The sequence below is a fragment of the Pyrgilauda ruficollis genome, unplaced genomic scaffold (genome assembly GCF_017590135.1).
Source record: "Pyrgilauda ruficollis isolate IOZ18807 unplaced genomic scaffold, ASM1759013v1 scaffold143, whole genome shotgun sequence".
NCBI lineage: Eukaryota > Metazoa > Chordata > Aves > Passeriformes > Passeridae > Pyrgilauda > Pyrgilauda ruficollis.
Genome location: NW_024512877.1, coordinates 1,056,377 through 1,343,018, shown reverse-complemented (window position 1 = coordinate 1,343,018; position 286,642 = coordinate 1,056,377). Strand labels below are relative to the sequence as shown.

Below are 286,642 nucleotides of genomic sequence, written 5' to 3'. Positions count from 1 at the left end.
AGCAGAAGAGCAGGAGCAGTCCCTACCATGGCTGAGGAGAGAGAAGCCATGCAGAGGACAGAGGACAAGCACATTAAAGCAGTGCCTCTGCTCCCACCCACCCCCTCATCCCTGCATGAAGGGAGCAGCTCTGGTTTGCCCCAGAAAGCACTTGGGGAAAAAAACCAAAACAACCAAACCAAACCAAGCGACCAAAAACACACCAAAAACCAACCATGACACTGAAGGCCAAATGCCAAGCCCCATTCCCCAGAGCTGAATCACATCAGCAGGTGGTAGATGGGCAATTCTGATTTGGTTTTGACACATCCTCAACCCTGCTGGCAACTCTTTCATGTGGTGGAGAAACTGCAACGTCAGGGAAAGGGGTCTGTCCTGCACAAGGCTCTTGGAAGAGCAAACCCTTTGCTGCAGAAAAGTCCAGCTTCTGGAGTAGAGCTTCTCCTTCTTCTTTCTAACTAAGCACCTGATTTGATTTGCAGAATCATAACGTTTCCCAGAGTAACTCCCTGCCTGTGGCAGGGGTGTTGGAACTAAATGATCTTTAAGGTCCCTTCCAACCCAAACCATTGCATGATTCCATAATATTTCTCTCTCCAAGCAGGAACAAACTGATTTAAGACAACTGTAACATGCTCTTTTTGAACACTGTAATGGTGGAATCTCAAAATCCCTCCCCTCCTCTTCCTTTAAAGCCCCCTAATGTCTTTCTCAACATCCTTTTCCCTAAAGCATTTACAGTTTCTCTTCCACATATTTTAGGAGCAAAGGAAAGCATCTGACACTGCTAATTAGTGATAATTCCATCTTGGGAGTGGAATTATTGTTTGCAAGGGTTTTTTATTGAATGTTTCCCCTGCTATTGCAATCCAAGAACTGAGGCTCAGGGAACTCCTCTCTCCCACCTCCACCCGACAATCTGGACAAAAACACAAGTCACAAACACACAAGAGCAGAGCTGTAACAAACTTACTTCTGGAATATAAAAACTCCTACAATTACAAGAAATGAAATGAGATCAGACGTGATCCAGATTAGGTGGTACTCGTCTGGAGGCTGCAAGACAGAAAACAGGAGCAGACCTTAAACATTTGGGTTTGTGCAATCACAGGGAGACCACACATGGCTGGAGTTACCACTGAGGAGCAAGAAAAGCACAGAGCTGCAGGGGTTAGGTATAAATCACAATATTTATGACCTTCCTAATGCCAGGCTGTCATCCAAAACTATCAGGGGAAACTGCAAACAGGAACAATTTGAAACTCTGCCTCCTGTTTGTGTGCTGACATTTTCTCTGGGCTGAAATTTCCTATTCTCAGCTGTACCTCAGGGTGAGGGCAAGACGCTGTTTGGCAATCCGAGTCTGGGGGAAAACACAGAAATGTATCCAAGTAGGGTCCATTTTAAGTGCAGATGGGACCTTTTAGGCACAGCCCCATGCTGTAAATGCGATTTCTGTCCTTTCAGGCACTGGGAGGTCTGGTTCCAGTTGCCAATCACAGCAGCTGAGCCCAGCTGAAGCACCATCACTGGGTCTCTGCTTATTCTTGTCCAGCAATGGGGTAGGCAGAGGTAAATCCTCAATTTGGGATCCAGAACAGGCAAAAACCTTTTACAACTTGGCCAAGACACAGAGGCCCGGTTTGCTGGTTCACCTGTGTGCCTGCTTCTCCTGCAACTCTTAGCTGCTCAGCAGGTCTGCAAAGGTGCTCTTCCCTCAGGGGAGAACTGGAAAAATCACATGGGCTGAACAGGGAGTGCAATGCAATCTTCAAGGATCTCACCCAAACCGATGGGATTGTGCAAGAGGAACAGCAATTCGTTACCATCTCAGGGCTCAGCTGGACAGAGCGGGAAAACCCTCAAGCCCAGCCAGTTTTTTTTCCCTGGAAAACCTCTCCCCTCCACGCCCACCCAGCTCATTTCCTCCTGCCAGAGGCTCCCTGGCCCTCCCAGGGTGGTGCTTACCATGAGCCAGATGGGGAAAGGCACCTTGCGGAGGAGGTGGGAGCTGTCGGAGGTGACCGAGGGGACGCCGGCGCACCAGAGGACGGAGAACAGCCAGGGCTCGTTCACCGTGTACAGGTTCACACTCAGGTTGGCCATGGCGTAGTCCCTGCCAAGGCACACACAGGGTGACATGCAGCACCCCACCAAACCTCATCCCTTGCCATCAGCCACAGCTAGGTTTATTTGGATTGGGGGGAGTAAGAGTTTTTAACATTGTGGGCGCCCCGTGAGCAAGCCAAGGGCACCGCAGGGCAATGGACTGATCCTGACAGCTTTCCTCACCTCTTGGCTGCTGTCTGGCACAGGCCACAGGCCATCTCAGATGCTTCCCCAGGAATGATGGACATGGTGTGTTTCTGGAACAACCATCTCATCGTGCTGATGCGAAATTAGCATCTGCCTCAGACGCCTGTAACATTTCGGGGGCAATCTGCTTAATTAAACACTGGCAGACCTGTCTCCAACATCACCTCCTGCAAATTCCATGCCCTTGTTTTGGGGACAATTGCAGAGTTACAGCTTCCAGTCTCCTGAGGTCATTTTCCAAGCAGCTAAAACTGCCAGCAGCAAACCAAGCACTGGCAATTACCTGGTACCCAGGGAATTCACATAAATTGCTCTATTTCCTCATTCTATGAAGCAGAAGCATCAACAATCTCCCTCACATGGGCAGCACAGATTAATCCCTGCAATTTAACACTTTGAGGTGGAAGGGCACACAGTGCAAGACATGGACATCTCCCAGCTCTCAACAGGAACAAGGTGCTCCTAAGGGGTTCTCAAGAGCAGGGGTGGTTGCAGCAATGTTGCATCCAGGTGCTGGATTTGGGGAGAATTGAGAGAACTGTGTTAAACCAGGGCTGCAGCAACATTTGGCTGGGCACCACAGGGTTCAGGAAACATTCAGGTGACAGCTCTTATTTTGGAGACAGCTCAGGTGGGGTTGATGGGAGATTGGGGCTGACGAACTGGGACAGATGAGTGACTGGGCATAGAGCCCTCTCCATGGGGCAGAGCAAACAGGAGGAAAAATAAGCATGGATTATCCTACAGGTAAAGCACAACCTTGCTTTTAAGGGTGAGGAGCTGGACTGACTGCTGGCAGCCATGGAAGGACACAGCTGGATCACCCCAAACAGGCCCAGGCTCCCAAACAGCTGCAGGCTCAGCTCTTCCCTACTTCAGCTCTAACATGCAGCCAGACAGCTCCTTTGGAGAGATTTCTCTTCTGAAAACCTGTTTAATTTAAATTTTAAAAACTAGAAAAGCCCTACTAGAAACAATCTGTCCTCCCTGGGAAAGGGGGCAGAGCTGGGAGCTGAAACACCACACAGTTCACATACAGGCTGAGGCAGGCAGGAACCCCTTGCTGTGCCAGGGCCATTACAGGGAAGAGCTGATCAGACTAAACAGATGACACAGGACAGGAGTTTCTCTTTCTGCAAAGAGAAATTTCTGAAAGCATATCCAGACTTTGGGCTAATCAAAATTCCGTGCTAGCAGCTCTGGAGCAGACAAAGGGAAGAAAAGGGCAGCTGCTAATGAGAACGAAGCAGCACTCGGAGGGAACTCAGTGTGAAAGGCCCTGACTTTTTCCCAGAACTGTGAGTGCAATAAGAATCAGCCAATTCATCCATTTGTATCTCAAAGGGGCTCATCATATCCTGAGACAGCATGTAGAGATGTCAGAGGCAGCTGTGCGTTCCCAGAAACAGCCTGGATTCCGGATGATGGCTAAGGAAAACCTTGCCCAGCTCAAGCTTTCAAGCCCAAATCCATCTGAAAAGATCCCTGTGTGCAGCCAGACAGGCTGGGATGCTCAGGAAAGGCTGCTGAGGGCTCTGGCAGAGGGCAGTACCTGACCTCCTCGTTGGTGACCTTGGTGTAGCGCAGGTTGAGCTTCACGATGCCCTTCTCCCTCAGGCGCTCTGCGTCCAGCTTGAGGCCAGAAGTCTGCTGGAAACCAGGAGCAACCCGCCTGACCAGCTGCCTCTCCGTGTCTGGCAGCCACATCACCTGTGGGGGGAGCAAGAAAGGGCACAGGGTATGGCAAATGTGGGAACACTCCAGCCCAGGGCACGGAATTCCCTGAGCTCACACCGTGATTCCAAAGCACGTCAAGTCACCAGCTCACTCTCAGCTGCAAGAGGTAAAGTGGGTCACGGAATCACGGCGTGGTTTGGCTAGAAAGGGACCTTTAAAGTCATCTCATTCCAACCCCTTGCCATTCCAACACCTTTCTCTAGCTCCAAGCCCCAACCAGCCTGGTCTTAATAACTCAGTGACGCTCATCTACCAAAGCACCAGAAAGCAGCCACGTGCATTTTCAATAGGGAACTAAAAATCCGAGGGAGGAATCCCACTTCACATCCCCACATCTATGTTCTAACAATTTTTCTCTTGCTCTTCATCTCCATCTCTGTTGTGGCCTTAGTGGGGACTCAAAAAAAAAAAGAGGGAGAATCAATTTCCTTATACCCAGAGAGAAAGAAGCTCTCCTGAGCTGTACCAGGTACTCCATTCCAACCTCTGTGCCCAGCACGTCTTCCAGTGATGCCCCACTGGAGACACACAAGGATTCATGGAAACCATACGGATTTTGGAAATTTCCCCAAGCCCACAGAACTCACAGCCTGCTGCCGAATCCCCGACGCCAGGATGGTTTCCAGGGTGATGTTGATGTAAGTGCTGTAGTAGGGATGAGCTGCTGGCAGGTTCTGGAAGTTCAGGATGAGGGATGTGTTGTCCTTGATCACCTCCAGCATATCTTCCAGCTTGCAGACTGACTGGTTGGCAGCCTCCAAGTAGTCAGCCCTTGAGAGAGACCCTGCTGTCCAGAAAGGGTCATTCTGGAAGCAAAGCAATCCCAGGATTACTGCCACAAAGCTCAGACCCCCTCAGTGCAAAGACTTTCTTACTTTTTCTTTGTGGAGATGATTGTCCCAAAATTAAATTCAGAAAAAAGGGGAACAGTGTATAACATGATGGTTTTTCTATCTTCTTTTATAATCACATTAAAAAGTGATCTTGGGGTATTGAAGTTCTTTGTGGTGTCAGCCAGGCTTGAGGCCCCTTTTTCCAGAAGGGGCATAGAAAGACAACGTGGCTTAGGCCAAGAACTAAACATGGTCCATGCACACTTGGTCCAGCTGCACCACACCACCAAGGAGATGGATCTACACCTTCCACCCTCAAAGAGGAGCTGGGCAGGAGCTGTGATCCCATGTGGCACCCACCTGCAGGAACCACTCTCCGGCGTTGAGCTTTTCCAGGTCGGTCCAGTTGAACATGGAGCAGTGCTCGTAGGCCCGCTCTGGGAACACCTCCTCCACGTTGGTCGTTCTCCTGAGAGTCTTGTCATGCATCAGAAAGGGCACCCCATCATAGCTGCAGACACACACCCTGTTACAGGTGGAGGAGGGAAACTCCCCTTCCCACTCCCGCCTCTCTCACATCGAAATCCTTGGGAAGGTCTCAACCAGCCTGGAAAAATCCCCAGCATCCTCAAGAGGAAGATCTCTCTTAGATACCTGCTGGGTTTTGGCAGCCACTCCTACACTGACACAACACTGCCCATGCCACTTCTCCCCATTATCCCCTCAAAAATGTAAAACTCAGGTGGCTTTGACAAGAACACCCATCCTGAATGTTCATCCAAGCTTCCTCAGCTTCTGCAGCTCCCAAAAACATCAGAGGTTGCCCTGGAAGCACGGACACACACACACACTCTCCACAGCAGGAAAGGAGGGGAATTTTCAAAGCCTCTCACACTGTATGTGAACATCAGGCTTTCAGCAAGATGCAAGGCTTCCAAACTACCAAAAATGCTCTGAAATTGCCTTCTCCAATTGAAAACTGGTTTCATGCCCACATGAGTTAAGTTCATGCTTAAAAAAAGAAAAAAACCACCCCACACCTCTCAGATGAAACTGTGCAGGCAAATGCACGCCCTGGGGTTTTTAAGCCATCTGGATATTACAGAATATGCTCTGGAAAGTACAAAAAACTCTTTAAACTTTCTTCCACTCCGTTTTCTGTGACCAGATCAGTGGTGAAACCACACAGAGTAGTGACAGTTTTTTATCAAAAGCAGGGGAACAGTTGTCTGCACCCAGAATCAGGACAAACCTAGGACAGCCGGCCTGGTAGCAGTGACATTTTCCAAAGCAAGGAGCCCATGTTCCTAACAGGAGACTCCGAAAAAGTCTGCAAAGAGGATGGGGTGAAATAACAAATCCCATTTGAATTAGGAGACAACCCAGAGCTGTTTCCCACAGGGAAAATGAAACCCAGTTTTAGAGGATGGAGCAAATGTTGCCTCAGCTTTACCACTGAAGTCCCTTCTTTGCCCTCAGAAGTCCCTTCTCACAAAGGTCACTGGCACCTTTATTTGCTATTTCTGTGCTGTGCCACCTCCTTCCCCCAGCCCAAAGCAACCTGCTGACACAGCAATCCCACGCTGCTGCAGTCAAAGGGTTTAATAAATACAGTTAAAAATAAAATTAAAAAAAAAATAAAACCACCCTAAGGAACTGCAGAATGAAGAGTGTGGAGTGTTTAAAAGTGCCAGGAGCTCGAGTTTAACATCTCACAGAAGAGCAGAGCACAGCTAAGCCTTAACCACAGTGCAGAAATCCTATGGGGCTCTTGACATTCGCTGCCTCCTTCCAATCCTCCCCTCCCAGCACCACTCAGGGCTAACCACAGGGTCTTGGCAGGCCAGGGTTGAAGGAGGAATTCAGAGACAGCAATCAGAGCTTTAGAGGAAGAGATGTGGGAGGGGGTGGAAGAGAGAGAGAGGAACAGGCAGCAATTCCTGGTGCTTGGAGCAAAGCTGGCTTTCCAGCTGGTTTGGGATGTGGGGTGGGTGTGGAGCAGGATGTGATGGCTCTGAGGGCGTGTCCAAGCTGCCCACCCATGCTAGAATATGGAAATATTCCAGGAGGGATGGAGCCATCCAGCCAAGGTTCAAAGAGATCTTCCTGAAGGGTAGGGACAGCAAGGGGTGCTCTGCTGCAAACCCTCCCCGAGGGTGCTGCCAGCTGCACCAATATCCCACTTCTCAGTCTGAAAGGCAATGGAATCCTCTTTTTCTGAAGGCACTTGGGTGTCTTGGAGAAGGCTCAGGAAATTGGGCCACCAAGGGCATTGTTTAAGCCTGGAGTGCTCCTCTGGGATGGCTGATGAGTGGCAATGGGGAAGGATCTTGGAGCTTTTCCAGCTCTCCTCCTCCCCAAGCCCACCTTTCTCCTTGGCCAGTGTTAATGGATTCAGCCATGTGAGCCAAGTGCTCACCTGGGAGCTGGACACTCAAGTACTTGTGCCCTAACAACAGATGACAAACTCGTTTTGGAAAAAACAAAAATTGTGTAACATATCCCAATTCATACTCCATCCTTCCACAGTGACCTTCCACTCAGCAGTGGGAAGAAATTCCTTCTGTTTTTAAATAATTTTCTCTCAAAAAAAATTATGCAAAGTAAAAAAAAAAAAAGGCAATTAAAAATAAAACTTCCTTCTACCAGGCAAAAATATCTGTCCATCAAACCTCCAAAGCAGTCAGGGAAAAAAAATAAACATCTGCTTTGAGTCTTTCTTGCGTTTGTAAGTGGTACTGGGACAAACTGGGAGCAGGAATATTAAGGAATATGAAGGAACTGGAACAAAGCATGGCTCTGGAAATAACCCTCTCTAATTTTTAATGGGTCTTGGCCACTCAGCTCAACATTTGCCAGCAAAGAATGACTTTCTGACAATGAGCATCCTCCTTCCCTGAAGATTAATGCCAGAGGAAGAGGAGAAGGAAGGCTTTCCTCCTGGTGTATTACTGGGATGGTTTGTCAAGGTTGGTGAAAACTCAGCTGTGCAACAAAGTCAAGGTGGAATTTCTGCTCTGTCTGCACCTGGGCTATCCCAGGAGAAGTCACATTTCAGCAGCTCTGGCTGTGTTTTACTGGCATAAACCAGGCTCTAGGACAAACTACAGCAAAGAGATCCAGGTTCCCTCATTTGGACAAGTCACCTTTCCCCATCACCTCAGTGAAATCATCAGCAGCACCTGACAGGGACAGACAGCAGTTACTGGATGAGCTCTCCAGGACAGCCCTTCCCAGTGGGAAAAAGCTGCAGTGCCCAGACTCTGGATCTGCTGGACCATTCCTGGCTTGGATTATGCACAGGCAGCCCCAGAGCAGCCAGCACTGACCTACCTCAGCACCACATCAGCCTGCACTCCGTACACCTTCTGCTCCACTGCCTTCTGGAAGGACATCAGAGTGTTCTCTGGTGCCAGCTGTCAGGAAAACATTAAAAAAAAAAAAAAAAGCAATGAGAGATCAGCAGCATAAGGGAAGTTTACAAAGCAGCGTCAGCAAGGATGCTGGGAGAAGGGTTTGGAGATATCAGGGATCCAAAATTATTCCACCCAAAAACTCCTGTCTCTTCCATACCACAGACAACAACTAGACCACACATTCTGTAAGATACATTTTACTCCCACTTCTACTCATTCCATAAAGTCATCTATTAGTCTAAAAATCAGAGGGTTTCTCTAACAACAAATGTTCTAGTTAGTTTTACCAGCAATTAAAAAAATAGCGTTAAGCCTAGAAAAATTTTCCCTGTGGCTATCAGAGAGAAGGAGTCCAATTTTATTTGAAATTTCCTCCCTGTTGAATGGAGCAGATGGTAACAGACTTAGGGTTTGCTTAAAATAAAAATGGTGTGAAGACAGATACTTTGCTGTTCTACAAAAGCAGTACAGTGTAGCTACTCCCAAAACACCTATGAAACAACAGGCAGACCAGGAAAAAAAAATATTGACAACTACAGAAAGAAAACCTGGCAGGTTTTCTGCACTGAATCACATCAAAATAAAGTTATTTTTGAAAAATAAATTACTTTTTTCCTTTTTTTTTTTTTTTTTCAGGTTTAGAAAACACCCTGTAACATCCTGTTTTTCCAGCACTAGGATCAGTTCCACCAGGACACAATGAGCATTCACAATCCATGATTTACTGCAAAGGGGAATAATTAACAACAAAGGCCCAGTTGCACCATGCAAGCACGATATAATAATAAAATAATGAAAATAAGTATAAAACCCGGCTTAAGCACTTAGAGTGGCTGTAAGAGACATTTGTTTTCTGATCACTTCACAGGTTCAAGGAAAGCTTTGGGGTAAAACAATCAGAGCAAATGTCAGCCCCAACCTTCACCCAGCTCCGGTCTCTCAGCACGGGGCTCCTCTGCCTCCAGCCACACATCAGCACCAGCTCCTCTTTCTGTTTGCTCAACAAGGCAGCACAGAGCCACATCATCTCACAGAGCAGCTCCCAGCCAAAGCCAGGCTTGTTTAGGCCAGGGCAGAGGCTGGGTCAGCCAAGGCTGGGTTTGGAGCAGCTCTGCTCACATTCCCAGAGCTGTCAGCAGAGAGCAGCAGCCACAAGGAGCTGCAGAATCCACTGGCTCACATCGCCTTGGGTTGCTGTCAGCAGCTTCCCAAGCAGCCCAGGGTACCCCTGCGAGGTGATCCTCTCCCTAAACTTTGCTTTTGCAGCCCCAAAAAAAACCTCTCCTCCAAAGCAGGCTGGGAGAGCAGGGCTTGTGCAGCCTGGGGAAGAGAAGGAGCTGGGGAGATCTCAGCGCCTAAAGGGGCTCTCAGGAGACCTCACTGCAGCCTTAAAGGGGGCTGGAAAAAAGGAGAGCGAATTTTACACAGACAGGACACAGGGAATGGCTTCCCACTGCCAAAGGGCAGGGATGGATGGGATTTTAGGAGGGAATTGTTCCCTGGGAGGGTGGGCCCAGAGCAGCTGTGGCTGCCCCTGGATCCCTGGCAGTGCCCAAGGCCAGGCTGGACAGGGCTTGGAGCAGCCTGGGGTAAGGAAGGTGTCCCTGCCCATTCCAGAGCAGAGGATTGAGATGAGCTTTCAGGTCCCTTCCACCCCAACCCATCCTGTGATTCTGTGATTTGCCTTCAGGCAAAGCCTGATCTCCCTGTGAGCAGGTGGTGAGTCCCCAGGCTGTCACCCTGACACAAAAAATTGCCTCTCCCAGGGAGTCCATCCAAACCTTCCCTCTGCACAAGCCACTGACACCCCTGACACAGCTCAGCAAACATCAACCAGAAACCCAGGAAACCAAATTTAACCTTTTCCACCAAGAAGCAGGGATCTGAAGCCCCAGATTAAGCATTTTTAAGGCAAAGATGCATCTAAGTGGAGCAGCTGCTGTTACAGGAATTAATTGCTGAGATTAATGTTATTTTTCAAAAAGAGTTTTACAACCAAACTGCAGTAGCTAAAAAAAATTGCACAACCTTTCTGCTTGTATTTCTCTCTGTATCTCTACAGGTGTTTTTAAGGGATACCTGCTTGGTACAATAAATTCAGGCATGCTATGTCTAAAACCTAAATCCAGGTTTATAACAAGGGAAACAACCAATTCATTAAGGGAAAGAAACCTTGGGGCATAAAGCAACGATTTCCAAACCTCTTCTCTTTTATAAACCCTGCCCAGGTACTGAGAGCCACACAGACCCAGCTCAGGATTTCTAGAAGCTCTTCCTCCTCTTGTGCTTGGTTTGAGAGACTCATCCCCTGCAAAAATCAGGCTACTATTCATTTCTTCCTGCTGCAGAGACACAGCAAGTAATTTCTAGAAAATTACCAAAAATGAACACATTTTGGTTATTTTTGTGCTTAGAAATCCATTGCAAATGCATTCAAACAGAGAAAGGAGCTTTGGGGACCTTCCTTAGAGAAGATTCTGGAACTGTCTTAGAGCAGCAACTGTGTTAGAGCAGCTGGACATCACCACATTTGTGTTTTTCCTTTAATTAGCCAGGACTTAAAAAAATAAACTCATGGCATCCTTTGGTGGGGAGGTTAATGAAGAAGCCTGGACAGAAGAACCAAATTTATTCCCAACTAATTGCAGCCACTGGAAACCTCTGGCTGGTCTAGGGGAGAGTGTCCCTGCCCATGGCAAGGGGTTGGAACAAGGTGGATTTGAAGGTCCCTTTCAGCCCAAACCATTCTGGGATTCTGTGATTATGCACTAAAGAATCTGATATTTTGTTTCATCAGCAAGATTTAAGGGAGTTTTCTTGTCCTTTTGGAAATATGGCCATCATTTCAATTTATTTTTTATTATTTTTTTCCTCTTCATCTCTCCAGTGTTTATCTCCTTGTGAGCCACAAACTGGACCAAAAAACCCTACAAGGTAGGATTAAAGTGGTACCTAAGAAATGAAATTTTCTTTTGTGTAAAACTATGCCCTTTGGAAGTTTCCTGTGTGGGGCTTAGTGGGGGATCTGCCAGGCCATTGGATTTCAGCAGTAGTGTCCCATCATGCCAGGTGAGTAACACTCCAAGGCAATAAGAGTTCTGTTTAAAACACAAAATAAAACATGTCTTTAATCCCCGTATTTTAGAGAGCATCCATAACTAACCCTGCCCATGGCAGGGGCTCAGACCTCAATGGTCTTCAAGGTCCCTTCCCATCCAAACCATTCTGGGATTCTGTGACCCAAATTTTCAGTAAATTTGGGTCCTCCTCAACCTGACTGAAAAATAGTGAAAAAGCACAAAACAAACCAGAAAAAAAACCAACAAACCACCAACCCTACAATGGACAAGAGGATAAACTCATAAGCAAAAGCCATTAGGGATTTAATAACTAGATTCAGGAGATGAGACCTGATTATTGTACTGCCCACACAAGAAAGCTGAAGCTTGATTTAATGAAAGAGGATCTGACCTGACACAGATTTATTTCCCAGACAAGCCCTTCTCCTGCCCTGGCAGAAGATGTTCATTGTGAGGGTTTGCTGCTATCAATCAGGCCAGCAGCCAGGTTAACTGCTCTCATTTTTGATATGTAAAGAAGCTGTGCAGCAAAGCAAGTGCTTCTTAATTTCACCTGCACAAAGCAGCACAAACCAAAGCCTGAAGAAAAAAGCCACCCCAAACAGATGGTGGCAATGTTTGGGAAGAGAAAGAGGATGGAAGAGAAGATGAAGGGAAGGACTCCACAATTCTATGAAAGCCAGCAGAATGCAGTGGCACAAACCAGCCTGAATTGCCCTTCTGTTTGCACCTCAAACATCTGGGGTGTCACTTGCCTCAAGCCCTGCTTTATTTCCACAGCAATCCCAGGCAGCAGGAGTGCCTCCAGACTGCACCCATGCCCTGCAGAGTGCCAGGTGACAGCAGCACAGGGTCACTACTCACCATGGGAGCCCCTCGGTGCCCCAGGATGGCTGGCTTGGGTCCCAGGGCCTTCTTCTCCATGATGCAGGGGGAGGAGATGGCCAGGGGGACGAGGTAAAGTGCAACTACAGCTGCCAGGTATGCAGTGAACATCAGCATCTGCGAGGCTGGGTGGACAGAGAGACACAGAGATGGTCAAAAGGCTGGCCCTGACCTCCTCATGCCACAGGAACAAAGGCAGGACTCCTCTGTCGAGGCTCACCTGCTGCCAGTGCCTGCAGTGTGAGAGCAGAGCTCTGTGTTCAGGGAAAAACATTAAAAAAAAAAAAATTATCAAATTCTGAAAGAGGTTTTCACTTCATTTTGTACTGGGGAAACAATAAGTGAATTGCTTCAACTCCCAGAAATGCAGCTCAAAATGTTGTTGGCATTTCCACCCTTTGGGTGGGACAGCTCCAAATTTTGCCCTGCCTGACGAGAGAAATAATTCACCAGTCACACACAGCTAAAAATAAGCCATGGCACCACCTCAGTGCCTCTAAAGTTTATACTGGTGCTTCACCAGCACCACCCACTTCAGGGCAAAGCCACTTCAGCTGCTTCTGCCTTGAGATGTGCACCAGAAAATGGCAATAATGTTTTCCTGAGCAAGCTGGAGATGTTTAAATAAATCCCTGGGCTGTGACAGAGCTGCAGTGCTTGGGGCCAGATGAGCAGTACTGCCTCCCATGCCACCCAAATTCCATTTATCAGTGACTTCCCACCAAGCCCAGGCTCCCTGGGAATCTCTGGAAGGTGCTGACAGAACAACAGAATCATGCCCTGTGCTCCTTCTAAAAAACAACAGGCAGCTCTGAACTCCTAAAATACCTGGAGCCACTTGAAACCACAAATGTTGCAGCAAGAGACTTGATTTTTTAATTTTTTAAAAATTATTATTTATTTTGCAAACTCATGAAGGCTTTGGAATACAAGGGATAACCTTAAAAAAAAAAAAAACAAAAAAAAAAAACAACAAACCAAAAAAAAACCAGAAACAGCAAAAATACCCCAAAACTCACACAAAATCCCCTGCCACACAAAAACCCCTAAACCAAACCCCTTAAAACAAATATTTGCAATGGATGCAAGATAGAGAAGGCAGTGGTTTTTTTATTTTTAGGGCCAGCTCAGCTGATCTGGTTTCACTCATAAAGAGGCTCCTTTTTGCTTCCAGCATCTATTAGGCTCATTCACACATGTTCCCACAAGGCAGAAAGTAACTCCAGGAACTCTGCCAGGGATTTTTATCTCCATCACTCAGGGAGCACTCCAGGAACTCAGTGACACCTGGCTAAGGGACCTCATGCTGTGTCCTGCACCTTAAGGTGTCACCAGCACCCAAACCTGCAGCAGACACAGAATGGGATCCTCACCCAGGAGCACCCAAACACCAACCAGGCTCTGAAAATTCAGTTTAACCAGAGCAAAAAAAAACCATAAAAATTTGTTCAGAAAAAAAAAAGTTGAAATGCCACTAAGACCTGGCAAGAACAGGCTTGCACCAAGGCCTGCAGCTGTTTCAAAAACATTTAAATCCTATTTTCCATTAAAAGTGACTGCAGGTTCTCGTGGATATTTTGGATTTTTTTCTTTTATTTCTAAACCACCATGTCTGCACCAAAAAGCCTGTAAACTCTTCCAGGTAAGATAAATTCCATGAGTCAAATGAGTCTGAAATAAGATCAAGAAATAGCACTGGTTTTTTCTTAAAAACAAGCAAAACAATCCAGGAACAGAAAGCGAGAAGGAAAAACAGCTTCCTGGCTTATTAAAATAATTGAACAAAAAAAAAACGAAAGAAACAAGGGGGAAGAAAGAAACAAGGGGGGAGAAAGAGAAACATGGGGGAAAAGAGAAACAAGGGGAAAAAAAAAGATAAACAAGGGGAAAGAAAAAAGAAGCAAGGGGGGAAAAAAGAGAAACAAGGGAAAAAGAAACAAGGAGGGGAAGAGAGAAGGGGGAAAAAGAGAAACAAGGGGAAAAAAAGAAACATGGGGGAAAAAGAGAAACATGGGGGGAAGAAAGAGAAACAAGGGGAAGAAAAAAGAGAAACAAGGGGAAGAAAAAGAGAAACAAGGGGAAGAAAAAAGAGAAACAAGGGGGGGGAAGAGAGAAAGGGGAAAAAGAGAAACAAGGGTTAAAAAAAGAAACATGGGGAAAAAGAGAAACATGGGGGGAAGAAAGAAACAAGGTGGGGGCAAAGAGAAATAAGATGGGAGCAAAGAGAAACAAGGGGGGAAAGAGAAACAAGGGGAAGAAAAAACAGAAACAAGTGGAAGAAAAAGAGAAACAAGGGGAAGAAAAAAGAGAAACAAGGGGGGGGAAGAGAGAAAGGGGAAAAAGAGAAACAAGGGAAAAAAAAACATGGGGAAAAAGAGAAACATGGGGGGAAGAAAGAAACAAGGTGGGGGCAAAGAGAAATAAGATGGGAGCAAAGAGAAACAAGGGGGGAAAAGAGAAACAAGGGGGAAAGAGAAACAAGGGGAAGAAAAAACAGAAACAAGTAGGGAAAAAGAGAAACGAGGAGGGAAAAAGAGAAACGAGGAGGGAAAAAGAGAAACGAGGAGGGAAAAAGAGAAACGAGGAGGGGAAAAAGGGAAACAAGGGGGGAAAGAAGAGAAGCAAGGGGGGGAAAAAAGAGACCCAAGAGGAGCAGGCAGTCCCCAGCCTGCAGGGACACAGGAGTACTCACTGGCTTTCTCTGTCCGTGCAAACTGCCCTGCCACCAACCACGACAGTGCTGTGACAGCTGCCAGGGCTCCTATATGCAAGAAAGGGGCTGTGGCCTGCAGGGCACAAGAACAGGAGAGGAAAATGTGATTAAAAACACCCCAGCACCTCGAAAATGTGTTGGTTTTGCAGGTTGTGTTTCGGCCATTGCTTCTTCCCAATCCTGCCATGGCCTCTGGCATTTAGGCTGCTCTGAAGGGAAAGGAGGAAAGTTCTAACTCCCTTTTAGGGGAATTTCTCCCCCAATAACACAGATATTTGGAAAAAGGGCTGCTGGAGGGAATCCAGAGGAGGCCACAGAGCTGCTCCAGGGCTGGAGTCTCTCTGCTCTGGAACCAGGCTGGGGAGTTCACCTGGAAAAGGCTCCAGGGACAACTTATTGTGGCTTTTTAGGACTTAAAGGGGGTCTGTAAGAAAATGTGGACAGACTTTATTAGGGTCAGCTGCAGTGGGACATGAGGGAATGGTTTTAAACTGGAATAGTGTAGGTTCAGACTAAATATAAGGAAAAAAATTCAGGATCAGGGTGGGCAGGCACTGGCACAGGGTGCCCAGAGCAGCTCTGGCTGTCCTTGGATGCCTGGAAATATCCAAGGACAGGCTGGACAGGACTTGGAGCACCCTGGGCTAGTGGAAGGTGTCCCTGCCCATGGCAGGGGGTGGCACTGGATGGAATTTAAGGTCCCTTCCCACCCAAACTCTTCTGGAATTCTCTGAACACTCTGGACTGTATCAGCAGGGTGCAGCACCATGACACAAAGCTGGAGATGTATCATCTGAGTGGTGCTTCTGCTCTCCAACTCCCTGCCTAAATCTTTAAAATATCCCAATAAAATAAAGCACTTGGGAGAAATGTTAGTCACTTGTGTGAATGCCATTTCCACCCCCTGTATTTGCATAGATTTGCATACTCCCAAATACACGTCAGCAGAAGCAAGCACCTCTTAAGCAAAATGGGCAAAATATTTTTGGACTTCTTTTTTTGAGGAAGGAGGGAAAAAAGGAACTGTAAGAAATTAAGTCTAGGTATTTTCCTTTCATACTTCTCTAGCCCTGCAAGACACCACAAGTCTTCCTTAAAACAATTTTCTCATTGCCAAGATTTCAATTTGGGCCGTGACAACCATCAAGACAGAGTTTTATCCTACAGAAATACATAAATCCCAGGGAATTTAGCTGCACTGGCCCCTTTCCTCCCCCAGGGAAGCATCCTTGCAGACAACTTACCTGCAGTGAAATAAATACCATCTCCCACTCATCATCCCAAAGCTGTGCTATCGATGACATGGTCACCACAGTAGTTATCAGGGTTGTCACCAGGCCAATCTGCAAGAAACCAGAGGGTATTTACAGGCTGGGGACTGTGGTTATTATAAAAATTAGGTTGGGATATATATTATAGGTTGGGAAATGGAGAGAGAAAAGCTTTGCGTGTAATAAAAGGTCTGAAAAAAGACTCACGGGGAAGGAGGTTGGGCTCGTGTTAGAACAGATACTGGGGCTGGGGAAGGGACAGTGGTGGCATTGAGGTGACAGACCTCAGCCCACCAGGACCTCCCCCAGCCTCCCTCTCACGTGGAAGCACTCAGAGGTGTGAGCAAAGCAGCCAAAAAGAAAACGCGACCTCCGTGGTGAAGGTAAAAAGTTCAAACCATGGAAAAGTGCCACGGAAATAACTCCAGCTGCAAAGGCTGAAAATCTGGGCTGTCTGTCTAAAAATAATTCCCCACTCTCTGCCTGTGCCTGCTATTCAGCCTCTGCTGCTCTGCCAGAGCCAAAGGATGCTGCTGCAGATCCAAAACCTGCAGGGGAGACTTGGCAGAAAATTGATCCCCAGAAATGAATGGATCACATTCCAGGTGCACAGGGCTCCTCCAGGCCAATGTCAGGTTTAATACCTGGACCAGCAAATAAAATCCCACATTGCCAACATTTACAGAACCCCTTTGGTACATGGAGACAGGATTTCTCTTTCTAGAGCCCTAATTCCCCTTGGTGTGGCCATGCTGGGTGGCACAGAGGTGTCAGGACACAAATCTCCACTCCTCACATCAGATCCAATTCTTCTCCCCTCACACTCATCTCCCACTTGGCTTACAACCCTCTGCACAGAATTACAGGAGAAAATTGGAAGGAGTTGTGTGCTTTGCCCATACCAGCCTTTCCCACACACCTTCATCTATACTTGAAGTTAATTCAGTACAGTACAGAAAAATATTAACTTATTCCAGCCTTGTATCTCAACATCCTTAGGAAGCTGAGGGAGGTGTGGGGAAGGGAAGAGACAGAGCCACACATCTGAGCTGTGATGAAAAAGGGACTTCTTGGAAGAAGGAGGAAGGGTGGGAGTCCAGAGGGTAGAACTGACCACCAACACATCCCTCTTCTGGACTTACTCATCTCAGCCCACCAACATATCTGAAAAATACCATTTTCCCTGATAAAGAAACCTATGTCAGACTCAGGAATTGATAATTTATTTGCTGCAGCAGCAGTCAGACAGTCCCTGCCCCCTCTCTCTGATTGCATCCTCTTCCCCTGAGGAAGCATAGTTTCTGTAATCTCTAAGGAAAATAAAAAAAGGAAAAGAAAAAGGCAGGGTGGGGAAGTGCCTGCTCTCCCTGTCCTGGGAGGTTCAGGCTCTGATCCTACATCATGTGCAGAATTCCAGGAGGAGCTGGGAATTGGCAGAGTCAGAACTGGTCCCTCCATTTCCAGTTAGCAGACTGCCAGCCACAATGGGATCCTGCCAACCCATTTTCTCTCCCTGCACCCCCTTCCCCTCCCTTTCTGTGCTCCAAATATCTTTTCTTGTGGTTCCCAAATCACTTCACACACAAATCCCCTTGGGCCCAGCAAACCTCACCCTGCACACCCTCAGCTTCAACACCTACATCTTCTTCTCCCAAGGCTTCCCCAGCTGGTCCCTCCAAGCACACTCTGAACAGCTTCACCTCTGCTCAGCCCCTCTCCAGGGATGGCTTCAGCACAGAAAGGAGCCCCAGAGAGGTTCCTGGAGCACCTGAGCTGGGACTGAATCAGGCTGCTCTATCCATCTCCACAGGTGGCCTCTCTACCAGCAAGGGCCAAAAGCATTTCACCAAATTCTCTGCCCCCAGGCTTTGATGAGCAGTTTGCTCATGAGGCCGCACATGCACCACAGACATTTCATGCTCTTCCCAAGGACACAGTGACAGAAGTGCCACCCTCTGCCTGCTCCTCAGGGTCCAGCATTCCCAAGAACCTGCTCCCCTTGGAGCTGAGACTTACCTTGTGCAGCCAGTGCAGGTTCATCTGCTGTCCCACCGCTATGTGACACAGTGCCAGGATCTGGGAGGGACAAACAGAGAGTCAGACAGAGGCACATCACCACCCTTTGTGGTGTTTGAGCAAGCAGGGACACGTCACCAACCAAGGGGACAGCAGGAGTGGGGGCAGGATGGGCCAGCAGAGCCTCTCCAAAGCCAAGGATGTGGAGGAAAAAGCTTTGCCCTCCAAGGGGCAGGGAGTTCAGAGTCTGGCTCACAGATCCTGGGGCTGCAGGAAGCAGTGCCACCTGTATGGACACCTCCCTGAAGGTCCCAGCACCCTGGGACAAAGGGAAACAACTGTGCCCAGAAGACAGAAGTGGAAACTGGGCCATACCATGGATAACAAAACTGTTTTCCTCTCCTGAGGGTATCTGTCTTTTACTTTTGAGCATCTGAGCTCAAAGACCATCACTTTTGATTGTATGCAAGTTTCTCACTTTTGATTGTATGCAACTTCAGGCTAAGAGAAAGAGAAGGAGAGAGGAGTCACTTCTGAGAGAAAACTCCTCAAGTTGTTGATGGCCTGAGGAGCTCGTGGCTTTTTTAAAGCCAACACACAAAGCTCTAAGAAATGGGATTTCACTGTACTCACCAGTAACATTGTGATGTAGGTAAAGCCAGCAGCAGTTGTTACAAGGATTGGAATGGACCAGTCACTCCAATATCCCATTCGGTTATATAAAAACCTGGAGGAGAAGTGGGAAGGAGAGATTAAGAAGGGATTCAACACCAGAACAGCTCCAGTGGGGTTAGACAAGACTTTAGAAAACAGATCTTTCCAGAAAAGAGATAGGCAGCAAAAAGCACAAGTGACAACCCAGTGCTTTAATCCCTTATGGAAATTAACTGGATAGAGGGAGGTAGAGAAACCCCAGAACCCCTCTTGCAGCTTCTGACAGTTCAGACTTGACCTGGATTCAAATTTCTCCTCTGGATTTTTAGGAAAAAAAAGCCAAAAACAAAACAACATCCCTAAATTGGCTTGGATCAGGGTTGACATTATCTCCATGCAAACCATTTGGCACAGCAAGGACAGGATGGTTCTAGGGTGGAATCAGCTCATTCAAGTAGGTGGCTGGGCTTTTTTTTTTTTTTTTTGCCTTTTTTTTCCTTTTGGTTTTTTTTTTTTTTTTTTTTTTTTTTGTGTCACAGACAGAAATGCTGCATTATATAAATGCAGGTCAAAGACTCAGTCTCCTCTCCAGCACTCAAATCCAGCATCATTCAACAGCCAGAACCTCTGGTCTATTTGGACAAACTCTGGGGTGATTTTTGGGGCTGTCTTGCGCAGAGCTAGGAGCTGGACTCCATGATCTAATTCAGGATATTCACTGATTCTAATTCTGTCCAGGAGTAAAGCTCCCCTGTGGGACCTGGAGAGCAAATCCTTGGGCTCAACAGGTCTAGGTTCTGGCCCAGGGCCAGGTTCTGCTCAGGGAGTCAAAGAGCACAAACCAGGGATCTGCAGGGATCCAGACGTGCTGCTAGGAAAAAAGAGGGAAGAAAGGAAAGAGGGCTCCTCTGAAGTCTGTGCTGATGCCACCTCCCAGAGCTTCCTTAGCTCTCAGTCCATTTCAGCTTTTGCTCTGATGTCCCTTCAATGCCCCTCTGAGGGCACCAGGCCTTCACTTGATGTGCAAATGATTGTTTTAAACTGCTGGGTCCATGGCAGCTAGGAAGCAGATGAGCTTTCTCCAGAACCAAGGAGGAAAACATTTGCTACACAGACTCGCATTTATGGTCCTGCTCCAGGGGGAACACAGGCAGGTTCACAAATTAGAGCATCCCCACAGCCTGCCTGAGCTGGAGTGAATCCTTCTGGTGCACTACACACCTCAGTGCAGATCAAGTGTAGACACCAAAAAGGGAAATATCAAAAGCAATAAATTAAAAAAAAAATATTTAAGAGGCACAAAGCACCTTCACTAACAAGGACCTCAATGTTAAAAGCCTGAAGCAACACATGCTGGCCCAAAATTTTGCCTTGTCCTTCTAAAACCCATTTCAATCCCAGAACAGCACTTTGGTCCTTACAAGTTGAAATGACCTAGCTGCTGCCCAAGCTGCCTGACACACAGGTGTGAAGATGAAAAAGCTCCTCAAGGGTGGCAGAGAGTCAAGGCCCCCAGAGGTTTGGGTTGAAAAATCTCCTCTTAGTGGGTGGTGCAGAGCTGGAACAAGTCCCAGAGATGGAGGAAGTTCTCCTCCAGTCCCTCTCCACCTGGTGGGACAGGCTGAAGGTGACAGGAGCTAGGAGAGCTGCCAGGGATGAGCTCTGGAGGGCAGGAAGGAGCTCAGCAGCTCCTCACACCAATATCACAGCAACTCCTTCCCCTAGTTCCTCTGGAAGGTCCTGGCAGCTCTTTGGGCATGGCACACTGAGCCATGCCCAAAGAGCCCTTCCCCTCCTCTGGGAGCTTGCCAGAGCTTGCCAAGAAATCGGTGGAGCAGAGAGGAAGGCAGCAGGAGCAAGCAGCAAAGAAATCTTGTCCAAAAACACCACCCAGAAGTGACAACGACAGAGGAACAGCAAAGGTGCTGTTTCTAAACACCAGGACCTCACTGTGCCTCATCAGTAACAGGTTCACAGCCCTGCTGGGAATAAAGTGATGCTTTCAAGTCCTTCACACCCTGTCTGCCCCAAACTGCTCTGTTTTCACAGAGCCCATGCAGCTGTGCTGGAAGGGAAGGGCCAGGCGCAGCCTGCATGGACCCAATGGAAATTATTTCTCCCCCTTGCCTGGAACTGGCATGGCTGTAATTAAAACCTCACCACCCTGTGTTCTCCTCCTCCTCCCCAGCCTTTCCACAGCTGTTTTCCAGGAACCCTGCTCGACCTCTGGTGGTGTGTGTGGAGCAGGGGTCTAGCTGGGGTTCCAGCACACACAAAGCACTGGCCCATTCTCAGCACTGAAATGCTGTTTTCCATCCAGAGAGCCTCTTCCAGACCAGAGGGAATCCTGAGAGACTCCCTTCCCAGTGGATGTGCTTCCAGCACCCTGGGCTGCACGGCAGGGACAGGGTTTTGGGCTGCAGGTGACATCTGGATGTGTTAAATCCCAAATGCCTCTTGCATCCAGAGCAGACCTGCACATCTCCCCCCATTTCTGCAAGAATATTCGGGGACCCAAAACTTGGCAGCACTGCAACTGCAGTGCCCATTCCCAGCATTCCCAGGGCTTTCCTTCATTTCTGAAGGAATGTTTTTAGCCCTCTCATAACTTTGAGCTCAGACAGAGCTGGTTTTGCACTGGAGCAATCACATCCTTTACTGAGAGTACAAACTGAAGAAGAGAGGAGCTCCCAAATTTCCTTTTAAAAAAAGGCATTTTTATCATGCTGCTGTTAGAAATAACCCAGGGCCATGGTACTGGTTTCACTTCACACAGTGTGGGTGTGAGCAAAGAGAAAAAAACCATTTTCTCCTGGGAGGAGCCAGCTCACATCACCATGTTGGTAAACACTCTCCCTCACATAGCTCCAGCATCTAAAGCAGATGATTTACTTAAGGGATCAGCTCCCCACTGTGCTTCAAAACACACTTTACATCTTATGTTTGACAAGAAGATGATGTCAAAGCAGTTTGGTTAGAATACAGCCCAAGGTGCTGTCAAAATGTTTTAAGATGCTGCCCATAATAAAAGGGAGAATAATTTCCAGCACTGGAGGCAGCTGGCAACACCCTAAATTCCAGCACATCCCACTGCAAAGCTCCTTTTCAGCTCCTTCCAACTTTGTGCAATATTTTCCACACCCATGTGCTTCAGGCTGAATTTCTGCCATGGATATTTTGTGGAATAGCTGCAGCCAAATTGCTCAGTCACTTTCAAATCCAGCCAACCATCAAGATAAACAAACAAAAACCCAGCCACGAAGCGGAGACGTGAGGCCACGTTACATCTACATGCAGATCAGGAGAAGCAGCTCTCCTTGAGCCCCACTTTTCCCTTTCTCATCATTACAGCTCCATCCAAAGGATCCGGATGAATCCAAAGCTGTGCCAAGCAGGTGCACGATGGCCAAAACCCAAATTTCCTGAGGGAAGCTCTACTCACCAGTTGATTTCATTGTAGTCATTGTGAACTTCCCACCAGAAGTAAAACCAGACCAGGGTGAGGAAGAAGGATGAGGTGAGGATGAGGAACCAGAGGCGCTCCCACTGTGGAGGAAAAGAGAAGTCAGTGTCAATAGGATCCCACTTGATCCCAGCTGAGGAGACTCAGTGGAGTAAAGAGGCATTTCCAAAGGCAAATTTGGAAATGTCCCAAATTTCCCCTGGTCAGGGCAGAGGGCTCATTTATGCAGATTCATCTTATGGAGGGCTGGAAGAGCATTTCTGCAGCTGTCAAGGAAGAGGGGACATTTCCAGAATTGGAGCTGGGGTTCTGTTTGGTGAGGGGTTTTTGTTGGTGGTTGTTTAGGTGTTTTGGGGGTTTTTTTTTGAGGCAATTGTTTCATTAACTTTTCCATTCTCATGCATCTTCCCTCCCCTGGGCTTAGCCTAAATGAGTAGCTATCACATGGTGAAGATTACACAGCAGATTAGGGATGTTCCTACTCCTTATTGCTTCCCCTGAGGTGCTCAGATCCTGCAGAGCCAAACCACCCATCCCCACCATTTATTCCTCCCACCACCACCACATATTTTAATTGCTTTGCAAACAGACCACACCAGCACCAACATTCAGCGTGCAGGAGCATTTCAAATCCTACTCAACACACAAACACACACAGAAATCCCTCAGGTAAATCTGTTCCGTGCCCCTGCTCCAATACCACGGGTGAAATCCCAAACCACAGGGACATCAATCAGTGTTTTCAAAGTGCTTCCCACCAGCACCATCTCCATGGGCTCCTGGTTGGTTTTCACTCCTTGGCCTTAAACAATCCACAAGTGTTTTCATTTCAACAGGGAAAACACTGAAATAAATTCTGCAGGGAAAATATTCCAACAAATTCTCTCTTCTCAAAATGAGCAAGGAAGGATGAAGACTGGAAAAGACAATGAGCAACTCTGCCACCATAATTCCCTTCCAGACCCTGAGCACACATCGATCTTTTTGGAAAATGCTCTTTTCTCTGGTGAACTCCCCTGGCTTTTTAATTATGCAAAACAATGTAACCAACATAGTGACAACAGAAACATTAAAAAATACTAGTTTTTGCCTACCTTTCCATGCTAAGGGAAGAGATAACTCCAGTTATCAACTTAACTGTGAATTAATTTTATAATTATTTTTAACTGTGACTATTTTTCATTATGCATCACCCTGGATACCAATCCTGTGATACAGCTCCTCCTTGTATCCTCCATTGTACATAAAAAAGAAACCAAAATAAAGCAATAAAAAGAGTTGGAATGATTTCATTTTTGCTGTGCCAAAAATGATGTTTTCTGCTAGAAATTCCAAATTCTTGGCTATATAACCCAAATCAAGACATGCAATTTTGCCCAGAGAAGCCATGGCTGCCCCTGGACCCCTGGAAGTGTTCCAAAGGCTGGACAGGGCTGGGAGCAGCCTGGGATAAGGAAGGTGTCCCCTCCCAAGGTGGGGTGGCACTGGATGGCTCCAAGGTCCCTTCCAAGCCAAACCATTCCCCTCCTTCTGGATGCCTGGCAGTCTGCACATCCCCAAGATCTCAAACCTCCATTTCCCACTGTTTGTTGGGATTTTCTCTCCCCCTCTACATTAGGGTCTAATGCCTCCTTGCCCATATAAGTTAAATATGGCATATATTCCTGCATACATTTGTGGACAGGGCTGGGAGCAGCCTGGGATAAGGAAGGTGTCCCCTCCCAAGGTGGGGTGGCACTGGATGGCTCCAAGGTCCCTTCCAAGCCAAACCATTCCCCTCCTTCTGGATGCCTGGCAGTCTGCACATCCCCAAGATCTCAAACCTCCATTTCCCACTGTTTGTTGGGATTTTCTCTCCCCCTCTACATTTGGGTCTAACACCTCATTGCCCATATAAGTTAAATACGGCTTATATTCCTGCATATATTTGGGGTTTTTTTAGGTATCTTTTATGCCAAAGACCAACATTTCTACAAAAATCCCACCCTCCAGCTCTTTAAAGGTCACTCTGGGCTGAGCTTTGCTGATATTCATGCACTGGATGACACTGATTTGATAAACAAGCCAGGGAAAACATTTTAAAACCTTTGAGCTTTTCCCCCTGTATATATAAAGATAATTCCCCCCCTTATTCACATGCAAGCAGCAGAGCTTGTGGCAAGCTCTCCAAAAGCCATTTTGGGTCTGTCCTTGAGGGAGCCCTTGCCATGCCTTGCTGGTTTTGTGAAAACCCAGGCAAATTCTTCTGTCTCAAGGCATCCTTCAGTGAGTTCAGGCACTTTTCTCAGTGGGCTTCCAGAAAAAACACAAGAATATTGGATTTTTAAGGTGCCTTCCAACCATTCTCTGATTCAGTGATCAACAGACACAATGAGAAGGGCCCCAAAAGGGAATTAATGAAGACAGAGACGTTCTACCAAGCTGTAGTTTTCCAGATTTTTAAATTTTCATTAAAATAACGCAATCCTTAATAACAAATAAATATATAAATCAATGTTTCACACACGTTCTCCACCACTTTTGCACATCCCCAATTCCTACCCCATGCCAGGTGGGAGTGAAAACAGCTCCAGGTTAGGGGGTTTTGGGGGAAAAAACCCAATCCACATATTAAAGGAATTTGCTGCAGAAAAGCCAATGTTTGATTCATCTGTGACGCTGGCTCACGGATTTTGCCCACTCCTGTGCTTGGAAGATTTAATCTTGTTTAAAACAGCACTGAAATTCGTATCACAGGGGACAGATTTTCCAATTTAGGGATTAGTTTTGGTTAACTGAAGGCTCTGCCAGTCTCTTTTGTTGCGACTCCCCAAGCCAGACAAAGCATTATTTACTGCAGTGGCACAGGAAAGTGGAGAGGCTCAGGAAGTTTATTTTATTTATTGCAGGATCTGTAGGAGATGTTTTGAGGTCTAACTATACACACACTCCCACCAGCCTCTCCTAGAAGGACTTTCTCAATTCTATATTAGGAACAGGAATTTCTCACCTATTTCATTCCAGATGATCACACATATGCCAGGAGACATTCCCAGCATGGCACCATTTATGAACTGAAGAAACCCTTTGACCAGGAAATCCAGGCTATCTAAATTGCCCATTTTCCTCCCAAAAAGCAGATCAGCACTGTGTCAGGATTCAGAGTGTGGTGTGAACTTAGAACAGATAACCAACACTTAAGATCTTGAAAATCAAGACTGCACAGGGTGAGACTGCATTGATCTGAAGTGGTTATCACTGCATTTACATGTGCCTGTCCTCCTGAGCTTAATTCTATTAATCATAAAATTAGAAAGGCTGGGAAAGAACTCTAAGATCACCAAGATCAACCATATAATTAATATTCTTCATATTATATATTAAAATAATTAAAATTTATATAGTGATAGGATATATAAATAAATTAAATATACTTACAATTAACATTGATTTAAATTACATAATTAAGAAGCCTGTCCCAAACCCTGCCTGAGCCCTGCAGCCAAAACAGAGGGTTCAACATGTGACACCATATTAAATTCCTTATTTTTACCACACACAGTCCCCAGGGTTGCTGAAATGCTGCACCACGAGCTCAGCTGCCCCCTCACATTTCCTCTGGACCCAGCTGGGAAGCAGGGGCAGTACAACATCCTTGGCTCAAGGTCTGTTCCATGGAAGCCAAGAAAACGGAAGGTCAGAGCCAGCAGATTCCCTGACAGCCCACGGAGCCAACAGAGCAGAAGGATTTTGCTCCAGCAAAGCTGCTGGAGTCACCCCAGTTGACAGCAGCCCTGAAATGCCATCCTGCACCTGTGCTGCTTGCTGGAGTCCTTGTCAGCTCATCCCAAGCAGGATTAGCATCCCTGAGATCCACCTACGTCTCCCAGCCTTGGGATGAAAGAGCAGAACCCCTTCCCAGGCAAACCCACGCCTCCAGCATCCTCCCTGGCACCCAGAACCCTCAGAGAGCTTCAAAAGGAACTGGAAAGAGAGAAACCTGCTTTGAACTGGGAATGGGTCTGAGGAAATGCCACTGCTGGATGGATTAGGGCTCCATTCCCACAGGGATGAGCTCACAGCACACATTCCATCAATGTGGGTGGAGCTGGGGCCCTTCCAACTGCATCCACAGGAGCTTTCCTGTGAGGGAACCCAAATGCCACTGCTGGGGCGTGCTGCAGTTCACCCCAGCACAGCTCAGATGGCAACAGATGGATTTTGTGTTCCCTCCTGGATTCACATCCACGGGTGAGGACTGCACCGGGCTCACGACAAACCCGCTGTGCCCAAAGCTCTCCCAGAGCAGCTGAAACCACAGCAGTCCACCGGAAGATTCCACCTCGAGAGAAAGATTCCACCTCGAGAGAAAGATTCCACCTCGAGACAGAGATTCTACCCAAAGATTCCACCTAAAGACAGGGAGGAGGTTGTGGGTGCTTGGAATTGAGGAGATCCACCTCAGAGCAGATGGATCTTATCCACTTAAAGATATTTTCTTTAAAAGGCTGAGAATTGGAGAGCATCAACAGCTTGGAGCAACCTCGTCTGGTGGAAGGTGTCCCTGCCCATGGCAAGAGTTGGAACAAGATAATCCCTAAAGTCTCCTCCAATCCAAAGCATTCAGTGATTCTGTGAACTCTACAAGGAGCCACCACTGAGACTGGGCAGAGGAAACAACCCAAAGTTGTGTAGAAGTTTAAGTCAGATGAGTGCAGAAATTGGGATACATTTTTATTGGGAAAAAAAAAAAAAAAAAGAGGAAAGGAAAAAGGAAAAAAATAGGGGAAAAATGGGAAAAAAAGAAAAAAAGGAGGAAAAAGGGGGGGAGAGGGGGAGGAAGAAGCCGACCTTCTTGTTTCTGGAGCTGCCAGTCATCCACCAGGAAGAAGGCTCTTATTCAAGCCAAAGTGCCCCTGGGAATTCATGGCTTTCAGTCCCTGTGGAGGCCCCTACCCATTCTCTGTCTCCTGAGCACAGTGAACCTCCTGTTCATTCATTAAAATAATGAAATAACTAAATAAAAATCTAACTTGAACAGGAAGAAGCTGTTTAACAATGTCTTACCCCCTCCTCTCCCCCTTCTTCTTTTTTTTTTTAATCAGAAAAACTCCGGTTTTGAAAAACAGAAGCCTTTTAGAGAAAATCTAATATTTTAAAGCAATTTCTTGCTGAAGGGCATCTTGGCTTGAGGATGGAATTTCTGCTGAGAGGAAACTGGAAGGAGCCTGAGCCCTCCCACAAATCTGGCAGCACACTGGGCAGGGCATGCACAAGCAGATGGAAAACAGCAGCACGTGGATCTGACCACACCAACAAAGCCCAATGTGGGAATATGCAGTGCACCCCATCCTTGTATCCCTAAATATCCACCAGCTCAGGCACCTGCCTTTAGCAAACCAATGGGGTTTGTGAGGGATCAGTCCTGAACAATTGCTCTCTACCTCAGGAGCAAATCCAGGAGCTGGAGTCGGACTGGAGCACCACCACCATCACTCAAGTGTGTTTTCAGACCATTTTAATTCACTCCTGGATCCAACAAAGAGTTTATTAAGGAGTCTGCACTCCACTGTTTTCTGGCATTTTCAAGAATCAATTTGCTGCAGGCATTTATCAGTATTAGCTTGGAGAGGAAAGGAGGAGAGTTAACATTTGTCCAGCAAATACAAAAGGAAAACTGACGGTGCAATTCCTCATTTTGGGATTACCCAATCAGATCTTGTCCAAACAAACAAAACACTCTCTTCAAGCAAGTTATTAAATCATCTCTGAGGATGAAAGATGACTCCATCTCCCAAGAGACCCAGAAACTGAGGATCACCAAGAATAAGTGTCAGCTGGAGTGTTTTGTCAACGGGAACAATTCAGTCCCTAAAGAGAAATGACAAACTTTCCTTACTAACTCTCAGTATGTGAATGCAGAGTCCTCAAAGCAGTGGCTTGTTCTGAATTCCCACCCTCCTCTGGCATGTGCTGCAGGGTTTCACCACCACCCTCATGGGGAAAAATTTCCCTTCTGTCCAGCTGGAATTTCCCCTGATGCAGGTTGTGCCCACCGCCTCTTGCCAAGAGCCGTCCTGGCTCAAGTTCTCCAGTCCAGTCTGGATAGGGCTTGCAGCAACCTGGTCCAGTGGAAGATGTTCCTGGTTGGAACAGGATGATCTTCAAGGTCCCAACACCAAAAAATTGTGATTCTGTGACCTTCTCTAATCTCTCCTTAGCTGGGAGTAGCAAAATTCTCTCCTCGTACCTCCAGCTGCACAACCCCAGCTCTCTGCCCTTCCTCCTCTGTTCCTGGCTCCTGTTCCAAACAGTTTGGTGGTCCCAGTGGGTTCACTTCTGTCTGTTCTAAGCCTGCCATGGTTGTAGGGAGCCCTCAGTGTTCAGATGTCTTCCCTCAAGTGTCCTTGGAGAGGAAAACCCACACCCGGCATTGCCATTGTTATAGCCCAGGGTGCAATCAGCCTTCACTGCCAAAAGCACATCCAGCAGCTCCATCTGGCATTGCAGAGGGACACAACTAATGGAAAGCACCTTGCACTCCAAGGATTTGAAGCATTTAAGTGAGCAGATCAATAGACTTGAGTAGCAAATGTTGGCCTCACAGACCTCACGCACATCCGGAGCAGAACCGAGGCACCGGGGCTGAAATTCCCTCACCTAAGGCTGCACAGGGATCAGGCTTTCATCCCTCTCTTGGACTCAAGATTCAGGAGCCCAGGGGAGCAGGAGGAAACTGCAAGACCCCACAGTGCATCAGGCAGCTCCCACAGGACTTTGTAACCTGCCCAAAGGCTTTGTTTTCTCTCCATCCAACAATCGCCACCATCTGGTGCAAAGCTCTGCTTGAACTCCTCCTCCACCTCTTGCTTTTTACTCCTCATCCTCAATTTTCTGCCTTCCCCCTGTCTTGGCTTAGTACTTCAAATTTCATAAGGAATGGGACTTTCCCCAATTGCTACAGCCCTCTCCAAGAAGGAGAGGGAGTGACTGGAAGGATAACTTTGGGAGCACAACCAATTTGAGCCAGTCTGGTCACTTCAAAAACACTGCCGAGGTTTTTTACTCCTTGGTAACCCCTGTGGTCTTGCATAAGAGGCACCTGCCAATCATTAAAGAAATGGGAAGAAAAAGGAAGAAATTGGGTCCGGCAAACAATGGGTCTGAAGCAAGGAGCAAAAGAAAGCCCTGCTGGTGTGGCTGCTGAGGCTTCAACACTCAACCAGATGTTTCCTAAAGTAAGTCACTGCACATCTCAGGCACATCTTGCTTGATTATTACAAGGACTGGGCTAATAGCTCTCTGCACACCTTGTTAGAAAATGCCATGAATGAGATTCCTGAGCTGTGACACGCTCCATTTACAATTCCATTTAGCAGGTCACAGAAAGCGGCGGAGAACATATTCCTGAAATATGCGCTCCTGCTGGGGCTGCTGGAGCTGAACTGCAGCTCAACAGATGCAACTAAAAGAGAGCCAAACCTCTAAAAATATCATTGCTACACTTTGTGAAACACCTCCAGCTCCCAGCCCCCCAAAACACAACCACAAAGGGCAGGTCTGATTCCCTCCAGGCTTGCAAAGCTGGGAGCAGTGGGACAGTTTTCCTTACCTGAACAGCAAGGAGAGGGATCAAGGGATGCAAACTGAGGGATAACCCAGCCTGCCTGCCCCTGCCTCCTCACAGACTCTGCCAGAGCACCAGTTTCTCTCTAGGTGCCCAGCACCCAACAAAGGCAGCATTTCACTGCATCCCCAGCATCCATCACAAAAAGCAAGCCTGCATGGCACCGAGATGGGAATGAATTCCTGTGCTGTTCAGACAGCAGCACAGCTGGAGCCAGGGCTCTCTCTGGCTGCTGGAGGCCCCTGGGGACTTTCAGTAGCAATAATCACGTCCTGGACCAGCTCTGCTTCCAGCAATTACTTGCTCTTTCACTCAAGGCAGAGGTAAACAAAAATCCCTGAGGGAGCCTCTGATTCACGAGGAAACAGATGAGAGTGAGAATGGATCCCCAAGCTATCCCCCACAGTATGATTTACTCTACTTCCACAGCTCCTGATAACATGGTTTTAAACCTACTGGATTTTGCCCAGCCAACATAACCAGTGCTTCTGGACAAACTCATGGAATAATCCAAGTATTCCAAACCATTCCTGACACTAACAAGGCACCATAACCTCCTTTTTTACCCAACACTTTCATCCTTTTTTACCCAAAACTTTCATACTTGGGGGCCAAAGGGAGACAGCTAATTTTTCCAGACTAAACAGGTCCATATTTTTTTCAGCCTTTACTAATGAGCCTCATCTAGGGAAGGAAAAAAAAAAAATACAACCTAAGGTTCTTGCAGAGAGCAAGTGGCTGAGGTCCAAGGCTTGCCTGAAGTGGGGCACCTTGCTGGGCACAGCATCCCTGCTGAGCTCTCATCAGCATCAAGCAGCAGGAGGATTTCATCCTCAGAGCCTCCTGAGGGTGTCATTCCTGCTAACTCATCCCAGGCTCCTGACAGTCCTTGGCAAAGGCACATGATGTTGTCGACTTGCATTCAGCTGATGGTTCAGTTTAATTAAAGCACCAGCATCATGGGGCAAGGGGGTTAGGATTAAAAACAGCTTTAATAAAAGCAGGCTCAATAAAAAAAAAAAAAGGACTTGATAATCTACCTAAGCAACAGCCAATGAAATGTAATGGCCTCAGTATTACATTTTACTCAAATAATCTCGAAAAAAAATATTATCAGCAGGAGGAACATTTTGTGCACATCCTGGGGATTTTGGAAGGTGTTTCCTTAATGGTCAGCTTCTGGCTCCAGGTGGAAATAGGACATTTGGGCCCTATATCGAGCCTAGAAAAGATTGCAGTCTCTAAAAAGCCCAGCAAAGCTGTGACCCAACCACCCTACACCTCAATGGATCACTCAGTGCCAGGGGAAACAGCTCCACTTTCGCCTTTGCTGATCCTATTTCTGTCCTGGCCCCAAGCTGCTTTTGCCATTTGTCCAGCTCAGGCTCAGAAGTGCCCCCAGCTCTCTCCTCTTGGGTGTTTATGAGTTTAATAAGCACAGCTTATTAAAGGAAGAACAGTGGATGAGAGAAATCTTGGATATTTATCTCTATTTAAAGAGAACTACTGCATTTCAGAATTGTCTGCAGGAATTCTGTTGTAAAATGTCCTATAAAATATCCTAAATAATCTGACATAGATGTCACATAGATACAAGGGCAAATGATTGGACTGGGAGAAGAAAAAGACAGTAAGTTTATTCCTTGGACAATTTTTCCCTCGCCTCTTATCCTTGGCAACAAATGTGTGCAAGACAAGTACTAAAAATACTATCTTATCATGATGCTTGGCACAAAAGAAACAAAAATGAACCAAGGATTTCTGTGCTGGTTGAAAGGGCAAGAGCATCGCCAGCCAGCGCTGGAAGACAAAATCCTGACAGGAGAAGAGGCACTGGGTGCCATTCTTCGTACCAATATCCACTTTTTCTGGATTAAACCCCAGATTAGACCCAGTTTGGGTCTAGGAAAACCTTGCTTGGTATGACCTACAAAAACAGCAGCCTCTGGAACCTCCACAGCCGCACGTGCAGGAGGACAGAGCTAAACCAGGAGCATCAACATCAAAAGGCAAACCAGAACATCTCCCCACATGGAAACCCACACAGCTTCTTTCTTCTCTCTCCATCAGTGGCACAAGTGACAGGCAATGACATATTAAAAAAGTATTTGCAAGGGTTGATCATCTAGCAATTCTGCCTGAAGGGTCAGCTGCTCTCCAGCTGAGGACAGCAGCAAGGAAAATGCTAAAGCAGTAGGTGTCTAAATGCTTGTGTTATTCAGAAACCACTGGGAGGCACAAAAGCGAGGACTAAAATAAGCAAAATTTATAGGCCAATAAAAGCTGCAGCCAAGAAGTGAAAGGCCTGACTTACACAAGGTCCCCTTCTCACTTCCCAGCAGCTCTGACACATCACACTCACATCACTGCTGTTGCAAGTGGGCATTTTCTGTGATGTTTATCAACTCTGGCGTGGCAAAGTTGAGTTATGTAACAACAGCCCTGCCATGCGTGTCTGGACAGGAGCCAGGGCTTCCCCTGCAGCTATCTCCCCTCAGTACCCATCACCAGGGCTGAAAGGCAAGCAGCCGACTTGCAGCCAAGAGAAACAAGTTGTTACCATCCTGTCTGAAGCAGGAGCAAGAGCCTCGGTGGTGAAAACCTGAAATGCCTCAGTGCCTGAGCTGGAAAAGGCCCTGGAACTGCTCCCTGCTCTTTCCAGGGCCAGGGCAACCCCTGAATGGTGCCAAGCCCAAAAAAGGGGCCCTTTTCTATTAAATCTGGTTTATTTCTCTTCATTTAAAGTTGGAGCATCTGCAGCAAAACCACAAAGGAGGCTTTGAGCAAGAGACAAGGGCAGGGAGATGAGGAGTGCCCAAGGGAGGAATTCCTGAGTCACCTTTCTGGAACCAGAGCAAATTTAACATTTCATAGAACCACAGGATGGTTTGGGATGGAATGGACCATGGGCAGGGACGCCTTCCCCTATTCCAGGCTGCTCCAAGCCCTGTCCAGCCTGGCCTTGGGCACTGCCAGGGATCCAGGGGCAGCCAGAGCTGCTCGGGGCACCCTGTGCCAGGGCTGCCCACCCTCACAGGGAACAATTCCTCACAGGGAACAATTCCTTCCCAATATCCCAGACTGACAGAGGGGGGGGATGGATGAGTCCATTCCCCTTGTCCTGCCCCTCCATGCCTTGTCCCCAGTCCCTCTCCAGCTCTCCTGGAGCCCCTTCAGGCCCTGCCAGGGCTCTGAGCTCTCCCTGGAGCCTTCTCCTCTCCAGGTGAGCACCCCCAGCTCTCCCAGCCTGGCTCCAGCCCTGGAGCAGCTCCGGGGCCTCCTCTGGGCTCTCTCCAGCAGCTCCAGGTGCTGCTGATGTTGGGGGCCCCAGAGCTGGGACAGGTGGGGTCTCACCTGGGCTCAGGGGCACAGTCCCCTCTCCTGCTGCCCAGGCTGGGGGATCAGCCCAGGAATCTCCAGGGATGTCCGGTGAGCGCCCTTGGAGGCAAAGCAGCACCACGGGTGGCTGCTCTTCGGAGAGAAAACTCACTTCATTTCCTCACCACAAAATGGTTTGCAGTTCCAGAAAAGGCATTTTAATGTGGCTCATCTTCTCAGCTCTGTGGAAATGGGAATAATTATTGCTCTGCTCGAGAGCTGCGCGTTGATTAAAGCGATGGAAGGTGGCACAGAAATAACAAATCTGCCAAACTGCTCTTCCACTGTGGCAGTCATATTTTCTGGAAAAATCCCTTTGCCAGGATTTCTCTCCTGGGAAGGTGAGAAGCCTCAGAGAAAAAGGAAAACCGTATTATCTCATTTGCTTCTCCTGTGTTTTGCTGCTTTGGAATGTGGTTGGAGATTGTTTCATTGGTTTCATGTGAATTGTTTTGACTTAATGACCAAGTGCCAAGCTGTGTCAGACTCTGGAAAGAGTCAGGAGTTTTTCATGAGTATCCTTTGAGCCTTCTGCTTGTATACTTTCTAAATTATTTAGTATAGTTTAGTATTCTTTAATATAATATAGTACCATAAAATAATAAATTTGCCTTCTAAGAACATGGAGCCAGATTCCTTCCTTCCTCTGGGAACTCCACAAATACAATACTGCACCTTGCTGCACTCCACAGTTTGTCCAAGCAGCAGCACATCCAGCCTGACTTTCCACTCCCCCTTCAGAGGACAGCCTGGAGAGGGTATTTTTTGGAAGTTCAAAACAGCTGGCGCTGAAAACTCAAAGCTCAAGGTTTTCCCTACTCCATCACTCACTGATTGCAAAACATGCCAGGGAAAAAGTGCTAATCCTGCAGCTCTCCCATGTGATTGTGGACAATTTGGATGAGCAAACTGCTTTTCACACTTTCACCTCTTTGCACAACCCAACATGGATTCAGCAAGTTGAGATAAAGCCCCTGTGGTGGCCAGGAGAGGGATGGACAGACAGTTCCCAGCTTGGGGAAGAATGCAGGAAAAGAATTCCCAAAAAACATTTTTTGGAAGTTCAAAACAGCTGGTGCTGAAAATAACCCAAAGCTCAAGGTTTTCCCTACTCCATCACTCACTGATTGCAAAACATGCCAGGGAAAAAGTGCTAATCCTGCAGCTCTCCCACGTGACTGTGGACAATTTGGATGAGCAAACTGCTTTTCACACTTTCACCTCTTTGCACAACCCAACGTGGATTCAGCAAGTTGAGATAAAGCCCCTGTGGTGGCCAGGAGAGGGATGGACAGACAGTTCCCAGCTCGGGGAAGAATGCAGGAAAAGAATTCCCAAAAAAACACTGGTTTGCAGCCTGGGCTTTTACAGACAATAGAAAATGTGGCTTTTGGCTTCACATCTGGGATAGGTGCTAATAAAAAATATTTCCAAGCACAGAAACAGATCATGCCCAGAGTGTCAATAAAAGGGATGGGTTTTATCCCAACCACACAACCTCTCTCCTGCTTATGGAACAGAATATGGCCCAAAATAAGGCACAACCTGTGTGATACCAAGGTACAACACCTGCATTCCATGATCCTTCTCCACCCTTCTCATGGAGCAAAGCAACTCTTCAATCTGCTGCTTGGAAGAGGAGCTTGGCAGACATCAAAATGCTCTAAAGGCTGCTGACCATGCTCAAAACCAATTTTTTCCCCTTCCTACTCTGTTCAGATAATGACAAACATCTTGGACCTGAAGGAAGGTAAGATAAATGCATAGTAAAGAAAAAGAAATTGAATTTTCTAAAGTAATTTAGTTTTTACCTCCCCTGCAAAGAAAGCTCTTCAGCCTATTTCTCTCCTTCCTGCAAGAGCAAAAACTGCTCGTGCAGCAAAACCCATGGCAGGAAAGTCATCTGCAGAGTCACTGCAAAGTCATCTGTCACCTCTGTGAGCTTTGTCATCACAATCCCTAAGCAGGGGTTTGTACCACTGAGAAAGGGAATTTTGGGGAGGAATGGCCTTGAACTTGTTCTGCCTTGAGCTGGGCTGGGTTTTTTCCGTGCATCTCAGAGCATCAAAACTGCTTCAGTGAGAAGCAGCTGGTGAGAAAAATACCAAGTTTTTCAATCAACAGCTAAAGCAGTCCTGGCTCTTAATTATGACTAATTATATTAAGGCATATTTGGTATAAGACACCTGCTTATTTTTCAAAATGAAAATACAGCCAGCATTGCCTACTCAAAGCACAGGAAAAGTAAAAACTCATTTACAAACCCACTTGAGGGTGTCAACTGTCTGCCTGCAGGACACCCACCCCAAAAAATCCAATCCTTTGCCACAGGAAATATCCGAATTACCCACAGCTCCCGTTTCAGAGGCACTGATGGAATTTCTAAATATAGCATGTGCTAAGCCATATTTCCGATTTTTTTATAGCCTCTTCAGCAGCCTGCTTATTACTGCTCCAGATCCGCTGAGAGAATATCAGGAGTGTTTCACAGAGATGCAGAAGGACTCTCTGTTCCTTCCTCTCCAAAGGCAGCCCAGGAAGCTCGGAGGCAGGAGGTGCATCTGCTGTTTCAGCCCACAGGCTCCAGAGGAACCTCGCCTTGGCTTTCCTGCAGCACCAAACAGGCTGCAGCTTTCAGAAGAGCCAGGAGAAAAGGAAAAGCAACAGCTCTGGAGCCAAGCAGGAGCATTCTCCCCGAGGGATGGGAGCTTTTGCATGTTCTTGCTGCATTTAACACCCAAACAGGGCTGATTTGTCCCTTACCTGTCTCATCACAGGGGGTATTTCCCAAAGCATCTCCCAGCTGTGGCCAGCAGCTCTGGGAGCAACACAAAGGATGGAGAGGACAAAAACAGGGAGGCCTGACATTACATTTTTTATTCTTCCCACCACACAAATCTTTGATGAGCAAAGCTTTCCTACCAATTGTTCATCCGTCAAAGAAACAACATCAGAACTGATTTTCTCCAGCCTAGGCCCACCCCTCCAAAACATCCTCCCTAAAGCAATTACTGCACTATGCCAGAGTGAAAAAAAACTAAAAAAATTAATAAAAGTAGTGTCAATAAATCTCCTGGCAGCAGCCTGGAAGGAGGCTGTGGCCACAAGCCAACCTGATTTACAGCTGAGCTTGCAGGAGGCAAGAGACAGGAAAAAGGTGGAAAATGCTCCCCCCAAGCTCAGATTAGGAAGCCACAGGGAGAGGATGGATGTTGGCATTCCCAGCAGGAGAATGGTTGCCAGAAGCAAGCACAAAACCATCCAGTTTGGCCAAGAGAACAGATCTGGACCATTTACAGGAGCAGATTGAGCTCACTTATATGATCAATAAAAAAATTAAAAAGAATTTAGAAATCACATTTTGGAGCTTGTCCAGGGAAGGGAACGGAGGTGGGAAAGGGCTGGAGCCCCAGGAGCTGCTGAGGAAGCTGGAATGGGGCTCAGCTGGAGAAAAGGAGGCTCAGGGGGCACCTTTAGGCTCTCTGGGGGTTTTTCCTGGAGAATCCTGTCCCGAAGTTTGGGCTCTGCCCATTAACAGCCTGACATTTTCTCCTCACACACCCCCCTGCATCAGAAGGTCTCCAGCAGAAAATGTGGACTTCAGAGGAACTGGAAGATTGATTTCTGTGGCCAAGTCTTTTTCTTCTCTCTGTGCTCCATGCTGAGTGCAAAACGGAGTTATTAACATGCAGTGCTCCCAGAGCTGATGCATGTGGGAAACCACCAGACAGACGTGGCAGCTGCCTGAGGTCGTGCAGAAATATAAAATAAATCTGACAGAATCAAACAGTAGCTCAGAGAAGGCTGAACTCTGTTTCCTGCTGGCAGGTATTTAAAAAAAGCAAATAAACCTTATCAAAAGTACCTTGTCAAAAGGATGGCCTGTGGCACACACAAAAAAAAAAGCTTCTAAAAACAACAAAACAGACCCAAAAAACCCCCCAAAACTAAACAAACCAACCACACAGAAACCTAAAAAAAACCTACAAACCAAAACTCAACAAGCACCAGTGTCACAGACTCAGAATCAGCAGGGCTTACAAACAGAATCACAGAATTGTTTGGGTTGGAAAACCCAGCTCCAAAGCCCAGCCATGGGGCAGAGGGGCTGGAAAACAGCTCGGATCACCACTGGACAGCACAATTCCCCCATCAGGAGCAGTCAGACAAGGCTGCAGCCGTGGATTCAGGACACACCCTGGAACAAACCAGGTGCTGCCACATGGGATAAGCCAGCCCACAAAAGCAATTGCACCTTAGATGCTATTAAGCTTTAATAAACTGCTCCTAAATTATTAGGTCTGGCCTGATGTAATATGCCTGGCCTGCTCTGAGCAACAATCTATAGGTTTATTGGATTATAAATTAGAGTCAACAACTCGAGCAGGGTACAAATTAAAGATCTGCTTTGGAAGCAGAATTACCATAATGCCACAAATAGTGACACACTGCACCTCCTTTTTTAATTCCTCATTACACTGAGGCTGTGCTTTAACTTTTAAGATTTAAGATGACATTTTTTAAGAATCCTGCAGCTTGGGGATCTTCCCTCCAACAGCATCTTTTTAAAATAAATTATCTTTCTCTGTTGGCTGAGCACACCAGGAGCAGCATCCCCAGGTCAGGGCTTATTTAGTCTCCACCTTTTCCATGCCCTACCAGGAATTCAGCTGCTCCAACCTCCACCACCTCAGGTACCTGCTCTTTCAGCCTAGTTTTGCACTCCTCAATGGTTTTTTTTTTAGTGTAACATATTGAAAGAAAACTCCTCAGCCTTTCCCAAAGGTGAACCATCACCAGATGCTCCCGAGGGAAAGTCACAGGAAGGGCACAGGAATGAGCAGATCTGTGTCAAGGCTCAGGGAGCAGCCCAAAAGTGAGAGGATCATCTTGGAAACAACTGGACTGAACATCCCTGGACACAGAGTGAGGCCAGGGAAACACTGGGATTTTCCCTTAAAATCACTCCCAGAAAGCTTTTCCAGAGGAATCGCTGCAATCAACAACTTCACACAACATCTAAGCATCCCTATTTTATTTTTGCCCCTATCCTACAGTTCAGAAACAGGGAAAACCTGGAATTTTCAGGGGTTCACAGCCATCTCTCTGCCTGTAAAAGGCACAATACTCTTTGTGAGCCCTGAAAACAATTACAAATATTTCCTGCTCAGGTTGATGCCACTACAGGGTCCTGCACTTGTTACGGACAAAAGCAATTCCATGAGGATAATCCAACCCATCCCATTTTCCCCACCACTGTCCCTACAGGAAAAGCAGCATTTCCAAGAGGAGACTGATCTGGACAAGTTGGTTTTCCATATTCACAAAGCCTCTGAAGAGATAAACAGTGATCCCGAGTTTGTCTTTCACGCTCAGAGGCCACCAAACCAAAGCCTCTGTTCACAGACAGCAAATCAATCCTGACACCCTCTCCAGACCTCTGAGAAAATTAAAATCATTTTTAAACCCCAGCAAACTCTGACATCTGGAATTTGGCTGCAACAGGACCCCGAGGAGGATAAATAGCTGCAATTTTGCAGGCAGCAGCGACAGCACACAGCTACAGAGGGGCTCCTTTCCTACCACTGGAAATAATTAAATTCATATTTAAATCACCCTCCTCCCACCAAATTATATGAAAGCAAATCCACTGCAGAAAGTCCCAGCAAATAAAAGGCAGCAGCCAAATACACAAGGAGCACGTGATTTATTTCACAAGCTTTCCTCACCAGTGTCAGTGTCCCCACATAGTAAACATGGCTTAATAATAGAGCTGAAGTCCTCCTTAAGCAAAATTTTGGGAAGCCAAGGAAAACAAACCCTAATCCTATTTCAAGCCTGCGCTGTGATGACAGACAAAAGTGTTTAAACAAAGCTCAAGATGTCCATACATGAATTATTAAACTCAAAGCCTCTTTTCCACCAGTGCAAAAAGCATTTCATGTGTCCCAACCCCACAAGCCAGGCAAGAGTCCAAAAACTGGGCAGTGCATGAATTGAATGATTTTTCCCCGAAATATGTCCACATATTTGTTTTTTCTCCCCTTACTAACTCCTTTCCTCGTGATCTTTTGAGGTGTTTGTAGAAGGTGGAGCCTGCCAAGATCAAGGCCTCCATTAAAAAGGCACCATAATTCAGAAAATATCAAATTTCCACCCAGGAAATGACTTTCCAAAGGTAACTGGTGGCATTTAATGCATCTCCTGATCCTGAAGGCATCCTCAAGCTTTAACTTGCTCCAACAAGGAGGACAAAACACATCCAGAGGAAACAATGATATCTGAAATTTTAATTTTCTCTTCTCCACCAGCAGTTCCCACCCCAATTTAACACCCAGCAGCCTCTGAGGAAGTCAGTCCTGAAAAAGCAAATATAAAAACATGAATAGCAGAAGGAACACACTCTGCCTGATTCTGAGAAGTACCATGAAATTCACCCAGATCTTTTCTTTATTGATCTCACTTCCTTAGTCTGGTGCTGTCTTTAAATCAGCATCATCAGGAGCAAGAGGACAGGAACTCCTGGTCCTCAGCCAGCTCTGGTGCACACGAAATATCTGAGTTTAAAGCCTTTGAGCAGTCTGGTGGCACTGCAGCTCTGAGGAAAGGGATTTGGGCTATTTCTCTCCTTTTCAAGCAAACTGAAGAAAGGAGATCACAGAAAGAGGAAGAAAACCAGAACAGGTTAAAAAGGGAGGGAAAGAGGCGCCAATTAAATAAAAGCCACAAAGCGACATGAATCATTTCACTGCCAAGAAACGGGGGTGAAAAGGAAGAAAAAAGTTCACTCAGAGCAAGATCAGCTGTTGAACAAGCCCGTGCTGGTGGAAGCAACGCAGAAGTGAGAAACTGGAGAGTTTCTTTTCCTCCTGTTGCTTTTTCTGCCCTCAGACACCCTGGAGCTCCAAAGGCACTGTCCCCTCACCCAGGGCCATCCCCACGGAGCATTTCAGCACCTGGGCTGGCAGAACTTCCTCCTGGACCACATTCACCCCCCTCCCCAGCTTCACTGCAGCCTTCTACAGAAGACAGCTTTAAAAATCCTTCTTGCCACCTCTGGAAAAGCCTTCGATCAGTGGTGAAATTGTAATGGAGGCTTTAGAGCCATTTCAGCTTTTTACCTCTCTAATAGCTTTAAACATTGGTTGCAAGTTGTTGAAAAATCTCAAATTTAATTTGTTTTCAAGCCACAGAGGCACTGGACTAATAAGAAGCTGAGTGCTGGCTTCTCATAAAGCTGTTTTAGTGCTCATAACCACTTAATGTGCCAGCAGCAGCAGATGCTTCCCAGATTCTCCCTGGGGTGCAGTATCCAGCTTGGTGCTGGGATCCATTCACAGAGCACAGGTAAGAGCAGCATCTTCGGGGTAAAATGACTATTCCCATCTGGAGACAAGTCAGAAAAGAGGAGAAGACAAGTCTGCATTTCCAAAGCTGTCCTGTAGTGCTTGGCAAGCCCTCAATAATTAGAAGGGGTGCAAGGCTTGAGAATAAAACAGATCCAAGAGCATCTCAAGCACAGCAGAGAAATGAGCCCAAAAAGGGCTCAGAAAAGCAACCAGAAATTCCCTCCAGCCTCCACAGTGACAGTGGTTTGTAAAAATTTTTTTTTGCACTGAGGGTGTAAGGTAATTTTGCATATTTACTGCTTTAGAACACTCTTTTACAAAATGACTGGGTTTTTTATAGTTAAAACATGGCCTTCAATGGGCTCTACTTGTGAAGTAGCAAGGCTTTTTAAAAACAGTTTTTGTTTCAGCCTCAGTGGCTCTTTTGAGTTTATCTTTTGTTAAACTCAGGATTTTGGGAAGTTGGGATTTTGTGGGTTGCTCCCTTAGTGCCCTAGCTTGTATGGCTGCAGTATTCTGTGGAGTGCTTGGTTTGTTGCAAATAATGAGTATTTGTGGCACTCTTGGTGGCTGGTTTGGTACAGCCAGAACGACCCTTTCACACTCATAATCTGCATTATTTGCGTTTTGCTGCTGCAAAGGCCACCCCCTGCAGTGCCAGACTGCCCCATCCATCAGGTTTGGGAGTGACAGGAGCATCTCCAGGCAGCACCCGGCTCCAGGTGAGCCCATCCATCACTGCTGGCAGCCCCAGAGGCAAAGGCACTCCCTTGGGATGCCACTGTGGGCAGCTCCCGTGGAGTGACAGCCTGGAGAACAAGTGGCAATTGATAAGGAAAACAATTTGGGAGCACAGGCAGTGTGTTAAGTCACGAATCACCCCAGACAGAGAGGGCAAAGAACCCCCAAACTTTAACCCTGTTGCAAAATATAATTGTTGAGCAGCAGTTGCAGCTGATTTAATACCTTAAGCCACCCTGACAGCTCTGTGTGGCCTGGGTCACTTCTCCATCATTTTTCCCCAGCTGCTTTCATGCTCTCACACAAATCTTTTTTGAAGGAACAAGTCCAGCCCAGGAAAGCTTTGTTCCCAAGAGCAGAACAAAGTGTTTTCCTGAATTTGGCAAGATTTTCTAGAAAAAGGAGTGAGAATCATGGAATCATACAATAGCCTGAGGCTGTAGGGGACCTTTTAAAGCTCATCCAGCCCAACCTGTCCAGCAATGAGCAGGGACACCTTGCACTGTCCCAGGCTGCTCCAAGCCCTGTCCAACCTGGTCTTGAGATTCCAGGGATCCAGGGGCAGCCACAGCTGCTCTGGGAACCCTGGAAGGGGGCTTCAAGTGTCAAAAGCCACTTCACTGACATGAAAAAGAAACATTAAATTGACACCTTGAAAGCCAAAGATTGGTGAGGTAAGGGCCAGGCCAAGCCTGTGTTTAATTCATCTCATCGTATTCATCATTCAGGGCTTTTAGTACAATTAAAAAAAAAAAAGGCCAGAGGAATATTAAATATTACAAAAACCAGCACACAATGGCAAATCCCAAATCCATCCAGAAAAATGAATAAGGAACTTGGGTTGAAAGGAACCACCAAATGCAAACATTTGGGTTTACATCACCCAAGAAGTGGTGAGAGTTCAGCACGTGGGCTGTTGAATGAAGAGCATCATCCTACACCCAAACCAGCACTTGGGGGATGGAAATCCCAACAGATCCATTGCATCAGCTCTGCCCACACTCCAGAAGTGGGGAGAGGAAAGGCAAAGCTCCTCTGACTGCTGTGCTGCCTGAATTATGATGCTATCAAGAGGTATCCAGGCTGCCATGTCACACTGCTGAATTCCAACCCCCTTTTCCCAGCACACATTGACTCCAAGGATGGAGTGCTGGCACAGAATCCCAAAGGAAAAACCCCTCATTAGCTCTTCTGACCCCACTGAAGCAGCTCTGTCCTAGCTGGAAATGAGATTGAGAGCCCTGGCTGCACAAACCCCACTCAGGAAGGAGCTTCTGCAAGGATGAGCAACAGAGCCAGGGCCAGAACAGAGCTCCCAGCTCCTTCTCCTGCCAGCTCATTTTGGGCTGCTCTGGCAGCAGGTCTGAGATGGAACCAGGAAAGCAAGAGAGGGGGGAAATGAGAGCAAGGGGAAAATATATTAAAGAAACCCCCCAAACACCTGGAGATTAGCATTCCACAGAAGCACAGAATGGACTGGGATGGAAGAGACCTTGCTGGTGTCATCACTGAGGAATTCTGAATCCCTGGGATCATCCTTCCCCCTGGTACCTGAGGCCTCCTGACAACCACTGTGTGCTGCTTTGGAGGTGACTTGTGTGGCACTGGGGCTGATGCCACCAGGAATCACAGCTAATTTGGGGGTTTGCAGGGTGTTCTCTGCAGCTTGAGCTGCTTTGCCTTCAAAGCCAGGCTCTGGATGATTTTCCAAGTGGCTCCTGAGCAGGGCTGACCTTTTTATAGGTGATTGATTGGCTTCTATAGCAGTTACATACAGAACTTCTAATCCTAATTTCTAATCTGGGCAGCACACCCTCACAGCCAAGAATTCCTCCCCAAAATCCCATCTATTTCCTCTGGCAGTGGGAGCCATTCCCTGTATCCTGTCCCTCCATCCCTTGTCCCCAGGCCCTCTCCAGCTCTCTTGAAACCCCTTCAGATATTGCTTTGTAATTAAGAACTCTTGCAAAGCTGAAACTTGTGGAAGTAAATACCACACTCACATCAATCTATTAATTAATTATTCCCACTAAAGACAATTAAAGCCCTGAAGCACAAGAGGCTCACTCCAGCTGCACTGAGTAACTGAGAGACAACTCTGAGCAGAATTTGTCTTCAATCCCAAAGAAATGAATTTTCCAGCTATTCCTTTGTTCAGCCCTGTGGGTTCATCCCAGTGAAACTGGTACAAAGATGCCAAAATAAAAGCAGAGGTTGCATTAAATTTTTTGGCTGCCACTTCAGCCCAGGCTGAGCACAAAGATTCCTTTTATTTGATTTTCTCAGTTTCCTTTTATACAACACACCAAGCCACCTCCCAGTATATTTGGTTTAATACATTTGCAGAGGGCAGACTGGCCCCATCCCTAAATCCTCCCATCCCAAGACCAGTAATAAAGTTTCAAGTAGTGGCAACCCCAGTTTTCAACAGCTGCTGTTGGTGAAAATTAACTGTAACTTCAGAACCACTTTTCTTTCAAAGGAGCTCTTACATTCCACAATCATAGGCTGTCCAACTCAAAGAAAGCAGGAAAAGCCATTTTTTATTTATCACAAAATAAAAAACAATCAACAAACCAAAAAAAAAATCTTTGTGCAATACCAGCAGAAATTCAGCTAAAAATACAGCCAAAAGGTAATGATCCTGAATTAGTTTCTAATCCCAAGCAGGTAAGCTCTGCCTGTGTCCTACAAAAGACTCAGAGCAGCTGAACAACACCCTAAATGAAAAAGTATGTGAAAATACAATATATGGAAGGAGGTCCCTGGGACCACCTCCAATTCTCCATTTCTCAGAGGGAGTGTGCTCAGGAATAACTGTAATTCCTTTTTATCTCTCTAAGAAGTCCATGTGTCCACACAAAGCAATCTCACCAGAAAACATCTTTTTTCCAATTAAGATACTTGTCAGGTTTTATCTATTAAACTGGAAAGGTTTCTCCAGCCACTCTTCAGGAAACTTGATGGACATCAGTTAATTAAAATCAAGAAGAACAGACAAATATTGGATCAGACTGGATCCAACCACTGCACTGCTTCGTTTCCTTGCCCTTCATCCTCCCTTCTTCTTCCCCCAAGCTGTGTCTTATGTTTTTCCAGAGTCCTCTTTCATAGAATCCCACACTGGGCTGGGTTGGAAGGGACCTTAAAGCCCATCCAGTGCCACCCCTGCCATGGCAGGGACACCTTCCACTGTCCCAGGCTGCTCCAAACCCTGTCCAGCCTGGATTTGGACACTGCCAGGGATCCAGGGACAGCCACAGATGCTCTGGGAAGCTGTGCCAGGGCCTTGCACCCTCCCAGGGAACAATTCATTCCCAAAATCCCATCTGTGTCCAAGCCAAGACGGGCACAGGGCAGGAGGGAGCAGGAAGGAGCCCAGGGCACAGCAGGCTGATCCCTGCTCCTCCCAAAGCCCATCCCTGACCCAGCACAGTCAGGATGTGGGGCAGGGTGACCTCAAGGCTGACCCAGCTGGCAAATCCTGAGCGCTCACATTTTGCTCCACAAAGTGCTGCCCCATCACAACACAGCCTCATTTATCCCACAGGATGCTCCAGAGGGCAAAGACACATCTGGTGACAAAAGCCACTGAATGGGCTAATGTGCCAAAGGCTTTCTGCCCCAGCTTTGGTGGCAACCCAGTGACCTGAAGGCCTAGAATAAAAAAATAATTAGAGCAAGGCAAAACTGAAGTGCCTCTCTCTTTCGAGGGGAAAATTGATAAAATCAGGGTCTTCCCCAGCTTGTACAGGCACAGCTGACATCAGCAGAGACTGCCTGAAACTGTGGACATGTCAGATTTACCAGCGTGAGGTTAGGGCTTGTCTTCCCAGAAACAAGGCTGCACTTGTTCCTGTATCTGCCAGACAAGGGGATGCTTTGTGCAAGTCAAAGAAGTCATGTATTTTTCTAATAGTTGACATATGGAAGGGATTTACCTATTTTTCCCTAAGAGAGATTTAAATGGGTTCACTGCACTGCCAGAGGAAAACCAAATGAAGCCACAAGGCCCAGCAGCAGCGGAGTGTCCAAAGGCAGCATCCCTCCGGAGAGGAGGCAGAAGCTTGGCTTATTTATTCATTACTATTTTTTAAATCTCAAGGGTGAAACGCTGGGGAAAGAAAATAAACAATCAGCCATCCTGGGAGTAAATTTAAATGCTGGAGCTGGCTCATCACACAAAAACTTTGGTATTTCAAGCCCAGCACATGACAGACACTGGTCCATCATAGGTTCCACTTGGCCTTGTGCTGTTTATCCCTCACTTGTGGCTGGAGAAGCAGGAATCCCTGATGGCAGCAGCAAAATAATTTGGTCAGACTTGAGCACACAGCTACTAAATCCTGCAAACACACACAGAGTAAAACTGCATCAACCTCAAGGAGGAAAAAAAAGCAGTGAAATGAGAGATCCTTTCCAGATAGTGCTCAGCTACACCCCCATTTCTGACACAACTTGGGGCTCTAGAGCGTGCTGGGGAAGGAAAAGAGCCAGACGAGGAGGCTCAGGCACACAGGGGTGGCTTGCCCAGGATGTGGGGTGGTGTGACCATGACAAAGCCAGCAGAGCCTCCAGTGAGGCACCACAGCGAGCTCTGAATTACAGGAACCAGGTTTGTTTTGCCAGAAAGGCCACAAAAAGTCACGTGAGAAAATGTCAAATGTGATGGGGACAGCAGTGAGCGAGAACGAAAGAGCTGTGTGCTGAAAGGAGCGAAGAGCTGACACATCAACACCAAAATCGCCCCTCTCTACCCCCAAGCATCATCAGATGGGATATTGGGAAGGAATTCCTCCCTGTGAGAGTGAAAGGCCCTGGCACAGGTTCCCAGAGCAGCTGTGGCTGTCCCTGGATCCCTGGCAGTGCCCATGACCAGGCTGGATGGGGATTAGAGCAGCCTGGGACAGTGGAAGGTTGGAATTACCTCATCTTTAAGGTCTCTTCTTGATTGCAACCAAGAGAAGGGCTGGTTTCTGCTGAAAGGGACAAGGACTGGGGTCTCCTTTCTCTCCCTTTGCTAAGCACCCAGCTGATCTGATCCCATTGGAATTTGGTTGGGAATTTGGGTGCCCAGCAAGGACACTTTGGGATAAAGGGGATGTTAAAGTCTCCAGACTCCTGCTGTTCACATCACCCTCAAATCAAGAGGCTGCCCAGCAGCCTCAGAACCCCCAGCTGATGGGCAGGGAGGCAAGAGCTGCTCTCCTTGGAGCCAGGGCCATCCTTGGCACAGGCAGCCCAATCCCAACAACCACCCAAGGTCACTGGCACTGCTTTTTGTCACCCAAAAGTCAACCTTGACTCTGCAGGCGCCTTCAGGAGAGCTCACAAGGAAGTTGATTCAGTTTCCAGGAGTCACAGGCTGCAAATGGACACTTCAAACAAAGCCTCAGTTGTTTCATTTTTTGTTCCATAGTTCTCCCTGCAAAAGGGCCTCATTTGACTTCACTGCAGTCAATTGACTCTCAAGTGCTTGCTGACATCATCTGCAAATAAGTATCTGCCAAATAAAGGCTCAGAACTGCATGTCAAGTGGAAATTATGGGTCCAGACCAGTTCACCAGCTTTGCTTTTAACACCTCACTGTAGACATGGCACAAAGGCAAAAAAAAAAATAAAAAAAAAAATTTTCAAGGTTGAGATGAGTACAAAGAGTAACAACCAAAAAACAATTAAAACCTCTAGCCATAGACAAGAAGCTGCTGGTTATACCCTTGAAATCCCACTCTGGAGCTTGGCCACACTTCTTCTAGAAACAGCCTGGAGAAAAAGCTGAAATCTGCTACCAAACACTCCTAAATCCAAGTTTCCTTTCCCAGAGGAGCACACGAGACAGTGAACAAAAATCACAGATCAGCTTCACAGCCAACAAAGAAGAGTCATTATAGTTTTCAGCTTTGCTAATCAATTTTGTTAATGAAACATGTCAGCAGCACAGAGGTTCCCAATTCCTAAAACCACAGGCATTCCTGGAACCCAAGCACTTTGGATCCCCACCCAGACCTCACAAGCAGCAGAGTCCCCTCCCAAACAACAAACTGGCAGATGACTGAAATGTCCTGTGACCAATGCCAGGAAAGCCACACCTCACAGATTTCAAGTTGTTCCTTTCCCTGCTGACCATTATTTCACAGAGGGGCATTTGGCAAGGGCCTGGAAGAACAGGGCAGAGGAGAATGGCTTTGAACTGACAGAGGGCAGGGTTAGGATGGGATATTGGGAAGGAATTGTTCCCTGGGAGGGTGGGGAACCCTGGCACAGGGTGCCCAGAGCAGCTGTGGCTGCCCCTGGATCCCTGGCAGTGTCCAAGGTGAGGTTGGACAGGGCTTGGAGCAGCCTGGGACAGTGGAAGGTGGAATTAGGTGGTTTTTAAGGTCCTTCCCAACCCAACTATTCTATGATCTACTCCCAGACTAGTTCCTCCCCCAGCTTCCACCTCTTCCTCTTCCACCTTTCTCAAGGAGCATCACCACAAACTAACCCTGCTCCTTCCTATTCCTTCCATTTCATTAATTTACTCCCACTGGGGCCAGGTTTCCTTCCTATCTAGTTAATTTTCGTGGTCATTTTGGAACCACAAGCATCCTTGAGGCACTTCCACAAAGTCTTTCACGAGTGACAGAAAAAATACCTTCAACTTGGATAGAAAAAAAAAGGAAGGATGACCAAAAGCCTTTTCCACTGGCCCTTGCACTCTCCCAGTGCATCCAGCCACCCAGGAAGGACACAAAGCTGCAAAGTTGCTCTCCAACATTTTCTGCTCTGTCACAGCCCAAGTGTCCTTGGATCCATTCCAGGACACCTGGGAATTCATGAGAGAGGCTGGAAAAGCAGAGTTGGTGAAGCAGGACACTGGCAAATTCAACCCCAAATGTGAAGTAAATCACTGGAGCCCAACTCAAGGGCAGCAAGGTCACGTTCACTTCCCTCTGGGGGAGGAAAATCAAGGCTCCTCTTGAAAAAAGCCACAAATTTTCACTATTCTGTCAAGGTCAGACAGAGAACTTCTGACATCCGGACTCCCATAAGCCAAACTTCCATGATGTCAATGCCATTTCACTTTTCTCATTTTCTCTCCTCAAAATTCACACTCATGGCTCCACACATGGGAAAGGACTAAATGTCTGAGTAAAGACCAACACAATTAATTAACCCGGGATTACCAGGATCACAGGTTCCCACTGCTTCTTTGGAAAAAGGAGTTATGTAATTCATTTGTAGAAGTCTAACTATAACAACTACACAGCTGAGAGGAAGAACACTTGTTTAGGAAAACAAGCAGAAAAACCACCTCAATTTTTTTCCCCCCTTCTTGGAGGGAATTCAGAAAATATTGTCCCTTGATGCTGTGTAAACAATCTCCAGCAATAGCTGTAAGATTGTTTCGCTCACAAGCCCAAAATCCACCAGATTTTGGCACCACAGCAGCCGCTGTGCAGAAAATTAACTGTATCCCAGTCAAAACCTTTACAGGGAACTCACAGGGAGAGTCTGGAAAGGCTTTCCCACGTGGGTTAAACCAGCAGCTGATTGAGCACATTCAAACCAAACAAGATTTTATGAGAGTGGCTGCAGCTTAGAGCGGAGGAGCTTTGCTGTACCCAGGTGTCCAGGGGGGAGAAATCCCTGTAAAAACACATGGCTGGCTCTGAGAGCCTAAAAATCCTTCCTTGCCCCCTTTTTCTTCCCCCTTTCTCCAGCTGCAGCTCAGTTCAGAGCCCAAAGCCAGGTTTTGCAGATGCTCTGCAGGAAAAAGCTTTGACACCTCCAAAGCTTTCCAAATCCCAGGGCATGTTAATCAGTCTGAGCCCATAATCCCAGCCCAAGCCCCGCAGTCAATGGGTTTTGCAGACTCTCCCCCACAGGCATTCTGCCTGTATCAGGACTAGACCACAAATTCAGCATCAGACATCCTCACCCTGACAATATTTAGGGTGCACCACAAGATAGGCTCTAACCCTGTGGCTTTCCAGGACTTGGGAATTCCCATCCTTCAAAGCAGCTTTGCTGGAATAGGGAAGCTTTTTGACACACAACAAGCTGGTTCATCCCAACCTTTCTAGAAGGGTGTGGAAATCAAAGAGAAGCAAGGTCCTGGCAGGTTAATCCCAGTTCCTGAGGTTGGAACACCTCTCTGCTCCTTGCCAGTCCTCCACAGGATCCTGCCCTGTCTAAGAGAGGTCTTGCTCCTTCATGAAGGCCAAAATATGCTATTCCCAGTTAAAACCAGTAACATTCTGCAAAGTCTGGCCTGAAGGCACCACACAAAGCAAATGCAATTCCTGCCTGGCTCAGCTGTCACAGCTTCCCTGGACAATCATCCACCTCACAGCCCCCCTGTAAAGTGAAGGGCTCAAAGGTGAATTTTACAAGATGTTTAAGTGATGTGGAAAACCCTAAACACAGCCTGGTTTTGCTTTCATTTCCAAGCATCATGGAGGAAAAAAAAAAAATAGAATCATAAAATAGTTTGGGTTGAAAAGGACCTTGAAAGATCATCTAGCCCAGACCCCTCTGATGAGGGGGGCACCCTCAGGAACAATAAGAAAAAACACATTGATATTTAATGGAATGACTGGATTTCCCTGCATTTAGCCCATCAATTGGACACATCCATTCATGGGGACTCAGCTCTGAGTCACTGGTCACATCCATTGCTTCAGTGCCCAGCCTCAAATCAAACAACCTTGAAAGAGCCCCCTTCCCTCAAAAGCTCCTGTGCCTTCAGGCCTATGGCCTGAAACCCTCACAGACTGAAAAACACACGGAAAAGGGCAAATGAGCCCATCCTCTAATGGCAGATTTCAGCAAAGCAAGCAATTTCTGTGACCAGTGACCTCTGGCCATTTGGGAACGAGCCCTGACAAAGTCCCAGCTCCAAAGCCCGTGGCTTAGATCATCTGTTCAGGTCATTTCACTGCTCTGGCCAAGCGGGAATTACAAGAGCATTTCACCAGAGAGTGAATTAATACTCGCAGCCCAGACACAGCACTGCAATTCATTATGCTGATGGATCACAGCTCCTCGTTTATCTCTGCACAAAAGGACCCCAAAAAGCCATCAGAAGCCTCAGTTGGAGGTCATGTGATGCATTTAACCAAATGGACTATCTGCAATCACACACATCTCACTTGAAGGGCATCAATCCTGACAGGGACTGCCCAGTTCATAGGAAGGGGTCGATATATCCTTTACAGATCTGCAGCTACATGAGCAGCAGCAGATAAAGGCAGGGAGAGGCTTTATTGGATATCTCCCCCCTCCCACATCCTCACAGTTCAGACAACTTGCAATTAAGAAGAGGATTAGGAGATTTGTGTTAGAAAGAAAGACCATGTTTGACAGCTCAGCCCAGCCAGTCAATAAAAGTGGCTTCTTTTTACTGGATAGATTAAAAAATTATCATTGCTGTTTCCTTTGGGAGGAAATCTTTGTCCCCTCTCCCACCCAGGATGATTTCCAGGGTGGGATATTTGCTGTGTACAAACAACAGGGGTTTGGAAGCAATAAAAAAAAAATTGCTTCCATGCACTGACTTCATAATATTCTTGGCTGAATATGTGATGAACAAGCTGTGGTTAGATCAGAAATTCCTTCCTCACACCAGCTACAGAGATTATAATGATCTGAATCTCAGCAAGACCATTTCTCCTCCTTCATGTGTCTTTCATTTTAAAAAAAATGAAAGGGGATCTTGCCATTAAAGCTGAGGGCCCACAATAGAAAAAAAAGGAATTTTGCAAATGTTCAAAATTTTAAAAAGAGATCAGATATATCGGTTGTGTGCCTCCAGCCCCTCTCTTCATTCTTAAAGGTCAGAAAAAAGCAAAAGATAATAACAATTCCAGCAAGCTGCCTCTCAAAAAAAAAAAAAAACCTAGAACTCGGGTGTCCAATTAAAATTCTCATTGTCGTTCAATTTGTTAACGTGGAGTAGAAAGCTTGATGTACATACATTTGAAGGAAAAAGAAAGGAATCATTAAAATTGTGGCTGTTGAGGTGCAGCACAACTGAGACAACAAACATTCACAGGCATCAGCTGAAGATACCATGGAGGCAAGGCTGGGTCATGATCCAAATTTGGATGAAAGCCTTTTATTCTGGGGAGCTTGATGTTGAACAAGAAAGCAGATAACACAGCCCGCAGCTCATTTTAGGCTTTCTTCTCCTACTCCTGCTGCTGTCTCCATCTCTCTTGTACCCAAGTGGAAGTTGAGGCCTCACAAAGACTTAAAAAACACCAGCTCAGACTGGACTTGTTTTTAAGCCTGGATCAGCTACCTTTAAACAGAACTAATTCCTTTCCAGCACTAGCAAAAACCAATGGAAATTCCAAGCAGACTTGGAAAGCTGCCACTGGTATTTTTTGGTAACGCAAGCAGAGGCAGATTTCACTGAAAAATTCATGGCGATTTTTCTGTAAATTTTTAGCTAAGAACTGCCATATTCTGCTGGCTTAAAGTGGTCACCCAGACCAAGCTGAAATCAGAGGGAAAACAGCACCAACATTCCTACTTTGCAAAAGGAAATTTGTTTTTAGGCTGCACAAACTCGAGGCGTGACTCTCCAACTCACAGGGGAGCTCCCAGCCATGCTGCACCGCCAACAACGGCTGCAATTCACAACCAGGAGCAGTTCTGGCACAGGACCTGCCACACAGCCCTGCCTGCTCCTTCACAGCTGCTTTTCCAAGAGGAAAAGCACTCCAGAGCCAAGAAGATCCCTGGTTATAGGCTTAAAAACAGGACCAAGCGATAGGAGAGCGAAATTAAGCATTCAAAAGGCAACCAAAGGGTCCACTGGGAGCACTTCCAGATGAAACAGGATTTAAAGAAAGAAAAAACCACCAAATTTAACTTGTAAGTACACTTTAAAAAACCATCCCAGGCAACATGGGAGTACAGGAGAACAGTAAAACAAAATCCTTACCCAGATGTAACAGGGTGGTTTTGACAGCAATATTTTCACACTTTTCTTATCAACACATCACAAGATCTCATCTCCCAGCCCAGAACAAGAGGGGAGGTGCAAGCTGAGCCTGGATGCCCTCTGGCAGAGCTCTTACAATCTGTATTTATCCAGGGGAAGACAGAGTCACCTCCAACAGCTTTCCCATTCACCCCCAGCTTGCTCTCACCTTCTGTTGCCTTTCTTCAAACCCCATAAGGATTTAGGTTGGAAGGGACCCTAAAGATCATCCAGTGCCACCTCTGCCATGGCAGGGACACCTTCCACCATCCCAGGCTGCTCCAAGCCCTGTCCCTGGCCTTGGGCACTGCCAGGGATCCATGGCAGCCACAGCTGCTCTGGGCACCCTTTTCACCTACCTACAAACTCATTGTCACACACAAGAACAGGAACAAAAAGGTTGGAAAAGACCTCCAAGATCACCAAGTCCCTTCTGGGGCCAAATACCACCGTGCCCACTGAAACACACCACAAAGGCAGGGATGCTGCGGAAACACAGGACCTACATATCCAGCCAAAGTTGCTGCAAGCACCAGCAGGAGTAAAAAAAAAAAAAAAAAACACAAGGAAAATGTTTCCTTTACCACAATGCAAACAGATTTGGGCACGTTCAATCCCCTGGAGCCCCACGACCAACCTCACTGTGCCCATCTCTACATCAACCAAATGGAGACATGGTCAACAACTGCCATCAACCATCCGAGCCAATAAATAAGGAAAAAAGCCAAATCTTTCATCCTTTCCACCAAGAGCCACAAGCCAGCATGAGAGGGAAGAGGTGGAAGGCAGCTGCTGTCCCCTGCTCACCTTGGTGGTGTCATCATGTGACCGCTGGTACCGTTTCCAGCGGCAGCCGTAGATCCCGGTCAGACAGGACAGACATAGCTGGGGCTCGTAGTACTGCAGGGGTTGGTGTTTAACCATGCTCCTTCCAGCCCCTCCAGAGCCAGCTGCCACTAATCCATCAGCTCCTGGGAGCGCCCTGCGGCACAGAAAACAACAACAACAAAAAAAAAAGGAAATTAAAATCCCGAGCGATATTTCGATACATTAACAAGCAATTTAATAATTAACCGTGTCCTCTGGCTACTGAGAGCAGGGATGGGAATCACATCTATTCCCAGCCCTGCCAGCATCTCCCACTCGTTACTCAACAAGACCAAGAAGTTTAATTAGTTTGCAAGTTTGGTTTCCTGCTGCAGCTTCTCCCACACCACCAAAAGCAAATGTGTTTGCAGGAGTTATTGGCAGGGAAAGCCACGTGAGGACAAAAGCAGGAGGGTGAGGATCTGCAGCCCAGGTGATTGGGCTCTTCTGAGTGACTGAAGTGTAAAGAGGCAGAGCTGCAAGAAAACCTGAAAATTGATTCAGAGACCTCCACAACGCTGAAGCTGAGCCAAGCTAAAGCAGTTTAATGTCAGCATCCCACGGAGCCTGCAAAACAGTCCCAGACGAGGAATAAACACTTCCATGCCTCCTGCAGAAGGGGCATCACAGAATCAGGGACTATCCTGAGCTGGAAGGGATCCAGCAGGACCAAACTTCTGGCCCTGCACAGGACATGGAATATAGAGTGTGTATACACAAAATACATACTATAGATATTTCATAAACCTCTCAGGCACTCCCAGGATGCAGAGCTGGATGCTGTGCTTGATCCCACACCACAGGTTTCCCACAGCTTCCTGCAGCACAGGTGTGCACCCACAGCCCCACGCTGTGCTGTGTGCATCACCAGCGGGCTGGCAGGGGAGTCTGACAGCAGCTGAGCTTGCCCTCCTTTCCTGAGAGTGCAGGGTGTGTAAATCCCACCTTCTTCAGGGGAAATACTTTGCTTCCTTACATGTGAGATTCCCAGGGCTCAGGTCTTGGGCAAAGCTGTGACAGATGAGCAGCAACATCCTTGCTGGCATCAGCAAAGCGTGGCTGGGCTTAGGGAGATTAACCAGCCACCTAAAAGCTTTTCCTTGACACATCCCATGGAAGAAAGCCTCCAAAAGCAGGGCTGACTGTATTTTTCACTCCAGCTGATGCACCAGGGGATGCTGGAGTCTGGAAATGTCAGCAGGGACACAGAGAGCTCAGTCCTCCCAGCTCCTGTCTGTGTCCGTTCACACTCCGTGCTGACAGCCCGGCACAGCCTTGCCCTGGCTGTACTCAGGACTCAGCATCCCAGGGCCAGGAGGTTGTTGTGGCTCCTGTCACCAGGCTGTCCCCAGAGCCCTGTGCCTCCCTGTGCCCCAGACACAGCGGCAGCTTTGTGCTCCCAGCAGAGCTCCCCGTGCTGCTCGGGGCGCTGACACGAGGTGGGCACGACCCACGCACCCACGTGTGGCTCTGCTCGTCCCCTGGGGGTGACAAGCAGGACAGAGGCACGGGCACAGCCAGCCTGACACGAGAGCTGTCTGCTGCTCGCATCCCCCCCGTGCTGCTGCTGTGCCACCTCGGTGGCCTCGTGTCGAGGTCACCTCCCTGTGCCCGCCCTTCACCTCTCCTCTTGCTATTTATAAAGCTCAGCATTAGTCACCGCTCAGGCTGCCTCCCCATCTTCAGCTTCAAGACCATCCCCAGGAAATGAGCTTTCCCACAAAACCTGTCACAATGGCACGGAGACACCGAGGATGTGCAAAACTGGAGATGCTGTTTAAAGGTCTTGGGCTAAACCATCCTCTCTCTGCCCTGAAGATTCCAAGCGTGATGTACAAGATGCTGAGGGCTCTGTGCAAGATGTAAAAATCATTCACAGCCTATTAACAACTCCCCAGCCAAAGCTCTTATTCCCACCCTGAAAACCTAGAAGGCTGAAGCTGTTCCAAGTAATCCTGCACTAATTCCTCTCTAAAGGACAGCATCTCTCCTGGTTTCCACTTCTTCCTGCTTTAGTCCTGCAAGGCAGGAGGGCAGACAGACCAGCTCCATCCACAAAAGTTTTCACTGGGTATTTCATTTGATCACTTTGACAGGAGAGAAATCCTTCCCTGGGAGGTGGGCAGGCCCTGGCACAGGGTGCTCCTCAGAGGAGCTGTGGTGTCCCTGGATCCCTGGCAGTGCCCAAGGGAAAAGACAGCTGAAAAGGCTCTGTAAGACACCAAGTGAAGCTCCCACCCTGGTTCCTCTCACTGCAAAGGCAGGCACTGTGCGAGCCCAGAATTCCAGGCTCTCCATAAAAACTCAGGAAAAGCACAATGACAAAAAAAAAATATCTAAGACTAGTTTTAAAAAAATCCACTCCTAACTACTGTGTAATTGCATGAGGCACAACCAAGCCAAAAATCACTCCCTCTTCTCCATGAGCATCACAACCGGACCCATCAAAGCCCAAAACAGGTGGGAAAGGACAACAGCCAGCAGGCACCCTCCCCTCCAGGCACACGGACACCTGAGCAGTAACAGGAGCTGCAGGGAGAGAAACCACACTGATACCATCTGCCCAGAGAGCCTGCCTTGGCCAAGAGCATGGGCTCAATACTTACTGCTCCTGCTTCCAGAAAGGGAGTCAAGGGAGCAGCAGAAAGTCTGCAGCACCTCCCAGTCACTGTTCCCATGACATCTCCAGCTGCCGAGGTGGAGAGAGCAGCCTATGAATGATTCAGCCCACTGCTGGTTAGCATTACATACAGAAATGAAAACAGGAAGCAAGACAACAGGCATTAATTATTCAAATCCAGCAACGTGCACCAGGAGGGAGGGAGGGGGGAAGATATAAAATAGAAAGCACAAACCCACTCATGCTCTCAACCTTGACTTTCAAGATGCATCATCTGCCAATGGCTATGAGCTTCTCAGAGCTGAATAACCAGCTCACTTGTCCAAAAAGGGGGAGCAGGGTAGATTCCATCTAGAAATACAATGGGAGCATTTTCCAAAGGCTCCAGGATGCCTAATTAGCACACACTGCACTTCTGAGATACTGAAGTATTGGTTACACATTATTCCTTTCCAAAGAGCTTTGGAGGGAAAAAAAAAAAAAAAAGGGAGAATTGGAGTTGCAAATTTAAAAGTGAAGCTCTCTGGGGAGATTTGGCCTAAAAATTTTTGATTTTTCTCCCTCTGAGTTAACTGCTCCATCCCTGCAGCCTCATGGGGCAATATTCAGAAACCTGGACTGGAGAGGGAAGGCAGCAATCAAGACCAGTCACTAAAGCATCTCAGTGCCCTCGTTTTAGTGAGGGGAAGAGCAACAGCACAAGTCCTAAAGTGCTCTGAGTAACAGTGGGGATGCAGCTCCAGGGGAGCAGCTTTAACAGCCTTTCCCAAGGCTTGCTGCTCCCCTTTGATCCCTCTTCAAACAGACTGAGGGGTGACCCCACTGCAGGTACAGCTTCCCCAGGAGGGGAACAGGAGGGGCAGGCACTGATCTCTGCTCTCTGGGACAGGGACAGGACCCACCTGCCAAGGCACGGCTGGGAAGACCAATCCAATGGAAAACCTTGGACTTCCACAAGGTTCCAGAGAGGAGAAACTGTGGGGAGAACGAGGGGAAGAAGCACATGCTCAAAACCAAAGCAAGCCCTGAGCACACAGGCTCCCTTCTCCCAAAATTCGGGCCCAAGGAAACTCACCCCGATTGCAATACAAATAAACATAAGAAATCCAGGGGTATTTGAGGTGAATTTTTTATGTTAAATCATTTTAAAAAGAGCTTTGGCACATTCTACTGATTTCGATGGAGGCTTACAAACAACGAAATCATGGAACCATTAAGGCTGGAGAAGCCCCCAAGGTCGTGGAGTCCAGCCATGAGCCAACACTGCCAGGTCCCCACCAGCCCACGGAATCCTGAAGTCTCAGGAGACGTCGGAGCAGAGCCAAGCATTTGGAGAGAGGCAGACACACATTTTTCCCCAACAACCTCACCACCCATGCAGATGTGGGAGGCACCTGAGGTGTCCTACAGGATCTTCACCTGCCAAGGCACGGCTGGGAAGACCAATCCAATGGAAAACCTTGGACTTCCACAAGGTTCCAGAGAGGAGAAACTGTGGGGAGAACGAGGGGAAGAAGCACATGCTCAAAACCAAAGCAAGCCCTGAGCACACAGGCTCCCTTCTCCCAAAATTTGGGCCCAAGGAAACTCACCCCAATTGCAATACAAATAAACATAAGAAATACAGGGGTATTTGGGGTTAATTTTTTATGTTAAATCATTTTAAAAAGAGCTTTGGCACATTCTACTGATTTCCATATTAAAGGAAGTGTTTTTCCTCTTGTTGGTGACTCCTGGGATCACTGTTTATCAAGAATCTCTGTAAATTCAACATCTCTATCTCTACTAAAAGTTGTATTAATCTAATTATGCTTAAAACCTTGTTAAGCAAATAATTTCCTATGCCAATTAGGTGAGAACATGCCTGATAATCAATTAGCCCTATTGATATGCTTGTAAGGCTGCTTGTCAGTCGTTTCCCTAATTATACTGGAAAATCCTGATTTTCCTTAAATACTTTCTAAAAAACTAAGCTATTCCAGAGCAAATTCTACAGTTCTGAGCACAAAAAAAAAAAAGAAAAATGGAAGAGAAAACTCTATGGTCCAGCCTGGGCTGAAATAATTTTCTAAATTCTTGGGATTTGCATGCACTCTGCATTGGTTTCCATAGACTTTTTTTTATTAATACACTGAACTCATCCAAGCCAAAGTAATGCAATTTCATTTTCCACGTTGGGGAAAATGGAAATGGAAGAGGGTCAATATCCCCATCTGTTTAATAACAAGCTATTACTGAGGCTGTTTGCTCTGGCCACTCCCACAGGAGGAAATAGAGATGCACACACACACACCGAGCACCATTTTCCACATTTTGCTGGCACAAACCCAAAGCATCTCAGCTTGCAAGATCCCAGATTTCATTTCAAGGCGGGAATGGGACACCCCAAAGCCAGAAAACAGCCTCAGGTGATTAATTTTGGGGGTGGAAGATGCCCAGGCAACGACCCAGCAGGGTTATTCTTCCCCACACATTGTTATTCCCCACTCTGGAAATCAGGTTGGGTCAGAGGTTTCCCACCCACTTTCCCCAGGCTGAAAACATTCATTTTTACACTGATAATACTGCACAAACAAAAGCAGCAGATATATCAAAACTCCAGACAGCATCTAGTTTTTTTTCCCCCTGGCAAACAAACAAAAAAGATGAACTGCAGGAAAGCATCCTCTGCCATGTGCATATGGATATATGGAATATTTTGGATGAGAGCTGAGGCAGGAAAGCACAACAACCTCATCCTTAAAGCTGAGTGCTGCTGCCTCAATGACAGAAAATAAGAGTGGGGAGAAAAACAAATTTAAAAAAATGAAAGAAAGGTCTACAGGTCCTGTGTTGGTCTGGCAGAGCACTCACAAGGGGAACCTCCTGAGATCCCAAAAATCCATAGCTACATCCCAACCCAGGGAGAGCCTGCAGAGCCACTTGGAGTCCCCAGAGTGCCAAGGGATGACCCAAACAGACACATCCCAAATAGGATCTGGCTGATGTGGAACCCCTGTGGGTCTGACCTGTTGTTTATTGTTCTTAAATGTTTTCTACCAAAAAAAAATTAAATTACAGCTTTGAAACTAGGGCAGCGTGTAGTTTGGGGGTTGTGCACTTCCAGTTAATGAAAATTCAGACTTCAAAAGATAAATACTTCAAAGGGATTACAAAAGAAAAACTTAGACTTTAATCTCCCTAAATAAATAAGCACAGGACGGACTAACGCCCTCTGCAACAGAGCTTCTTAATGTTTTCCACCAAGTGAGGCAGGAATGGGTGCCTGGAACTTGGAAAGGGTGGAAGAAGAGGAACAGGGCACAGGAAAAACCTGTATAAACTTCTGGCAGGGCAATAATTAAACACAATCTCTGTTTTCTGCACCAGCCTTGCAGGTCAAGGTGTTGGCACAGCTCTGAAAACCCAGAATCTGCTGCAGATCCAAAAATATCAGGTGAGTCCACACAAGCAGGTTCTGAAGTAACTCCAAGCAGCAAAGCACAGGTGGGACACGAGGAAAAACGTGGGAAAGTTCAGGTCCCCTCTGCCAAAGAATTTCTGACAAGCTGAGAATAAAATGAGCTTCATTTTCTAGGGGCTGCTGGAGAGATGGGCAACAACTTGTGAATTTCTCCTATCTTTAATTTTAATAAGGCTCTTGGCTTTTGGAAGCAGCAAACAGAAAGGTGAAGCAGCCCGAAGTGCGTGAGATCACATTTTTGGCAGAGAAAGTCAAACCTTGCCACCTCTCCAAGGCTAAGTCAGGTGGAGTCTCCTTGGAACAGCGTTCCAGAAACACTGAGAGCAGCACAAGAAGCCAACAGCTCAACAGCTAAAAATCTAAAATAGCAGCAAAGGTGAGGTGAGACACCACCAGGAGCCTGACAGGGCTGTTGATCTTAGCAGAAGACAGGGAAAGGGAGGGAATCTGAGCCACAAACCCAAAGGGACAGGCAGGAAAGCACCAAACTGGGAGAAGAGGGATGGGAAGGGAGTGTCTTGAGGAAGAGACCCCATGCTCAGCCTCTGCTGTCTGAAGAGCCTCAGTCAGAGAATGTCCTGTGATGTTGGTATGGTCTGGGTGATGACAAAAAAATCAGCAGGACTCAACAGAGACAGCCCAGGTGAGAAAAAGACAGGAAAAACCATCACAGGAAGAACGAGAAGACAACAGCTGGATTCTCAACAAAACCCATGCACCAACAAGGAATTAAAAAGTGTTTAAAGAATTAAAACGGTCACAGAACATTTTTCCTCTCCCCACACTCCAGGAGCTTCGCCATCCTCACCAAGCTGCAAACCAGAAGTCTGCACCAAGCCTCACCCGTTACCAGCACATTTTTGCTGAGAAATAAAGTGGAAACAGAGCTGGTTTGAACATGCACACCCTGACAAGCAGCTTCCTCTTCAGACAAGCACTCCTCTCCTGGTTTTCCCTTTCCAAACACAGCCCTGAAGAGCTGCCCATGGATGGTGCCAGCAGCTGGAGCAGGGGCTTGTCCCACACATTCCCTGCTGAAAACCTGGCTCCTGCCAGCAGGGAAAGAAAACTGCACCAAGAACCCCAGGAAGGCTCCTCGGAGAGGGAGCCAAGTGCCTCCACACCCACTGCAGGCACTGGAATGGAAACTGTAAGGGAGGAAAGGAAAAAAAGGAAAACAAACCCAGCAAGACTCATTTTCCAATCGATACCCCGCACATCTGCTGTGCAACTGCTACCCAGAGAATTAGGCATGAATGTTTCTGGCTTAATGAGAGGTGGAAAGTCCTAGTTAAATGGATTACAAGCTCTTTATTTCCTATGATTGATTCCTTCCATACGGCTGCAGGAGACATTACTCACGAAAATAAACGTTCTCAAGTAGCAGAGGAGCTAAATAAATGAAGAAGAAAAACTTGCTTTGCCTTCCTGAGCAACCTGGGGTAGTGGAAGGTGTCCCTGCCCAGGGCAGGGGGTGAAACTGGGTGGGCTTTGAGGTCCTTGAGGTAACTGAGGAAGTCCAGGAGAGGTTCAAGAAGTCAAGTCAGCCTTTCATCACCTCCACCACAGCTTTGTGATCGCTTGCAAAACATGGAAACAAAAATTATATGGGAAAAATTAGATTTATGCATCCCCCATCCCCTCCTCCACCCCTGTGGCACAGAATATATTTAATTTCTGCCAGAGGAAGGCTAACATCCACTTTATCCCTCTTCTGTTCCAAGGAAGCAGAGGTTTGTCTCATGTTCCTAAAGCCTCCTTCCAGTTATTACTGGGGTGGTTTTCTTTTTTTTTCCAGTTCTGTACAAATCAGTCTCTGCTCAATGCAAGGAGAGCTTCCCTGTCATAAGGGAAAGGAAAATTGCATCCAAGGAAACAAATGGGTGACAAGAGACAGGTCACAACCCCAACCCCATTCCAGAGTCACTCAGCTCAGGTAAATGCCTGTCCTGACTGGGATTCCTGTATCCTGCCAAAAGCTGCTGTTGATCTTTAGGAAGACATGAATAAGGGCAAAAGGATTTCATTCTGTTTGCTGTGTATTAATCTTTCAGGAGAAAGGAATTTTCTCAACTGACCTGGCAAGGAGTTGCATCAGCCTTAAACGCTCCTTGCTTTCCAAAAAGCATCTCCAAACAGGCTGAGGTCACCCTGACACAGGGGGATGGGGACAGAGGGTGAGCTCAGGAAGGGACCCAGCCCTGAGCCACAGGGTCACTCCCAGAGTTAGCAAAGGAGGCTCACAGACATTTCCAGCTCCTGCCTGGAGAGTGCTGCTCTAATAAAAACACAAAAACAAGGCTCCATCCGCCAGCTACATCAGCCCCTAGCTTGTCTTCCTTATGGAAAGGCCCAGTCATGAGGGATTCACAAACTCATTTAGCAATGCAGACCCAAGGCCTGTTAGTCCAAGTGCTTTCAGTCATTTTTGAGACCTTTTAATAGGATGAGCATCGATTCTCTGAGCATTAACTCCCTGTGTCCTGGTGCCCTTTTTCCAGCACCAGTGACACTCTTCCAGACTGGCACATTATCAGCACAATGATGTTTGCAGTATAACCAGGGTTGGAGTGAAACAGGGATGTCTGCAGACATCCTGGGCAGGTTCCCTCGCAGGCTGCCCAGAGAAGCTGTGGCTGCCCTAATCTTGGAATTGTTAAAGCTTGGATGAGGCTTGGAGCAGCCTGGGGCAGTGGAAGGGATGAGGCTGGGGCTGGAGATGCTGGCACGAAGCTCTCTCCATCTGGGATTCCTCAAAGCACTGCTCTCACCCAGGGCATTATTTATGGCCCCCAGCCCCATGCTCCAGAGAACATGAGCTCAAGGCAAGACCCCCAAGGGTCCATCAGCACACAGCAGTTTGGTGGGAACTGCTCCCAGCCCAGAGAAGTTTATCCAAACATCTGGAGCAGCTAAATCCCACAGGAGCCCAGAGGCCAGGATGCAACAGCATTTCTGTCTTCTTCTCTGCACCACTCTAAGCTTTCTAGGAAAAGGACTAGGAGAAAGGACCAGCTGGAAGCTTTTTTGGTTTTTTTTAAGTAGCTTTGTGACATCACAGAGCAAAAAAAAATTACAAAAATCCAAGAGATTTGGAGCAGGGCAGGGTGCTGAGCAGCACACACTCCACACCAGCCATGCAAACATCCCTCAGAGAGTGAGACTGACCACAAGCACACATCCATTCATCCATTCAAAAATATCCAGTCAATATTTTTGGGTTAATGGATCATTCTGTCCATCCTGGAAACACATCCATGGCACCAGGACACTGCTCAGGGCAGATCTTCGAGCACCACATAAGCAAAGAATTCAATACAAAGGTTTCCTGCACACCTTTTGATGAGCCAGCCCCTAGGCAAGCATGAGGAAAGTGCAATTTTCAAGGCTACACTTGCTCAGAAGACAGAACCCCCTGCCCAGGTGGGTCAGGCATCTCCCACCTGGAACACAGACCAAAAAGCAGCCACGTCCCAGGGAAGCAGAGAAGAGCTTTCCAGAGCACAGAACTCAAAGAAAAGCTATTATTATTAGTCACATACACATTTATTTAAGAGGTTTTCAGGAAAATTAGCCCGTGGAACTTGCACACAAACACAGCATTTCCAGGATTAAGTGGTTTTTATCCCACTTCCACAAAGCCACTCCATGTTTTCATCCCATCAGATTAAAATCCACCAAACAAACAAAAAAACCCCACCCAAACCCAAAGGAAACAAAAAAAGAACATCAGCAATACCCTTCTTTTTGCTAGAATGGTTCTTACACATTACTGAAAGTCAACTTTAAAATTCCTGTTTCCTGGATGAGAGCACACCAGGGTTGAAAGCCACCAGTATCCAGACTGGATAAACCAGAATTCCACAGGAAAAGAGCTGGCCAGGAAAGAAAGAAAATGAAAGGTAGAGAGGTGGAGAGGTTTTTCCTGAAAAAATGTTTATTTCCAGACTAGCAAAGTATAACTGAGGGCAGAAAATAGGAGAAATATTTCTGCTATAGGAAAGCAGAAGGAAATGGCACAAGAAATCACCAGGTGAATCTGTCATAGGGAAGGGGAAAAAAGGGAAATAACTGGGAAGGGGGGGAGAGTCAAGCCTTTTTTGTTCCCAGATCTGGCAGTGTAGCTCTTTGTCCGTGTTTCAGGAACCATTTTCAACAGAAAAGAGGAATCCATGGAAGTTTTCAAGGACAAGGTGGAGTTGGAGCAGCCAAGGTACAAAAAAGGAACTGGTGGGAACAAGGTGGTTGTAAGGTCTCTTCCAACCCAGCTCATTCCCTGATCCTCTGGATCTGAGCATTCCCTTTCCCTCACTGCAGCCAGTGCCAGGCCTCCAATCCCTCCAATGCCCCCTGCATCCCTTGCCATGGGAGCATCCTGGTCCAGGTTTGGCATGGGCAGAACTTGAGATGGGTTTTTTTTTGTCCTCCCCAGCCAGGACACAATTTAGAAACATGCCAGGGATGCTCACATCAAGATCAGGGTCCAGGACTGAGTTTTGTCTGGCTCAGGGCTCATGGGAGTCCCTTGAATTTCTCTCAGTCTCCAGGTTATTACCTCCAGCACGTTCTCCTCTGTTCCCTGGAGCCTGATCCTATTTTTGGGTTCTCTGGGCTTATCAGCACTCTTCCCCTAGTGTGCTTTTTTTATTTCCCCTCCTCATGCCAGCTCTGCCTTAAGCTGGTTTAGAACAGTTGTGTAAGAGGGTTTTACAAGGGGAAGGAGGAACTTTCTTCTCTCACCTCAATCCTGGCACGACCAGCACCTCTGCCAGACCTTCACCAACCCCAGCCTTACTGCAACTCCCCATTTCAGAGACAGAAACCAAACCCTTCACCTGCCAAACTCACTTTTTGGGGCATTAGGTCACAGCATTCACTCAGGCAGGCTGTGATTGTTTCTCCTGGAAAGGCACCACCTGAAGCACTCTGCCCAGTGCAGATCTTCAGCCAAGAAAGCTGAGAAGAAACAAATCCATGGATCCTCAAGGCAGCAAGAACCAGACCAATAAATCCTAAAGAGGGATGAGACAGAAGATGCCACACTCATGGGAAAAAAAGTCATTTTATGCTCTGTACCAGCTAAGGGCAACTGAGTTAAACTGGTTGAGCCCAAAGGTGAGAGACAGGAATTAAACTTCCCATGTTCTCTCTGTCCTTTCCAGCTCAATAAAAAGCTGGAAAGGAAAAAAAAATAATAAATCCAGTGATTTTATTCTTTTTGTCTCTAAGGGGGAGAAAAGTCTGCAACTGCTGGAAGGCACCTTTTCCAACCAATTCTTGATTTAATTTTGTGAATTTTTGTGAATTCTGTTGGAAATTACCCATAGTAAAAATAAAATTAAAAATACTTTTAAAAAGCCACCTAAAATATAAAAATATTAAAATAAAACTTGAAAAATAAAATAACAAAGGCTCACACTCTTTTGATACAGACTGGGGTTGTGGTGGCTCCTGCTCATCCTCCATCCAGTGCTTCTGGAGTCAGCCTGCACATCCTTCAGCATCACACCAGGCTCTGGCAATCCACAGGATCCAGCTGCCAAGGTGATGCCATCAGCTTGCTCTGAAGATAATTCCAGAGCTGACCTGGGCAGGTGGCTGGAGTGCTGAGCTCCCTCCCTAGCTGAACTATTTATTCTGTGATTTTCTAGAAGCAGGAATCACTTTCTTCAAGGAATGTAAGGAAGTGACTGGAAAGAGGACTAAGCAGGGATTTTGTATTTTACCCCTCTCCTTCCAGTAGAGGAGCTAAGCCTTTTTTCAAGTTTTCAAACAACCTGAGGTTTACAGCCTGTAGCTAAACTCCAACAGAGCGAGGCTGCTCAGGTTGGAAATCTCTTTTTTTTCCAGCAGAAATCCCTCAAGCCAGCAACTGGCCAAACTGCTGCAAGTGATCATCTTCTCCCTCTTTAATCCTGGCTATTCACTTCCAGCTTCTTAAGGAGTTCTACATATTCCAGCAAGCCGGGGGTTTGGGCCGTGCTGCTTTCCAAGAAGGTTCATTTTTCTCCTGAGGAGCCTGTGAGAGTTCAGTTCAAGTCCTCACCCCCAGCTTGGCTCATCCTCAGCAGCACTTGAAAGAGGGTGAGAACATGTTCACTGAGCTAAAAACAAACACACTGTCCCAGTATTTCTAGTGAAATCCACTTGGATTCCAGGTATTCTCAAAAGGACTTTTTGCTGTTCAACCTTCTGCTGAGCCCTTGAGAAATTCAAGTTCTCTCATATTTTTTTGTGATGCCAGTTCGTGCAGACTGACTAAAGCCCTGAAAAACCTTTCCCATCTCTGTTCTGGCAGACAGCTGGGCTGAGTTTCTATTCCAGGGACATTACCCAAGTGCTTTCCTCACACACCACCCACTCTTGGGTCCCCAAATCCGCCGGGCTTCACAACAGCCCGGCGGAGCGAGGACGCGGAGGCGGCTCCGTGTCTCGTCTGGCTCTGTCTCTCTGTGTCTCTCTGTCTCTCAAGAGGCTGTTTCACAGCTTAAGGACATTTCCTCCCCCACACCAGATCATCCTTGCCACCCAGCACCTGTCCAGCCCCCAGGTGTGAAGCCACAGCTCACCCCGGCTCCAGGGCTCTCTCCCTGCCACAGGTGGCTCAGGTTTTGTGGATGCCGGAGCGTGATTCCTCTGGAATCTCTCCTTCAGCCCAGCAGAGGCATTTTAAACACCAGCTTCTGAATGTTCTCTCCTCAACTAACGTGGCTGCTCCCAGCCCCACATCCAGCCAACACCACAGAGCAGGAGGCTGGAGGCCACATCCTGAGGTCCCTGCACAGGGAGTTCCCTGCCACTGCTGGGGAAAGCTCAACCAGCCCAAAAATACCCGAATTCCAGCACAGGTGGGTGCCAGGAAAGAGGTACAGAGGAGGCCAAGGAGATGCTCCAGGGCTGGAGCCAGGCTGGCAGAGCTGGGGTGCTCACCTGGAGAGGAGAAGGCTCCAGGGAGAGCTCAGAGCCCTTGCAGGGCCCGAAGGGGCTCCAGGAGAGCTGGGGAGGGACTGGGGACAAGGCATGGAGGGACAGGACACAGGGAATGGCTTCAAATTGACAGAATAGGTTTAGATTTGATATTAGGAAGGAATTCCTGGCTGGGAGGGTGGGCAGGCCCTGGCACAGGGTGCCCAGAGAAGCTGTGGCTGCCCCTGGAAGTGTCCAAGGCCAGGCTGGATGGGGCTTGGAGCAGCCTGGGACCTTGGAAGGTGTCCCTGCCATGGCAGGGGTGGAATGGGATGATCCTGAAGCTCCCTTCCAACCCAAACCATTCCATGAACGTGTTTAAAGCTTCCAGCCCTGCTTTAGTCTCTCCACTCCACGAACCACAGGCTCCAGGTTGATCTCTGGGAAAGTTTCCAAGAAGAAAAGGCTGCTCAGCCTTCAGACAGGAACAGCCAGTGGTGATGCCAGGGAAACACTTTTGCTTTCTGTAGTAAGATCAAAAGAGATGAGCTGACCCTCAGCTGGGAAACCCCAACCCTGTGGCACCAGCTTTCACCTCAGCTGTTCCCTGCTCAGACACTTCAGGAACAGGACAAGATGCAGAGTAATGGGATTCTTTGTCAAGATAAGGAGAGAAGGGTGGAGATCTAGGATTATTCTTATTTTTATTTATACTTTTTCATTATATAGTTATTATTTATTACTGTTTTTAAGAGGAGTGAGCTAAGTGGCTACAAACCTAAGCATCTTGAAAGAGCAAGTATCTCTAATTTTCAGAGCTTCCTCCTGTTATTGACATGAGTTTAGGATGAGCAAAAATACACAAACAGCAACAACCTCAGAGCTTCAGCTCCAAGCATCTGCCAGAATCCAGGGATATTACTGGAGGAAGGAGCAGAGCACAAAGGAGACAGCAAATCACCAGAAGTCTCATATAATGTTGAAGAGCCAACCATGCCATCTCTTTTGCCCCAAAAGAAAACCTAAACCATTTCACCACCTCAAACAGCAAAAAAATAAGAGCAGGTACAGGATCAGCTCCAGCAGAGCCAGTGCCAACACCCACCAGCCAATCTTCATTTTTCATTTCATTTTTTAATTCAGCCATGCTTTGTACCAGCTGTGGAGGCTGAAGCCCTGCACTCCCCAAACCAAAGCTGTCAGCAGCTTTCCTCCTCCTTTATGGGGCAAACACCCTCCCCAAGAGTTTCTCACTACTGAGCTCTATTTTTAGCTTGGCAGCCAGGATCCATAAACAGTGTTCAGGATCATCCCCATTTTTGTATTCTGACAAGCCTGAATTTTTGCTTTAAGTTACAGTGCAGTTTATTAGATCTCCAGTTATTGCCTGGCAGGAGCTGAGCCGATACCCATTTATCATCCCCTCACTTACAAGACAAGATTGCACAAGGAAGGCAAAGTTCACATTGATTTCCTGCTAAAATCAGGTCCCAGGGACAGAAAAGGCTTCACTGTGTATTTTCATCTTGTGGGGCTCTGAAATTCCGCTCAGGAGATCAGCACGAGGTGGCCAAGGCTTCACCACAGGGCAGCCCAAGCCTTCTGCCTGCTGGCACCCACAGAGAGGAGATTCCAGATCCAGAGGATGGCAGGTTTAGGCCTAGATTTAGTTTAAGCCAGAGGATAAACTGGTTTACTTAAACCCCACCTGGAGGTGAAGAGCAGGTCAGCTGCAGCACAGCCCAAGAAAAGCTCTTTATGGAGACAGGAATGTTGAGTGAAGGATAACAAGAGCTTTGCAGCACTCTGGTTTGACCACAGCATGATCCAGGGATTCCAGCCACATCCCACATTTCCAAAAACAACAATCAATTCCCCTTTTGGATCGCTGAAAACAGCAATACACAATGGAGGAGGAATATTACAGCCTAAAATCCAAGGGGAACAACAGGACATCTGTGGGATTAATGCAAACAGCAGGTACAGGAGGGAACAAAGAAACCAAAAGTGATTTCACTGCAACTCCCAAATTTACCCTCCAATAAAGTTCATCCAACTTAAAAGTAGGGCTTAACTCAAAACTTAAGCCCAAAAAATTTGGATTTAACTTGAAAAAGACTCGACCTTCTGTTTACTTCTACTCAGCCTTCTGACTGCCAAGGCTTGAAAACGCCAAAACCCCAAGGAAAGAGATCAAACAGCAAAGGCAGGACGGGGAAAAGCTCAGCTCCCAAAAGATCATCCCTGTGCAGAGCCCTCTCAGAGCTGCTGACACTTTTTGGCAGCTGAAGGGGGCACAGTGGGAACAGCCATGACAATTCCTGCTCTTTGCACAAGCCTCAGACAGATCCAGGTGGCAGCTCCACCAGCACAAAGCAGACACAGCAGAAACAGCCTGAAATCTCCTCGGGAAAAGAGAATTTTTGGCTAAAAACGTGGACTTGTTACAAGAAACACAAAGCAAAATCTCAGTGAAGTATTTAAAAATACTTTTAAAATATGACTTTAAAAATGTGGTGAAAATGCATTAAAATAATGACTGTGTCACAGCAATTCTGTCTCTCTTACCCATCCACCTGCCTTCAGACCACACAATTTGCTTTATTTCAGACTGACAATAATGCACACTGGAGGATTTAACCACAAAAATCACCTCCACAGATGGAGAAAGACCAGAATCGTGCAGCAGGTCTGCCTTGCCATCACCCTCTGGAAAACCACCCAATCTCAGGATGTTACATTCACTTTTTCTTTTTTTTTTTGCCAGATTACTGAAAAATCTGCCAGAGATGCTGAATCACACATGAATCATCACAGAATTGTTTGGGTTGGGAGAGATCTTAAAGCTCATCCAGCCCCACCCCTGCCATGGCAGGGACACCTTCCACTGTCCCAGGTTTCTCCAAGCCCTGTCCAACCTGGCCTGGGACACTTCCAGGGATCCAGGGGCAGCCACAACTTTCCTGTCCCATCACATCAAAGCTCTTTTTTCTCACAGTGCACAAAACCACGCCAAAATCTTCCTTGGCTGCCCTGCAGCAACGCTTGGATGCTTCTCTGGTTGCCACAATCCTTTCTGTGCTCCATCTCTCTTCCCCCACCCCATCAGGACATTGCAAAACAGAAAAAAAAAAAAAAAATTAAAAAAAACCAAAACATACAGAGAAGCATTGAAAAGAAATCTCACCATCCCAGTCTGCAGCACAGATGATTTCACCCCAATTACTCGCTCTTGTCATGCAAAATAAGAACTACAGGAGAAAATTCAACTCCTGATCCAGACAACACAGCAGCCAAAAATGAAGACGCTGCCCCAAGCATTTCTTTCGGAGTTTTACATGCTGGGATTGGTCTGTCAGCATGTGAGGAGTCTCCCAGAAGTGTTTTTGAAAGGAAGGCTGATATTAAAGAGCAATTACACATCTGAATTTGAGCCTTCACCCTCTGATTCAGGGGAGCCTGAGGAACACACGCACGTACAGGAACAAGGAGTTTAAAAGGGAAAAAAAAAAAGGGAAAAATGTCCAAGTTATGTGGAGAATCCAGGCAAAGAATGCAAATTCTGACCTACTTCTCCCTCCTGACTGGGAGAGGGCACCAGGCAGCTGCTACTGCTGCTCTGCAAGCACAGGAGAGGAGCAGGAGCCTTGCCAAAGAGCTGCAGCCGTGCCTCTTCTGGAAGGTGAACAACACCATCCTTCTGCCCAGGCAACAAGGCACAGCCCCCCGAGCCCAGCAGCACCATCCTCCAGGGAGCTGGGAGGGCTGGAGCCTTCCCACAAAATAAACAAATCAAAAACCTTCCCTCCAAGCCAGTCCCCAAGGTGGGAAAGGGACAAAGCCAAGGACACACTGGGTTGATGCAGTGCCAGCTGCATGGAAAGCCAAGGTCTCCATGAGGGCCATCCACTGTCCCAGGGCAAGGGAGATTCCAGAGGGGAAGAAGTTTGGCTCAGCAGCCCCTCCAGCAAGGAGGATTCCCAGTTTTATTACCCAAACCCTCAGCCACACCTCCATGAGCTGCCTGCCCAGGAGGCACTGAGCCCCTGCAGGAAAATCCTGTCCTCACCCCAGCAGGATGGAGCTCCTGATCCCAGCTGGAGCCAGGGGCAAGATTCACCCACTGCTTTCCATCTCAGAAGGGTCAAGCTTTCTGTGCCCTCCCAAAACCAGAGTGATCTTCAGGAGCCATGAGAAGTCTTCCTCCCAGTACGGAATTTTGTTTCAGGTGCCAAAACCCCATCTGATCTCCGGGCAGGAGCTGGCCAGGTTAACCCCCAGCTTAGGGCAGAGTCCAAGATGTGTCACTGCAGAAGGTGTTCATTAAAGCACTGAGCTGTGCCAGTGCAAGGTGACAATAAAAGCAGCCAAGAAGAGGAGCCACCAGTGCCACCCCAACCAGAGATCCAGCTCATTCCAGTCTTCTCCATCTTGGAGCAGCCTGGGCTAGTGAAGGTGTCCTTGCCCTTGCCAGGGGGTGGATGGAATGACATGGTCTTTAAGGTCCCTTCCAACCCAAATTACTACATGGCTCTAAAACTGTCTCCAGTGATGGATTTCCATAAAAACACTGAGTTTTCACCAGTGCTTAGCATGCAATTCCTGTAATATATCATGCACGTTCATCTAAGGTACAGGATCCAGCATCCCCCAAACCTCGTCTTGGCATAAATGAAATTATAGATAGAGCCATAAAATCCTTGCTGCACTGGCTAGGAACTGCAATTTCAGTCCAAAGCCTGCTGCAAACCCAGATTATAGAGAAGGCTTTGTTCAGCCAGTCTCCTCCTTTTCCCTTAGGAAACCTGTATGTCAAAAGACCAATAAATGCTGGTAATTTATTATGTGGAAAGACAGAACTGAGACGTAAGCTGAGTTTATGTTTGAAATTGTCACAGAGCCCTGGGATGGCAAATCAGAATTGTTGTTCTCTGTTTGTTCACACGTAAATACCCAGGGATGAAAGAATGTCAAGGAGAGAAGAATTATCAGCACCACAGGAGCATTGAGCAGAAAAATGTGGTTCAGATTTAAAGGCTGTTCAGGGATTGTACTGCAAGAAAATAAAAAAAAAAATCAATGAAAAAAGTATAAGGAATAAGATCATTTCAATTTGCAGTCTGTTTATCAGCATTGATTAAGGAAAGAATTGATTTATCCTAAAGGAGAGCAGGTGAATCACTTCAAGGCTTTAAAATCCTCCTCCACCATCCACAGCTGCCATACCCTGGGCTCTGGAAGCACGTGTCATAGAATTTTGATGTTTAAATAAACCAGAAACACACAGAGAGCATTTGGGTTTTTTCCAGCCTCCCAAACACCCAAGAAATCCTGCTCATCACCACCTAGGAAGATACCCAAAGCACACCCTGCCTGGTGATTCCTCATTTCCCTCTGCCCTCTCCCTAGGGTTTGGAACATTCCAACAGCTCCTGAATAACTCCCTTTTCCTTGTCTTTTCTGTACAACTGTGGGCAGGGAAACTTTCTTCAGCTCTATGGGATGCAGATTACAAAAAAAGTCCCTCACCCTACAGGAAAAAAGAGCTGGAATATTAAAACATCTTTCCCACCAAAACCAGACTGTAAACAGCCTGAGGGTTTAGACAAGCACCTGGATGTGGAAGAGACTTTCAAACCTGTTTTCTTCCCAGGTGAACTCCTGCCTAATCCATGAACAGATTTCCTACACAACCCAAGAGGAAGGGAGCTCAGCTCTTGGATGGAGTCCCCAGGCACTTGAAGCCCCTGTTCCTTTGGGTTAGATGCTTGCAGGAGTTCCCAAGGAGATCTGTCCCACCAGACATTTGGGAAGTGAAGAAATTTAACTCCATGTGCATTTTCTTTGGGTTGGAGGAGTTTAAGACACCCAAGTTGTGTATAAAGAATGGGAGGGGGAGAAAAAAAGTCTTCCATGAAAAGTAAAGTGCCTCCATTTCTAAGGAGATGGTGGGAGATCCACTGAGGGAAGAGTAGAGACAATCACACCCCAACCACTCAAAAAAAAAGAGTTATTTTCTTGTAACAACGCCAGCTGACAGAGGAGCACAACAGCACAGCTCAAAACAGCCAGGGAGGCAGGCAAAGCCAAGATCACCCTGATCCTGCTCCATGAAAACGTGGCAATTGTTGCTCCAGGGAAGACACAGCGATTTTTGAGCCACAGGAAATTTTGTGCCTGCTGGATAAAGCACTGCCAGAAGCTTTGGGTCATTCTGCCCTGGTTGTGTCCTCAAGTTTCTCTTCGTAAGTGAAGGCAGAGCTTTGACTGAAGGCAGAGTTCTCCAGCTGCTGTGGAACTCTGAGGATTTCAGGGATACCAACCCAGCAGATTCAAAAATGGAGCTGGACATCAGAGCTACAAGCCCATCACAATGGCCTCAAAAGGCTGGACACTTGCCGCCTCTTCCATGTCATGCCTAGGCTTTCTTTCAGCCAGGGAATGTGACCAGTTCTCAGGGGAATAAGGCTTCACAACATCCTTCCTTTTCCAAATTCCCCACAACTCAGCTGGGATCTTTTCCCGGCCTTTTCCAAAGGCTGCACTGCTGTGTTTGAATTCAGGCACTAATGTACATGGGCTGCCTTTGGGACTCCCCACAGCCTGTGCCAGGACTGGACAACCTTTTCCATGGAGAATATTTTTCTCATCTCCAACCTAAACCTCCCCTGGAGCAATCTGAGGCTGTTTCCTCTTGTTCTGTTTTTTGTTACCTGGGAGAAGACATTGACCTCCCTCACCACTTAGGAGACAAAGGCACACCGACCCTTCCATAACATTTCGAGGGTGATAAGGATGGAAATTAACGCCCAAGCATATCTGCTTCAATGTTAATTAACTGTGTCTCTTACAGACCTGGCAGTTTTAGGAGCCTGAACTGCCTCAGGTTTTAACAAGAAGGTCACTTCTGCATCTAATAAGAAAGCTGGATTTTGTTCCTCTCCACTTTTAGCCTTGTTAGGATCAGAACTGAAGTCTTTTCACATAGCTTAGAGCAAGATGCTGTGGACACAATAGGAGAGGAGATTTTAAGTCACCATCCCCAATTTCCCTTTCTGCATCCTTCTGAGACAGACTAATGCCACCCTCTGAAATTTGCATTAAACCAAGGAGGACCAATGACCTTTTTTGCAGCCCCAGCAAGAGCAGCATTCACCAAACAAGAGACAGTGGACATGGAGGAGCTTTAAGGTCTCTCCAAACCCAAACCCTTCAACGTGTCCTAAAAAAACCAAACAAACTGCAGAGCTGCACAAAGCAGGTTTTCCAGGCGGCCAAAGAGAGGAAGAAATTAAAGCTGTGATTTATAAAGTTGGTGATTTATGTGCTGCAAACACACATGGGGCAGGGGAGGAGGATAAATTAGCACCAACAGCCCAAGCTGACACATCTTTGCTCCTGGTCTGCTGTCACCTCTGGGACAGGGATCCAACTCAAACAGCAGACACTGTGACTCCAACCCAGCGTCTGGGGGCGTGCCAGCCCCGGTGATTAGCTCATGCTGCTAATTACAGGATGTAAACAGTGCCCTCAGCTGACCCACAGCCAGGCCAGGCGTTTGCAGCTCGGGCAGTGCCCTGGTGGTTGCACATGTGCCACATCTGGCACGGCCACTGCTCCTGTCCCCTCCCTGCTGGGACACGGGAATGGCACCAGCTGCACTGGCACCCTGCATCCCTGCCACAACCCCTTCCACTCTGCAGGGAAAAACCTTCTCAGTGCTGAGAGCTCACAGGGCTCCTGGCACAAATAAGATGGGACAAGATGAAAGTCTTGTGGCAGCCCAAAGGAATTCCTTGAGGGATTCAGCCCAGTGCTTCCCAATCCGCTGGGGATGGACACACTGGGAGAGCCCTGCAGGGCAGGAACTGGGAGTGCTGGTGCAGGAACAGCCCTGGCCATGTGCTCTGGCACCAGAGCCCCCTCATCACTGGGTGATGTTTAAAGGCCCATTCCAACCTGAAGCTTTCTATTATCCTCTGATCCCTGAACCAATTCCAGCCCACAGAATCCACAGCAGTTGCTGCTTCACTCACCACAAATTCTTAAACACTTTCCAAGTTTCCTGTGCCACAAGAGCCCCACTGCTGCCAGTGAGATATTGAACAAAAAGGTCCCCTCAGGCATCAGCCTGCAAGGGCTGCCAGTCTGAGAGCAGTGGCAGCCTAACATGTGTCACCATGACCTTCTGCTGCTCCAGGAACAGCATTCCTCCAGAGGCACAGCGAGATAACACAGAGACAAGGGCACCCAAGAAGTTATTCCTGACAAACACTCGTTCGGTGCCTTGTCTTGCTGTAATCTTCCCAAACTTCTTTTTGGTTTTTCATTTAAATTCCTCAGAGGAGAGCAGATCCCACCAGCCCAGGAGACACCTGACTCTGGGAGTGAATAAAGCAATGTGTAGTTTTACAAACACACTCTGAGCCTTTCCACCACCAAAGGAAAAGCAAACAAATGTTCTCCTATCTCCCAGGAAGTTTGCCCTGATGTTAGCTTTCCTCTCAGCCTTTCTGCAGGCAGCCTTTAAAACATGTGAAAAGCCCTGTTTCATGTTAAATTCATAACCAGGAGGCAGAGTCAGGATTCCCAGGCTGCTTTTTGAGCTGCAAACACTGAGAAGAGCAGATGAGCTTAAGTGTGGATTGCTGGTGGTGATGGGTTGAGTATTCCTCCTGTGGCATGGGGCATCCCTGTCACCCATCCCACGGGGGTGGGAAGGTCTCGGGGGCAAAATGACTTACAATAATGGAATGGTTGGGCTTGGAAGGGATCTCAGAGCTCATCCAGACCCACCTGTGCCATGGGCAGGGACACCTTCCACTGTCCCACACTGCTCCAAGCTCCATCCAGCTTGTGCCAGCACAAACCATCAAAGCCAAGCCTGCCTGAGCTCAGCTCAGCTCTCGGGTCCCTCCCAACTCAGGGTGTTCTGTGAACATTTCAGAGGGGCTATCAGCACACCTGTGGGCTTCTTAAGCACCCCTCCCCTTCCAAAAGTTCAGTTTAAAAACTGATTTCTCCCAGAGGAAGCACCCCAAGCTGTCAAGCTGCCCTTGGGTCAGACAAGCCGGGCACAGCTCAGGGCAGCCTGGTGTTTATCTCCCTCAAAGCTGCCTGTCCTTAGCAAGCCAGGCTCCACTCTGCAAACACTGCATCAGTGTGGATCAGCCAGAGCAGCACAGAGCCAGGCCACCCCCAGCTGTCACCTCGATGGCACCTGGCTCGTGCCAGCCCTCCGCAGGGGACAGCAGGGGACAGAGACGCTTCTGATTCAGGATGGAGGAGCCTCTGCGTGAGGTACCCGTGGCACTACGGCCCTTGAGCAGCTCTGGCTCAGAAGAGCAAGCCAAAAAACAAATAAATTTGAAACCAAAACACAGAGTAAGAGTTTGGGAGTCGTTTTTAGCAACAGAAATGTTTCAGTTTCCCCTCGGCGCTTTCGCATTCACCCGTGGCTAATCTCTGCTCAGACACTCTCTGGTGACACTGATTTTGTGTAAGTCCAGGGATTAAAGGGGGTTATCCAGAGGGCCAAGGGCAGCCTGAACAAACAGGAGCTGGACCACAGTCCCTGCAGCCCCACAGACACGGAACTCAGCCCCCATCCCAAGGATGGGACACAAAGGCTCCCCACGGCCTCCAGCACACCCAGCTAAGGTGGCACCTCTGGCCATGGCCTGTCTGGGACCAAACAGGGACAGCACAGCAGCCAAAAACTCCCCACCAGAGGCAAGGAGCCCCCTGGAGTCCTCACACGGTTCCACCAAGAGCAGCAGGTCCAACACAGCCAGCACACAGCTCCAAGGCATAAATCCTGATAACAATCACAATCTTTTAAAGCCTAAAGGATCCCACACTAGGAACACCAAGTTTCCTGGATTTTTAATGGCTATCTGCTTTTAAGAGCAAATTCCAGTAAGATTTATTGCAAAAACAAGAAGAAAAGTTGTATTGAAACAGAATCATGAAGGTTGGAAAGGCCTCTGAGTCCAGCTATTAACCAGCACCACAGTGTTGTCCTCACGTGCCACAAATCCACACAACTCCTGAGCACTCCCAGGGGCTGTGATTCCACCATTCCCCTATTCAGCCTGCCCCAATGCCTGACCACTCCTCTAGGGAAGAAATTTCTCCTCACATCCAACCTAAACTTCCCCCAGCACTTCCTCCCATCCTGTCACTTGTTATGTTTGGGACACGAGTATCACACACCGATGCAAGAGGTCTCCAAACAACTGGAGGCTGGGGATGTTTATCTGGTAACTCTGTTCCTCTGCTCCTTCCTACGCCTCTGGATCAGCTCTGCACTGAAGACTTTCCAAAATCCCTTCCCTGGGGCCCAGACTCTGGGGCAAGAAAATAAAAGGGATGCAAGAGAAGTGCAAACAACTTCTGCAGAGTCAGCAGCGAGTTCTGGCACCTGAATGATGGATTTGTTTTCTTCTGAGGGACTGCAATGGGAGGATGAGGATCAGTGCTTCAGAAAATCAGCCTGGGTCTGTGGAGCATTGCTGATCCAAAGCAGGCTCCAGGTTTTTTTGCCATTTCTGGACATTTCCAGTGCTGTTATCCCTTAGACAAAAGCAGTGCTTGGAAGAGTGCCCAGTACTCCACAGGACTTGTCCCAAATTTCTGCCATCTTCCTCCAGCAAGGAAAGCCATGGGGAACATCACTATGGGAGTTATGGTCTCCCAAGAGGAGGGAAGGAGGAACCTCACCCTGCTTCCCAGAAATCAACCAAGAGCTCCAGATCCTCTGCCTGGCCAGCACCAGCTCAACACTTCAGTGTTTGACCCCCTGCTAAAGAGAGATTCACCATTTCCACACCCCAGATCTCCTTTAAAACTGCTCCCAAAAGCATTTTCTTTATCATCTTAATTAGAAACAACACTAAGGAATCACAGAGAACAACCCAACAGTTCTGCTGCAGCAGCCACCACCAGCCCAGCTCCCACAGCATCCCCACTGCTCCCCTCAGTGAGCTCTCAGTGCAAAAAAAGTCATTTGTTCAACCACTCCTGTCCCCTGGGACAGCACCAAACCGTTTAGACACTATTTAAACACTGCCTAAAAACACAGCTGGCTTTGGCCCAGATGCAGGTGAAGGCTCAGTGACTGGGCTGCAGCAAGGACACATGCTCAGATCACACTGGGACAGGCTTTTATCATCTGTCAAGTCAGCAAACAGCAGCACTTCCAGGTCTCCAGTCAGTAATCATTCCAGGGGGTTACCTGCAGTTCCTAACAGGCCGTGAAAAGGGCACAGAAAGGAGGTTTTTGTCAGACTTCCATGCAAGAAAATCCTTTACCCCTGCCCAAGGGAATGGGGCTTTCAATATCCACCACATTTTGTCCTGCAGTCCCAGGTTCCCATCAGAGCACCTCTCAGGAGCTCAGCCTGTTCATTACTGTGTTTACAGTGGGTGTTGGCCTTATCAACAGGATGACTGTCCTGGCTCTGCTGAAGCATGATAGAATCCCCTAAAACAGGTTCTCATCAACACAAAACCACATGATTTCCTCCAAAGCAGAGAGGGCAGAGCCCCCCAGGCTGCTGCTGCCTTTCCCAGTTCATTCCATGAGTCCTCCAAAGCCTGTCATGGATATTCTCCCAACTGCCTTTCCCTTTCCTCCCTGGCACAAATCACTGACAGATCCCTGCAGGAAGCTCCTCTGATAAAGGCTGGAAGGACCTGGAAGTTCTTATCTGGAGTCTGGGGGATATTTTCCAGAAGAATCAGGTCATAGTGGAGTTACCACTGAATCAGGTGGTTACTTTCATCCTTAAGCCTGGAATATCCACTGGTTTATCATTCCTACATGTGGCACATGGAATTGTTCAGTTCTGACTTAAATTCACGTGCCCACAGTGAAGTCCAAGTGGAGAGATCAGCATCTCTCCCATGCTGCTCTGTCTAAGATCAATTCCTGCATGTGGCACAAGGAATTGTTCAGTTCTAACTTGTGAAGTCCAAGTGGAGAGATCAGCATCTCTCCCATGCTGCTCTGTCTAAGCAGAAATCTGTCTTATGACAGATTTTCCTTGGAAATGCTCCTGAAGAACAAATCCAATCTTATCTCGTGATGACTTCCAGGAATGGGGCAGCCACAGCTTCTCTGTGCACCCTGTGCCAGGGCCCAACCATTGTCTTGGGATTCTTGGGCATTGAAAAATGGTATCAATTAAAAAAATTAATCTTGTCTCCCAAAATGGATGCATTTGAAAAGGTTTGAGATTAGGCTGGTCACAAAAAGCAATTTTTTTCCCCCCCTAAAGAAGAAACTTGCTCTCCAAGGAGGAGACTACATGGACTCAAGGGATGAAACCTAGAAAGCCTGTTAGACTTTGCAGTCACATGTAAAATCAGGAATCAGTGAGGTTGGGAAAGCCCTCCAGGATCATGGAGCCATTAACCCAGCCCTGCCAAGTTCAAGGGTGAGGGCAGAAGCTGCTCTGACACTTCACTCCCTCCATCAGCACTAACACATCTGGTTTTGGCCACCCTGTGATGAGGATCAGAAATAACAAAGGAAAACAAGAGAGCTGAGCAGGACAAAGGAAGGTAAAGCAGAGACTAAATCTGAGCCCATCCATCATCATCAGGAGAGCTCTTCCCACGATGGGGAGGAAGGGGAAGGAGCCACAGGGAACAATTGCTCCAAGGAAGGGGAAGCAGCATTGTTTGAGAGATTTAACAGAAAAGCATATAAACCAATCCCCCATCCCTCAAAAAAAAGGAAAGAAAAAACATTCCCATAGTCTTTGGGAAGGCTCAGCTCCACCTTGACATCACACCCCTCTCTGAGCCAGAAGGGAAGAGAAGCTGCTTTGTTTGGTTTTCTTCCCCCCAAGCTGCATTACCAGCCCTTTTCCCCAGGAAGGAAACCTTCCACACTCCCCTTCCCCTCCAGTCTGCAAAGGCTGAGCCCTCTCCTCATTCCAGCCCCCAGGAGCCCTGACAGTGCAAGGAAACGGGAGCAAAATGCAGCAGCTCCCCACCGGGCCAGCAACTCCAATCCTGGCACAGCAGGACCTCTGCAAGCCTTGCAGGAGCTTCCATGGGAAAGCAAGCAGACCTTTCACTCAGACAATCCCTCTCTTTCCAGCAGGGAAGAGCTGAGGCACAGGTGGGAGAGACAGGGCTGTGCACATCCCGTGTGGAAGTGATAAAACTCCTTGCTCCATCTCACTCATCTCCAAGCTCCCCTGCTGAAACATGATTGCAGCTGAATTTTACTCCACTTAAGCCTTTCCCAAAATACCTGTGCTCCTTTGAGGTGCTTCTTCCCCTCATCAGAAGCTCTGCAGAAATTAAATCCTATTAGCGCATAAGTCTCATGCAATAATAACTGTGACATTCCGGGGATTTTCACTGGCAGGCTCAGCAAAAACCTTACCAGAGGAGAAGTCCTTCAAATGCCAGACATCCAAGACATCTGAAGCCTTCAGGCTTCTTTCTGTGCACAGGATTTAGTGCTAATCCCAAAGCTTCCCAGCCCTGCACTATCCTCCTTCCCTACCTTGGATCACTCATGTCCCATCCCTGGAAGTGTCCAAGGCCAGGCTGGACGGGGCTTGGAGTAGCCTGGACTAGAGGAAGGTGTCCCTGCTCACAGCAGGCACTGGTGATTTCAAAGTCCCTTCAACCTAAACCAGTCTGTGATTCCATGATTCCCAGTCCCTCAAAGTAGAGGATTTTAATGGATCTCAAATGCTGCAGGACCCTCCAAGCTCTTCTCCAAGTGCTGGAACATCAAATCTTTGCACCTCTTCCCAAAGCAAAGTGGACACGTGTGTTTATCACCAACAAGCCCCATTATCTCTAAACCTTTCCCTACAAATACCCTGTGTTCCAATGCTACAGCAGCAGCACCAGGGCACACCCCACTCTTTCCACACTCCCAGGTTCCTAGAGATGCTCTGGAAGTGGTTTTCCCCAACAGGCACCAACTGAGGGGATTGATCTGGCCCAGCAAGGAGAGGGACATGGCTGAGGCACAGTTGTCACCCAGCTCCACTCCCAGGTTAGGGAGGCTGACAGCCAGACCCTGGAAAGCAAAATCCCCTTTCTGGAATTCTCCCCCACTTTTTCCCTGCAGCACCTCCACAGAGGCAGAGCCCCGTTTCCAGGGAACATTTCCCACCCAAACGTGAAGGGAAGCAGCACGTGATCCAGCTCTGCCATCTGCTTTCCAAGGGGGCTCTCTCCTCTGAAAACTCCCAGTTTAATGCAGCAACCAAACAAAAAACACCCCCAAAACAACAAGGCTTCTCTTCCTTAAGCATAATAGGAAGCCCTGCAATAACTTTGGGAAGCAGAAGTCCTTAAAGGGCAGATATTTTCTGTCCATTATCTGAGACATCTTTCTAGGCTTCATTAAGCACATCACAAATTTACATTTGTCAGTGGATGTACAGATGGCATTTGAGCTAAAGATTATGATCCCATTTCCTTCCTCTAAAGCAAAAGGCAAACACCAGCAAGGACTGCAGGGGTTAACCTTTGATTATTGCACAAGAAGCCCCAGACCACAGCTCTAACAGGCTCTTCAGAGCTCAGAGCCCTGGTAGGGCCTGAAGGGGCTCCAGGAGAGCTGGAGAGGGACTGGGGACAAGGATGGAGGGACAGGGCACAGGGAATGGCTCCCAGTGCAGGGATGAGGTCAGGATCTCACTGGAGCAGCAGTGCAAGGTCCTGTGCTGCCAGAAAAAAAACATAAGCCTGAGTGACACTCACAGTTCTGTCACTGCTGTCCCCCAGCCTGACAGCAAATAAACTCACACCACAGGGAAGACCTTGGGGAGATGGCATCTCAAGAGAAAATGTCCTTTATTCTCACCTTTTAGTCTGGATGGACTGAATTCTCTGGGGACACTGCATATTCCCTCAGGGACTGGACCCAGAGCAGCCTCACACTCTCTCTGACAAACCAGTTTTCACTTGGTTCTGTGGTTTATTTCCCCCAAAAAGCAGCTCACAGGCTGTCCTGAGGAGACCCACGTTCAGTCTGAAGCAGCACATTTTTGCCAGCAACACTTGAGAGAGCTGAGAGCTGCCACTGGAACAACCCCCATGCTGTGCCACCCCCAGAGGGAGGTTATTCCAGGGAACCAGAGGATCTCCTGTGCTCAGCATCCCCCCACCAGGGGAAAGTGCCACTTCCAGATGGAAAGCAAGGAGCCAACACATTCCCTGCTCCCAGAGCCACCCCAGAATTTGGGAACCAGGGCTGGGGGAGCAGCAGAGGCAGGCTCAGCTGCCACGTGCCAATGGCTCTCAGGGAAAAGTGCCCAAAAACAGCTCAGACACCTCCAACCCAGCCCCATAAAACCAGGATTTTACTCCTATCCCACTTATCCTTGGGATAAATGCCTCCTCCACACCCGGCAGTCACTCCAAGCAGGGAGCTGAGTGGGTTTGGAGAGCTCTGTTACATTCTCAGGGCACCAAAGTGCACTCAGCCACCAGGATGAACACAAACAACACGAAAGGAATGGATTTCAGTCACACAGCTCCCCGGGTGAGCATCCCACGAGGGGGTGAAGCACTCCCTGTGTCACTGCTGCAGCAGCATTTCCCCACTGGCACCTGCACACCCTGGTGGTCCCAAAGATGCTCTGGGAGCTGGGATTGTTGGCTCGGGCCAAACCCGTGCCAAACACCTCCCCCTGCAGAGCTCCCACGGCTATTTTGGGCAGATTGTGGCCAAAGCTGAAGGTATTTCTGGTATCTGCTGAATGTCCATCACAGCAGGGAACTAAATAATAAACAATCACAAAACAAGGGGTGATCTCCAGGCTTTTGCACTGGGGAAAAACTGCTAGAAAGGAAGAGGGAAGGAGAGAAACTGCTACAGATTGCATTGTCCCATTCCATTTGCTCAGAGGGGCTGTGTCACTGCTCATGGCAAAGAGTGACAAACAAAGCAGAGTAAAAATTCTGTACTAAAAAGCTGGAGCCAGGCAAAGGCTCCCACCCAGAATTTTCCAGACTCTCTCCCCCATCTCAGCCTGCACCACCCCCTAAAAACCTCACAAAGAGGTTCGGTCAGAAGGCAAAGAGCAGCACCCACAAAGGTGGATTAATGGCAACAAACCTCAGGGAAGAAATCAATCTCATGCCTGCCTTTCTGCAGCAGCCAAGTGTTCACACCCTCACCTTGCCTCCCCGAGGCAGTGCCACGTCCTTTATCTTTATTTTTATTATTTTTTATTTCTTTAGGTCACTAGAAAACACACCTATTTTCTTGGCCAAAACCACTGACGGCTGCAAGGAAAAGAGGGATGATCCCAAATCTTTAAAATGTCTGACACCTTTCCTTTCAGAGCCATCATCAGAGCATCACCCTAAGTTATGTCACACTATCTCACAACAAATAAATTCTTTCTTTGTGGTGCTCCAGGGTCAAAGGCAGGATTAAAAGCTCAGTCCTTCCCTGTTCCCATGCAGAAACAGGAGGGAGATGGCACAAGCAAGAGCAAAACCCCCAGAGCTCCAGGATGACCATGGCAGACAGGTCTTAATTTGATTTTTCATCACTTTAGAGTTCTCTAAAAGCCAGACAAGTGGCAAACCCTTTCTTTTTGCCACATTGGTAAATGATGGGCAAAATCAAAAGATCAGACTCTACAAATGGTTTCAGCTCTAGAGCAAGAAAAATATTTAAATACAGCATGGCAGATTTATTGCTGCTGGGACACAGGACTTTCCCCACAGGCTGCCTTCCCAAATTCCCAAGCTTCCCACCTGGCAGTGAGCCCTGGGGGGAATCTAGACACCTCAGCAATCCCTGTGTACCCACTCACAGCATAATTTACTTCCAAGCTCAGCCACTTGCAGCAATATTTATTTTTTTAATCCCAGCTCCAGTGCCTCAGCCCAGCTCTGCCATTTAGCAAGCATTAAACCTGATGGGGCATGAGACAGAACAGGGTTTTCCTCACAGCCCTGTCCAAGAGCTGACAGCCACAAGTCTTTTAGGCAGTATTTATTTCATACCTTTCCTTCACAGAAATAAAAAGAAAAAAAAAAAGAAAACCAAACCCAAAAAAAATTACACAAAAACAAGAAAAATGTAACAGCCTTTTGGAATCAAACATATGGGCTCAGTCACCAAATGTGGCAAATTTGGGAGCAGAATATTTCATAAGCTTCAGGCAATGCTGAAACACAGCAATAAGTTTTAGGGTGGCCAGACAAAAGCAAGACTCCAGACTGCCCCACAGCTGTAGTTCACTTCCAGCTTGAAGTCTCCAGAAAACCCCTTCTAAAAAGCAGGAATTGGGTCAGGGGTCCAGTTTGCAGCTCTCCATGCTAAAAGGAGATCTGAAGCCACTGCAGCCCCTTCCCTCCAAAGCTGCTTTGTGTTTCCTGGCTGTGGATTTTAAAGCAGAGAGATGTGGCAGTGCCTCGAGCCGGAGGGGCTGGAGCTGTGAGAAGCACCAAGGATGCTCCTTCTCCCCAGCTCTGCAGCCACTCCAGACACAACCATCAGCAGATCAAGTCTGGGGGAAATCAGATGGCTCTGGAATTGCACAGCCCCAGGAACTCCTGCTCCCACTCATTGGAACTCTGGCCCTTGGGGATCAGGCTGCTCTGGCAAAGCCCAGGCAGAAGCACCAGGGGCTGATAAACCCATGAGCTGCTCACACAGCTGAGAGGAAAAACTGGGAACAATTTGGGAGCTCCAGGGTCAGGCTGACCTTGGGCACAGCAGCCAGCTTTGGATCCCAAAGCCATCTCCTCCAACAGCTCCAGGCAGGGCTGGTGCTCCTCAGATTAAACCCAGCTCAGGCAGCCTAAAGCCTGGCTTTGAGAGGCACAGGACACAGGGAATGGCTTCCCACTGCCAGATGGGATTTTGGGAAGGAATTCTTGGCTGTGAGGGTGGGATTCTCCAAGCAGTTCTCCACCACTTCTGCCTTTGGCAGCTTCAATCCAGTGTTTTCCCACCCCTGCAGAGGTCAGAGCCCTGAGGGAGCACCAAGGTGGTGCAGGAAATCTGTGCTGCCTGCCCTGGTGTTCAGTGGCTGCACAAAACCCCCAGGATTTCTTCCTCTGGGCAAAGAGCAGCCTGGAGAGATGCAAGAATCCCTAAATTTAACTCACAGCATCCTTAAGTCTGGAAAACACCTCTAACATCTTCGAGTCCAGCCAGGAACCTGACTGTGCTGGATGCAGCACTAAACCACGTCCCCAAGTGCCACATCTGCACCTCTTTTTGGAGATGTGACACCTCCACCCAGCCTGTCCAATCCACGTGCAGAGCAGCCACCACCTCAATACCCACACAGAGCACACAACCACCAGGCAGCTGCCTTTCAGACACAAAAACCTCGATCCCAAAATTGGATCTGAAACATTTCAGTTTGCAAACCTCGATTCCAAAATTTAAATTTAAAAAAATTTAAAAAAACCAAACAAACAACAACAATTAAAAAAACCATCCCAAAACAAACAACCAAAAAAAGAAAAACCCAGAAAATAAAAGAAAAGCACATTGTAGGGGGACTTACAGAGCAGCAGCAGTCCCAGCACAATTACTGCTTGGATATTGTGTGCTGAGGGAGCCAGGGCAGCCTCACTCATCCCCGAAGCCCTGCTGATATTCAGGTTTAATAGTGCTGATAAGGCCGAGCTGGAACAGCTCTTACGCACTGCAGGTTTTATCTGTGGCACAGCACACTTGTTACAGACCCTCTCTTATCAGCACTGCAAATATCAGCCCAGATAAGGGGAGGCACAAAATGCCTGGGAAGGTGCAGAAACTGGAGCAGACACCTTGGGGTTTTTGACTCCTTTGGCCTCAGCTGCCCCTGTTGCTCACCCCGTGTTCCCCCCACAGCTCCACATCCAGCCCCAAAACTGCTCCAGGAGAGGAGCAGAGCAGGCTTCAAGCCAGTCCTTCAGAGCTGTCCCTCCAGGGAACCCTGCAGAGGAGCTGCAAAGTTCAGGGAAATAAGCAAAAAGCCATTATTTCCCCCAAGCTGGGAAAGAAGAAGCCAAGAGAGCAAAGTGATTTCCTCACGGGGCCAATACAGCTCAATATAACCAATTACCCCAGAAATTTGGATTTAAGGACTCTCATGGCAGAAGGGGTTTAACAGAGTGAGCTGACCCTTTCAGAAACAAAGAGGACTCGAAAATTTAAGCTTATTGTGCTGCTAGAAGTGGATCTGTACCTGCCCATTACAGGACAGCGGGTTAGAGCTTCCCAAGGAGCCCCCAGGCTTCCCTCCCGAGCCACATTCCGGGTGCTCATCACATCATTACAGGGCAGCTCTGAAAGCCTGGACAGCGGGTTAGAGCTTCCCAAGGAGCCCCCAGGCTTCCCTCCCGAGCCACATTCCGGGTGCTCATCACATCAGCTCTAGGAGGGATTTCCAGCCCAGCAGGAGCTCCCAGGTCCAATGAGCCACATTCCCACTCTAACCCTGGAGTGCTCATCACGTCAGCTCTAGGAGGGATTTCCAGCCCAGCAGGAGCTCCCAAGTCCAATCCAATCTTGCCAAGAACGAGCCAACCTTCCTCCTGACACCTTTCCCCAGCAGGGAGCATCCACAGGAGCCATCCCCCTGCCCCAGGTGACACTGGACAGGGCACCAGCATCACTGAGGCAGAGATTCCCTTCCCAGCACCATTGCAGAACGATTCTCTGCAGCTCCTGAGGCTCAGCAAAGCCCAGGACAAGGCTTGGAGCTGAAACCTGCCCAGGGAAGGACAATCCCCTCCCACACTGCTCTCCTTCAGGGCCAGCAGCCCCATCCCTCTAATCCCACAAGCAGCTTTATTTCTCTTGGCAGAGCAGAGCCGTCCCAGGAGCCCTGGCAGGGTTTGTTTCACGCTGCCCAGTGACCTTGTGAGGCACAAAGGGCTGTCCCTGCCAGCATCAGGCTGATTGCCACCACATCAACATCTGCACATCCACAGCTGCCTCACAGCACATTCCTGCAGCGCACAGAGCAGGAACTGCAGATCCAAACCGAAAAACCCAAAGCCAAACACGTCCCTAGGCAGAGGAGACAGATTAGGGAACAGCTGTGATAAGGGAAAGCATCTCCAGCCGAGCTGTCAAGCTTGCACTTTAAATCAGGCTTTTAATGAGGGCTGCGAGCACTCTGCCTCTGGGCGATTAACTCCCAGCTAAAGAGGAGCTGAGCTGCTTCACTCCCAAAGCACATCCAGGACCCAGGCAGGGGCAGGAAAGCGGGAGATGATCTTGCAAGCTGTCAGCCACCACCAACTGATGCCAAAGCCCATGCAGGGAGGGGAAATCACCCCAAAAACGAGAGCCTGCCATCATTCTGTGTGCACAGAGCATCAAATGTAGCACAGCAAGTGGTGTGGGAGCTGCCAGTCCCCAGCTCCAGGGCACAGGGGAAAAGGAGACAGAAATATCTGTGTTTTTGGCAGGCATTTTGGTATCTAAGAGCTGGAAAACAGGGATTACAAATCCAGTGTCCCAAGTGGAGAGCAATCCTTGATGATGAGCGTGATTTGCATGTGAACAGGAACACAACTAAAAATAGGTGTTGGAGAAGGTTTCACCTCCCCTCTTGGCTTGACGAATTCCAGGGCTCCCAAACCCCCCGAATGCACAGATCTCAAGGACTGTTCAGGCACTATTGCTGTGCAGATCTCCAAGATCAACCCTGCATGGAGAAATCCAAGCCCAAAATGCTTGAGGGAAACAGAACAAATCATGCCTGGACACCCAAAACAGGACCCAGGAGCTGCCTCTTTGCTGGGTTTCAAACTGCAACAGGATTGACTGGGAGTCTGAAGTCTCAGTGACAAGATTCCTGAATAATTAGTAGGCAGATGGATACCAAAATTCCCAAAATATCTGCAAATAATCACTGCTTAATCAGGAAACTGCCTAAAAACCATCACCTACATGAAAGTCTTGAGGAATAATTTCTTTATGGAGCTGCTTCATGCAAGAAAGGAGAATTACAAAATCATCACTGAAACATTTAGGTTGGAAGAGATCATAAAAATCATCTTTTTCCATGGGCAGGGACATCTTCCACTAGCCCAGGTTGCTCAAAGTAGTTGGGATGAGAGAGACACCCTGGATTTGAACATACACTTCCCACCTTCTCCAAAAGAGCCTTTTCTTCCTCTGAGAAAGGTCAAGGGGTTGGATGACTCTGCTACACCAACAGCTGGGACATGCAGGAAATATTTTAATCCCAAGGAAAGCATTAATTACCACTTGGCAAAAAAAAAAAAAAAAGCCAATCCAGACAACAAAATCCACCCAAATATCACAGAGTGCCCTCAGCACGGGGGTAAATCCCTGTAAACAAACCTAAGCCCTCTCTACCCCTCCCCAGGGCCTGGGTTTAAGCTGTAACCTGGACAGCCCCCAGCCCCATCCTGCCCCTTGGGGCAGCACCGGGGATGCACATCCCACTTTTATCCCCACTCCAAGGTTTTACTCAGACAAGAGCCCTGCAGTCATCACACGGGGCTGAGATGGGGTCACACACAGGGACACCCCCAAAAAGGGCCAGGTCCAGGGCAATTTCACAGCACAGCAAGCCAGACTTGAGCCTCAAATCCTCTCCAAGCCCTTAAGTGCCCTGCTGAGGATTAGCTTCCCAAGAATCTTGTGGAACACCCTGAGCACCCCCTGCCACCATCAGGTGCCAATTCCCAACTGCTCCAAGTCAGGAAATTTGATGCATTTTGTTTTGCTGCAATCCTGCACAACGCTGACTTGATTTTAGACTTGATTTATGATTAGGTGACTGTCAGCTCAAGAGATTCATCAATACCAGCTAAGTGGCCCAAATATAATCTCCTAGAGTGGCTCAGGAGAACACACGTGGATGTTGGAGGGTACAACCAGTCCATTACATCTTTTTAGAGGCTGCACCCAAAAATACCTATTAGAGGAAACTCTGGGTTTCACCTTGGACTATTTCAGTCACAAGCTGCTTTCCCTGGGCAAACGTGAGCCTGAAACTCAGCACTGCTAAAAACAGCCAAGGACCAGAATATTTCTGCTCTGTGCATTTCACCTCAGGCTGGGGGAGGGACAAGTTTCATTTCACCTCAGCGAGGAAGAAAGGGAAGCAAAACACAGGGGCCAAACATTTATGAAGAGGTTCTACAAGTTGCAGCAGCATTTAAAATAAATAAATAAATAAAAGGCAAGCTGACATCTAAGGGGGAAAGTGGGAGATAAAAAGGTGCTTTGGCACAGCACCACGTGGCAAAACTCTGAAAGTGAAACAGATTCTTCTGAGCATTCCCAGCCAAGAAGAGAATAAACTTACAGTCCATCACCTCCAGGATCCAGCAGCCTGGACCCCAGGCTCCTCATGGAAAGCGTGGCTCCAACACAGAGAGATGCAGGGAGGGCAGGAGGGTTCAGGTCTGTCATGACTAAGGAATTACACTAAAACCAGCCCAGGCTCTTTCCAAGGAAGAGATTAACCACCAGCAGGGCTCTGCACAGATGGGGACAGAGCTGGTGCCCAGACTTGTGCAGCACCCCAGGAAAGGTGCAATTTCCCCCTCTCCTATCCCCAGCTCACCCTTCAACCGGCAAGGAGAAAAAAGAAATAAAACCAGATCAAGAGTCACACACAAAAAATAGGCACAAAAAGAAAGATTTTCATTTTCGTTTTTCATCATCAGGACCAATCCTGCCCAAGGGAACAAAAAAAGAGCTCAATCCCCACCTGAGATGGATTCCAAACATGGAATGCATGGAGGCACAGGCACAAAAAACTTCCCAAATGCCACCCCAAAAGCTCCTTGTTTGAACACCCTTCAGGGGAACACTCTGTACCTTGAAGCCACTCCTTGGCAGGAATCTTCTACAAATATTTAATTGCATATAAAAAATAAAACCTTTTTTTTGTTGTTTGTCAGGCTGTTGAGCAATGACAGACTATTGCACCAAATATTCAGGCAGTTGTCCTGCCAGTATCTGTGGGTACTTCTGGAGGAAGTGGGGAGAACACAGTGGTTTGCTGAAGAGGAAAAAGCAGCAAAGCCAAACACCAATGTGCAGCATTTTTTTTTTTTTAAAGTCAAGACATGCATTAAAGTAGCTGTATCTAATCACTGTTTATACAGGGGCTGGCAGGCAAAAGCAACTGCCATAAAGTCTTTTAAATCCCTTTTCCCAGCACCATGCTCAGAATGTTCCTGCAAAGGGCTGTTAAGCACTGAGAGCAGAGCTGGAGGGGGAATATTTGGTTAGGGAAGAAGGGAGGGGGATGAGGTGCCTGGCTCCTGAACCCAGCCTGGTGCAGAACTCCTCTGGAGGAGGTGGCAGCTCCGTGGATAAGGAACGGGCTCCTCGGTGTGACACTGCCCTCTCCTGAGCACAGGGGACTCACACCCCGCCCAGAACAAGGATTTTGGGGAGCCCTGAGCAAAGACCCTGCAGCAAATAGGGAAAATGAGACACACTCACCCCAGAGCAGCTCCAGCAGACCTCGCAGCACTGGCTGGGGTGCAGGACAAGGTGAAATACCCCTGTTTGAGCTCACTGGAGCCTAATTAGCAGCAGCTGCAGCCTAATGAAGCAAAGTGGCTGCCAGGTGGATCCCATCTCTTCATCTCAGGGCTTGGAACTGGAGGAGCTTTAAGGTCCTTTCCAACCCAAACCATCCCACAAATATCAGCGTGAAGGTGCAAAGCATCTCAGGGACGGGAGCAACACCTCAAGAAAAAGGACTTAAAAACCAGCATTGCAAACTCCAAGGAAAGCATGTTCCCACCTCACTGTGTTTGCAGGAAAGCTGCTCTCAGGAGGAGCCCTAAGTGCCCCTCCAGGTCCAGCCCCACCTTCCCACACAAGCCCGGAGCTGCACCAGGAGTATTTCAAAGGTACAACCATTGCCTTTTATCTTCACCCTCGGGAAGACTCACAGAGCGAGTCAAAGGACAATATTCCCCCCAGGTGTGTCTGGTTAAAGGGCACCCAGACCTAACTTCCACCACCTGTGAGCATCAAAGTGCCTCTGACACAAGTGAGGGTGAAGGAGCCACCTGCTCCCTGCATCTTCAACCTCCACCCACAACAGCACTTGCACCTGTGAGCCACGCCAACCCACACGTTAAAAACCCACAAAAAACACCCCTAAACACGCTGATTTTGGCAGGGTGATTTTAAAGCAGTTACTTGAGATCAAACACACCTGGGTACACAGTTAATGGGTAAAAGTACAACAAAGGGCTGTCCCTTCACAGCTGGTTCTGTGTCTCATAACCTTCCTGGTTTATCAAGCAATTTATTGCCCTGCTAAAAACCAAACCCTTTATCATTAATTCTGAGCCAGCAGTTTCTGAATCTACAACCTGACACCAAATCAATTGATCCGACCAAGACTCATTTTCATTTTCCTTCCAAGACAAAAACCGGTCGTGCTTTGCTGAATTCATCGCAGGGAAAAGTGTAACAAGCAGAACATGCTCATTTAATAAAAAAAAAAGTACAGCTTGACAGAGACACCCACTCTAAAATTAACTCTGCCATCAAAGCAGAGCTTGTGTTTGCCTCTGAAGAAGAACCTCCTAAATCACAGAGAAATATTCTGCAGCTCCACAATGGGATATCAGCGTGAAGATGTTTCAAAGCTTGGCAGAGGAGGATACGTTAAAATAACAGCTTTAAAGAGTCAGGATGCATCGCTGCTCAGGTGGAGAAAGGCTGGCTAATGAATTAATGGACCATTTTCCATAGCAATCTGACGAGGAAAATGGACATGCCAGACAAAATGCGAGGCAGGAAATCCATTTACCTCAGCTTTTCCCCGGCCACACCTGCCAAGTGTAAGCTGGCAATTTGTAAGGGGGAAAGAAGGGAGAAGGCTGTTATCCTGCATGGGGCTGGGTGATCCAAATCCCAAAAAAGCTCTTTAAGAAGCAGCACCGCTCTGACTTGTACTTGCTAATCAGCAGCAATCGAAATTTCCTGGCAGCTGGAGCATCCTGAGGAGACTCCAGCACCCTGGATCCAGCGTTCTCCGTGTACAATGTAACTTTCTAATGGAGAAAAATCCGTACGGGCTCCTTCCCACCAGGACAAAGAGCCAGCAGAGAACCATAATTCATTATTTTTTAAGTTTCACTTGCAGCACGGCTCTGCCTGTTCCTGACATCTATCCCTAATCCCTCTCCAGCCCCAAAATAACCCTTAAGCCAACACGATTACACACAACAAGAGCGGCTGTAAGGACCCAGCCCTAAAATCCCAAAGCACGGCGAGTCTGACACAGCCAGGTTTTTCCTGGCTGGAGAATCCCCATTTCCATCTGGCCAGGGGTGAAATTTCACAGCTTCCACACCAGGAATTGCTCCAGCAGCCCTTTTCCAGAGCAAGGCTCCCATGCCGACTGCAACTCCTCCATGCCCAGTTTTCCGGGCGGGGAACAGAAAGGACGTGGGTGAGGGTTCCAATAAAACAGCAACGAGGCGATTTTTCTCCTCTTTTCCCTGAATTACTCTTTTTTTGAATTAGTTTCTTTGCCAAGAACCAAGAGAAAGTGACACCCTCTTACATTCACCTTTTTTCACCCTCTCTGCTCAGTGCTCGCTGGGCATTTGGGGTCTTTAGCAGAGGCTTTGCTGCCGGGGAATGTCGCCAGGAGCCATCCAGGACATCCCTGAGCATCCTCAGGGAGCTGGACGGGCACTGAGCGCTCCTCCAGCTGGACCAGCAACATTAACAAATAAATCCCTCTTGGGATTCGGCTGCCTCAGGATTTTACAGCTCCATACAACAGCGGTGCGAAGCCCTGGGACGGGGGGACACTGCAGATGCCATCGGTTTATACCAAAACCAAGCGTTCCCTGCTAAACAAGCAGGGCCCGAAGGGGAACGGCGGCGTCCGGATGCACAGCCGGACACTCTGGGGGTCTCGGGGACCAGAGGGGGCTCCCCGGGACCTCTCCCCGGGTGGGTTCCCACCCACGCCCCCCCAGCAGCGGGAGCACCCGCTGGCATCCCCAACTCCGCTCGGGATGCTGGCGGCCAGGTGAGGCACCCGCGGGGAGGGAGGGGGCACAGCGGGCAAGGAAACGCCTTTGGGGCACGCAAAACAAACACCTTTCGGGGCAAAGCAAGGCGGCTTCGCACACCGCAGCCCCTCCTGGGGGTGAGAGCGGCCCGGCAGAGCTGTCCCACCCGCAGCAGCCCCGCAGCCCGGGGGATGCGGGATCCCGCAGCCCAGCCAGCCCTCCCCTTTTCCCTTCCCTTTACCTGCTGCCGCCGGGAGATCCGCCGGGTTGCCGAGCCCCGCGGAAGGGCAGCCCGGCCCCGGCGGCAGGGCAGTGCCAGGGCCGGCAGGGAAGGGCGCAGGGACGGCGCTGGCACGGCCCCGGCCCCGCAGCCCGGCTCGGCTCGGCTCGGGAGCGGGGCGGGCGCTGAGCCGGGCGGCTCCGCCCCGGGAGGAGCGCAGGCACGGCAGGAGGAGGAGGAGGAGGAGGAGAAGAAAAGGAAGCTGCACCCAGGCGTGCGGAGCGCTTCTCTTTTGGGCTGCGAGCGAACCCCCCCTAGAACTGCGGGTTCTGGTTTGGGGGTAAGGGAAAGGCTGGGGCACCCCTGGGGTGGGGAGTGCTTGGCGCTGTGCCGGGGGGTTCGGGAATGCTGAGCCCCCAAAGGACAGCGAGCAGCCGGGAATCACGGAATGGGCTGGGCTGGAAGGGAACTGGAAGGGAACTTAAGGAGCATCGCATTCCAACCCCCCTTTGCACTGTCTCAGGTTGTTGCAAGCCCCGTCCATCCTGGTGTTGGACACTTCCAGGGATGGGACAGGCATAGTTCGGGGTGGGAGGAGAGTTCTGTGTTCCCACCTAGGTGGATAGAGGGGGATAAAAAGGGTCAGGTGCAGGTTTGGGCTCTGCAGCCTCCTGATTTCTCCCCACCTTTCCCACTCACCCTTCACTTTTTCTATCCCCTTTATCACCTGCACCTGGTCCTATGTTAGATCCTGAACTCCCAAGTGTGTAGGTGGATCTGATCACCCTGCTGTAGCATTTTGGGAAGGATGAGTGTTTTGTTGGATCTACACCATGCTCAGGACTTGTTTTCCTCACACTGCAGCAGCACAGGTTATTTGGGATGAGAAGGATGCCCAGGCCTGCCCAGCGCTGTGGCCAAAACTCAGCTGTGTCCTGACTGTGAATCCTTTGCCCTTCTTGATGCAAGGTGACAAAACACTTGGCTGACAGCAATGGATTCATTTTTTTTCCCTGCAAATTGGCTATTTCCCATGTCTTTGGCCCAGCCCTGAAGTAGAGACTGATCCAAGCAGAGCAAAAAGAAGGGATGTGCTGTCAAAATAACAAGCAAGCCCAAGCCAAGTGCCAGACTCCTCTTTACTGAGGCAGACTAAGCTGAGAGGTCGCTGGCAACTGGCTCTTTTCCTCGGAGAAACAGAAATAATCCTGCTGCAGCCAGCAGTAGGGAAAGACTGGAGGTGAAAAATCAGAATTTAGAGTCTGATCCAAGCACAGCAGAGGAGCTGCAGGGTTGAGGTACAGACAGCTGTCCTGGCAGCCCTTTGCCAAGTGCTTCTCCTTCCAGCACTGCTGACAGAAGATATTTCAGAATCACAACCCTGAGAGCTGTGATTACCTTAAATTCTGATGAAAATCTCTCCTGTGGGAGCATTTTATTTGCTGCCTGGTTGTGGGTCCACGGCAGAGCTTCAGGATGTGTTTTCCTGCAGGCTTGGGGGTGGATGAGCAGAAGGGGATGAGACAGATGCAGATATTCCAAGGCACATAACAAAGTCTGGTGCCTTTGCCAAACTTTAAACATCCTTGGGTTTGTGCCTAAGGATTGCCTTTTAACTTCAGCAGAAAGAGTTCAGCCTCTTGTTAAGATCAAGGGAAAAATCTTTTTTTCTGGCACCAAGAGGAAATACTCTTCAAACTCGTGAGGTTTCAGAAATCCTGCAGATGCTCCCAGCACCAGACAGTCAGTTCTTTACAGCATCCATTTGCTGAGGAAAATGCCTCTGAAAAGATACAGAGTTTGCACATTTTCAGAATATTTCTATGACTTGGCCAGTTGAATCCAACCCAGGATCCTGCCAGGATGCAGGGCTGGGGAAGGATTTGTTCTCCAGCCACTCCAAGCAGCTGTGAGGACAGCAAAGATGGGCACAGGGACCATCTTTGCCCCCTGAAAGCAGCACTTTGCCTGCTAAGGGCCGTGCAGTTTCAAAGAAAAGCCACTGAAGGAAACTGACCATGAATTTCCATGCAGCCTCTAGGAAAACAGACGCAATTTTGGACAGGGAAGGTTGGTTTCAGATTTATAAGCTCCTTGTCCCGTGCTAAGAGCCTTGAATGCACAAAGCTACTTTAAATATCTCCCTCTGGCATGGGAGGGATTTCTGCTGTGCTCATTCCTCACATTTCCAGCCAGCTTTACTTCCAAAGGATGCAGCTCTAAAGCCCTCCTGAAAACCCCTGGACCCCGGTGACACTCCCTGTGTGTGATTCCCTTTTTAAGCTGCTCCTTTAGGACCTGGCTCAGCTCTAAACCAGGGCTGAGTTTTGGGATTCCACACCACATCCTGAAAGCGTTCTGTTACGTGCTTAAGGAAGGGAAAATTCCTCCAGAAGGGACATTTCTGTTTCCTGGCAGAGAAATACGAGACTGGCAGCTCAGAAGGGCATCAAGGCAAATCCTCAGAGGAGTCACTGCTCTGTTTTTTGGGATGGATGGTGAGGGAGATGCTGCAGTTTCCTACAAGAGTGGGATCAAGGGATCAGTTGATTAATCCTTAAACTCAGCACCAGCCTTCTCCAAGAAAAAGTGCTGTTCTGTCCTCTCTGTAGGCAGGAAAAAAAACCCTTTTCCCTCTTCCCAGGCTCACAGGGGGGAAGTCTTTGCTGGAGAAACACTTTCCTGAGCAGTCCAGATGACCCAGACGTGGCCTTGGACACTGCCAGGGATCCAGGGGCAGCCACAGCTTCTCTGGGCACCCTGTGCCAGGGCCTCACCACTCTCAAAAGGAGGAATTCCTTCCCAATATCCCATCCAGCCCTGCCCTCTGGCAGTGGGAGCCATTCCCTGTGTCCTGTCCCTCCATGCCCTGTCCCCAGTCCCTCTGCAGCTCTCCTGGAGCCCCTTCAGGCCCTGCAAGGGCTCTGAGCTCTCCCTGGAGCCTTCTCAGAGCTGTCAGGGCATGTTGGATGTTCCTTCTCTGCATCTGCCGCTGCACTCATGGGCAAACCAAGGCAGGGTGTGGTGCCAGCACAGCAGACTCACCCATGGCTTTTTTTGGGGGGCAGAGCAAGGAACCCTTTCTCAGCTGCCACATCTGGATGGTGGACACCGAGCAAGGCCGGGAGATTCCAACATCTCAGTTTTGCAGGAAGGCAGGGGATGCCTGGGGATGCCTGGCAGGAGAGGAGCAGAGCTGTGCCCGAGGCTGGGAGGCAAATCCCGGCTGGGGCTGCCCCGGAGCAGCCCGGGCAGGGGAAGGAAGCCTGCCCAGGGACACACCATTGTTCTGCCCCTGCAGCTCTCGGGGAATGCAGGGCAAACAGGAGGGAGCTCGGCGCTTTCCTGTGTTTGTGCTGCCAATATTTTCATTAAGGTCCTTTTTCCTACCTCTCTGCAAGGCCTTTGTGCCTCTAATAAGTGCAAGGAGGGTGTTGATTGTAAGCGTCCCCTCAGGCATAATTATTTTACCATAATAGCGTTTACAGGGAGGGCTTGCAGAGCCATTTTCCTGTTACATCCTCTGTATTTCAACCTCTCTTTCACTTTTTTTTTTGCCTCCTCAGGCTGCCCCAACAAGCCCTTGTAAGGTCTCCATCCCTGCAGCACAAGCCATGGTGAACTGGTGAGCCCTGACGAGATAGCTGAGGGTGAAAACAGGAATATTTGATGTTACCCAGCAACTGGAAATGAAGATATCTTTTGTCCACCAAGTCAGGAAACACTGTTTGCACAAGAGCTGTGTTTGTCTGCTCTGGGGGAGTTAACCAACAACCCCTTCCAGGAGATAAAGAGGGATGTAATAAACAGGAGGAAAGTCAGCAGCAGAGATTATTGGAGCAGGTAAATCAGGTCCCTGTCACCCTGATGACTGCACTGAACTCTTGCTGTGTGCGGGAGGAAACAAGGATGGCTCAGTCATAACAGGTAAATAAATATGAAATAAATACAATATAAAATTGAGAAAATCTGGAGGAGCCAGGAGCAGTTTTTGTGGTGGTGGTGACCCAGTGGCAAGGTGAGAAATGTCTGTCTTAGGATGAAGAGCACCCTGTGCCCTCCTGTCCCTCTGAAGCCCTAAAGGATGTTCCACTGTCTTGGGGAAACAACCCCTGGACTCCTGGGCTGGCCCCACAGCCCTTCAAAGGGCTGGAGAATCGTGGATCTGTTCAGAGCATCCAGAGCCCTCTGGATGGAGGGGAGCTGGGCAGCCCTGACAAGGACAGTCACTGCCACAAAGGGTCCCCCAGCTCAGCTGGTGACAAGACTTGGTCCTGTATCCCTTTTACTTGCTGGCATTTTTTCCCACATTAAATACATAGTTGGAAGGAATGAAGCCATCCATAACCTCCAGCTCCTGCTCTCAGTATCAAGCTTAGGATAAACACAGATCTCCTGTGGAAAAAAGAAAAACCCATAGTAAAAAAATCATGTTGGTGTGGCACTTCACAATATGGTCTAGGGGCATGGTGGGATTTGGTCAAAGGTTAAACCTGATGATCTTGGAGGTCTTTTCCAGACTTCAGGATTCCATGATTCCAGATATATTGGGAGAACTTCAGGGCATCTCTGAACTAATTTGTTTTAAATTAAACTTTGTTTAATAGTATTTTCTACTACAGTCCACTTAATAAACAAATGCAGCTGACACAGCTAGGATGGAAATGTATTTGTCATTATGTGGTGCAAGACTTCCCTGCCCTGTGAGAAGGAGCCTTACCAAAAAAATGCCTCTGATAACATCTGACCAGAAGAGTCAGAGAGGATGAGTGTGAAGGCCAAACCTTGCTTACATCAAAATCCCAGTGGGTTTTGCTGGAGGAGCTGCCATCACATCCAGCCTGGAAGGGAAATCCCAGCTCTCTCCCTGGCTGCCCCGTGCACACAGGGCTGCTTTGTTCCTTCCCTCTGCTCCCTGCCCACCCAGCCCTCTTCTCTTCTCTTCACCAACACATTCATCAGAGCCTTGTGGCTCAGGCCTTTGTTCTGTGCCTGCACAGGAAGGTCTGGGCTCATGGTTCACATTCCTGGTGCCAGCATGGGATGATCTTTATTGACAAACCCATTATCGATCCAGCTCCCTCCAGGAGGACTTTCACCTGCTCCAGCTCTGGCCACGCTGTGGATTTGCAGGTGATGTTTGGATACAAACACAGACAGGCTCACAATCAAACCCTTCAGGGATGTGCCCTGCTCCAGTTAATATTAAACACCTTTGGAGATATCTCTGCATTTCTCCAGGCTGGGAGGAACCTGTGCATTCTTCTCATAGCTTCTCTGCAGGTACTGAAATAAAATCCCTGACCTGGATGCCTGAACAAAGCCCCTGTTATTCAGCCAGGTCAGGGGGAGCATCAGTTTTCTGATCCTCTCCATCCCAGAGTTTTCTTGGATGGAGATGTGGGGTTTGACTCCATCACAGGGGATGAAAAACCCACCCCAGCCTCAGCTCAGCCTGCCTGAGATGGAGTGTGTGTGCACAAACACTGCTGAAATTAAACCCCCAGAGTTCAAAACCTCACCGTCTGAAAAATGTTACGTGAATCCATTTCCCTCTATTTCTAATAAAACAACTTTAAAAAAACAGCACATTTTCTTCCTGTTACAATATAATGTTGTTCTACATGATGCTGTTCCAGCAGTTTATATAAATTTCTACAAATTTAATCTGTAAATTGCTTTTTGATGGGTGAAGCACAGCACCTGTATTCCTTTCTCCCTCCTTTGTCCAAATGAATCCAAACCACCTCCCAAGCCAGGCCTGGATCACTCTGAAGATGTCAAGGCCCACACTAAAATCCTTCATCCAGCCAGGTTTGGGAAAGCCCCCAAAACACACATTTGGGTCCATTTCAGTTCCCTCTTGGATCCCAGGCCAGGGATGTGCTGCCATCCAGGAGGTTTCACAGCCCAGAACCTGTTGGGCTCGTCTTGCTCCCAGCTTCCTGCTCAACCTGCCAGGAGCTGATCCCAGGAGGAGACATTTCTCCATGCATTTCAGCTGCATGGAGAGAGCAGAGCAACACTTCCAGCCTTTCCTCCCGGGCCAGACCTGCCCTGGGTTCTGCTGGATTCACCTTGAGCTTCCTCTCCTCTTCCTGGCCTTGGAGGCTTCTCCCTGCTCCAAATCTCTCTGGAGTTCCTGATGCTGCAAATGCACCTCTTCATCCTCCTGCTGCCAACCCAGCCCAGAAATTGCATTTCCCACCCAAAACCTCAGCTGAGGCTAAGGTCCACCCCAGAAATGTCCTTGTTCTTCGCCACCATGAAGGGACCAGCACCAACGCCCTCACTTCCAGCAGCACAGCAGAGGCAGAGCCAGGGAATCTCCACTCCTCGGGGCAGATTTCCCCTCCTGCTTTGTGGGACAGGCCAGAGATGTTTGCTGTGACCCTGAGGGGACGCCTGGGGTGGAAAGGTCACAGCCAAGCCGCTTGCAGTGCTTCCCCTCCAAGCCCAGCAGCCACCAGCAAGCTGTGCTGGGCGATGGGGCCGTGATGAGGAGAGCAAATATTATCCTCCAGAGGTGCCACCAGCTGCTGCTGCTTTGAAATGCTGGGAGAAAAGCCTCCTTAAATAGCTGGGATTCCTCCCACCAGCACAGGGATGAGAGGAATAATATTTGGGAGAGGAACACACCCCGAATGACAGTCTGGGTGAGGGTGGGAAGCAGAGAGCAGCCGGCATCTCCCGGCCACAGATGGTTCCCATCAAGAGGAATTTTTTCTTGTTAATCCCAAAACAAGCTTGAGATGTATTTTTATTTCAGTGTTAAGAGGAGAGAAAAAGAAAGTCTGACATGACCTCCTGTTTTTCTGGCCTCACTCCCTGCTCAGCCTCTGCTCTGAGCAAGCACAGAATATTTAGTTCATGTTAAAGGCAGGGACTCTGAGAACAGAAAATCCTGGGGTGGTTCTTCCAGCTCTTCTTGACCTGGGAATTTATCCCATTCAAGGTGGAAATGGAGGTAAAAATCTAAAGCCTGGGTGTGTATCTGAAGTATCCTGAGGTGTTCTCTGGGGGTTCATCAAGGCACAGAGGACAACAAGGTACCTGTGGGTGTCAGCAAGGGTGTCCATTCTTTCTTTTAAATCTTAAACCTGCTTTGAGCACCAGGGATGGGCTCCTGAGCCAATCCACTCCCAGAGCCATCACAAGAGCTCAGGAGCACCTCTAGCTCACAAAAGCCTAAAAACAGTGATAAAAATTGCAATCAGTGGGAGGACTGGGAATTCATTCTACTCCTGTTTTGAGAACTTGCCTGGCATTCCTCCATGGCCTCCCTTGCGTGTTGGGTGCCCTGGTTCCAATAACTTGCTCTGAGGGAGCTGCCAAGAGGAGCCCCTTGGCATGTCCCAGGAAGTTTCCAAGGACAGCCATGGGTTGGGGATGTGGCATCCCTCTCAAATAACCAGCTGTGGGCCATTTGAAAGGATTCACATGGAAGCAGGGCCATGGAAGCAGGAAATAACTTTTCCTCATGGAGTGACACTTCTGGTCCATGGTGGTGACCCTGCTGGAAGCAACCCTCCAAGGTGGTGATCTCTCAATGGGAATTTTCTTTCAGACAGAACTTCCTGGGATATTTACACTCCTAGATGAGACTGGGCATCCCCCTCCTCCTCTCTGGCAACTCCCTGGAGTGACTCAGGATGTGCAAACACTGACTCATCCCAACCTCCCAGGAGCACCGAGCTTCCCACACGCTCCAAGACAGGGTGGTGGGAGAAGGGAAAGGCTCCACTGGGGCTCCCCTGTGGCCTGAGGGAGGGCTGCAGATCCATCAGCAAGGTGGGGCACTCAGGGCAGGCTGGGGCAGCCAAGGACCCTCTGCACAGGGATGTACAGAGATAAGGGCATCCTGGTGTGGGAGCTGCTGCCCAGTATGGGAAAAATGGATTGGGAACTGTCCTCCAGGATGTGCTCTTCTGGCTCAGGATTGGTTTAGGAAGGAGGATTTGAAGAGCTGAGGAAGAGGAGCAGGAAATCCAGGGTTGGTGTCTGGGCAGCTGCAAAGGGTGGTGGCACTTGCAGTCAGCTTGGCTGCACAAATCCTGGATTTCATCAGGATGTGATTATTCCATACAAGGGTAAAAATATGTGGTTCCTGCAGCAAACAGCACCTCTGAAAAAGCTGCCAAGCTCTCCAGTCTGTGACCACCCACTGCAAATCCTGCTGGAAAACTGGAGGAGCCTGGATCTGCTGGCCAGGGATGAGGTGGATGGTTCTCCTGCAGATCTGAAATTTAAATGGACATTCAGATGCATAATGGGCCATCCTAAAAAAGCTGTTTCCTCATGCCATCGCACACTGTGGGGACAAAGCTCCCTGACCTGTTTTGTATGTGAGCCAGAGCACATTTGGCATTTCTCCTCTCTCAGCCCTGGGAAATGGTCAAGTTCAACTCCTGTCCTTGAACAGACATCCCAACAATCCCACCCTGGGCATCCCTGGGAGCTCCTGGAGCTCTGTGGGGCTGTGCCCATTCCCTGGGGAGCCTGGGCAGTGCCAGCACCTCTGGGGGAAGAACCTTTCCCTAAATCCAACCTAAACCTGCCCTGGCACAACTCCAGCTGTTCCCTGGGTCCTGTCAGACACCAGGGTCCTTTTCCTGCTGTTCCAAGGGGGCAGGATGGAGCTGGACACATCTCCAGGTGACACCTGAGGAAGTGAGGGCTCCTGAGTGTTCTCCCTTCACAGCAGAGGCAGAAGGGATGTGAGATGTGACATCCCTGCCCATTGCTGGCCATTAAAGATTACAGCCCAACCAGGCCACAAGGATTGTAAGAGTCAATCCCATTTAAGCCCTTCTATTTAAAGAAATAAACTACCCAGGGAAAAAGCAGCCTAAGATTAGAAACACACAGGATTTCCTCAAATTCCAGCCATCAGCCCCAGATTCAGCCTGAAGGGGTGGTTTGTTGTTCTCCCAGAGCACGAATCCTGCACCCCAGCAAAGTTAAGTTTGGATTATGCTGTGCAGCTCCATCACAGACCCAAAAGGACACTCAAAGCTGGTTTAGTGCTGCTCTTTCTCTGGCTAAACCGTCTCCAGTATTCCTGGATTAAAAATAGGTTTTTTAGGCTTTTTGCACAAGCAGGGGATGTTTCCTGCAAATTCCACATCCTCAGGAGCATGCTCCTGTGCAGGAGAATCTTTCAGAGAATTTAATGCTAAGCAGGGTGGGAAGCAGAAATAAATATTTCTTCTTTTTCTTGTTTTAGGTAGGAAAAGAACTCAGAGACCACCCAGTTCCACCCCTGCCATGGACAGCAGGGACACCTTCCACTGTCCCAGGCTGCTCCAAGCCCCATCCAGCCTAGCCTTGGGCATTTCCAGGGATCCAGGGGCAGCCACAGCTGGGCACCCTGTGCCAGGGCCTCACCTCCCTCACAGGGAGGAAGTTCTTGCCAATATCTAATCTAAAATCTCTCCCCTCATTTTAAAGTGACACAAAGGATGTGGGTAACCCAGACAAAGTCACCTTATGCTTTGTGCCTCGCCAGCCAGGAACTGAGAAGTCATTTGGGATTTGATCCCTGGCTCTGCTGCTTCTCCCTAAACTGGGTGAAACTCCAGCCTAATTTACCTTAAAGCAGGAAAATATAAAGCCTGTCCCTAAATGGATCCCAAAGGAATGAGAGATCCTTCTGCCCCAGCACTACAGCAGGATGGGAGCAGTTGCTTTTTCCAGGCATAGCACGAGGGGGTGACTCATTCCTGGCAGGAATTTCCCTCTCATCCATCCCCTCCTGCCCCTCTCTCTGCCTGGAGTCAGGCAGCAACAAGGGGTGAGGGCAGCTTAAGATCAGCCAAGAAGGAGAGATCTTCCCTGAATTCAGCTGGGGATGTGTCCAAGGGGTGCCCACTCCCTCCCAGCTGTGTGTTTTGGGAAGGAGGGAAGGGGAATTCTGGAATACTGGGCAGAGCTGCCCCATCAAGAGGGTGGGAAGACTGGGCATCAGAAGAGAGACATCTCATGTGCCAGTTGTCCCTGTGGTGGCCTTGAGGTGCAGCCAGGGCTGGGCAGGGCACGTGAGGGAGCTCAGCCCTGCCAGGAAACCTCAGCTCAGCTGCATGTGCACAAACAGGTCCAGCAGGAGCCATCCAGGATGACCACACAGCCAGGCAGCCCGTGATTCATGGGATAACCATCTGCTGAAGCTGCAATCACTCATTTTCCACCTCCAGTTCTCCTCCAGGCCAAGTGGCAAAGCCACAGGGGCAGAAGGTGCCTCTTGCCATGGCCAGGAGCTGCCAGGGCTGGTGCTGCAGCAGCTGCTGCTGTGACACAAGATCTTAACTCAGCCCCACACCACATCAAGGGATCCAGCCCTGTGGGATTCACACAGCAGCAATGGTTCCAAACCTGTGGGATTCACACAGCAGCAATGGTTCCAAACCTGTGGGATTCACACAGCAGCAATGGTTCCAGCCCTGTGGGATTCACACAACAGCAATGGTTCCAGCCCTGTGGGATTCACACAGCAGCAATGGTTCCAGCCCTGTGGGATTCACACAACAGCAATGGTTCCAGCCATGTGGGATTCACACAACAGCAGTGGTTCCAAACCTGTGGGATTCAGTAGGGCCAGGGTAGTCTTGGGGCACACATCAATTTCTCAAGGTACAGAACCTGGAATGAGCTCTTGGAAAGCTGGAGATGGAAGGAAGAGTCCAGAGGAGGACCTGGTTTTCAGGAAAATAACAGAGAATCACAGACTGGTTTGGGTTGAAGGAACCTTAAAGCTTATCCAGTTTCAAGGGCAGGGACACCTTCCACTGTCCCAGGTTGCTCCAAGCCCTGTCCAGCCTGGATCTGGACACTTCCAGGGATCCAGGGGCAGCCACAGCTTCTCTGGGCACCCTGTGCCAGGGCCCCACCACTGTCACAGCCAAGAATTCCTTCTAAATATCCCATCTAAATCCACCCTCTTTTGGTTCATAACCTCATCCTACAATTGCTTACCCTGACAGATGCAGCAGCTCAGGATACAGGAAGGGCAGAGGTGTGTCCCCCTCTCCAGGTGTGCTTTCCCTTCACCAGTTATCCCAAACACACCAAGTCTCCCTTTTTTTCCCCCCACTCTGGGCAGCCACAGCTTGGACATCAGTGGAAAATGATTCCTTGAGTGAGTGTGGCTGGATCAGCTGACTGGGCTGGCTGCAGCAATCTCGTGGTCACACAGCTCTAAATGTGCAGCAGTGCCTGCCTAAGCCTTTCCCTTTATAGGATGGAGAGAGGAGCTGGGAGTGTGGAAATAAATCCTTTGGAAGCAGAAGGGGTTGGAGACAGAACAGGACTCCCCAAGGGAAACACATGGGGAGTGCAGAGAGGGTGGGCAGCAAGCACAGATCAGGCATGGGATGGAGCTGATGGAGCATCACCAGCTCTGTGCTTCTGATGAGCTGAGGTCAGGGAAGGGCACAGAGCTCTGGGAACTGGGATGAGAGTGCTGGGGCTGGGACCAGCCTGGGCTGGGGAGGCAGTGCTAGAGTGAAACCCCCTCCCTGCCTCCCTCCTGCAGCCTGGCTCATCTCTCTGACCCCTGGCCTCCCCACAGGAGCAGAACTCCAGCTCTAGAATAAATCCCAGCTGTCTCCCTGCTCTTCCCTGGGCGAGCTGCCATGCCATGATAAAGCAGCTCCTCCCTCCAAGGCAAGCCCCTGAGCTGCAGCTCCTTGGGAAGGCAGCCTGGTGATGGACTGTGTCAGGGAATAACAAATGCCTTTAATTCCCCCTTCAGCCAGCAGCTCCCTGCGGGAGGCAGCGTGTCCTGAAGGAAGGCAAGAGGGAGGCATCTGGAGCTGTGTGCACAGGGTAAATCACCCCAGCCAGCCTCCAAGAACCCTGACAGGCTCTCATTTCTCTCTCCTGGATAGATACAGGGTAAAATTTGCTGCTTCACTTGGTTATCCCAATGCAAGGGGCTCTAAGCAATCCCTGAGCTACTCTGCAGAGATTTTCCTCGCTGCTGGCAATTGCAAATTCAGGAGAGGAGGGGATCTGAGCAGGAACTGCTGCTGAGGTTTCATCTCAAATATCCATCCCCTGAGCACGAATGTTTCGTGTCAGACCTGCAGGGGTTTTCCAGGTGGATCCAGGGTTTGCTGGCATGGGCACCAGCACCACAGGGTCTGTCAGCTCTGATCATGCACAGCTCGGGGCTCGCTGGTGACCCAGAACAGGCTTGGGCTCCATCCAGCTCAGATCCAGTTAATAAAAGGAAATAAAACACTTCCCTACAAGCCAAACCCCCTTTCCTGGGTGCTGTTCACTGGGAGGTTGCAGTTCTGGAGCAGAGCTGAGTGGGAGACCTGAAGGGTATCACTGCAAACCCCCCCTGGGGGCTCCAGCCTTGTGTCCTGTAGGAAGCCAGCCCTTCCCATTCCCTGCTAAAGGGATTGCCTGCTGCTTCTGCATCCTGGCACATCCCTGGGGACACATGGACATGTCCCTGAAACAGAGCAGCTGTGGCTGCCCCTGGCAGTGTCCAAGGCCAGGCTGGACAGGGCTTGGAGCAGCCTGGGACAGAGGAAGGTGTCCCTGCCCATGGCAGACACCATGGATGATCTCCAAGGTCCCTTCCCACCCAAACCATTCTGTCCCATTATGATTGTGTGATTTTATACGAGAGCTGCTCTGAGTCACTCCCATCCCCACAGTCTTTCTGCCAAGATTCTCCTGCAGATCCTTGTCTCTCTCTTTCCTTCCCTCAAAAGAGAGAGACAAGGAAAGATTCCTGGCATGGGAAAGAAAAGACCAGTTCACACAATCCTCATGGTAATTGGGATTTGGGCAGCCTGGAGAACCCTCTTCAGGAGAAGAGGATCCTGCAGGTCCTTCAGAGAGAAGGAGAAGGACTCCCTCTCTCTGCTCTCAGGCAGAATAGCATCTTTGAAACTGAAAGCTGGAAAGTCATAAGGAATCTCCTGGCATGCTGCTCGGGCACCCATGCCATGCTCCCACAGTTTGGGGTTATCTGTACAATCATCTTATTTCTAGTGATAAATCTAATAAATCACAGTTGAAATTATATTGGGCAGAGTCCAAAATGTGTTAAGTTCCTCTTCCAGGCCAGGTTGGACAGGGCTTGGAGCAACCTGGGATAGTGGAAGGTGTCCCTGCCCATGGCAGGGGGTGGCACTGGGTGATCTTTAAGGTCCTTTCCAACACAAAACAAGAAAAAACAACAAAGCAAAAATGCCAGGGTTTCTACATCCGTGTTTGCTTCCCTTTCCCCCTCCTGAACCTGCTAGCCTTGTCACTCCTCTTGGCTCTGCTCTTCTCCTTGCAGCAGGGAGGACTGGCCTGGAAGAGCATGATTCCCAGGGCAAGTGGAAGGGGAGACACCTCTCCCTGGCAGAGGGGGGCTCCCAGGACGCACTGCTGGGGCACATCCCGGGCTGTGCGCTGGAGACCGACCCTTTCCTGCTCCTCCTCCCGGGATTAGTGACCGGGGAAGGCTGGAGCCAGCCCGGGATGGTGCCGGAGCCGGGCAGAGGGGGGAGCAGCGAGACCGGGACACGGGGACAGGAGCGGGAGGATGGAATGTCCCTGCCCACCTGGGGAGACATTCCCTGGATTCCCTGGGGCTCGGGGGGTCGTTTGGGTTTGGGGATACACGGAGGGGATGTCGTGGAGCTGGGTGGGATCCTGGCTGGGCAGTGCTCCCTGGGGAACCCCCAAAAGGGGAGCAGTGCCAGGGCCAGAGGGAGTCCCTGCAGGGGAAGCTGTGCCCAGGGCTGGTGTGGGTGGGAGCAGGGTCTAAACGAGTCCTGCAGTGCCCTAACTGGATCTGTGTGCCCCCAGCTCTCTGTAGCTCCTGAATCCCAACCAGCCCCTCTCTGCCTCCACTATTTTTAAATCCATCTATTTCCGCTGGTCTCTCTGCTTTGGTGCGGCCTTTTCCACACTGACACTTCTGCAGCCCAGAAATCCTAAATATTCTCATTCTCCCAAGTGTTTAAGCACCAGCTGCACTGGGGACCAGGGGAGCTCAGGGACAGCAGTGCAGGGCTGTGCTGTTTATTGTGGCTTCATGGCACTTTCTGAAGCATGGGAAACTCATGGCCACAGCCACACAGAGCCAGAAGAGTATTCCCAGTGCAGGATTGAGGGCGTGGGATTGGAGCTGGGACCGGAGACAGAAAACCTGGTGGCAGTCAAGGCTGGAGGAGGTTTTCCACCCTGATCCCACCCTCAAGGACAGTGGTCCTGCTGCCCCAGGGATGCAGGGTGGCACTAAGGCACACAATGATCTGTTTAGCTGAAGCCAGAGCACTGGGATTTTCCAGCTAATGGGACAACACAGTTGATGAGGCCCTGAAGGACCTCTGGAGTGCACAGTGCCATGAGCCCAGTGCTTCTCATGCCCACAAGGATTTGTCTGCACTGAGTCTACACCAGCCCTGTGGTGCCCAAGATTCCTGCAGGGCTTTTTGGGTGTCCCCCCACCCTGCCCCACTTCATACCTGCTTCCACAGGGTACCATGCACCTTCCTGCAAATGCCAGGGAAGTCAGGAAAGCTTCAGACAGCAGCAAATTGCTGGATTCATGGCAGCTGGTGAATCAGAGACAGAGCCCAGGGTGGATTCATTGTGCATCCCACATTTGGTGAACTTGCCTCCAGCAGATCTAATTATTCTATTAACTGGAATTAGGGAGAAAATCATAGTTAAATTGTTAATTCATCATGACAAGTGCCATCACAGTCACTGAAGATATATCTGAATTTGGTGAGATGAATTTGGAAAATGAAGACCACAATGAACAAATTGAAGTTTCTCCATTATTTTGCATGTCCAGCACACAGCTTTGTCACTGGAAACTGACAATAACCAGAACTGGGTATTCCATATCCAACAGAAACCCTTGGAAGTTAAAGATTTGAGTGTTTCCCTCCCACTGTGCATCCTGAAATGTTCAAAACTGAAGAGCTGCCTTAAGTTCTGTGCTGCTGCTTCTCTGTGTTCAGGCAGCAAAGGAGCTGAAATAATTCCCAACTGAAAGGAGCTGAAATAATTCCCAACTGGATGGGGCTAAGCCAGATCCAGGCAGGAGAGGAGGAGGGCAGCTGTAAGAGGCTTTGATTCACACGTGTCTTTGTAACCACAGCATCCCCTGGGTCCCAAACCAGGAGTGATCCCTGGGGATTCAGGTCTTGACGTCAAAGCCAACAGAGTCCAGAAGTGCAAATGATTTCAAAGACTGAATCTAAGCTGTTTGTGCACGGCTGGGAAACATCCAGCACCTTCCTGAAGGGAATCAGGAGTTAAACAAAGACCCTCATTCACCTAAACCTCCTACCCCACCTCTCCCAAGCACCTCTGCCCCAGGCTGAACAAGAGACCTTCTGTACAAAGCCAAATTCAGCAGCTCTGATGCCTCCTCCAGTGTTGGGAACAGCTTGTCAGATCCAGGGACATGCAGGAGACGTTCAGTATGCTGAGTGCTGGGCCAGGAGCTTGGAGTGTGCAGAGAGAGGCAGCTCCTGCACCTCTTCCCACTGTGGGAAGCACAGTTTGGGCATCCACACTGGAGAAAGGCATCAGTCATGGTCCAACAGGCTACAAAAACACAAAGCAGAGCCTGTTCCTGCCTGGGGTTTACAGCACAGGAGCAGGGAGGGAAGACAAGGATACAGAGGCTGCTCTGTAAATCCAGATGATCCTTGGCCATGAGATCTATCTCTTCTGGATGAGATTGGAGCTGGGATAATCCCCGAGGAGCTCCACATCCTGGGGTCCCAGCCCTCAGCAGAGTGTCTGTGCAGAGAGGGAGAAGATGCCTCTGGAACTCCCTATCAAGTCCTCAGCATCCTTGTGGAGAAGGAAAGCAGCACACACCAGCCTGGCTCTGATTGTGCCCCAAACTCACCGTCCATGCCTCAGTCTCCCCAGCTTTTACAAAGGATAATCAGCCTTGCCCAACTTTATAAAATCCTGGGACATCTGCAGATGCAGCTCTGATGTGATGAGTCAGATCTGCCTTGTGTGACTCAGCTGGCAGATCCCATCCAACAGCCACGGAGCTTCCCTTGCTCCAGGATCCATATCTGCTCTTCTTACTGCCAAGGGCATGACTGCTCCCAAAACTAAACATGCCTGTGAGTTTCTAAATGCATTTGGGAAGACCAGGAAAAAGCCCTTCTAGCTTCATTCTGAAACAGAGAAAAGTTCACTGGACATCCACAACTTTCCTCCCTGCAAATTACAAAAGACGGAAAACGGAAAACAGAGTGGATTTTGCTTCTAAAATTAACATCCCTGAGGCAGGAATGTGGCTCTGCAACATCAGGAGCTGTGGCAGGACAGGGATATGACCCTGGAAAAGCCTTTAATGTGTGGATACAGCCCAGTGGCAGCTGGAATAAAATGTGAGTGGCTCCTTCTGAAGCTCCCAGGAGCAGGCGTCGCTCTGCAAGAATGCAGCGGGGTTGCATCATGTGGGATCCTTGAATCTTCCAGAAATCTGCCACTTCTTCCCTGCCAGATTTTCATGGGGAATCTATAAAGTAGCTGGGAAAAACACACTGCAATTTTCTGCTGGCATATTTGAGGCAGGCAGCAATATTCAGGCTAAGTGGGGTTTCATCACACAGGGAAGATGTCACTCTTTTCCTAAGGGTCTCTGGCCTTGGAGATACATCCTGGAATACATCCTGGCCTCCTGCAGACATATCCTAAATTTCCATGTTATGGGTTAAGCCCCCTGACCCAATGTGGACCTATGGCAAGGGACATTTGCCTCCCAGGTGGGTGCATTTTGTCATCTCAAGCAAAGCTGCAGCAGCTCAGATATGGACACAAACTGGTTTGGTCCCACCAGATCAGCATACCATCCCCAGGGTTGGGGTAACCATGGTCCTGGGAAAGTGGGGAAGGATGGAACCCCTTTTCCTGTTTGGTTTTATACTAAAGCAGAGAGATTAGATTAGATATTGGGAAGGAATTGTTCCCTGGGAGGGTGCTGAGGCCCTGGCACAGGGTGCCCAGAGAAGCTGTGGCTGCTCCTGGATCCTTTAAGTGTCCAAGGTCAGGATGGAACTTGGAGCAACCTGGGACAATGGAAGGTGTCCCTGGCCATGGCAGGGGTGGCACTGGTGTGCTTTAACAGTACATCCAACCCAAAGCAGTCTGAGATCCTGTGATTCCTGCTGTATCTCTCTGGGCAGCTTTTCTGCTGCCTCTGCGAGAGCAGAACAGACAAAGAGGCTGCCAAGGCCCTTCCTAAGCATCCCTTTGCTTACACATCCTCAGCACTTGGCTGAGGAGGAGGAGTGCACACGCTGTTTGTTCCTGCTGGACCATGTGCTTTAACAGTACATCCAACCCAAAGCAGTCTGAGATCCTGTGATTCCTGCTGTATCTCTCTGGGCACACATCCTCAGCACTTGGCTGAGGAGGAGGAGTGCACACGCTGTTTGTTCCTGCTGGACCACTGCCCAGCGCTGAGCCCAGCGTGTCCTTCCTGGGATTCATCCCTCCCCTCCTCCTTTCCTGCCTTCCAACTGCTGCACCAACCCCCCAAAGTCCCCAGGGCAGCAAACCCAGCAGCCCCAGCCCTGTCCTGCACTCAGCCCCCTCCTTCCTTTGCCATCAGCACTGGCAGTTTTAGCACTTGGCTTGTTGGGAACCTGATTTCCAACAAGGAAAAGACTTTTAGGGACAGCAGTGGAACCGGGCAGTTGTGTGACACACTTGCACACACAGCACAGGCTGGGCCCACCCCGCCTCCAGCCTGAGCAGTGCTGTGCTGGAAGCAGAAGATTGGCTGCTGAGGATCCCTCTCCAAGCCAGGCTCGGGTTTAGGGGCGTTTCTGTTCCCTCAGCTGGCTCCAGAATAAACGGTTTCCTTTTATATCCCAGTTTCCTGAGGGGGGAGCATGTGGGGCTGAGCCTCCTCTCAGCTTCCACCAAATGTGAAGGGCAGGCAGAGCTCAGACCTTTCACATTCCCATATGCTCCTGGAAAATGCCAGCAAGAGACAAGGGAGAGCTCACTGCAGCTTTTACCAAGAGAGGTGCCCCACCACAGTTCCACTCTGTGCAGAGCAGTCGACCACCTGGGCCTTCTCTGGTTCTGTTTTGTAATAAAGACTGAAAATCTGGAATTGGACATTCCTTGCTGCCTGTTTCCAGTGAGGAAACTGATGTTGCAGCATCCCAAAGCCCTGGTGCTCTCACATCCTGTCCTTGAGATGGCCCCTGTGCCCGTGGGGCTGATGTGGCTGACAAACCAAGCACCTGCTTTTCCTTTTGGCTGCTTTTTGGGAGGATCCAGCCAGTCCCAGTCACTGTGAGGCAGAAGGGAGAGGGTAAGGAGTGCACATCACCAGTGCTCACCTTAGAATCACAGAGTTTAAGGTTGGAGAAGTCCTCTAGGACCATGGAGTCCAAACATCAGCCTGGAAAGGTCATCCTGGAGTCCTCTTGGCTTGCCACGACCCCAAACCAGCACTCCTGGATCAGTGTAGGAACAGCTCAAAACCCCACTGCCCCGTGGCTCATCCCAAGGGATTGCAAATCCCTGCTGCCACATCCAGAAGGATTCCATTCCTCCTGCCATAGCCCAGCTCCCAGGAAGGTGTGGGATGCAGGGGCTTGCAATCCAACCTGCCACCACCAGTGCTGGCCCTCTGCTGAGGCCACAGAGATGTCATTCTTTCCACCCAAAAGCACCAGAGGAATTCCACCCCCCTGCCTCGCTGTGCTGGCAGGAAACCCTGTGGATTTTGAACTTTTCTCTGGGAGTATTAAACAGGGATTACAAACTGGGATCAAGGGAATCTCTGCGCTGTGCCCTGTGGGAAAGCTGCAGCTGCAGCCTCTGTAGCCTGTCCTCCCTGGTGTGTGCACTGTGACATACCTGGATGGTGCCATCGATGGGGAATTTGCTCCATGGCAATCAGGTCTTTTCCTCTTCCTTCTCCTCCTCCAGCACACCTGCTGAGGAAGCAAAAGGAGATCAGTGCTTTGCAGAGGATCCACAAATTTGCCCCTTTAGGACATGCAAACCCAGTGAGCTCCCTGGAAGCCTGGAGCTGGCAGGGCCAGCTCTGGCACAGCAGGCTGGCACAGGAGTTTGGCTCTCTCTGCTGCACTCCAGACAGGCCAGGGCACGGATCCACGGGATGCAGCCTTTCAGCTCCACTGCCATCCTTTGTGTGCTGTCTGCTCACACAAAGCTGGGCCCTTCCAGCTCCAGCCAGGCCAGAGCTGAGCATGGCCGAGAGCCAGAGAGGGAGAGAAGGGCTGGGATGCCACTCCAGTGCAGGGCACTGCTGCCACGGTGCCTGGGGCTGCACGAGTGAGCTCACAGTGCCAAAGGAGGCTGTGCAGGGAGGAAATTAAAAGTGCTGAACCCAAACTTATCATTGAGCTGAGCCAGGAAGAAGAATTCCCCCAAAATCTTTGCATGTGAGGACCTGGAGGAGCAGGCAAGCCCTGACTAGCTCTAGAATAAGAGAGGGATCCAGGGAGAGCTCAGGGCCCCTTCCACTGCCTAAAAGGGGCTCCTGAAAAAGAGGGAGATGGATTTTTTATAAAGCCAGAAAGTAACAGGAAAGGGGGAATGGCATCCCACTGCCAGAGGGCAGGGTTACAGGGGATATTGGGAAGGAATTGTTCCCTGTGTGAGTGGTGACACCCTGGCTCAGGGTGCCCAGAGAAGCTGTGGCTGCCCCTGGATCCATGGAAATGCCAAAAGCCAGGCTGGATAGGGCTTGGAGCAAGGTGGGACAGTGGAAGGTGTTCCTGCCCATGGGGTGATTTTAAGGCTCCTCAGTGCTGGCTCCCAGCATCCCTGCCCTCCTCAGCCATGCTCCTGGAAAGCAGAGATCCTGTACCAGCAGTGCCTCACAGCAGCACAGATGACAGGCTGTCTCCAACACAGGAAAACAGGATGAGTCTCCTGGGTCACTGTGAAAGTGCAAAGCTGCTGGAGTTTATATTTAAAAAGTCCAGTCCAAAGAACACACAGCGTCTGCTTTCGTAGAAATGAACCACTCCTTCAAAAGACAATCAAGTGAATTAGTAACACTGCTTGAAACAAGAAGCCAAACAACCAGGACAGCACCAATCTGGATGTTTCATGGCTGGGCATGGATTGTTTCCCACAGGACTGGACTCCTGGTCCATTGGATTCCACATCCATTTCCAAGCACTGCAGCAACAGCCTGGAAATCTCCCTCTGCTTTGTCTTGGGGGCTGTAGGATCACACCCAGGTCACAAAACCTTTGGGTGGATTTTAATTTAAGTCTCAGTGCATTTGCACTGCCCTAAACCCACAAAGTCAACCCATGCTGGAAATAACTCCAGACAAAAGAATCTCGAGTTCTGCCCTGCGCAAGTGCGGTTTGGAGGGGAGGAGCTGGCCTGGAGGAGGGGATGTGTCTCTCTGGCAGCTGGAACCGCTCATTACATGAGCAGGGGAGAGGAAGACGGCAACTCCCAGTTTGGCTCCCCCTTCCCAGTCCCCATCCCACCGCTGGAGGAGCTCCTACGTGGCACTGTGGGGGCTGGGAGCGCCTCTGCACAGCCTGATCCGCTTGGAAATCACTGCAGAGCAGCAGGAATCCTCCCCAGCAGTGCAGATCAGCCTGATTTCCAGAACTCTGACCCTGGACAAAACTGTTCACAGTCAGGATGAAGCTGTTTGCTGACATTTTGGTAGAATTGACTCATTTTCTGCATATTCACATCCTGCGGGGGTTTTTTGTGGCTCTTACCAGGTAGTGTTGGAGAGACAGCAGGAACAGGTTGAAATATACACTTAAAATCAGGAAAAATCTGAAATATCTTTATGCTGGGCTCCCAGCCCTCAAACACAACTATTTGCATTCTACTCCAAATTCATGTTATTGAGGCAAAGCCACTTCAAAGGACCAAAGCACAGAGCCCCCGGAGTGTCAAAGGACTTTGGTGCTGGGAGACAGTGAAAGAAATCAAGATTAAAAGTTTAAGAGTTTATTTTAAATTTCACTCGGAAGGTGAAAAAAATCTTACATGGGAAGTAATTGCAGAGCAGGGTTTGAAGGTGGAGCAATTCAGAATTTGGCAGAGAAAAGGAGCTGATGGAAGCTGGTGGAAGTTTAAAGGAGCTCTTCTCGTTTCTCAGCTGGCACATGCTGCTACAGACCAGTAACATTTACCGTGGTATTGATGGTTTGATATCAGCAAATTCATTTTTAATAAAGTCAAAATTGTGCTATAAAAACTCTGGGGGCCCACTGTTGATCATTTATGCAGACATAAAGCAAAGCTAACTGCACCAAAAGACAGTAGTGTACCAAAATCTGTTGCCTGAGGTATTCCAAAGCTCTTTTTCCCACTGAATTCCCCCCTGAAGGGACCAGATTTCTAAACATCACTGAGCACCAGGTTTGTTGCAGCTGATGGAGACTTTTTTTTACAGGGAGGTCTCAAAAGATCTCCCCTTGTTTGAGATGAAAAGTATCTACTCACATGGCACCATCTGAACAGTTCACATGGAAGAAAAATGTCACTTTTTGAAGCTACCTTCTAGAATAGGTGGGCTGTGAAGGGGAATGGAATGGAATGGAGATTCCAAAGCAAAATGCTTCCGAGACAACAAGCAGAATATTCAAAGCCAGAAGGAAAAAATCAGATGCTGTTTGCTACTACAGCAACAGGAGGCTGAAAGACCTGCTGAGACTCCTGTCTTCAGAGGGAAGCAGAAAAGCTTGGCAGAGCCAAAATTTGGGAGGGAAATGAAATTACAGTGTGATTAAAAGGGAGACATAGACATTAGTTAAAGAACAGAAGGATGAAGCATCCTTCTGCTGATGTAACCATCCATGAGGGGGGTGGTACCTCAAATATCCCTCCATCCCAGACTGCCATGAAAACAATCCTGTGCTGTCCTAAAACATGACAGGGTTGGATCTGAGCTTCAGCACTTGTGACTCAGCAGAAACCTCTCCATGGCACAGCTTCTCTGGGCACCCTGTGCCAGGGCCTGCCCACCCTCCCAGCCAGGAGTCCTTCCCAATATCCCATCCATCCCTGCCCTGTGACAGTGGGAGCCATTCCCTGTGTTCTGTCCCTCCATGCCTTGTCCCCAGTCCCTCTCCAGCTCTCCTGGAGCCCCTTTAGACACTGGAAGGGCCCTGAGCTCTCCCTGGAGCCTTCCCTTCTCTCTTGGAGGTCACATTTCAGAGTCACATTTCAGAGTCACATTTCAGGATGGGGCAGGTGTTAAACACTGGCTGCCTGTGACTGCTCCAGTCGTGGCTGAAGCCCTTTGCACCACCCCTGACTTCATATGGAGGGTGACAGCCCAGAAGCAAACACATAAATATATCACTACCTGCCTTTGGTGCCAACAACCATCCAGCTGCAGATGCCAGGGGCAGGGAGAGGATGGAAATAAGACGGACCAAAGCCCTGTTAGAAGGCAAAAGCGCAGTTTGGGCAGGGAATAGTTCCCCACGTTGCTGCTGGAGGCCTGGCTGGGCTCAGCAGGGGACAGGCAGGGCAGGAGGAGGGAAGGCGCATCCCCCATCCATCCCGACCCCCCTTCTGCAGCGCGGGGCAGGCATTCCCTGCCATTGGCGGCGGGCTGGGAGAGAGCCGGGACGGATCCTCCCCTTCCTCTCCCTCCCAAGCATTTTTGAGAGGGTTTTCCCAAGTTTCCAGAAGTTTCTCCCCGGCCCCTTATATACCCCCTCCGCAGGACCGGGAGGTGCACAGGGAGCCGAGCAAAGCCGTGTCCCGACCCCGCAGGTAAGGGGGGCACCCGGGGGGACCCCGGGCCGGCAGGGTGGAGACCGCGCTGAGATTGCAGCAGGGTGAGGGGGGATTTTGGGGTCCTGGTTGGCAAGAACAATCGTGGGGAGGGTTATGGTATGGGAGAAGGGGGTGCGGGGGGGTAGGCTGCAGTGGGATGGGTGGAAGTGGGGGATAGGGGTACAGACTGCCCCATGAGCTGGCTCGGGGGTTTTTGAGGAAAAGCATCAAAAAATCGCCTCCAGTTTGCAAGAGGTGGTCACAGTGAAGCTGCGGGAAAAGCTTTCAGAGAACGAGGAAGAAGAAAAGGGAGATAAGGGAAGCTTTAGCTTGGTGTGGGTGAAATCCTGCAGCCCTGCTCGGGCTCAGCCTGGGAGCCTGCAGGACCCTGGGCACCATCCCAGCGCAGCAATGAGAGCTCTCCCTGCAGCTCCTGCCACAGCACGGCCCGACCCTCCTGCTGCCGCCCTAACCAAGTGTCACATCCCGCCGGTGACATAGAAATGGCCTTTTGCCTGCAGTCCTCTGCCCTGCAGCTCTGTCCCGCTCCCGGGAGAAATCACATCCCAACAGGAAAGAGGGTCCCGGCAGCCGCAGGGAAGGCTGAGGAATGCCACGCTGGCGCTGGGCGTCCCCTCGCTGTGGGAGCACAGGAGAGGATGTTGCTGGCTGTGCATTCCCCACATTCCCTCCATGTTCACCACGGGTTCTGAATTCACCCATAATTGCTGCCGTAATCCAAGAAAGGGCAAAATTTCTCCATCTCGGGCTGTGTGACTCAGCAGAGCCCAAATCTGTCACCCGGCCCTGAAGTAATGAACCTTTTTTTAAGCTGAGGATGAAGCAGTGCAGGCCACCCCCTGCTCGCAAGAGAACTACTCCATGTATCTGTTTTCTTTCAGAAAGAAAAAGGCAAACGTTGACCTCACTATGAAACAGTTTCAAGGTATCCTTAGAAATAAACGGGAAATAGAAAACCAGAAGGAGCCTCCTCACACTTCCAATCTTTGTCACCCTAGCTGCACTTTAAAAGTGTGTCGAGGGTAGTTTTGAGCCTGTTGCACAAATCTTTGCTCTTGAGGCAGCCGGGATGGCTGTTCCCTTTACCAGAAAGGATTTTAGGTTGTAATTCCCACTCTGGCAAAGGGTCCCTGCTGGAACTGCGCACTCTCCTCGCCCGGGGCTACGTGCTGCGTGTTTCCTTCCATGTGTAATCCCAGCGGGCCCTTCGCTTCCTGCTCGGAATACTTTAACCCTGCTGCAGCCTTTCCCTGCCTCCCCATGCCAGGGACAGCCCCTGAGGCCGGGCAGGAGCAGGGTGGGAGGAGAGGACCGCCAAGGAACAGGACTGCAGTGTATGATGCAGTTCCTGTGGAGGACAGAGTCCCCAAAAGCTGGAGGGGGAATGTGGGGCCGGAGGAGCTGCCTGCAGGAAGGCCTGCTGAGTGAAGGCAGGAGGGAGGGGAGGTTGGGGCCAGGTGGGATGAGCCCCAGAGGGCTTCCAGGCACTTAGGACTGCTCAATCTGCACATGGACCGGAGCTGGGGGCTCAGAGCCCTTGCTGGGGTGCGTTCACCTGCACTGGGATGAGATCCACCCACCTCAGGCATGAACTGAAGGCTTTGCTGGGGAAAATGAGGCTCCCCCACCTCCCTGTGCCCCAGTACCTCCCGGCAGGGCTGGACAGGAGAACCAAAGCCGAACAGAGCTGGTCAGACAGTGCAGGATCTTCTCCAGGGCCGCCTCTGGCTTTGCTTGGTGGAAGCTCACGTGCTCCATCTAGTGCCAAGGAATTTGGGGCCCAGGCCGGGGTCCCCAGAGAGGACGGTCCTTGCCATGCAGTGCCTGCAACAGCCCTAGATCAAGGGGCAGCACAAAAATTTTTCAGCTTTTCCTGACCAGGGGAGAGGTTTCTTCTGCTCTGGGGACAGAATCATGGAATGGCTGGGTTGGGAGGGACCTTACAGACTACCTTTTTCCCTACCTGCCATGGGCAGTGGGGACACCTCCCACTGTCCCAGGCTGCTCCAGGCCCCATCCAGCCTGGCCTTGGACACTGCCAGGGATCCAGGGACAGCCACAGCTGCTTGGGCACCCTGTGCCAGGGGCTGCCCACCCTCACAGGGAAGAATTTCTTACTAATGTCCAATCTAAACCTGTCTTCTTTCACTTTAAAGCCATTCCCCCTTGCCCTGTGAAGATCACATGAAAAATACCTGTTGCTTACATTCCCTGACCTTCCTTAAACCATTCACTGTACATTAACACTGGAATATAGGGAAACAGCTTAGGAAGGAAGCTTTCATTCCAAATGCACAGGCTCTGCTTGCCAGGGTGCAGCCTGCACTCCTGAAGATTATTTGCTGCTCAGGGTGGACTTGGGATGGCTGGACCCCAGTGAAACGTTGGGGCAATGTCACTGTCACTGCAGCAAGGAGTGGGTTTCTCTGGAGAGCCCCTGGGATCTCTGCATGCTCCAGGAAGGCTTTGGCTCGTGCTGATGGTGAACCTTCTTGCCCAGCAGGTCCTGGGAGGTGCTGGGTGCCGCTGAAGCCATGTGGATTATGGTGGGGCTGGCCCTCCTGGGCCTCGCTGCGGCCGTGCCCTCGGAGGACAGGAAGCTGAGCGACAAGGCCACCACGCTGGCCGAGCGCAGCACCACGCTGGCCTTCAACCTCTACCACGCCATGGCCAAAGACAAGGACATGGAGAACATCCTGCTGTCCCCCGTGGTCGTGGCCTCGTCCCTGGGGCTCGTGTCGCTCGGGGGCAAGGCCACGACGGCGTCGCAGGCCAAGGCGGTGCTGAGCGCGGACAAGCTGAACGACGAGTACGTGCACAGCGGGCTGTCCGAGCTCCTCAGCGAGGTCAGCAACAGCACCGCCCGCAACGTCACCTGGAAGATCGGCAACCGCCTCTACGGGCCCGCCTCCATCACCTTCACCGAGGACTTCGTCAAGAACAGCAAGAAGCACTACAACTACGAGCACTCCAAGATCAACTTCCGAGACAAGAGGAGCGCCCTCAAGTCCATCAATGAGTGGGCAGCCCAGACCACGGATGGGAAACTCCCGGAGGTCACCAAAGATGTGGAGAAAACTGATGGGGCCCTCATTGTCAACGCCATGTTCTTCAAGCGTAAGTTCTGCCTTCAGTTCTTGGTACAAGTGACCCAAAACCTGCCCTGAGCAACACGGTTTGGGTTGGGAGAGGCCTTAAAGATCATCCACCAGCCCCAAGGGAAGGTGGACAAACTCTAGATCCACTGGAGGCAGCTCTTTGTCAGTGGTTGGGAACTGTGCATGGACTTACCGCCCATTCCCTTTTCTTACAAGCTGTGTTTCTCTCTCTCCTGTAGCCCACTGGGATGAGAAGTTCCATCATAAGATGGTGGACAACCGTGGCTTCATGGTGACCCGTTCCTACACCGTGGGCGTGCCCATGATGCACCGCACAGGTGAGTGGGAAACCCCCTGCCCCACACCAAGACCAGCTGGAGTTAGGATCATTATCCTCCCTTACCCAGATTTCCACCAGCTGCTTCCAAGATTGTTTTGCCTCATGAGAGTAGAGGAGTGTTTGTTTTACTGATTCAGTCTCCCTGTGAACAGAGAATCCATGTTTACTATGAGCTCCTTGGCTGTTGGGAACAAATCCTGGCTCATTACACAAATGAGAGCCACAGCCAACTCCAGTAATGCTGGGCCACTTCCCAAAAGGGTGTCTCTTCCCTTCCTGGTCAGGGAAGGTCCATGCTGAATTCAGTTTGCCTCTGCTCCACACCTCACTGTTCCCTGCTTCTGATTTCAAGGTCTCTACAATTACTACGATGATGAGGCAGAGAAGCTCCAGGTGGTAGAGATGCCACTGGCTCACAAGCTCTCCAGCATGATCTTCATCATGCCAAACCACGTGGAGCCTCTGGAGAGAGTGGAGAAACTGCTGAACAAGGAGCAGCTCAAGACGTGGACCAGCAAGATGAAGAAGAGATCAGTGGCCATCTCGCTGCCAAAAGTCGTCCTGGAAGTCAGCCATGACCTTCAGGTAAAGGAGGTCCTTAAACAGCTGGGCCTTGCAGTTCTTTGGGATGGGAGGAGAGACAGTGGGATGGTGGGTTATCCATGCCTGCTGCCCCTCTTCCCTCTTGCACTGTGTCATCTCTGAGAGGGTCGCTGACCTCTTGTCTCCTCCTAGAAACACCTGGGTGGTCTGGGCCTGACAGAAGCCATTGACAAAACCAAGGCTGACTTGTCCAAGATCTCTGGCAAGAAAGATCTTTACCTGTCCAACGTGTTCCACGCCACGGCTCTGGAATGGGACACGGAAGGGAACCCCTACGACGCCGACATCTACGGCCGAGAGGAGATGAGGAACCCCAAACTCTTCTACGCTGACCACCCCTTCATCTTCATGATCAAGGACACTAAAACCAACTCCATCCTCTTCATCGGCAGGCTCGTGAGGCCCAAAGGCGACAAGATGCGCGACGAGTTGTAGTTGGGTTTGTTTCGGTTGGGTTTCTTTTTCCCAGAGCTTTGGTTTGTGTGTGTTTTTAGGGGGGCATTTTGACAAATGGGAAACACTATTTTGTATCCTTCTCGAACCATGGGTGCTATTCAGACCAGGGTGCATTGTGAGGAGAAACCAGCGTACACTTTACCTCACCCCAAACTCCAGATTGCACAAACCCACCTCCAGAGAGGAGCAGGGGAGCCTGGCACCAGAGGGTCACCTGGAGTCAGCTGAGGTGGCCACCTTGAAGCCGAGCTCCTCCCTGCACTGGTTAAGCCTCCTGCTCAGCTCCTTGCTGCTCCACCAGCCCTGCCAAGGCACCCCCCTCCCATCCCAAACGCTTCCATCCCACTGCACGCTTAGCGCTGCTGATTTTCTCCTGTTTGGGTGCTCTGTGGCACCGCTCCAGAGCTGCTCCTGCTTCTCTCTTCTCTCTCCAGGGGTGTGTAACAGAGCTCCAAGGGCCAGCTGTGCAGTCCAGCCCCTGCAGGGCCCTGGAGCAGAGCAGGAGGCAGCACGGGAGAAAGGAGATTGTATGGAGTTGTGTCCTTCTGTCCTGCCTAACCTTGAGCTCTGCGCTCGATGCTTCAACCACAAGGGCTCTTTAGGGAAAGCATCAAAGCCAAGAGCAGCATGGATCAACACTTTATGGAGAACTAAGGGGCTTTGGGACGTCAGGGAGAGCCCAAAGCACAGCTTGGGCTTCTAGAAAGAGTAACCTGAGGTTCCTTAACACTCCACCCCTTGGGATCACTGAGGGGCCAACAGCTGTAATTAAACAGGCAGTTGTACCAGGCAGAGAACTCACTTCTCTTGGAAGTTCTCTGCATCAGCCTGTAGGGCAGGCAAAGACTCCATTCCCACTGCCAGGACTCTCCCAGTTTGGACCAGAGCTGGTTGCAATCAGCTCCCTGCGGAGCTGACCCAAGGCACTCCTGGCTGGCTTCTCACAGGGAAGTGGGATCAGGTTCACCTCCACTTTCTTGCTTAATTAAACACAAAGCTTTAAAGCTGCCATTACCTGACTTCCTAATTATGCTCTGCTGAAGCTCCATGGTACTTTAGCTCCCTGTCTGCTGACCTGGATAAGGGGACCCTGAAAAACAAAGGTATTTATAGTTATATTTATGTCTGATAATTAGCAGGTTTCACAGCCTGATCCAGGCTATTCCTAACTTCTCTTCAAGGGATATCATCAGGTCAGTACTATTTAAAGGAGCTGATGTTATCCCAGGAGCATTGCAGCACTTGCCACGCACTGAGAGACACCACAAGGCAAACACTGAGATTATGGAAATAAGGAAAATCCATGCATCCCAATGGAATTGCCAGTTCCCTGAAACCAGCACGGAGCACCTACATGGCTTTGCTTTGTCCCCCTGCCGATTTTCCCTGCTGCCATAGAAGCCCTATACTGCATATTCCCAGGTGCTGGGAGGCAGGAGGCGATGCCAGGGTGTCCCCAAACGTGGGACACTTCCCGGTGATGCAGCGCACTGAACCCACACACAGAACGTTCTGGAGGCTGGGCTGGGGGGTGGAAGGGGTGGGCAGGGCAAGAACACACTGTGGGATATTGTGAATAATTTGCATCATGTGGATGCAGGTGTCTGATGGCTTTTATTGTCTGTTCTTGTACCACACACTGACAATTGTGTAATTTTGCAATAAAACTTTTTTCAATGAATCCCTGGTAGCTGGAATCCCTTGTAGAGCAAAATAAACTTAGGGAGGTTCCTTGCAATCCTTAAATCCAAAACACCCTAAAGTGGCAACTATGGACAAAAATTACTCAATGCACAAGATGAATTCCTATAGCAAATCAATCACGAGAAAGGAATGCTCTTAGCAGCTTTTCCTTTCACTGTTTTCTCCTGAAACTGCAAATATCCAAAAACTTAACTGCTCCACAGGTAAAGGACCAACTGCCCCGTCCTGCTGGGCCATTTAGCAGAATAAAAACTGAGCTGTCAGCCACAGGGACCAGCCTTCCTGACTCTCCAAGCCAAAGCTCCTCCAGCTGGGATCCACTCTGGGGAAATAAGAGGAAAAAACTGCAGGCTAAAGATATCTTTCCCAAGTGGAAAATCCAGCACTGGCAGACCCTAATCCATGTTCTCCCACTGCTGGAAAGGAATGAACCTTCTGCCACTCAGAAGCAAAACTAAAGGCACAGACACATCCCCTTTTCCCTGGGCAAGCACACACAGCCCTGTGCAGCTCCTCCCACACTGGAAAAGCACCACGAGTTTCCTAATTTTCACTAAATTGGAATGACTGAAGCCACCTCCAGCACCAACCACAGCAGGAACACATCACCATGGAATAGCAATATTGAAACGAAGGTAAAAGCTTTCCAGAGTTCCTAAGTTCATCCCAACCCCAGCTCATCTTCCAGGGCTTTTGTCCAAGGGAAGCACCCAAAAGACACAGGGAACTGAATGAGCTCCCTTCCTCTTTGGGAGCTTTTTTAAACAGCTCAGGGTGGTGGTAACCCCAGCCAAGACACATGGACAAGGTGTTCAGCTCACACTTGGAGCCACAGCTGCTCTGGGCACCCTGTGCCAGGGCCTGCCCACCCTCCCAGCCAGGAATTCCATCCCAATATCCCATCCATCCCTGTCCTCTGGCAGTGGGAGCCATTCCCTGTGTCCTGTCCCTCTATCCCTTGTCCCCAGTCCCTCTCCAGCTCTCCTGGAGCCCCTTCAGGCCCAGCAAGGGCTCTAAGCTCTCCCTGGAGCCTTCTCTTCCTCATTACTTGCACAGCTCTTGACTCCAGCAGTGATCAGCACTGGGAGAATTAACAGGGTAATGGACAAGGCTGGAGAGCTTTCAGTCAGGAAAAAGTGGAACAATCTCCCAAAAATCCAGCCCTCCCTGGGAGGCAGCAAGAGAGATTTCTAACCATCACCATTTACCAGTGTCTTTAAGAATTTAGAGACAACATACAAAACCAGGTGTGACTTTTATTGCTTCAGATCTTCCACTTTCACACATTTCCTGCTCCTACGATCTGGCAGAGCTGCATTGTCATATTTTATATTTTCAGATCATTTCCACATTCAAATTCATATAAAAATTAATATTGGTATTAGTCTAATATTTCTATTAACTATTTAAATCTTTGCACTGAATGGTGCACACAGAAACCTGAAATCACTGACACTCTAAGAAGGCACATCTTGTTTCTGAAACTCAACCAGACTCCCAGGTGTGCCAGAGAAGCTGGGAACAGCAAGGCCAAGGCTCCCTACAGACCAGTTTGAAATTCCAGTTTCTAAGTTGCCAGCCTAATTCCTGCAGAGCAACCTCCTAAAAACAGAAATGTGGATGTGAAAGCTAGTCCTAAACAACAAAGCTTGCATGCAACAAACAGGCTTTGAATTCCTGAAAATCTAAACTCCTTGATCCTGCACATGTATTATCTCCTAATGATGTGCCTGTCTCTTCCCATTCCTGCACCACTTCCACCAGATACTCCCACCTTGCAGGTCAGGACAGAAGGTTTGAAATCCTGAGTGCCACTTTTGCTCTCACCTCACAAATCCACACCCAAAGGTACCTGACCCTAACAGGAGCTGCAGTGGCCTGGATACTGCCAGAAAAGCTCCCCCTTCTGGAAGCACTGGATAAGGGACTGGGATGGAGGGAACAGCCACCAGTACTCCATGGAGTGTGTGTTACTCGTGACTCTCTAAACGGGATTGCTGCTCCAGCTCTATCTATCACAGGTATCAGTGCTTTATTCCCACTTTGTTTGGATCAGGATCTGGTGAAGGTCACTCCAGAAGGGGAACACAGCAACAGAATTCCTTCCACACCAAAGGTGGGAGCAAGGTCTTCCAGGAGTACATCTTGAGGGAAAAAAAAAAAAAAAAAAAAAAAAAAGAAAAAGCACCTTCACAAACACTGCCTTTTGTGATTTTATTAAGAGATGTTTTCAGGACAGACAAGCTTCTGGTTGCAGATGTTACAAACCCTACAACGAGAAACAAAACACTCAGTGAGCTGGGGGCAAACTCTTTTCCACAGCCATCATCCTATCCCAAAGAAAGAACAAACCAAGCTTTCCAATGAACTGCATTTCTCATTTCCTGCATTTTGGCCAATGATCCCCATTTTTCCCATTGAGGCAGATCTTGCCAGACTCCTTGGTAAGACTTCAAACTGTGACAACTTCCTTATAAAAGCAGCCTACAAACTGTTCTCACGTGGCTTCTAAGACTCTCCCAGACTGGATCCTGGGGCAGGACAGGATGGATATATGAGGAATACATTCTCTGTGCTGCCAGCTGCACACTGGTACAACATCAACACAACCAAGGCACCCAACCCAAGTCTCTCCAGCGGTAATAATGCAAGGCCTCCAAATCCATGCTGTATAACACAACACGGAACAAGGCACGTGGACAGATCCACCATCTCCTCTCCAGAGGAGTGTTCTGAGCTTGAACCCTGTCCCCTTTGGCCAGTGCAATGCTCAAACCCAACTCTGGTCACTGTGCTGGGCACAACACAGCAGCCTGACTTCCCAAAATCCCAGCTTTGTGTTTTTGGTGGCCTGAAACAGTTTCCACATGGATCCTCAGCACACCTCCCCCCACGGCCCCCAGGCACTTACCCCTCAGGCAGTGGGCACTGGCTGAGGCATGGCTGGCTGCTCTGGTTTGCCACCTTTCTGCTCTGAAATGGGGGTGGTGGGCAAAATCTCCTCTTTGGGTTCCACGATGCTGACGTGGTCTGGCAGAGGCTTTTTGGGGCCAATCTTTCCACTGGGGTCCCAAGGCAACATAATCTTTACTTTGATTCCCAGTACTCCTGCAGAGAGTGACAGGACAAGGGAGACACAAAATAGATCAAGAGATGGGCACCAGGGTTACAAAATATCTCTCTACACATTGAAGATCTGCTGACAACATTGTAACACACACATGCTACAGCTTAAAAATCTAATTACTGTGACTTTTTATCACTGTTGTAAATTTAGGCAACTTAAAGTTGGATATTCAAAGTTGTTCAACTCACTGCCTTGGCTGACTGCAGTTCTACCCTCAACTCATTCTAAGCCTGGTTTTAAACCCTGTCCTCTTCCTCAGCTCATTTTTCCATGAAATTCCACTTTTTTTTTTAACATCCCTTCTCAGACAAATGCCTCTAAATCATCCAATGAGCAGGACACCCTGGCCAAGGCAGCCTTAGCACAGCACCACAGAACGTGGCACAGAGCAGGCTGCAATGACACAAGGATGTCCCTTCTGACTCGTCATCGTATCATCACCGAAGGGAAGGTGGAGAACAGCCCTGGGCTGGCATCCCTGCACCAGGAGCTCTGCAACTGATTAACACAAAGCCAGCCAAGACACACAGATCATTTGTGTTTCACCAGGAGGGAGAACAAGTGGAAGCAGGTTTAGCTGGGAAGACTGACTGACACCTGTAGCACCCCTGTTCTCTCTGCCCATCCTGAGGAGCCAGGAAAACCAGAATCCCAAATGCCAAGGGCTCTTGAAGCCAGGCAACAGGCACTTCTGGAAGTTACCACCAGCCTCAAAGGCCCCAGGACAGAAGTGAGAGCATCTGGAAAATCTACAGCCACATTTCTAACTGGAAACATTCAAACCCCATCAGCAGAGAAGTGGATGACCTGGTACAATCACACTGGCTGCTCAAGGCCCCTTGGCTTCCCATTCCCAAGTGATTTCTACTTTGGATTTAATGTTCAAATCCCACAGTGAGAGCTCAGTTGCAAAAGCCCAAGCAAACAGGATTTTCAGAGTCTGAACCATCCACAGCAGCAACTGAACTATTCTGTGAAATCAGAAGTGCATCAAAACCATGTGAGTTTCAACCCAAGGATGCCAGTCCTGCCAGTGGGAAATCTCCAGCCTGCAGGAACGGGATGCCAGGAGCTGAGATTTTTGCAGCTCTAGAGAAGGAAGCTGACAAAGCTGCAGAGGGCTCTGCACGCCAGGCACTCACCCTGCCGGAGTAGGACGTGACGCACGGCTGTGTCCACGTAGTAATTCACCGGGTCCCCACTGTGGATCATCAAGCCATCCACAAACTTCATGGACTTGGCCCGCTGACCTCGCAGTTTGCCGGACACAACGACCTCACAGCCCTTGGCCCCGCTCTCCATGATGAAGCGGAGGACGCCGTAGCAGGCTCTGCAGGGAGAGGACAGCCAAGCCATGAGCCCCTCTGCCAGACCCACGGGGCTCCCTGGAGGAATTTTAGCACTATTCCAACCTCAGTTTCATGTGTCAGCAGTGCAGCTCCCATCCCTTCTCAGACAAATGCCTCTAGATCATTCACTGGTGACGGGAGGCTGCTGCTGGAGGACCTCACGCAGCGCCACAGAACGTGACACGGCGGAGGCACCGCCACCAGAGCCACCCGCTTCTGACTCGTCATCGTCTCATCACCGAGGGGATGAGAGCAGGGCCACTGCCACCTGAGCCACGGCACAGCCACAAGGCCTCCAATGCTGTTTGCCTCACTCCTCCAACACTTATTCCCAAAGGAACACATCCAGCTTTACGCCCCACAGACAACCTGCAACCAGACAGACTCAATGCTCCAGAAGTAACTGTGAGCTGAAGTTTCAGCGCAGCATTACCAGGTTAAACCCTCAAACTGCAGAGGAGCTGTTTTTTGGGCATGGTACTGGAGTCCCACGCCTCCCCCAGGGGCAGCTGCTGTACTCACCTGCGCACAGCCAGCCCTCCCAGGAGCTTGTAGCGCAGGGACTCGGCCTGGGCGATGGCACACAGACCCCTCGTGGCCACCTTCTCGGCGTAGAGCTGCACCAGAGAGAACACAGGGCTCACACGGGGCTCTGTTCCGAGCCATCACAGAGCCACAGCGTGCTGCAGCTCGGAAGGTTCATCCACTTCCACCCCTGCCATCAGCAGGGATCTCTCCACTGGACCAGGCTGCTCCAGCCTGGCCTTGAACAATTCCAGGGATCCAGGGACAGCTCCTCTGGGCACCCTGTGGCAGTTCCTCACCACCCTCACAGTAAATTTCATTTTTATTTTAGCATAACATAGGAGTTTCATTCTACTCTTCTCCCTACATTCAGTCCAGTTAATCCTTCCACACTTACAGGCAGCAGCTTTATCCTACATTTCTTTCCCTATCTAACATGATCCAGCAGCACCAGCCAAGCTGGAATAAATGAGCACCACCCCAACACACACATTCCCTCTCCCTCCCTGATTTGGTTCAGAGCAAGATTTCATGGAATAGAACTGCAGAATCCTTTGGGTTGCATGGACCCTTTAAAGGACCCTAGTCCAACCTTCCCCTGGGAAAACACCCCTAACATGAAGGATCAAAAACAAATGGTGTGAAAACTTCTGTTTCTCAAAGATCCTTCTGCAGCAGAGCAGTTTCTTTGTAATTCATTTAGTATTTCAGTGCAGGACCATTTCTGAGGCCAAGTAACACATGACCCAAGTTATCCTGAAACCACCTTTCAGCTGCCACCATAAATCCATCTGCACCACCCAGTTCCTGAGGCAGTTTTACCTCCACGCTTCCCTCGGGGAACCCAAACCTCTTCTGCACCACAGCCGTCAGCTCCCGGATCCGGCGTCCCTTCTCTCCCAGGACATTCTGAGTTCTGAGGGAAAACAGTTACAGGACAAGTGAGAAAAGTATCCCCAGGAGTGAGAGTGGAGCCACCCCAGAGGGCTTTCAGAGCATCCCAGCTCAGGAAGGCTGAGTTACCTGGTGGCAAGGATGATAATCTCAGTCCTGGTGGGAGTGACCCGGACTTCCACTCCGGAGTATCCATCCTCAGCCAGCTCCCGAGTCAGGAACTCGTTCAGCTCTGCTTTGAAGATGCCATCAGCGACAAACTAAAACACAAACGGACAAAGTCAAGGTCTTGTCACATTCTAAACCTGAGTGCAATTCACCTGAACTCCTCCTGCAGCCTGACAGTCTCTCCTGACAACTCTCCCTTCCTCTGAGAGAAATCCGAGAAAACTCTCCGTTGGAAGGGACCCATAAGGAACACCAAGTCCAACTTTTACAGGAACAGCCCAGGAACTGAACCCACAACCTCGACTTTACCAGCACCGCGCTCTGTTCACCTCAGGGCGCAGCAGTGGGGAAAAATGGAACCCCCTTCCCTGAGTTTCTCAGGAATAATCCACTCCTAGCACGAGCCCACACCAAGCACCGCCTGACCCACGGCCACTGCTCGCGCTGGGATCACAGCCCTCTGCTGCAATTCAGGAGCAATGTAAGGGAAATAATGAGTGGGGTCGCATCCCTTCCCCAGCCCCACGGGAAGCTCTGCCGGGACTCCTGACAGCCCAAACCTCCCTCTCTTCCCAGGACAGGCAGCGTCCGGCGCCCCCCGGGGCAGCCGCCGGCCGCAAACCCTTCCCCCTGGAAAGCAAAGCGAAATCCCAGCAATTCCCGGCTCCCGGCGCCGCTCCGCACCTCCGCGCGCGGCCACGGGGAAGCGCCCGCTCCATCCCGCCGCCATGTTCCCCGCCGGGCCCCGCGCCGCATCCGCCGCCATCCTCCCCCATCCGCCGCCGCCGCCCGCCGGGAGCGGGCCCCGCGGGCGGCGCTATATCCGCCCTCCGCCGCGTCCCATTGGCTCGCCGCTGGCACGGCGGGGGGAGAGCGGGGCACGATGGGAGATGTAGTCTTTGCCACGCCGCCATGTTGGCGAGGCCTGAGCCATGCGTACGCCCCGGAACAGCGTTAAGGGGACACGGGAGTCAGCAGTGTGTGGAATAAAACAGATAAATGATAATTCACCCCGGGCTTACGCCTGGAGACCTGCTCTGCCCAGGCGTTGCTGTCAGAGGGCGCTCTGCTGTTATCCAGGAATCACAGCATGGGCTGGATGGGAAGTGACCTTAAAGCTGATCCCATTCCACCCCCTGCCATGGCAGGGACGCTTCCATGGCTCCGAGCCCCAGTGTCCAACCTGGCCTTGGACACTGCCAGGGATCCAGGACTGCTCTGGGCACCCTGTGCCAGGGGCTGCCCACCCTGCCAGGGAACAATTCCATCCCAAAATCCCACCTAACCCTGCCCTCTGGCAGTGGGGAGCCATTCCCTGTGTCCTGTCACGACACACTGTTTTACAGTGGTTTGGGCATTGCAGGGGGTTACAAAAATAACAACAATAGTGGGCAGAGGTGATGCAGGGCCTCTAGGAAGCGCAGATTTAAAACGCATTTTATCACGGACGTTATTATGGTTTGCACTTGGACCTGATGATCCCGAAGGCCTTTTCCAGCCTAAGGGATGCTGTGAAAATGCCCACAAGCGCAGCAGGAACACGAGCGAGCAGCACAGCACAGGCTCCCGCTCTGCTCCGGGCCGGGAGAAGCCTGCATTACCACTAGATGTCAGTGCAGGCGGTTTCCAGGCTGGGAAAAGCCTTTCCAATGAATAATAACCAATAAATGAATGCCCAGGGATGCGCTGGGGGATGGCGGAGCATCCCACGGAGCACTTGTCAAAGGCAGGTGGCAAGGAATTGCGTCCCCGCTGTCAGCAGACACCTTTGTCTCCCTTTTGGTGTGCCCCCAGCCCAAGATTCCCTGTCCCACAGAACATCAGCCTCTGGAGAGGTGTCCAGCAGCTGGGGATGTCTCTGTGCAGGGATTTGAGCCCTGTGAACTGGGGGTCTCAAGTAATTTTTCAGGCTGCACAAACCCCACTCTGCTGTTTTCCACCATACTTTCAGAGCAGAAAATATCTGCCCAAGATCATCCATTTTTTAGGCTGAGTTTACCCAGGAGGGGCTCACCCAAAGTATTTCTGTGTCACACAAAGGCAGCAAAAGGCACAACACGAGCAAAAAGCCTGACCCTGACCCGTGTCCCCTTTTCCATGGCCTATTTAGGACAAACTGTGTCCTGTCAGCACCCAGGGCTGGAGCTGGGCACAAACCAGCTGGTGTTTGGCACCAAGGGAATGTCCCCTGTCCCCCCAGACGTGGCCTGGGGGCTCCAAGTGTGGCCTTCACAGCTGGGGACATTTCAGTGCCTTCCCCAAAGAGCGGTGTGGGATTCCTCCCTCAGCATCAGCCAGCTCTGGGTGATGCTCCAGGGGCTGGGAATGGGTTCTGGGCTAGCTGGAGATGTCCCTGCTCACTCAGGAGGGTTCCATTAGCTGACCTTTAAATGTCCCTTCCTACCTGAGCCATTCCCTGCTTCTGTGAGTTCACCCCTGCTCCATCCCTGCTGAAAAGGAGGCTGGCAACATCCCAAAAAAAGCTGTGACACGCCTGCATCCCTCTCCACAGACAGCTCAGGTGTGGTCCAGCAGGTCCCAGTGCCTTCCCAGGCCCAGCAGTGCCTTGGATCTGCAGCAGGCCTGGGATTATCCATAAATCCCATGGTGAGTGATGGATACTCAGGTTCCTGGGTCCCCCAGCCCTGCTGTTCCCCATTCCCCACTTCTTTGTGGAGCCTCACCACCAGCACAGGAGCTCCTTTTGTCCCCAAAGGACGTGCAGAGGATGGAAAAAACTTTGGGGTCGCTCCAGCCAGGACCCTCCCTGGCTCTGGGCACATCCCTGGGCTGCAGCCCCTGCTCTGGCAGCACCACTTGGATCTCCTGGACCGAGCAGGAGCAGAATCAGGGCTGCACGGGAAGGATGTCACCCCAGATGTGACACTTGGCAGCAGCAGGAGCCCCCCGTGCCCGTGGGGAGGGCCTGGCAGGTGCTGGGAGGTGGTGCCAGGTTTCCTCGCTGCGGGAGACGCGGCTTGGAGCAGGTTTGGGAATGAGGAGCTGCCCTGCCTCCCCCCAGCTCCATTCAGGGGCCAGACAGCAGCATGGTTTATGGCAGCTGAGGGCCGTGGCACGGGCTCAGTTAATGCAGCGTGCCAGCGGCTGCTCCCCGGGAAGCTGGCTCCTGTTCAGGGCAGCAGGAGGGGCTGGCAGCCCGGGCAGGGAAAGGGCCAGGACAGCTTTCCCAGCATGATGGCACGCTGCATTTTGGGATACCCCCTGCTTTTCTGTGGGCAGGGACAAAAGGTGCCATTGGGAGAGAGTGTCCTGCCTGGGAAAGTCCCCGACTGCCACTGCTGCTCCCAAAATAAGGGAGATCCTGCTGGCTCTGCAAGAGGATCAGGGAACAGCCTTGGGATCACCAAAAATACAAACTGGTACAGGCAGAAGCACAGCCCATTCCTGCTGTGGTCCTGCAGCTCAGACACCTGCAGGATTTGGGGTGACACACTGGGTTCCACTCACGCCAGGCCCTATCCCCTTCTCTGGATATGCCTGAGGATTTTGGGAATCTCCCTTCCTGTTCCTTATCATTTCCTAGTGCTCCAGAAGGATTTGGACAGCTGCATTTCAGTGCAGGAACCAGCAGCCTAGGACAGAAATCCTCCCAAATCACCTTCCCTACGACCATCAGAGGCACTGCAGAGCTCATGAATTTTCCCAGGGAGTAGCTGTGGAAAATGAAACCCGGGGTAGAGATGGACAAGATGAGATAGTTTGCATTAAATGAATGGAGATGGGTCCTGGGAGGCAATTTCAGAAGAGATAAGATGAATTGCAAGCACGAGTTGTAAAGCATTTGTAAAGTCTAACTCAGCCAGGAATTTTACTGCAGGAGCTGCTGTTTCAGAATTTACTGCTGCAGCTGGAGCAGCTGCTGCTCACGCTGTGTAAACCCCTCACTGAGCTCCTCACCCCTCCCTGGCACCTCTGGAAATCTTCCTGAGAAACTCGTTCTGCCTTCCCACAGGGAGCAGCCCTTGGGAGTGGGGAGAGATGGAGGGAACAGGGCTGGGGGGACAGGGAGTCAGCGCCACATTCACAGGTCTTTTGTAAACATTTCACACCTGGCAGGATTTACTGTTCTGAGGGGGAATAAGTCCAGCAAACCTTCTGGAGGCAGGGGAAGGTGGCAGGATCCTGCAGGACAGGGGTGGAAGAGGGCACCGTGTGTCCAGGCAGAGACAGCTCTCAGCTGCCCCAGTCCCATCTCCTTCCCTGCAGCTGGAAAAGTGGGATTGAAACTCAGGCAGCACCAGCTCAGCTCCAAGCTAAGGATGAATAACTGCTCTGGAAAGGTGTGTGGGACCCTCCAGGAGAATTCACACCTCCGAGGACACATCAGAGCTTGAAAAGCAACCACCAAATGGGCGAAACAGAAGCTGTGCCCTGGAAGCGGTCTGGATTCCACCCAGGAATTGCAGCACTCAGCAAGGTGTTAGTGAAGCTCAGTCTGACCCAGCAGCCAACTCGATTGTAATCCCAGCCTGCCACCTCCAGCACATCTGATAAATTGTTGGCAGTGTTTCAGCGGCTGCTCCCAAACAGCTCCGTCACCCTGACACCTTCCTTTGGGCATCTGCCCCGCTAAACAGGATTTTACTTTGCTGCCCAGATTCACTTTAAGGACTTTAAGGAGATTATGAAACAATTTAAACTTCTTTTAAAAACAGGAAATGGAGGAAGGCTGCTCAGTGTGCTGTTGAGCTGGGAATCCTGGGCTCATTCCTATTTCATGAACTGGCAGAGGTCATTCCAGCAGCTCACACCCGGCCCCACGGCTCGGGCTGAGGGATGGAAATTGAGACTTTAATGGGCATTTCCAGGAGAGCAGCTTGCCCTGGCACTGTCACCCGAGAGCCAGCAGCTTCAGCAAGTGATTCTTAATCAGTTTTCAAGCCCCAGGAAACAGGCTGAGGGCAGGAGGGGATGCTTTGCCCCAGCACCACATTTTGTGATGATTTACAGGTGCACTGAGGTACGGCTGGTGACAAAGGCCATCCCCTGCTCCTCGAGGTGGAACTGCTGACATGACACTCGAGGATGCAGGGACAGGACAAGGGGGAATGGCTTCCCCCTGCCAGAGAAATCCATGGAGCCATCCACGTGGGAAGATGACACCTCCAACACGGCCGAAGAGCACTGGGGGCAAATACCACGGAGGGAACTTGGTGAGGCTGCGAGGCTCAAATCCCAGAGCCTCAATCCCAGGTTTCAGCTCCCTGCTGGCACAAGGGCAAGCAGAACTGCTTTGCCAGGCTGAGCCCAGGTGCTGTGGCAGCAGGGAGGGAGCTGCTGGTCCGGGAGCAGCCTGGCAATAGCCAGCTCCGTGCCCTCCCTGCCCTCCTGTCCCCTCTCTGCCCCAGACACGCAGGCGGGCAGCAGCAGTGATAAACTGGCTCTTGGTCCAAGCACAAGGTTATTTTCTAGGACATTAAGCAGAATCCTCAGATGCCAGCTTGCAGGGGAGCCATGAAGAGTGACAAGACACCTGACCAGAATGCAAAAGCAGAGCTGCAAACTTAACACCTTTTTTTTTTTTTTCCCCTTATCTGTTAGAAATAGCTTTAGAGGGGAAGCTCAAAGCAGCGTGAGGGGCTGCTGGCTTTAGAAAATGAGCAGTTTCAGCAGAAATATTCAGTGACCACCACCCAGAGAGCTCTGATTTTTGGTATCTCAGCCATCCACATCTTAAATTAAACATTCAAGCTGCAATGCAGCCCAGTTGTTTGGCAGGGGCTAATAAAAACCTGAAAATCTTTACCCAGCCTGTTTTTCTGTAGGAATAATACCACTAACATCCCAGAATTATCTCCATCTACGTCTGGCTAGGACTCCAAACCAATAAATTGTCTCCTCACCCTCAGTTAGCTCGGTCAGGTAATTTTGAAAGCAGCAGCAGCACTTCCCCACTGTTAGGGAGAGCTGCTCTGCCAGCTGAATTAACACGAGATTCCCTCGTTATCCCAGAGCAATCCCACTCCAGCAGTGTCCTTGGGGAATAATTTGCACTGACCTCAACAATGAGGGAATTGGGAGTGCTGTATTTATTATTACTTATGTTCATTGAATTTAATATTTGGATTAATATTTGGAATGAAATTTCTGTTTGGAAAGAAGAAAAAAAAATTGGACAAAAACAAAACTACCACTTGTTTCTCTGAAAAAAAAAAAATAAATAAATAAACCAAACCCACCCTTTTTAGAAAAACATTCCATTTTGGATTTCCCTCCTGCCACTTTCATCCCTGGCTCAGCCTCAGCTCTGATGTCCCAAGCACCCCACGAGTGCTCAGATCCTTCCACAGAAATTCCTGACACGTCCAAGCACTCACTGCTTCCCCCCTCTGCCCAAAGGAGCTTCCCTCTGCAGGGTCCTTCTCTCCTGGCATCCTGTTACTGGCTTTGTCACCTCCTACTGCCAGTGATGTTCTCAGAACCCCACAAATCCTTTGGCCACATTCCCCTCTTTTTCCCTCCTCCTGCTGTCACACAAAGCATCCCCTCCTCGTTTTTAAGGACAGCAATACCTTCTGCCATCGAATTTCCAAGAAAAATGCCAATTCTCTTTAAAACCTCACAGCAAAACCTGCAGCAGGAAACCCTGGGAGCACGAACAGGGTGATGGATTGGAGCTGCTGCCTCCTCAGAAACCAAGATGTTCTTATGAAGTGGGATTAATACCACAATATACATTTTTTTTAACCCCATAAACCTTATTTTTAAACCATCAGCTTTTCATGTCTCTTCATGCAAGTTTATTCTGGGAGTTAATCCAGGGTTGTTGCTGTTTTCCAGACAGTGCCCTCCCTCCATCCCTTCCCTTTGCTAATCAGAGGCCCCAGTCTTAGAGAAATTAATTAGTGCAGTAATTTGCCCAGGACACAGAGGAGAAGCCGAATTTGTCCCACTCTGCAGGATTCAGCTGAATAAAAAAGACAAATAGCTGTGCTGTGGGATTTTAAAAAGCTGCTGTCAGCACTCCCAATGCAACCAGACCTGGAAATTCATTCGTCTTTCACTAAACAATGCAAAAAGGAGAAGCAATTACAGTAGACAAAACTAATTACAGCAGAGCTGAAGCACAGCTCACAGCACTCACTCTTCAATCTGCATTCAAAAAGAAAAATCCAACCCCAAAAATCCCTCCATCAAAAAAAAGGTGAAAATCTGGGAGTGGAAAAAAAGCAATTTTGAAATAGAAGGGGCACTTCAGCATGGCACAGACTGGTTTTTGGAAGGAGAAACCTTCAGGTGATGCTTGGCAAAGAGGATGCAGGGATTTGTCCAGGAATGATGCCAGTGGGGGGAAAAATGGTTCCAGCTCCTCCTCAGTGGGGCCCATTCCATGTTCACCTCAGAGCCAGGTGAGTTTTGGGTGGATGTTTGTTAGCTGCCAGAAAAACCGGGGCATGGCGTTAATAGTGCCAAGGGCTGGGGTTAAATCTCCAAGAGCTGCACTCCACGATCCTTGGGGGTCCCTTCCAGCTCAGAATGTCCTGGGATCTTTGTGGAGCTGGCACACTCGTGGCTGAACAGCTGCTCCTTCCATAGTGAAGACAGAGCACCCCAAAGTGAGGTTATCCCCATTTCCTGATGCTCACAGCACCCCTGCCTGACCCAGAACACTCTAGGGACATTCACACCTTTGGGTGAAATGACAGAAGAGAATCCAAAGCCTCCTGTAAAGCCCATTTAATCCCTGGCCATGGTCCAGGCTGGCAAGGGGCAGTGACAGCTTCTGAGAGAGGCAACTCCTGATGCCCAGAGCTGCAGGACTGCCTCCTGTTCCCTTTGGATACCAGCTGGGAAATCCAGCAGACAGCAGAAGGGAATTTCAAGAATCACTGCTTAGCACAGAGACAGGAAAATGGATTGCAGGGAGAGAACCTGAAGTGGGAAGAGCAGGAGGAATGGGATTGGGCTGTGGATGGATGTGGCAGACACCACCTCAGGCCTCATTCCCTGGGGATGTGGGCCACACTTGGGATTTGAAAGCCTCCACAAGCCCTTTCCAACACACAAAGCTGCCCTGGCCATGGCAGAATGTTGTTTTTCTCTGGATCCTTAAGGAAGTTCAATTTGAAGCCTCGATCCTGGAACCCCATTCCTGAGTCTCCATGGCCACTGCACAGCCCTCAGCCCAACACTGCTTAGCACAGAGCTTCTCCCTGCCAGAGAATCATCCAGGAAAATCCTTTCAGATCATGGAGTCCAGTAATTCCTCCAGCACTGCCAGGGCCACCACTGCCCCATGTCCCCAAGTGCCACATCCACGTGGCTTTAAATTCCTCCAGGAATGGGGACTCATCGCTGCTCTGGGCAGCTGTGCCAATGCCTGAAAATCCTTTCAGCAAAGACTTTCCCCTCATATCCAACCTAAACCACCTCTGGCACAACTTGAGGCCATTTCCTCCTGCCCTCTCATTCTGTTCCAGGATTCTCTACATTTCCAGCCTGGAGAGGAGAAGGCTGGGGCGGAACTCTTCAATGTGCAGCAGTACTGGAAGGGAGGGTGCCAAGAGGATGGGGCCAGGCTCTTCCCAGCAGTGCCAGCATCCCAGACTTGAAAAGCCTCCACAAGCCCTTTCCAACACACAAAGCTGCCCTGGCCATGGCAGAATGTTGTTTTTCTCTGGATCCTTAAGGAAGTTAAATTTGAAGCCTCGATCCTGGAACCCCATTCCTGAGTCTCCATGGCCACTGCACAGCCCTCAGCCCAACACTGCTTAGCACAGAGCTTCTCCCTGCCAGAGAATCATCCAGGAAAATCCTTTCAGATCATGGAGTCCAGTAATTCCTCCAGCACTGCCAGGGCCACCACTGCCCCATGTCCCCAAGTGCCACATCCACGTGGCTTTAAATTCCTCCAGGAATGGGGACTCATCGCTGCTCTGGGCAGCTGTGCCAATGCCTGAAAATCCTTTCAGCAAAGACTTTCCCCTCATATCCAACCTAAACCACCTCTGGCACAACTTGAGGCCATTTCCTCCTGCCCTCTCATTCTGTTCCAGGATTCTCTACATTTCCAGCCTGGAGAGGAGAAGGCTGGGGCGGAACTCTTCAATGTGCAGCAGTACTGGAAGGGAGGGTGCCAAGAGGATGGGGCCAGGCTCTTCCCAGCAGTGCCAGCATCCCAGGAGATGCACAGGGACCTGTCAGAATCCCCCTCTCCTTGTGCTGCTCCACCAAGCAGAGGGATTTCCCACCTCTCCCTTCTGGTATCACTGCAGTGCTCTCTTTCATTTTCTGGCTGAAATGACCTGCAATGCAGAGGCTCACTTGCTGCACTGATCCTGCTGCCAGATCTGTAATCCTCAATCCCCCTGGGGAATGCCTGGAGTAGGAAACCACTTGGCATGGCAAGCACGTCAGCATTTTCCTGGCTGCATTTTTTATTGTCTCTTTGCTGCATCCCTGACTTCAGTTAAGTTTTCTTCCCTTTCATCCCCCACTTTCTCCAGCCTCCCCCAGTGCCTTGAACTGAGGTCTCAACATCCCTGAGCTCCCCCATCTTGGACACACCTATCCAGGTGTGTGGGGACAGCACATTTACTCCATCCATCCCAAGGTTTTCACGTGGGGCAACAGATCTGCAAATGGAAAAAACGTGGGGAGACAGAACTGTTCCCTTGGCAGTGGCATCCCTCCTTCCTGGGAGGCTCCAAAGGCTGACTGATTGAGGTGGATTCCCTGCTAATCCTGCCCCTGCCATGCTGGGATTTACAAGTTATTAATGGTAAGGACCTTGCTGGAAAAGCAGTGCAAGCTGCAGAGCAGCCAGACTTCCAAGCAGCAGAAGATGCTTTATTTAGAGAAGATGGTGCAGTTTTTGTTTTCTTTTTTAATTACTATCAGCAGTGAGAGACATTTGTGCTAGAAGGGAAAGAAAACTCACCCACTCACATTGGTTCCTTTTAATATTTCCATAAAAGAAACAAAAAGAAACCCTGGCACAATTTGGAGTAAACATCACATTGTTTACCCCATTTCTTCTACCCAGTCTCAGTCCTATTGACCTTTTGAAAATAACTGAATTTTAGACTGGTTTGGGATGGAAGGGATCTCAGATCACCTCATTCCATCCCTGCCATGGCAGGGACACCTTCCACTGTCCCAGGGTGCTCCAAGCCCTGTCCAGCCTGGCCTTGGACACTGCCAGGGATCCAGAGACAGGGATCCAAAGCCACAGCTTCTCTGGGAAGCTCCCCACCCTCACAAGGCAGGATTTCCTCCTAATACCCAATCCATATCTCCATTCTTTTAAAGGCAAAATCTGGGAACCAAAGCAACAGAGGAAAGCCTGGTTCTAACAGATCCTGCTGCTGACTTGCAGGGACCCACATTTCACCCTCTGCACTGGAGAAGTTCCCCAGATTCCTTAACTACTCCCTAGTTAAGAGAAGGAGAATTTCCAAGCAGGAAATAGAGCCCTGGAGCCTCTGTGCTTCCTCAACACCTCTCTTTGCCTCTGAGTGGTCGCTGTGTGCTGCTCACACTGTGGCACTTCAGGGACAAGAGGCTTTCATGGAAATCAGTTTATGGCAATGAATGATGGGGATCACAGCACATTTCTGTTGGGTCTGTTTGGGAAGGAGAACAGGTAGAGGCATGAAGGGGGTCTGTTAAAAATGGAAGGAAAAAACGTGCTTCTGCTAGTGGATTTGAGGATTAAAATAATTTTTAAGTCATAGAGGTGGTGAAAAGGACCCCAAGCAACAAGCAAAAAGTGAAAAGAAAAGGACAGAGCTGTCAAAGCAGAAAGGCAGGACAATAATTCTTAGAGGAGCACCATGAATCCATATAAAAAGCAGGAAAAATGGGATTTCTCAAAGGAAGAGGCAGCAGGAGCTCAGGAGGAAAAGCGAAGACCTGAGCAACAACTCAGTGGGGAGACTGAAAGTGCAAAAAGATCCAAGCCCACAGCAAAGTGCTGTGTTCCATGAGGAAAAGAGAGCCTCCAAAACCAGGGAGCACGTGGAAATTATGGATCATGCGGCACCTACTAGCTGTGGGAAACTGGGATTAGCCCAGCAAGGAGGTGGTCACTGACAGGCAGCTTCTGAGTGCAGTGAGAAAATCCAAGGTGGAAATGCAGCCCACAGAGGGATCCCAGAGCTGGAGAGGCTGGGAATGCAGTGGGAATGCTTCTGGCACAATTAGGCAAATCAAGCCTATTAAGGGACAATCACTCTGAAGGGTTGTTATCAATCACTCCCCTCGCTTTCTTTAGGCAATTATCCTAATTGCATCAAGGCTATTAAGCAATTATTTTGATAACTGGAGCTTTTTTGCTGGCTCTTCGTTCTTTGGAAACGTTTTGTTCTTTATATAAATGCCCCCTCCAAAAGATGTTTAAAGCTGATTTTAAGGATGTCCTTTTCCCGAAGCACAAGATTCAAACTTCTGTGTAAAAGCACCAAGTCCCTCTCAAGAAAACGCTGATTTTTAACCCTGGGTTTTCCCTCAAACCTCCCCACCACCCAAATCTCCCAGGGCACCAGGGATTTAGTTCCACTTTTTTATTATTCAACTTTTTATACATAATAAATACAAACTTTTTACAGCCAATATAAAGAAAGCATTTGCACTGATGCTTTCAGGGTGTACTGAGCTGTACACGATGCGACGGCCGATACACGCCCTGTATGAAGAAATCATAGTTAAAAAGGAGGCATCTTTTTACAACTTTTCTTCCTTTTTCTTTTGTTTTTTTTTCTTTTTTTTTTCACTTTTGTTTTTTAAATAAAATTAGCAGCTCTTACAGAAAATATTTTAAAATACAACTAAAGAGACTTTTAAATAAAAATTTTCTGGATTTTTGAAAGTCCGGGTGTGAAGGACACAGACCTGTGTCCTGGCCAAAAGAATTGAACATGAAACTGGTGAAACTGGCCAAAAGAACTGAACACGAACATTATGGCAAAAACTTGGTTTTCTTCTGCGTTGTAAAGATCTCAAAATATTTGCAAACAGTTAAACCTTTTTTTTTTTTTTTAAAAACTTTTTAAACTTAAGAATAAGTTTGATAAACACATAAAAAGACCTCAAACAGATCAACAGGACAAGAGGTGCAAAAGAAGGAATAAAATATGGAAAAGACTTCATTGGACAGTCACTGATTCCATAACTGATCCATGAATTGTTGCCCTCAGACAGCCCCACTCTTGGTTAAGGATCCCACTGGGAAAGGAGACTGGCAAGCACTGGATGTCTCAGAGACCCAGCCTGGGCTGGGGTTTCCAAGTATGTGCAAAGTTTATGATAAAATCTTGTTAGGTGAGTCGTTGGGTTTTTGTTGTAAATGCAGCCTCAAAAAATAGCCCTTGTTAGTAAACTAAAGGTTGAAAACTTACTGGCTTTGAGAAAAAACCATGAAGACACAAGAGAACCCACAAACAGCTCCAAACCCAACCTTGGGATGCCTTTGATCTGAAGTTTTCATCTGATGGAGAATGCTGACAATATTTTAGTCAGCACCCAAGGCAAAACCTGCTTTCATCCAGTTTTTCCCTCTCCTCCAACCGTTCCGCTCCACATTCAACTTCAGAATGTTCCTTGCCCTTTTCTCTCAAAAAACCTAAATCCAAGCTCCCTTTTCAGAGCTCTCTGAGGGAAATGTGAAACTCTTTTCCTTTCAGTTTCTTCCCTGAGAGGAACTGGGCACATCTCGGGCACAAAGGTGGTGTGAAGGCAGAACCCGGAGCTGCTGCTGGCTCCCTGGCTTTGGCTGGTTAATGGGATTGGGGTGGGAAAAGGCTACAGGGCCATCCAATGCAACAATAAATGCATGTAAATACTCTAAATGGAACTGCTAACTCTAGAACTCAGGTGGTTTGATGACAAAGATACACTGCTAACGTTGGATAATAAAGTACACAGCAATAACTGGGATAAGAGTGACCCAAATGCTTTAAAAAAATAAAACAAACCCAACAAAAAAAACCGAAATCCCCAAAATCTGCTAAGAAGAAAAAAAAAAAAAAAAAAAAAAAAAAAAAAAGAACCTAAATTTCAAGACCCAAAAAAAAAAACCAAAACCCCCAAAATCTGCAAAAAAAAAAAAAAAAAAAAAAAAAAAAGAAAAGAAAAAGCAGCTCAATTTCCAGATCCAGACAAAAATGTCACTTGCTTTTTTGCTTTTCTACCCGTTGGTTTCTGCTGTGGAAGAAGATGTTGCTGCTGGTTCAGCACCTCCATGTTAGATCCTCTATGAGTAAATGCACTGAGTAAACACAAAAATCCAAAGGCAGAATGTTCAGCTGTGAATCACTGACAAGGGGAGCACCCATGGAATGAACACTTTTGCTTCTCCAGGAGATCATTTTCCCGTCTCTTCCTTCCTGCAGGGGGATTCAAGAGGAGCCAGCCTCTCCTTTAGACTTCTTTTTCTGTTCCCTTTTTCATTCTTCTGATGAATACCTGATCAGGCAGGTGATGCTACTGGAAGGATCCACAATCTTTAACACATTCCTATGGCAACAGTAATATACTGTACTAATGCACAGGAGCAAAGGATGCTAAGACTAAGCTGCATGAACGGGGCTCTTTCTTTGTCTCCACACCAAAATGGAGCATCTCCAGCCAAGAAAAAAAGCCAATCTTGGCCTGTCTTGGTTTGTGCTAAGAGAAGAAGAATGATGTAGAGAAATCCAAACAAACAAACAAAAAAAACCCAAAAGGCACAAAATATTCATGACTGTGGGAAGGAATCCGCCAGGTCACTGCCACATAAAATCCTCCCTATCGCTCGCTCTAGTCCAAGTCTTCATCATGCAAAGGTGCCTAAAAACGAGATTGACCAAAAGCTGTGTTTGGCCTTGATTGTAGCACTACTAATTAGCCAGTCCCCTCGTTACACCAGAGTGATTTCCACGTCCTCGATCTTCTCCGTGGGCCGGCGGTGGTGCTGTGTCGGGGGGGGTGGAGCTGCTCGCACCTGCAACATTCAGAACCAGCCTGTGACTACCCCAAAATGGCCAAATTCCACCAGAAACCCCTGACATTTCCTGCACTGAGCTCCAGGGTCACCCCTCGAGACGATGCAAACAATGATGTTGTGTGTCCAGCGGGATGCAGCTCCAGTGCTGCCCAGTTCAGCCATCAGGGATTTTCTTTATCACCTGTCCCAGATTCCCTCCAGGGTGCAATCCCAGATTTATTCCATGGATAAGCCAGGATGGAAACCTGGGAAAGGCTCATCACATGCTGAATCTGATGGTGCTTTTGCCTGGAATTTCTGTGGAGTGGGAACTGCCAGGATGTTCTGCTGCACCTGACTCACTGATACTTCATCAGTCACTGACCTCAACAACACACACCCAAAATGTGACGCTGTTCTCACACTCTGCCACATCAGGCATTTTTGCTCCTGACAGAGATCAACTTTAGCACCAATTTTTAGGGGTTTTAGGACACCATTTCAGAATTCACCAGACTTGCTCTGGAAAACATGAACTGTGGAGCAATCCTGCACCAAACCGCCCAATACTACCTCAATATTCAGAATATATTATTTGAATATCCAAAAATGCTCTTTTTCTGCAACCTCGTTCACTGAGAAGGCCAGGAAAAGACAAATGTTATGGTTTAGTATCATGTGGTTTAGGGCTTTGAAAACCCCAAAACTTGATTGTAAAGTTAATCGTAGAAGATGGACTTTGTCAAGTTTTAAGTGATTTAATTATTCCCTTCCTTTTCTGGCAAATGTCCTTTTTCTAGGCAGCAAAGACAACACAAAACCCCCATCATTAGGAATCGTGAATCCAAGCCCCTCAAACCAAAGGGGGTGGAAATAAACAGAATCCCAAATATGCAGGAAACTTCTGGAAAGCAGGAACTGTATAAACCACAGGACTGATCTCTTCTGTCACTGACTCCCCACCTCTTTTTCAGCTCTTTTTAGAGGCTGTTACCCTTTGAATATCAATATTTTGTACTATTTAAAATATTATTATAATATAATATTAATATAATAATAGAATATTTAATCAAATATGTTATTAATAAAACCCACAGGATTTGCTGGTCACTTACAGGCCGCAGTTTGCCATAGGAACTTTCCGGAGGAATTCGTGGAGGTTGGGAGAATCCAGGGGACTCTGAACCAAAGCTGTTTTCTGAGGGAATAAGCAACACAAAGAAGCCCCTCAGTATTGCTGAATTTATACTGTAAAAATGTTCATTTTTTTTCTTTTTTTTTGCCCCTCTGAAAGGTTTTTAAATGAAGCCTTTACCCAAAATGTTTGCGAATTTCTCACCGTTCGTCGACGGAGACCTGGGGAAAAATTGGGATCCTCTTTTATCCGGGCTGGGATAGGGACTGGTGGGAGGCTGGTCATACAGAGGCAGTGGTGGCAGGGAGTTGTTGGCCTTTGGAGTGGGGGATACCTGTGCCAAAAAGAGGGAGAAGCTGCAGCAAATCCTCCTTGGCACATTTAACACACACACACACACACACACCGGTTTTTCAACCCGTCTCTACTCCAGCAAGTTCCCTTCGGAGGAAAAGCAGCTGGCAGGGAAATTTGGGAAGGAAAGCCAAGGTATCCAACAGGGATCCAATTTTTTTAAATCACATGTTGCCACTGAACAGAAATTTTCAGCCTCTCCAGGTGATTCAGAGAGGCTTTTTAAAGGTTATTCGAAACAAAAAGGTCACTCGGACAAGCGGGATTCACATGGAAGTGTTGGGATCACGAGCTTTATCCCCACCCAAAATGAATTTAAATGTTCATTTTCGTGGTGTTCCTAAATAAAGTTAAAAAAATACGAAAAAATTCCACTGTAGAAAACATGGAAGTGCAGTTTCTACCTCCAAACTCCACACTGGAATGTGTCTGATCTTCTAACACGATATAAGGATTATAGAACTATGCTGTAGAAATCAGGACATTTCTGCAAAAATTACTGTAATCCAAAACTTGGCAGTATCCTGCCCCTCAAAACTGAGAGCATACAGAACAGATTTAAGTATGAAAACACTAAATTAGGGCTGAAAGAACCTGTAATTCTCTTTTTGCCAGGTTGTGTCTGACATCTCAGTCTCTCATAAATTAATGACAGGAAGTAAACTGCAAATTTTCCTTTGATTGCTTTCTATCCAAATATCTGCCTTTATTCACAAGTTTGCAAAACTACATCACTTGACAGTTATTAAGGTTGGGTAAGAAACTAAAATGCAAGCACTGAGGGCTTGGGTTGTTTTTTTTTTTTCTTAAATTGGTTCTGATTTTTTTTTTTTTCTTAAATGGCTTCTGATATTTTTTTTCTTAAACTGGTTTTGATTTTTTTTTTCCCTTGAAGAAGTGACAGAGCTTTCCAAATAATGAACCAAGCCAACACCTCTTTCCATACCTGGATATCCCCAATCCACTGAGTTTCTCCATTCTCTGAGGCCGTGAGCTCTTCAACCAACACCGAGGGGAAGACCCCGACGCGGCCGTTGAATTCTCCCTCCCAAAAGCCATCATCATCCTGGTTTTCCTTGTTCAGGATGCGGATGATGGCTCCCTCTGGGAAGGACAGCTCGTCATCTGTCTGCCCCTCGTAATCATAAAGTGCTTTTACAAAACAGACTGCAAAATGGAAAAGGAAAAACCCAGTGAGCTAAGAAAAAAATGGAATAATACACCAAGTTTGATAGCTGGAGCTGGTGAATTTGAAGTTCTTTTAAAGATTCTATTATTGCTGAGCCAGATTATTTCAGTTTTCCTTAATTTTAATCTCAGCTGTATGAGCTGAAGAGGTGAATTATGCAGATTTAATATGAGAGAGATAATTACTGAGAGAATTACTGGGAATGGCTGTGTTCAGATATGGGTCAGTCTCTCTCTGCAACTCCCTGAAAGGAGGTTGTGGCCAGGTGGGGCCTTTTCTCCCAGGAAACCAGAGATCAGACAAGAAGAAATGGCCTCAAATTGCACTAGGGGAGGCTCAGGTTAAACTTCTTCCCTGGAATAGTGATTCAACATTGGAATAGGCTGAGAAATGGTGGAGTTCCCATGCCTGGAAGGATTAAAAAATGAGCAGACTTTGCAACATGGTGGGATTTGGTCAAAGATTGGATTTCACGATCTTGGAGATCTTTTCCACCATTAATGATTCTATGACTCCATGAAATCTGGGAAACTGTCCCAGACTCAATATCCAGAGTGTTTCCAAGAGCCAGCTTGATACCCTATGCATTTTAAAGTGGGATTTACCATTGGAGTCTCCGTTGAGGCTGCCTGGCACCAGGTCAGCCTCCGTGGAGTTGTTGGAGGTGTGGGATCGGGAGTCCAGCGCAGCCAGGGACTGGAGCATGCTCAGGAGGCTGCTGGAGGTTGGGAACTGCAGGTACTTCTCTGGCACATATCCCACCTGTCCTGCCTTGTTCCGTGCCTGTGAACCAACAACAGGAGCCATTCTCTGCTTGGGAGCACTGCTCTGGAGAGAATCCCAGCATTGCCTCCCATCCCAACCTCTATCCTGAAAGAGTTCATGGAAACAAGCTGAGAAAATGATACCTTGACCCAGTCTTCCATATCTCCATCTTCTATGACCTCCAGCACCTCGTGTTCCTCTATGGTCAGCTCATCTGGCTGAGAAGCCTGGAATGTGGGACAGGAAGGATGGAAAAGGAAAATGGCTTTGAGGGCAAGGCATGGGCAGTGGAAAGAACATCCTGATCTAGACTTTTGTTAGAAGTGATGTTTGTCAAAAAACTGAAAGCTTGAACATGACTTAAAACATCCCATTGAAGGTTCTGCCATTCACAAAAGCCCTTCCCCCTGAATCTCACCCCATCAGAAAAGCAAACCTCAAGCTCCCAAAGCACATTTATTATTTGTTCTTATATAATTCATTTTTCTAACCAATTTAAAAAAATCACTCACCTTATAGGAATAAACAACTTTGCAGGTGAGAGGGTAATTCCTAAGAGTACCAGAAGGACTAGAACTGCTGTCATCAAAAACATCCATGCTGTCTTCAAACTCTTCACCTTCTTCCTTTTCTGCATCAGCATTGACCTGGTAAAACAAATTCCAGTTGGCATTACAGCAGCTGCTAAAAATTGGTGAAGAAATAACAATAAAAATGAGCTGGTTAATATTTTTCAATGTGTATTTTTAATGACTTATTGTTATTGAAAATAACTCAGCTGGATTTCTTTGTTCAAGCACAAGCACCTGGACTTTTAAGAAGCACTGCAAAAGATTTTGGAAGCTCCAGCTCAACTGCTGGACAGTTACAAAATCAATTTTTCATATAATCTGTGACTAAAGTACTTTGGAGATGCCAACGCAACAGCACAAAAAACAGTTTATAGGAAAAAAGGGAATTTATGCAACTGAAAGATTAATGTACCTGCAACCACAAGTTATTAAATGAATCTGCAGTGGAAATATTTATAGTTTAAAAAAATAAACCTCCACATCAACCTGCTAGCTGGTGTATTCCACACAACAGATTTGCTGCAGTTTATTACAAAAATTCTTAAGAGACAGGAAGATTTGTAAAAACGTGCTATAAAAGTTTAAATAAAACCTGAAGTCAATGTGCTGGAAAAATACAAGTTTGGGTAAGACTGCCAGGAGCTGTGCTTTGGCCTCGTGCCCGGGTTATGTTTTGAAGAAATAACTTTATCTCATGTGAAAAATGATGAATTATTCCATGAAAACAGCTCTGTGAATCAAAAGGCAACACTGTTATGTAGAGCCATCTTCCCTGTGTTTATTCCTATTAATTTGGGAGTGAATCTGGTGCTCCCCAGCACCAGAAAAGTGAGAGACTGATAAAACAAAACAAAACAAAACAAAAAAAAACCAAAAAAAGGTTAAGCTGAGCCTACCAATTCCCTACACCAGCTCTCTGACAGCTTTGCTCTTCTAGGCCTGGACTAGAAGAGCACGAAACTTCATCACGTTCTCACTTAATTAGTTTTTATGTTACTATTTCCAAATAAAATCCTTGCAGTTCTGGTGATTTTTTCTTCCTCTCTAACTCTCATCCAAGAGCAGTTTGCCTCCATCTATCCTTCACGGATGTTGGGATAACCAAAAAAATTGTCCTACAGCTGGGCAATGCTTTGGGAGATCAGCAACCAACCAGAAATTGTGGCAAATCTGGGGTTTCCCCTCCTGTTTCTGTGCCTTTTGCTGTGCATGGTCCCAGCAGCCAGGGCTGACATCCAGCTGGGACATCATGGAAATCAGCAAATCATGTCTAGAAGGTTTGGGCAACATCTGCTCCTGCTTTTCTAGCACGAGCAGGAAAAACACGCCTTCCTTTTCAGCATGGGGGCTGCTCTCAGCTCCTCAGCTGGAATCATTTGGGAAGCAGGCATGGAGAGGGAAAACAGGAAACTGAGGGGTTGGCTTGACACAGCTCATCCTTCTGCAGGGTCTGGGAAGGAGGATGGCACCAGCAAGGAATCAATGTATGGGACAGAAGGACACTAAAGGTGTGGGACACGCAGCAAACACAGGAAGAAATGCAGGGGAGGTGATCAGAAAAGCAGATTATATCAATGAAAAAATTATGGAAATATATATATATATAAATATATATATTAAAAATATATAAAAAACTACTGTGTTTTGTTGCCCATATGCACAGATGGGTCCTGTCCCTGTTCCCTGGAGCACAGCCCGACCCCCCCGGCTGTCCCCTCCTGTCAGGAGCTGTGCAGAGCCACAAGGTCCCCCTGAGTCTCCTTTTCTCCAGGCTGAGCCCCTTCCCAGCTCCCTCAGCCCCTCCTGGGGCTCCAGCCCCTTCCCAGCTCTGTTAAACACTGCCCATTCCTCCAGGCTGGAGTCAAAGTGCTGCTTGTTACAAACTGCAGTAATTCCTCTCAATTCTGGCATAATTTTGGTCCCAGCTCTAAGAATTCCATCTCTGGGCTGTCCCTGTCTGGCCTGCCAAGGTCAACAGAGCCTTTTTTAAATACAGGAGCCTACGTAAGTGTAAAAGGGGAAAATGAGACTCAGAGCTGAACCTCCCAGGCTGTGGCACTGCCTGGGACCAGCACGGGGGGCTCAGCTCCAGGGCCAACTGTGCCAAGGCTGGGGACACTGGGAATGGGGGACTGGGAGACTGGGAGCAGCCCAACAGGCACAGAGGGAAGTTAAAGGAGGTGGAGTACAAAAAGAAATGGAATAAAATCACTGTTTAACACAGCTATGCAACAAATCCTCATCTACCGTGACCAGAGAGGATCTGAAGTGAAAATCAGCACAGGAATTCCTCTGGGATTTTGGAGGGCTGACACTTGGATCTGCACACTTGGAGAGCTCAAGACAACATTATAAACTATTAAGGAAACTTCAGAGAAACACAGGCCCTGGACACTGTTGTCAGGACACCTCAGGGATCCAGGGGCAGCCACAGCTGCTCTGGGCACCCTGTGCCAGGACCTGCCCACCCTCACAGGGAGGAATTCCTTCCCAATATCCCATCTGTCCCTGCCCTCTGGCAGTGGGAAGCCATTCCCTGTGTCCTCTTTCCAGGTCCTTGTAAATAGTCCCTCTCCAGCTCTCCTGGAGCCCCTTCAGGCCCTGCCAGGGCTCTGAGCTCTCCCTGGAGCCTTCTCCTCTCCAGGGGAGCACCCCCAGCTCTCCCAGCCTGGCTCCAGCCCTGCAGCAGCTCCGGGGCCTCCTCTGGAGCTGCTGTATCCCACAAAGTCAGGAGCAGCCCCTGGAGAGATCCCCCAGCCCTGGGCAGATGTTTCCCCTGGGAATCAGAGATCCCCCAGCCCTGGAGAGATGTTTCCCCCCAGGAATCCGAGATCCCCCAGCCCTGGGCAGATGTTTCCCCCTGGAAATCCGAGATCCCCCAGGCCTGGGGAGATGTTTCCCCCCAGGAATCCGAGATCCCCAGCCCTGGGAAGGGGTTCCCCCCAGGAATCCGAGATCCTCCAGCCCTGGGGAGATGTTTCCCTAAGAATCCGAGATCCCCCAGCCCTGGGGAGGGGTTTCCCCCCGGGAATCCGTACCAGGTGCGCGGAGCCGTTGTTGGTGACCGAGGGCAGGCTGGCCCAGCGCTCGTTCTCCAGCTCCTCCATCACCTGGTTCATGGCACTCTTCAGCCACGTGTCCACGGACACCCCGATCTGCTTCAGCAGCTCCAGCCTCGCTTCTGCCTTCAGCTTGATGATCTGGGGGCACAAACACACACAGAGCTCAGAGCTCCTCAGGGTCCTGCCCTGCCCCCTGGATCCTCTGACCATCCAGATGGCTCCCGAAGCTGCTCCCTGTGGAAATGAGCCCCACTCCTCATTTCCTCTCCTGGTGTGAGCCAAGACACAGGCAGTGGTTTTCTGGAGGCCCAGCCAGTCCCACCAGTTGGTGTTTTTCAAAATATTACCTCTGAGTTTATGCCTGCTCCCAATTCACACCCTTAAGTAGCTCAGTGTAGCTTTGAAGTCCAACAACACTGTGCTTCCCAAGGTTTTTACAATGAGGAATATCCACAGTGCAGACCCTTCCAGGTGGTGACTAAGCTGGATGTGAAACACAAATAAACCTGACAGCATACACACACACCAACACACCAACTCCCAAGCGAGGCTCTTTTCCACCAGCACGTGCCAGAGATCACAGGAAACTCATTTGTTATGGAAGCACAATATGTTAATAATTCCCAAATTAAGTAAGTATCGCACTCCAACAAACAGTTTCAGGATTTTTGTCTCCAGAACAGCATGAAAATGGAGGTTTTCTGACAGCTGGGTTCACTTCAGCATCCTGGCAGGCTGGCTGGCCGATGGAGCCAAGGATTTAACAAATTCATGGCAAAGCACCACCCTGATCCAAATTAGTTCACAGTCTATACAGGAGGGGTGGGAAGAGCAGTGGGAAGAAATTCAGGATTTCAGCAAGAGCAGATTTGCATCAAGAAGTGGAGGGCAAACCCAGGGATAAAATTGAAGGTATTTTTGTCCAGACCAGCCCTCTCAACACCCCCCTGCTGCCGTTGCTCATCAGAGAAACAAAAATCAAGTGATTTCCCAAAAATCCTTCAGTGAGTCACTGATGGAGGCAGCAACAGAAACCCACTGAACCACCCCAGAATTCTTCTCACATTCCCTTTCACAGCACTGGTCATTTTTAGCAAGTAGCAAAGTTTCATCTCCTTTCTCTCCCTCCCAGCCCTTCCCACAGGGATCTGAAGCACCTCACTGCTTCAGATCAAGCCCTCAGCATCACTGGGAATCCAAGCAAAACCAGCAAAAACAGGTGAGTTCAGGCAAAAATTAGAAGGAAGTTCTCTTTCCAGTAGTGGCTGAAGCACAGCAGAATATGCAGAATAGGTGTACAGTGAATTCAAATGCCAATGGGTGCCAGGTAGATATTTATCTCTTACACAAATCCTTACTCCATACAAAATTTTGTGTTGAGCTGAAGTGATACAGGTATTTTTCTCATTTTTGGCATGCTGCTGCTCTTACAGCATCAGAGAATCGTATCTTTCTACTAAGAAACTAAATCAGAAAAGAAATCACTAACTTTATTAAGCTGAACTCATAAAAATGTTTCCATTTTCACTTAATTTGTGAAGATGACTTTAAATCTGTCTCAATCAAACCACTTCTGAGAGACTTTATTTTAAATTCTGCATAGCAGAAATGTGATTTTTTAAGGAGTAGGTCAGTTGTAAAAGGGAAATTTATGATGTCAGATGAAACCTCATATGGGTACAGCTGCATGCACACACTCTGCCCTGTAATCAGGGATGGAGAAAGGAGGATGGGACAACTTTGAGAAGTGTTTCCCACGGGAAAAGCCACAGACACTGGGCCACTTCTTCATGCAAGGGGTCTCCAGGTGAATGATTAACAGTAAGTAGTGTTCAGAGAGCTGAGAAAAGGAGGAAACATTCAATACATTAATGTGCATCCCTTCTCTCCTGTTCCTAAGCATCCAAGATTTCCAACTCCAGCCTTGGAACTGCACAGGGCAGGGAGAACAACCTTGTCAAAGGCAACTTATTCACAGAATCCCAGAATGTTTCGGGTTGGAATGACCTTAACATCCTCCAGTGCCACCCCCTGCCATGGGCAGAGACACCTTCTGCTATCCCAGGGTGCTCCAAGCCCTGTCCAGCCTGGCCTTGAATATATAAATATATATATATATATATATAAATGTATATATTTACTTGTGGAGTGAAGTAGCTTTCCCCTAACTTGCCTTTACATCCTGACACCCATTTATGAGCACTTTCCCTATGCCTCCACCTAGGAATTGCTCAGCCCAGTTGTTTTTGTTTACCTCATTATGCAATTTCCAATTAGGCTGAGTTATGCCACAGCCATAAACAACTGGTCCAGGCTGCTACAAACATCTGCAGTTGCTGTTAGTCCTCGCTCTGCTGTAGTTTGTTTGTACAAATTGTGAGTTAAAATAAACAAGCTGCTCCAAAATCCTTGAGTGGACTTGACAAGAGGTTTTAATTCAATGTACCCAGCAAATCCAATGGAGTTCCCCTTCCTTGTTTACACCCAGGAGCCTGAACAGTCAACAAATGTTTGTTCCAAACCACAAATGTTTTGAGTTTCATTCCATTGCAGACAAGCCATAAAAGCACCAGAAGCATTAGGTCAGGCCTGCACTTGAAAGTTATTTACAAGCTGAGACTGTATTTTTACCTAAATAATTATGCTGGTAGACCAGAGTTAACAGCTTCCTACCTGTAGGAAAAATACAAATAAAATACCACTCAGGAGCAGAACTTTATCCTGCTTCTCACACAGGAACAGCTACACATTTAAACATGGTTTAGTGGTGGCCTTGGCAGTGCTGGGTTGGACTGGATGATCTTGGAGTGCCCTTCCAACCTCAATGACTCTGTGCTTCTATAAAGACAAAACATTTCATTCAAGCACCACTCCATCTGAACGAGCTGGATTTGATGCTTTCATTATGCCAGAATAAAATGTTAAGTAAGAAGGAAACAGGGCAACAGTGGTGATTTCACCACATTGTGTCTCAAACTTCTCTCCAAGTCTTGTTCCATTGAAAGATCATCACATCAGAACCAAACAAGGCTTTAATCCTGGTTTTCCCTGCCTCCCACTGGAGTCCCCAGGGACACTGGGGGCTGAGTGACCTCCACTGACAGACTGGGAAACATCTTCAATCAAGTGACCCCTGGCAGTCCCAGCAACTCTGAGCATCTCCAGGAAGGCAGCTGAGCTTCCCAAGCCCAGGAATGCTGGAATCCAGCACTGGCTCTGAAATCTGGGTGCTGCCCAAATTTCATTGTTAGGAAATCTCATTGCAGGACAAACATTTTCCTGTGTAACAGCGAAATTGCTGTTTACAGCCACCAATTACTGGTTAATAGCTGAGGACTGGGGTATTTTTACACTGATTAAAAAAATCATCAGCCACCCACAAAATGTACAAACTCTTCCGGGGGGTTCCTGCTCCTCTGAGCTGTTCTTTCTGCGGGGAGGATCTAAGAAGATGAAAGGAAAAACCACCCAAGTTTTAGAAAATATAAACACTGTTATCTATTCCTCACATACCTGACGTTGCTCCACATGGAAGATGCAATATTTTTGTTTATTTACTGTTCCAGTCTTAATTAAGCAATGGTTTTTTGACCCACAGCTTACTCAAGATGAAGACACACAAGTGCTCTGCAAGGCATGGAAATGAAATCCAGCAGGAACATGACAGAGCTGTTCCCCATCCCCAGGAGAGAAAAGGGCTGGAAAGAAACCCAGAGTTCCTTCACATCCCACAAACACCTCGAATCCAAGTCCTTCAAAAACATTTATAAAGGTGTTGGGGTAAAAACCACACAGAAATGCAGCAAATGTTGCTCCTTCAATATTCTGGTTTAGGTTTTTGTTAAAGCCACTTTTAAATGGATTTTCCTGAAAGCAGAGTTGCTTTACCTGCCATGGCTTTCCAAGGTGCAGAACAAGGTGCCATGCCCAGATATTTTTCTCCTGAAGAATTCAGATTTATTTCTTTTACACAAAAGTTGCACTTAGGAGATTGGTCAGATACTAAAATCAGATTAAATTAGGATTATGAGGAGACCCAAACCACCTTCTGCGAGAAAAGTTTTACTCCACTGCAATATTTTTTCACTGGCAGGAAAAACAATCATAAAGGAATCATTTAGGGTGGAAAATCCCTCTAAGATCATGGAGTCCAACTGTCCCCCCAGCACTGCCAAGGCCACCACTGACCATGTCCCCAAGTGGCTGGACACTCCCATTTGGCAAATTCTTTTAGCCAGGAAGAAATCAATGTGGAGAGATTCTGGCAAAACGTTCTGGAAAGCCATTATCTTTATTTCTGTCCCCATTTAGAAAAACTTTTTGTTGAAATTCTAGGCTTTTTAATTGAAAAAGATATTAAAATTATTTATTTATTTATTTATTTAATAGTATTAAAATGAAATCATTCTGTTCAGGAAAAGTTAAATTTTGGGCCACTGGAATTAAGATACAGTGATAGGCATGAATGTAAATCAATTTTATTTATAATTAAGTCTTGGAATGCCCTAAACTTCTCAAAACCCAAAGTGAGTCTTATTCCATGTAGTTCAGTTTTAAATTACAGCCTGCTGTGTTTAAGTAGGGGTGTATGAGGAAATAAACCAAAAAATCAACTTGCACTGCCCTGCTGGGGTTTGGGGTGGAAAACCCAAAGCTGTGGCAAAACCACCCCAGCCAAAAAGCCAAATCCTGTCCAACACAACTCACCTAAAATCTGGATCCTTTTTCTGCACCAGGTGGGGAATTAGCTCATAAATTACATTTGCCACCACAACACTGAGTTTCTTTTCTAAGTGGGGGGCTGGGCTGGAGGTTTGTACAGCTATTCCAGGAGTTAATTTATATGCTAAATAATCTGTATGGGCTGAAATGCAACCTGAAGCAAGCAGGAAATGAGGCACTGGCACACATAACACCTCTCCCAAGGGAATTCCAAGGTTAAGGAAACAGAGGGGAAGCTATTCCTGGAGAAGAATCCACTTGCACAGCTCCAGTCCAAGTGGCAAATGGGTTTTTGCCAACCTTAGACACACAGAACATTAAAGATCCCTAAGTATTGAATTTGTAGGGTTTAAAAAGTGGCTCTCAAGCTGTTGGGAGCAGGGCCTGAATGTACATCACCCAAATTCTGTAAGGAAATAGTAAGTGTCTGTAAAATGTATGTATTCAGTCATTATCATGTTTCTCTGCAGCACAGGGGTGAACACTGTTCCTTCATGGAGTGAAAAATGTTATGGACATTGCAGAGCCAAAACATTCAGTAAGACTGAGGCACAGGCTGGATTGGACACCCCAAAGGCCATCACTTAGAAAATCATCCCAGTCCATCCCTGCCATGGCAGGGACACCTTCCACTGTCCCAGGCTGCTCCAAGCCTCATCCAACCTGGCCTGGGACACTTCCAGGGGCAGCCACAGCTTCTCTGGGCACCCTGTGCCAGGGCCTGCCCACCCTCCCGCCAGGAATTCCTTCCCAAGATCCCACCTAGCCCTGCCCTCTGGCAGTGGGAAACCATTCCCTGTGTCCTGGCACTACCCACCATGTAAAAAGTCATTCTCCCCTTCACTAAACTGCTTTCCACCAAGACAGTTTGAAATTCCTGCTCTGTGGGTGTCACTGTGATTCTTCCAGGCCAGTCCTCAATCTGCTGACCTGGAAAGACCAACAGCTCCCACACATCTCCTGCAGGGATGGCACCTGGCTCCCTGCACTGCTCCCCAGCCTTTGCTTCCTGAGCTCAACCAGAGAGGCATTGTACAAATTCACCTTTTGGATGAGGAGCCTTATTCCTGGCAGTGCTCCAGGCCAGGCTGGACAGGGCTTGGAGCAACCTGGGATAGTGGAAGGTGTCCCTGCCATGGCAGGGGTGGGACTAAATGATCCTGAAGGTCTCTTCCCTCCCAAAACATGCTGTGACTGTGACTCCATTTAGTCTATTTTCCTGAAGCATATGGAATTTCCTTTGTTCCCACTGTGACACAACCCAGCAATAAATATCCACAGGCAAATACAAGGAGAGGGAGAAATCAGCCCCCCAAGTACAATTTAGAATGGCCCTACACCTCTGAGCAGATCAAACAGAGTGAACAGCACTGCAATGAGCCTTAACCAGATCTAATCTGGTACAAACACCCTCTGGAGAGCTGCAGGTGTCCTGATGAGGAGACAAAATACATCCCCCTGTAATTAAGTGGGAATAGGATTAATTGCTGTGGAGGCCCAAAGACCTGAGAGCAAATGGGAAACCTGTCCCACCATCCTGGAGAAGAATCCTGTCAGCCCTGGGATAACTGAAATCTTTGGGGAGAGCCACGCTGGAGCCTTTGGTGTGAGAGAGGAAAAAGGAGATGAGGAGAAGAAATCTCCTGTGCTGGCACTGCTGAGGCACCTCCAGTCCTGGGGCAGCTTCAGGATGCTCAGGACAAGAAGGACATGGAGGGGCTGGAGGGTGTCCAGGGAACGGAGCTGGGAATGGGCTGGAGAACTCCTGAGGGAGCTGGGAAGGGGCTGAGCCTGGAGAAAAGGAGGCTCAGGGGGACCTTGTGGCTCTGCACAGCTCCTGACAGGAGGGGACAGCCGGGGGGTCGGGCTCTGCTCCCAGTAAATTTCTGTCTCCAGTCATTGAAAGATAAAGGGATTCAGGCAGTGGGAAAATGGAAAGCTCAATTCATCCCTTCCTCCCTGCTGCTACAGAAATCAAAGCTGAAATCACAGAAGTTCTACTGCAATTACCTGAATTGGGTCAGTGAGTACAGAGGAGCTCCAAGAATGGTTTATTTTCACAAATAATCAGTTTTCAGTATCAGTTCCCAAATTTTTAATTGATCTCCTTTATAGCTGATGCCTGAATTGTGCCACTTTCAATTTGAAGGAGTACCCTGTGGTCTCAGGGTTTGTCTTTATCAAAGTGGTTCAATGCAGCTGGGACAAGGATGGAATCCCTCTGGATCTAAACTCCACAGTGTGTCATTAACTACAGCCAATTTTACTTCTTTGCCAGTGCCAGAGGTACTATCACTCAAAATCTAACATTATTTTAACATTTCCTTTAAAAACAAGCAATCAAACAAAACAAAAAAAATAGCCCCTCCTTTAACAAACCCCACATTTTCCAATTTTAACACAAAAATGTGTGCTCTGGTTATCAGTTACAGTCACATCTGTCATGTGTCACCTGCACAGCAGCACTCTGCTGGAATTCCTAATTTTCCCCTAACTCTAATCAAGGAGTTTGCTCCCTGAAAACATCACAAGGGAAAATAGCTGTTATCCCAGGGAGAAAAGGATCAGAAATAACCCACTGAGCTGTGGATGTGCCAGTCTGAGGGTTTATATTCATCCTGCAGAACACAAAACAATTGGGATTCTCCAATATTTCCTAATCCTGAGCACATTTTTACTCATTTCCCTTGCTGTACTTTCAAATGACACCTGTTTCCACACTCCTGTACTTGTTAAATCCAGTTATCCATAGGGAACAGCTCCTCAGCTCCTCCCAGGGCTTAGATTTCCCTGGATTCAGGGTCTCCAAGGAAGAGGGAAATGAGATGAGCACTTCTATGCCCAATACACCCTAGGAAAAAAAAAAACCTTTACCAATAAAATCCTCTCTAACCAAACCAGAAAGATTTAATCCCAATGAGTTTTTGAAGTTGTCTTCCTCTTCAGAAATTATGAGGACAGAAAAGAAAGGAGAAAGTGGATTTGCAAAGGAAAATGAACGAGTCAAGAAACCAAAATGAGATAGAACAGGTATAAAAACTTCCATAAAAAGAACAAGCATTTCAAGAGAAAAATAAAATAAAAATCTAATTTCTGTCATCCTCACACACCTTCAGATGTGATACCAGAATAAACTGCACAGCCTCCCTACAGCCTAAATAACTTTTTGCACAAATACCATTCCCCTACCCAACCCTCAGTCACTCCAACTCAGTCAGGTGCACTTAAATATGCAGGAATGTTTGGTTTTCACACACTGCAAGGAATTACAATTGCATTCCCAAAGAACAGGTTCTAGCTCAAAGTTTAGGTTGCTCTTCTCCAGGATTTTGTCTGATTTCTGGTCTTGAGCTCAGTCTTAGGGGAGTGGGGACCAGCAGGCCTAAAAGGAAAAGTCATTCCCAAGTGGAAATAAAATCTCCCTAAATTCACTTATTGGCTTATCTGAAAAAATAATTAAACAATGCTACAGTATAAACAGCTTTGGTGGCAATACAGAAAACTCCCACAAAGAGGTTTCCACACCATCCCAAAAGCTCAGGGATAACTTCATGTCTTTAAAATACGCAGCAGAAGAGAAAGAAGTTGGCAAAGATCCCTCAATCACTGAGTTTCATCCTCAAGCACTTGGCACTGGCACCACATTCCCTTGTAAAACAGGGCACGTGTGAAATGTTAGCAAGATAAGGGATGCTTTAATTCCAACACACTGGAAAACCAGGAAAATACACTATTTGTATTAGCTAAAACACGTCATGGAGAAAATAATATATAAAATTCCCACTTCTTGGCACTTTCCCTCTCTCCTAACTCATGTTAGTTCCAGAATGGTTTAATTTGTACCTTTTATAATATTTTGCTGCAAGAACTTTCTCTTTGGCAATTTCTTAGCCTGATTTTATTTCTTGCTGCTGCTTTTATCTTTGCAGATTTAATAATTAACTAAGTACACATATACACAAGTATTCTGGAGTATGGTCTCTTGGAAGTAATTTACTCAAAACAGGTTTTTAAACCACTTTCTGTAAGAATTAGGTTTTAAGAGAAACACATCCTGCATTTGCTTTAAAAAGGGAGCCTGACAGTTCTCCTGCCAGGAGGAGGAATATTTTTGCTCTGTATTTTCTAACCCCTTCACCTGTAAATCACATTCCTAATTACATCAGGTACTCTGAGGTATAAGAAGCGTTTCACTGAAACAATTAGGTTTCTCCTACAGTTTTAATTAAGCAACCCACTCACCCAAAACCCAGCAGATCAGATCCTGCTGCCTGCAATGGGGTTTTTCAGTCAGTGGTCATGAAAACAGTTCACTTTTACCAGCCCAGCACTGGCAGCCAAATAAAAAGTTAATTTTTTCATGAGTCTTAACTCACAACAGATCTCAAAAACCTCTATAACTCTTTTAAAAGCCCCTCACACTAAAATTAGAGATACAAGGATTATTTCCAATGTTTTCTCATCCACAATCAGATTTAGTTTGTGTATCAGAACCCACTACAACAGCACATGGCAGTTCTAGAACCTAAAAATATGAAGTCAGATAAAATCACCATTTTCTGGTATTAATTCCTTCAATCAGAAGGAAATTAGTAAAAAACAATGAGATTGTTTTCCAATCTGTTTCTGATAAAGCCCCTAAATATAGAGATTCTTGACCTTTGACAGTGAAAAATGTAGCAAGAGGACTCACTCTTCATCAGAAGGTGTTTTTAACATAATTTTTTTGATCTGGACTTTCATAAAGATTTGACAAATACCAAACAAAGAAAAAAAAAAATCTTAAAACTCCCTGGGTTTTGATGCTAAAAATACACATTTCCACCAACCAAATGAAGCTGTAACCAAGATCTACCTGTGGGAAGGAAGTGAAAATGCCAAAAGAATTTCCTTTTTACCTCAGCCTTGCGAATGCTCTCCCTGGCTTCATCTATTTTCTGCTCCAGTTCCGCTCGGGTTTGCTCGGACATCACGGCCCCGTGGCACTCCAGCTCCTCCAGGGTCTGCCAGGAACAAGGGAACACAGCACAGGTGCAGTAGGTGCCAAGGACAGGAATTTGTGACAATCGGGTACAGTTTGGATGCTGGGGTTGGCTGACAAAGGTGCATCCCAGGAAATAAAAGGTGATGACTCTAACGCTGCCCTCTGGCCATTCCCTGTGTCCTGTCCCTCCACCCCTTGTCCCAGGTCTCTCTCCAGCTCTCCTGGAGCTCCTTTAGGCACTGGGAGGGGCACTGAGCTCTCCCTGGAGCCTTCCCAGAGATGTCAGAGCATTCTGGATGCTGTTTTTTTCCAGGTGATGCTGTGCTCAGGGGCTGGAATTGTATGGAGGACCGGGAAACTGGGCAGGGTGTGGTGAAAGCACAGCAGACTCCATGGCTGGATTTTTTGCAAGGAACTTTTGTCTTTATTCTCCCTCCTAAAAGACACATTCAACACATTCCAAAACCCAGCTGCCTGATGCCCAAACACAGCCCTTGGCTCTTCAGAGCTGAGCCACAGACACAGAAATAAATTTACCAGTTCCCATCTAATTTTGCCTCTTCGCATTAGATTTAACGGCCAATTCCTCACGGATTTTCCCGGTGTGGAACTGACTTTTGACAGCCACGTGAAGGCAGGCCCCAGGTGAGTCCCTGGTGCTGTCAGCAGCCCCTGTGCCAAGGGATGTGCTTGTCCCAGACCTACCCTCTGGCTGTGGACGATGTTCTTGTGCTCACGGGCCACGCGCGTCGCCCATTTCCGCGCCTCCTTGTTCAGGCTGTGCTCCTCGGTCGTTCCCGTCTCTGACTCCAGCTGTCGGCTCTGGAACGGGCAGCAAGGGATGAGTTATGATGGCCCAGACCTCTGTGTTTGCCTGCAGGGTAACTCTGTGCTACATTTATCAGCCTGGGGTCTTGCTTCTTATGAAACACGGAAGGTGTGACAGGAACTTCCTGGTGAACTTTGGGATGGGACCAGGTTGTGGGAAGGCAACTCCGAAAGCTCAGAAGAATTCAATTCTCAAAGGAAATAGGCATTATAGGAAGCAAAGATCATGGAATCATTGAATGGTTTGGGATGGAAGGAGCTTTAAAAGCCCATCCAGTGCCACACCTTCCACTGTCCCAGGTTGCTCCAAGCCCTGTCCAGCCTGGCCTTGGACACTGCCAGGGATCCAGGGCAGCCACAGCTTCCTTAGGCACCCTGTGTGAGGGCCTGCTCACCCTCACGGGGAACAATTCCTTCCTAAAGATGCAAAGTTTAGTGTGACCAAGAGGCTCATTCTTTGTAAATTGTGATCAAACCACAAAGCCATCAAATATTTCAGTTCAGCGTGACGGTTTCTGCCCAAAAATGTTTGCGTCTGCAAAACAGAGTCCGGAATTTCCAATCACATTTTTGATATTGTTCCATCTTACTCCTGCTTTTGTTGTGTCAATGACAAAAAGTAAAATTGTCCCCCTCAAGAATTTCCAACTAAAGCAAGATGAAATAGTTCTCTGCACTGTCTCCAGGCTGAACACAACAGGAACATTTTCCAGCATGGAATTACTGAAATCATTCCCAATCTTTCCATCATTTCCATTTGTAACAGAATCACAGAATCATCTTCCATTTCTGAAGATATCCAGAAGCCGCCTGGATACAGCCCTGGACAACCAGCTCTGGACCAGACAACCTCCAGAGATCCCTTCCAACCTCAACCAGTCCCTGTGATATTTTTTTTTCCCTGATCCAGACACTGCAATCCACAACCCCCCTGCTCTCCTTTTCAACACAACTCCTGACATAATCCTGCCCAGCCTGTGAGATCAACCAAAAAAAAATCCCTTGCAAATTGACTCAAGAAGAGAGAATACGCACAGAGCTGTTGAAGTGTGAAAGAAATGCCTGTGTCACAAATTTCTCACTCTGTGTGGTTCAAATGACACCATTTTTCTTCATCAGGTGGAGTTTGAAACTAGAGAAAAAGCCCAGAAGGATGAAAAGGTTGTTTAGGCAGGAGAAACCCAAGGTTAGCCATCAGGAAAGGGTAAGAGAGCTGAAAGACATGGAATTATTTTCAGGGTAGCTGGGAAGCCTCCAGCTGTTGCAGAAGAAGAGGAGATGCTGTTATCAGGTATTTTAGCAGGAAAAGAGGAATGATTTGTATCAAGGAAGGATGAGAGTTTCATCATCTACACCAGCATTTGGCACGGACTGGGGTGAAACCAAGAACACCAGGAGGCAAACTGAAGTCATTCTGAAAACAAGATTTTTCTGCCCTTTAGATTACACTGTCCTCAAGGAAGAGACAAAAATTCCTAACTGTTGTTGACAGCCTATCAGGGGATATAATTGAAAAAGAGGCAAAATTGGCTCAGCTCATTATTTGTTCAGTGAAGTTCTTTGCCAAAACTGAACCTGGCCTTTATTCTGAGTGTGTGAAATGCCAGCCAGAGTTATTTTCCAGGCACAGGGAATTGTCAGGCTAGGTGTGGAGCAGCCCAGAGGAGGAAGAGGAGAGGTACAGGCACGGGGCCAGCCCTGGGATGATCAGGTGGGAAGGTGAAGCTTCAGGCGAGGATCTCTTCACCCATCCCCTCAATTTAATTAGCAAACTGGCTTTTATTGAGATGGATTTAGAGAATCACATTCCTTCATTACTGCCTCCTTTCATTACCTCTGTTAAGCTCCTCCATTGTAAACTTGAAGAAAACAACACATGGATTTATTTAGGCACATCCAATCCTTAAGGTAACATTTCACCTCGGTTTTTTCCCAGTTCATCACACAGCTTCTTCCACAGCTTCCACCTGAGCCTAAACCTGAGCAGAATCTTTGACATTCCCTCTTCCCCATCAAACATCTGAGAGTGAAAAGAGCCCATAACATATTTTCAGTGCTCCCACTGCTCTTGCTCCTACTCAGCAGCTCATTTTCATATGGAAAGAATCCAGACTTTTCAGTCACTTGATAATCTTCTCCATTACCCCAAGTGTGATTTTGGGTTTTAGTCTATTTATAATCAAAAGTATTTGACCAGAAAAATGAATGTGGACTTTGTGGCTACTCTTTAAGGCCTCCTAAAAAATAAAGGAATTTTGTAGGATCAGACTTTTATTAGTTATTTATAAAGCAGTATTGCACCCAGACAGACCTCACCCTTGGCCTAAAGGTCTAAAAATAAAACAAAAATAAAAATGTGGCAATGAAAAGCCTTAACTCTGTACCCTCAGGGAAAAGACAGACTGGACAGGAACATCAGGAAAATGAAAACTCAGCTGCCATTAAAATAGGTGAGAAGAAAGGAGCTAAGCCAGATTTATCTGCTGTGGACATTGAAGTCCAAATTGCAGGGAAGAAGGAGGAGGAACTGAAGGGTCTGATCCTGGTTTACTCCACGAAGCTGAAGTGTTTTCAGGCCTGAAATACCTCAATTTAACCTCTCCCAAAAAGAGAGGGAAACCAAACCCAGCCTGCGTGGCCAAGGAATGAAGGGAGAGCCAAAAAACCTGAGCTAAACATAGATGGGCACTCTGCTGCTCCCTCAGGGCTTGGGTTACAACAAAACCAGTGTTTAGTGCTAAAAATTCGATCAGAAAACCAAACAGAAACTTCTGCATGGCTCCAAGCAGCTAAAAAGCTTAGGGGCAGCAATGCTGCTTCTTAAATTAACAAAAGCATCCAGGCTGCAGGCACATGTCACTTCTCCATTTCGGTCTGAAATGTTGGTGCAGGTGCAGGATTTGCCTCCCAACAGGCCAAACTCAGCCTGTATTCTTATTATTCTTATTTATCTGGTTGTATCCAGATGCAGATGGCACAGTGCTGTCTTGAAAGCAAAGACAAAACCAGCTCTTGAGCCTCAAAGTTCCTTATTTTTGTGGCTGAAGCCTAAAAAAGTTCACTTTAGCAAGGCAAAATGCAGGGAACATTTATTGCATGCAAAGCACCGACATGAAACACAGCTAAAAACCTGGCATTTCTTTTAAAGAGAGGTGAAAACAAGAAGTTTCCATGCCAAAGCTGCAGAGCAGCACCCTGGGGAGGAGGAAGGAACACACATGACATTTTTCACACAACTCACTGCTAAACTCAGCACTTCTGAGAAAATCGTGAGCCAACTTTGGGGCTCCTTTCAGTCTCCTGTTGCTGAATTAATTTGATTTTAATTTAGCCAAGAGTGAGCTGGGGCTGGCTCATATCTCAGTCAATTTCCAACATTTCAAACTGGACACTCCTCATCTTTAAAAATTCAGATTTTTTTTGCATAAAGGGGATTTTTTTCCCCCTCAGAATAACAAAAAAGGACTTAAATCCACTATTATTATTATCACATATTTGTTACAATAAGGTAAAATCCAAATCAACCTATTATTGCTGTTTTATAGAACCACATGCTGCTTTTTAAACTAACAAATTTATAATATGTTATTAATACTAGACAATATTATATAAATCTAATAAATTGATGAGGGGGCTGCAGAAGGAAAGGGAACATCAGACTGGGCAGGGATGTTTTGTTTTGGCTTTTTTTTTGTTTTGGTTTGGGTTTTGGGTTTTTTTGTTTGTTTCTTTTTTTGTTTTTGTTTTGGAAGTCTAGAATCTTAAAAGCATTGACTTTTATTAAATATCAGTGATCAACACAGCTTTGTTATTCCTAGGCCTTGATGTTTCTGCATTAAGAACTGCTGCTGCATACAAGAGATGAAAAGCACAACCCTTTTGTTAAAATTAATTTGAATCTTATTTATTTTTAAAGGTTCTTATTGTTCTCACTGAAATTAATCTTGAAATTAGAGTGCAAAGTATTTTTGTGATTTACTTCTATTCTCACCCTCATAATTATCCTCATTTGCCTCAGCTCTCACAGCAGCTGCATTCCCAGCCAATTTTTTCAAAAATCTATTAGGACTAGAAATATGGAAAAATGGCCCTCATTAGGTAATCAAAGGCAAAAAAACCCCCAAAAAAACAAGAAAAAAAACCTTTTAAAACCAAGTTTGACCCAGAAAAACTGATTTTGTGGGTATTTTCAATGCAATATAAACAAATCTGTAGTTCTGAAGTGGCCACTGCTTTCTGGTGCAACTTCTGCTCTCTGATTTTCATTGTTAGAAAATACTCAGAGCTTTGCTTAAATTTTGTTTCCTGACTGCTAAAAGCCAAAGAATTCTGTGTGCTCTCTAAATTAAAATCAGGTGGTGCAAATTAAAATAAAATCCATTAAGTTGGGAGCCAATTCCAGCTCATTATACTTAGGAGAAAATGAGAAATGATCCTCACATTCAACCTAAGTTAAATCCCCAGTAGATCCAAAACTTTCCTTTTTCTTCAGTATCAACCTCAAATATAAATATCAGATTTTAGATCTTATTTTAAGCACAGATGGGGTGGGAGGGATTAAATAAAATCAGTTTTAGACAGGCACAAGATGGGTCAAGTCACAGAAGGAAGGCAGAGCTTTGCCCACTCACACCCACTGATCATTTCTTTATCTGAATGGCTGTAATTCTCCTCAAAAAGAATTCCTAATACTGAATAAAATTAAGTAATTACTTCTTTGTGATATATATTTAGCCTCAAAAAGGTTATACCTAAAACCAGTCTGTTCCAGTATTAAAAGCTTGATCAAATTAAATAGTAACTTTGGTTTTTTTTTTTTTAGGTTTAACTTCAAGAAAGTTGTACTTAAACCTGGTCTGTTCTGGTATTAAATGTACAAACTACTGTAAATATAGAAATATAGGCCCTTTTTATGTAACTTATATAAAATTCCTTCATAGAAGATGCTGAGAAATTCCAAGATGTTCTTCTGAAAAGGGAAATTCATCTCTGTTTTCACTATCTACCCATGAAACAGCCAAGTTACGTGGGGGGGAAACTGCAAAACTTTCCTCTCAACTTCCTGAGGTGTTTTTGTGCAAATTAAGAGGGAAAAAATAACATTATTTTCATGTCACGAAGCAGTGGGAGAAATCAGCTGGGCCACAGCTTTTCCTCATGTTCTCTGAGGAAACAGTGAATAAAAAACAGGAAAAATACCCCAAAAATGAAATGTCAGCTTTTCAGGGCCCTTCTCCCCCCATTCCAGGGACACTTTTGTGTCACCTGCCTCCTTTTCCCACGAGATAACCCTGGGATCAAGGAAAAAGCAGCTTTTCCAAGCAGGAAACAGAGAAAAGCTGGCCAATTTCCCTTCTCTTCTGCCCTGTTCCCGTGCCTTATCTGTGAGCACAGGGCATTTCTGTGGAATTCAGAAATATCCCTTCCCTCGTGGGAGGATGGGGCATGATGAAAATGGAGCAAGGCTCCATTTCCTTGGGAGGATAAAAGTGTTTTAAAAGATTCTTTTCCATTCTCTGCTTTGCTGGCTATAAATCCACGCTGGGAATTCTTTTCTGGAGAGGATTAAAGTTTGCTAGGAACTGATCAATCATTTCTTTCTGAGTATTTTTAGACCAAACCATTTCTTTAAGGGTAAGTGGTTTGTTTAAGGGATATTTCTGAAAACTTTCTTTTTTAAAAATAAGAATTTATGGCCATCAAAATGAACAAAGATAATGAAATCAATTGATTAAATTCCAGCTCAAATACTTTTTTTTTTTTTTAGATAAAGGAAACCTGATTGATGTAAAGCATTTTGAAGTGGTTTTCTCTTGGAGGCCGCTCAGAAGTGTACATTTTGCCTAGAACAACTGGGATTTTTGGGATCAAAACTCCTGGAAGTTGATGGAAAATTGTTTCATTCCTTCCTTTCTTAGGAACAGACCCTTCTGCTCTGACTGTGCATGTTGGGATCATTTTGGAAGCAAACTGGGCTGTCCCTGACTCAAGGATTGCACAGAAATCCTGGTAATAAAACAGAAGTCCGGGATGGACCACGGAAAAGTGGAATTTCCACCAGAATTCAGATCTCTCCATTCAGGGCTCCACATCCATATTGTTTATAACATTCTTCCTGCCTACAGCCCTCACAACTCCATTCCAGTAACACTTAAATACTCTGAATTTTGAGCCCAGTCCCAGTGGATCAGCCTGAAGAGAGCCCACAACTTGTTCTTGGAAAAGGTTCATATTAAACTTTTGATGAGATGTATTTATGACTCTACTTTTTTCCTTCAGTCCTTGGTGTGAAAATTATCATGCACAACACACAGAAATTAAAAGCCAACTGAGAAACCTCTGCAAAACATCTAGAAACAGAACATGTGGCAAAAGAATGCTTGGTGACTGTTCTCCTGCAATTAAGTGTTGCTCCATCAATTAGAAAACCCAATTTCTGACCAATTCAAAAGCCTGAGCAAGACCCTTCATTCTCCTGTACTTATTGATTAAAAATGGGATTGTCCAGGTAGGATCCTCTCAGCTGAGCAGAATTACATGGATCATAAAGAAGCATAATTGAATTATTTTGGGGAAAATTGGTTACAGCCCAAGCAGCTGAAGATTAAAAAGCTGCAGAGCACTGAGGAAATGCAGGAATTCTGCAGCCCAAGGAGGTTAATCAAGCGAAGAGACATGAAGGACCCATTCATTGCTTCCCAAAAATTCCTGGAGTGAGGCAGCAGCGGCAGCACACGTGGACCCCCTGAGCCCACACAAGTGCCATGGCACAGAATCCTGGCATTCCCCACACTGGGGAGTTTACTGGGAGAGACTTCCAGCCCTCCTGGCCATGGGGATGGCGCTCTGGAAAAAGAGCCAAATGGATCAGCAGTGGGGCTGCATTTCTCCAGTGCACTCAGAGCCTGCAGCTCAGACCTTTCCCTCTCACACAGGAGCAGCAACCAATTTCACACAGCACTGTCTTCAGCTGTGAAACTTTAATTCATGCCCCAGCAGATTAGAATATCAATTACAAACCCCCAAATTGATTAGAGTATCAATTACAAAAGGAGAAGTGTGAAGCTGCCCCCCACGACTAACATCCTTAAATTGATTTTTCCTCCTTGAAGTCTCATTGTGAAAAAAGCTTTTTTTTTTTTTTTATTATTTTTTTTTTACCTTTTCTGTTTTATATATACAGAGATTGTGCATTCTGTTGCCACCTGTCCAGAGTGTAAATTCAGCATCCCACATGCATAGGGATAACACAGGGCTGACCAGAAACACCTCCAGGTACCTCTGCTATGGTCATTCTCATAGCACTGACAGGTGAGGGCTCAATCTCCACCAGCTGAACTGCATTAAAACTCTGGATGCAGGGAGTGCACAGGGATGAGAACACAGCAGCAAAGGTTAGAGAGGCAGAGCAAAGACTCAGAAAGATTCTGCTCATTGTTATAAAGAACAAGCTAAAATTTATCACAGAATATCCTGAGTTGGAAGGGACCCATCAACATTATCCAGTCCTGCACAGATGCCCCAAAATCCCACCCAAGAGCATTGTCCAAACGTTTATTTATGGGAATAACTGACTCTTTCTGGAATAAAAATCAAAATCAGAGTTTGCTGAAAGGGAAATACAAAGGAGCCAGTCAGAGATGTCAGGGTGACTGGGAAAATCACCCTTATGCAGGTCTTGATCTGAATCACTTGAATGCAGATCAGGACTGCCCAAGTCAGTTCAATAAAGAATTCAAGTCAGAAAAAGTCTATATGCTTTAAAGATCCAAACTTATTTTAAACAGCTGTTTTTAAAAATAACATCAGTAATGTCAATGGGACATCAAGAATCCACTTTAATCAAGGTGCTGTTTGGAAATGCACTTACATACCCTGATTCACTCACTTTTAATGTCATTAATGATTGCTTTGGAAGCAACACAGAAACCAAGACAAGATTCTTGCATATTATTTTGGAATGCAGTGTTTTAACAGTATTATTTTTAGTAACACTCTTTATATGTATCTCTAAGTATTCCTTGAGCAATTTAGGTGTGCAGGGACACTTTACTTGGCACAGTTTTAACCCAGTATTAGTGAGTATTACGAGAACCTCACCAGCAGGATAAAAAGGCAACAAAATTTAGTAGGAATTAGGTTGAAAGCAGTGAAACAGAGGACTGTTAGTCACAATCTGGAAGCCAAAAAAAGATTCTGCTCTTTTGTGGATGATCTAGAGTCTATTTGATGCTTTTTTTATCATCACCCACCTCCTGCAACCAGGCCACTCTCCCTTTCTTTCCCAAAAATACCAGCACGAGGTTAAACCAGACTGGGATACCAGTGATTCTCTTCCCCATTTAGAACAATCTGCTTTAAAATAGAGCAAGACCAAGTAAGTGCAGGGATTCACAGGGCTCTTACAGTGTCGCTGTCGCTGGGCTGGAACTGGAAAGGCTGAGGTTTGTGGAACACGGAGTTCTCCTGCAAGAACAGCTGGAGATTGTAATCCCGCACCACCTGAGGAAAGAAAAAGGTTTCTTTAGACTCCTTGTTTGGTGAACTGAAAAACAGCTGGAGAGCAAAAGCAGCACAGCTTCCAGCTGAGATTAAACCTGCAGCAGAAGCTTGGGTGCATCAGCACAGAACTGAGGACCTGAGTGGTTCAGAGGCACTGGCAGGACACATAGGGAGTGACAAGGACCTAAAATATCCCTGCCATTTACCTACAAAATGGGGGAAAAACACCAGCTACAGAATAGACACCCTGTGGTGTCACTGCCATAAATATTTTTCCCTCCTCTTGTGGGTAATTTCCTGTGCATTGCTCTTTCTTGAGATGGAAAGTCTAAATTTGGCAGAAATTATTAATTGTGGGAGCTGAAAAGACTTATTTGGAATAATGCATCCAAAATCAGTTACAAACTTCATCTCTCTTTATTAAATTGCTTTCAGAGAAAACTCTCCAAGCTTTGCATTTTGCTGAAGCAAAACTCCTTCAGCTCCCAAATTTGTTTAATGATATGTTTCAGGCAGCATGACACAGATCCCTAAACAAACCTCTTATGTCACAATTTACACAGATTTACAAAGAAATACCCAGTGATTGCAAGATGAAAAAATAGGATCACTGGCTGAAGAACTCTCACAGAGCATTCACTGCCTCAATTGATGAAAATGCATCAAAATTATATCAATTTATTACCAAACTGGGGGTTTACATGTACAAAGGAGATTATAAAGATGGTATTTATCCAGAAATAGCAGCACTGTGCATGACCAAGAACTCTGTGCTGCATGGACAATGGGAAATAAAACTTGTTCTCTAATGCAGCAAAATGTTGATGCTCGTGTTGCTGAAATACTGAACTGTAAAAAATTAATCTCCAGTTAAAGAAAGTAAATAGTCCTCCAGGGCCAATAACACACTCATCTAAACCAGAAAAGTACATAATTACTGCTCCAATTTGAGCAGTTGAACATAAACACACTCAAATGGGGAGAAAACAGACAGGGATTTGCATCACGAATTCCCAGAAATAGAAATTCAGAAAATACTAAAGAAGGAAACATCTGCAGCTTCAGAGGATGCTCAGCACTGATCTGGCATCAAAATAATTTAATTTAAGCAGCTATTCCATTGAATTGTCCTTTAGATCCACGTGAACACTGACCAGAGCACACAACCCTGGGCCACGCCAAATATGTGGAGCTATTTTAAGTTCAATTAGGAAAACCCCCCCAAAATGAAGTTACTGAGGATGTAAACACCTCCACAGATATTTTGATGTGTTTTCCCCAGAAATCTGACTGCCCAGCAAATCAGTTCAAAGCAGAAAACTCATTTTTCCAACAGCACTCCTAGGAGATTTCCCCTCAAAGCCACAATAAGTGGTTAAAAATGAAAACAACTTTATCAGAACAGGAGGCTTGGGAGGATGTGCAAGCCCAGCACATGAAATCCTGCATTTGCACAAAATATTGGACAATTGATAAAAAAGAGAATAAAAAGACTGCAAAGCAACACTGTATCCTTGGGATTAAGCTGCAACTTTTCCAAATAGATTTCCTGTTATTCAGTAATTAAATCAATGTTCTTACACGGTTTCTTTCTGCAGTCAATGTCAACTGACAGGTTACAACAGACCTGAAATCAAACATTAAATATATCCCGTATGCAGAAACAAGGCACAGTTAGAGATGTGCATAAAGGAAATTATTTGCCCTCTCACCAGAAACCTCACAGAAATATTACTCAAAACAGCAAATGGAATTTCAGAAAATATTCCAAAGAAAATCAGATTTTTTTTTTTGAAAGAGAAGTGCAAGAAGTACAAATCTAGAGTAAAACTGTTCAAGTGAAAAAACAGCATTTCATACACAAAATCTGGGTTTTTTAGCTGTTTCCCTCAGTCTGCATCACGTGAGGTGACAGCCAGCCCTGCCCATCCAAGGAGCCATCCCTGGCACTTGTGGGAAGCAATTTGTGTCCTCCTAAAGCAAATACAATTCAATTCCATCCTGCAAACAGAAATGTAGCTCAGATGGGAGAGCAAAAAGATTCCTCCCAATGACCTGAAGTGTCTCTTCTGAGCAGAGCCTGCCAAGCTTGTACTGCAAACTAACAAAGAACAGGTGAGGCATTCAAAACCCCCAATAAATATTTAAAACCTTTGCTTTGATGACAGGTTTATTCTAAATTGCTAACAAATTTATTACATGTTTAACAACTCAAGCTGCCTTTGAAAGACACGGATGGGTTTTGGTGGAGAGAAAATGTTTTTTTCTGGTTTTTTGGGTTTTTTTGGGCTGATTACTGCAACATTTTATGGAAAGAAAGGATAAGCAAAGCCTGTGGAAAAATCCATTAGTTAACATATTCAGAGCAAAGCACACATCTTCAGTAGCAAAGCAACACAAATTTCTCTTCTCCACATTCCTGCAGCACAAGGAGAGAAGCAAATGGAGCTGTAGGAACCAGCTGTAAAAGCCCTGTTGAGACCTGCCAGCTGGATTCACACTCCTGTCCCTTCTCCAGGCACTGTGTCCACGGAGTAAAACACAAACACAACTCACACACACAGCCTGACGTGGTTCTTGTGTAAAATCAGCCAGAGCTGGAGCTCTCTGAAGCACCCCAACCTCAGCACACACAAATATCTGAGGAAAGGATTCCTGCTCCAAGGAAATGTTTGGATATGGCAGTTTAGAACTGGATCAAAGTCCCAACCAGGCAGCTCTCTGAGTATTCTGAACACAAAGGATCTGATACAACAGTGAAAAATTAATTATGCAGACATTACACAGAAGCCTGTTTAGCTGAAAGACTCCAAGCCAGCATTTCAGGGGAAGGTATTTGAAGCAGACTGAATAATACACCCCAAGGTAAATTATTGAGCCCTTCTACAACTGAAGAGAAAATGGTGCTTTGATTATTTTTACATTTGCTGCCAAGTGAATTCAAAGCTGAGGGTGAAGCCCATTTTTCATACCCTCACTTTAGACCTCTGAAGGTGTGAGATCACTTGCTTGGAGGTAAATAAGGAACGTGTTAAATAAGCTTTTGCTCCAGATCTCTGTGTGAATGAGCTCTGTTTCTGGGTGGGTGGGTAAGGTAAACGTAAAAAGGAATATTATGACTGCACCAAAGCAGCTTTTTCTGAGCTCAATGGCAATTTTTTTTCCCCTTCTTTTAGCCCAGCAGATGAATTATTTAAGTATCAAAATTACCCTGGAAGCGATCACGCCTCTCTCAGTCTGGCTGCTCGACAAAGCAAACAAACCACGTCTACAACAGGGCTCTAATTTGTTTGCTGTGTTTGCCACTCTTAATTCCAGGGAGAAAACAGCCTAATAGCTTGGATTTTATGTTGACAGACAATTATTAAGGAATGATCCAAGCAGTTTCCTGGGGCTTTGCTCCAGATTACACCCTGCAGAATCCTCAGCTGCAATTTCCCCTCCCAAACGTGCAGGGTGAGGAGAGCAGAGCATCTCTGGATGCAAATGCACTCAGGGGAAGGCAGTCTGGCTGCTAGAGGAAAAATGCTCCCCAAGAAAACTGTCTGGTGCCTTTCAACCTAACACCACTCAGGAGTAACCAAAAATAACAAAATTTCAGTTTTGTCAAGATTTTGGAAGCGAATCTCAGGCCTGGGGATTTGTCCATGCTGCAAGGATTCAGTTACAAAGCATCATTCAGTTCAAACTTACCCTGCTGGAAGTCTCCAGTAAAAACTGGAATGTGTTTTGTACAGCTTGGCATGTCTCTAGTTCAGTCCTGCTGAATGCCATTAAATAATCCTTAAGGTGATCATATATATTTCCATCAAGAGCCTGCACAAAGGAAAGAAATACAGAAAATCAGGAAAAGCACTAAGTAACTCTGTATACAATTTATCAGTATTCACCCAGGGACTTGCAAGATGCTCACACCATTTTTTTTTAGCAGATTTACACCCGTGAGGAGTGGACAGGAAGAGAAGTGGAAGAAGTACAAGCCCAGAGCAAGACTGCTCAAGTGAAAAGGAACTTAAATTGCATTTTGATACAATCACAGCCCCAGACTGGTTTGGGTGGGAGGGGATGAAGAGCATCCCTCACTCCTGGCAGGAGGAGTGACAGCGCTGGGCTCCATTAGATGGCAGCACACAGCACTGCAACAACATCCCGGCATCCCCATCCAGCTGTTCCCAGGGGCAGAGCAGCTCTGGAGAAGGGAGAGTGCTCATGGACATGTCACTGGGGGCAAGGAAGACACCCAGAACTGCCAGGCCACGGGGTGCTGCCAAGCAGAGTATTCCTCAGGGAGTGCTGCCAGGACACTCAACATCTGGATGGGACACGTCCCCAGCTGTTTTGGGCACAGAGATACCAAATAAGGAACACAAATTTATCCCAAACGTAGCAGTGACAGTGAAGTTGAAACCCCAAAGCTCTGTTGTGAGCAGAGCTGTAAAATCACATCACACAGGGCAGGTTACACAAGTTCTGTGTTAAATATCACTTTGCAAGTGACTGACAATGTCATTTAAATAGTTAACTCAGGATGTATTTAAATATATGTGATATAGGTTTTTAAATAGGTTATATTTCACAGATATCCATTTAAACAGTGTATTCATGGAAACTCCATTCCATTCCAACACACTCAGAATGTTCTTCTCTAGAAAACTGTATTTTATTACTTAAATCATTTTGAAAATTTGAGGGGGGACAAAAGAGTGAAATTGTGCAGGACTTAAGGGATAGGTTCTGCCCCCGAAAAATCAAGCCCAATGTTTAAGGTGAGGTGAACAGACACAGTGAATCAGACACAAATCCTGGAAGTGCTGGACAGAGCTTGGAGCAGCCTGGGATAGTGGAAGGCTGGGATAGTCCCTGCCCATTACAGGGGTGGAACTGGGTGAGCTTTTAGGTCCCTTCCAACCCAAACCACTGCATGTTTTTATGGAATCCCTCAGAAGTTAGGAAGAATAGAAGAGATCTTCCTTCTGCAAAGCTTTTCCAGCAGCACACATCCACCTTCAGTGAGGGATGCTTTGAGGGGATAATCAAATTGTGGGACTGCAATTCTCACATCCAAACTCTGATACCCCAAATCCACCTCACACTACACAATTTTCTTCACCCTCCACCTTCCAAGTGTAAAGGAATTTTTAGCAGATTGTTTCCTCCAGCTTTACACATTAAACCTGACTCAAACCTAGTAATTCTGTGGCCATCAGGAAGCCATTATGCCCAAGCAGTGGCAAACTGGGAATTCCTTCCAAGCCCCCACACTGTAGCTGGTTCACTCAGGGCTTCATTCAGGCTGGGCTCGAGGGGTCAGCAGCCAGGGCAGCTCCTGGAGACCCTGCCCCAGGAAGGACTTCCCACTATGGCTGGGAAAGAGCTATAGGATAACTGCCCCAGCCTCCTGCCCGTGGTGTCAGCTCCACCAAACACTCTGTTACACAGAATTTTTAAAAATTCTGATTTCAAGAGTTAGAGCCAAATGAGGAAAACATCAGGAAACTCCCAGCAGCAAATCCACAGAAAGCAGGCAGCCATGCACAGACACAGGTTTGGTTCTTGCTTGTGCTGCTGTGGGCACAGCTTTGCTGGGATTCACAGGATTTGAACATTCCCTGTGCCTTTAGCCCTGAAGGGACACACGAGTGCCAGAGTCACCACCCCATTCCAGGGGCACTCATTTCACATCCAGTACAGGCAGCCCCAACAGCAGCTCAGCCCTGTGCTCACGGAGAATACAAATGATGGGTGAAATTGCCAAGACTGCCTGTGCTCTCCCTGGGGGACCACGGGGAGCCTGCAACTCCCCCAAAACAGAACTGTTGACTTTTAACTGTTCCTAAAGCTTTTCAGCTCAAACACGGGGGCTGGAGTGCAACTCTGCTAAGAAATGTAAAGAAATAATTTCAATTTGGCAAGGCAATTCTGAGTGCTCAGTTTGCAAAGCAGCTGTGATTTTTTTCATCCCACGATGCCATAAAAGAGAATTTCACAGCTCCATATCAAGCCCAAATGTTGTTTTTCTGCCAAACCCCACAGGAAGGGCTCGTGTCATTACATTTCAGTCTTAAACGCTGAGCTCTGCCTTGGGTTTTGACACTCTGGGTGCTCTGCAGAGCCAGTGGAGAGAAGTTGGTGTTTGTGTGTTGTGATTGATCCCTCTCCAAGATAGATGGCTAAAATAGGTCAGCTGAAAGGCAGGATGCCAAGGGCCTATTCCTCTTCAGTGACCGTGAATAGTGCCCCCACAATTAGCTCACACAGCCACGCCAGGCACACACAGCCCAGCCCCACACGTGTTCACTGCCTCCAATTATCATCCACGCAGCTCTGGGGAGCAATTCATGTCCAGCTGCAGCCTGCAGCTCAAGGAATAGTAAAAAAAAAAAAAAAAAAAAGATAAAAAAAAGAGGGAGAAATATTAACTTCATTATCTCCCCCCTCCTCCTGCAATGACCACAGCTCTGCTGAAATGCCAGAAACCCCCGCAGTGTGATATAAAAAATAAAGATATTTAAGAAAGAACATCAGAGCAAAGTGTGGCAAAACACTGGGGAGCACACGGGTCTGTCAGCATGTGAGAACTGCATTACAGCCTGGCTCCTTTCATTAATTAAAAGCAGTTTCAATATGATGAAGTTCTTAAATACCAATGAGAGCTGCCAGAACTGAAGTTCTGAAAGTCACTGCAATATCACACAGGCAGGGCTGAGAAAGCAGCTCCAACACAGGCTAAAAAGCACAGAAAAGGTGACATCCCATCAGCCACAGCATCAGAGAGCTGGCTGGCTCCAGACTTGCAATAACAATGGATTTATGCTTTCTATAAAATGGTAATTATTACATCGAGCTGGATGTGTTCGTGTTAAAACAAAAGACTTGCTGAACTGTGGGATCTAAATTAACATTCACGTGGGGTTTTATCAGCTGAATCTCATTCACTTACAAACACTCTGACCCAAACCACTGAACATCACAGGTTTTGAAAGGAAAAGTCTTTTCAAAATTTCTCATCACACAACTTGAAGGGGAAACTGGGGGGAAAAAAAAGAAAATCAAAAAACCCAACACCCATTATTCCTCTACAATGGCTTTTGTTCTCTTTCTGACTCTCCAGAGAGCACTAAATCACTTACTGTATTACAGCCCCACTGAAAAATCTGCCTTTTTGTCAACTTCAAAAGGAAATCAAGGGTTTGTTTTTTAAAAAAAAAAACAAATCTGGCATCAAACCCAAGATAATACGAAGTTAAGTAGCACAAAATTACAATTTCCAAGGATAGGAAAAAGTCACTGTTTTTTCAGAAATCATTTCTTTACAGCAGAATTACCATACTAAAGGTACAAAACTACTTCCCCTGTGTCCAAGCTTGAGAAGCTAAAAGCTGGAATTAGGGCTGAGAAGAGTTGAAGCTGTTAATAAACACAATGGACACACAACCAAATTAAAGCCTATTTTTAGAAGAAAACCTATATATTAACTCAAACCAATAAAATTATATAAAGAAAATGGGACAAGAACACAGTTCTGATTTCAACATCCAAGTTTCATGTGTAACTTTGAGAGTTTTTCCCAGAAACAAAACTTCAGTCCCAGCTCAGATCATTTTCAGGAGGGTTTTTTTTGTGTCAAGAGATGATACCGAACATTTTGGGAATTTAGCTTTAATCACTCTACATTCTATGAAAATTCCCTCAAAAGTAAATATGTAAATGAAAGTATTTAAGCTATTATTAAGACATTTGGTTGCCTTTGGGAGGTTGTTACTCATTTAAAATAACATACAGTGTAGAACTGTATGTAGAATTTTCATCTTCATTTCTGTGACTGACTATGAGGCCTCTTCATGAAAACATTTACAGATCTCAGCCACACTCCACTCAAAAATTATCATTTCAGTATCTTGGAGAAGACAGAGAACAAGCTGAATTACTCTGTATTTTTTATTTTAAAAGCAAACAGAAATTAAAGATGGAAACACTGTGTCCAACACAATGCAGAGTTGTGTGAAGCCACCAAGGTGAGTTTTCCCTGTTGTCCCATTTATTTCTGAAATATTCCTGGTATTCTCTTCATGTTTGTCTTGCACAGAAACTTCTCAAATCTGCGCTGAAGCTCTGGGTAATAATTTTACACTTTAAATTCAGGTGTTCAAACTAAACCTCTCATTTAACCACCAGGCACCAAAACCAGTGCGAGTTAAAAACCCTCAATTAAAGGCACACTTGCAAAGCCATGTGGGCTTCACTGACTAATTCCCACCAGTCTCATCTGAATCACCACTGCCTAGAAATAACTTGATATTTGCAAACACACATTTATGTTTTTATGCATTTTAAACTCCCTCACCCCACGCTTGTGACAAGAACCATCATCCTCGAACTAGGGGTGGAATGGGATTATCTTTAAGGTCCCTTCCAACCCAAACCATCCTATGGCTCTGTGAGATTAAGTTTTCATTTCAAAACACCCATCCTTCCCTGAGCTGATGCCACCCAGCAGTTTTTGAAGGCAGATTTTGCCACTGAAATCCTTGGCAAAGGCTCTCCGAGCTGCCACCGCTCAGCCGGAAACAATAGAACTGATGTGGAAGGCAAGGAATTTCCTTACATGGGTGGAGGAACAGCACAAAACCAGAGCTGACCCTCCCCTGCAGCCTGAAAACAGAAAGATAAGGGAATGAAATGAGCTGAACAAAAATCATTGTGTCTGTGGAGTGGTAACTTCTCTCTGGAGTCAATGGGACTGCATCCCGGTAATGTGACTTATTTTCCTGTTCAGCCCCCAAACCAAAAGGGAGATCTGTATCACAGATTCCACTCTCTATTTTATATTAAAATAATTTTGTATGTGACTATAATTACATTAAAAATGAAAATTAAATTCTTTTACCACCCTACTCTCATTTGCATTACACCCCCTGTTTTATCTATCCCTGATCTCCTTTGCTTTGAAAACCACTTGGAATCCATTAAGAACAGGGACTTGAGTTCTCATCCTTGATTTTCTGTAATATTATTCAAAACTTTTCCTTACTTAAAATTAAAATCCCAACAATCTGAATGGCAGAACAAACATGCTGAGTGAAGCTTTCTGAGTGCTTGTGCTTGAAACTCCTGCCTCCAACCCACTAAATAAACAGAGTGATCTCATGGATGGCACAGTCTGGAATTTTCAGCTGAATGATTTTGGTAAATGAGACTCCACTGAGGGTTTTAATTTTTATGTGTCAGAAAAGACAAAATCAATATTAAAAGGAAGGGTTGGGGTACAGACAATAATAATTGGTCAACAGGTATTCTTAGAATTGAGGAATCAACTTCTATCTTCTCTAGGGTGAGAAGTCTCTGTATTTTAGCCCAAAGAGAGCAACAAATCTCCTTTTATGTGACAGTGAAGGATAAAGCATTTTAAAAACTCATCTGAAACTCAGAACAAAGTCAAGAGCCCGGATCAGCTGGATTTGCCACGCTCAGCACTATTCAGAGCCGTGAAATGGAACAGCACTTCCCAAGGACGTGAGGAGGAGAAGGAAGGAAGGTCAGGAAAACCCATCCTTGCTGGGTTAGAGCTCCACTCCACAGTCTTTTTCCTTTAAAAATGCTGATTTCTGGCATCAGTTTCTCCTGATACACAAGAAAAGCTGCTTATTTTTCCTTTTTAACTCTTCCATCCCTGCAGCATTTGTCTCTGCTGAAATCCCTTCCTGGCCATCAAGATCCCTCAATGTAGAAGTAAATCAGGGCTGTGTTTGTCAACAAAACACAACACCTGTGTCTGAATTCCCAACAAAGCCCAGCTCAAAGCCCCAGCAGGATCCCTGAACAACCTGCCTGGAGCACCTGGAGCTGCTGGCATCAGGTTCCAGCATTCCCAGAGATCCTGCAGGAGCAACTGCACCCTGTCAATGCCCATCAGGGATTTCAGGGCTGCAGCCTGACTTCCAAATGACAGGAAGCTGCTGCCCAGCCTGCCCTTTGCAGGCTCCTTCTTGGGGAAAAATCCTGCTTTTCTACTGAGCTGTGCAAGTAGAGAAAGCTCCTAAGAAAAGCTGAGGGCAAACCCCAACTCTGCTCCCCGGATCAAGAGTGAGTGCTGGACTTCCTCAGCCTGCAGGGAGAGCACCTAAGTTTCAGCTCTGTAAAATCAGGATTTCAGGTTAACAGAAATTGCATCCAAAGCAATGCAGGGCTAATCTAAGGCTGTAAAATTATCTGTATCTCAGATGATCTTACACATCCAAAGGCTGTATTGGTAAGTCTGCTTTAGTGAGGTCCAGAAGCAACTCACTCTTGAAGTACCACTAGCTAGTTCTGCCTGGGAATATCTGAAATCCAGTCTGGAGCACTGCATCCAGACCCAGAGTCTTTAGCACTGGAAAGACATGGACCTGTTACAGCAGGCCCAGAGGATGCCAGCAGGTCTGAGTGAAGAAGGGTTTAAGAGTCTCCACAAAAAGATCCTCTCTGGCTTCTGCTCCTTGTGTTGAACAACTTCCACAGAAAGTAATTTTAAGGAAATTTTATAACTGTGTCACTGTCCTGTTGCTGTCAGACTAATTAATTTCTCCTGTTTCTTTTTGGTTTCCCCAAATCCACATCCTGCATGACCACGTGCTGTTCAGGAGTGCATTTTCCCAAACCACCTATCGACAAGGAAACACAAGATATTCCAGCTGAAGAGCAGATACGCATGAAAACCTGGGAATAAAACCAGCAGACCAAGAGGCAGGAAGAGAATATGATGACAGGAACAGAAAGTGCCTCTTTAACTCGACAAGGTTTGATGAAACTCAAGGAGTTTCCTCTTCTCCCACACCCTGCAGGAGCTCTCACCACGGCAAACAGGGGAACAATGGACACTGGAAGACCACAAGAGCCCCAGGTTCCTTTCAGCTGGGTGCCCATGAACACGCTCTGCACTTTCCCTTACCCCAGAGCTTTGTGTTTTCTGCTGTCAGGAGTTTGGGGCTTGTTTGCAAGTTCTTTGTTTGCTCTCATTAGTCACTTGATGATTGTTCTGCACATCATTTTGTTCCTTTACAATCTCGCCAGGGCCATTGTTTTTACTGACAAAACCTTTGTTGTTGGGGCTGCAGCCCCCTCTGAGCACAGAAAAATATGGAACAGCCACCAACAGATGCCTGTCACCCTCCCCCAATGCAGGAAAATGTCCCTTTAAAACAAAAATAAGCAAAATTATTGATAATAACAAGATCTGCTTCCACCATCTCATGGCAGTGCCCTGCAGTTGTCACATTTCAGGATGAGGGTCCTGCAGGTGAACACAGGCATGGAAGGAAATGCCCTTTATAATTCCTGTAATTGCCACAAGGCTGGCAGCAGTGAGAGTTACCTGGTGGAGGCAGCACTAAATTAACAACGCAGGGTTAAAGGAGAACTCCACTGAAATCAGGGAGAACACCCTGATGTGAGACTGCCATAAGCATGGAAAACCAGATCTTCAAATTCTGCCATGTAAGGCTTAAAAAACTCTGGAAGATAAAAACAGATTCTAGGAACATCTAGGAATACATTCCCCAAAAGTATCTCCCAAGACTTCTTGGAGCTAGTTTGCTTTTTCTTGCACAGCTCTGGAATAAATCCCAGGGGGATTCCACTTTTGACAGGATGAATTCTTAATAAACTGCATCTTTGCTTTTGTACTTCCTCATTCTTGAGGGGAAAAAAAGAGTTCTGGCTCAAATCCAACATTTGGAAGACAACTTTGTGACAGAGCTGTCACCACTATGATTATCTTTGCATCTGTAGAGTGCAGAGTGCTCTACACTGCTCATGCCAGAAATAATTGGCTTCCTTCACGTGGAAAAATGTGCACTTAAATCCTTCAGCACTTTGACACCATTTCTGCTCTTCAAGGGTTCTCCTGCTGACCACAAGACCATCGTCATCATCACTGAATGTCTGAGGAACAGCAGTGGGGTGTGTGTTCTGTCTGGAAGTTTTAGTTCTTCTTACCCAAAAACAAATTATTTTGCAGCTCAGCTCAACAAATATTTTGATATTTTGACATGATTTGGAAGGTAAGTTAAAGAAATGCACTTTGCTCAGGAACAGGCCAGAGCTGATTATTTTTACCTCCTGCAAAACCAAATCTCACACAGAGAAGCAGTCCTGGGAATTCCTCCTTACAGAATTCCATCCAGATTTACCAGAAGTCTCCATAGGAACTCTCATGCTACAGGAGAGCCATCCCTGACTCAGACACAAGCTTGGATAAATCCAAATCTTTTCTGCATTACAACAACACAAGCTAAGGGAGAGAAACCTTAAACTGACACAGATGTGCAGATGAAAATGTATTTCACAACAAATCCCAATGTTTCTTAATAAATATTTTCCTTAAAATATTTTCTTTAAGCTATTTTCTTAATATGTTCTTTAAAAAACTAAGAATCAAGCATTTCCTTAAAAATACTCCCCTGGAAGATAAAATGCATTAAAAAGGAATTTATATACTGAAGGGTGAGGACAAAGATGATTTGAGCCTGAAGTCCATAATTAAAAACATTGTGGAAGGTTTTTCCCTTTCACAAACAGGTTCCCCCCACCCCCATCCCAAAGCCTGGCACAGAATCCCCATTCCAAGAAGTATTCCTGAACAAGGAATGATGGAATCACCAGTTGTGCCATTTTCTCCAGAAGCCGAGAGGATTTTCTCATCTTCTACTGTTTGACAGGACAGTGATGGGTAACAAAAATCAACAGAAGCATGAACAAAAATGGGATCTAGTGCTGTTAAATCTTTTAATTAAATCACTTCTGAAATGTGGCCTGATTTGGAATACCTAAATATACTTTGGTCTCCTGACAGTATTTGTTGAACATAACTGCATTAAAGTTAAGCTCCTTTTCAAACTTACTTCAGCCCTGTAGGATTAATACTCAAACCTTTTTAAAAACTCCTTAATTTCACAGTGCCACTGCTCAGAGGCCCTCCTGACACTGTGTGGGCAGAGCAGAGCAGGAGACTGAAATCCCACAGGAAGAGACATCCCAAGGATCTGGCAGGGCTGGGATTTCTTTGATACAAGGCTGTCTTCAGCGCTTAGTCTTTGCTATTAAATAAATTGAGCCTTTCAGCAAAGTTAATTCACTGAATGCTCAAATATCCCCTTTTAAATTAGAAATGGGGCTCCCAGACGCAGCCAGAGAGAAGGGTCTGTGCTCAGTGGGAATGCTGAGATACAGAATCCAGGGATCTGAAGTCACATATGAATATAATAAAAACACACTAAAATAATCCAGGTGAAGGAACTGAGACTGAATCCAAGTGGATGAACTGCCCAGTGAGAACAGCAAGGTCTGACAGAGGTAGATCAGCTATTAAAAAATGTTGAATTATTTGTGTATGCACAGAGCCACAAACATCTGTCAACATTTTATGCAGGAAAAAAGGTATTTCTCAGATTTGCCATCTTCTTTTTATGCACTTTTTTATTGGAATTCTGTATTTTTGAAAATTATCTTTTATTAAATTGAATTATCATCTGTTAAATTGTTATATACAATATATATAAATCTAGTACAGTAAACACTGTACAATTTTATTAATATGAGCAGTTCAAAATTTTGATTTCCAGTACTCTTGAGCTTGAGCTAGAAACGTGATTTTTAACTATCTCCATGTACCTGGTTTAAAACTCCACTCAAAAGAAGCTTATCCCTAAGAAAATTCAGGCACCTAAATCCCAGAATATTGTCATGATTCTTCCTAACAATTTTTTTTTTTTTTTTCATTTTGAATAATTTTCAGCTCCCCATGACTTTTAGGTGAGATTAAAACCCTTGAACCCAAGAACTGAAACTTCCCTGAAGTTTTAAAAATTCCATGAGGATTTTTAAGAAGGCCCTCGTGGAAGGAGGTGCTGGAAGGTGCTGCTGGATGCCCTGGACAATGCTGGTGCCACGAGGAAAGTGCATGGAAAATGTTCTTCCCGTTATCCATGAGCAACACTGGCAATACCAGAGAGAGATTAATTCCTTTAATTAGCATTCCAATCCTACAAGCAACTACCTTAGGGCTTTGATAATTTGTAAAACATTATAAACTAATATCCTCCTTCAGCTGGATGACACCATTCCACAAGTCAGCCATCAGGAATCAGGGATTTAAGGAAGCCACTGGTAGGGAATGTTTGCTTCCCTCCACACCAAGGGGGTCTAGCCTGGCTGCAAAGCTTTTTAAGCAGAGATGACAACTTGAACAGATGGGAATTTTATTTCTGGGGATCAAACCTGCAGGTAGGGAGACAAATCACACTGGAGCATTCCCCCTCCTCCTCCTCCTCTTTGCATGACTGAGCTTCTGGGCCAGCTTTACAATCCATTATCTCCTTAGCAATTTGTAAAAACTAAATAGGAATTTTCAATGCAGGAAGGGATACCAAGGCAAGGAAGTTTTCTAAAGACTGTGCAAAAACCAGACTCAAGCAGCTCTTGTCCACACAGGGAATGAGCAGCTCCTCACCTCCAGCCATCCCAAAACACCTGCACTGTCTCCAAACAGAGCAGAGCTTTGGAAGCTGAAAGAATAAAGAACCCCTCAAAATCTGACAGCTGGGCCCTATGAAACCCTCCAAGATCTGTGAAAACTCTTCTCAGGTCTGCCTCCCTCTCGGTAAGACAGCTGTAGATTAGAAACCATTTTACCATGTTCCCATAACGATTTCTGGGATTTAATTAAACTTCAAATTCAGTGTGACATTTTCCATCTCACACTTATTGGCCTTGTGCTATTTTGGGCCTCATCTCCTTGTTATAATTCTTCTGCTGCTTTCATTAGTGAAGTCGCTCAGAAATGTTTTGTCCTGCCACTGACGACAGAAGATGAGTCACAGAATCACAGGATGGGTTGGTGGGAACAGACCTTAAAATCATCTCATGCCACCCCTGCCATGGCAGGGACACCTTCCACTGTCCCAGGCTGCTCCAAGCCCTGTCCAGCCTGGCCTTGGGCACTGCCAGGGATCCAGGGGCAGCCACAGCTGCTCTGGGCACCCTGTGCCAGGGCCTGCCCATCTTCACAGGGAAGAATTCCTGCCCAATCTCTCATCCATCCCTGCCCTCTGGCAGTGGAACCCATTCCCTGTGTCCTGTCCCTCCATCCCTTGTCCCCTGTCCCTCTCCAGCTCTCCTGGAGCCCCTTTAGGCAATGGAGGGGGCTCTGAGGTCTCCACATTTTCAGTAACTTTTGCCTTTTAATATCTCATTTATCAGGACAAAACCTGTGCACACACATTCAACCTTAAGAATAATCCACGAGTTTTTTCCCCTGGTTTCAATGGAAACACGTCCATTCCAGGTAACTCACTGAAACATTGGGTGGTTCTGAGTAACAGCAGGAAAAAAAAAAAAAAGTAACTTTTTCCCTGCTTCTTCAGTTCTCCCAGTGGAGCTGCTAGGAACAAAGCCCTCAAGCAAACAAAACCCTGTGAAGGATCTGTTTGGGATGCTTTTCTCCATGAATCCTAAAGCAGGAATGCTGCCTGTTTCTGGTGAAAGCATGGCTGCCCCACCTGCCTCCCAAAAAAGAGCAGCCCAGGTGCTTCCTGAGCTCCAAGGCTGCTGTCTGGCACAGGGAGCTATTTTGGGAGCTGCTTTCATTGTGTTACAGCGTGGCTTTCAAACAAGATGGCAGTTTCATTTCCTGCTCACAATGAGCGGGTTTATGACAGCTGACCGAAATATCTCAAAGCTCCGTTCAAACCCTAAACAGTTTCTGCATAAGATGCTTAAATGAAAAAAAAAAAAAATAGAAGAAAAAGAAAAAAAGGTCTTAGGTTTTCTGCTACCTTCCTCAAACATATTTCTCCCATATTCCTTTCAAGTAACTCCTTCCAATTCTAATTCTTACACTGCCTTCCTGGTGCCTTCTTTCTAGCAGGGGTTTTGACTTTTTTTTTTTTTTTTTTTTTGGCTTTCCAGGCATTTTCCTTGTTGTACATTCAGCTCAAATCCGTTATTTCATCCCTGATTTTTCTCCCTCTCTGCCCCTGAGCCCAGGTGAGACCCCAGCCCTGGGGACACAGCAGCAGCACCTGGAGCTGCTGGAGAGAGCCCAGAGGAGGCCCCGGAGCTGCTGCAGGGCTGGAGCCAGGCTGGGAGAGCTGGGGGTGCTCACCTGGAGAGGAGAAGGCTCCAGGGAGAGCTCAGAGCCCTGGCAGGGCCTGAAGGGGCTCCAGGAGAGCTGGGGAGGGACTGGGGACAAGGCATGGAGGGACAGGACACGGGGGAATACCTTCCTTTGATAAGCATCTGTAAAATCACACTGCTCTTTCACAATTAACCCTATTCTTAAGTTATTTCTGTGAAAACACTGAAGGAAACCTCACTGAAAAGTCAGTCATATTGTCAAGAAATAATTTATTTCATCATGAAAAAATGGTCATTGTTTTAAGATAATTAAGTTGCCCTGAGTTCCATATTAGACTTTGCCATGCTGCTTTTACACTGCACTGCCCAGCCATGGAGGAATAAACACCTGGATCCCCAAAATAAATGGACTTCTTTGGGTCAAATGCTTTACCAAGGGATTCATTTGTGACTGAAACACGAGGTGGGACAACCTGACTGTCACCAGGCCAATGTGACCATCACATTTTCTCATCTTCACAACAGAAGCAGTTGTGACTCAGCCCCACTCCTGTGCCTCAAGGCCACGTGGAAAGTCTGCGTGATGAGCGACGATGTTTTTCAGGGGGTGAGGGGTGGATTTGAAACTGAAAATCCATATTTTATCCATTAAAAATTAAAAATATAATTGGAAATGTAAGAATTGGGAGGCAGAGGGCAGGGTTAGATGGGATATTGGGATGGAATTGTTCCCTGGCAGGGTGGGCAGGCCCTGGCACAGGGTGCCCAGAGCAGCTGTGGCTGCCCCTGGATCCCTGGCAGTGCCCAAGGCCAGGCTGGACGGGGCTTGGAGCAGCCTGGGACAGTGGAAGGTGTCCCTGCCCATGGCAGGGGGGGGAATGCCTTTTTATAAGTTTTTAAAGTCCCTTCCAACCCAAACCATTCTGTGATTCTATGACATACGTACACCACAGTTGCTGGCGCAAATACCATTTACTGTTAAGGCAAACAAACCTTTCTTGCTTGTGGTTTTACCAAAATTAACATCAAAAGTTGCATTTCCAGTGCAAATCCTCTTTTCACTTCCCTGCAAACATTAACTCACAGTCAGCTGGAATCTAAGTGCTCCCAACTGGAGCTAGCACATATTCCATGGACTGTGAACAGCTAAAATTCTCTAAGGCACTTCCCAGGTATCAGCTGGGTATGTGAGAGATGAGGACCTAAGAAAAACACTGAGAAGAGACCACAATTAATGATCTGATCATTTATGCGGATGCAGAACTACACTACAACCTGGAATTCCTCTCCCCCAGGTTTGATGTGCACATCAACACAGAGCCAGATGTCCCTGGATGGGAAACAGCGTGGGATCAGCATCAGCTGCCGTGGAACCACAACGAGCATCTTCTGGAACGCTGGGATCACGTGCTGAGCACGATCCCTCCAGCCACCCCCCTCTGTGGGAATGACCATGAGGAGGCCACGAACTGCCTGGGAAGGAAAGTTCCTGTGCCCATCTGATGCTGGAGATAATGCCATCCACGGCTGCCTGAACTGGGATTACAAAATATTTGTGGCTGGCAGCTGACAGGGACCGGAAGTGAAACAATAGTTCTTTCACTTGCACACGTCCCCCCTGCGTTTTTAAGGGAGTTTTACAGGATCTTTAAAGAATTGGTAGCACTGAAATAATAAAAGAGATTTATAGAAGAACATGGAAATCTCTGGTGACTTCAGAATTACTTTATCTTAATGCTATTTTTTTGGTGAGGGCCAGACTTTCCATTTTGAAAAAGGAATCCCCTGGGTGCTTCTAAATCATTCCAGAAAGTTTGAAACAATACCATGGACGTAAATTGATTTCTTACAGTGATAATATTGGCTCTGCTTGTTCCAGAGGCTACAGAAATATGTGCTGATGCAAACGGTACCCTTTTATTTCTACAGGACACAGCAGTGCTGGGCTAACATTCCTGAGCCAATTTAAGAATTTCAGCTACTGTGTCAACTTATTTTTCAATTCAGACAGAGCCACCAGGGGAAAGAACCCTTTGCCACACACATCTTATTAATTTCAGGACATAAAGCCAATTATTAACTGGAAGCCACTGAGTCCTCAATTTGGGGTCATTTTTATGAACACTGCCAGCTCCAGCTGAATCTCATTTGTGCAAGTCATGTTTGGAGCCTGCATTTCCATTTGTTTTAAATGATCATTGAAAGTGCATGGGAAAAGTGATGGATGACTATGCTGAAAACAGAGAAGTCAACACAGCTTCACAAAAACTCCCAACCATTCCAACAAATAAAAACCAGGGCTCACCAGAGCACGAAGGTTCCAGCACTGCTGGAACTCATGCGGTTACTCCACTTAATTGCAGAAGAAAAACAAAACCAGAAAGCAGAAGGTTAAATCCCAAGGAGAACCTCCTTAGCAAAAAATGCTGTTTTAAGGCATGATAGAGTAATTCAGGTTAAAAAGGGAGATATTGGTTCAGCCTCTGCCCTCAGAGCAGGGTCAAGTACACCAGGTTGCTCATTCCTTGGAGGTCAGCCAGATCTATTCCTCTATCAGAGTCCTTAAAAACAGGCAAGGGTGCGGAAAAGCCACACTTCACCTGTAATTTTATAAATCAACCTCTCAAATTAACAAAGCTCTGCTGTGTCTTGTGTTGCTACTGTCACCCACACCTGAGCAAAGGGCTGTTGCAGGGAAATGATGTAACCAAGTTTTTATTCAAACCTGCCAAATCATCACAAGAACTCTGATCAAGAGCAAGAGCCAAATTACACAACTCCACTTCCTCGTGTCAAGCAAACTGGAAAGTACAGAAAAAACCAGAAAAGCAGCCTGATCATTACAACAGGATAAAAGAAACCACCAAATCCACAAAGACACAGCACCAGCTTTTGACACTGTTCTCCCTCAAACACCAAAGCCCACAAGAGCAATGACATGAAATATTTCCTTTTGAAAGAGCTTAGTTTAGAAATACCTGCTGCTACTGCCTGCTGCCCTCTCCAGAATTTTTGTGTGCTCATAAAAAATGCAGCACCACCTGTAAGTTGTCCCTCAGCCCTGGTACAGGTGCCCAGAGAAGCTGTGGCTGCCCCTGCATCCCTGGAATTGCTCCAGGCCAGGATGGAGCAGCCTGGGATAGTGGAAGGTGTTGGAACTGGATGGTCTTTAAGGTCCCTTCCAACCCAAACCATCCTGTGGTTTTGAAATGGAGGTTTTTGTTCCCTCTTTCTTTCTTTCTTTCTCTCTTTAAATAATCTCAGAACTGTTTAAAGTGTCCAGCACACCTGCTTTTCTTTTTTCATGTCAACATTTCCTCATAGTAATTGCTGTGTAAAGTCATTCTCTGAGATGGTTCATGAGAGGAACTTACAGAATTAAGAGCACAGCATTAAAAATAATAAAGTTTCTAAAAGGATGAATAACAAAACAGTCCTGATTTGACTTCAAACATCATCTTGGACTTCCTTCTGACCTCAGTTTAAAGTAAAAAACTAAGCACCAGGCAGACAACTTATTTTTAAAAGGGTTTTGGTCTGTACTTTCACATTCAGGTGATGGCAACTCTTCCTAAGCAGCTTGTCAGGAAACTGGCAAAGAATAAAACATTACCAGGCTTTATTTAGTCAGTGCTTTGAGGGGTTTTAATTTCACTGCAGAGATTGAAATGGACATAAAGGACAGATAAAAGGCAAGGCAAAAGGATTCAAATCTTTTCTGAACAGAGACCTAGAACGGCTTTGCTCCTTATTAAGTGGTGTAATTGGAAAACTGGGAAGGCACAGTGGGAACAATTCTTCAATCTACTGAAAAAGCTGGAAGCAATTCGTATTTTCTTTCCAAGTATCCCTGTTTAGTCTGTGATGGCTTTCACAGTCACAAACACAGCAGAGCCAATCACTTTCTCTTGTCTGCAAAAAAAAAAAAATGTTGCAAAATAAAGTTACATACTCAGAACCACTGAAAACAAGCGGGAGCTGCGTGCACCAGGAACCCCGGTATGAAAACCCCTTTTGCTGCCTGTCACAGGAAAGCAAACAAGGCCACAAGGTGGATTTGTGATTCATTTGTCACAGGACAGCACCACAGCAGCATTCCAGAGCCAGACACGAGGACAAACCCAGCAGCAGCTTCCTCTTGGGAGCAGCCCAAGGTGCCTCAGCCCAGCACACATCACTCTTTCCCAACAGGCTGGAAATCCCTCCTGCAGGCACAAACCAACACTGTGGCTGCAAAATATCTCCACCTCTCCTTTCTCCAGCACCACCGCAGCCTTTTATTGGATTTCACTGTTCCAAAGCACTGAAGATCCATTCTCCAGGCTGGCCATGCAGGAGCTCCACCTGTCTGTGCTCTGCTGAGCTCAGCTCACACAGGGTGCCAGGACCAACCCTCCATGTCCACATCCAAAAATAAACACTCCATGGCTCTATTTTATGCCAAAAAGACACCTTTTAGCCTACTGAAATAAAAGGTAATTTGATATAAGGAGAAAACAGATGGGAAGAGGCAGCCACATCGGCTGAGCTTTTAACTCCTTATTTATCAATGCAGCCATGGCAGAGCTGAGAGGAAAATCTCCTGTTTTCTAGGGAAGTGAGCACTGTCTGCACGTGCAGATGGTGCACAGGGATGGTCTGAGAGTGCCGTGCCACAACTCCAACCCAAAGGCAGCAGCTGGATGCAGGTCATGGCCCGTGCAGGAAATTCAGATAGAAACTCCCACAGATATTGAAAGGTTTGATTTGCAGCCTTGCAAGAAGCTTGGATTGGTGTAAAAATAAAAGAACACAGACATGAAGCAGAAAATTATAAACTTATGCTTCTATAGCTGTAAGTAAGAATATACCAACTTTCTACTAGATTAGAATGTTATATATTGCCTGGTAACTAAGAAACTTGTCACTGCTTTAGAGCTATGGCTGACTGCTTGCTCTTTTGAATCTCAAAGCCTTTGAGGCTGTTTATTTTAGTAATAAATCATTTTTAGCCCAACTGTGGTCCCTTCAATCCTTTCAATTAACACAGGGATAATAATTGGTATCTCCAAGATAACAGGCCAGGGACTGGGTGTGCTCCAGCCAAGCCAGCCCTGGCTCCCAGTGAGCCAGAGGCAACAGAACCCACACAGCTCCATCCTAATTCTGGAAACAAGAACACAAAACCCATGGAGAAACTGTTTATGGTGGATGCAAACAGCCTCTGACACATTTGTAAATGTTATATACACTCACACAGCCAAGTATCAGCTGAGAAGTTTGCCTGTGTTTTTTTCTAGCTCTAAAGATTTTATCATTTTTGGGTAACAACCAGGAAACACCAGGCACTGGGTCCAAAATCTGAACAGCCTGAGGAGATACTTGATGGGATTTAGAAATGTGGAGAGCCCTGAGCAGCTCAAAGATCAGCTCAAGGGCAGCTAAATGGGGAAACACTCACAGACAGCACGTGGCACTACAGGAATACCTAAGGACTTACTAATATTGAGATAAAAAGCACATTTTCTGAATATTAATCACAACACAGCAGCAGAGATGTTTAGTTTAGACACTACAACTGCTCCTAGCATGTAAAATACACTGGGTCACACCACCACTCAACCTACTGAAACAAAAACTGTGCTGGAAGGGTGGAACTCCCTTCCAAAACCCTCCCTTCCCAGTGATGCCACCTGGAGATTAGAAACATTGCACAGGGGTCTCCATTCCTTTATCCTTCACTCCATTTTCCAGTTCTAGCACATCTTTCAAAAATGGTTATGGCTATTCAGAGTTCTTCATTCTGCAGGCAGCAATTTTTCCCCCAAGTTACTGCATTTCTCTTTTTAACACTAATTTCATCTGCTGTTTGCTGCCTGGTCAACCAAACTTGGCAAGATCTTGCTCCATTTTTCAGTCATTGTCCATTTGCTTATACTGAATGATTCTTCACCTTCAATTGGCCACCTCTCTCTCCAGCTCCTTCCCCATTTGTGATAAATCATTCTGCTAAATAAATGATTTATCAGACAAATCATTTATCTAAATAAATAAAATAATTTTTTTTCTGTACTTTATACAGTATGGTTCCCTCAGGAATTTCAGGAGGAGAAGGAGAAATCAGGACCCTGCCAGCAAATCCCATTCCAGATTACAAACTGCTGTTCCTATTATATTTATTTATATATTTAAGCAGTTTCATCCTTCAATTTACATTAGAGCTCCTGGATGAAAGAGCTGGAGTCCGGTGATGCATTATCCTTGATTTTCCTGAAGATTTTCCCTCTCTGTGTCCTAACATCTCCAGTAGCCACTCCAATTTTGGGACCTCTGCCTTGCTCCAGAGAATGACCCCATTCCCAGGACACCTGGGTGTGTTCCCAGGGAGTTTTGCTCATGGCCAACAGTGCAGGAGGCCTGAATTTACAGCTCTTCATTAAAAACAAACTTTTGTTTACCACACAAAGAGATTCAATTGCTATAAATATCTGAGAGATGCAGAAAAATAAACCCTGAGTGTTGTCCTTTCCTTCCACAGTAATTTGGCTGGATGAAAGCACTCAGGCTTTCAGTAAACCACAATTATTTATATCAAAGAATAAGCTGTAAGGCTTTTTCTGTATGAAAAATAAAAAAGTTCAGCTTGAGAAAGGCTTGGGAAAAAAATTACCAAGGCTATTTGATCATTTTCAAAACTTATTTCAAACACTCTTTTTGTTTGTTTTGTTGTGAACCTATTCAATTCCCTTCTGGAATTGCTCTCAAGTATGAGCATTAAGTGATGACAGCCAACCATGCATGTAAGTGTGGAATAATCTTATGTAAGCATCAATTAATAATTTTATCTGCACCAGCACAAGGAAATTCTTTACAAGCGTTTCCATGTAGTAAACATTTAGTCAGCACAAATATTCACATTTTACTAACAGAAAAGCACACACAGAGGGAAAAGCAGGAGAATTCCTTTGGTGCTTTTATTTTCTACCTCACTTACCTGCTTTGCATATCAGTATTTCCCCACCAAAAATGCAAAGGTGTGCTGATAATACAAGGATTTGTTATAATTCTATGCTATTTCTCCAATAAAGCAATTCAAAATGCAAATGACAGACTTCTAAGTCACCCTGCCTAGGAATAATTTGTAAAGAGCAATTTCAAGTAAAGTTTGAAAATGTCAACACGTGAAATGCAAGCAGATAAAGTGCGAAGGAGATGATTTTACTTATTTGTAAAGTGATTTATTTGTAACTCTCAAATTCAAAGACACAGGAACAGTGTACATTTAATTAATTCTAGGGTGATATTTAAGAAAAAACAACTGTGAGCAATCAGATTTGAACTTTTTAAAGTGTGTCATTTCCTCTGAGTTCAAGGAGCTACTCCTGCCCTGACCTGGCAAAGAGCCACAGGTGGGAACAAGAATGCTGTCTGCTGTTCCTTAAAATCCATAGTTTGGGAACCAAGGTATTTAATAACTCTAGCTCATTAATCACACCATAAAGATCTGTTCTGATCAGACACGAAATAAAAAGGATTATGGGATATGGTACTAAAGAAGTAAAAAAATCTCCGGTTTCCTTACAAGAGGGAAAGACAGGGCTCAGCTTGACAAACCTGACTCCTTTATCCAAGTGAATTTTTCAGTCAGGTTTCTTTTATTCCTTTATCCAAGTGAGTTTTTTCCAACTGAGTTCTTCAGAAATGCAGTGAATTAAAAAATGTAGTGATTGCTCAGTTTTGGGGCCTGAAAGCTGGTTCCAAGTTTTCTGGATACCACTGCAGGCTCTCCCTTCCCTGTCACTTGTGGCAGCTCACTGGAAAAGCCAACCCAGGACTTTGGACTTTCCAGATTTACCCAGTTCCCAGTTGTGATAATTCACTTGTGGGGAATTTTGGAAGGAATTCCAAACAGGACCTCTGAGCTGTTTTTGATGATGGGGTTTATTTTCTTATTCTTATCTTCTACACAGGCAGGAAGGGTGAGTTCAGCTCACATCTCCACTGCATGGCTCAGAAGGTCCCATGACCCTCAGTTACAAGACTTTTTAAGGAGTTATTGATTAATAAAACACTGCTAAAAAGGATATTTATCTTTTTGACCCAATCATTAAATACTTCATCTTATGAACCCATGCTACAGTGCAAACTTTCTTAGCCCATCATGTTATGACACACAAACCTACAGTGCTGTACTCTGAACTCCGTGTTTACCTCTTTTATTTTTTTCTGCATCTTAAACTACTTTTATTTTTTTCTATATCTTAAACTCTAAAACTCTAAACTTTCCTTTACTTAGCTCAACGTGTCTCTGCTTTAAACTACAAATCCACATTCTCACGAAGTTTGGGAGCCTTTTCCTGTGTTTAATTCTTGGCTTACAGGCCCAAAGTTCTGAGAATTCCCTGCATTTTGGATTCCAAGACCCTGTGGCAGGCAGGAATCAGCTTCCTTACCTTCATGATGTTCACCAGGTCTGTTTGATAGTAGCGATCCTGGTGGGCATTGGCAGCTGCTAAAGTGAGGAGATAATCATTCCTGGCGTGGATAGCCTTGGAATTGCACTCGGATCGTCGGGCTTTTAACTGCAACAAGGGAAAAGACAGCTCACAAAGGGAAATCGAATGACCAAGCATTCATGAACAGCAAATTAATTGTGTGTATATTGTGTTAATACAGTGAAAACTTAAGGGCATTGGCAGCTTTTAAGTCTTCCTAGTGATGAGGGGATTCCTGATGGATATTTGTCTCCTGCAACTGGAATTTCGCATGTGGTCTTCAAAGAACATTTTTAACTCTAATTAGATAAATAATCCCTTGCATATATTCCATACATAATTCTATACTCTGCCCAGAGAATGCTCTTAGCTCATCCTTTGTCCCACCAATTCCCTTCCAAGCTGTCCCTCACCTCTACATTCCAGACAATTTGGGGCATTTGCCTCAAGAAATGAGCAGCAAAATCCAAGTTTTATACTCACCTTCACACTTGCCTTCTGCAAGCTTATTCTTGACTGAAAAAGACTAAGTTTGGACCTGGAACAGAAATGAGCAGAAGAAACTGAATAATTGCTTTACACTATTTCTACAAAAGTGTTTTTTCATTGTCTAAAGGATGGTGGTTTAAAAAAGTAAATAAGAAAACAAAATCAAGTCAATAGCTATTTTAGTCTGAATAACACTGCAGGATAAATCTGCTCCAAAACCCCCAAGCTCAAATTTTCTGGCTGTTATTGTTTGTTTATGCATGATTGTTTATTTTCTTCAGGTATTATAGGTGATTTTATTAAAGTTCTTTTCACCATCCCTCAGAAACACAGAAAAGATCTTTAAGGAAACTATAATTTCATTCCCTGAGAGCAATTCTGAATAACTTCTAAAAACAAAAATTAAAGGAAAAAAAAAGCAAAAGAAGGGGTGTGGTGAACTCCCCTAAGACAGGCCAGACTCCAAACCCAAAACGTGTTACTGGTTTTCCTGGAAGGAAGGAAATCACCCTCTTTAGGATGTCAAGGAACAGAAAAAACCTAAAGCCTCCAAAATTTATCTTGATAAATGAAAAATGTCCTGCTGCTCTTCCCTCTAAATGGAGTGATCCAAAATTTGAGATGTGTGGATAGAAAAGGAAGTCAGGAGGCTTTAATATCAAAAAACTGCCAGCTGACACACAGTCCACAGAAAATGCCAGATTAAAGCTGTTACTTGAACTTCCTTCCTAAACAAACCAACACAAACAAGTTCTAATTTCCTCTCAGGGTGTGCTTGAAATAGCTACAAAAATGTATAGGAGCAAAATGCAAAGAAAACCTGGCAGAATCTCGTTGAAAGCCAAATATCAAGTGCAAAACCTAATAGAAATGTGCTTTTTTGGGGCTGCAATTATTCCTACATATGCCATTATAAAAACATACTTGGCCTCAATATCAGCTTTCTCCCGCACCGCCTGAGCCATCTGTTCAGTCTCAAAATATTTCTTTTTGCCTTTAGCTAAATCTTTGACTGTCTCCTGTAGTTCAGCTTGGATCCTTGTCAGCTGGTCCACACACTGAAAAAAAGCATTCAGGAAAGAAAATATTACTTTTTTTTTTTGCATCCATTATTAAATAATATTATCATCATCGTTTTGCTGGTTTTTATGGTATTTTATAGGGAAGGATGCAGGCTTCAAGTCACTCCAGGTCAATTATTCATGCAGGTCTTTTGAAAATGATCAGAACACAAAACCTTCTCTCTTCCTTTCTTTCTGCTGCTGTTTGAAGTGTTAGGATAACCCACAAATTAAACAGAAAAGTTCTGAAAGCTCTGGATGCAGTAATTAGTTGAAGTCATTGGAATACAACTGGGAAAAATCCAAAGGCAATCTACTGGAAGTGATACCAAAAAATGATTAATCTTTCCTTCTTTAAAATTTAAAACATCAGGCAAAAGCTGCCACATAAAACACAACACAACAGGAAGAAAAATTATTATATTCAGCAATTCTTCAGACACCCTGCCAGTTTAAGAAAAACCCCAACAAAGTGGGAAAGGATCCGTGCTAAGCAGGATCTTGGTAAGAAAACCAATGTGAATCATCAGTGTCTAGAATTAAAACTCTCTTTAGAAGAGATTACTAAAGATTTTCTTTCACCCAAACTGGATTAAGCATGCAGGAGATGGATAGTCCAGGGGATTTTATTTAATCACAGACATCACAGGCTGGATGTGGTCAGTGCAGGCTCCAGCAGCACCCATGGGTGAGTTCAAGGAATTCAATTTGCCTTTGAGTCCTTCAAACACCACCCCAAAAGTCCCAGCTCTTTTCATATCATCACCACCCCCCTGGCTGCCCTCATTCCAGGTGCTGAACACCCCTGCAAAACACCTCAGTCTCTTCATTACACTAATTATTAATGCATAATTAACGGGACCTCCTTTGGGAGCACTGCAGGACTGACGGGGTGCTGGGGTCCAACAATCCAACATTGACTTCCCCCGGTTCCACTGCTAAAAAATAACACCCAGCCACCTGGAAAAAACAAAGTGGCAGCCAACAGGAATTGCTGGTCTTCTCACCACACAGTCCTGCTCTCCCTGGAGCTGTCAAACTGCTATAGAGCACAGAAAAATTCCCACTAAAGACACTGTTTGATGTGTGCAGACCAATAAAGCAAAGGGCTCCAGAGGGTGCATTCCCTAAAGGCTGCTTTGGGGAGTGGTGGAAGGCAGAATTTGGATTTTTGGAGACCTCTGTGTGCATCAGTGAAAAATGAAAGGTAAAATAATCTGTATGTAACGGATGGCTGACAAAGAGCTAAAAGCCCGTGAAAAGAACCAGGGTTTTGCAACATCAGCAGGGATTTTGATCCCCAAAATCTCCTGCCAGCATCAAAAAAATTAAAATATCAAATAACCCCAGTTGTTAAAAGGATCGTTTGAGAAGAGTTAAATAATCTTGCTTTGCATCCCTGTAGGATAAAAAACTGTCAGGAGACTAGATGCCACTTTAGATGGGTATTCCCATGTAACCTTAAAAGTATTTTGCTGACTGAATTTTAATTTTGATAAGCTTTTGTCTGAATGGGGGTCAGAACAATTATTTCTCTGTCCATTATTTATCTGTTTGGGAATTCAAAGGGAAGGGTGAGAGGCTGCACTGTGTAAAACAATAGACTGGTTGTGTAGGAAAATTAATCCTGCCAAGTGGATGATAATTCCATGTTGTAGGAAAAGCACACTGCTAGAATGCCCTGAACCAGAATACTGCCCTGATAATGGTAATAATTTGTTCTGCCGATTCAGAAGGGCAGGAGTAAAGGAACCTCTATGACTTTTAAAAATGTAAAGATCCCACTCTGCTGCTGACTCATAAACACAGAATTATCACCACTTGCAGAAGAATAAAGAACAATTATTTAGCAGTAAGTGCCATAAAACTGCCACAGCCTTGTTTGGAAAGCTTCACATGAAAATGAAATTCCACAGGACAGTAAAACAGCATTAATAAAGTTAATTTTTCCCTCACAAATCAGATATTGCACGTGTTTCTAAGAGTAGAATAATTTGTTCTGAAACTGAGAGCTGACATCACAGAAGCATCTATTTGAATTTGTAACCAAGTCTTTTACAAAATACTCCTCTAGAACACAGAACTGGGCACGTTCTGGGTCTTTGTGGTCACTTTGTGACAAGGACAGATAAAATCTCTTGTTGTTTGGGTTTTTATTTTTTAATTAACAGGACACCTCCCACTATCCCAGGCTGCTCCAAGCCCCATCCAACCTGGCCTTGGACACTTCCAGGGATGGAACAGCCACAGCTTCTCTGGGCACCCTGTGCCAGGGCCTGCCCACCCTCATAAATGACTTTCAAACACAACGAGCAATTAAATGAATATCCAGCTCACTGGAACTACACTATTTTCTCTGCAGGGACAATTACAGATAATTAAAGAGATAATTAAAGCAGCTTTTGGAGCACTTACTTGTGATAGTGCTACAGGAGGTGGCTGGACAGTCTCCACTCTCCATCCTGGAGATTGCTCAAGCCATTCCTTCACGTTTCAGATGGATCTTTTCTCAAAATCAGAACTTTTTCTAACAAAACCCACTTGCAATTGTCACTGCAAACCCAATGCAAGGCAATTTCTACAGCACAGTGTGAGATTTGCTGAGATACATTTGACCAACTGGTGCAGTATTTTTAGGAGACTCATTTCCAAGCAGTTATAATTTGGGATATCAGCTCAGAATTTTGATCCCACACCAACAAGCTGGATAAGATGAAGAGTACTATAAGATGAATCTTACATCTGTAAGATGAAGAGTACTCACATATTCTCGAAGTGCCACAATAAAAGATTTCTAAAAATCTATTTTTTTCCTCAATAAAATGACAATAGTTTAAAGGATTTCTTAAAGCACAAATACCTTCTTCAGCTGCTGCTCCTTAAAGCACCGGACACTCCTGGCTGGTTCAGAAATTAGGTTTTTATAGTTCTCACAGATATTGAGTCGGGACTGGGCCACCTGCATGGTGCCTTCTAAGAGTGATTTCCAAACTGAGTACATGCTCCTAAAATAATGAAACACAGAGAGGATGTGGGAAGGAAGAAAGGGAGGTCAGGTGTTCCACTGAAAATGTGGATTTGTGGAATCTCCTGAACTGGAAGGATCCTCCACAAGATCAGAATCCAGCTCCTGGGCTGTTTTATGTGACAGCAACACACATTTTTCCAAGGACTGCTTTTAAAACTAAATCTAAAGCAAATCTTTAGCAAATATCTCCACTTCTAACACAACCTTTAATGGAAGTTGTACCACAAATAAAGCTTTTCCCGCCTGTTTCTCTCTTGTGATCCAACTTGTTACCAAACAGTTTGGGTTCAGCACTTGGGGATGGGTAGGGAGGGGTTTGGAGAAGATCTCTGGCACTGTGGGATCTCATGGGTGTTATGGGAGTGTTTTATGTACACTTGAGACTGATAATTCAGTTTATTTCTTTCTAAACACACAGCCAATGTGAGGGTGCTGAAAGTCCCGAACACAAATCTGTCAATTTCTTCCTGCTTGAAATAAAACTTGTCAGAACACAAGGAGGACATTAAAATGAAGCATCTGAAAGCTCATTCCAAATATTTAAGAGGTGCTGTTCAAAGGCTTTCAGCAACTGATTTATTTCTGGTTTCAGGTTTTATCCACCTTTCATGTTAATGAAATAAAGTTTTGTAAACAACTGTCTCCTGTTTGCCTCCTCCCTGCTGTCAGATCTGATCTTCACAAAGAACAGCCTCGTAAAATGAGATCTCTTCCTGTCTTTTCCTGTGAAACAATCCACACACTTATCCCTCTTGCCTTAAAGTTATTTACTAAAATCTATATTCAGATACAGACATTAATACCCAAAGAGATGCAAATTACAGTTGTGGTCCTGTCAGGCTGTTTTGTTTCTTCCATCTTCCTAAATATTCAAGTCATAAACATCTATTTAAGACTAATCTCAGGAAAACAAAGCTTCTCTTTTAACTGGCAATGCTCTACTACAAAGGAAAAAGAAAAATTAGCTACAGAAAAGCAGTGATTCATTGTTAACTAAAATAATGACACAAACTGAAATGATAAATACAGCAATTTTGAGATATCCAACTGCTAAATTACCTATAATCACTTCGTTCCTCAGCTCTTATTCCAAGCCAGTCCTTCTTTAAGTATTGGCTAGCCAGCTTCTGAATGCTCTGTTAAAAAAAGGGGGAAAAATAGTTAAAAAAAAAGGCAATTAAAACACCATTTCTGCTCTTACATCAGACAAATGAAAACCCAAAGAAGCAAACAACCTCCAGCTCAGCAAAAGTACAAATTCCCACACAGAGAGGTGGGAATGTTGGAAGGGAAAGGGCTGAACTTGTGCCAGCTGTGAAAACCCCAATTTGTATCAGGACAGGGGGCTCCCAGCATCCAGGAAACATCTGGATCATCACTTATGAGCCCACCCCGACATGCCCAGCTCGGATCATCCAAGGCTGCAGGAGCTCTGCTGCTCCCAGGAGGAGCCCATTACTCAGACAAGAGACTGACAAACGCAGCTCATCTTTAATTATTAATGTTAATTGCACCCTTCAGTCCCCACGTTTCGTTTTGCACGGCCTCAGGAAATCAATAACAACATTTTCATACTCAAGGTCAGAAAGCAGCAGGGTTTCATTTATAACCACACAGGAAGGGCAGCTGCTGCCACACTGACCCCTCCTCTGGCTGCTGATCCCATTTTCCTCAATACACCCATATATATCCCATTTCCCTCAATATATCCATATATATCCCATTTTCCTCAAGATATATCCCAATTCCTCAATATATCAATAAATATCCCATCTTCCTCAATATATAAATATATATTCTATTTTCCTCAATATATCAATATATATTTAATTGTCCTCAGTATATCCATATAGATCCCATTTTTTTCAATATATATCCCAATTTCCTCAATATATCAATATACATCTCATTTTCCTCAGTACCAATATATATCCCATTTTCCTCAATATCTTAATATATATCCCATTTTTCCTCAATATATCAATATATATCCCATTTTCTTCCATATATATCCCAATTTCCTCAATATATCAATATACATCTCATTTTCCTCAATACATCCATATATATCCAATTTTCCTCAACAGATCAATATATATCCCATTTTCCTCAATATATATCCCATCTTCCTCAATATATCAATATATCAATATATATCCCATTTTCCTCGATATATCAATACATATCCCATTTTCCTCAATATATCAATATATACAATTTTCCTCAATATATCAATATGTATTTCATTTTCCTCAATATGTCAATACATATCCCAATTTCCTCAATATGTCAATATACATCCCAATTTCCTCAATATGTCAATATACATCCCATTTTCCTCAATATGTCAATACATATCCCAATTTCCTCAATATGTCAATATACATCCCAATTTCCTCAATATGTCAATATACATCCCAATTTCCTCAATATGTCAATACATATCCCATTTTCCTCAATACATCAATGCATATCCCATTTTGGGGACATGGGTTGGTGGTGGAACAACAGCTGGACTCGCAGTCCTTGAAGACTCTTTGCAACCTAAACCATCACCACAAAAACACCTCCAGCTTTTGCATGTTAGTCTACACAGCAAAGAAGTGCAGACCTGGGTGAAAATTCCCTCTCCAGCTAAGAATCAACACCCCAGGAGTATTTTGGAGGAGCAGTCCTGAGGAAGAGCCTGGGGTGAGACATCTTTGCCCAGTGTCATTTACTGACACTTTCCATACCATGTTTAAGATGCAACAACCTTTGAATGACCCCTAGAAAAAAATATCAGAAGTAGCTCAAACAGCACAAGATTTTATTAATGTCTCACAGCCCACACAGTGGTAGAAATTTATCACCAAGCTATGATTTGATCAATGTGTTCACACAGAAAAATTAAATGTTGCTAATAGATCACTAGTAGCACAGTCATGCTCCCTCATATTTAAAAAAAAAAAAAAAAAGCAAATTCCATTAGGTAGCTGTTAAAAAAATCTCAGATAAAAGGAAAAATAGCATTTCCTTTAACCCTGGCAGAGCGATTTGTGATGGGATTTGGAGCTTTATGAGATGCCTCCACCTGGTGCTAATTCCATGTTTCCACCCTTTCTTCTTCAGATTCCACTACCAGATCTGCCTCAAGATGCTGAACAAACATTCAGAAACAGGAAAAAAAGCTCTCTGGCAGCTGAGGACAATCTCTGCCCAAATTAAGATGTAACAAAAGTCACAAGAGGGATAAATAAAGCTATTTTTGCCCAAAGAAATCCTATCACTGATGTCAGCAAATAAACCATAAACCCAGCGGGATTAACTATTTATTTCCAAACTGAACAAGCTCAGCAAAAGAACCACTCAAAAAAAAATGAAGATAATAGGGAGGATAAAATAATCATGGAATATCCTGAGCTGGAAGGGACCCACAGGATCACAAAATCCAACTCCTGGCCCTGCACAGTCCAACAATCCCACCCTGAGTGTTGTCCAAACACTCCTGGAGCTCTGGCATCCATGAAAAAATCAGCACAATTCCACATACACTCGGATTTGTATTTCCCAGGGCTGCAGCTCCTATTTGATGTTTTCCATCACCAGACCTCACACCTCAAGTCTATTTATTGATATTATCTAATAAAGCCAGTTGTGGCAGATATGGGGGAGGAAAAAAATTTAAAAATATTTGCTTAATACTTACAAAAAGGGATCACCATTAGAAAAGGAAAGAGGGAGATGACCCAAATTAAAAGATCATTGTTAGAAGTTTTTTTTAAAAGTCATATTAACGATACCTTCCAAGGCAGTTGTAAGGGTTTTATCTGTAATAATAACTGAAGGTGCTGATGACAGCAGGTGCCCAAAAAATCTATTATTGATAGCAGAAAGCATGACAGACACAGCTGATGTAACACTGAGTTTTGGGACTATCAGACAGGCAAATTCAGGGCTGCTTTTCATTTAGGTGGTTTCGGTATCTTGCATCATTTTGATCTCTTCTCTTTGTCACCCTGACATGATTATTTCGTTTTTTCATTATTTTGTTTGCTAAGTCCTCTTCTGTCAGGCAAACACTCCACAACAGAGAGGCTTCAGTATCTCTCTTTACTTTGCTTCTTCTCTGGGAAAAGCAAGGTTACTCCCAATTAAACTGACTTCATGGAAGTGTGGAAGCCACTTTTAGTAATCAACAGCTGCAAATTAACACTCTCTATCAGCAGCTAGAAAATGTCACAGTTTTATTATGTATTAATTCTTTTTATCAGACCCACCCATTGCTTATGTGCAAAAGAGCTTTGCTGTATTTTATTTTTAAATGGGAAAAAAAGCATTGAGAATGTTGTATTTTGTCATTCTTGTGAGGTGCAGGCACTGTGGAAAATTCTGTTTTATTTCAGTACTGCTGGTTCTTCCAAAATAAATTTGACAGCTACACCAAGACTCTCCTGCCACTGTGAAAACAGCCTTTGACTGGTATTTTCAAACCCATATTTGAGCAAGACTATGGGCCATTCTCTGATGATTCTTGTGGGTCCCTTCCAGCTCAGAATATTCTGTGACACGAATGAAGCAACGTGTGAGGACTGGCTGAGGATGAAGGGGAATTGTCACACACAGAGACTCCTCCAAAAAAATAAAGGGCAAAAAACCCCCACACAACCAAAATGCAGAATGTCTGCACTTTGAAGAATGCTCCTACTACACAAACGAAGAAACGAGGTGTATCCAAACCAAGAAATTTCAGGACTTCCCCGGTGCCCTCAGCTTTTCTTCTCAAGCCAGCGAGATCTGACCCCACTTCAGCGAGCTCAGGGAGCCTGACTCACTCAAACACAGCTACCTGGGGCCAAAAATTCAGGAGGGAGCTTTGTCAATCACGCAGATGTTTGCCTCACAAGCTTCAGGAGCAACATGGAAGAGATTTTGCACCTTTACCAATCTCTTGGAAACATTTGGACAGGGAGAAGGGAGCAGAAAATGCAAAACAGCTTGTGAGGTGAGAACTCTGGTTCTTGAATCCAGCAGAACCATTCAGTACTAAAGTCTGGGACAGGATTATTTCAAATGACCTTTTATTTACCAGAGCTAGATAAAATATTTCAATGAGAATGAAGGGACTCAGGCAGGGATTCCAGGCAGGGATTCCAGGCGGGATGTGACGTGGCTCCACTGGCATCACAAGCTCTGCCAGACACAATTCCTGGGCTGGGAGCTCACACAGGGCCTTAGGCAGCAGCTCCACGGCCAAATGAAAATGAAAACAATGCCTGGAACAGGCAGCACATGGGCTTCTCCAGTGCATCCCGACCCTTCCCAAAGGTGCCCTGACTGGTGGTCTGCACTGCCTTTAACGTGGTTAATGAGAGGTAAAAGAGGTTCCCCTGTGCCTGCAGCATCAATTGCAAAATTCCCTGGAAATGTTAGGAAAGGCTGGTTATTTAAGGTAAGCTGCATCCCTAACCATGCTGCTTCTCCTTCCTCAAGATGGGATTTTCCTTCCCACTATCAGATGACTCCAAGAAAATATCGAGTTTCATTCATTCATTTATTCACTCATTCATAATTTTGTTCCAAGCTGCTTCATTTCTCTTTTTATTTTCAGATATCTGAAGCATGACAAGAAAGCAAAGAAAACAAAGTGGGAAGCTAAAAAATTCATGTACAGCAGTTAAATATCACCTCAGGCACTCCTGCAATCAGGTTTAGCAAAGGAAACGTCAAAGCTCTTCTCATCCACTTTGTTCATTTGTTAAAACTGTTGCTTCATTTGCAGCATCTTAATTCTCTCCAAAACAACCTGAATGAGATATAATTTAACTTTTCCTCTCTCAGCCCTCCTTTTAGAAAAAAAAACCAAAAAAACCCTGGCACTAAGTTTGTCCCTTTTTTCCAAAGGTTTCACAGTTTTCAAAAACAACACCCACAGGGCTAAGACAGGAAATGATCAGAGAATAAATCCACTGCAGCCAAGCTGACTACACCTAGAGCCAATTCAGATTTATTCATCAAAATGTCCTCTAACCTATTATATTCCTGACCTTTCATCAGGCCAGGATCCACACCTAACCTAGGGATTCATATTCTGTACTACTTGGCACAAAACCAGTGTTGGAAGTTTCTTTCTCTGTCTCATTATAAATGAGTCTCCCTTATGATGAATACCCTTACAGATTTTAAGTAATAAAACCATACTTCACTAAGCTTCCAACTGCTTTTTCTCTGAATTCTCCTGTCTTTGGCTTCCAAATTTTAGCATTTCAGGCATCAAGAAAAATTAATTGTAATCTCCATGATGTGGCACCGTGGCTATCTCATTTAATCACAGATACTTCCAACTCTGAGCAGAATAAATCCAGTTACACCAACCAAGCTCAGTATTCATGTGGAGAAATTATTTTCACTTTCTAAATTACATATTTTAAATTGCTACACTAAGGATATGTTGCTATTTGGAAACATTCCAGGTTATTTTGAAGGCCTTTTGCTAAATGACTCCTTCAAAAATGTCTGCGTTGAAGTTCTTATTGCACCATCCAGTATTTATCCAGTGAGTGTATTTCAGGCAGCCTGAAGTTTAGGGACTCTCTTCTCAGAATTTTTAGCTCTACAACCCCTGAGGAAGTACATTAATCCAAGCAAATAAAAATCCCCCAGCTTTCCAGGCACCCAGTGAAGAAATCTGAGTAAAATTCCCCCCATCTCTGAGCGTGAAAGTTGGAAAACGGCTGAAGATTGATTTTATTCTTCAAAATACAAGGAGCTCCTGTTTAAACCATCTAAAATTATTCTTTCTTATACTTGAAATAACTTCATCCTAGATTTTGAAGCTGTTCTATATAAACTCAGAGTTCTTTTTCAGAGTTGGCTTTCTTTAAGTCCCTAAGAAACTGTCAGAAAACCTCAGGAAGGGGCAGAGCCTCAGGATGTATTACAAGATATCAGGAGGTTTCCACCACATCACTTCTCCCTGGAGCCAAAGGCACATTAGCAGCTCTGGAGAAAAAGTTTGTTTGTCTTTTGGTTCAGAAGTCTGTGCTTCCTGAGCAAATCCCATTCCTAATAGATAAACCAAAGTCCTGGATCACATTTCAGATGGGGAACCACTGCTTTACACTGCTCCTTATAAACCAGATTTCTTTTCCACCCTACTGCACTAGACAATGTCATTTTTGGCTGAGTTAATTTTTGACTTTTAGGTAAACTTTTAACAACTTTGGACCTTGATCTTTAGACAGATCTAAAGCTTAAAAATAGGGAAATTCATGATGTTCCACAAGGCCAAGTGCAAGGTCCTGCACGTGGGTCAGGGCAATTGTAGGACACAGGGACTGGTTCCCTGTGGGCAGGGCAGGGACAGATGGGATTTTGGGAAGGAATTCCTGGTTGTGAGGGCAGGGAGGCCCTGGCACAGGGTGCCCAGAGAAGCTGTGGCTGCCCCTGGATCCCTGGAAGTGTCCAAGGCCAGGCTGGACAACCTGGGATAGCAGGAGGTGTCCCTGCCCATGGCAGGGGGTTGGGATGAGGTGGTTTTTAAGATCCCTCCCTGAAATTAAAAGACTGAAAAGAGCGAAGTTGTGACAAATGACCTCTTTTCCTCCATGTACAGATCTGATTGCCAGCATTAATTCAAAGTGAAGTTTCTCAGGACACAAATACAAAATGCCAGCAGCACTTCTGCCATTCCCTCCGAAGAGGAACCACCCTGGGGACACCAATGCCACATCCTTCCTCTGTCTCACACCTCAGCTGAAGCAGGACATGGGGACACGGCTGTCACCTCCTCACCACCATTTCCTGCTGGTTCCAGGGATCCCAGCCAGAAGCATCCCTTGAATGTGAGTCTGAAGAAATTTCTGTGGGGTTTTAACCTGTGCTGCTGTTAGGTACAGGGGTTTTTCTTCTCTGTTTGAGCTGCTAAGAAATATCACTTTCAACAAGCACCAAACTGACTCTAAGTACTCCTGGAATGCTGCTTTTCCCTTTCCCCCCACCCAAATGGAAGCTCAGTGTGATGGACAGAAAGACAGACAACAGGATCATGACGTGGAGCCTTCAGTTCTAACTGGAAATCCCCAGTTAGAACTAAAAAAAAAGGGTAGTTTCTCAAATTGTCACCTTCCCCATAATTACCTCCACCAGTTCTGTTTTGCTGAGTGAGACCAAAACCAGACACTTCCCAGTTTTATAACATGTGAGGTGTGTAGCAATGATTTCCAAAATGTCCTGTAATTCAGATCTCGGGTGGCTGATGAAGGATGGCAAAAACCTCATCTTCCACAGCATTTTTTGGATGGAGAACACTGCGCAGCCGCTGCTCTACTAAACAGAAGGATCAGGATGGGATCTCCTAAGCAAAGCCAGAACTATGGATTACAAATCCATATTAACCAGTGGCTCACTTGCCTCAGGGAACCAGCTCAAAACGTTTGAACTACGTGAAAAGCAGGGAAGCACTGGAAGAGCTACAAAGGGAAAGTGAGAGTAAACCAGGAATGCTGAGTGACCTCTCTGTCTTGTTTCAAACACCTACAAAAAGTTGTATTTAAGATTCAACAAGTTGTGGCTGCAACATTGTGGTTCTCCCATCCTCACTGCAGGATTTGGCACTGACCGTAACAACAAACCATAATTAATAAACTACAACATGTGTAAGTTTTTTTTTTTTTTTTTTTTAATGATGCCATTTAGGAGGATTCCATTTCCAAATGTAAGTTTTTTGTTTTTTTTTTTTACTGATGCCATTTAGGAGGATTCCATTTCTAAGTATTTACTATTTTGAGAGAAATCTTTCTGAATTTGTTTCATTCTCCGCAGTGCTGCCACTGAAGCTGCTCTGTGTTATTCCCTGGAAGTGTCTCCGGCAGGTCAGCATTTCCTATTCTGTGGGAACTTCTTAATTAAAGGTTCACATGATTACAAAGCACTGACACAGCTCCCGCTCCATGGAGCACAAAGCTGACTTTTTTCTCACCCTAAAACATCTGGCAGATAACTCTGAAATCAGTTGTGCTTCACATAATATTTATTGATCAGTTTGTAACAGCGGAAGTGTTACTACTCTCAAGTTTATCAGGCTGAAATTTTAAAATTTATTTTGAATTTGGTAAGTAGCTTCTGAGCTTGGTCTATCTTTAGCATATGGAACATGCAATTAAGTCAGGTTTTGGCATAAATTTAATTCTGTAAGTCATAATATGAGGTAAAAAACCAAAAATCAGCCTGAAAATGCAATGCCATATTTTTAAGGAGTTCAGTACATTTTGTCTGTCTGGCAAAGTTTACATGAACAAATTTTGCTCTGAAAGCATCACCACTATTTAGAATTCACTACTTACTAATTAAATAATTTTTAAATTCATATTTCTGTCCATTCTGTTCAACACTAACCCCTACAGGTCTACTTTAAGCCCTGCTGAAATCAACCCCTTTAACAGAAGATGATAATAAAAATCATGAACAGGAGTCAGTTTCTACAGCTTCATAAACTTATGTAGTTTGAGACTAATTAGCAAAGTCCTCAAGATTCCTTTTCTTTTCCTCAAGTATCTCAGGGAACACACATTGGCATGGCAAAGAAATTCTGGGATGCTGCAGCCACACATTCCAAGTGTCACTGTTCCCACCACAGCCCCACGATGCCTCAACTTGCCCCACAACCACCAGCAAAGATTTCAGCCATTCCATTTTCTCCAAGAAACTTGTCCTTGATGCCAGTGAGCTTCAAGGTCCCTTCCAACCCAACCCATTCCATGATTCCATGAGGAAAGGTTTGCCACTGCTCACCTAGTTATGCTCAGATCAGTAAAATAATTAAAAGCAGCACAAACTCTAAAACAGCCAGGGAATTTAATCCCTCACCTGACAGTCTGGGTGTGTTCTGAACCCCTAAATCTGCACTAAAAGTAGAGTTACAAATGTTAAGGGTAGAAGAAAAGAGAACTAAATTTCTGAAAAACAAATGAAGATGATTCACCTTGGCTGGACAACTCTTCCAGCTGCACAAACAACCCAAGAGCTCCCTGGAAATCAGGGAGACAAGTGTGCATGCTTCCATCCGCCAAGGAATTTTGGCACCACCATCCAGTTATGGAAAACAAAGGTTTGGACTTCCTACACGAAACAGCTGGATTGATCAGGCAGCTTAGGGAGGAGCAAAGTAAGAACACAGTTGTACCTAACAACACTTTCAGCATTCTAAGGCAGCAGACACCAAAGCCACGTTATTCTTCTGGTGTAAAGTTTGAGACTTGGTGCAGGAACAGGGACTGGAGAACTCATCACTTCAGTGGAGAAAAAGAAGAAGAAATTATTTATTCCTGGGTGAGGGGAATTCCAGCTAAGTGTTTTTTAGGAAGAATACCTATTCATAGAAGAGCATAAAAAATGGGATGGGATCGTGTCCTGCATGGAAATACAGAAGAAAGGGGTAACGTCAAAAAATTTCAGGAGAAATTTGAAGCCATTCCCTCTCCTTCTGTCCCTGTTCCCTCCCAGCTGTCCCTTCCTGTCAGGAGCTGTGCAGAGCCACAAGGTCCCCCCTGATCCCCCTTTTCTCCAGGCTGAGCCCTCCCAGCTCCCTCAGCCTCTCCAATCCCTTGCCCATCTCTGCTCCCTGCCCTGGACACCCTCCAGCCCCTCCATGTCCTTCCTGTCCTGAGGGGCCCAAAAGTGTCCCCAGGACTGCAGATGCCTCAGCAGTGCCAGCACATGGAACAGAAGTTGGTTTGGATTCTGTTTGGTTTGGTTTCGGTTTTTGTTTTGTTTTTTTTTTTTTTTTTGGGAAGAAGTCATAAAAACAAATCCATTTTAGAGCCTCGAAAATCCTAAAACTCTTTGAAAGCTTTTTTTTCTATAGGAAAAAGTAAACAGTGCTCACAGTAGCAGGGAAGCCACACGAAGGTTGCCATGAGAAGATCCCAGGTGAATGTGGCACATCAGAGCCACCATTAATAATTAAACTGGGTCTAGGGGAGATCACTGATACCAACATTCCCAGGCAAGGGGGCTCCAAAGCTCACATCCAGCTTCCCACAAGCAGCAGTGACTCCCAGGGATCACAGCCTTTGTAATTCCCTTAATTTACCAAAGAAAATCTCTCACTTTTCCAAGACTCCACATTAACCTGAAGTAATAACAACAAAATTACCTAGTGCACAGCACATTCCTTAATACCTCATATATCCTACAGGACACAGGATGTGTCATCCTCATTCCTTTAGCTGAACCTTTAAAGTATTGCCTTGTATTTCCAGGGATTTGTCATGGTTTTGTTTTGTCCTTTATAAATCAAACAGTACCAGATATTGAAAGCAAAATTTAAGGCTGTAGAACACAGTTATGCAAACAATACAAAATTTTAAGTAATATTTTAGCCATCTTAAAGTGTCTTTACTAGCAATTTATAGAGTAAATTTGCTGTTTTACAGTACGGTAGGACTTTAAATCAAGAATATTATTTTTCAGAAAAAAATCTCTATTTTCAACAGGACAGAAAAGCTGGCAGCAGTAACACAATGATATTAAAGTTTGTGTTCATGTTCAAACATCTGTAGAAAAAAAGAAACCCTTCCACAACTCAGGATACAGGTGCCAAAGCACTCACTAAGGGGAAAAACAGTCTATTAGAAAGCAATTTTTCTCTGAAGTCAGAAGGCAAGCCAACTCTACAAGAGCTGCCAAGAACATCAGAGTCCAACTCAGTTTGACTTTGTTCACATGAAAAAAAAAAAAAGAAAGAAAAAGAAAAAGAAATTTCTTCCTGCTCAGTTAAGAAAGAATTTAACAGCAACAGTTCAGAAAAACAAAAAATCATCACATCAATAGAAAACACAGACAGGGAAGGAAAGGAAAACATGCATTAACTCAGGCTCAACGCTGGCTAAGCACAGGTCCACCCGGAGGAAGGTTTTTGTAGAGGTTTATACATTATTTTTTAGATGTTTATGCATTATTTCCCACGTGCAACTCCTGGAATTGGTGTTATCAGACAAACAGAACGATGGAGAAAAGGCAGTGCCGGGGGAAAGGAACCATCTGGTCTGCACCGCGCCGACACAATAGGCAAGGGCTTGAGCTTGGCAGCTCGGCACTGGGAAGCATATGGCACATTTCCTCCGAGCTGGGCATCTTCTGCCTTCCCCCACCTCGTGTCTGAACCCTGCCAGCCCGCGTGGGGTTTGTGGGAAGCTCTGTGGTGCTGCAAACGAAGGCAGGGGTGTTCTGAAGGAGGGCGAGTGGGGAGGTGAGGCACAAAAATCTCTGCCACCGCCTCAGATTGGTGCCTTGGTAATTTTTCTGCTTTCTGAATGGATTGTGGGCTAATTTCTCACCAGGGATAGGAAATGTCCTCCTATTCTAGTTTCAAAATTGGAAAATTCCCAAACCGCTTCCAGGGCAGGTCCCAAAACAAGGGAGGGGAAAAAAAAAAAAAAGGGGAAAACTGAAGTCCTAACAAACTAGGATTATTTGGACCAAATTGCTTGGGTTATCCTTAAAAAAGCAAAGGCTCAAATCCTAGCAAACAAAGATTATTTGGACCAAATTTCTTTGGGTTCTTATCCTTAAAACAGCAAAGGCAATCTTTAATTTGTTTATTTACTGATATTTACGAGAGAAGCTCTTGAGCCACAAGTTTACTTGTATATTAATAAAATAAACCAGAGAAGCCTGAAATTCAAAGTCCATGCTGCTAACAAATATATTTTAACATAAAACTAGCCAAGAACAGGGCTGAAATGAGTTCCTTGGAAACAGGTTTGTATTTCACACACAAATGTTAAGAGACAACACCTCGGGTGGTTTTGTCCAGCTTGTTTAGAACAAGGTTTTGCTACGCTGATAAATGGAAGCTCTCCATTACAGTTCCAGATCAGCAAATTAAATGAGATAAATGCAGGCTGCAGCAGATTCTTCTGCTCTGGTTTCTGGGAGCACCAGTGCCCTGGGTATGGTCAGCACTCTGTAACATCAGGCCAGGCAGAAGGACAGAGACCAAAACCTCCCAAAATCAAGTAGGGCAACAACAACTCAAGTTTGAGGCAAAAAATGCCAAGCAAAGATTAACATAATGCCAATGAAGTGAGCCCAGGAGGGAATGAGACCACGTCAGTCCCCACCACACTGATCTCAGCACACCAGCACCTTTATTTAATCCCAGATTACACAGCAGCTCCACGAAGCTGCTCTATTTCACCCCGCAGTATATCAAGTGTAAGGCATCCAAAGGCAAGCCCTGATGAGTACTGAGAATTCCTATTCTGTATCAAGCAGCAGCTTCCACCGTGCAGAGATCAGCAGATAATATTTTTAATCTTTGGATCCTAAAAAATACAAGGGAAAAAAGAAATCCACACCTTCCATGGATAAGTATCAGCAACTACAAGGTTATTCCAACAGAAATAGCCCTGCACAAGAAAACCACAAATTATTCCTATTAAAAATGAAGCAGATGAGCTGGAGGGAAGGGGAAAACTTCCAGTCCTTAAAGCAGAAATAGCATTATCCAAAGGGTTCTGTTAAGCACACTCACAGGGGGAGCAGGGAGAAATAAAGTGGGAAGGCTGAAAGGTTTTAGGAGAAAACAATGACATTTAACACTCATGTTGCAAGAGATGCTGTGTAATGAAGCTCCCCCAAAGTGAAGAGTCCTTGGAAAAACAGATGAGTTTGATGGCAAAAAGGGAACACACAGAATGATATAGAGAAAAATGAATCCACACTGTAATTCAGGAAACCGTGCCACTCTTCAGACTTGAACTTAAAGCAATATAAAGCAAATACAGCTCTACACCCTGGATAATATCCTTACAACAACGGGAATAAGCCAGAAAAACCCAGCTATTGAATCTGGCCATCCAAAATATCTCCCAGTATCTGTATGTATATATTTATTATATTTAAGTATATATGAATATATTTATTTATATATCTGAAGCAGCTGCACATTGACAGGAGGTGAAATAGTCACATCCAAGAATATCAGCAACATATTTAACAAGCATTTTCTTCTCCAGACAAATGCTTGACAAACTATCATTAGAAATCTCTCCTAACTATTTAATTTTGTAACATTTCTAGAAGAGCCAGGAGAGTCAGTCCCTACAGACAGTGTTTTGCACTTTATTTCTGGTTCTTGGCCTTTGTACATCTCCAGGCAAGTGGAGCCCCTCATTCTTCTGCATCTGAAAACCCAGGTGGGCTTTTCTTCGTCTGATATACCAAAGATTGAACAAATCACAATTTCATTAAAAGCTAAATTACTAGTTGTTTCACTAGAAGGTGTCTGTATAATTCTTAAGTCACTCATATAAACACCAAGAATACTGGTATTACACCAGGATTACTGAAATCTAGTAGATATGCAATTGTTTTCTTCCCTTCCCCAGCATTATATCTTCCCCAGGAAATATTATATTTCTTTTAAATATTATATTTAATATTTAAGGTGAAAGAACACAAAAATTGTCACTAAGTCATAACCAAATTCAACAAAAAAGAATTTAAGAACAACAAGATTTGCAAAAAACCCCTGTTGTTCACTTTCTGCTTCCCGAAGGTTTTTCTCTATTCACAACACACTGAAGCCCTAAGAGAGCTGAGCAAACTCTTATATTCAGGTAGCAAGACAAAGCATTAATTAATAGATGACAAAGTCATCTGGCTCTGGATTCTCTGCCACTCTTCAAAGGAAAATAATTTCTACGCTCAATCTCGGCCTCACGGTGAGCCCTGAAAGGTTAAACAAAACCCTCTTCAGTCAAAACGCTTACAACCCTTAAGACAGCAAGCTATAAATTATTAAGTAGCTTGTCTAATTGCTTCGTGATGGCATCCAAAGATTCCAGTCCCCCCTACCCCCATCCCAAGACGCAATTCCAGCTGGATGCACTTTCAACACAGACCATTATTCGCCAGAGTTCGCTCTAATGTTAAAATGAGGTACCAGAGGTCAGGCTCCTAATCAGAAAACAAAGAGTGAGAGTCCCATACCCACATAACATCCTAAATCTTGGAGCTCCATCAGCAAGCTGACAACTGGAAAGCCTAGGAAACCTCATCAATAAGTAATGGCAAAAGGGATCGGATTGCACTCGACAGCCCAACTTTCAATCCTCCAAATTCAGTCATATCTGGAGAACTGCTCCTGTAAACACTGCGTTGATCCACGGCTGTAAATCTGAAATTTGGGCTATGATTTAGGCAATTTCCAGGTCTTCACTCAGTGGGTGAGAGCATAAAATGTGAAATCAATTCCCAGTTATTACAGGAGAGATAAGAAAAGCAGGAAAAAGATCAGCAAAAGATTAAAAAATATTTCCAGTTCATCAACATGCCCCCATTTTCCAATTCACTGGTTTGTTGGGTTTTAAAACACCACATTTCAGGTAGAGAAAATACACCTTTAATGGCTCAGGGTTTACAAACCATAGCAGGGGTAGCAAATCAAACAAAACAGTTTTTTAACTGGGTTATAGTAACAGCACTCATATTTTTATCAAATACATATAAAAATCATCCATTCACACAAAATGAAAAAGGATCTGCAAATTTTAACTGCTGAAGCAGGAAGATTTGGCTTTAAACTTCTTAATTTACAGACTTTCAATATTTATTCCTTGCTGCCTATAATGACATTTTATTTCATTCCAGCAAAACACAACTGCCTGATTTTAATGTTCTCCCTCGGCAAAGGATCTGTGGCAGATCCTTTGGCAGATATTCCAAGCTGGTTTTAAACCAACACTGCTGACTGACAGCTACACGAGGGACACATCAACCTCTTCCTGAGCAGCTCCAGACCAAACTCCATAATAATTCCTTCCAGTAATATTCCAAAGCTGATACCACTGACATGTAAATCAATCACAGGAACCTACAATGCTCACCAGAAGCATTTCCAAGTGATTGCCAACTAAGGGAAATAAAAGAGCAGGAGGAGCTCTGGACCCAATCCATGGGACACGTGCACCAGGATCGAGCCAGAAGCCAAACAAGGTAGGACAGTGTCCGTGGTGGATGTTCTTGTCTCAGGAATGGAATTGCAATTGCTGACTGACAGAAACTCCCCTCCTCTTATCTGCTGCCACCAAACAGCAAAACAGCAATGCCACGGCCACTGAGTGGAGAAAAGGCTCAAGAGCACAGATAAAATAATAATAATAATAATGTGCTTTGGGTCAATGCAGCTCTTACCTTTAACTGCTTTGGGAAAGAGAAATGTAGGGGAAAAATCAACCCATGTCCTTCTGGGTCATAATTTAGTGGTGCTTACTTGGCTGAACTTCGGCCAGTTGTTTTTTTACTATGGGCAATAAAAGATACAAATATGAAAGTAAAATGGGCAATATGGAAATCTCGCTGCCCAGGTTAAGCTCCACAAGTTATTTATGGCCAACAGAAAGTATGGAAGGGTTTGTTTTGCCTTCTCATAACGCAGCAATCGAAACTCAGTCGTGGGGCAAAGGTTGAGGTGCAATAAAATGTGGCACCCTTCCCACACCTTGGCTGGCAAAAGCCCCAGACCTGCACATAGGAACACACTGTCTCTTTTTTATCCTTTAGAATGAGTTTTTTATGATTTCAGGAGTCCAAGAGACCAAAGACTAACACGGAGACATGCAAAAGTCACGTATGTGAACAGTGAACAGGCTTAATTCTCGTGCTGCAGCCCTGGCAGGGGTGGTGTCCTCAGCACCCTCCTCTTCTTCCTTCCCTAAGAGGCCAACTGTTTAATTAATTGTTTTACATAGGTGAAATGGACCATTAGAAAACATTAGACAACACTTAATTTATCATTTATACAAGGATGAATGCAAATCATTTTGAGGTTTGGGGTTGGTTTTTTTTTTTTCTTCCCACACCCCTAATTAATATTCATGAGGATAATTTCACAAAGGCAGTTATAAAACTATGTCAGAGGCAGCTTGAAAATATAGTTGTGCTAACAGAGGAAGAGGAAACTCTGTCCCCCTCCCCACCCCTGCGAGGGGGGATTTAAACCCAACACAAACATTTACTGAATGATGGGGTTTTATAATATTTTAATCGAGTTATTCATTACACAAAAATAACACTGTGGAAAACCAGATAACGTTATACAAAAGCTAAGTTCATTTGTTCTGGACAGGTGGCCAGTCTGCAACTCCGTGCCGGCATCCAAAGCCCGCCCACAATAGCACTAAAGACGATTATGCAAATGCTCCCCATTCCCTGCTATTTTCCCAGGAATGGGAGAAGGGCTCCATGTGGAAGAAGCAATTGTTTCCCAGTCATGTGGAAAACAAACCAAGAGAAAGAAGGGAGGGAATGTGAACGGAAGATAGCAACACATCCCCTGGCCGAGCTGGGAGATGCCTGGAATGATCCTACTGGAGCGCGGATAGCAGGGGTCAGAGCCCGAGTTCAGAGCCCAGGAAATGTATTCTTCATCCTATCGGACACTTTCCTTGTGTTCTGCCACGGGACAAAGCAGCTGAGCGATGGCAGCTCTCCTTCAGCTGGAAGGCAGAGCTCCAGAGGGAGCGCTGGCACAAGCGGGAAGTTTGGGGAAGATGGGCAGGACGTCATCTGGTTATCTGGGAGCCTGGATTCTGGTTGAGTTCTTTCCAATTCCACATCTTGGTCACAGAATAAATAAAATACCAATGTGGAATCTAAGACAATGAATTTGCTCCATTTCAGTCCTCCAGGATTATTTATTTTAACATACTTTACTAAAATTTGTAAAATTTATCCTTAAAAACCACTAGAATGTTTCTTATATTTCAAGCACAGCTCTTGAAAGCCCATGGCTTGAATCACCCATTTTTACCTCAAATGCTTTTCACCTCTCCCAAGTATCAATTTTCCACCTAAGTACTCACGTAGATAATAACCCAGCTCTTCTGCTGTCCCACTGAACCCCAGGATTCAGTAGGACACAAAAAAGACCGCAGGCAAATGATTGTGATCCAAGTAACCAGCAGCTTCCAACTTCATTAATTATAAGTTAGGCATGACTAATTATAATTCTAAGGGCAGGACTTTCCCTTCCCACAGAGCACCAGGTACTGAAAGGATGCAGAGCAGCATTAATGGGTCAGAAGTTGTCACAGATGAACAACCTGTGCCATTAGCAATGACTTTTGCACAGATTGAAGATTCAGCTCTGCAGCTGAATTCTTTATTCTCACTATTATGGAAGAAATCTGGATCCCTGAAGTGTCAAAGGCCGGGCTGGATGGGCTTGGAGCAGCCTGGGATAGTGAAAGGTGCCCATGGCAGGGGGTGGAACAGGATGAGCTTCAAGGTCCCTTCCAACCCATTCCAGTCTGGACTCTGATTCTAAAGGAACCAGGTTTCTACAGCCGGCATCAGATGACTAAAATAAGAAATAATCATCTGAGCCTTGCTGAAATAAAAATGACATCAATTTAAAATCTTCACTTATTCCTCAAAAAAGGACATGCCCATCCAGTTTAGAGTGGGCCTCAAAGTTGGCTGAGTAGAACCTACAGGGGCAGTGTTAGGGATAATCTACATTTAAAGACCAACACCTCCTTTGCTTCACAGGTTTTCACATTATTCCAGTCCTGTAATTGGAGTCAGTAAAGATAAAAGTTTATATAGGAGGCAATTGTCTTGGTTTTTTTTATATTTTATTAGTATAGTGTTTCAGAACTAATTTTTTATGCTCTTTTTTGCTTCACCTCAACATCCCCCAACCCCTGAAGCAAGTTTCCAAAGCCCACATGCTTTGTTTTCCCAGTTGATGGATATTTGGCTTCATTTCCATCACCACCTCTTTTCCATTCAGATCCCAACAACTTCACACTGAACTTCAATTCACAAGAATTTCTTGGGCAGTTTCTGACATTGCTTTAAAGTGATTTAATCAAATCCTCCTCCTGACAGTGTTGCCACTTTTCCTCATTCAACAGAATTTACAAATAAATTGTGGAGACTCTTGTTCCTGTGTTCATCACATGTACACAGCCATTATCCTGTCTCCTGCCTGGCTGGAATTCCTCCAGGATTTTTCTGACACCCAGAATTCAGATTCCCCCTTTTTCTGCCAAGATACTGAGTGCTGAACTCCGCTGTTCTCTCTCCCTGTTTCCTGCAGGAATCTCCTCTGGGATCAGCCTACCTATTGGCTTCTGGGCACTCCCTAAGTCTTCCAAGTATCTTTCACCCTCTGTGTTTATGTTCTCAATTATTATTTGTCTTTCAGCACTGACATCTTTGATTCCAGTGCTCCACTTCAGACTTCTCCTACCTTGCCATACAGCCCAGTTTTTCTCCACACTCTTCTGACCATTCTTACCCCAGCCAGGCATTTCTGTATTTCCATTTTCAACACCAACTGTCTGGTCCATCTCTTCCATCTCTTTTTGAATTCCCCCCCTTCCATTTCTAGCACTTCCCACCTCTATTTCTTTGTCTTGGCCTGGTAACACAAAACTTGAGCAGCCATTGCCATAATCTCATTTTTTATGCTGTTCCACAGCTCTTCACCATTCACTTCTTCTTTCACCAGGGACAGAATTCCACCCCCCAGCTGCTTTGTTTTCTTTCCTGTATCTGGCTCTTTCCATCTGTGCTTATCGTAGATCTTCATCCCTGACACTTTTTTGGTTGCTCTCAGCTCTGCTGCTGCCAACACTCACTCGAGCTCTGGAGGTAACTCTGGGAGAGAGGAAGCCTTCGACAGCCCCAGGAACATTCCCTGATTTACTGCAAACTCCCTCTGGATTGCCAATCCTTGTTCACTGTCAGGTGCAATTCTCTCAGCCTTTAGAGGACAGGGTTTATTCAGAGACTGAACTTTATATTCGTTGAGGAAAATCATCAGGAACTTCAGAATTAACTATTTTAGCAGGGCTAAAATAATATACATATTTCCTATTTTAATTAAAACATATCTGCAGGGCATGCCATTGATTTTGGGATATGAGAACACCACTACCAGCTTAATACATGATGGTACATAATTGGACTTCACTAAAAGTTCTGCTCTTTCATTTACTCGATTTTAGAAACTAATTATTACTGGTCTTTTGTTCCAGGTATTCACAACACTGATGGAAGGACAAAAAGCATTTAGGATATAAATAGGAGGACAGAGACAATACTGTTCACTGAAGGGGGAACAAATCCAGCCTGCTTTAGTAGTCTTCTCCCCATGACGTTTTTGCTGCCCAAAATTCCCATAACCATGACCAGAAATCCCATCACCAAGATGCCCCAATGCTCCTTCCACTTTCTCTCTCAGGACTGGGTTTCTCCAGCATCCCACAGGTACATCAATGGGTGCACAACCCAAAATTGTGGCTGACCCATCCCTGGAATCGTTCCAGACCAGGCTGGAAGGGGCTTGGAGCAACCTGGGATGGTGGAATGTGTCCCTGCCCATGAGTTTTAAGGTCCCAAACCATTCCATGACTTTATGGTCACACAGATGCTCCTCCCACTCCTCCTTTGCAAATCCTTGGCAAACGCAGGTGGTGATTAAAGGACGCTTGGTGATTTACACAGCCAGGGACATGTCCTGGCTCCAGCTCATGTTCACCAGCCCAGTCACACACAGGCTCTTACAGGCACTCACATCAGCCTCTGCCTTTCCAAAAATTAACAGGCACTTAAAAAAACAAGAACAGGAAGCAGTAATAAAAAATTATAACAAATTATCTTTCAAAAGTCAGTTTCGAATTGTCGATTTCTCTTATTTGCATCATTATTACACCTAAAAGAAAACACATTTTCTCCTTCTCTCACACAGAATTATATGATTAATTTAGATATAATTAACACACGTTTGTCAACTCCTTCTTTTGCTGTAGTTGCCTCCAGCCCAGTATTTTCTGTACAGCTACACAGATAGAGGCACCATTCATTATTCAAAGGGTTTTTTTGCTGCAAAGATGTTCTGGTAAATAACAGTTTTGGACTCATTACAAGCTGAGCCATGTTTGAGTTTCCAATCATCACAGGTAACTCAGTTATTCGTTCTTAAAATATTTTTGCTCTTTGCATATCATCCAGAGTTCTGCAGAGAAAAACCTTTGGTACAAGTCATAGGGAGAAGAGGAAAAAGAAAATCATTGTAAATTATCAGCTGCTCCTGGGAGACAGAGACACTGCAGCGTGCCAAGTCAAATTAATCCCAGACACAAAGATGTGAATAAAGCTTTAAAACTGAGATCAAGCGGGGAAATTAAATAGATCACTCAGAAAAAATAAAACTAACTTCATTTGGTACTGTATTTTACACACTGGCCAATGTGTGTTTAAAATTCCATGGTTTTGCAAAGGAAAATGCTCTTCACAGGGATGCCTGAAGCCAAAAAGAAGCCAGTGCTGACACAGAGCCTGGAGAGTGCAGATGGGCTCTCTCAAGTCTTGTTTTAAGCAAACACATCAAGAGCAAATTTCTGCTAAGGAAAACCAATGAAATCTGGTTTAAAAAGATCTGAAACAGAATCAGGAGCAAAGTGAACTGCATTCATATTTAAATCAGCATTGGTAGATAATAGATTTTTTAAAACAACTTTTATTTAGCCCAGGGCAAGCTTCAAATTTGCAGTCTGGGCTCATCTCTCCACTCCAACCTTTTTTAATTCTGATTTTCTTTAAATAAACCCCTTGTTTCTGAACACAACACATCAAGCTCAGCCTTGATGTGACTTATTGACTTCTACAGGGCTGGGTCACTAGCAAACATTTAGATATTGTTGCAAATTTACATAGCGCTGTACAAACACAGAAGGAAACATTCCCTACCTGGAAGCACTTAGAACACAAATAAACCCCCCAATAACCAGGGTAAATCAGAGCTCGGTGTGACCTGGCAGCTGCAGAAATCAGGGGCACAGGAAATATCACTGAGGGCAAAATAGGCAAGAGATTGAGAGAAGTGAACTAAAAACCTTGTGGAAAGTTAATACACAAGGGCTTGGTGCTTTAGAGCTTCACAAACAAGGAGTTTAAGTGTAAAAAATTAAACAGAAAAATGCTCTGTATCAAGTATTTCCATAAATATTGGAAGGAAGTCTCAGTTCAAGTAATTTCATTGCTACATAAGGGATTTTAGTACTTTGACAATTGAGAAAGACATTCTGGCACTAATACAGAGGCAAAGATGAATCAAAACATATGTGAAATATGAAAAAAATCATCACTGAGAGAGATGACATCTCCCTCTTTTCCAAATGAGAATCTAATTTGTTTGGGAAAGGAAGACAGGAAGGCAGATTTAGAAGTTAGAAGCAAATACAGTACTGGCTAAAGGCAGGGAAGATGTACCTGAAATCACAACACTGAACACAGCAAAAAAGGACTCACTGAAACCATCAACATGAGATATCCATTATGTGGGCAAGAAAAGGCAGGGATGACCAAAAACTGAATCACCTATGGCAAAGCTTTCTGAAAAAATCAAGAATCATAAAAACAAAGACACCGCCTAAAAGCACACTGACAGAATCCCACCTAAGCAGCAGCCCATGAATGATTTAATGAGCCCACATGCAAGCAGGGGTAATTACAAAATAATGTGGCATCGTGTGGAATTGATGTAAATGAGGGGCAATTCACGGCTCTGAATTGCTGCTCACCTTCAAACAACAGCCTAAAACCGTGCAGGACTTTGGCTTGTAAGCCATTCTTCTGCTTCCTGTGAAACGTGATCACAACTCACCCTGAGCTCACAAAAACCACTTGCACAAGGTCACCTTGGCACTGGAGCTGCTCTGTGGGTTTTTGTTTTTATCGCTGTTTGGTAGTGGATCTGCACATCCAAGCAAATACATCTTCCAGACACTCTGAAAGGCAGCAGTGGCAGCTCTTCATTTGGTTTGTCATTCCCCACTCCCACGACAGGGAGATTTCTGGGCACCATGCCAAATTATATTTAATTAAAAGCTCCTCTGCTTTTGATTCTTTAGTAACTTGGTTACCAGCTCCATCGACCACTTCAGCAGGGAAAGGAATTTAATATAAAAGTGGTTTTCTCTGGTGTTTACAGAACTGGTGACAGTGTAATTTGGAGTGGGGAGACAGCTGGCAGTGCAGCTAGAGAGGAAAAACACTGAAAAGTTGAGATAGAAAAAGCCCAAATCAATGGAGCACACTGATGCAGTACAAATGCTATTTTAGTTTCTCAGCTGGCAAACCAAAGTGCTTTCTTCAGCAGAGAGGAAGATCTCCCTGAGTACCTGAATAATTATTTAGTATTAATTTAGCATTAGCACCTCAATAATCCATCAGTTCCTGTGGTGAAGCTCCATTTCCAAAAGAAAGCAGATCTTTCATTAAAAGGACATGTCCTGCACTCAGAAGAGAGCTGATTAAACACATCCTAATCAGACACACACCCGTGGAAGGTACAAACATTTCTTGGATAATAAAGGCTGGCTAAAGAGTTTACAAGCTCTTTTTATTTCAAGGCTGGGTCGGTTCTCTTTTAAATGGTGGAAAAACATCTCTGATCTTACTTAACAGGAGCCTCTGGTCATGGATTTAAACACCTGACATTTCAGAAATGATGAGTGCCCTCCTGATAACCTGAGTGAAGTGGGATTTATATCCCACAAAACCACCTGCCAGGTGACTCAGTGCAGCAGCCAAACGAGTTCCTGAGGATTCTCCCCCGAAACTGGTGAAGAAAGGTGAATTTCCACCCCACAAATCTGAGCAAAGTAAGGAGAGCCAATACAGGTGACACCTCTGGAAGAGCTGTCACTGTGCTTTCAGGAAAATAAAACCAGACAGAATTATGGGATGGGCTTGGACACACACTCACTCAGATGTTCTAGTATTTTTACTGGAAAATGTGAGGATTTAGATACTGTGAGAAAAAAAACCCAACAAAACAACATAAAATACCCATAAGTTCTGAATGTATAACAGCAGAATTCCCACAGGCTGATTCCATCAGGCAGCCAGGCCACATCCCTGCTCCCAGCAAGGCTAAATTCCAGCAGTGCTTCCTCAGCACGTCCTAATCCTGCCATGAATCAGCAAACATTTCACGCTCCTGAACCTGGACAAACTGCAAGAATAATCAGGGAGAGACTCTGTCAAACACAGCATCAGAAAGTGCCTGAAAGAGTAAATCTGTGTGTTATACACAACGCTGGCAGGATTGGAGCTGGTGGAATTTTACAACTTAGAGAGAAAACTATCACTGCTGAGTGAAAAGAATTTTTTGTGGAGTAGAGAGTATTTTATTTTTAACGATCTGACTCAAATTTAGAGACATTCAATATCTGCATTTGGAAGCTGAGCCTCACTTCAGCTCTGTGGCTTCCCGAGAAGAACACACGTTTTAGGAACTGAAATTATTTCCCACAAGGTTCTTTGCAGCATTTCTCCTTCACAAGTTCTTTGCCTCATTTCTTTGAGCCTGACACACATAGGGGAAAAACCCAAACAAAAACAGTAGATAAGCCATATGAACTTGCAGAATATGTAGTGTGAGGGTGGGTTTTTTTTAAGATTCAGGAGCTCAATTTACTAACACACAGCAAAAACCCTTTTTCTCATGGATTTTTCCCCAGAAAGAAGCTTTAACAAACTAAGGAGTACAAGCCTGAAGGTCACCATCAAGTTGATGACAAGACCCACTGCTAAAAAAATAAACACAACCCACCCACCCCAGCCCCACAATTTTTACCATTTATTGGTGTGCAATTATTGCTACAGAGGAAATCAGCTTTGAAGTAAAAAATTATAATTTCTTAATCTTGCATCATGGAATACTGGGTGTTTGGAGTCACAAGGATCACCAAATTCTTTGTTATTTGGAGGAAAAGAAGATATATTTCTGCCACATATATTCAATATTACGTATGTTTTTTGTTCTTTTCCTGTGGAACAAGTAGAGAGCTCTTTGCAGGGGAAAAAATAAGTGACAGGATGTAGTTTTAGCAACATCTCAGTATTTCTAAGAATTCTTGGTGGAACCCTCAACCAAAACCCTTTTGCAGGAGAGTTCCCAGAAGCTGCTTGCACCTTGGATCACATTTCCAGGTTTTGTTATTGAGGGGACTTTGCTTCCTAAAGGTTTAACACGCAATGTGCAGGCTACAAGAATAATAAAAAATAAACATTTTGATATATTCCAGCTGTTTGTGACTCTCCACATCCCCTTTATTATATTTAAGAGCTTATGTTATTATTGTTATATAAAAATAAACAATTCTAGCATCATTACACCTGGTAATAGCTCTATAATTGAAAATTCTTTTTAAGAAGGTAGGCAATGTATTATCTGCATTATTCACTTTTATGAACACAGAAAAAATAATCCTGCTTACAAATTCCACTCCCAACCAGATTTACTGGAGGGCATTCACAGAGATGCTTTGCTCTACCTTAGGTGAACGTAAATTATCAGGAAAAAGGAATTTCAAAACAAAACCAGAAAGCCAACATGAGACAGAAAATATCTTTCAAGATGCTGCTATAAATACAAGAAAACCCCATGTGATAGGAAAAATGCAAATTTTTTGCCAGCCTATTTGGATAGACAATCAAAAAGCAAACACAGATCTGGCATCTTAAAGAGAAATAAATCCAGGAAACCCAGGAGCTCACAAATTTCACATCTCAAAAAACGTAACCAGCCCTTGGTATTTTAATTTTTTTTTAAATTACCTCTTTATGGCTTGTGAAGGTAAAAAAAAAAGCTCTGAGCCATATTTGGACACAAGCAGAGCTAAGAAAACCAGTGCTGAGATGGTTTTTTCATAAATCTGTAGGCTTCCTCCTACTCAATTAGTTTCTGTTTGCAACCAGTATGAAATATGCTTTTATTTTTGCTGAAAATATGACAAACTACACTTTAAACTGCAAAAGGCAGTGAAGAGTACATTGCTAGAGAAATGAGCAGCAGGCAGGATATTCTGCCTAGCAGAAAACATGGTGTAATATTGAACATTAAACAAGGGATAGCAGGAATAACTCTATGCCATCATCAACTCAATTCTGGTGACTGAAAAGAATGCTTTACATCTATAAATTAAAATGTAAATCTATATTAAGGTTCTGTTCCTGCACTATACCTACACTGGATTTTCCCCTAATGACATCAACATTTACTGATGTTGATGTCATTAACTTACCCATCAAATTTTAAAATGTTTTCTCAATAAAACAGAAGTTAATTGATTTTTAAATATATGAAAATCTCCCAATATAAAACTTGCTGCACGGGCTTATTTTATTTTCCATGGAAAAAAACCAGAAAACTGATAAATAAGGAACTTAATGAGTAACAACCAAGCACTACTAAAACAAAATAGCACCAATCCAGTAATCAAGTGGAGCCCATCACCTATAAGGGATGCCAGCCACCTATAGTTTTCCAGAATCCAGCTGAACAAGCATTTTTCCTTATCTAAAGCACCAAGATGTTCAAATATTGCTATTTATTCCTTCCAACACCATGTGGAAGGGAATGACCCAGCTGAGCTCCACTGCTGGCCCCACACACCATGAAACAGAACAATAAATGTTTGAGGCAACAGTTTTGGAGAACTCTTAGAAATAATCCCTAGGATCTAAAAGTTGATGGCTTTCCTTTCTCCCTCCTCTTTTTTTTTTTTTTTTTTTGGGAATGAAAGCTGGCTAAAGGGCTTTATCTGTATAAAACTGAACAAGGCAGCCACTGTGGATGCAGGGTCTGACACTGAATAATCATTTAGGGGAGATTTAACTTAAACATTCTCTGTTGGGTTTTTTTGGTTTGGTTTTTTTTTTCTTTTTTTTTTTGAGCTGTCAACACATCCTGGTTTATCCATGTCTGAAAGCAAACTTCCAAGGCTGGAAAGAGGAAGAAGGGAGTATAGCTTTTAAAAATAGTTAAGAATACATCTACTTTACCCTTTAAATAAACCCCTAAGATAAACAGCTTCAGCAGCCAAGAAGTTCTGCCCAGTTTTCCTTACATCCATCTGGATGCCTGGGGTTGGGGATTGCTCTGGAATGGAGAGGATGACAGGCTGCTCCTGCAAACCCATGTTCAATCCTTTTTACAGTGTGAACACAAGTCTATGTGTTTAATTACTGAACAGTAAATAAAATGAGCTCTTCTCCTTTTTTTTTTTTTTAATTTATTTTAAATTTATTTAACCAGTGGAGACCTTTTCAACAGTAAAATTAAGGTCTGAGAAATAGAAAAGGAAGAGTAACTTTTCAAAAATGGCGCTACCTAAAAAACAGTCACACATCACCCAAAACCACTTTAGTTACTGTGCAGGAGGTGCAATCAAACAGTTTTTCAAAGTCCCAGAGTAAAAAAAAGGAACACCATCTCCAATGAATTACCTCTGTGTGCCCAGCATTTGACAACCACCTGAACCAGCTGAATTGGAGAAAATTTAATCAGCTGAATTAACCAACTGAACTCTACAAAGAATGACATTCTCCATACTTTTGGAGCAATAACTGTGGGTTATTTTTTTAAATTAATAAGCTTTTAAAGTCAATAAATTTTCTTTTAATTTTTCTTATTATTATAATAATAATTTTCTTTTTAATTACACTCTCCTGAGTACCACTTTCAGGCAAACTGGTGAAATTTTCTGTTTTCCCCTAAGGTAAGGCCTTTTGATTGTAACAGAGAAGGTGTTTATTATTGGGTATAGAGGCAGAGTTATGTTGGATACAAAGGATTTTTTTCTCAATTGATGGCTCCAGAACAACTGCAGGGCTAACAGAGAAGGTGCAGAAATGCAAATAAAGGCAAAAGAAAGTTAAGACAAAAACAGCTTTTGAGATGTTTAGAAAATACAAGGAATGATGGGTGATGTTCATGCATCAAATATTTGCCTTCCTACCTCACAGCTTTAGGGATTTAAAAATCCCCAAACCCACATCCAGAGCGTTCCTGGGTGTATTGACTGCTTGTAGGTCCCTGCAGAGCCGTGTCCAGCAGAGGTCTGCAAACCTCAGTTCCTGAGAAACTGATACCATCCCAAAATCTGGGAGGAGAGCATGGCACCACCATTACCAGGGGACTGGGAAATGGAGCAGGAAAAAGGCCAAGGAGGTGGCTCAGGCAAGGCCTGGGTTCTCTCTGAGAACAGTGAGGTGTTTTTCCTGAGGGATGCAGTTTGGGAACCAAGATGCTTAAAGACTTTCCAAGTTCCAAAGCGATAAGGGCCTCACCAAACTACAGCTTGGTTAAGGAGGCTGGAACAGGAATCTCCTCCACCCAAAGAACTCTGAGATGTGTGTGAGGTGTGCAAAGCTAGGAAACGAAAGAGTACTGTATTCCCAGGACAAGATACAAGGAAAGAGGTGGAAAAGGAACCCAAAGGGAGGTGGAGCAGCCTTGGCTGGCACGGACTCATGACTCAGCTCTGCTGCTGCTGCCACTTCGGAGGCACAAAGTTTCCACTGGGCATATTTCGAAAGCCTTGAGTTGTGACTCGCCTGCCCTCTTGAATCCCAGGAAAAAGAAAAGCAGCTGCTGGGAAGGATGACTGAAGGGCTGAGTGTGTTAGGAAAGAACTGAAACACTGAGGTAGCTTGAGAAAAACTGAGGCAGCAGAGGAAAAACGATGCCCACGGAAGGAACTCACGGATAACCCCACAGGCTGCAGGATCCACCGCCCGGCTCCCTGGTGGGGCTCAATGGCCAAGCAAAGAGCAGCTCTGAAGAATAAAGTTTTTCATCTGCTAGCAGAACCACTTACAAGGATCCAAATTCCAGGCCCTGGATGCTTCTGAGCGCAGTAATCGGAAAGAAAAATAACGGCTAAAAGCAGGCTCAGAGAAACTTGCTTGCATCAGTTCAGCAAAAAATGGGGTTTCTTTATGAAGGGCTTTCTTTGTAGGAATAGAGTAATTCTAAGCTTAGCAGCCCCTTTATAAGGAACTAGATGTTTTCACTGAAAATAGAAGCTGACAGTCCTCTTCTGTTCTTAGAGAAATATTATTTTAACCTAAAGAATTCCATAAAAACTGTAGCAGATAGCTTAGCATTTTTAAAAGGCTGCCTTTTAAAATTCTTTTTAAATGGACTAATGCTGCAGTGTAGGGCATTTTCATTTTTCTTCTAACAGAACTACCAGTGAGACAGGACCAAAATCAGATATCCCACTTTTCCCCCCACTTTAAGTTCTGCCATGTGTTTTTTGGAGACAGAAAAGTACACGAACAACTGAATGCAACATCTACATAAAAAGAGAAGGTCAACGATAATATTGTTTGGAATGTCACTCACAGACCCACAGTCTTTGTTCCAGGCAAAGTATATTATATTAAATGTTAAATGGACATTTAATATAGAGAATTCTAAAGAGCTTCTTGTTTGGGGGAAAAAAGGGAAACGTGCACTAAGAGGCTGAACTGTGACAAGTGCAGAATAGTATCAATAATCCCATTATAACATCTGATTTGTCAAACTTGTCTCTACAAGTTATTCTAAAATTCACAATAGTGTTCCTAACCATTTATGAAATGGAGCAGCTCAGTCTTTGTGGCCTTCACGGCCACTGATTCTCCATGCTTTTTTGGGAAGAATGGCCTGAATAGCCACGGAGTCCTACACTTCATTTTCCTGCCCTGCTCATGGCTATCCCAGTGCTTTGAATGGAGAACATAATCCAAAGGTAGTACCAGGCAGGTGTTTTCTTTCTGGAAGCAGCAAGTTCTGATGATGCATTGTGCACCACCATGGCTGAAAGGACCAAACCAGGCCATCAATATGCATGATCTCCACACCAGGCAGTGACTGGGAAGTGCTACCACTTGGGATCCTCTCCCAAAAAATGGAAAGTTAGTCGTGCCGAGATTTAAAACAAACTAACAAAACAGTCCAGGCTCCAGATGTATCTGAAATCACAGGCATTCCACATTAAACATGAGATTTTTCAGGGATGTGGCAAGGAACAAAGATTTAAAGTGCTCATAACCCAGGCTGAAACACAGGTCTTATTCTGTATTTTTTTACTTAATTAATCCAAAGCTTGTTTAGAAAACACCAGTGATCATTAAAGAAATATCCTAAATTAAATCACAGAATCCCAGAATGGCTTGGGTTGGAAGGGACCTTGAAGATCATCCAGTGACACGCCCTGCTATGGGCTAGGACATCTTCCACTATCCCAGGCTGCTCCAAGCGCCAGTGTCCAACCCTGGGACATTCCAGGGATCCAGGGGCAGCCACAGCTTCTCTGGGCACCCTGTGCCAGGGCCTGACCCTCACAGGGAATAATTCATGGGTATCAACCAAAGACATCATCTCCAAGCAAGTATCAGCTCCTTCTGAAGGCTCCCCACCCTCCCTGGTTTCCAGGGTCCATGGAAGAGCAGGAGGAAGCTCATGGAAAGCAGCACAGTTGGTTTACAAACAAACCTGCCTGGCATGGCTGTCTGTGACAGACAGGATCAACCACAGCAAGATTCCAAAGGAAGGAAAAAGAGGAGCCTCACAGCCCTTAAGGATCCATGGGAGAACATCACTCAGTGCAGGAACAGGCCTGAATGGCTCTGGCATTTTTGCTATTGGATCCAGAGGTTTCATGGATACAGCTTTTCCCACTCCCCCAAGCAGATGTGCCAACCAAGCTGCAGGCAGCAATATCCAAAATAAAGTCACACACGAAGATTCCATGGGTCTGCTGCCTTCTCCTATAGAAATTCCTACAGCAGGAAAGGTGGAATATTCAAGTCAGATCTTGGATTGTAGGATTTCAGTAGCTGTTCTCTCTGCACAGACAAGAAATAACTCTGCTAAGAGAAAAAGGTGCCACATTCACACAGCCACTACTGGGAAAAAATGGAACTTTATGGATAAAGACCAGCAGAAAGCCTCCTCCAGGCTCTGGGCTGGGAGGAGAACATTCCCCAGTGCTGGACAAAACCATGGTTTTCATATGCAATTAAACCAACACACTGAATGCCTGCTAAAATGGTTGGCAACACTACCAATGAAGTAGGAAGAAGGTACCTCAAAGCTCTGCCACACTTCTGAGTGGTGCACATGGAGCACCTCAGCCTTCCAGGGTCACTTCTTACAGGCTGGGTTGGTTTGTTTTAAGAATATTTTGCCTGTCTTTTAAAATAGACACAATGATAAAACCAACACCTGCAGACACTCAGTGACAGTGAGTTCATTCCCGGAAAAAGATTTCACTCTGAGTTTTTCCTAGTGTCTCCTACAGAAAGTTTAAAAATACAATAAATACACAGTGGGTTTCAAAGCAATTTGTTGTCTTTCATATTAATTGCTATCAAATATATCCAGATACAACAGCCATTCAGCTTAGGATAACCAGGATGGAAATTTCAACATAATCCACTCATGTACTACAAGTGAAAGTTTCTCTGCACAGAAATCACAGGATGACAGCTAAATTCCTTCCAAAGATAAGCCTGAGATAAAAGAAAAACCAGCCTAGTTTCTGCATATGGGCTAATTACGAACTAAACTCTCCTCACAGGATCTGGAGTACAGAAGACCCCAATTCCCTAACAGATGAAATGTCCTAAGTCTTAAAAATACATCTTCCATACACACACAAAAACTGATTTCCCAGGCTTTTTAAAATTACTGCTTGACTACATAAATCATCAATTTCATCATGAAACAAAACCAAGTTAACTGTCTTAAGTAACACAGAAATACTCTAGAGGGAGGTTTAGCACTGCAGCAACTCTAAAATCATCCTCACAGGAAGAAACAAGTAACTTAAGTTCATCTGTTAACAAAACAGCTCCTGAGCAGTCAACCCACGGCTGCTCCTTGTTTGTCCCCAAGTCGGGGACCCACCCTTAAAATCCACAATCTCTTCCTGCTCTCCCACAGCAACCTCCTGCATCCTTTGGGATTAAAAACTCCAACCCATTCTGCCCAGACTGCAGGCAATGATCTCATGGAAAGCTGCTTGCTGGCTTTGCAGGGCAGGTACCTCAAGTTATTTTTTCCTGCCGCTCCAGGGGTTCTGTAGCTCAGAGGCAGAGGAAAGAATTTGCTTCACCCTGGAATTTTTGTTTTGTATTCCAAGCCTGTTGTGAGCTGTGTTTGCCAGGCTGCAGCTGTTTTGCCTGGTGGGATTTAGGAATCAGCCCAGGTGACTGGTGTTCCATGCTGACAGGGTTCTATTTACAGAGCTCCCCAGCACCATTCCCAAATCTCCCAGCTGTTCCTGTGCAGTGTCTGCCATCCTCCTGCTCCTACAGTCACCACTGAAACACTCCAATAAAACAGTGTATTTTCAAGAGTTTGGCATCCATTCTATCAGAGATTTGTGGTATTTTGGCTAAAATTAAACTCAATTTCTCTCATTCCTTACGAGGGTAATACCATCACCTTTCCAGTCTTCACATGACAAAGTAAATTTTCACAAAGTGTTGGAATACATGATAAAGAACAGCAAAGGAAAAAAAAAAAAACTTAGCCATGGCAGAAGTTATTAAGACATGGTGGGAATGTCTGATTTGAAGCCTTATGATTTTAATCCTCTGAATAATTGTTCAAAAGGCCACTGGGCAGCTTAGCACCCTTGTTAGAACCTGGTAAAAGAAATGGTCAGCTTCTGTTTTGCTTTTAAAAATGGAAAACCAGTACATTCTAGCAAATATATAAATATAGAAAAAATACATATATAAAGATATAAAATAAATCATGTTATGTATCTGCTTTATATATTATGTATACACATGCACACATTATACTGACAAAAACTGCCATAGGAATATTGTAAATTTTTAGGAAATGTTAATGCATATATTCTGATGTCTTGAAATGAGTGTGTTTTCTAGGTCTGGTGAGACACAGGGTGAGGGAAATGGGTAAGGGTGGCCATGGTGTCTGCTTACATCCACCTCCCCACCTTTCCTGCTCCTCTCACTCCACCTCAGGCTGCTTTTCCCTCTCACATCCATTTCATCGTATTTAAGGCTCCTCTCCTGACCACTACCATGGATACAAGGAGCTGCCAACAGGACTCTGTGGCTATAAACTACATTAACTTTTCTCCAAGTCTGAAAATATTTCAGATGCATGAAGTTTCTCAGTGCCACAGACACAGCAATCAACACCGAGTGCCCTGTCCCTTCCTGATGACAGATAAGCTGGTTTTACTGAGCACCCACAGCTCTTCACTGTTAATTTGACCTCTAGAAAACACAGGAGAAAAAAAAATCCTAACAATTACTGCCTCTTTAAAAAAAAAAAAACCAAACTGAAAAGACACTTCTACTTGTGCCTCACTTGAAATGTAGCTCAGGGAATGGGCTCTCCCACCTTTTTTGTAGAACATCAGTGCCTTTCGCTGAGGTACTACAATTAGAAACTCATTAGCATGCAGGGAAACTCAACCTCCTTGAGGTTACTTGCAAATTCCAAGGGGCCAGGCCATGCTGATTGCCTGGAGTCACGTTTTACTCTGAAACAATGATAATGAAACATCAAGCAAAACCAAAACATGACAAGAAAGGTCATCTGTGTGTTCCCAGACTGTGAGGGACTGGTCTCTTGAGTTAAAAGTGTGAAATAATAGTAACTAGAGCAGAGATGTATTTATAATCTCAAGAAAAACCCCCAAAACCATTTTACCTATTTAACATGCTGGGGAAAACATTTTTTTTTTTTTTTTTTTTTTTTTTTTTTGTAGGTAGCAGCAAAAGCACACATTCAGTAAATTGTTTTTTCACCATAAGAGTATTCTCAGGCACTGATTTCAGGTAGCTTATTAATCATGGAGAACAGCTAATAATAACAATATAAAATTGCAATTTAAATGCTATTAGCAGGCATACTGTCAGTGGGAAATGAGAACCTTTCTGAGCTCTCATTTCTGAATATTAAGGTAAGCCTCTAAGCATATATTAAATAATGCAGGACCAAAAATACAAGTGGAAGAGCTGAGTGCAGAATCTGATCTAGAAAACTGCAGAATTGCTGATACATTGGATCCTTCTCCCATTTATACCACGGCACAGCCTAGAAAAGCCAGGAAAGAACCCACTGGAGATGGGCAATAAACAAAAAACAGCTCCAAAAACCTTCAAAGGCAACAGGTGAAAACACAACGCAAAAAAAAAAACTGGACAAAATAAGAGCAGGGAAATTTAAATCCAGGCCCTGTAATTCATCACATACATTTGCACCACTTACCATGTAATTAGGGGCAAGTTATAAACACTGGGCTGGGGTGTTTCACTTGCCTTTGGACAGGTTCTCCTGCTCCCAACAAAAGCACTCTGTGTTTAGAAACTTGGCACCCAAGTGCAGGGCACCAACCTACAATTTTTTTTTAAACCAACAAAGCCTTCAGTTCTGGGAAACTGATTTTCACCGGCCACCCTTCCACTGCTTCTAACTTGCCAAAAAAAAGTCAGATGTCAGAATATTCCAAATTCCCTAAGGTGACAAGAGGCATTTGGAGAGAATCTGTGAAAAGGTTTAGAAATCTGGCTTCATAAACTACTGAGCATTTCCAGCTCCCTTTAGAACTGGTTTAAAAGGAATATCCCACTGCAGATGAATGCGACTTCCCATTTATTTGGAGCACAATTTCTCTCCCCAAAAGGCTTCATGTGCAATTTTATTACCACCACCAAAACAGAAATCCTTTTAGAAGAAGCATCCAACATTGTTTTGGAGCCGTGCACTTATCAGCAATCCAAGGAAGCGATCCCACAAGACTTCATTCATGGAAACTGCTATTCAGTGAATCTCAAATGCTGCAGCTGCATTGCTGCAAAGCTGGGGGGGGGTTAAATCCAAGGAGCTGAAAGCCTCAGTTGTTAGGTCTGAGCTTTCTGAAGCGCAGTGTAATTATTTTTCCAACTTATCAAGACTATTCCCTAAACGCAGTGACTGTTGTGTCTCTGCCTGTAAAAGACATTCCCAGTGTCTAATGGATAAATGTGTTAAGAACTGGTGTTACATTTTCTACATCAGTTAAAAAAAAATCACTCAAGAACACACATGTTTAACCACAGTTTCAGGAGGCACCATCATTGAAAAATTCAGGTATTTAATCAAATGTAGTTCAGCTGTCAATGGAATTGATACTTGCCAGGGTAAACTCATAACTGGAGGAAGAATGGGAGCACCAGTAATTTATGGCACTATTGTCAGTGAGTGGGCTTAACTCAGCACAAACTCCACGGGCTGAAGGAAGGGTTTGCAGACGGGTTTTAGGCTGAGAAGACATGCAGAAAATCCAGCACTGGAACCTCATCCATCACAGGCACAGGAATGATCTTTTCCCAACTGACAGTGAAGCCTGGCCCCAGAACAAGTTTGCTCTGTGTATTCTGGGGGTGATGCAGCACTGGGGACTTAAAGGATGTTTAACATGACATCCTACAAACTGCACTTGGAAGCAGCCTGGTGGCAGCTTGTGTTCTCACATTCCACGTCAGGCACATCTCCAGTTGGATTTATGGCATACTGAGCTCCACGAGCTCACTCCCTTGGATTTTATTCTACCTTTAATCTATTTTAAAATAAATTAATGTATTTTTAATCTGTTGTACTTGGACTTAAGCTCCAAGAGCCTTTACTGTAAATTAAACAGGCAGCTGCCCCTTATTAGATGCTTTCTAATTTTGGACTGGGGGAGAAAAAGCAATCCTCCCTCTTTTCTCACAAACAAATCAAAATTCATTCCACTCCCTATCACAAGCATGAGGCCAAATCTGCTTTTATTTCAGATGAATGGGAAGCTGCTCTTACTGAAGAATGTGAATTTAAATTTATTTTGGATCGAGTAAGCCAGAACATTTCCTCTCCCTCTAATTGACCCGATTTTACCTTTCACTCAAATTTCACACTGACTTCTGAGAAAACCACATGGAGTTTGACTTTATAACAACTGGGAAAAAATGTTAAAAATGTTTTATGTACTCAAGAACTTCCTCAAGTCAAAATACATGAAAATACAGAGTGGGCCTAAGTCCTGTATAGATCAAACTGCTTCAGAACTTCAACACATTTCATGGTAAGTAACTTATGAAAAGATAAATGAATAAAGCATACACCATGGTAATTTGCTGATTAACTGATTTTACCAACAGAACAATGCCACAGCCATCAAAATGATTCCAGAACCTACCTGTGCATATTCTTTCTCAATTGCAGCTCTTTTCTGACTGAATGCTCTGAAAGAAAAGCAAAGCAATTCAGTTAGAACACGAAGCAAAACACTCCAAATTCAATAATTTAGTCAAAATCCATTAACACAGAGAGCAAAACTGCACAAATTCAATAATTTACTTTAAAAGGAGCTTCTGCTGGACAGTCTGCAGCGTGAAACAACAACAAAAAAGGGAAATGGTTTGACAAGTGCACATCAGTAGCCCAGCAACGATTGTGTGTGGACTTCACATGTGTGATGGCTGAATTTCCAAGTTTTCTTGGGCAAACTCAGTTCCCAGGACTACTCAGTTCCCAGGCATAAATAGCATTTTCTTCATGGAAAGCTCAACAGCTTTCCAGCAGTACAGCTGAGCGAGGAATTTGGGAGCACAGAACAGGATTTGACATTATGTACCTAGACAGACTTACTTCATTTTCTTCAGACTCGTTTTGATGAGAGTTATTTTCTTTAAGCTTTACCACAAAAATCTAATTATATTTAAATTAGTTACACAATAACTCTGGTGACACGCCAATAAAGAAAAAAAACACACCTCAGGAACATCCTCTAAAGCAGTTAACTCAATAAAAAGGAGCTCTGGACAGGCTCCTTTTATTCTTGCCTACTGCATTTCATCCATGAAGAGTATCCAAGTGCTACAGGCTCAGCTTCCCCAACAGGATGTAAAACAAAAGTTTAAATGCATCATGATTGCTTAAAATTCTTTCCAGATCAGTGACAGCCCAAAAGATCTGGCCATATTCCAGCTCCAAGAGTTAAACTTCCCAAATCCCCCTTGTGTAGCCCAGCTGGGTTCCAAGGGCTGTGTAATGCCCATATGAAACACCTTGATAGGGAAGTTTGAACAAGTGAAGTTGGCTGAGATGCCTGTGAATGAATTTCCTTTGTAAAGCATTCCAAGTATTCCAGCTAATATTATAACCCAATTTTTTTAGGATCTCCTGTTCCAAAATCCAATATCCCAGTGAGTTTAGCAAACACCTAGAAACCACAACATTCCTCTGAAAAGACTCACTTTTCTATCAGAAGTACAAAGAACTGCACAAATAACTCCAAGGAATAACTGAAAGGTGTTATCAATATTGAAAAGGTAAGAAAACAAGAGGCAGTCTTTGGAACATAAATCTGGGAATACTTCAGGCAAACAAAGTTATTTTCCAATTCTCAGCTAACTGCATTTCAAAACATAGAATCAGGGCTGAATTACACCAAACCTGGATATGAAGTGGTGTATTTCACCTGAGCTTTTCCTCACCCCATTCAAACCAATTTCCTCTTAAATTAATTGCAAAACAATGACTGTGACAAGCAGGAAGCCCCAGATATCCCCAAAACTTTCTACATTAAAAGTTTTGCACCAGAAAGAAAAACAAAAACATTCAACCAGCCCTTGTGGAGGATTACAAAATAACAGGGGAATCAAATTGACTCCCAAAACCAACTGAAATCTTGGAATTGGATCGACCACAAGCTTCATAAGGACGAGAACGGATTGTACAGCAGCACCTCCTTATGAGAAATATTTCAGTTTTAGATTTTGTTCTGTATTTTAAATGGAGAAATAGTTGGCAAGACGCTGTATCCAACATTGAAATTTGTTTTGCTGAATGAAGAAAATGTTGAAGTGTGGAAAGGCTGTCGGGATCAGCCGCCTGCATTCCTTGGAGCCGGTGCTCCCTGCGGCTTTGGGACTGCGCTTCCCTCCCCTGGACCAACACAAAGCTGCTTTTAACCTTGGGACAGCTCATACAGCAACCCTTCTAAGACAACTATGAATGGATTACAAAACATGATGAAAGGGGAGACTGAAGTCAACACATTTCCCAGGAGAAAATTATTTTGAGCAGGGGAAAAGAGAATTCTGACTAATAAATGCATCATCGTTTCTTAACTTGGGCGGTGTGAAAACTTTGACGTGTGCATCCAGATTTTATGTGCAAAGCTGGGATAGTCTTAACCTTATTGTCCTCCAGGATGGACTTTCAAGTCCATTCATATAAGGAAACATTTGTTTCCATGAAGTAATAAAATGTTCTCTTACTACTGGTAGCTTTTTACAACATGAGGTAGTGAGTCTGCAAGAAAGCAGGAACATTATTTCGTGTGTTTTTAAACTAGGGAGCATTAATACATACTTTTACACCTTTTTCTCCAAGTAACCATTAACTAAGTGCAGGAACCACCAGAATTGCACTCCCCAAAAAGGCATTTTAGTTTGTGGATGGTAATTCCTCAATATCTTGTTTATCCTGTCAACATTAATGCGATACATTTATTCCCTTCCCATTTTCTCTCAGGCTCTGTGAGATCAGGGAATTCTAACAGAGCAGGAGAAAGAACACCTCTTCCTATCCCCACTTTGCTAGTGACACTTTTTCTAGTGTTGAGCCCTCACTGCAAATTCCCAACCCCAAATTTCAACCACTGGCATGTATTTTCATCACTCATATACATTAAAGGTAACAGATGCTGTGAAATATTGAGGTATCTTTTTATACTCCCATTGCAGAAGAACATAACAATGTGAATTAAGGAGTCAGGTCAGTGGAGAATCATATTTCATTAAGTTTTCCTACAGGGAAACAGGAGAAACAGATGGGCTTAATTATTTCATGGATGCCCACTTGGGCTGGAAATGTGTAAAGCTCACACCTTCATGAAAAATCAATAGAAGAACATTAAAATACACATTAGTGTTTTATAAGACAATGTCCCATCTGCCAATATTGTGCAGTTGTACAAATCTGAAGATCAAAGTCACAGCTTGCACAGCAGAAAGTTCAACCCAGTGACACCCTGAAAACCAGAAAGTGAATTAGTCACTGTATAAAAATTTAATTCCATGCAGAGCTATGCAAAAACGTAAACACACACTTCATGTTCAGGGCTCTTGAATAAAAGAAGAGGCTAAATTTGCACCAGTGAATATATTTCTATTCAAAGGCTGAGAAATTCAACAATTAACCAGGCAAGGCCTGAATCCCATTTGGAACAATTTTTCGTGCAAGATGATGATAATGATCAAAAACCCAAGGTATTAACTGGAAAATTTGTACAGCTCACCTGACACAGCAGGTTGTGTTTGTGAGTTTTTTGGCTATGAGAATTCAGACTGATTGTCTGGAAATTTTGATGAAATTTTAAAATCCTTACAATTAACACAAAACCTCAGAAAACAGATAAACTACTATCACATCCAAAACACCCCAAAAATTCTGCTAAAGAAACACACCTTTTGACTGACCATGACCTGCAATTAATTCACCCCATCAAAAATTCCCAAAGTACATCTCCCTAAGAACTGCAGAGCACATTGCAGCTGGGTCAAAACTGACTCAATCCACCACCACTCAAGAAGATGAATCAGTGAATTTTGAAATACCCAAAAATTTCCAGCTTCCCAGAAAGTAGATCAAGGATAATTCCTGACAGCTAGAACACACAGCAGTGGAAAAATATGACTTTACAACTTGTGCTTATAATGTACACTGGGAGCACACACACTCAGTGTGCAATCATGTCCAAAGTAACACTATCCTGGGGTTTTTTTAGTATACACTCACTCCAAAATTTTCCATTAAAAACATGAAATCAGACAGCTCTCATTATAAAAAAATAAAAGAAAAAAAAAAGGGGAGCAGCTGGTTTTGTCCCAGCGACAAAAACCACTCCATCAGCTTGGATCAACCCCAAATATTGTTGAATTTCTTTGTATTTATTCTTTCTTGTCCTCTTTTTAAACCATCCCAGACTTTAAAGGGTTTTGAATGATTTTTAGTGGGGGACAGGGAATAAATAAGCATATTGCATTACCGCTGGCAGGATAAAGATGAAATTTAGCAATTACTATCCACAAATCACTCCTGCCCAATCTCTTTAATGGTGAAGACATGCAGTGAAGTGTTTCTGCCCAGGATGGCATTGAAATTCCAGCCTGGAGTCCCAGCCTGGCCTGCTGCTCAAGGCTGGAATGCCCCTGAATTTGGCATTTGCCTTTGCTGACGTTCCAGAGGTTCCTGCCAGCCCCTGTCACCCTGGACACTCCCTGCCTCCAGCCAGTGTTCTCCCCAAATTTAACAGGCTCCTCCAACTCGCCAAAAGCCCCATGCCACCATCCAGGCTGACTGGAGTCATGGACCAGCACGGATCCATTGACCTCTGAGGGATTCCCAGCTGCCAGCTGCACTTGGCACTGCTCCCCACCACTCAGATTTGGGGAGCCCAGCCAACTTTCCAGCCAGCTATCAGTCCGTGTGTCCCCAGCGTGGCTCTAAAGGTGCTGCAGGACTGTGCCAAAGGTCTCCCCGAAGCCCGACCTACAACGCAGGCACTGCCAGCTTTCCCAAAAGGCACTCAAGAACCTTTTGCCCTTGGGAGTCCATCCTGGCTGCTCCAAATCACCTTTGTGCCCCTTCAAGGAATGGAAAAGAAGCCTCAAAAATTGTTTCCAGGAGGTTTTGCTGTGTAGTTTACCCAGGAACTAAGGTAAAGCTGCTGTTCTCAGATCCTCCTCCCGGCAGTCTTTGAAAATGGGTCCAGTGTTTGCCTTTCTGCAGCCATCAGGAAGCTCTCCTGACTGCCATGACCTTTCCAAGGTGACAGGGAACTATCCCACTGCAGCTCTGGAGTCCCAGTAAGCTCCAAATCCTGCAGCTGCACCTACCCTGTCCAGTTCCATTGCACAGCTCCCAGCTCACAGGGCTTGGCTGGGATGGAGTTAATTTTCTGCACAGTGGCTGGGATGGGGCTGTGCCTGGGATTTGTGCTGAGAACACAAAGTTCCGGGCACAGATAACTCAGGGATGTTCCCGTTATTGCTGAGCAGTGCTTACACAGCTCAAAGCCCTTCCTGCTCCTCACACCACAGAATGGTTTGCGTTGGGAGGGACCTTAATAATAATCTTATTCCACCTCTGCCATGGGCAGGGACACCTTCCACTTGTCCCAGGTTGCTCCAAGCCCTGTCCAGCCTGGCCTTGGACACTTCCAGGGATCCAGGGACAGCCACAGCTTCTCTGGGCACCCTGTTCCCATTAGTGAGCAGGCTGTGAGTGTGCAGGAAACTGGGAGGGGACCCAGTCAGGACAGCAAGTGACCCAAACCACACAGCATTGTGCTCAGCAATAAAAGATGGGGGAAGAAGGAAGAAGGGATGTTCAAAATGATGCATTTGTCTTGCCATGTCATAGAATCATTAATGTTGGAATAAACCTCAAGGGATCACTGAGTCCAAGCTCTGCCCAATCCCCACCTTGTCCCCAGCCCAGAGCACTGAGTGCCACCTCCAGCCCTTCTTTGGACACCTCCAGGGATGGGGACTCCAAACCTCCCTAGGCAGCACTTTGCAATGCTTGATAATCATTTCCATGAAGAAATTCCTGCTGGTGCCCACCCTGAGCCTGCCCTGGCCCAGCCTGAGGCCGTTCCCTCTCCTCCTGTCCCTGTTCCCTGGAGCACAGCCCGACCCCCCCCGGCTGTCCCCTCCTGTCAGGAGCTGTGCAAAGCCACAAGGTCCCCCCTGAGCCTCCTTTTCTCCAGGCTGAGCCCCTTCCCAGCTCCCTCAGCCCCTCCTGGGGCTCCAGCCCCTTCCTTAGACCAGGACACTGAATTAAAATATCCATTGGAATGCCAGCTCCCACTATAAAATCCAAAGGGGAGCAATCCTGAAATACATGGGAGGAGGGAATGGGCCAAAATGTTCTGCCATCCCTTGAAGGAAAACAAGTTTTGTGAATTAAACCAAACCTTGTTTGGTTTAATTCAGTACTTTTATGTGGATGTCTCCTCTCACTTTTCTCCAGCAACATGAAAAATGCACCATAATGAATCAGTACCATACAACCAAATAACTGCTGTTACCTGGTTTTTAATTTAAGGACAGGTGTGTCACTAACAAAGGCACAACTGAATCCCAACATGAATCATCACTGTGGCCCCGTTCAGGGCAGGGGTTGGCAGTAAATGCTGAGATAAGATAACACAGCAGCAGCTGCATGGCTAATGAGGGACTCCAGGAACACCCATGCATGCAGGGCCACACTGCATTAATATTCCCTGCCTGTGTCCAGCAGACACAAAGACAACATACCTGGAGCAATAATGAATCTACAGAAATTATTCATCACGACAAGACCCTCAAACAGTGCAGTGTAATAATGCAGAACTCCTCTTTGTGGCTTTTCTCTTTACTACACAGAATTACTGCCACAGAAATGTTTTAGAAGATTTGCATAAAATTCTGAGTAGCTAAAGGGTAAATTATTTTTCAGAACACCACAATTTCTGAAGTTACCTGTACACGGGCTGCAGAAAGCATGGCAGTGCAACAACCAGGTTATTAAAATTTGGAACATACTTCACAGAATCCCAGAATGGTTATGGTCAGAGGGGACCTATAGAACATCCCATTCCCCACCCTGCCATGGGCAAGGACACCTTCCACCATCCCAGGTTGCTCCAAGCCCTGTCCAGCCTGGCCTTGGACACTTCCAGGGATCCAGGGACAGCCACAGCTTCTCTGGACACCTGTGCCAGGGCCTGCCCACCCTCACAGGGAAAAACTTCCTCTTAATACCCTTCCTGCTAATATCTAATCTAACTTACTCTCTTTTTCGTCCAAATCCATTCCCCTTGTCCACCTTGTCACAAAGTACTCAAGACTCCAAATTCAGAGATTTTTGTAGCCTGACTTTCCCTTTCCCCAACAAAACTCCTCCAATGTAGATCACTGAAAACCACAAATTATATTTTTTATTTAGACATCAAAAATTTCACCTCAGACAAAGCATGGCAAGTGAAGTTTCAGCTTAATTACATCATGTAAAAGAATTAACTCCTTTACTACAATTCTCTGTACTGTCAGACCACACAAAATCATCAGCATAATCACTTCACCAGGGAATCCAGGTGCCTCCAATCACTTTCTGGCTAACTGTATTAGATTTAAACATCCCCAAATTTCAGAAAAACCAGTGCTGACTCTAACAGTTGATCTCATGCCTTTGCTCTTCCAAAAAGGCTACTGAAGAAATTAACAAGTTGTAAGCAAAGAGAAACTCACTTCCCATTTCATTTGCACAGAATACTTCAGGCTCCTTTTCAGCCATTCCAAGGAAAAAAAATCACCAGAGGTCACATTACAGCAAATCACAGCCTTTATGTTTGGTTTGAAAAATAACAAACTCTCTTTTGTTCAGTGGTTTTATATCATCTGAATGAAACAGATCCCTTCCTAGAAAGACGACCCTTTTATAGGCATGCTGTCACCTGCCAGGGTTAGGTTATTGCTAGAAATTAGCAGTTCAGCTGTACTTTTATCAAGGAGCAAAAGTTCCATGTCAGGTTTGAATAATATCAGCCCTGCCACTATTGCCTTTCCTGCTGAAGACTTTGTACCACCTATTAAATAAACTCCACTGTGCTGGCATTTAACAGCGCTGTTCAAACAGCGTTTTGCTGCCTGGATTTTGGGCTGGCTTTATTTGCCTGGTCTCCAATTAAACCTGCTACCTCCCACATTACATCACATCCATGTCCTTCAAACACAGAGATACACACGTGGAACTCTTCCCCCAGCTCTTGTAGAAATATGTTCATCAGCATCAGAGCATTACCTTGGCTCTTCTTTCCAAATTACGTGCTAAGGTTTTCCTTGATATCAGTAAAGGGAAAGATTTCCCTGGAAAAGGTTGAGTGGGGGAAATAAAACTGCTGAGTACCGCAGAGCCTTCCCTAGAGCCCATCACTAGGAAGAGTCTTCATGCAGAAGATGTCTTGCTGCTCCCATTCCCAGAGCATCCCTCCTTCCATTCCTCCCTGACCAGCTGGAGATGTCACTGGTATTGTCCCTGAGCAGCCAAGCAAAGCTTTCATGCTCCTCCCTTCCTGCCCACAGACCCTGCATGCTTTTCCTGCTCAGCCATGAGGGGCTCCTGCTCCAACTCCCGACCTTCCCCACAACGGGATGGGCTGCTCCTTAGCTATCTGCAAGTCCTGCTTAGGAAAACTGAGCAGAACCCATCACTCCTGGCTGCTTCCCAGGAAACTCTGCCCACCACCGCTGAATTGTGCTCTCGCGACAGTGCATCTCCAGGTCCTGAAGGCAATCTGTGGTCACAGAAGCCCGAGCCACACCAGTCTGGACAGGATTCCGAACACCAGCCTGCCCTCCCACGGCAAGCACGGAGGACGTGGAGCTCTCACACCACAAACATCCCAACGCGGTGCGAACGTGGCCTCCGGGCCAAGATTTTTAACGAGAACCTTGCTGGGCAGGCCAAGGTCCCACCAGCTGTGAAAGCACACGAGGCAGCAGAACAAACTCAAAACCACCCTGGCGAGGTCACCCACAGCCTAAATTCTTGCCCACAAAGTAGTTCTGTGACCCAGCACGAGAAGCCAGTGACATTTCCTGCTTGTGGATCCACTTGAGGTCTGCCTGATCTCAGCAGACGTGTGAAGGGCATCTTTACAACTCGGGAAGCACAAATATTTGTAACATCAGGAAACTCTCTGCTTGCTGAGTCAAGGAATTCAGCTCTCCTTCCTGCAGCTCGCTGGCAAGGCAGCCCTCACTTTCTGCTTACCTCAGTGCACTGCTCCAGTTCTCTGGCAAGCACAAAAGAAATAAAGAAGTGGCCTTATTTTAAACTTGACTTTAATGTACATACTCTGTACTGTCTCCTCTTCAGTCTTAAAATAGCTTTTCCGAACAGAGCTTCGTAAATTCCTGCAGAAAGGGAGTAGCTGGCAATTCAAACATCCTGTAGCACAGCACAGCTCTTCTCTCCTCTACAAATTCCTTTCTACAACTCATCTCACGATTTTCTAGCAGTTTTTCCCCGAGCAAACAGCAGCTACAATATCCGCCCCATCCCTTTTATAGCCAAGCACACAGTAATCCCTTGTTGATTCAGCTACTACAGAACATTTTACCACCCTGAGGAGCCCTGCTCCATGCTTCTGCTACACAGAGGATTTACAGTAACCCAAAACTGCACTGCATTCTCCATCTCTGCCCTGCAATTAGAAGCCTGCTCATCTCACACCTAAAACTAATGGGCTGTGACAGCTTTGCTACCGTTTGTCCTTCGGAATGCTTACCCTTTAAATCTCCACTTATCCTCAACTAAGATAAAAGTACACGGAAGGAAAATTCTCCTGAGTGTAAACAGAGGTATTAAAGCTGAAAATATTTCAACCAATATTTCAATGTATCAGGATACAGCCAACTATATAATCAAGGAATCAAAGTTGGGCATAATATCTTTGTGACAAAAGCAGTCTCCTGCCTGTCCTGCCAGCATCCATCCACCCACAATTGTTTTTACTCCAGTTTTCACACACAATTTTCGGAACCCGGATCACCCTCCTGCCATCCCCTCAAGCAACTGGCAGGCACTACTGCTCAACTCAAAAACTCTGCTTTCCATGCCCACAGAGTGCAGACAAATGAGCTCCTGCTTTGAAAAACAAAAGCCTGAAAGTCTGACTTTGAACATCTTGACTTCACAAGATCTCACACACAGAATAGCTCAGGTGGGGAAAGACCTTGATGATCATCATGACCAACCATGAATGATTACCTGCTGTTACAAAATGTCCCTTCCTAAAAAGCCTATTTGGATTTTCAAGAGAGCATTGCTTACAGTGCTCACAGTAGTTTAAAAGATGCACTTCCAACCTGAAATTCCCCACACAATGTGTTATAAAATCCCAGTTTTTGGCAGGACATTTAGAGGCCAATCCCAACTCGTACAGGCCAATTTTAAGTGCTCTTTAGAGCATACAGAACATATTAAAACATATAATATTGGCAATGTTTCTAACTGAAGCTTTTTTATGTACAGTAAACTTTATTTGATTTAAACAAAAAATATTAACACATATGCAAAATTCTTGGTGTGAAAGTACCAACAAGCAAACTGGGCCTTCAACAGGAGACAGCTGTGATTTTTATCAGCACAAGCTCCCAATTAATAAGAAATTTCTTCTCTATAAATCTATCAAAAACAACAAAGCAGTTTTTTCCCAAATGCATTTGTGAGCTACGAATTTATTCGTAATTTTAAATATTTTAATCCACACCAGCTATGATTAACCATGAAATATCTTTACCTCGTGCCTGAACAGTGCCCCTGTAGCAATGCACAGAGAAAAAAATTCCAGACAACATTCACTAGCGAGCAATGTACTCCCCATAAATCACATTACTGTACAGTTTGGGATTAGGACGAGTTGCCACTAGCAACAGAGCCAAAAAAAATCAATTCTGTCACTATATATAGAGAATTCTTGCAACCTCAAACGTAGCCAATGTTTTCAGCAATTTGTCTCAGAGAAGCATTAGCAGTCCAGCATGTGATCAGAGGAACATGACACCCAGACACAAAACAACGCTAAAACAATAGTTTTTCCTTCAGTAGAATAAAGAAAGAAAACAAAAAAAGAACCGCCAGAAAGCTGCTGGTGAGTGTGAGCTTTTCATTCACCCTTTTCAAAATAAAAGCGTGCCCTCTTTATAGCATTAACATTCACAGCAAATACAAGGATTGGTTTCAGAGCTTAAGTGTATTTAAAATGATCACTAATGAGTTTTTGTTTTAAAATGGGAAACTAAGCAAACATTAGGGAGAGATACAATTTAGACAAATACAAGGGTATTTTTCTATAGCTTCCCCAGACCTGATTCATCATATCCAAGGCATTTCCCTTTCAGGAACAAAAAAAAACCAACAACCTAGGATGTTATAATTCAGCCTGTCTACCAGGAGCTTTTAGAAAACAGGAATATGAGGAGTTTCTTTGATCCCCATTTGCTTAACAGCAAGAAGCCAAGGCGCATTTCATCATTCATGCTTCTTATTTCATCCTGGATCTGCAAGAGGTTTTGTAGCAGGCAACAACCACCTTGGAGTTCTTACTTTACTCATCTGTCACATTTTAGGAATCTTGACAGTGCCACCCAGATTTATTGCAAAGACTTCTTTCTTTTCCTACAGTCTTTATATGAGCATTTCAATTTTAAATGATGCCCTTCACAAGGTTTCATTGTCACTAACACTGACATAAGTCAAATTCTGTGTTTTAATGGATTCTACAGGTAATAATAATTACCATAATGGGTTTTTTCCTCAAAGCACAATCACTCTGTTTTAGAAGAGTACAGTAGATGTACTGTTATTTTTTAAGTCAGTAAAATGTAACAGCTCCCTGAAAACATGTGGCACAATTTCTAAAATCCATCTGTAGATGTATGTCAGAATCACAGAATCATTTAGGTTGGAAAAGACCTCTGAGATCACAGAGCCCAGGTTTCAACTGATTACTACCTTCCCACCACCAAGTGCCATGTCCAGTCATTCCCTGAACACCAATATTCCTTATAAACTGTTTCCCAAAAGGAGAGATTTCAGTCTATTGCCAACCAAAAATAGATATGGAAAAGATATCTGAAATGGGTCAAGTCATCCTGTCTTCTTGCCACTGACAAGAATATTGATCTTGCTTACTACCTGCAGCACCACCGCCTGCTCCAAACACATACAGGAGTTTAATGCATTTAAATCACTGTTCCTCAGCTCCAGTAAAACCAGAACAGGGCCGGCAATAAAGGTTTGTCACAGAATCATAGATTCCCAGCACGGTTTGGGTGGGAAGGGACTTAAAAGATCACCCAGTCCAGGGCAGGGAAACCTCCCACTGTCCTAGGTTCCTCCAAGACCTGTCAAACCTGGCCTTGGACACTTCCAGGGATCCAGGGGCAGCCACAGCTTCTCTGGGAACCTGCACCAGGTCCTCCCCACCTTCCCAGGGAAGAGCCTGCCTCCCAAAACCCAACTACCCCTGCTCTTTAGCAGCCAGAAGTCATGCCCCTTGTCCTGGCATTCCATGCCTCTGTCTCAAGTCCCTCTCCATATTTCTTATGGGCTCCTTTCAAGTCCTAGAAGGGGCGATCAGGTCACCCCGAAGCTTCTCTTTTGCAGGCTGAGCAATCCCAGTTCTCCCAGCCTTTCCCATACTGCCAGTTCAGCAGCACAGCTGGGTGCAGAGAAGGCAAAAGGCATTTCAAACATCCACGGAGCTGTGTCAACAAAAGGGCCCAGCCCTCCTCTAGCACAGTATTGAGCTAACCTGCTAAATTTAGAACAAAAAAAAATCACAACTACAACGGCCAAAGTCCTCCAGCAGAGATATCCATTTGCTCCCTGAGAGTAAAGAAGTGTTTGGATGCATGGAGAGATGAGGTCTTGGTTCTTAAGTGGACAACAGCTCTGCGCTGCACCTCCACCAGAAGGACGGACCTGGCAGCGAGCAGAGAACATCAAAGCACCCCCACCAACTCAAAGGAGCTTCTCAGGGCAGATCAAAGCTCGAGGCACTTCACAAGCCGGGCCTGGGGTGCTCCAAACACCACCCGAAGCCGGGAACAAAGAGCGCCGTGCGGCCGCGTTCCTGCGGCACCGCAGAGCCCCGCAGGAACAGCCAGCCTTGGCTGCGGGACACGCAAGTCACAAGGCCACGTCTCCCCAGGACACCAGGAATAACAACACGGCTTCAGGGAAAAGAAACGTGCTTTTGCTCCTCCTTGTGCTGCTCTTTGTGAGGATGGAGAGGAGGAGAGCAGGGTCTCACTGGAAGAAGAGTGAGCGCACAGGAAGCACGTGCAGACAAACAATTTAATGACAGTTTTATCAGTGACACTTTAGAGGATGATCGAAGTCTTTACACAGGTTTTTAAAACTATTTCTTGAGGACCAAATGCCCAACAGACAGAAGATTCAGCTCCTCAGGCATTAGGGATCAAGTTCAGCCACTTTTCACCAACAACAGGCAGACTGCAACACCAACTTCAACCACTCTTTGGCTACTGCAATCAAAATTCTGCACATTTCCAAATGAAAAACTCCTGTAATCACAAAGATTATCTTCACCTCCTCAGCAGAAAAGCCTAAGCTCCAAATGCTTAGAAAAGCTAGAATATAGGGCCTTCTTTGTTTTCTACACAGCTGATTAGCTCGTAGCAATTAACTACAACCTGCTTTCACATCAATTAATACAAATGCAGACAAACAATGTCTAGAAAAAGTTTGTTTGCATTTTCAACCTATTTGAACATAATGCACCTTATTCAAGCTCTGCATACATTCAGCCAAATCAGAAGGTTTTAGGCAGATGCTCCCCTGAAAGCCTGTACATCACAGGGGGAAAAAAGAGAGATTCCCAAAGAGATCTAGTGCACTTCCCAAGCTTTCCCTAGTCCTCCCAAGTCTGCCACTATTTATAGTGATTCGAGAGACTCAACACCTCCCACACTGTTACAATTCAGAGCTTTTGCTTTGATTTGAAACACACAGAACAGAGCTACGAAGGAGGTACACACCAGTCTTTCTGCAACTGCAGAAATTACTTTCTCTCGTCTCTTTTCTCTTACTGGGTGGGAAACGTGGGATACAAGGAATAGCTGCAGCTCCCACTAACAATCCCAAAGACATTAGCTGCACAGGTACCCCAAAAATACAAATGTTTGTTACACAGAGAACTAATGTTCTTTTAACTGCAAAGAAAAGATGAGGTTGCTCAGAGATCCACAGGAAATCACATCATGAGCCTTGAATCTTTTGCTCCCAAATTGCCACATTTTAGAAAGAGAGCATTAGTCTCTGGAACAACCTCCCAGGAGATGGCATCATGAGCCTTTAATCTTTTGCTCCCACATTTGCCACATTTTAGAAAGAGAGCATTAGTCTCTGGAACAACCTCCCAGGAGATGCATGGAGTCCCGATTGTGGAGGTTTTCAAGTTACAGATGAGGTAACTTCATCCAGGCTCCCTTTGCCTTGTAGGGCTGGATGAGACAGCCTTTTGAGGTGTGCCCTGGAGGCAAATCTGCTTTTAAAGAGCATCCTGGTATCGCTGGTACCCGTGAGGTATCTTAAGTTTACTACCTTAAACCAATGCCACAGGAGCCGGTTCAATAAAGTTATTGAAATTCAAATATTTGTGCTTTGCTGTGACTCTTGTCAAACAAAACCCCACCCTTGTGATGGTCTCTCTCAGTCTCAACAAAAAACACAACCACAGAATGGCTGGGGCTGGAAGTGGCCTCTGGAGACCCCAGTCAAAGCCCCCTGCCAAAGCAGCTTCACCCAGGCCAGTTTGGAATACGCCTAGGGAGGGAGACTGCAGAACCTCTGTGAGCAGCCTCCTCCATGTGCTCTGTCATCTCACAGCAGTTTTTTTTCCTCATATTCAAGGGGAACTTCCTGCATTCCAGTTTGTGCCCGTTGCCCCTTGTCCTGTCACTGGAAAGAGTCTGGCCCCATCCCCTTGGCAGCTGGCCTGAAAATACTTGTGTGCATTGGTAAGATCCTCTCTCAGCTGTCTGTTCTCCAGGCTGAGCAGCCCAGTTCCCTCAGCCTTTCCCCAGAACTGAGGTGCTCCTGGCCCTCATCATCTCTGCAGCCTCTGCTGGATCCTCTCCAGTGGTTCCCTGTCTTGTCTCTCTTACACAACTCCGGCTCAACAGAGCTGAGAAGAGCAGAAGAATGAGAAGACAAAGAGGAAATTCAAAAGCAGGACCTCTTTCTTAATTAGGTGTTACCAGGCAGTGATATGTACTTGTCCTCTTAGCCAGCTCAGATCACAGGGAGATAATTAGAAACAATCACACAAAATCAATTAACATGAAAGAAAACTTCATAAACAACAAGCACATTAAAATAACATGGGAAGCCACTGCCACCTACTCCCTTTCTCACCAGTGGCAACACAGCTGAAAATGAGCAAAGTACATTTAGAGATAAGACAGGCTAAAACCAGCCTGGGAACACACAAGGACTATGAAAAGCAGGTGCTAAAAATCAAGACACCGTAACACGGCCTATTATTGCTTTTCTGAATATTCTTTTCCATTCACAAGGCAATCTAGCCTGTCTTTTCTGCCTCTGCCTGGCTTTAGGATGGGAAGGCAATGATTTTCAGGTCAAACATTAACAGAAATTCAGCAGCCTAACACATGGCAATGTTTCAAGACAGGAATTCCCAATTATGTCAAGAGATTACAACTATTTTACTCCCTGCTGAAAGACTGAAGAATAGGGGTCAATTTCACTTCATTTTTCAAGAACTTCAGCCCCTCATCTCTGTTGCTGTGAAATCAGAGCAAAGTAATTCCACCTTTTACACAGTTAAGTGATTTCTCAAATTCCCAGTTTGCAGGCGACGCCAAGCTGAGCAGCACAGTTGACACAACGGAAGCACGAGGCCATCCAGAGGGGAGGATTACATGGGATTTTGGGAAGGAATTCCTCCCTGGGAGGGTGGGCAGGCCCTGGCACAGGGTGCCCAGAGCAGCTGTGGCTGCCCCTGCATCCCTGGAAGTGTCCAAGGCCAGGCTGGATGGGGCTTGGAGCAACCTGGGACAAGTGGGAGGCGTCCCTGCCATGGCAGGGGGGGCACTGGATGAGTTTTAACACCCCCCTCCCACCCAAAACCATTCCACAAATCTAGGATTCATTCTTATATTCAAAGATCTTTCAAGGCACTTCTGATCTGAGCTCATCTCAGAGTATCATACCCTCAAGAAAAATTGTGGCTTGCTCAGTTTTTTTGCCTCCTCCCTTTTTTTTTTCTCTCCTTCAAAAATGCAAACAGAACACAGCAGAGCCTCCTCAAAAAAATCTTATTTATGCTGAGGATTGTATGTATTTAAACATGGCCAGAAGTGCCAACATTCTCCCCACTAACATTGGCTTGCATCTGGCTAGAAATAACTCTACTCAGTGGCTCTACCACCATAAATCTTCGAAAGTCTTCTGCATGGCTGAGCTCTGCTCATAAAATTAGACACCAGCGCGTTTTGTCTGTCTCATTAAAAGGATGTTTGGTGGAGCCGGCGCAGGAGGAGAGAGGAGTGTGTGAACAACCTTCCCAGAGCCACTGGGGATTGGCCCAAACTGTTCTCACAGTGCCACAAAGAAAGGAACGCTTAAAATAACTCCAAAGGCTCTTGGAAGGAGCGGCTCCCAAGGTTAGGAATAATTTTAAAAGTCTGAGAATGGAATCTCCATGCTTACTTACAAGTAGCACACAGCAAAAAAAAAACAACAAAAAAACCCCAAAACCCTAGATTTCAATAGATTATTTTTGTAGTTACTCTCTTTCCTCAAGTTTCAATTGGAAATATTCCATTTACTTCCTAAATAAACACAACCCAAGACTTATAACCATTAATTCCATACTTTCCCTCTCTTTCCTCAAGTTTTAATTGGAAATATTGCATTTACTTCATAAATAAACACAACTCAACACTTACAAGCCTAAAGTCAATAACAAGCCCCCAACTTAGTATATTCCTACTGTGCATTTAGGAAAAATGTTATTAAAATTTAAAACCTACTATAAAAACCAGTCAGAAAAGCACCACATTCAGCCATTATAAACCAGTTTATAATGCAAACATTTGATCTAAGCAGCTTGGGTTTGATAAGGGTTTAGCCTTTTTTCAACTGCCAGTTTTGAAAAGTATAAATGCAGCATAAGTATAAATTTTCTGTGTGCTTTCATATGCAAAAAGCAATCAAGATGATTAAACAAGGTCAATGGTTTTACTAAGCAAAAAAAAAAAAGTTTAAAAATCAGATGCATATTCATCAGAAAACCAAATTCACCACGTCTAAGATAAGATATTAGTTGGGTCAAAAGTTCACTGGGAGCAGGAGAGGCTGATCTCAAGGACCAGCTGGGAATGAAAAGTAAGGACACCCAAGTTCTCTGCAGCCAAGATAACCATGGCACATCAGCCCTTTTCTGGGAAAAAAACCACCACAACAAACCCAAAACCTCTCTTTTTACCTCTGCCTCCCCTACAAGGAATATTTACATGGTGTAGGATTTGGTAATCCCATTCCCATCGTTTTTTCAGGAGCTGGAATTGACAAGGCACAAGGTTTCTGATGTCTCCTGACGGGATATTGGCAAAGGCAGCAAAACCTGCAAAATAAACCTTTTGGCACCAAACTAAAGACAGCAAAAGGTTGAGGCTGGATACTGGGAAAAGGCTCTTCCCCACAGGGTGGTGAGGCACTGGACAGGCTCCCCAGGGAATGGTGACAGCACCAAGCCTGACTTCAGGAAGCCTTTGGACAACGCTCTCAGGCACATTTGGGGGGGTTTTGGGGTGTTTGTGCAGGGCCAGGAGTTGGACTGGATGATCCTGATGGGCCCATTCCATCAGGATATTCCATGACTCTGTGACAACACATCACCAGCAGAGGAAACCAGGCCAGGCCACCCTGATTGTGCCTGGAATGGGAAGAATGCTCTTCCTCTTTCCAAGAGAGCTCATCCTGACCTTTGTGGGATGTCCCAATGCCTCCAACACCCCTTACACAGGGGCTTCAATAAGAGCTGGGATGAAAAGCCTTGAGGGAAAGCCTTCACCACAGAAGTGATGTGATGGACAAGAAAGAAAACCCAAGAAGCACGTTGAGTTTGAACAAATGGATTAAAAGAATGCATGGTTATTCCTTTAGAACCATCCTGGGCCATATATTTTAACACACACTGCAACTGTCCCCATGAAAATCTGTACCTAAGGCAACTTTACAGGACGTCATGGCAGCTGCTGGCTTCCCAGAGCTCTGCCAAGTAACATCGTGGTGAAAAACAAGAGTTGGGTCCAGGAAAAGCCATGCTCGGATAAAATTCAGGAAAAAAAAATAAATTCAAACCCACAGGACTTTCTGCAAACTAAAGAGTTCGTTCTTAAAAAATGGGGCATGAGTCAAAAGTGAAAATGCAACTTTTGGCAAGGAGTTGTTGTACTCAGAACCCAAATCCTCTTGTTATGTCTTGGAAGACAAACTCACACTAAAGCCACAGCTTAAGAGAACAAGCCCAGGGTCTCCTGGAAGTCCTTAAAAATCAGACTTCCAGAGTGTGTGTTGGAATTGCTTTAAAAAAAAAAAAAAAGCTCATTCAAATGCAAACCTCAGAGAAAAAAAAAAGGGGGAAAAAAAAGAATTTTCGTTCTGATGTGAGAAATGGCTTGTTGGGCTTTTTTACACTATTCTGCTATAAAAAAAAGCAAACAAAAAAAATCTTTTGATTATTTAACTTTTATCAGTTGAAAGATACTCAGAAATACTCTAACAGGGGATCCATTAATTTCTGTCTGTCAGGGATGAAAAAAAAAAGAAGGAATGTGGTCAATTTCTCAATTCCACTGTGCCAAGACAGGCCTGAATCATTACACTGTGGCCATGTTTATACTAAAAGTCTTCTTTTTTTGCTCAGAACTTGGATTTCCACACCCAGTAGGCAACAGCTTTTTTTAAAGTACATTCCAAGCTTCCCTCAAACAGTTCCAGTCAAAACATCACCAGATTTTAATTCCTTCAAGAATGTGAGCATCTCATTAAAGCCCTGCCTAATTATAGGTAACGTGCCCAGACCACAGATTCTGTGGTATCTTTATATGGAATATTATTCAGAAGTAACTGCACCAACTTTTCTCAAAAATTCTGAAACTTCTGCTTATTTAGTGTTACAGCAAAGAATTGTGTGTACTCAACTAATTAGCAGAGCCTGGGAAAACAAATGAAAGTACAAAATAAAGTCACAATAATCACTAGTGGTGAGAAAGATCAACCCAGGAGGAAAGAAATGTCATCAGCTCGTAAGAAGATTGGAAGTTTTAAAGAAATAAATATTCCAGTCACACAAAGGAAAGCCTCAAGTGTGAGTCAAAACCCAGGAAAAATAACATTTTGCACATTGTTTTTGGGAATTTTTCTGATTTTTCTGCTGCTTTCCACTTTGGCAGGTTGCAGGTTTCAGAACCTGTAAGCACAGCAAATCACTCTGCTCCTACAGAAATAAAGCCCCAAACACCAGAGGCAAGGATTGCATCTGCTGAATGCAGGGAATGACCTTGAGGGAAAAAGGAAGGACACATTTCTCAGCAGGATAAAGAGAAAAAAGAGATGGACCTGCTCGTGGATAGATGAATTTTTTAAAAAGGGGCTTTATCAGATACCACCAGCCAGAGGCAAACAAGCTCTGGAGCCCAGGTTCAGGAATACCCAAATAAATTGCATTCCCTGCAGCTGGAGACTGGAAAGAACAGGAAGAAAGGCAAACTCCTCACCACCACCGTGCCTGGGGGCAGGAAAAGCAGAGATTTCCCAAAATTATGCAGAATCTCTTACTGGATTCTAATACATATGGCTACACACACATGTAAATGCATATTATTTTACAGCTTTTTTCTCCATCTGCTCCTCCTTCCACAGCTCCACGAGGCTCTTCCCTAACACAGAATCTTTTAAGGGATCTTGTAGATTTGCTGTATTTAAAACTGGAACTGCTGCTGGTCTCTACTCCAGACTCAGCCCCAGCTGCCATAAACCTTATCAGGAACCTGCCAACACAGCCAGCCAGATTCCAGGAGCACAAATTCCACCAGGGAGTACAAAGTGTATCCAACAGCAAAAGCCTCCACGGAGCATAATTGAGCAGAGAAAATGACATGTTAAAACGAGCAGGAACTGGCTGGCTACAGATGTAAATTCATTCATACTTTTACTTTCTTTTTTTAAATATCTCTGCTGCTCGCTCTGGCTTGTTGTGACAGGCTGAGGCATCGAAGGAGTTCTCTGTCCTCATCCTGGGCACAAAACCACAAATCCTGCCCTGGAATTACTGCTTCCCTCACAACCTGCAGGAGGGACGGCCCAGCAACAGCATCCAAGACGGGGAAGGGCTCACATTGGGAAGGAAGAGCCACAAGATCTCCCCACTTGGCTTAACACATCTTCTGTGGCTCTGCTGCACATTAAATAGGAAAGAATCTGAGGAATAGAGAACTTATTAAAATTCACAAGGTCAGAACTGGATAAAGAAAGGGAGGAGATGAAGCACCTGGGAGGAAAAAAAAACAAAAAAATAAGTTGACAAATTGGAAGGGAGAAGGAATGGTCAGGAGGCAGAGCTTTGGAGGAGAGAGTTGAAGATAGAAAATCACAGAATATTCTGAGCTGGAAGGGACCCACAAGGACACCCCACAAAGGCAAGCAGCAGAAAGAAAGGTGAATAACACAGAGAAATGCAGCTTTATCAAAAGGAACATGTCAGGAGGCAGAAACCACAAGGACAGAAGAGGGAAGGAAACAGAAGGAAGTATTTGTACATAGATTCACATCTCTATCAGTTGCACAAGTAGATTGTGAGCCTGTCTTTTTGGCAATTCCTTTTAAATTATGAATGTGAAAAAACTCTGAAAAAACTAAACTCAGGAGCCAACAAATGAAAGGACTGTTTTGTTACTCCTTCTCAGCCAGAAATCAGGCAATCTTTACATCTCATTTCAAATTACTTAAAAGGATGAAGCAATGTAGATCAGCACATCCAGACAGCCAAAACGAGTTAAGACTTAATTGAGGTGAATTTTCCAGAGCTGTAACTCACAAAGCAGCAGCTGTGCCTTCTACAGGGGCATCAGGCTGGGCTTACACAGTGACTTTAAACCCGTGTGAACCTGGGCTGCTGTTGAGCAGCTTTGCTTTCCCTCTCCTCCCTCAGGTACTCATCATTCCTCCTCCCTCCCATGCCACACTGGACCAGGGACTGGATTTACCAAAAAACCTGGGAGAAAAGCCAGGGAAGGTTTGATTTCAGGTGGGTGAGCTCCCTGATCTACAGAACTAACCCACCCTGTGCTGCAGCAGAATTAGTTGTGCCAGTGGACCTGGCCCTACATCTTTAGTCCAGACTAAAGTTAAAACAGACACATAAGCACAACTTCATACTCTCTAGCAAAACACAAATGTGAAGACACAAAAGTTTTAGAAAGGACATCTTAGGATACCTCAGCAAAACCTGAAAAGGCATAACAAGTGCTTTGGAAAAGCAGACCCCAAGCCTTTGAAAAAGCAAGACCCAATGTTTAATGTAAAGCAATTATCACTTAATGAGTTTATAAAGTCTGTAGCACATAAATACCTCACAGAAATGCCAAGCTGAATTAGAATGTGAATCATACAGGGTTCTTTAGAATTCTGCAGGCACTGGTACACCTACAAAAGGAAAGCATCCCTGTGTCCCAGCAAACCAAGAGCATTTGCAGACCCTGGCTGTGACTTACTTACTACCATCAGTCAAATAAGGCAGTCTTAAAACCAAAATAAAATACATGAATATTACTAACATCTCTGATACATTCAGCCAGTCACAGCCCAGCAAAAAAAATAATTAACTCACTGCCTAAAAGCAGCCAGTGTAGATGGAGTGAGGGACTCCTTGCCATAAATGTTGAAGGGTTTCTAGATCACAGCAACAAAACCTACATTTACCTGTCAAGGAAAAAAACTTTTTCTCCATCCCAGTGGCAGAAAGACAACCTTTTTTATGGTAATGCCAACACAGATCTCCCACATGAAGGCCTGAGATAGCTTTAGTGAACTACAGAAGATAAACACATGTCATGCCTAAAAGTAAGCCAAAGACCCTAAAAGCATCCTGAATCACTTGCTCCCCAAATTCCCCAGTCACTGAGCATGAAGAAATGCAACATGAAGACCAAACAGAGATTATAAACACAAAAATGTATTTTAAATCTATTTGCTAACACATTTCAAACACATTCTTTATTAGAGTCTTGTCAAAGAGACTTCAGCTTAATGCTACTGAGCTTCCACAGAGAAACAACAGAGTTTGAAAACATTCAGTATTTTTTAAAATAAATACTAGAATTTTACATAGGGTCAAAAGCCATCCAAAAAAAAAGGGTAGTTACACACATGTACCTCAACCCTGACCAAGAATCCCCAGTTTTGCATAAAGATATCAAAGCTGCTGGTACTGCAAGCATGCTTTATGGGCTGGTAGGCTGCCAAAAATCATCTGCTAATACACCAGACAATAGATGTATTCTGCTGGAGAACTTTCTGATCTTTTCCTCCTATCACTTCTCTTTAGTTGCACATAAAACCCAACCGAAGAGATAAAAAAAAATGTGATTTGAATGCCTGCATTTATGTGCCAACAAACGAAGCAATTATTCACAATAAAGTAACTTTTTCAAACATGCATTTTTAATCACTGGTTTGCAAGCCCTGATTCAGTGTTTCCTGTTGCCATTGCAGCACTTCAGTTTCTGGAATTCTGAGCGCAAAGTTGTGCTCCTGCAGTGCCCAACAGCTCCAAAAACGCTACCAAAGGACCCAAACTCCTCTGAGTCTTGATAAACAAACGGCACTCTGCTCAAATTCCACACTTTGGGATAACAGCAGGGTGCTTTCTGTAAAAACAAACCTTCCTTCCAGAGACAGAAAGATCCTGTGTGTGGTTCCAGCTTTCTGCAATGCTCTGGAACCACGGTGGCTGCATATCCTGAATCCAGCCATAAATGATGGGATATTGGGGTGAGGTTGACACCCAAACTCCCCCAGGAGCATCACACCCTGACCAACACCACGGAGCCCCCAAACCTTCCCCCCTTCCCAATCCAAAGGCCTCTGCATCACACACCAAGATCAGGGCTTGTTCAGCAAATGCTTTTAACCCCCAATTCCCATGGTTCTGGTTCTCTTGCTGATATTGGAACAAATCACTGACACCACGGAGCTGCCATCTCATCATGCCACACTAAAAGAATGTTTAATCTGTAAATCCACACAGCAGTGCTGCAAACACAGTGCTGAACACACTCAGTGACCACGGGAACGAATTAAACATATTAACCCAGCTTCCTAATCCCCAACATTCAAATTCAGAAATTTAATTAACTGCAGAAATTAAATTACATTAAAAGAAGATATTTTAAGCTGGCATTTTCACATTTTCCTGGGTTTGTATCCACAGGCTTATGACATCTTTCAGCAGAATAGAGGCTGAAGTGATCATAAGCTCCTGAAAAATAGCAAGTGCCAACAAAACCTGGGCTAGAGCAGCAGTACCCAACCTAGATGCTCTAAAAATAAGTTTCCATCTAAGGGGGGAAAATTCCTTGGATCAGCCTGTTACTTATTACTCAGCATTTGCATGTTACACACTCCCCAGAATAATCTTAATCTGAGAAAATGAACACTGTGATCTTTCCCATAGGAAAAGAAAAAAAAAAAAAAAAGTGTTTCAGCACCCAAAAAACAAGGGGATGAAAGGGCTCCAGCCTTGACATTCTGATTTATGGAGGACGCTGACAGTGGGACAAACAGAACTTCATCTGTCAAAGCCAAACACTTGCATTTAATATACAAACATCAAGCAGGAAATCTCATTTAAATAATTAACATGTGGACTATCCACTGCCAAAAGGAGCAGGGCAGCAATGGACTTCTGCTGAATATTTCACAGGAAATTGAATGATTAATCCTCCATATAATGCCAGGTACCCACTCCCACCCTATTTTGTTAAAAGCAAACCTTTAATTTCAGGAGAAGCAAATCACATTAGGTAAAAGGAATCATGAAACCCCCATGACTGATGTTGTGTGGATTTTCTCCATTGTTTTGAACCCATGCAGAGTTTTAAATTATAAATGCAAATATCTTCTTGTAAATTTCTGGTAAAAAAATGCAATCTGCTTGAAAGCGCTTTTCAAAGCTATCTCTAGAGAGACATAAATCATCAATGGCTTTAAAATATTTTAGTAATTTTAGCAGCCTTTTACAACTGGTAAATCAAAGTCTCAGTATATTATGTAAATAAATATTGCTGAAAAGACCAGTGCTTTTTGGATGTTGTTTGTGAGTTTCTTTTAACATTCCCCCATTGAAGAGAAGAAAAAAAGGGTTTGCATTGTGTTAGCTCCAGTTATAATTTCCAGCTGTGTCAAAACTTTAACAGCCTAAAAGCAGGAAATCCAAAGAGGAAATTCCATCGTCAGTTCCTGAATTTTGTAACTCAAATGTTCTTCCAAAAACTGGACCTTAAAGGAATTTTGGTAACACTTTCTGTAGCCTTACCTGATATCTTCCAGTAGGTCACATTCTGCCTGATGCTTGGCCTGAAGTTTTGTCATCTGCTCAACCTGAATGTTTTTCAGCTCTTGTGTAACTTTCACCTACAAAAAACCCAAACAAACCCAAGGACCGCTTATATTTTCTGCAGCTCAAGTCACATTTCAACAAGAAAACAAACAAACCAACCCAAGGACCACTTATATTTCCTGTCATTTAAGTCACATTTCATCAGGAAAGCAAACAAACAAACCCAAGGACCACTTATATTTTCTGTAGTTCTAGTCACATTTCAACAAGAAAACAAACAAACAAACTGGGAAAGGTTTCAGAAGGTTGGCTTTACATTTTTAGTACCGTTGTAATTTTCCTTTGAGCCTTGTGATCCTGCACAGCTAAAATTCCAATACTTTGGGAACCTGCTTGGTAACTGGCAGAGAACACCAATGGCCCAGGTATTGGGAACGATTTGATTTTGGAAGGGAACCTTGGAATTGTTTTGTTCTTGTTTTTTATTAAACAAGAGGTCTTGGTATTTAAGCCCTCTAGTGATCACAGGGAATCCACATATCGGCCTAAAAAACGATCACCAATATCTCTGAACACATTATGCATTCATGAGGACAGAAATGCCAAACTGTTACTGCACAGGGACGAGAAATTCACAGAGGAAGAGGGCACCCATCTCCCTCTTCTTCACTAGCCAGGCAAAAAAAAAAATAAAATCCCGGATCTCACCAGCTTCCCTATTTTAACTCTGAAAACCATGCCCCAGCAACAAGCACCCTTTAATCACAACATCACATAAAGACAAGCTTTTCACATGACACCAGAAAAATAAATCACATGTATGCCCCTGACTTTAAGCAGAAAAAGCGTCTATTTTCAACGCGAACTTTCAGCATTTTTGGTTTTATCTGTATATAAAAAAAAGCTCAACTCAAAATAAATAAACCCACACCACAGAAGCCGGGTGATGGAAATAACCTCAAATGAAATAGCACAGGCAAAGAAAATTAATAAAATAAATTGAAATGATTGAGATTAAATTGGTTTTGTTTGACAAAAGCAGAGTCAGCCCCCTAAAATAAGAGGCTGGGAGGCAGGAATGAGAGACCTTCACTGCAGCTGCCTGCCAGGGCTGCTGGGGAGCTCTGGGCATGGCAAAGGGAATCCTGCTCACGTTCCCTCCTCTCCTGGTCACTGTGGCAGGGCTCTGCCAGGCGCACAACTGGGCGATCTCCTCTCCCCACGGAGAAATCCCACAGGGAAAATCTCCATGGGGCTGCAGACCACCACAGCCAGGGCACCCCAGAGCGGGGACATGGAACAGGCACGGCTCCCAGCCCCACGGAACTCCTGCCCGCACAGGAGCAGCCTCTCCATCCTCTCCATCCATCCATCCATCCATCCATCCTCCCCGCAGCCCCCAAAACGCGCCCAAAAACCAGCACGGAGCAGCTGAAGGCAGCTCAGGTCTCCCAGATACCAACCTGCCTAGCCAGACAAGCCACACCGGGCACAGCGTTTATCCCAAATTTCCATTCCCGCTTGCCTCCGCTGCCACACCAGTCCCCAAGGTGGGCAGCACCCCACCTTCCCACGGCCCGCAGGGTCACCGAAGAGCCTCCCCGGAGCATCCTCAGCTCGTTCCCATCGCACGTGGGGACGGCCGCGAGGGAAAACGCCGCACAATTCCGGCTGCCCCTGCTCCTGTGCGCTCCTGTGCGCTCCTGGCACACGCCGGGACAGGCTGCGTCCCTGGATCAACTCCAGACGTGACCTTCTTCCCCAAGACAACCAAGCCCTCGCTGCTGGCGCCACACGAGCCCCCAAAATCCCCGCGGCAGACACCCCACGAGCAGCACGACCCCAGCGGCTCCGTGCAGCCGAGCCCTCGGCAGTCGCTGCCCCCTCCCAGCCCTCCGTGTCCCTCCGGAGAGCCCCCGCTGGAGAGGGGGCTCCCTGACGGAGCGCTGCCCCCCTGCACCTCCATCCCTGCCCTGTCCGACCTCCGCAGCTCGCTCCCAGCCCATGCCACCCCAGCGCCCAGCCGTGCCCAGCCCGCAGCACCCCCCGACATCTCCTCACGACCCACCTTGCAGGGCCACCCTCGCCAAAGCGCCCCCGGCCCCCAACTCGCCGCCGCACCCCCCACTCCCTTCCCAACACTCGCGCTCCCTCTCCGAACCTCCCTGCAGCCTCCCCCACCCTGAGCCCCCCTCCCCGCGGCCTCGGACCCCCGCATCCCCCCGTACCCCGAGCGCACCCCAGCCCACGCCGCCGCCCCTCAGAACCACCCTCAGCCGCCCCCCGGCCCCTCCGCGCACAGCCCCCCTGCGCCGGGCGGGGGTCTCACCTTCCTCGGCGGCGGCTGCATGGTGGTGGTGCTGCGCTGGGTATCCACATCAATTCCCTCCCCCCCGGCAGCAGGATGCGGCCCCCGCTGCAGGAGGAGGAGCAGCAGGAGGAGGAGGAGCGGGCAGAGACCGTCTCCCTCCCGGTTCGGGGCGAGTCCCGGTCGGCGGGAGGAGCGGGGAAGGAAGGGAGGGAGGGATGGAGGCGGGGAGGGATGGCGGGGGGAGGCCGCCTCTTCCTCACGGGCAGCGGAGCGGCGAGGGAAAGGAGGCGGCGGAGGGAGAGCGGGGAGAGAAAAGACGCGGTGGGGTGGCGGAGAGGAAAAAAAAAAAATGAAAGGAGGAAGGAAAGAAAAAAAAAAAAAAAAATTAAAAATCCCGACCCACTGCTTTGAGGTTATTTAATCAGTAAAACAAAAAAAAATTATATGCCCTAATTATTTGAAAATTAGATAGAAATCTACATGCCATGGGTGTGCAAGGGTGTGCACGTGTGTGCACAGTGGGGTGTGCACGGGGCGTGCATGGGTGTCCACAATGGGGGTGTGTATGGAGTGTGCATGCGGTGCACAATGAGGGTGCAGGGCTGTGTAGGGGATGCACAGAGGGGTACACAAAAGGTTTGGGGTTTGCACAAGGGGGTACACGAAGGATTTGGGGTTTAGCATAAGGGGGTACATGAAGGGTTTGGTGCGTCCCAAGGGCAGCACACGGGGAGCAGAGCACCCGGACACGAGCCTTTGCAGGGGGTTGGTTTTAACCAAAGGAAAATAAAACAAAGCTGAACTCTTGAGCATTGCAGATGCAGAGAGCCCAGGAGGCAGAATGATGCTCCCAGCCCTGTCATGTTTCGCTGAGTGTGAATTAAACACCCCTGATCAGAAGTACTTTTGGGGTTTTAACCCCCGTCCTCATCACTGAAATTCCTGGCCTTTGCTAATTAGTTCTGCTGCAACGAAATCTTTGAAATATTAACGTGCATTTGGCTGTTTCCCTTAGGCAAATTACTGGGGCAGTTTGCAAAGCATCCGGCCATTCCCATAATTGCATTTTCCCAAGCGCTCCAGCGGTGCTGCCGCTGCTCCATCGCCAGCTCTTTCATTATTGATGAGCTGCTTTGCTCCAGCTCCCAGAAAATGACCCCTCGCCTTTAAAGACGCTTTAACCACCTTTAAAACTAAAATGCAACTTGAATTCTGCTTTCCCCTCCAGCTATTAGTTTATTTAGTGCTGCTAATTAGCCTTAACTCTTTCTCCCCGGGAAAATTTGAAATGGTTAGTGAGATCTGGTGCATCAGCAGATGCTGTGAAAAAATATTTCATCTATTAGGGCTGCAAGGGGATGGCATCTGCATGTGCAGCCCTTCATGGAATCCTGGAATGGTTTAGGCTGAAAGGGACCTTAAAGCTCATCCAGTTTCACCCCCCTGCCAAGGGCAAGGACACCTTCCACTAGCCCAGGTTTTTTAAAAAATCATGTCCAGACTTCTGCATGCACGACTGAGAAGCATTTTAGGTACCAGGCCTACAGGCAGATGTATCATCCTCCCTTATGATGCAGTTGTTTTTCCACTATTTGCTTGTATTCTTCCATGAATAATTATGTTTTATCTGTTTGACCACAGATTCCCTGAAGCCTGACTCATGGAGTGCTGCAAGTTCGACTTGAATCCTGGAGGATTTTGTATCTGGGATGATAAATCCTGATGGAGCTGCCTCTTGTAGCTGCCCATGGCTCTTCCACATCTTAATAATAGTGCTGATAATAGGGGAAAAAAGGATGTGAAATAAAGGTTATCAAAAAGTCAATAGTATAAGTGTCTAAGTGTTGTATATTTTATCAAAATACTTGTTTTCACAGCATAATTGGAGTTCAGCTTATCCTGAGCCTTTATCCCTTGATTTCTCCTTTCTTATTGGAGGACTTGAAGGCAGTTGAGTCTCATGGATTCCCAAATCGTTTGGGTTGGAAGGCACTCTTAAAGATCATCCAGTTCCATCCCCTGCCATGGGCAGAAACACCTTCCACTACATCAATAATTATTTTCTATTTTATTGACCTTTATTTTATCTTGTTTCATTTAATTTAATTTTTGTTTTATTTAATTTCATTTCATTCTATTTCATTCTATTTCATTCTATTTCATTCTATTTCATTTCATTTCATTTCATTTCATTTCATTTCATTTCATAAATTTAGAGAGGAACTTTAGGGAATGGAGCTCCCTTGATTCCCATCCTCAGGCAAAGGCAACGCGCTGGATCCCGGTTCCCAAACGGCTGCTGCGTTGTCCTATCGTGCCTGTTCATTCTTCACTCCTGAATTTAATCCCTGCAGGGGTTTAAACCTTTTCAAGCACAAAACCACGATGTGTTGGAGGGTTTTTGGCTGCCAGGACGTGCTTCCGAGCGGAATCCGGCGAGCTGGAACCCGCGCTGGGCCCGTGATTAACGCACCAGGCAGCTCCAGCTGCCGGAGCCTTGGCACAGCGGCTTCTCCAGCCACGGATTTTGCCCCCTGGGCTGGCAGGAGCGCTCCTGGCAGAAGGGTTTGCTCCCTGGTATTGAGGATTTTGCCCACTGGTGTCACAGGAGCGCTCCTGGCAGAAGGGTTTGCTCTCTGGACGCACAGGAGCGCTCCTGGCAGAAGGGTTTGCTCCCTGGTGTTGAGGATTTTGCCCTCTGGACGCACAGGAGCGCTCCTGGCAGAAGGGTTTGCCAGTAGAGACTGTGGAGGGAGGGGGCTGACAGCGCAGCAGCTTCCTCCAGGGAATTCAGCTTTTTATATGGAATGTAAGATATTTAATTGTAGCAAATATGAATGTTTAGGAGTGTCATAGAATCCCAGAATGGTTTAGTTGGAAGGAACCTGAAAAAATATCTTGTTCCACCCCTGCCATGGCAGGGCCACCTTCCACTAGCCCAGGCTGTTCCAATCCCCAGTGTCCAACCTGGCCTTGGACTCTTCCAGGGATCCACAACTTCTTCTGTGCCAGGGTCTCCCCACCCTCATAGCCAGGAATTCCTTCCCAGTATCCCATCCTTTTCCTCTGGCAGTAGGAAGCCATTCCCCCTTGTCCTGTCCCTCCATCCCTTGTCCAAAGTCCCTCCTCAGCTCTCTTGTATAGGAATATTTATTTTGTATTATATGTGGATATATATGAATGTATAGGAATTTATTTTATATTTAAATGAATATATAAGTAATGAAAAGCTTAATGGATATAATGATTGAGAGAGACACGCACATAGAGAGAGACAAGCACATAGAATCATAAATTCATTTATATTGGAAAATTCATCTAAGATCATACCTAGATAAGAATAAAATAACGGAAAAAAAAAGAAAATGAAAAAGTGAGTAAAAGTATAACGAATAAAAAATAAAGAAAGGACAAAATTATCTGGAACAATTATCCATAATGTCCATAATGCTCCTGACTGCTCCCAGGAGCAGGCGAAGCCAGAAATTGAGTTTGACATTATCTGACATCCACAATTCTGCTCTGAGTGTTCCTTCCAGGTCTTCCAAGCTCATGGTGGCACTGAACGAGGTGTTTCCAGCCTTCCTTCCTTCCTTCCTTCCCTCCGTGGAAAGGAGAGCGCCAGGCTGGGAGCCTCCAGGCTTTCCCCACGTGGGGGTGCCATGGGAATGAGGATCACAGCGCTCCTGCAGCCACGGGCAGGGGACAGGTGACAGCTCAGAGGCTGGCATTGCTCACTGCTTTTCGCCAGGAAAGAAAAACATAAAGTATTAAAATATAGAGAAAAAGAGGAAAGAAAATATACGGGTTGGGAAGGACAAGATTCATAAAGCACGCAGGAAGCACAGAATTCTACGGATGGGGGAAAATAAGTTTCACAGGGCACCATGCATTTTTTCCCCATGCGCAGAATTCCTTGCTTCTTGCATGCTTTGCCCTTCCCCGGTGGAATTAAAAACTCCTCTTTGGTGCTTGCTTAATTTAATGGGCTGAGGAAACCTCGAGGGAGCTGTCGGGGAGCCCAGGGGATGGAATCAGCCTCCTCCAGGTCCCAGTGGGGTGGGAGGACTCGGATGGCTGCGGGGGGCTGGAGGTCCGGCCGGGCTGCGAGGGAGCCCGAGCAGCCCTGCCACGTCCTGCTTGGGCCTGTTCCACCACATTTTGGGGAAGGCTGGTACACCCAAAAAGCTTTGTTCCCCTTGCCCCGCTGTCCTGGCCTCTCCCCATTCCTCGCTTCTCATGTTTACCATACCTGCAGGGGTGAGCCTGGGATTAATTTCCATGAGAACATGTTGAAAGTGTAAATATCCCTGAGCAGGGACGCTTGGCAGCTTTATGGGCTTTCTCTTCCTCCAGGAACTGGCAGCTTTCCTGCTCCTTCTCTGATTGCATGTGACCAGATGTGAGCACATCTGGAGCAGGGCTCGGTGTCTGCCCTTTATCCCATCCCAGCGTGGCTGTGTTTCCAAGGCTATCCAGGTGCTTCTTGGCGCTTTGAAGTGGATGTGATGGTATAAAACTGCTGATATAAAACCACATCCAGCCTGGCCTTGGACACTTCCAGGGATCTAGGGGCAGCCACAGCTTCTCTGGGCACCCTGTGCCAGAACCTCCCCACCCTTATTATAAAAACTTTTACCTCGTATCCAAACTAAATCTCCTCTCTTTTAGTTTAAATCCATCACCCCTTGTACTGTCACAGGCCTTGCTTAAAAGTTTGTCTTCGTCTTTCTTACAGTCCCCATTTGACTTCCCACACCTTCCTGGGGAGTACAAGCTTGCCAGGCTGACAAATCCTACTGGAAGTTGGCCCTGGCCTTTTGGAGACAGCTCTGATCCCAAAAGTCTCAGTGTGTCCATGTCCCAGAGAGCTGCTGCTGCCAGGAGCACGTCAGGATGAGGCTGTCCAGCGGGCAGTCCTGCTATAAATTCCCTGCCTGGTCGTGCGTCACCCTGACCCCTCTCTCCCCCTTCTCTTGTCAATGTGTAACCCGAAACTGGCCGGGGCACATTGCTGTGATCCCAGCACTGTCTGTCCCAGCTCCATCCCTGCCTGCTCCCACCGGGTATTTTTGTCTGCAGGTGGATGGTGCTGTGTGAAGGGCAGCAGATGGGGAGGGCTGAGTATCTCCTCAGTCTTCTCTTCAGCCTGCAGATGAGAAAGCTCCAGTGAGACTTTAGAGCCCCTTCCAATGCCTAAAGGGGCTCCAAGGGTGCTCCGGAGGGACTTTGGACAAGATTTGTAGTGTCAGGACAAGGGGAGATGGTTTCCCACTGCCAGGGGGCAGGGTTAGGTGGGATATGGGGAAGGAATTGTTCCCTGTGAGGATGGTGAGGCCCTGGCATGGGGTGCCCAGAAAATCTGTGGCTGCCCCTGGATCCCTGGAAGCGTTCACAAATGTGTAGATGTGGCATTTGGGGATGTGGTTTAAAGGTGAAAATGGTGATGCTGGGTAATGGCTGGACTTGATGGTCTCGCAGGTCCTTCCCAACTTTAGAAATTGTGTATTTCTGAGGTCTCTTCCAGTATGACCCATTTTGTGATTCTATGATCCCTCCAGGGCAGCTGAGAAAAATCCTGTCTTGGACAGAGAGTGAATAACCACCCAAAGGGAGTTCATTTTCTGCAAAGATGTGTCTGAGAGCAGCTCTGGGGACCAGGAGTTTCACAGGGCTCAAGGCTGTTGTGTGGCTGGCAGAAGATGTTGGAGCCCTCCTCCTCCTCCTCATTTACAGCTGCAGAGGGAAAGGGATTGCTGGATTGCTTCCTGCATCCATGGTGGGTGTCAGGAAGGACAGGGCACATCCAGAGCAGATGTATGTGGGTCAGGGGTGCTGTGGGAAGAGCTGCCTGACCTGCAGAGCAGGAGGATGATGGAGATGCCAGACCCTGGCTGCTCCCTGCCCTTATCAGAGCACTGCTCTCCCTGGGGTTCAGCTGCACGGGGTCTGTATCAGCCCCCAGCTGCTGGGCTGGACAGGGATGGCTCCTTTCCTGTGCTCCTCACTGGGCCACATCCCAATCCAGCCCTGGTTATCAGCACCAGCCATCCCCTCCACCCTGGCACTGAGTTTGCTTTCTCGTGCAGGCACCTCCATTCACCCTGGCCAGCCTTAAAAATCCCTTTTCCACCTCTCTTCCTGCAGCCAGGGAAGCAGGGCAGAAGCAGTGTCCTTGCTGAAGAAAAGCCCTTTCCAACCTCCAACACTCCCAGCACAGGGAAGCAGGAAGAAGTGCAGACAGGGAAGCAAGGATGCAGTGTCCTTGCTGAAGAAAAGCCCTTTCCAACCTCCAACACTCCCAGCTGTGAAGCCTGGGAGCTTGGTTCTTGTTCCACCAAGGGGAATTGCAAACTTTGGGATCTGGATGCAGCCTCAAATCATGGAATCATAAAAATGGTTTGTGGAAAAGACCTTAAAGCTCCTCCAGTTCCACTCCCTGCCATGAGCAGGAACACCTTCCACTAAACCAAATTGGTCCAACCTGGCTGGCCTTGGACACTGTCAGGGATCCAGGGGCAGGCACAGCTTCTCTGTAAAACCTGTGCCAGGGCCTCACCACCCTCATGGTGAAGAAAAGGGAAAAATCCTACACGGATTCCCTTTTCCCAGCACCTTTTCCAAACAAAAGGTGTCTCTGTCAAGTCTTCCCTGACACTGGGTGTCTTTAAAGGAAAGAGAGGAAGCTCCTAAGAAATCTCCTTTTGTAAGGAGGCTGGACCTGGATGAGGAGGGAGCTCCTTGATGCAGACAGAAGGAGAGGAATATGTGGCCTTAGAGGTCACCAGCCATGGAGATCTTGGAGTTACCCATCTCTGCCAAGGCTAGGAAGGAAGTGAAACTGGACACGGAGCTGAAAGTGTGGCATAAGCCAATTTGGGCACTTTTTTGCCCATTCTGTGCGTGGCCTGGCATGTTCTGTCCAGAGGGTGGGTGTGGGAGAAACGTGGGTTTAGAGCTGGATCTTCACACACAAAGGGGAACCAAGACTTCCTGAATGAAGGAGAAGTGGGGGAGCAATGTGCTGATGTGTCTCCAGCTGATTTAATTCCTATTCCTCTCTGTTTCCCAGAGATAATGCTCTGGGCTGCAGCATCCTGCTCGCTGAAGCAAGGTGACCACAAAGCTCCATCCTGGGGGCACAAGTGGTTCATCCCTGCTGCAAATGAGCAAAGGCACAGAGATCAACCCCACTGCTGCCAGTTTGCCTCTTCTGCTGCTTGTTTGTGCCAGTGAAATGATGTTATTTGGAGGGTGAGGCTTTGAGAGGTGACAAGCCCAAAATGTGAAAGAGAATAAGAAAGGGCCCCAGAGATTTTTATTCTCCTGGAGCATTACAGCTGTAATTACAAATCAAAGCATTTTAACAACAAGCAATCCCCTAATTTAATATCCCAATGTAAAAAATTGAGATCTACTGAGTGGTTTGAGTCTCCTATGAGCTTGGGTTACTGTTTTCAGCCTGAGCACCAGAAAGCAGCAACAAACCCCTTACAGATACAAATTCAGTGTATCTCAGGTTTCTCATCAAAAGGCAGAGAAGAGCCTCATGTTGCCCTCCCAAATTTGAGTTTCTTCAACCCTAGTGGATTATCAGCACAGAATTAGGGCACGTGGGCACACAATTTAGTGGTGAACACAGAGGGTCAGGGTGAATGGTTGGCACAATGACCTTAGAAGATTTTCCCAACATTAATGGTTCTGTGATTCTAAATAACCCTGGGCTCAGCTGAGCTGGCAGCTGGGCTTATGCATCACCTACACAAAACCAGCCCCTTTCCACTATGAAGACCTGTGATTTTCCAGCCAAAATTGCTTTTCCTGCTTTGAGGGCATTGCTCCTGCCCTGGGAAAGGTTCTTTTCCCCCAGGAACAGCTGATGGGGAGCAGTGGCAAACACGAGAGCCGTGCCAGGGAGTGAGTGTTCATCTCTGAGTCACAGGGGAAATGAAACAAGAATTTGTGCCGGCTTTTAACTCCATGAAATACTTAATCCATTTGCTTTGCCCATCCACAAATGCAGATCTTAAATCTGGAAAGTCCCAGCACTTGGAGGCATAAACATGAGCTTGGTTAAGCTTTATACTGGCCCTACAGAGAGAAGATGCCTATCTGGGAATGTGTGGCTTAAGAAAGCTCAGGAAAAGGGCTCTGGAGCCAGGCTGTTCAATTTGGAGAGGAAAAGGTCCTGGGGAGAGCTCAGAGCCCCTTCCAGTGCCTAAAGGGGCTCCAGGAGAGCTGGAGAGGGACAAAGGCCTGGTGGGACAGGACACAGGGAATGGCTTCCCACTGCCAGAGAGCAGAGTTAACTGGGATATTGGGAAGGAATTGCTCCCTGTGAGGGTGGGCAGGCCCAGAGAAGCTGTGGCTGCCCCTGGATCCATGGAAGTGTCCAAGGTCAGGCTGGATGGGCTTGGAGCAACCTGGGATAGTGGAAGCTGTCCCTGCCCATGTCAGGGGGTGGCACTGGATGATCTTTGAGGTTCCTTCCCACCCAAACCATTCCATGATTCCATGACCTGGCCAGCATCTGCACGAGCAAAACTGCACCACCCCAGCCCCACATCTCCCAGGCATGCCCTGGATGCACCTAAACCATGCAAAATTAGGATTTTCCACCCTTGCTGCCGCCGACTTGGCAGGCACACTGCGCTGCCCATGTTTGCTGCTCGACATGCCCAGACTCCCAGAAATGCCAGGCAGGGCTGGCCGAGCTGCAGAGCTCCTCTGAGTCACCTGCTGTGCCACGCTTGGCTGCCGGCCGTGGCGTGTCCCGGCGCGGGCTGGAACACGACGCCACGCGGAACCCTCCGAGCTGGGAACGCCCTGGGCAGCCCCCTGCTGCCCTCCCAGCCCTGGGAGAGCAGCTGGGGTGCACATCAGGGCGTGCAGGACGTGGGAACTCCGCTCCTGCACAAGCTGAGATGAACTTTGTTGACACAGAGCACCTCCGTGCCCCAGGTGAGAAGGATTCGGCAGCCCAGGTCGGGAAGGAAGCCCTGCCTGGGAGTGCAGGTTGCCCTTGCCAGGATGTGAGAACATTTTTTGTCTTCTGAGCATCCCTTCTCCCATGACAAAAGGCATTTCCCAGGGGTAGGCTGTCCCTTGGAGCAACCTGCTTTACCCATGTTTCTGTCAGCCCTCTGTGGCATCCCCTCATCCCACTCCTCCCCAAGGGTCTGCTCACTCCTCACTGGCATCCTGGGGACACCAGGTGACATCAGGATGTCATTAGGAGGTACAGGGACATGGCCTAGTGCTGTTCTCCAACAGCAGGACAGCAGAGGAGAAGGGATGTGAAGGGTTAACCCAATGCTGGCTGTGGGCTGTTGATCCCACACGTGTCGTGTCCCACTGCAGGACATCCTCTCCTGCACGCTCCAGGGAGTCCTGGAGGGCCAGGACAGGCTCAACATCTCTTTGGACAGCCTCCATCACTCCTCTAACCACCTGCATGATGGAATGGGAATGCTCAGGGAGTTTGGGAGCAGAACAAGCTTGGGGAGCATGGCTGGGTTGGGAGAGGCTGATGGAGGAGCTGGGAGCTCCCACTGGGGAGTAGGAAAATCTCCATCCTTGGAGGCAGTCATGCCTGTCCTTGACAAAACCTGACCTCACTGAAGGTCAGGCTTGGAGCAGAGACCCCCCAGCCTCAGTTATTCTGAGGAGGCCAGGATGTGGTGCAGAGCCCATGCCCCAGTTCCTGTGGATGCTGGTCCCACAATCCTGCCCTGTGTCCTCTGCCTCACTTTATCCTCGGTCTGCCAGAGGGCAGGGACACCTTCCACCATCCCAGGCTGCTCCAAGCCTGGCCTTGGGCACTGCCAGGGATCCAGGGGCAGCCACAGCTGCTCTGGGCACCCTGTGCCAGGGCCTACCCACCCTCACAGGGAAAAAACCCTTCCCAATATCCCATCTAACCCTGCCCTCTGGCAGTGGGAAGCCATTCCCTGTGTCCTGGTCAGAACCAGGACTGAGCCTTGCCCAGAGCTGCCCAAATTCCCCCTGCTCCCAGCTGCTGCCGTCGCTCCACAGCCGCGGTGGGGCAGGAATCACCGAGCCAGGGTGGTGGGGAGGGTCACCACTGTGCTGGGGATGCCCCAGCCCACACTGCTGGCCCTGAGGGACACGGGAAGGAGCAGAGCATTGTAGCATTGTGTCCCAAAATAGCGGCCTCCTGACAAGGGAGCAGTGCATGGAGTGCCAGTGCTGCCACAGGAAGGTGAGTGACTCACTCCTGTGTAAGCTGGAGGCAATCCCTCTCCCTGGTGATTATCTATCTGGAGAGAAATCTCCATCCACTTCCCTTGGAAATACCTGCTCCCGAAATGATCTCTGCCTGGGGTTTTCTTATCAGATGATCTCTTTGTTCCAAAAATCACAGAGCCCTGAGGGTTCCATCTGTGGCTCCAAAACTTTGCCGTGGACACCCCACGTCTGACTCATTGAAAGGGACAGCTTGGACAATCCCCACGCCTGGAATCATCAGGAAACACCTGCAGGCTCTTAGCTAAGGGAAGGGTCTTCCTCACGGGGTTTCCTAAGCAGGAAGAGGTAGATCCCAGTGACAGTGAGACTCTCTTGGTGCTGCATGGTTCAGTTTTAATGACAGCTACCAGCCCGAGGTGAGTGTCAATAAATGTCACCAGCTGGAGGGTTCGGAGCCCAGACATAGTGGATTTCATGGAAGTTTTTGAGGAAGCCAGAAGAAAGGGATCTGACTTTCTGCTGGCCTCAGTAAAACTCCCCATGACTCCCCCAGTCTGTGACAGAGACCACAGCTCAGGGCAGTGGAGCCACAGGAGACCAGGTCGTGATGCTGCTCCATTGTTGTTTGGGACCCTTGGATCAGAGTAGGACAGACAAGTTGGGCTGGAAAGGACCTCAGGAGTCTCAGTCCAACCTCCTGGTCACGGCAGGGGCAGCTCTGGGTCAGACCAGGTTAGGCAGGGCTTTATTCAGCTGGGTCTCGAAAAGCCCCCAGGACAGAGGTCGCACAAGCTGCTTGTGGTGCAACAGTTTTCCCTTATCCTCAGCCTGGAATGTCCGTGGTGGCCATGCCAGCAGTGCTGCCAGGATAACCAAGACTTCCCCAAAGAGGTCTCCTCATCACGAGAAGAGAACGAAGGCAGCAATTCCAGGGAGCACCACCATCACCTCCCTGGAAAAGCCCTGTTGACACCAGGAGCAGCCCTGGGAGATTTGGGGCAGGAAGCCTTGTGTTGTCCTGAGCTGCTCCTGCACATTTGGATGCTGCAGGTTTGGTCCATCCAGCTGGGAAAATGATGCTGGTGTGAAGGTTTGTCTCTGCAGAGGTCCCACTGTCCTTCCCATCTCCTGGGCCACAGACTGTCCACTCCTCTTTCCCTGGGGATCATGGAATTTCTGTTCCCCTTCCCTCTCTCCTTGCCCACGCATCCTCTGCTCCTTAGGCACAACTTATCCCTTCATTTAGAGAGAGTCTCGCTGATTTCATTAAGCACTCCATCACTCTCCTCTCGTATTTAACTTGGAAACCCTTTCTTATCATTCCAGGACTTGTTTGGACAAAAACCAAGTTCAGGGCCAGCTGTAAGACCTGTCAAACAAACTTTGGATGCCTCCAAAGCTTGTTTTGCAAACTTGGACTTCCCAGGACTGCTTGGCTGAGGGCTGGGAGCAGATTTGCATGGAGTTAACCATTTGAGATGGGGGAACTGGCTTCTGTTTAGCCCAGAATTGTCCATAGCTCCATGTGCAGCTCCTGGGGACATTGGAGCTGGTGCTGGTGACAGGCCCACTCCTGGCCAGGGGATCTCCAGCCCTGGGAGTGCACACCCAGCATCCCAAGGCTGTCTGTCCCAGCAGGGATCCCGAGCCAAGGAGGCGGCCTGGGAGACTCCAGATTAATCTCTGGAACGTGACCTTTACATGCTGGGAGTGGTGGGAGAGATATTTTAACTGCAGTGGCAAAGGGCCAAAGGAGAAACACCAGCCAGGCCCTAGATAACAATATTGGCCTCCTGACAAGGACTCCAGCTGGGAATGAGCCTCAGGGATGGGCTCCTTTTTTGAGCTGGGGCAAATCCATGTGGACACAATTTCCCACCTTTGCTCCAGCCAGGAAAGCAGGGGTTGGTCACAGAACTCTACACTCCTCAGCCCAATTTGGGTCTAATTGGTGTGTTAAATGATAAAAAAATACAGGAAAATGTGATTTTAGAATAAATTATGATGGAGGAGGTTTGAAAATGAGAAGCTGAATCCATCCTCTGCAGGGAGATTTTCCTGCCCAGGGCAGTGCTGGAGTTCCCATCCCTGGAGGGATTTAAAGCTGAGTGGATGTGGCACTTGGGGACATGGGGCAGTGGTGGCCTTGGCAGTGCTGAGGAATGGTTGTACCTGATGGTCTTTAAGGTCTTTTCCAGCCTCTATGATTCACTATTTTTATTGACGGTCAAAGCAGATCTAACGCTGGTTTTCTTCCAGCAGGGTTTGTATCCATGGGGAAGCTGCTAAAGGATGACCTGAGTGTAGGAGGACATCACCAACCTTCTCCCAAAGGGCAGGCAGCAGGATGGGTTGCCCAGGAGGTTTTCTGGGACACTGGGAAGGTGTAATGGTGCCCTCCCCATCCCCACCCATCCCTCAAACCCCCCCATGATCAGCTTGGGCTCTGAGGAGACACTTGGTGTGATTCTTTCACCCATTTGAAGTGAATCTCAAATAAAATTTATCTGAATGCAATTTAGAGGGGCATCTCCAAGGGGGCTCCAGGCAGGGGCTGGACTCACTGGGGCTGAGCAAACCTCCTGTTTGCTGGGCTGAGCTGGATAAGGATCACCCCCCTTGTGTGGCACTCCCAGGGAGCAGTGGCTTTCTGGGGTCCAGGGCCATCCCTGGGGGTGTCTCTGAGGGAATCTCCCTGAGGACACAAAGGTTGTTGTGGAGCAGAAGGGGAAGGAAGTGATTTCAAAAGTCCCGTAGTGAGAACAAGTTTGTGTTTTGTTTTTTTTAAACAAAGAGGTTCCAGGGTGGGACCCTGTGCTGCTCTCCATGGTCTCAGTGCTGGGAGCTGAGAGCAAAAATAATGGCCAACAAAACTACTGGGAAATGGCTTTTTCTCCAGCACCAGTGGGAACTTGCTCCTGAGCCTCTCTGGGGCTTTTCTTTGCTGTGGATTTCACGAGGATCAGGTGAAAAATGGGAGACAAGGGGTGCCACGGGGGCCCTGCCACTCCATGCCTTGAACTAAGCTCCAGCTGGAGTTAATCCATCCTGTGGATTAACAGCCAAGCTGTGTTTGACCCCCAGGCCGAGCTGCTGGTGGGTCAGCCACAAAATCTGGGACCCCACAATCCAACTGCCCATGCCCACTGAATCCCAAGCTGCTGCCAGGGGTCCAGGCACAGCTGGGGCCATTCCTGCACAGCTCCTCAGCAGCTCTGCAAATAGAGAAATGAAGAGAAAGGAGCCTTTTTCAGGAACCCCCAGCACTATTTTAGGCTGGGACCATTACGTGGATGGGTCTCTGCTGCTGGTTTTAGGAGAATTTGGTTTGAGGACGTGTTTATTTGTGTGTTATTGAATGCCAGGATCAGTGCAAAACCTCCTCCAGCACCAAGTTCTGTCCTCCAGGACACCTCTTCCAGCAGCTCCTGCTGTTGGCAACTTGCTCAAACCCTCTTGAAAAAAACCTTGAATGAGTTTGTTTGCTTTTTTTATTTTTTTTTAATAAATCTGTCTTATTTACTATTTTCGAGGCAGTCCCAGAGGAAGAGGAAGTGTCATGAAATCTGGCAGAAAACTCAGCATCTCTGCTCCTAAGAAAGCCATCAATGGGGCCAGCAGAAGCAGGGATGACCCTGCCAGAGCTGTCCTCGTTGAGTTTTGTGATTTTTTTGTGAAACGCCCCCCCCCCCCCCACCTCTCTCCCTGCACATGTTGCAGAGCAGAACCAAATCTGGGAACCCGCAGCACACACAGCCCAAGCCTATGGGTTTATTTTAACACACCTGCCCTGGTGTGAGGTGGTTTATTTATTTATGGTCTTTCTAAAAGCACTAACACTTTTGGCCACAACAGGATGCTTGTGTTTAGGGCCTGGCAGGCAGCTCCTGCTGCCTGGGGGGTCGGGGCAGCACCCCTACCCCTCTTTGCAAGCATCATCCTCAGGGGGGGAAATGCTCTTGGAGTCTGAAAACCCCTCCAAAAAACCTGGGTAATGCAGGAGCTGGGAGGAAAAGTGAGTGGCACCTCCATCACCCTCCTGATGGTGAGGAGGAGGAGGAGGGGAGGGACATCACACACGCTCAGTGGGGAGGAAACGAAAGCTGGGCTAAAGTAAAAATCCCCAACCGCTGGTGGAGAAGAGAAAATCCACGCCCAGATGGCCACAGCCACAGAGCAAAGCCCTCCCTGCACTGAAGAAATGGGCTCAAGGCTCGCTGCCTGCAGCTGCTTGCCCCAGAGAGCCCCCCATGTCTCGGGTCTTCTCCAAATCCCTCTTCCCCACGGAGACAGCAAAAGTCCCCTGCGCCCTGTCTGGGTCCATTTGTCAGTTCCTGTTCAAGGGATTAGAAGGAAAAGGGTGGAAAGGGGAGGAAAGTGTCTCCTTGTGCCCAGCACCCAGCCAGCACCACCTCCTGGGTGCTGCAGCCCCAGAGGGCTCCCCCAGAGCTGCGAGGATGAGGGATGGACAGAGAGGGACTGGCTCCTGGCCCAGGCCTCAGGTTACACTGGGCAGGTTTTGAGTGGATATTCAGAAAGGTTCCTTGACTGAAAGGGTGGTCAGGCATTGGAACAGGGAAGTGGTGGAGTCACAGTCCCTGGAACTGCTCAAGAAGTGTGTGGATGTGGCACTTGGGACGTGGTTTAGGGGTGAACACAGCAGTGCTGGGTTAACAGTGGGACTCCATGATCCTAGAGGGCTTTTCCAACCCTGCTAATTCCAGGACTCTGTGTTCTCCAGCCCCAGCTCCCACCTGCAACCAACCCACCCTGTTGGGCTGCTGGGAAGGTGCTCCCGTGTCTCTCTCCAGCCCCACCTGACCTCATTTCCAGCACACCCCAAGGGCACCATGAGCACAGGTTTCCTTCTCCAGCTGCCTTGGCTTTTCCTGCCCCTTGAAAGTTGATGGTGGCCCTGAACATCCTGGAGGGAGAATCCAGGCATCCTGGGAAGCTGCAAAGTCACATCTGCTCCCATGGGCTGTCCCTCCTGCAAGCCCAGTCACACAGGGCAGGGCTGCAGGCTCAGCCCAACACACCCAAACTGACTTACTTGCTGCACCTAAGGCTTTAAAAACAAAATAAAGGGCAAAAAGAACAGAGATTTGATAGATGCCAGCTTGTCTCCAGCACCCCTGCCGGTGTCCCTGTGTGTGTGAGCTGCACCCATGGGTGCAGCGCAGGCTCTGCTGTGGCCAGCCTGACCTTCCCGGTCCACCCATTCCTGTATCACATTCCTGCCTGCTAGTCAACACAGGAATGTTTTGAAAGTGTCTTAGAAACCTGCCGGGCTGCCAAAATGATTGAAAAATGAAGCGGTGAAGGGAGACGTGGGGCTGCTTTCCAGGCCGGCTCGCTGGGTATTGCCTCTGTCTTCTGCACTGCAGCTGCACAAATCACTGGCTTTTCAACAGGATTTAAAACATCTGCCTCCTCCTTGGGCTGCTGTGGAGCTGGGAAGTGGAGATTTGGGGCGAGGGAGGCTCTGGTTTTGGGTGCCCTGGGTGATAGGTGCAGGACAGAAATGAGCAAGGCGGGTTAGGGTTGAGACCCTAACCTTCCTCACACCTCCTTCCATCTCCCTCACACCCAAACGAGAGGAGAAAAAGCAAAAGAAGGGCAAGGAAAGGTTTTTCCAGCAGTGAAGATGGGAAGCTCCTGCTTGCTGGAAGCTGCTGGGACGTCAACCAGGCTTGGGAAGAGGGCTCTCCAGGGGACACTTCCCCACTCCAAAGAAGCTTTTAGAAAAACATCTCCTCTGGCCTGCTGAGGCACCGAGCTGCCAAGCAGCCCTCGCAGCCGGCCTGGCCACAATTAATCACCCCTGGAGATGAGGAAGGCGTCTGCCTCTTGTTTTTTAGTTGTTTGGCTTTATCCTGCAGAGGAAGAGTGCAGGTGTTCCGACCTTGGAGGACCAGGCTGGGGGAGATGGCGCCAGGCAAGGGCTGCTGATGGGGTCACAGCTCCTGCAAGGACAGCCACAACTCCCTGGACATCATCCATCACCTCTGCACGTCATCCCTCCTTGGGAGGGTGAAGGATTTGGAGGATGAAACCAAGGTGCTGTGGTGGGGTGAACCCAACATTTGCCCAAGAAGTGCTTCCAAATCCAGGAGGGATGGGCTGGACTCAGCACCCAGGGCACTGCTGGGCAGCTTCACCCAGCTGAGCCTCACTCAGCAGCTCTGGGCAAGCAGCAAGCCTGTCCTTCCTCCCTTATCAGCCCCAAATAGCTGCAATGTGATGTATTGTTTTCCCTCCTCAAACAAATTACATCAGAAGAAGGAAACAGGAATATATTTTTTTGCTCTTTTCTGGCATGGAGGTCTGTGAGCAAAATCTCTGCAGCACTGTGTCCATGCCAGGAGTTCATATCCTCTAAATGCCTCCTTAGCCAGCTGCCACTTTCTGCTGTTGAATAATAGATGCCATTGGTGTCCTTCCCCTCCTCCATCAGGGGCTTCATGGCCCCCCAGCCACAGCCAGGAGGCCCAGGGACCCCAGATGAAATCAGCTCCAGCTGGGGAAGGAGGATCTGGCTGTCACCCAGGGACACAGATGGGGAATACTCGGGGGAGCACCGGGGCTCGCGGCGGTGGAAAACAACTGGGCCACCTGCACGTGATCCCGTGGGGCTGTGCCTGTTCCTCCAGCCCCACAAATCCCAAGGTTTCTCACCCAGGTGAAGGAGGAAGGTTGGGCTGGACCTGGCCGCTGCTTCCCCAGGGCAGCAGCCACCTGTGGGAGAGGGCAGGGTGTGAAGATGCTGGTGGTGGCCCTGCTCAGCTTCCCGGGAGGCTGTGTTCTGTAGGGCTCTGTGGGGACAGCAGGGCAAAGGGGTACAGCAAGGAGCAAAACTCCAGCAAACCTTCAGCTGTGTCCTCCTGGATCCAGCAATGATGAAAAGTCCCAACATCCCACTCCTGCCATCAGTCTTGGTCCCAGCACCCCTGGAAGTGAGTCTGGTCTCAGTCCCAGCTCCAGTCCCATCCATGGTTCCATTCCTGGGACAGAGAGGTGGCAGGGGTCCTGTCCTTGTCCTAACTCCGGCCCCATCCCCGGGAGAGGATTCGGGGAGCAATCACCTGTCTGCAATGTCAGTCCCAATTCTGATGCCATTCATGCTCCCATTTCTGCAGGGTGGGGGGGGGTCTCCTGTCCCAGCCCTAATCCCGGTCCCATTCCCGGGGGAGAAAGGGCAGAGCGGTCGGTGCCCAGCCCCAATCCCATCCACACTCCCACCTCCAGGGGAGGGAGTGTGGGGGGATCCTGCCCTAGCCCTAATCCCGATCCCATCCATAGTGCCACCCCGGAGGGAGAAACAGAGGGGGCGGCCGCACTCCTGTCCCGACCCCAGCGCGATCCCACGCACGTTCCCGTCCAGGGAGGAGAGCTCCCGTCCCGTCCCCGGGGGAAGGGGCGGTCCCGCTCCCGGGCGGGGCAGCTCTGGCCCCGGTCCTGCCCCGTTCCAGCCCCGTTCCAGCCCCGTTCCCAGCGCCGGGAGGGCGGTGCAGCCCCGCGCCCGCCCCGGCCCGGCTCACACGCGGCGGCGGCACCGGGAGCGGCACCGGGGCGGGGGAAGGAGCGAAGCCGGGCATGGCACGGCCTCCTGAGCGGGGCGATCGGCGCTGAACCCCCGGCACGACCCCCGGCACGGAGCCCCCGGCTCGGCATCGCCCGGTGAGCGCGGCCGCAGCGAGCGGGGACCACGGGGGGACATGGAGGGACATGGGGGGGATCATGGATCATGGGGGGGATCATGGGTCATGGGGGGATGTGGGGGTGCGTGTCCTGCCCACGACAAGAAAGGACGGGAGGCGACCTCCAGGCTCTGGTGGGAAACTCGTGCATGGGGTGGGAGTGGGGACACGCACGGGGTGGAGGGGACACGGACACACATGGATGGGGGACACGCACACACATGGATGGGGGACACGCACACACATGGATGGGGGACACGCACGGGTGGGACACGCACGGGTGGGACACGCACGGGCGGGACACACAGACAACCCCGTACGCACGGACACACAGACACACACGCACGTACTCGCGGAGCTGGTGGTGGCACTTGTTGCCAGCTCTGGCCCCGGTCCTGCCCCGTTCCAGCCCCGTTCCAGCCCCGTTCCCAGCGCCGGGAGGGCGGTGCAGCCCCGCGCCCGCCCCGGCCCGGCTCACACGCGGCGGCGGCACCGGGAGCGGCACCGGGAGCGGCACCGGGGCGGGGGAAGGAGCGAAGCCGGGCATGGCACGGCCTCCTGAGCGGGGCGATCGGCGCTGAACCCCCGGCACGACCCCCGGCACGGAGCCCCCGGCTCGGCATCGCCCGGTGAGCGCGGCCGCAGCGAGCGGGGACCACGGGGGGACATGGAGGGACATGGGGGGGATCATGGATCATGGGGGGGATCATGGGTCATGGGGGGATGTGGGGGTGCGTGTCCTGCCCACGACAAGAAAGGACGGGAGGCGACCTCCAGGCTCTGGTGGGAAACTCGTGCATGGGGTGGGAGTGGGGACACGCACGGGGTGGAGGGGATACAGACACACATGGATGGGGGACACGCACACACATGGATGGGGGACACGCACGGGTGGGACACGCACGGGCGGGACACACAGACAGCCCCGTACGCACGGACACACAGACACACACGCACGTACTCGCGGAGCTGGTGGTGGCACTTGTTGCTGTCTGGGTGACACGGGTGACACAGCGTCCCCGGCGCACCCAGAGCAGGGAGTGGGGCACTGCGTGGACAGAGCCGAAGCCCGACGCTCCTGCTGTCCCCCTCTCTGCCACATACTGCCGCTAAAAAAGCCCCGAAGTGCCCCAAGACGGGGCAGTGGCACCCGCAGCCGGCAGGGAGTCGCTGGCATGGGAGGGTGCTGGCACAAATGGTTCAGGCTGGGCACGCAGGGAAGCCTCCTGCTCCTTTTGCTCCTCTTCGCCTGAATTGTTGGATATTTAATGCCTTAATTCACAATAATGTCTTTGCTGCTCGGTTTCTCCCTTCCCTGGGGAGTTCCCTGGCTGTTGGTCTGTGATTTCCTGCACGCAGCTCAGGTTAAACCATGGAGCTGACTCCTTGCTCTGCTCCGCGTGTTTTTCCACCTCTTTGCATGCTGGACTCCCTGTGTAATTTCTTTGGGAGTGTTTTAATTTACACTGCAATGGTGATACTCTCATTTCAAACTTTTTGACTCCTTCTAGCGCCTCCTAACACCCAAACCACTCTTCTTCCCTGGGCTGGACACTGGGTGACATCACTGCAGGAACAGCTTTAGGGACAAAACATCTCATTTCTCCTTCTGTTCCAGTTTTTCTTATCAGTTTATTGCAAAAGCCATTTGGCAACCCGCTGCCTTCCTGTACACGAGGTGAGGAGCAGCAAACCCAGCTCTGGGGGGCCACCAGCACTGGGGGATGGTGGCCCTAGCTTGTGGTCACTGCTGCCAAAATTGGCTGTTTCATTACCACCAAATTCCCCTTGTTTTCCCTCAAGCAACGGGTGGCTGATAGGTTAAGGGGCTCCAGTGCAAAGGGAGAGACCCCAAAATGCTCTGAGCCCCGAAGCACAGCCACATCCCGGGGCTTAGTGGGTTATAAAAGCTCCAGAAGGATTTCTGACGGTCGTGGCACTGAGTGACTTTATCCTGTCTCTGCCCAGTGCGATTTTTATCTCGGGTTGTTGGCACGAAGCCAAAGCCACGAATAGTTCTCTGGCAGCCGAGCGTGCTGCCGGGCTCCCTCCCCAGTGCTGAGCAGCCCCCACTAAAAACCTGACTGGGAGCCACCCATGGAGCAAAGCCCCTGTTGCCTCCACGGGATGCTGCCTGTGGAGCAAAAAATTTATCCCCCAAAGTCCTCCCCCTGTGGGGTTTTCTGGCGGGGCAGCCCGGTAATTGTGTTATCCTGGTTGTCCCCCTGAGTGCCTTTGGTTTTTCCAGGGTGGTTGTGACTCCCTTGGTGTGGGCAGGAGGCTGGGAGGTCTCCATGGAAATGTCCTTTCTCCCACATACGGAGCTGGTAGGGTTACTAAATGGGCCAGAAACTGGTCCCACACTCTTCTCTCTGACTGTTCCTGCCTCCAGTGGGCATCAAAAGGTCATGGAGGGTAAAAGCAAAGTCAGACTCCGGACAGAAACGCCACCTTGTACCTCCAGGAAGCCTAAAGGATCCAAGTGCTCGGTTTCCCCCATGGAATAATTAAAACTGGAAGTCTGAGGGCTCAAATAGGATCTGCCCCTATCCCACAGCAAGGAAAACCAGGCAGGGAGCATCAACTTTGCTGAAGGGAAGTGTTGATGGAGGGATTAAATATTGGCCAGGGTTGATGTTTGCTTCCAGAAGGATCCATCCCCAGAGCCCTGCCGTGCTGGGAATTGAGTCAGGTTCAACTGAATGAAGGTGGCCTTGATTACCGTTGTCACTGATGGTTTTAATTCTTTCTTAATTCACTTTAAAGCCACACGTTTGGTTAATCCCGAGTGATTTCCCATGGTGTGGAGCGAGGCAGGAGGTTTTGGTACCCCCAGAGAAGCAAAAGCTGGAAGGAAGATTGATTCAGGGAGTTTCTTGGGGGAAAACAGAAATTCCCAGAAGAAGGGATTTCTCTCAAAGCAAAACCTTTTATTTGACCTCCAAACAAAGTCCCAATGTTCTTTTAAACTTGTTATGTCTTTTCTCCAGACTTTCTCTCCCCTTTTTAGCTTGGATCAAGTTACTGAAAAACCGTCTAGGAAACCAAAACACCCCCAGAAAAATATTTTTCACGGAGAAAACAAATTCAACTCTGCTGTTTCTCACCCTGCTGACAGGAGGGGAAACTGAGGCAGCATTTCTGGAGTGGAGCACCTCCAAAGGTGCTTTTTGGTAGGAACAGAAATACAGATTCTTTGCAAGGTTTTTGTTTAATTGAGGTGTTCCGGCTATGTTGGGGATGGAGGAAGGGGTAGATCACACCCAGCAGGGATAAAGGAGGGATGTTGTCTGGCAGGGAGATGGATAAAGCTCCTTAAAGCTGCTTGGCTGTCATGGAAAAGAATTTTGGAGTTTTTGCCTTGGGATTGTCAGAGCTGGGGATGGTGGAGCTGGGACAGCTGGAGAGGTCCTCAGCCCACACTGGTGGCCGGGGCCAGCCCGGAGGAGAAAGGCTCTGAAGGTGACTGTGGCAGGAAGGATCCAAAGGGAAAGGGCAGATGGACAGCAGGCAGTTTGGCAGGCTCAGATTCCGGCCGGATCCTGTCTCGCGGCTCCGAGCAGGCTCGGGAGCTCCCGAACGCCTTGCCTGTTTGCTCTTGGTCACAAAGGGTTGGAACCACAACCCCAGAGCAGTGAAAAACGATTCCAGGTCGTTTGCTTCCCAGAGTCTCGAGTGGTTCCTGGTCCTGAGCGAGGATTTTGATGAGCCTACTAAATGCCTCAGAATCAGGGCAGGGGAAACACCCACGTCCTCCGTGTGTCCTTTGGAAGGGAGTCAGGGAGAAGATGCCGTGAAGGGATCGTGGTTTCAGCCTCCAGCATAAAACAATGGGAGCCGTGGCACAGCCAAGGGCTGCCTCTGTGAGGTCCTGCTGGGAAATTAATCCACATTAATTATTTGGGAAGGCCAATTAAACCTCATCAGCCCCCTGTGAAAACGTATTAATCGCAGCCGTGATTTGGTTGCGCTTTGGTGTCTTCAGTGACTTCGCTGCTGCCTGGCAAATTCCAGCATGAAACACGGCTGGGGTGGCACTGGGAATGCTGGAAAATGGGGCAGAAATCAGGAGTGAAGGCCTTTACTTGGAAATGCAGTGCCCGTCCCGTGGTCTCCCTGTGGAGTGCTGCCCATGCCTCAGCTGCCCGTGACCTTCTCCCATGACAGCCCCCTCCTTTCCCATGCTGGCTGGTCTAAATATCCCTGGCAGATACAGTTACAGGAGCATTTTGGGATGCTGACTTCACGTGCACATGCCTGTGGGTGCTTAATTTGAGGGCAGTGATCTGCCCAGGGTCTTCTCATCACCAGGCTCCTCTCCTGTGCTGCCTTCATCCTCTGGCACTGAGGTTTTCTGGGAAAAAGCTCGTGGGATAAACAGGTCCAAGGCCACACTACAGAGACAGGGATGGTCCAGCCACTGCAACCTGTGGTTCAGCATGGAGGAAACTCTGAGTGGGTGGCTGGAGGGCACCCAAAAAGCTGTGCCTGGTCACCTGCATCCAATGCCAGAGAAAAAACCTCCCACTGTGACCTCAGAAAGGGCCGGGAGATGAAGTGACGAGGCAGATGCAGGTGGTTCTCACCAAAGCATTTTTTGCTTTTGCACTTTCTTTGCTTTTGGGGATCACAGAAGTGCTTATCCTGCTTGGCATCCTCAGGGATTGTGGCTGCCTTGGCCCTCCCCTCGTCCCTGCCGGGGGCTCGGGGTGTCACAGCTGGCATTCGTGCCGCCCGTGGGCACAGCAAAGGGCAGTGCCAGCTGCCAGCCCTTGTGCCTTCGATGCCTTGGCTGGCCCTGGCCTCTCCAGCTCGCTCCCTGCGGATGCAGCGAGGGGGTGGACTGCAGCCACGGGCCCGGCACACACAGCAGGTTTTGTCCCAGGGATTCTGGGCAAAACTAGGGTGAAAAAAAGAGGAAAAATAAAGGCTTTTGCATTCCCAGAAGGAAAAGGAGGGAGAGCACGACAGCAAGGACAAGGCTCCATTCAAACCAACCAGCAAACACTGCTTGCTCCTTGTCCTGAAGGTGGAGATGAGGGGCTTGGCACATCCCTGGGCAGCCAGAGGAGATTCCCCACCTTGGCTTACAGGTGGCTGGGTTTTCTCACTGGGGTCCCAGGAGCCTTCCTCAGGGAAGATGAGCTGGAATTCAGGGTGATCTCCCCCCATCAGTGCTGAGTTATGTGCAGGCGAGAGAGGGAAAGCAGATGGAGAAATCCCATGCCAGGCTGAAACCTCTGGAAGTGTGTAACCTTTCCCTGAGCCTTTTAGGGCATCTTGTGTGGCTTCCCTCGGCCACGGTGGCCTGTCCAACCCGTTTCATCAGCTGCCAGGTCTGCGGGCAACCTCTCTCTGCCTGGCCACAGAGCTGCAAAGCTCAGAGGGAAGGAAGAAGCTGCGGAGAACAGCAGCTGGAAAATGTTTTCCCATCTGCCAGAGCTCTGTTAACCCTCTCCATCCACAGCCACACTGCTGAGGACTCGGGGGAAGCAGGATGGGAGCAAAGCTGAGCTGAGCGCAGGAAAAGCAAAACCCCAAGGCCAGGACACTGCTGGCTCCTGATTTTCATCACAGAGTGGTTGCCAAAGTTGTATTGGGGTTTTGCAGATATTGCAGATTATCTGGTGGGTGTGTGTGTGTGTGTGTTTCCACCCCTGTCCTTGGGAAGTGTGAGCCTCAGCCAGCCCTGTTCCTGCTCTGCTCCAAGGGGAAAGCAGCAGGATGGGGGAAACATCGTCAGGGATGCTGTCAGTGCACTTCTGGACAGGTTGTTTGATCCAGTCCCCGGAGCAAGGACTGGAGTTATCCCCTCGTGATGGGCTGGAAGCATCACTTCATCCCTTCTCCCTCAGCAAACAGTAAGGTGCTTTTTAGTACCAAAGTGCTTTATTTTGGTGAGAGATCACCCAGGCTGGCAGCTTCGAGGAGATTGTCTTTGCCTCCTTCCCTACAGGATCTGTTTTGGAGGTAGGGGCAGGATAGCTCTGGATCTGGTGTTTATTTTGCAAGAAAGGGCATGGCCATGCTGTCCCTCAGCATGGTGGCACCAGGTTAGAGCTGAGCCCTTCACCTGAAAAGGCTGGGATTGCTTTTTTCCCCCTAAAATCCCGGTGAGGTTTGGGTCAGGGTACATCCCACTCACTCATTCCAAGGGCACCTTTCCTCACAGCTTTTCACCTGCAGGAGCTGCTGGTCCCTGAGCTCCTGGGCTGGATTTGTCTCCTTGCAACCCCCCATTTCCACAGGCTTCCCGTAAGGCAGGGAGCAGCAGGGACATCAATCCGGCTTCTCTTACGGGAAGGGAGGAAATGCATTTTAATTTGATTCCTGACCCATGGGCTCGCTCGGAGATCGTGTGTCAGCAGAGCCCAGGGCACAAAAGGGCCCTTGTCCCTCCTCACAGACAGGCCAGGCTCTGTGTGCCTGCAGAGACCTTTTCAAGGCCATTTTTCTCCTCCCAGCTAATCAGTCCCGTGCAGAAACCAGCTCTGCACAAGCAGGGCTCAAGGCCAGGGAGCAGGATTGTGACCTGACCACTGTCAGCCCAGCACTAAACCCATTAAAGACCCCTCATCTTCATCAAGAGCCAAGCCAGGCAGAGCCCCCGTGGTGGAGACCATGCTCCTTTTGGCAAGGCTTGATTACAGGACCTCTGGGTGTGGTGAGGTTTGTCCCACCAGAAGGAGCTGAAGACCTCTGAAATGGGGGCCAGTCACCAGGGTTGCTTGCTGAAATTCCACTTTCTAATCTTTTCTGCCTGGAATTTAGCACGATGCATTTTTAGTGGTGCTCAGCTGAGTCACCCCTTGTGTCTGGTTAAACACAGAATGGAGCATCTTTCCTGTTCTGTGATGCAGGAGAGCAAATGTCTGTGTGAACCTGGTGGGAAGGGTGGTTTGGGACATTGAACTGGGCTGCAGGAGCTCTGAGGTGGACTCCCACATGTGGCCTGGAGTTTGTTGGTGACTTTAAAGCAGCTCGGTTCTTCCTCTGTGCTCCAGATGCAAAATGAGGTGAAATAAAACTCTCCTCATCCACCTGACCACAATTCCTCCATGCCAGGGACTACTCAGTTGTGTCACCAGCACCATGAGGCCGTGGTGCCTGTGGCCAGTGATGTGCTGCCCTCTTGAGCCATTGTCTGCATGTCCTTACAGCCTCTTGGCTTTCCCCCCAGGGTGATGGAGACCCTCACCACTCCTCCAGCCTGGACCAGGGTCACCAACAGCTCCTTGGACCCAGGTGGCACAGATGACAATCCCTACAAGTGCGTGTTTGACGAGGACTTCAAATACGTCCTGCTGCCCGTCTCCTACGGCATCGTGTGCGTGGTGGGGCTCTTTCTCAACCTGCTGGCCCTCTACGCCTTCATCTTCAGGATCAAGACCTGGAACGCCTCCACCACCTACATGTTCAACCTGGCCATAAGCGACACACTCTACGTGGTGTCCCTGCCCCTCCTGGTGTACTACTACGCCATGGGGGACAACTGGCCCTTCAGCGTGGGGCTGTGCAAGATCGTGCGCTTCCTCTTCTACACCAACCTCTACTGCAGCATCCTCTTCCTGCTCTGCATCAGCATCCATCGCTTCCTGGGCATCTGCTTCCCGCTGAAGTCGCTGCAGTGGGGCCACGTGCGCCACGCGCGCAGGGTGTCGGTGGCGGTGTGGCTGGTGACCGTGGCGTGCCAGTGCCCCGTGCTCTTCTTCGTCACCACCAGCGCCAAGGGCGACACCATCACCTGCCACGACACGTCCAGCAAGGAGCTCTTCGGGCAGTTTGTCATTTACAGCTCGGTGATGCTGGTGCTGCTCTTCTGCATCCCCTTCCTCATCATCATCGTCTGCTACTGCCTGATGGCCCGGCGGCTGCTCCAGCCCACCCGGGGCATTTCCCGCCTCTCCCGCTCCAAAAAGAAGTCGGTGAAGATGATCATCATCGTCCTGGTGGTCTTCATTGTTTGTTTTCTTCCTTTCCACGTCACTCGTACCTTGTACTACTCCTTCCGGAGCTGGGACCTGAGCTGCCAGACCCTCAATGCCATCAATTTGGCCTACAAGGTGACTCGTCCCCTGGCCAGCACCAACAGCTGCTTGGATCCCATTTTGTATTTCTTAGCGGGGCAACGATTTATGAAGTTTGCGGGCAACAAGGTGCCGTGGAAGCCTCAGAATGAGGTGGCGCTGGGCATCGTGCCCAACAGTCACCTGGGAACCAGCAGCGACACGGACACGCTCTCCAAGGATCTGAAATCCTAGCTCTGCCCCGCAGCAGAAGGGTTCATCCTGGCTGTGAAGGGAGGACAGGGTGCTCTGGGGCCCGAGGCTTTGGGTGTTTGGGGTGCCTGGGCTTGCACCAGCTCCAGCGTGTCAAACGCGCCCCTCTGCTTGTTTTGCTGTATTTTTTTCAGGAAGGTGCAGCTGTGGTTGCACACATGAACCCTGATCCCTGGCTCTGCATCCCAGCCTGCCCCTCTGATCAACGCTGAGGTGCCCAAATCTGGGGGAAAAAATCGTGCCCTGAGTGCCTCGAGTCATTTTCCAAAGCAAGAACGCCGTGTGCAGAAAGTGCCCCTAAAGAATTCCGTCTGCAGATTGCCTGGCACAGGGGGAGCCGCAGTTCCTCTGTGCCTTGGCAAGGCAGGAAAGGCTTTGGGTGGATGAGGAGAGGCAGCTGCAGTTCTGCTGAGCAGCTTGATGCAAATGTCAAGGACAAGTATCGCCCACAGCGGGAAAGGGTCTCCCACAGCTTTGCATCCCTGCAGAAATGCTCTCCCAGCTTCAAGGTGGCAGAGCAGGGATGGGATTCCCAGCTCCTGTCCAAGGGCTGCCTTCCCATTAACCTGATGGACATTGCATCCCACTGGAGTGCACTGGTAGCAGCCCACTGGAGTTTACTGGTACCATCGAGCAGGTCCCCTGTAGGTTTCTCCAGTGGGGCCAACATCTTCCAAAAAACCCATTAGTGCTTCCCAACAGCAGCAGTCACCCTTTAAAAGCTTTTAGGAACCTGCAGCTTCCAGCTGCTGGCTTTAATAACCATCTACAGCTCATTAAAATTTAAGGTGAGCTCTTCATGTATTTTTTTTAATCCCCTTCCTGGTGATTCATGTTTCCAGCCCAGCAGCAAAGACCAGTGTTCATCCCCTTGGCTGAGTGCTGGCACGTCCCCATTGTTGTCCCTCAGAGGTGACAAAATTTGCCAGCACTAAACCCCAAGTTGAGGAGCTGCAAGCGGTGCTGAGCTTCACCCCATTCTGCCTGGATTTGTGAAAAATGTCCACAGAACATTTCACCAGAAGGTGCTCTTGGTGTTTTTTCCTGTGGTTGTTGGGTTGGAGAGCCCAGAGCCCAGGTCCATGGTTTCCCTGCCAGGAGAAATGATTCCTCCCCCCAAAAATGAAAATTGCTTGAGCTGCAGCACTGGACGAGTCACATTTTGTAAAAGCTCTGTTTCAGGACTAGGCAAACACTGATGTTGGCTTAGACCCAGACCTTAGTTTCTCCCATCCTTCCTTCTTGTGAAGTTTGGTGGAGACAAAGCCACGCTGTGATGTCACCAGGTGTGTTCAGCCACGGGTGACTGGGACCATTCAGGGCTGA

At 46.8% G+C, this 286,642-nt stretch overlaps 5 protein-coding genes, 1 long non-coding RNA gene and 2 other non-coding genes across 14 annotated transcripts in view; 2 read left to right on the top strand and 6 right to left on the bottom strand.

Moving 5' to 3' along the window:
• GDPD5 (glycerophosphodiester phosphodiesterase domain containing 5) overlaps positions 1-92,643 on the bottom strand; it is a 99,463-nt gene extending 6,820 nt beyond the window's left edge. The window contains exons 1-14 of one of the 2 annotated variants that reach the window (XM_041460405.1): positions 92,520-92,643; positions 53,238-53,412; positions 22,364-22,467; positions 18,901-18,994; positions 18,268-18,327; positions 16,225-16,323; positions 14,960-15,053; positions 12,247-12,392; positions 8,220-8,302; positions 5,247-5,397; positions 4,641-4,859; positions 3,869-4,026; positions 1,969-2,116; positions 974-1,056 (exon numbers count right to left, since the gene is read on the bottom strand). In XM_041460405.1, the coding sequence (XP_041316339.1) occupies positions 974-1,056; positions 1,969-2,116; positions 3,869-4,026; positions 4,641-4,859; positions 5,247-5,397; positions 8,220-8,302; positions 12,247-12,392; positions 14,960-15,053; positions 16,225-16,323; positions 18,268-18,327; positions 18,901-18,994; positions 22,364-22,467; positions 53,238-53,354 (1,556 nt within the window). In that variant the 5' untranslated portion in view covers positions 53,355-53,412; positions 92,520-92,643. Of the gene's footprint in view, positions 1-973; positions 1,057-1,968; positions 2,117-3,868; positions 4,027-4,640; positions 4,860-5,246; positions 5,398-8,219; positions 8,303-12,246; positions 12,393-14,959; positions 15,054-16,224; positions 16,324-18,267; positions 18,328-18,900; positions 18,995-22,363; positions 22,468-53,237; positions 53,413-84,807; positions 84,867-92,519 lie in introns of those variants that run through there. The other variant, XM_041460404.1, reaches the window with a different exon arrangement.
• Positions 92,644-97,503: 4,860 nt separating this feature from the next.
• Positions 97,504-117,359, bottom strand: LOC121349707. Of its 4 annotated transcripts, XR_005954586.1 has the most exons (5): positions 116,855-117,359; positions 111,372-111,448; positions 106,976-107,155; positions 103,074-103,189; positions 97,504-100,737 (listed from the first exon to the last, which is right to left on the bottom strand). It is a non-coding gene; the product is annotated as an uncharacterized LOC121349707 (long non-coding RNA). The 4 variants fall into 4 exon arrangements; XR_005954585.1 differs by lacking the exon at positions 103,074-103,189 and having other exon boundaries at positions 97,505-100,737; XR_005954587.1 differs by lacking the exon at positions 103,074-103,189 and having other exon boundaries at positions 97,505-100,737; positions 111,372-111,451; positions 116,921-117,359.
• Positions 114,877-121,452, top strand: SERPINH1 (serpin family H member 1). 2 transcript variants are annotated; one of them, XM_041460401.1, is made up of 5 exons: positions 114,877-115,250; positions 117,775-118,391; positions 118,612-118,710; positions 119,065-119,297; positions 119,448-121,452. In XM_041460401.1, the coding sequence occupies exons 2-5, from the start codon at positions 117,809-117,811 to the stop codon at positions 119,748-119,750; spliced, it is 1,218 nt and encodes a 405-aa protein (XP_041316335.1). In that variant the 5' UTR covers positions 114,877-115,250; positions 117,775-117,808; the 3' UTR covers positions 119,751-121,452. The 2 variants fall into 2 exon arrangements, with proteins under 2 accessions (XP_041316335.1, XP_041316334.1); XM_041460400.1 differs by having other exon boundaries at positions 114,878-115,250; positions 117,778-118,391.
• A 2,223-nt stretch (positions 121,453-123,675) lies between these two features.
• On the bottom strand, positions 123,676-127,635 carry RPS3 (ribosomal protein S3). The gene is made up of 6 exons (XM_041460402.1): positions 127,500-127,635; positions 127,299-127,392; positions 126,474-126,568; positions 125,745-125,932; positions 124,387-124,583; positions 123,676-123,744 (listed from the first exon to the last, which is right to left on the bottom strand). Exons 4-5 carry the CDS (start codon positions 125,902-125,904, stop codon positions 124,390-124,392), a joined length of 354 nt encoding a protein of 117 aa, XP_041316336.1. The 5' UTR covers positions 125,905-125,932; positions 126,474-126,568; positions 127,299-127,392; positions 127,500-127,635; the 3' UTR covers positions 123,676-123,744; positions 124,387-124,389.
• LOC121349729 lies at positions 124,901-125,048 on the bottom strand. The gene has a single exon (XR_005954593.1). It is a non-coding gene; the product is annotated as a small nucleolar RNA SNORD15 (small nucleolar RNA).
• Positions 126,049-126,195, bottom strand: LOC121349730. The gene has a single exon (XR_005954594.1). It is a non-coding gene; the product is annotated as a small nucleolar RNA SNORD15 (small nucleolar RNA).
• Positions 127,636-140,601: 12,966 nt separating the features above from the next.
• Positions 140,602-259,348, bottom strand: FCHSD2 (FCH and double SH3 domains 2). Its single transcript, XM_041460435.1, has 20 exons — positions 259,147-259,348; positions 256,794-256,891; positions 232,782-232,827; positions 197,797-197,873; positions 196,570-196,714; positions 193,573-193,706; positions 192,643-192,697; positions 192,118-192,246; positions 171,269-171,391; positions 167,480-167,575; positions 158,951-159,067; positions 158,160-158,264; positions 148,516-148,677; positions 145,418-145,552; positions 145,049-145,132; positions 144,746-144,923; positions 143,898-144,118; positions 142,802-142,931; positions 142,578-142,660; positions 140,602-141,480 (listed from the first exon to the last, which is right to left on the bottom strand). The coding sequence occupies exons 1-20, from the start codon at positions 259,165-259,167 to the stop codon at positions 141,397-141,399; spliced, it is 2,223 nt and encodes a 740-aa protein (XP_041316369.1). The 5' UTR covers positions 259,168-259,348; the 3' UTR covers positions 140,602-141,396.
• A 17,511-nt stretch (positions 259,349-276,859) lies between these two features.
• The window catches only part of P2RY2 (purinergic receptor P2Y2), a 10,500-nt gene continuing 717 nt past the window's right edge, over positions 276,860-286,642 (top strand). Inside the window, exons 1-2 of one of the 2 annotated variants that reach the window (XM_041460377.1) lie at positions 276,860-277,017; positions 284,218-286,642. The exon at positions 284,218-286,642 is cut by the window's right edge and continues 717 nt beyond it. In XM_041460377.1, the coding sequence (XP_041316311.1) occupies positions 284,222-285,298 (1,077 nt within the window). In that variant the 5' untranslated portion in view covers positions 276,860-277,017; positions 284,218-284,221 and the 3' untranslated portion in view covers positions 285,299-286,642. Of the gene's footprint in view, positions 277,018-277,458; positions 277,667-284,217 lie in introns of those variants that run through there. The other variant, XM_041460376.1, reaches the window with a different exon arrangement.

Bases quoted from the DNA above. Each gene is read 5' to 3' on its own strand.
- FCHSD2 (XM_041460435.1), bottom strand. From the start codon at position 259,167: ATGCAGCCGCCGCCGAGGAAG. The intron at 171,392-192,117 runs GTAAGGAAGCTG...TCCTTTGTGCAG, and splicing joins ACCTGGTGAACATCATGAAG to GCTCTTGATGGAAATATATA. The intron at 144,924-145,048 runs GTATCATTTTCT...GTTGGTTCACAG, and splicing joins ATATGGAAGACTGGGTCAAG to GCACGGAACAAGGCAGGACA.
- RPS3 (XM_041460402.1), bottom strand. From the start codon at position 125,904: ATGGAGAGCGGGGCCAAGGGCTGTGAGGTCGTTGTGTCCGGCAAACTG. The intron at 124,584-125,744 runs GTGAGTGCCTGG...CACTCTCTGCAG, and splicing joins TCACGTCCTACTCCGGCAGG to GAGTACTGGGAATCAAAGTA.
- SERPINH1 (XM_041460401.1), top strand. From the start codon at position 117,809: ATGTGGATTATGGTGGGGCTGGCCCTCCTGGGCCTCGCTGCGGCCGTG. The intron at 118,392-118,611 runs GTAAGTTCTGCC...TCTCTCCTGTAG, and splicing joins CAACGCCATGTTCTTCAAGC to CCCACTGGGATGAGAAGTTC. The intron at 118,711-119,064 runs GTGAGTGGGAAA...TCTGATTTCAAG, and splicing joins GCCCATGATGCACCGCACAG to GTCTCTACAATTACTACGAT.